The following is a 215,145-nucleotide window of genomic DNA, read 5'->3' as shown; positions in this document are numbered from 1 at the left end:
GACACAAATTCTCTCACTGCATACCTCACATATCCAAGCTTCATGTAATGAACACGATGGGAGACAGAGAGCTGGTTTCATGCTCCAGGCACAGCAGGTGTTTATTTGTAAAGGACCACAGGAGGAGGCAGGTAGCTGGGTCCAGGGGCAGCAGGTGTTTATTGTAAAGGACCACAGGAGGAGGCAGGTAGCTGGGTCCAGGCACAGCAGGTGTTTATTGTAAAGGACCACAGGAGGAGGCAGGTAGCTGGGTCCAGGGGCAGGCAGAAGGTCATACACAGGAGGAGGCAGGTAGCTGGGTCCAGGGGCAGGCAGAAGGTCATACACAGGAGGAGGCAGGTAGCTGGATCCAGGGGCAGGCAGAAGGTCATACACAGAGGGTCCAAAAGGGCAACAGTACAGGCAGGGAAAAGGCTAGTAACTTTGTCCGGGAGATCAGGCAATAGGTTGATAACAGAAAATCCGATAGGCTAAAGTACAGGCAGGGAATAGGCAAAAGGCGTCATTAGTGAGGCAGGTAAAAACTATCATACACGAGAGGATAAATTACGGAAAAAACAGAGCTCCGAATAGAAGTGTGTCACAAAACAAACAATACCTCACAATGATGGGGTGCAAAGAACTGAACTAAATAGTGTGTGATAATAACACGTGATCCGAATTCAGGTAATTGGGATCTGGAGGGAGCTGCGTTCAGTCGATCTATGTGTTTGAGAGTGTGAGTTGGAAGCAGACGTTACACTTCACATATCCAGGTAGAGTCTCCTCAAACAACAATAATATCGACAGGCTTTTCTTCTTCCTTCCATTTACCATACGGATCAGGCAACGTGCACTGACCACTCCTGGGATTTTCTGACTAACTAATTTAATCATCTATATCCATCGAGACTCCAGCTATAACTCCTTTGGCAGGTGCCCTGCTCCGAAGATCAATACATTTTACTTCTGACGTAGAGAATTTTTCCAGATCCAGTGTTCTTCATCAACACAATTAACCAAAACAAGGCCGTTTCTAGTCACCTTGATTGAACCCACCTTTCCCACTGCTTTCTTCACAGTCCTCGATACTACAAATGGATCTCCCAAAAGAATCTCCAGCCCAATAAGAAATGCATTAATGGACCGGTCCTTTTATATACATTTCCTGCATGTCCTCTCCTAATAAGGGTGCCCAGGGAAACCCTGACCAAAACTTTGGTTCCAAGCCTAGCACACAATATTCTTCAGTTACAAGATTGTAACTGATTGAGGTTTAGGTGAGGGTTATGGTGATACTAATCTACTGTGGGACTCCAGTTAAAGAGCAGGCAGAGATACAGTTCAGTTTTAGAATTCAGGTAATAGAGATGATACATGGCAGGGAATAATTGACAGTCGTTGACATGAGACGCTTGTCTTGAATTGAGGCTTGGTTGGCTTTCTATGGAGTATGGTTTATCTAAAAGGAAAAACAGAAAGGTGCAAATAATAACAGAAATAATAGCAATGAACCTAATTGGTTGTTAATGGCAATAATCAATGAGAATAAGCAAATGCAATAATTATATAAATGGGTAAAACTATGCATAAATATAGCAGCAGTTAACAATGATTGGCCAGAAACAGGGTGCAATAGCATGTGGCATGGTAGGCCGAAGCTATAGCAGGCTAATGTATCAATGGCTACATAGCGTAGCATGGCAAGCAAACAAACAATATAAAGCTAACAAAAGTAGCAAACATAGCCATAAAGCAGGCCAGTTAGTATAATAAAAGAAATTCACAAAAGGTAACAGATCAATAGACTCAAAATGGCTGTTAGCATTTCGCAGTCATCAGCTGTCGATATCAACCATACAAAACAAACAATGCAGCAGTTTTCAGTGTAGTTTATTTGTATTATAACTGTGTTACTACTGCAGTTTCATTTCAGTCATAGTGAAATTATACTGAAGTAATTACATTGCACTTCTGCACTGTGGTTTTAGAGCAGGGGTTCCCAAACTTATTTGCCAGTTGAGGTGTCTGTTGAGTCGCAACCCAGTCGGCACAGTGGGCCTGGGCATATTCCGTTTGAGACCTGGGAAACTTGGCATCAACTCGGGGCTTAATGCGGGCCGAGCTATTTCCGAGTCCGGCAGAATCGTTTTACTCTGGGTTCCGGCCAATGGTATTTGGGATGATTCCAGTTCAGCACTCAATTTAAAAGTGCACATACACTTCGATAACATTTGTTCTACCAGAATGTAAGATTAAACGCACTGCACAATAATAAATTAACAAAGTTGCACTAATAGGCTATGCCCTTACAAAAAAATCACTCCTGCTAAAATGCAGTATAACTACAGTACAGTGAATTAATAGTTGCTTAATTAAAGATATCTACTGTACTGGTAGTTTGCTGTGTTGGCTTCCTGTTTGTCTGTGTTCATTGCACCGTTTATTGTGCTGTATATTTTCTTCTGTTCCACTGAATGCAAATGTTATGTTCTATTGTTATGGCAAACTACATTTGTTTTCAAAATTTAACATATAACGTGTATGTCTTTTATTCCAATATCCTACAATCCACTAGGATTTCTTTTTATTCTATTTCCCTCAACAGGTAAAAAATTATTGCACTTGAATTTGACCCTAAAAATAAAACAATTACATTTGGCCTTTTAAGAAATGTTTGATTCTACTCTGTGCCCAGGCCGCCTGCTAGCTCGTGCATCAGCATTCCATTTCATGGTACACAACAACAACCCTTGCTGGAAAACTATGGTTTCTCAAAATGTACACAAATAACTCGGAAAATATTTGACTGCTAAGTGGTAGTCTCTGTTCTCTTGCGCTCTTGTTTAAATTTCGCTAAATTAGCGATGGTTTGTTGCAGAGAAGAACGTCAAGGAAAGTTTTTCTAGCTAGCTTAATGAACTTAATTGGTAATCACGATTCACCTCTATCTTTGCAGTTTCTTAAACATGGCAATGACCTGATGCATGGCCTTTACAGCAGTCCATGGCCACCCACTCAGTTACCAGTGACCTATTCAGCCGCATCCCAGGGAAAGGAGGGAGCAGAACCACCACCACTCCTGAAATGTTTTTTTTTCTCTTTCATACTCTGATCTTCAATGTGTATTGATTCCTACTAACCAGTTTAGTAAGAGCTATGTTTGTATTAGCTATGCGAGAATGCTGTTTGTTGAACACAGTTCAGTATTCAATGCTATTGTTCCCTCCAATCTCAACACCAAGCTCAGAGCTCTGAGTCTGGACACCACCCTCTGCAACTGGATCCTGGATTTCCTGACAGGCAGACCACAGGCTGTTTGAATTGGCATTACCACCTCCTCTAAATCAAATCAAATCAAATGTTATTTGTCACATACACGTGTTTAGCAGATGTTATTGCGGGTGTAGCCAAATGCTTGTGTTTTTTGGGTGAGAGGTTATTTTCCTGGCACCACACTCCCAGAGCCCTCCCCTCCTCCCTGTAGGCTGTCTCATCGTTGTTGGTAATCAAGCCTACTACTGTTGTGTCGTCTGCAAACTTGATGATTGAGTTGGAGGTGTGTGTTGCCACGCAGTCATGGGTGAACAGGGAGTACAGGAGGGGGCTGAGCACGCATCCTTGTGGGACCCCAGTGTTGAGGATCAGCGAAGTGGAGGTGTTGTTTCCTACCTTCACCACCTGGGGGAGGCCCGTCAGGAAGTCCAGGACCCAGTTGTACAGGGCGGGGTTCAGACCCAGGGCCTCAATCTTAATGATGAGCTTGGAGGGTACTAAGGTGTTGAATGCTGAGCTATAGTCAATGAACAGCATTCTTACATAGGTATTCCTCTTGTCCAGATGGGATAGGGCAGTGTGCGATGGCGATTGCATCGTCTGTGGATCTATTGGGGTGGTAAGCAAATTGAATTGGCTCTAGGGTGTCAGGTAAGGTAGAGGTGATATGATCCTTGACTAGTCTCTCAAAGCACTTCATGATGACAGAAGTGAACGGGGTGAGTGCTACACAGACTCTTAAAACAGTGGCCCCCCAGGGGTGTGTTCTCGGCCGCTGTACTCCTTGTTCACCCACAACTGCGTGGCTTTGAATGACACCAACTCCATCATCAAATTTGCTGACGACACCATGGTTGTAGGCCTGATAACAAACAAACACAAGTCAGCCTATAGGGAAGAGGTAAGTGAACTGGCATTGTGGTGCCAGGATAACAACCTCTTCCTCAATGTGAGCAAAACAAAGGAGTTGATTGTTGACTTCAAGAAGCAGAGGAGGGAACATGCCCAGATCCGCATCAACGGGACTGCAGTAGAAAGTCAGCAGTTTTAAGTTCCTCGGCATCCACATCACAGAGGACATGACATGGACCAACAACACCACCACTCTTGTCAAGAGGGTGCAACAGCATCTCTACTTCCTAAGGCGGCTGACGAAATTTGGCATCCCACCCCGGGTCCTGTCTAAATACTACTGTTGCACCATCAAAAGTGTCCTGACCGGTTGCATCATGGCCTGGTATGGGAATTGCTCTGTCCACGAACCACAAGGCCCTCCAGGGGGTGTTGAAGATGGCCCAGTACATCACTGGGAACGTGCTCCCACCCATTCAGTACATCTACTCGAAACCGTGCCTGAAGAAGTCCCGCAGCATCATCAAGGATCCCATACACCCCAGCCACGAGCTGATCACTCCCTTACCGCCGGGCAGATGGTATTGGAGCATGAGGTCTGATACCAACAGGCTCAGAGACAGTTTCTATCTGCAAGCCATCAGACTGCTGAACACTTGAACTGGACTGACCACTTGCTCTGATTCTTTATATATTAGCACACACCCACACAGACATTCAAGAGATGCCCGAGAAGCCGGTGTTTGGAGGATATATTGGCACGGGTGTTGTTAGGCCCAAGACAAAGTCGACAATGGGTTACCAACATATTCAAATAATGATTGACATACACTGTATGTGTATAAATGTGTATAAAATCGAGCACACAGCCATGCAATCTCAATAGACATACATTGCCAGTAGAATGGCCTTACTGAAGAGCTCAGTGACTTTCAACATGGCACCGTGATAGGATGCCACCTTTCAAACAAGTCAGCTTGTCAAATTTTTGCCCTGCTAGAACTGCCCCAGTCAACTGTTAGTGCTGTTATTGTGAAGTGGAAACATCTAGGAGCAACAACAGCTCAGCCGCGAAGTGATATGCCACACAAGCTCACAGAACGGGACCGCCAAGCGCTGAAGCGCATAGCGCATAAAAATAGCCTGTCCTCGGTTGCAACACCCACTACAGAGTTCCAAACTGCCTCTGGAAGCAACATCAGCACAAGAACTGTTAGTCGGGAGCTTCAAGAAATGGATTTCCATGGCCGAGCAGCCGCACACAAGCCTAAGATCACCATGCACAATGCCAAGCGTTGGCTGGAGTGGTGGCAAGCTCGCCACCATTGGACTCTGGAGCAGTGGAAACGTGTTCTCTGGAGTGATGAATCACACTACACTATCTAGAAGTCTGATGGACGAATCTGGGTTTGGCCAACTGTAAAGTTTGGTGGAGTAGGAATAATGGTCTGGGGCTGTTTTTCATGGATTGGGCTAGGCCCCATAGTTCCAGGGAATGGAAATCTTAACACTACAGCATACAATAACATTCTAGACTATTCTGTGCTTCCAACTTTGTTTGGGGAAGGCCCTTTCCTGTTTCATCATGACAATGCCCCTGTGAACAAAGCGAGGTCCATACAGCAATGGTTTGTCGAGATCAGTGTGGAAGAACTTGACTGGCCTGCACAGAGCCTTGACCTCAACCCCATCGAACACCTTTGGGATGAATTGGAAAGCCGATTGCGAGCCAGATCTAATCACCCAACATCGTGTCCGACCTCACGAAAGCTCTTGTGGGTGAATGGAAGTAAGTCCCCACAGCAATGTTCTAACATCTAGTGGAAAGCCTTCCCAGAAGAATGGAGGCTGTTATAGCAGCAAAGGGGGGACCAACTTTATATTAATTCCCATGATTTTGGAATAAGATGTTCGACGAGCAGGTGTCCACATACTTTTGGTCATGTAGTGTATTTCCATCAAAAACTTTATTTTAATGAATTTATTCATTCATCCTTCCACAAGTTATTGTCCAGGCACTAATCTAGGGTTTCTACGCAAGCCAGCTTTGTTCTATCTACGCAACCCAGTCGTTAAGTCTTTTTGTTCTGTATCTATGTATCATTTGTTCTAAATGTTCTATTGCCATACTGGCTGGCAACGTTCTTATCCCTTCCTTGCCAGCTACTTACAACTTACAGTTACGTCAAACAGTGCAGCCAGAATAACAGCAAAGTAGCTGCATTTGCATTTGTTTAAGCTTTTTCTAGTGACATTTATTTGGATAAATTCATAGGTTTGAGCTAATGATACGCAATTTCTCCTGGCATAGAAAATGTTCTCTCTTGTCAGGACACTGTTGTTCAGAGGAGCTAGCCAACAACACAGCTAACACAATCACTTCAAACTGAAGCTGGAAAAACTGCAAACTAGCTGCATTTTTTTCATTTGACATGTTTTCTATAGACATTTATTTGTTTATATCCATAAAAATCATGCTGATTCATGATTTCGACTGGCTGAGAAAAGCTTCCTGCCTGTCTGTCTCATCCTGACTCTCAACCCCTACATGTTCATTACTATGAGACAGCAGAGGGAGCACCCCCTATCCACATCGACGGGACAGTAGTGGAGAAGGTGGAAAGTTCCTCGGCGTACACATCACAGACGAACTGAAGTGGTCCACCCACACAGAGAATGTGGTGAAGGCGCAACAGCACCTCTTCAACCACAGGAGGCTGAAGAAATTTGGCTTGTCACCAAAAACACTCACAAATCTTTACAGATGCACAATCGAGAGCATCCTGCTGGGCTGTATCACCGCCTGGTCCGGCAACTGCTCCGCCCACAACCGTAAGGCTCTCCAGAGGGTAGTGAGGTCTGCACAACGCATCACCGGGGGCAAACTACCTGCCTTCCAGGACACCTACATCACCCTATGTCACAGGAAGGCCAAAAAGATCATCAAGGACAACAACCACCCGAGCCACTGCGTGTTCACCCATCAATCATCCAGAAGGCGAGGTCAGTACAGGTGCATCAAAGCTGGGACTGAGAGACTAAAAAACAGCTTCTACCTCAAGGCCATCAGACTGTTAAACAGCCATCACTAACATTGAGTGGCTGCTGCCAACATACAGACTCAAATCTCTAGCCACTTTAATAATACAAAATTGGATGTAATGAATGCATCACTAGTCACTTTAATAAACAATGCCACTTTATATAATGTTTGCACACCCTACATTACTCATCTCATATGCATATACAGATACATTTCAACTCAGTTTTTGACAGTTCCTGACATTTAATCCTAATAAAAATTCCCTGTCTTAGGTCAGTTAGGATCACCACTTTATTTTGAGAATGTGAAATGTCAGAATAATAGTAGAGAGAATGATTTATTTCAGCTTTTATTTCTTTCATCACATTGCCAGTGGGTCAGAAGTTTACATACACTCAATTAGTATTTGGTAGCATTGCCTTTAAATTGTTTAACTTAAGTCAAACGTTTCGGGAAGCCTTCCACGAGCTTCCCACAATATGTTGGGTGAATTTTGGCCCATTCCTCCTGACAGAACTGGTGTAACTGAGTTAGGTTTGTAGGCCTCTTTGCTCGCACACGCTTTTTCAGTTCTGCCCACAAATATTCTATGGGATTGAGGTCAGGTCTTTTTCAGCTGCCTGCCATCCAGGACCTCTACACCAGGCGGTGTCAGAGGAAGGCCCTAAAAATTGTCAAAGACCCCAGCCACCCCAGTCATAGACTGTTCTCTCTACTACCGCATGGCAAGCTGTACCGGAGTGCCAAGTCTAGGACAAAAAGGCTTCTCAACTGTTTTTACCCCCAAGCCATAAGACTCCTGAACAGGTAATCAAATTGCTACCCGGACTATCTGCATTGTGTGACCCCCCCAACCCCTCTTTTACGCTGCTGCTACTCTCTGTTTATCATATATGCATAGTCGATTTAACTATACATTCATGTACATACTACCTCAATTGGCCTGACCAACCAATTGGCCCGACCAACCAACCAAATTCAACAATGAGTGGTTCGGAAGGAATCAGTGGCTAACTGCAAGCATTGCAAAGTAATCACTAGCCTGCTACTCAGTGGAGTGGATGTGTGGTCCAAGTCTGGGTTTAAGGTTATCTTTTTCAAGCTTAAAGGTATTAACATTCAGCATTGGCCATGCTGTCAATCCAGCATGACTTCTGCTGCTTTCAGGACAACTTTAAACTCAGGAAAACAACAAGCTCCAACTGGGATAATACGTTTTTAAAGGTCATCCAACTCGGAATTCCAAGTAGGGAACTCAGGCCTCTTTCTAGAGCTCTGTTCTGAAGATCACTAACGTCATGATTCAACCTTGTTTTTTTCTGAGTTCCCAGTTGTCTTGAAAGCACCATAAATCCAGAGAATGGCAGACTTTGATGACAAAGTTTGATGACAAAATTTGCCCACGAAGGAATGCCTTCCTGTTGAAGTGAGCACAGCACAACAAGGTGAGTCCAAAAATGTTTTGTATGCTGCTGCATAAATTATGTAATATACCAGGGAGATATGTATACTGTAGCTAAGAAAGTAATACTAAGTGTACTGTATGTTGTGTAGTAAGCTGTTCGTAGCCCATGTGTCTCACTATAATAATTTGGTCCCTTTTCCCCTCATAACTTAGCCTACTGTTCTGACTTGGTGGTGCACATGTAGCCTATACTCTGTTTTAGAGAAATGACATCATCGAATATTGTAAGCGCTTTCATTGTCTGCTTATATGCCCCCTTTATTTATCCAATGGTTCTGACTTGGTGTACAGGGAGAATACTGTAAGAACAGCCCATGTTCTGAATTCTGTCGCTGTACATTTCAAAAAGGGCTGAACAAATAGTTATAGTGACTACGTCCGTCCTAGCTCGCTCATTAATGTCTTAATCGAAATTATGGATTTCCTCTTTTCCGCTCATCGTCCTTCTAATGCCGTAGTTTGTACATCTCAATTGTCAGTAGAAACCACATTTGTGTAAGCAAGTCAACCATATCAGCTATGTTTTTTTTAAGTCAGTAAATGAGGCTGAATGAACTGTTTCACTGCCAGACAAGGCTCCGCTGATAGTCAGGTGTAACAGTGGTAAGGTGTTGGGACTGATGTTGAGATGCTGCTGTTTGGACATCTTTATGTAGGCTCAAACAGCTTGTGGGCACCATTTGTCACAGCTATAGTCTAATTAATGTCTCGTTTAGTGTTGTGTTGTGTAGTGGCTTTGCTGGCATGCATCTAAAACAATTTCTTTGAGTTTTCCTCACCAAGATTTACTTGCTAAAATTGCCACTGCATAGCACACATACTCACCAGACATGTCACCCATTGAGCATGTTTGGGATGCTCTGGATCAACATGTTCCAGTTCCCAGCAATATCCAGCAACTTCGCACAGCCATTGAAGAGGAGTGGGACAATATTCCACAGGCCACAACCAACAGTCTGATCAACTATATGGGAAGTAGATGTGTCGTGCTGCATGAGGCAAATGGTTGTCATATCAGATACTGATTGGTTTTCTGATCCACGCCCCTATCTTTGTTTAAGGTATCTGTGACCAACAGATGCATATCTGTATTCCCAGTCATGAAATCCATAAATGACTGCCTAATTAATTGATTTCCCTATATGAACTGTAACTCAGTCAAATCTTTGCAATTGATTTCCCTATATGAACTGTAACTCAGTCAAATCTTTGCAATTGTTGCGTTTATATTTTTGTTCAGTGTAGTTCTGTGGAGTGTTTTAGGGAGATAAAAAGTGATTGCAAAAACTCCCTTCTTGTTTCCATTCCAGTCTGTTGCAGGATATCCTCTCTGAAATTAGCACTGACAAAGAAAACAAATCTAATTTAAACATTCCCAGTCCCAAATTTTCCTTGGCATTCTACAGACACACACACAAATCAGTGGAGCACATCAATTATTTCATCATGGCTAAATCAAAACTGAATTCTTGGCTAGTTTTTGCATCAAAAATGTAACATTTGACCAACATGCAGTGTAAGAGAGCAGTTCTCATAACCTCTCATCGTTTGGCACCTTTCCATGTGTGTCATACACCCACAGACTGTGATCATATTCATGGTTCCACACCAACAGGACATTCTGGGTAAATGGCTGCCTCAGAATAACACGGATCATTAAACTACGCCCCACAATGTGGAGAATATCTTAAATGAGACCAGACCTCCCAAAGGAGAGGGGGAAATTAGGTAAGGAGTTTGGAGAATGCATAACTTATGAATATACCTATTACTATTTTTGTTAAGCGACACGCTGTACATTTATTCAGATGCCCTCGTTATGACGCTAACTATAATTGTTTTCGCTATTGTTGTTTCAAATACTGTTATTATTACACAGAAATTGATTTCCCCTACACATTGTTCTACATATAGTAATTTCAGAATCACCCAAGTTTTGTAGCCTATGCTGTTGCGGATGCAACACTTTCTGGCTGTGGGCATGGTTGTTCATGCAATGTAGATATCACTTAGCCACTTTGGGAGGGAAGAGGCTAGGATGATTCAGTTGTTTATATTCATCATTTGGGTTGATGCCTGTTTATAGATGCAATGCAATTCAAATAGCTTTGTGTGATTGTTCAGTCTTAGTGACTGTAAAGGGATGAGGCTCTTGGCTTCTATTTCCCCTGGCACTCCCTTTGATGGAGGAGTATGGGTTTCTGTGTGTGCACATCTCTATACACGTTGGTGTGCATTCGCGTGTGTGTATGTGCCTATACATAGACCTGTACCAACACAAGTGTGAAATAAATTGTCAGATGACTCTCAGATTTGGCAAAGGTAGCTAAGTGCATCAAGCTACTTGTGTCGACAGAAATCCATTGTGGCACCATTGCCATTTTATTCCCCAGGTATTAATGAAAGAGTAAATGGTTTGTGTTCAGAACTCCACTACTACCAGCATGGCTAATCACTTCCCTTACAACAACCAGTTGTACACCACTCCCTGGAGCTTTTAAGGTTTGAGGTTCAGACAGTTAGACAAAAAGATTGCAGAGTAAAGAGCAAAGATGGTCGTTAGACAATCAATGCCCATTTCTCTACAGTTACAGACTACAAAGCTAATCTTAAACAATTTTCTGTTATTTTGTCTCAGTATTTTTAAAGGAAAGGGACAAAAATAAGGAGGACAAAGTCTGAGTTGAATTGAGTATATGCTGATGGCTTATTTCCCATACTTAACCTTTGACATGGCTCCCTCCTCCCAATGAGATACAATATTTCTGCTCAGATGTAAACTGAGCTTGGTTCAAAGTAATGCATAAACGTTCACCACACAATGTCTTCAAGTTTAAACATTTCCATAATCGGCTATACTGTAAACTTGGGGAAAGTGGGGTATCAATATTTTCTCATTAAATTTATGAAGGCTCTAGAATCAGATCAGACAAATCCCCTACATATGTCTTGATTTCCCAAAGATGAAAGAGGGTCAAACATCAACTAAGCCATTAAGATACATTCAGTTTGACTCCTTTCAGTTTATCCCGCAAAACATTTGAGGGGTCGTGATGTGAACTCAGAAGTACATTGTCTGCAGTGGTAGAAAAAGTATCCAATTGTCATACTTGAGTAAAAGTAAAGATACCTTAAAAGGATTGGACCCTGTTTTTAAATTTTCACCTAAAATGACATACCCAAATCTAACTGCCTGTAGCTCAGGACCTGAAGCAAGGATATGCATATGCGTGACACCATTTGAAAGGTAACACTTTGAAGTTTGTGGAAATATGAAATGAATGTAGGAGAATATAACATTAGATCTGGTAAAAGATAATACAAACAAAAAAACGTGTTTGAAATGCAAGAGAAAGGCCATACATTAAGATAGGATCCTAGGTGTAATTTAGATTTTGTCAACAAGATGGCAGCAGTGTGTGTGCAAATTTCAGACTGATCCAGTGAAGAATTCCCTCACTACACAATATTTTGCATCAAGTCTGCCAGGAGTTTGCCCAAATGTGCGGAATTGGTCAATTTATACATTTTCAAGTACATAACTATAGAGAACATACAAAAATGCTATGGTAATAAACAATTTAAGTTTACACACTCCCAGGAATGTCATACATGATGGATCATTAACTAACACTAACTTTCACACATCTAGATGTCTGGGTGGGGTGGGTGTGGAGCCAGAGACCGCAGGGGTTCAAACTGTAGAACCCAGTTCCTACATTTGAATATAAAAATGGATTTTATCAAACAAAACTATGCTGCATTTTATCTCTCGGACCCTCAGGATGACAAATCAGAGCAAGATTACTGAATGTAAGTACATTTTTTACCTTCAGATGTGAATGTATCAGACCAGTTGCCCATGATAAAAGTGTTTTGTTGTGCACTATTCTCAAACAATAGTATGGTCTTTTTTTCTGTAATAGCTTCTGTAAATTGGACACTGCGTAATGCATACCTGTCACCCTCGAGCGCCGGCCTGACAGTACCCCCCTTCTCTAGGTGCGCCACCCGGCATTCCACCTGGGCGAGCCTGATGGGCCGGCCGAGGCATGGGCGCCAGACAAGCCGGCTGAGGCGTAGAAGCCCGGCGAGCCGGCTGAGGCGTGAAAGCCTGACAATCACACTGAGGCGTGGGAGCATGATGAGCCGGCTGAGGCGTAGGAGCCTGACGAGCCGGCTGAGGCATGACGTTGGATGGGAGCCTGCCGAGCCAACCTAGACAAGGAAACCTCTCGAGCCAGCTAAGGCGTGGAAGCCCGACGAGCCAGCTGTGGCACCCACGGTTCCATCGGCAGCGGTACCCAGACCCGACTTCACCAACAAAAAGTAAAAACTAAAACTCCCTGATGCTTCAAATTGTGGTGTCAGCATTCTGTAAGGACAGATGCTGGGAGACAAGAAGCAAGTACAGGGAGTGAACACTTAATAAAACCGACAAGAAACAAACAAGGACAGTGTCTGGACAGGGAAAACATAACGACAATAATGCTGACACGGGGATAAAACAGAGGAAAAGACACATATAGGGAAGGCAATCAAAACGTGAAGGAGTACAGGTGAGTCCAATGAAGCGCTGATGCGCCTAACGAAGGTGACAGGTATGCGTAATGATGGGCAGCCTGGCGCCCTCTGGCGCCCTCGCCCTCGAGCGCCAGGGAGGGGGAGAGCAAGCAGGCATGACAAATGGAGCATGTGTGTTTAGTACTTCTGCCAGATCAGAGGCAGTAGGGATGACCAGGGATGTTCTCTTGATAATTGTGTGAATTGGACCATTTTCCTGTCCTGCTAAGAATTCAAAATGTAACTTTTGGGTGTCAGGGAAAATGTATGGAGTAAAAAGTACATTATTTTATTTGGGAATGTAGCGAAGTAAAAGTAATAGTTGTAAAAAATATATAAATAATAAAGTACAGGTACCCCCAAAAAACAACTTAAGTAGTACTTGAAAGTATTTTTACTCAAGTACTTTACGCTATCAAAATAAAGAAAGTCACACAATCCATGTATAATCTCCCAGCAATTGAATGGGTATTTACCAACGTTTCGGCATCACTGTGCCTTCCTCAGTGGGAAGGCACCCTGAGGAAGGCACAGTGATCAGGGGAAGGCACCCTGAGGAAGGCACAGTGATGCCGAAACGTTGGTAAATACCTATTCAATTGCTGGGAGATTATACATGGAGTGTGCGACTTTCTTTATTTTGATAGTTTATAGTTTATTCGCCGTTAGTAAGCACCTCCACACAAACTATTATTCTGGGTGTACGCCAGCTCATGTTTTATCTACTCAAGTACTTTACACCACTGATTGCCTGCATATCTGTCAAATAAAAAAAAAACAGGTACAGAACATAAGATTACCCATAAACCTCTTTTAAGAAGAATAGGTTGGAGGCAGGGAAGAAATAGCACTTTGATTTATGTCCTATAGGACCTTCTATTTCAATCTGATTGTGCTGAACCAACTGTTTATGTGTTTATGGCTGTGTTCTCCTCTGTGAAATACATCTCAGTTTAAAGCGCTGTATTTTCTGCTCAGGGTTCAGATGGATGAACTATAATGACTTTTATCTAGATTCCATTACCCAGGCCTCTCATAATAGTGCTCAATTCTGTAATTTTGTGCCGTCTTTTCATATCTCACGCACGCACAATTGAACCTTAATGTTCAAAGTAAGGAAGAATCCCTGTTGAAGTATCAAGATAGTGTGACTGTTTTTTTTCCAACAATCTGTTAATCCCGACAGAAAAAAACTACAGTAAATTCCCTGCTAAGATTTTGGTTCTTTATTAAAAGTCAACAACAGAACAGTTAGTCCTGCCATGACTCCCAATGATGTCAAATCTGATGACAAGTTCATGTTTGAGTACCAACCTACAAACCTGGCCACGCATGCGTATGTTATTACTTGAATGTAATAGCATGGGCATTTCTTTATGGTGTAACGCCCTGGCCATAGAGGGGTTTTTGTTCTTTATTTTGGTTAGGCCAGGGTGTTACATTGGGTGGGCGTTCTATGTTCATTTTTCTATGTTTTTGTATTTCTTTGTTTTGGGCCGTGTGTGGCTCCCAATCAGGCACAGCTGTAGTTCATTGTTGCTGATTGGGAGTCACACATAAGGAGCCTGTTTTTCCTTTGGGTTTTGTGGGGGATTGTTTCTGTTTAGTGTTTTGCACCTGACAGGACTGTTTGGCTGTCGGTTTTCTTGTTTTGTGTGTATCGTGTTCGTTAATTAAAATTCAAAGATGAACACTAACTCCGCTGCACCTTGGTCTACTTCCACAGACAGCCGTTACATATGGCCTGTTTGCATATCAATGTATAGTTTTTTTCTGTGGAAATAACATCATACTTTAAAGATTTACCCTTTGAAGTGGGTGGTACACAACTGATTCAGTGGTGCTCATAAATAAGTCTAATAAGAGGGGGTGGGCATATTTACTATTTTGGAGTCTCTCTCTCTAATACTTACGGTGAAAGCCATTAAAAGGATCAGCTCCAACAACAGGCCTGAAATGTCTGGGTGCTTTAGGACATGGTAAAATAAATGAAGTGAGCAAAAAGTAAACAGGTGAGTCCCATGGACTTTGTCCCATTAGATTGATCCTAAATCCTAAATCAAACAGAAAATGAACATTTAAGGACATCAGAATCGGTAACTGTTTGAGTCTAGTGTGATTATAAATGAACAGCTCTGTACAGCTGTTTGTTTCCAAAACTCTTTGTAGTTCTCAGTTCTGTGGGAGAATTGTGTCATGGAATCCCACTCAGACATTTTTGCTGACTTCGTATATCCCCTTAAGTCATCCTCTCCCATTCATCAACCTGAGGTAGTTCAGGGGAAAAACGGAAATCATTTTAAATGTTCATCTATGCGTTACTTATCTTGGCTACAGATCAAGAGTTATATGAAGAGATGAGGTATATATAGTGTGTGTTCAATATTTATATCCATCATGCCTCTTTATGTTGCCTGTTGCCTTGGTTTGGTTTTATACTGTGGTCAGCACTGATCTCTCATGTGTCAATGCATCAGACTCCCACACACCATCTTTTAATTCCCTGCTTCGAGGCCCTAGTGCAGAGGCTGCCGTATTCAATCGATCTTAGAAAGTTTGGCAGTGCCATCTAAGAATAAGGCAAAATGCCTAGTCTGCAATGACTGCAATAGAAAGCCTGGACTACAGTAGGCCTACACACACCGTGATTAACATTTCAGTTATGGTTACTTTGTAATAAAATGTATTTTCCTACTATTTGAAGAGCATTCCCAGGTGTTTGCATTAAATCAGACACCACAGGTGTCTAACGCTACTGAAAACAACAAAGATTTGGCAGATAAAGTTGTTTTTAATCACTTTGGTACAATTTACAGTATGTGGTACATTTTCAAAACTCTAAGAACATTTTCGAATAACTGAGTACAATAAACAAAGTAACTTGTTCACTGCACCAAAACACTCTTTCAATATGGATACATATTCAATCTAAGTATCTGCTTTTCAAAATGTAATGTTCACAACTTTTTATATGATTTTCTTGTCATTTGTTAACAATACAATGAACTATTACTTAATCAAACTGCTCAAAACGGATAACTACTGAACCAAAATCACAGAAGGTGATCTTGTACAATGCTGCATGGGGCAGAAATGGCATACAACACTGTGTTACGTTTTTTTAAATAGCTAACTGCTTTACAATAGGCTACCCCTATTTCTAATGACTTGTCCTATATATAAGGATAATGAAACTGTAAGACTGACATAACTGCCATTGGATGCAAATTATGTTTAAAACATGTGCATGTCAAGTTGTAATCAAATACTGTATGTAAGATTATGTTTACCATCTACTATTCGTTCTATTCAGCACTTCAAAAAGAACAGTTTAGAAATGTGTAGCTTGTATTTTTTGCTATTGGATTAAATGGTAGATAAAATGACAAAATGTTGAGCCTATCATTATCTGATGTATTGGTGACTAAACTAAATGGTTTCATGGTATTTCATGGAAAACTTTTGCATGAATGAATCAGGGGTGAAAGATGTGTGAAACCCCAAAGAATGCACAATCAAAGATTCTGAAGATAAGCTAGGGGCATTACAAGTATAATCAGTTTAGAGTATAGTACGCTTTTTTAAATTCACCATGTACTTCTGAAAATAGCACCAAAGCGTTTTGAAATATAATATTTGGCCTGCCAAGGGAGACTGTGTGTGTGTGTGTGTGTGTGTGTGTGTGTGTGGGGAGGGGGGGGGGGGGGGGGGGGGGGGGGCGGTTCCAGGCATAATCGACATAAGCTGTCGCTTAGGGGCCCGGGGTCACTAGGAGGCACCCAACGAAAAAAACTCAGTTGGCGTCTTAACTTACTACTGAGAGTAAGAATAGTAGAATACACCAGGTGCAATTTCTAAATTTGGTTGTGCATTAGCAATTTTGCCCCCTGACCTCCAGGGGGCATGTCATGCCAAATATTGTCCCCCTGCCAAAAAGTGACCCCCCCCCCCCTCCACTGATATAGTTATATGTCTGTCATATTGAGGTATCTAGCTATAAGTTAATCCTGATCAATGAAATGGATAGGTCAGTCACTGACAGCCACTCGCGAGTATGGTAATTCCAAATACCCTTAACTAGGTGTCTTTGCTTGACAGACACAGAGAGAGAGGGGGTGGGTGAAAGTGAGAGAGGGAGAGAGAGGTGGGAAGAGAGTGGAAGACATACAAAGAGAGAGCTGAAGAGAGAGAAACAGAGAGTGGAAGACATACAGAGAGAGAGCTGAAGAGAGAGAAACAGAGAGTGGAAGACATACAGAGAGAGAGCTGAAGAGAGAGAAACAGAGAGTGGAAGACATACAGAGAGAGAGCTGAAGAGAGAGAAACAGAGAGTGGAAGACATACAGAGAGAGAGCTGAAGAGAGAGAAACAGAGAGTGGAAGACATACAGAGAGAGAGCTGAAGAGAGAGAAACAGAGAGTGGAAGACATACAGAGAGAGAGCTGAAGAGAGAGAAACAGAGAGTGGAAGACATACAGAGAGAGAGCTGAAGAGAGAGAAACAGAGAGTGGAAGACATACAGAGAGAGAGCTGAAGAGAGAGAAACAGAGAGAGAAAGACATCAATGCAAATCTACTTAGACTCGAGTATTTCAACAACTCTTCTCTTCCAACTTGTTAGGCAATCATATGTACCTACGGTGGAAGGATAGCCAGCCACACAGAAGGGTGATTTTCACTGAGGAGAAGGAGGCTGTGCTGACTGAGATGCATGCTGGTCATTTCAGAGTGAAGAGCATGATTGCCAAAATCAACCTACGCTTCTTCTGACAGGGAATTGTCAAGGAGGTGGACAGCTGGGCAAGTTAAATAACATTTTGTTTATCAATCACATTCTATTATATCTGAAATTATTGTAATTTCAATGAATGTCATATCAGAGAGCACACAATGTTTTAATTTGTCTATTTTTGCTTCAAGGTCAGTACCCTGTCTAACCTGCCAGAAGTTTGAGAGGGCAAAGACTGTGGCGCCGGAGTTGAAGCCCATCAAAGTTGTTTCTCCATGGCAGTGTCCCAATTCAAATTTTGCCCTGATAAGTTGTTTTGTAATGGTTGCTTTAGTTGACCACAGCAGAGTTCAATATTATAAAATGTGTGTGTGTGTGTGTGTCAGTATCCTTACAAATATGAAAATCTGCATACTGTATGACATAGATATGGGTAAGAATAAAGTAATCTTCTCTCCAACACTTTAAATGTTAGGGGTGGACCTCATCGGACCACTTTAAATGTTAGGGGTGGACCTCATTGGACCCTTCACAAAATCCAGGAATGGCAACAGCTGGTGTCTGATGGTGACCGATCACTTTACCAAGTGGGTGGAGGCAATACCCATTTAGGTCAGTAAATGAAGAGTACGTACTTAACTCAAAATTCCCTTCTGTAACCCATTAAAACAGGTGTTTTGTATGATACCCATCAAGTCCGAGACTGGTGAGGCCAACTCCAAGGCGATGATTGACATCTTCAACCCACGGTTCACCCATGATTGACTTAGTGTTGTTGTTTGTCTATTGCTATTTTTGTATAACATATTTTCAGATCACTGAAACCCCACCTGATCTGGAGAAAGTTGTCGAACCAGATCAGAACGCCTTCGAGGACCACCTTCAGGCACGGACTGAGAAGGATGTGGAGGTTTTTGACCAGGTAAAAATTATTGTCCGCTGTTAATTTATTTTCTGGCCCTCCAAGTCACATGTAAGAAATGTATTTGTAATATGAAATATAATTGGATTCATTCCGATTATCAATCAAGGTGAGACTGAACATCGACAAGGCGTAGGAGAAACAGGAGAGCTACCGGAGCAGAATCAAGAAGAGGACCAAGTGCTTCGACATTCGAGCGAATGACTTGGTTTGGAAGAAGGACGAAAGGAAGGCGAGACCTGGGAAACCTCACTGCTCTTTCACTCCTAGCTGGGGTCACCATCTGTTAAGGTGAATATAAAAAATCTCAGATAATAACTATTTGCATTTGCACACAAAATAACCTGAAGCAAGTTGTAGTTTCCCTAACAATGACATTTTTCTCAGTTGGAGCAGTTGGATGGTCGACCACTGAAAGCACTGATGCCCTACACTTCGGTGAAGCCCAATAGACAAGAAATTGTAGTTATGCTGAGCTTATAAAAATGTTGTTCTTCAGTTTACCTCTCCAAATGACTTGAGGTCCAAGAACTGTCCGAGCCCCCCAGGAGATATCCCATCGACCAGAACCAATGAGTTCGGATCAGTCTGATTCTCTGTGCTCTGAGTCAGAGGGGGACCAGCTTGAAGTAGGCTATAACTTCCAAAAGTGTTGAAAAGTACATATCCCCCATTTATAACACTGCACTAATCCATCACATTTTCTCACAGTAAAGTGTAACCTGTGTGTTTACTTGTTAACGTCTCCTACTCCTACCCTGTTCCCTTTAACTATGCTCCTGTTCTGCAGGACCTAGGGGTTCAGCCCAACACACATGGATCCACCTGATGTCCTCCATTACCAACCACCCTCCAACTTTTCATTACATCATCTACAGCTACTGTTGTTGTCATTATCTGCTAAGAAAGTTTTTTTGCTCTATCATACTGAGTACATAATATGTGAGAAACATAGATTAACTAAAAACATTAGCACTGCAAACACTCAGAACAAAGAGAGCAGCAGTGCCTGGACTTTCAAGTCTCCCTCTTCTAGTCCCCCTTCTGAGACTGGCTGCCTGTTGTGAACAAGTGACAGGCAGAACCTCCCACCAACCCACACAGCAACCACCTCCTCAAATTCCACACACAAATTCCACACACCAGAATTCTGTATTTTAGTCTACGATGTGAGTGTACAAAAAAAATGTGAAGAAAAAAAAATCTACATTTATGCATTACAATCTTAAATATTGCCAAGTTGGTTTTCACAGCTGTTTCACAAGGTGTTCATTATTGTAAGTTGTAAGGTATCCATTGATGGTATTTATTTGTTCCACATTATTCATTGTTGTATTTTAGGACCTACAATAGATATATACAGTTAAAGTCAGAAGTTTACATACACCTTAGCGAAATACATTTAAACTCCGTATTTGACAATTCCTGACATTTAATCCTAGTAAAAATTCCCTGTCTTAAGTCAGTTAGGATCACCACTTTATTTTATGAATGTGAAATGTCAGAATAATAGTAGAGAGAATGATTTATTTCAGCTTTTATTTCAGCCATCACATTCCCAGTGGGTCAGAAGTTCACATACACTAAATTAGTATTTGGTAGCATTGCCTTTAAATTGTTTAACTTGGGACAAACATTTCGGGTAGCCTTCCACAAGCTTCCCACAATATGTTGGGTGAATTTTGGCCCATTCCTCCTGACAGAGCTGGTGTAACTGAGTCAGGTTTGTAGGCCTCCTTGCTCGCACATGCTTTTTCAGTTCTGCCCACACATTTTCTATAGGATTGAGGTCAGGGCTTTGTGTTGGTCACTCCAATACCTTGACTTTGTTGTCCTTAAGCCATTTTGCCACAACTTTGGAAATCTGCTTGGGGTCTTTATCCATTTGGAAGACCCATTTGCGACCAAGCTTAACTTCCTGACTGATGTCTTGAGATGTTGCTTCAATATATCCACAATTTTCTATTTTGTGAAGTGCACCAGTGCCTCCTGCAGCAAAGCACCCCCACAACATGATGCTGCCACCCCCGTGCTTCACGATTGGGATGGTGTTCTTCGGCTTGCAAGCCTCCCCCTTTTTCCTCCAAACATAACGATGGCCATTATGGCCAAACAGTTCTATTTTTGTTTCATCAGACCAGAGGACATTTCTCTAAAAAGTACGATCTTTGTCCCCATGTGCAGTTGCAAACCGTAGTCTGGCTTTTTTTATGGCGGTTTTGGAGCAGTGGCTTCTTCCCTGCTGAGCGGCCTTTAAGGTTATGTCAATATAGGACTCATTTTCTGTGGATATAGATACTTTTGTACCTGTTTCCTCCAGCATCTTCAAAAGGTCCTTTGCTGTTGTTCTGGGATTGATTTGCACTTTTCGCGCCAAAGTACATTCGTCTCTAGGAGACAGAACGCCTCTCCTTCCTGAGTGGTATGATGGCTGCATGGTCCCATGGTGTTTCTACTTGCGTACTATTGTTTGTACAGATGGATGTGGTACCTTCAGGCATTTGGAAATTGCTCCCAAGGATGAACCAGACTTGTGGAGGACTACAATTTATATTCTGAGGTCTTGGCTGATTTCTTTGGATTTTCCCATGATGTCAAACAAAGAGGCACTGAGTTTGAAAGTAGGCCACAGGTACACCTCCAATTGACTCAAAACATGTCAAGTAGCCTATCAGAAGCTTCAAAAGCCATGACATAATTTTCTGAAATTTTCGAAGCTGTTTAAAGGCACAGTCAACTTAGTGTATGTAAACTTCTGACCCACTGGAATTGTGATACAGTGAATTATAAATGAAATAATCTGTCTGTGAACAATTGTTGGAAAAATGTATTGTGTCATGCACAAAGTAGATGTCCTAGCCGACTTGCCAAAACTATAGTTTGTTAACAAGAAATTTGTGGAGTGGTTTAAAAATGAGTTTTAATGACTCCAACCTAAGTGTATGTAAACTTCCGACTTCAACTGTATATATTCAACCACAAGGGTGTATTAATGAGATATGCGAGATAGAAAAAAATTAATCATAATAGAGGACTTCTGAAATTATATTATTTAAGTGTAGATAAGGGAAGGGCAGGTTAAAATAAAAACATGAGTCAGACAAGCCAGTGTATGAATCAAACGGATTTGCATATGAATGGAGTGGAAATTAGCTGACTTTGTGATCTGTAAGGTAAGTACCTTTAATGTGTCAAGTAGATTATACGTTTTATTTGCCATTTCCGAAACGTAGCAATGTTTAAGACATGGATTTTATGTTGGAATGTTAACAAGCTACCCAAAAGTAGTCATTTTATTCATTTTATTAGCTAAACTAAACTAAACAAAGCTAAACAGCAAAATTGTCGTGGAAATCAGTCTTGTTTGCATAGCGATGATGAAAAGAACGTAATTTAGGCTGTAATGATCTCCAAAATTCGAATCATTAGGTCATCACACTGTTGATATAGCAACGGACGCTAATATTTTATCGAATCCCATTGTGATGCAAAGAGGGACACTTTTTTGGCCGGGGGATATTATTTGGCATGACAGGCCCCTATTGATTTTGTTAGTCATTCTCACTCAGATATTATAACATAGCATTACTACATTTTTATAATTGCAGGAAATTAGCTTTAAAACTGCGAAAAATATATCTCGTCCCCATGACAAAATGAGTAGAATTGCATGAAATGTGTTATAAAATGCCACATTTTCTCTCCACCCCATGGAAAAATGTTAGAATTGCAGAAAACTTGCTTTAAAACTTCTTGTGGATCAGTGGGACGCTAACGTCCCATTTCGACAATTTCCGGTGAAATTGCAGAGCACCAAATTCTAATTAAATTACTATAAATATTAAACTTTCATGAAATCACAAGTGCAATACATCAAAATAAAGCTTAACTTGTTGTTAATCCAGCTGCCGTGTCAGATTTCAAAAAGGCTTTACGGTGAAAGCAAACCATGCGATTATCTGAGGACAGCGCCCAGCACACAAATGCATAACAAATCATTTTCAACCAGGGAGTTGAGACACGAAAGTCAGAAATAGTGATATAATAAATGCCTTACCTTTGAAGATTATTTTTCTGTTGGCACTCCAATAGGTCCCAATAGGTCCCAGTTACATTACAAATGGTCCTTTTGTTTGATAAAGTCCTTCTTCAGTTTAGCTGGCGCGCTTCAGTCAATAATCCACTCAGTTTCCCTCCTTCAAAATGCATATAAAATGAATCCCAAACGTTACCAATAAACTTATCCAAACAAGTCAATCAACGTTTATAATCAAACAATTGGTACCCTAATACGCAAATAAACGATACAATTTAAGACGGAGAATTGTTATTGTCTTTACCGGAGAAAAATACCAAAGAACGCGCTCTAATTCACGCACTTGGAAACACTGCAGCCAAAATGGGAGCCACCTAGAAAAACTACAATTTCTGGCTCATTTTTCCAAAAACCAGCCTGAAACTCTTTCTAAAGACTGTTGACATCTAGTGGAAGCCCTAGGAACTGCAATTGGGCACGATTTCGCCCTATTATGAAAGTGTCAGCCATTGAAATCAGTGGTAGGATGAATTTTTTTTTGTTGGGATGGTTTGTCCTCGGGGTTTCGCCTGTCATTTCAGTTCTGTTATACTCACAGAGATTATTTTCTATCCAAATCTACCAATTATATGCATGTCCTAGCTTTTGGGCCTGAGTAGCAGGCAGTTTACTTTGGGCACGCTTTTCATCCGGACGTCAAAATACCGCCCCCATCACAAAGAAGTTTTAAAGGTCGAATACAGCCATTTTCCATCTCAATAGTAAATGTAATACATTTTAGTCATTTAGCAGATGCTCTTATCCAGAGTGACTTACAGTAGTGAATGCATACATTTCAACAACAAAAAAATCCCATACTGGTCCCCCGTGGGAATCAAACCCACAACCCTGGCGTTGCAAACACCATGCTCTACCAACTGAGCCACATGGGACCTCTGGATAACAATTAAATACCTTACTGTGATTGTTTTCAAATAAAATTGGTCAAATTATCCAAAAATAGCTTCTTAGCAAAGAGCGATTTCTCAAGCAAAAATGTTGCTAGGACGGTCTGGAAGTGCTCTGAGTGGGGAGGGGAAAACTGAAAATTTGCTGTTATTGGCAGAGAGGTTTGGAACTCTCTTTCTTATTGGTCTGATAACTAATTTACCGAATGGTGATGTCACCATGGAAGGCACCACCAAAACAGACTGAAATGTCAGGCGCTCTTTTCAATCAGATCTTACACTAAAAGGGCTTTATCATCATCTTCCCAATTTAACAGTATTATTCCAACCTCAGTGTGGAAATATGTATAAAATGCATGAACATCATGTTTTTCGACTGCACTGGGCATTTAAAACTGTAATATTTTATGTACAAACCATGGCAAAATGTGTAAAATTGCAAGAAATGAACTTTAAAACTTACATGTGTCTGCAACATCAAGAGGGGTGACACTAAAATGTTTTGTGTGTGTGTGTGTGTGTGTGTGTGTGCGTATACATGTGCGTGTGTGTGTGTGTGAGCCTACTGTGAATTTGCCATACATTAGTCATAAATTAGTCATTTTATTTAGAATGAACTTACAGTACCAGTCAAAAGTTTGGACACACCTATTCATTCAAGGGTTTTTCTTTATTTGTACTATTTTCTACATTGTAGAATAATAGTGAAGACATCAAAACTATGAAATAACACATATGGAATCATGTAGTAACCAAAAAAGCGTTGAACAAATTTAGATTCTTCGAAGTAGCCACCCTTTGCCTTGATGACAGCTTTGCACACCCTTCGCATTCTCTCAACCAGCTTCACCTGGAATGCTTTTCCAACAGTCTTGAAGGAAATAACAACATAAAGATGTTGCTCTTGGTTGTGTAGGTGGCTCTGATGATTTCCATCATCACTATGACACCTTTAAAGGAATGACTTTTGGCTTGGCAAAGTACCAAACACACTCCCACAGTTTTCAACTGTATCTTTGCTTTCAATAGCATTTGCTAGTGGGTTGAGTTACCTTATGCAATTGAGGATGATTTGCTGGAATATTTGGCCACACTGCCATCCTTTAATGCTGGGCTCCAGAGTGGCTGGTTGGGGATCCACGCACTGCCTGACCCTTCCCTTACGCAATTAATTTGTAATAGCTTACTACCTAAGAATGTTTACTCCTTGTGCTAATAATAAAACACACATTGTAAACGTCTTTCATCAGTAGACTGTGCGTAATGGTCCCCTTAAAGCTGTTGAAAGAGTCGCCTAAATTATTTTTTCACAATAAATTGCCCATGAGTTTGTGTAGATTGCAGTTTACTTAAGACAATGACTATATGTGTAATGAGCAGTACAGGTTAGTGCTTTGATTTGTAGTCCTTTCGATATCAATTCAACAAGTTATTTTTGGCGCGCTGGTATTTACATACAGTATATTGCTTAGGGGTCTAAATATAGCCTAGATACTATAGTAATTGGTGAGGGTTGATGGCACGCGCTATATGCCTGTGACTTAAATTACCTGTCGATGTAGCCCAGTGTTTATCGGTTTTAGGGTTTCGCGTTGGTCAGTCCTGGAAACAATTGTGTGATAGCATGTGCATGTCGGATGACGTCTTGTGTCAAAATGTTTAGGTTAATCCAGAAAGGGAGGAAAGGTTGTGTCTTGTGCGCATGGATGCGGGAGTGGTCACTCAGTGGTGTCGCTGTGTTTCAGCAGTAAGTATCACCACGGTGGGAGCGCTGCAGTGGGAAGGGAACGGAGTGAGAGGCGACAGTCACGACGACTGCAGTAGCTGGTTAAAGTTATATAATCATGTGTTATGAGACTTCATTTTTCCGGACAACATCATGGGATTATGGAACCACACCATAAAAGGTCATTGCGCTTTTTCTCTGAGTTTTGCGCTCATGCTTAGTAATTGTTTTAGTTTGATTACCATTGAAAATGAAGTACACAGGTGATGTAACAAAATAAACAACGTTTGTGTTGATCCATGGATTTACACATATTTGGTTTGGAGGAACAGGGTCGTCAACATGAATTTTGATACTGCTGATGAAGTCAACTTCTGGAGTAACCGTTCCTCGGAGCTGTACTCGGAGACACAGGGACCATTATCTGCAAATAATTCCAACTTGACCACAGCAAATGACACAGATAATGACACATTCACGAGTCCGCTGGACCTTACCCGAGCCGTGTCCGTTGGTATAGTTCTGGGTGCGTTCATTCTGTTCGCAATCGTGGGCAACATACTCGTAATACTTTCCGTTGTATGCAACAGACACCTGCGCATCCCAACAAACTATTTCATTATCAACCTAGCCATTGCGGACCTGTTGCTGGGTACAACGGTGCTGCCCGTGTCTGCAACATTGGAGATTCTTGACTACTGGGTATTCGGGAGAATATTCTGTGACATCTGGGCGGCAGTGGACGTGCTATGTTGCACTGCTTCCATTATGAGCCTGTGCGTAATATCCATAGACCGTTATATAGGAGTGCGCTACCCACTGCAGTACCCCTGTATAGTAACGGAGAAAAGAGCCCTTTTGGCCATGCTCGGTGTTTGGGTTCTCGCTACTGTCATTTCCATCGGACCTCTGCTCGGGTGGAAACAACCACCCTCAAATGACGACACCATTTGCCCCATCACCGAAGAGCCCTTTTACGCACTGTTCTCGTCATTGGGTTCATTTTACATACCTCTGGCTGTCATCCTTTGCATGTACTGTCAGGTTTATGTAGTTGCCAAACGGACCACTAAGAACTTAGAGGCGGGGGTCATGAAAGAACACATGGACTCGAATGAGCTCACGCTCAGGATCCACTGCAAAAACGCACAGCTGCAGGAATACTGCGGCGCAGGCAAGGGCCAGACACGGAGCACGCTAACAGTCAAACTGCTCAAGTTCTCTCGAGAGAAGAAAGCTGCTAAAACGCTCGGTGTGGTGGTGGGCATGTTTATTCTCTGCTGGCTGCCATTCTTCCTCGTGCTGCCTATCGGTAGGTTTGGAGTTTTGTTCAGCAAACTGTTGTCATCATTGCCCCCTAGTTGCATTAGGTTAGATTAAACCACATAACTGATAGATAGATAGATAGATAGATAGATAGATAGATAGATAGATAGATAGATAGATAGATAGATAGATAGATAGATAGATAGATAGATAGATAGATAGATAGATAGATAGATAGATAGATAGATAGATAGATAGATAGATAGATAGATAGATAGATAGATAGATAGATAGATAGATAGATAGATAGATAGATAGATAGATAGATAGATAGATAGATAGATAGATAGATAGATAGATAGATAGATAGATAGATAGATAGATAGATAGATAGATAGATAGATAGATAGATAGATAGATAGATAGATAGATAGATAGATAGCACACCTTGAAAATGAGTGTGGTCACCAGGCACGAGCACAGATAGGGCTCTACCTGTACAGAGCACATGACCCTTTGCCATTCCGGTCTCCAAAGTGCCCTTTTGGGTGGTGGTATTATTTTCCCCCAAAATATATATTTTTGTATAATTGTTTTGTCATTGTTGTTCGGATCCCACTTATCGCAAGTCATCAAGTTCGCCACCCCCAGCCCAGTCTGTTGGTTGCGCATGTTGATCGTTTGTCCTTCCGTGTCACTTTACACACAGACAATGTCAGCTAAACATAGAATGAAGATGTTTATCTGTCTCTCTGTGACGGCCGAAAAATTCATAGTTGAATATTAATAGCCCAAAAAGTTCGCAATGTTATAAACAAGCGAATCAAGGCCACATTTTTTTCAAATTTAAAACAATCCAACTGAATTATATAAAGCTAGATTATTAAGCTAAATATTGACATCACTTTCATGTAGGCCTATGTGCAATCAATAGACCTACATCTGAGCTACAATGTTGTTATCTATTAAGCCCATAGGCTACTATTATCTAAAAGCTTGCGCATTTCACTGTAGCCTAACCAATGACCAAAAGGTGAACATACCAGGTATATGTCAACGTTGCTTAACTTTTTACTTAATGTTTAATTATTTTTAACTGTTTATTAATTTCATTGTAGAATAGCTGTAGCCTAGGCCTACTTTAAGCTCAATTCCTGCCTGCCCTTAGGCTTCAATGATTTTTTGAGCAAAATTTGCGAAAACCATTGTCATATCCTATTTTTAGATCACATTGATATTTTCTATAGCAAACGAGGGAATGAGCGACTTTTACAGTTTACACAAACTGTAGACATTCAGAATTTACATAAACCAACATTGCATACAAAATAGTACGAGAACACTTAGAATGCATAACACATGGCAAACATATAAAACAAACACTTAAATACATAATAGGCTACAAAACATGTTTTCTCATAATTGGACAACTGTACTGTGTAAAAAAATATATAAATATATATATATATATATATATATATATATATATATATATATATATATATATATATATATATATATATATAAATATAAATATAAATATAAATATAAAAAAGATTAGTTCGAATAGCCATAAAACATGTAAAAGATACAGCGAGCTCTTTGCCCTATATACTGGAATCATTTTCAGCACGGGACAGCTCCTGTAAAGGCCGTTGAGTTTAAGATTGTAACAAGTGCACTGCGTCGTGTTTTGGGAAACGGGTGTGACATCTTGGTGTGACAGCCGTTATTTTTAGGATGCATCGTTAAAACACTCGTAAACCTAAATTCCATCACTATCCGGATTCGGGAAACCCGGCCCTGTCCTTTGTCCCAATCTGCCCTGTACGAGGATTGCGCACGCCCGGTATCCAAACATGCGGCTTGAGAGATGCGGTCACTGTCCGAATGTGTGCAGCTAGCTACCTAGTATAAATATCAGCAGTACTGCCACAACAGCATTATATTTGATTAATACTTGATAACACCAGATTTAGCCTACATCATTCGGTCTGGTTGGCTGATATGCGCAGCAGAGAGCGACAAAAAGACAGAGGTAGGCGAAATCACAATCAGTAAAAAAAATTAAACTAGCAAGCAGATCAACATCAAAGATCAGCTGATAGCCGACTCTCTTTTACCGATGTCAATCATGTCTTTAGGATGCACTGTAACTAGGTTACTTACAATTTGTGATGATGAGAAAATGTTTATTTTTTATCTTTACAGGCATTTTGGTATGTTATGAATTTCGAGTTATGATTTATGAAAGTAAAACAAAAAATCAAGCAGGGTGCCATTTTTTTTATTTGGAGCACCTGCCCTGAAAGGTCTGTGAATGGCGCTGTGTGTGTGACATAAGAGGACAGCATCTATCTGTACAGGATATTCTCTGCTTATCATTCTCACACAAGCACACAGGCATTTATTAACACACACAGCCTCTCTCTTTCGCTCTGACACACACACAGATACTATTTTTTTTCCATATACAGTATGCCAATAATGGAGAGTTTTCATAAGCCTGATGGTAGTCATGTCAAAAAATAAAATAATTTGGTTAGGCAGAAAAGGGGTTAATCAGACACTGTAGGTCTACACCCATGCCAAAACGTGAAAGTGGGGTATGACAGTAAAATACAACTTCCTTTTATTATCAAAAGATTAACTTGCCAAAAATGTAAAGATTGAAAAAGACCATACTTCCCAGCCTATGGCACCAGAAAATGGAGGTAGCTAGTTAGGGGTAGCTTGGTTGTAGCAGAAGGGTGCAATCTGGTGTACAAATAAATAATTTATTGTGGGTGCTAATGGGGGTGGTTGGCCTGTTCTTGTGTGTGTTTTAGCACCGGCAAGCTTCTATCTTGAGCTTCCCATGTTCCCAGCACCTCTTAAATCAAGTGAGCAACACATTACACATCAAAGTGGATTCCTCCTACATCTGTTGTTGACATGGAAAAGTTCAGAGAGATGAAACAGACTTTTATACATGAGTCCTTTCCATCCCCCGCCCTCTATATTCGTCTATATTTACTGAATTATGCCAACCCTGAAATACCATATCCATTTAGAAATGTATACCGTAGCATGCTCATGCTCTTTGAAAGTCTAATTTCCAAATCTCAGGCCCACAATCTTCATTCTCTCCATATGGACTTCACACAGTTAACTGGACATTTTTCATTTCAATTTTGTAAAGCAAAAAGTCAGTAAGCCTATACCACTAGGAGAGTATATAAATACAGGAGCTACTATATTTTCAATGATTGATTAGAGGTATACTAATTATTCTGTGCTTTTACTAAACCAGTGTGTCTATCACATAAATAAATCCTGAATGAAGGGTGATATCAGTCAGTCATGACCTTGCGTGAGATAACAGAAATGTACAGTTTTGTGGTGATAATCAGGTTATTTGGCTTTGCTCAAATTACCCTGTTATAATGTCAAATTGTGGCTCCCTATTGGTTCCTAACGCCTCCTCAGGGTGTGATATAGACTGGCTGTGTGAATGACAGAGATGGAGACAATAATATATGCACTGAGCAGAGCGGTGACCTAGCATGGCCACACCATGGAAGTGGAAGCATTGTGTAGAGTAGAGGGATGACATCTCATAAAAATCACACAGAGTACTTGATGGTGAACAATCAGACAGTGCTTTGGGTAGTAGCCTCGTTAGTCAAGTTCACGAATCCTGTTTTTATTGTCAAGTGCACAAGTACAGTGAAATGCCTTTCTTGCTTGCTCATTGCAGTAATCAATATCAGTAGAACAATAAAACATTTCATAAAAAAGTAAAGTAGAACAAAAACACACAAGAAATAGAAATAAGAACATAAGAAAGTAAGTAAGCTATATATAGGGTCAGTTCCAGAGTCAGTGCCAATACCATATTTACAATGTGCAGGGATACTGGAGTGGTAGAGTTAGATATGCATAGGGCTAAGGTGACTATAGGCATCAGGAAATAGGATAAACTGAGTAGCAGCAGCGTATATGATGGTTGTATGTGAGTGTGTGTGTGTAGAGTCAATATGAATGTGTGTGTGCGTGTTATGTATGAGCAAATTAAGTGTGTGTGTTTGTTTTGGAGTGTCAGTGTAAGTGAGTGTGTGTGAGTGAGTGTGTAGAGTGTGTATAGAGTGACTGCTGCAGACGTCTGTGTCGTTGTGTACCATGTTGGACCCTCATCCAGACACTCAGGGACTTCTATTAAAGATAATAAAAATGCTGTTGGTTTGAAGGATTACAGCTTTCCTGACATTGGTTGTAATTTCCTCCTTCTATGGTTTTTGGAATATGATGTCTGATATATTTGTTATGAGTCCAGGAAGCAACAATAAGCCCTGAATAGCCCTGTCTTTGCTATCTCTACCAGTATATCAGTGATATTATCTACATTATATTAAAACTATATAATCTGTTACATCACCTGTTATTATTTACTTAAGGTATGGCGATTGGGAGCGGTTATTATCTCAGTTATGCAATAAACAGTAATAATTGGCATATAGATGGTGTTTTCATTGGAAATTAATGGTAGTCCTTACAAAGCACTCCCTTAGACGAATTGGATAAAAATAGCTGGGTGAAGAATTCTTGGTGGTCATATTTGACAAACTTGTTGCTATTGCAACTGCCAGGATTTTAAAGTATCTTTGTGAGAGTTTTTACAGATTGTGGGTAACAATAGTTCCACTTTTCAATGACAGTATAATTTGTGCAATTTTCAAACTCTCTGCCTTGATCCGCCAAAGACATGTTTTGTTTGTGTCACGCAACATGATGTAGTAACCACAAACTATAGTGTTCTGTGATCAATTGTGCCTGTATTTTATGGCTTGTCCTCAGGCAGAGGTGGTGAAGAATAGAAGGATAGATTTTATGGGACAAACAGGAAACAGCATTTTTTCAATTGACCACTGATGTGGTGATCAGTATAGCGGTTGAGGGCTTTTGCTTTTTTCATCTCACAACTCACTAGATGAACCAAAATATTACCTGCTAAAGATACTAACCCTCCAGTGATTGTTGCTTTCCAAGTTACGTAACCAATATTTACTATTTTACCAAGGTTACAGTTAAATGCATATGCATGATATTGCATTCCCACCATATTTAATAGATGTTTCCAATAATGTTTCAGATTAGTTAACTTATCAACCCAAATTCTCCAGTGAGCTGGACCTTGAGCGTGATATGATGGTGATGGGTTCCTGATGCTTTTAGAGGGCAGGGGGCAGGATTGCAGTGGGAATGCCAAGGCACTCATACAGTAGGTCCCACTTACTATCATGCATCTTAAGCCGTCTTTAAAAATGGCCTTTGACATTATATTTTATTCCATGCTTTTGTCCATTAATGGGTTGTGCGGAGCTGTCCAAGGACATTAAGTTCCCAGGTAGATCTCAGGGTCTTTCTCCGGCGCTATATGGCGCCGGAGAAGATGGCTGCTGTTTTATGGGCTGTTTACCAACCATGCTATTTTGTTAGATTTTTTCACACTGTTGGTAACTTATTTTGTACATAATGTTGCTGCTACCGTCCCTTATGACCGAAAAGAGATTCTAGAAATCAGAACAGCGATTACTCGCCTTGAACTGGATGAAGAATTTCTCTCTAATGAGTCGGACGAGAGGGCTTTACTCCAGACACCCGAACAGGCCCTCATCCTGTCATTCGCAGAAGAAAGAGACGGAAAAGATAATGCGGAAGGAGATCGGGGTGCCTTGTGAGGATCCGCCGACGATTGGATAATGTGCCCTTGCCATCAGTACTTTTGGCCAGCGTACAATCGCTGGATAATAACTTGAACGAACTAAAAGCACTTAATTCCTACCAACAGGACTTTAAAAACGGTAATATCTTACGTTTCACCGAGTCGTAGCTGAACGACGACATGAATAACATACAGCTGGCGGGTTATACATTGTATCGGCAGGATAGAACAGCAGCCTCTGGTAAGACAAGGGGAGGCAGTCCATGTATATTTGTAAATAACAGCTGGTGCACGATATCTAAGGAAGTCTCTAGGTTTGCTCGCCTGAGGTAGAGTATCTCATGATAAGCTGTAGACCACACTATCTACCTAGAGATTTTTCATCTGTATTTTTCATAGCTGTCTGCGTACCACCACAAACCGATGCTGGCACTAAGATCGCACTCAATGAACTGTATACCTCCATAAGCAAACAGGAAACGCTTATCCAGAGGCGGTGCTCCTAGTGGCCAGGGACTTTAATGCAGGGAAACTTAAATCCGTTTTACCAAATTTCTACCAGCATGTTAAATGTGCAACCAGAGGGAAAAAAACTCTAGACCACCTTTACTCCACACACAGATACGCATACAAAGCTCTCCCTCGCCCTCCATTAGACATATCTGACATAATTCTATCCTCCTGATTCCTGCTACAAGCAAAAATTAAAGCAGGAAGCACCAATGACTCGGTCAATAAAAAAGTGGTCAGATGAAGCAGATGCTAAACTACAGGACTGTTTAGCTAGCACAGACTGGAATATCTTCTTCCGATGGCATTGAGGAGTACATCACATCAGTCACTGGCTTCATCAATAAATGCATCGATGACGTCGTCCCCACAGTGACTGTATGTACACACCCCAACCAGAAGCCATGGATTACAGGCAACATCCGCACTGAGCTAAAGGGTAGAGCTGACGTTTTCAAGGAGTGGGACTCTAACCCGGAAGCTTATAAGAAATCCCGCTATGCTCTCCGATGAACCATCAAACAGGTAAAGGGTGAATACAGGACTAAGATCAAATCGTACTACACCGGCTCCGATGCTCATCGGATGTGGCAGGGCTTGCAAACTATTACAGACTACAAAGGGAAGCACAGCCAAGAGCTGCCCAGTGACACGAGCCTACCAGATTAGCTAAATTACTTCTGTGCTCGCTTCGAGGCTAGCAACACTGAAACATGTATGAGAGCATCAGCTGTTTTTGACGACTGTGTGATCACGCTCTCCACAGCCGATGTGAGCAAGACCTTTAAACAGGTCAACATTCACAAGGCCACATGGCCAGATGGATTACCAGGACGTGTACTCCGAGCATGCGCTGACCAACTGGCAAGTGTCTTCACTGACAATTTCAACCACTCCCTGTCTGAGTCTGTAATACCAACATGTTTCAAGCAGACCACCATAGTCCCTGTGGCCAAGAACACTAAGGTAACCTGCCTAAATGTCTACCAACCCATAGCACTCACATCTGTAGCCATGAAGTGCTTTGAAAGGCTGGTCATGGCTCACATCAACACCATTATCCCAGAAAACCTAGACCCACTCCAATTTGCATACTGCCTCAACAGATCCACAGATGATGCAATCTCTATTGCACTCCACACTGCCCTTTCACACCTGGACAAAAGGAACACCTATGTGAGAATGCTGTTCATTGACTATAGCTCAGCGTTCAACACCATAGTTTCCTCAAAGCTCATCACTAAGCTAAGGACCCTGGGACTACACACCTCCCTCTGCAACTGGATCCTGGATGTAACTGGATCCTGGACTTCCTGACGGGCCGCTCCCAGGTGGTAAGGGTAGGTAACAACACATCCGCCATGCTGATCCTCAACACGGGGGCCCCTCGGGGTTGTGTGCTCAGTCGCCTCCTGTACTCCCTGTTCATTCATGACTGCACGGTAAGGCACGACTCCAACACCATCATTAAGTTTGCCGATGACTCAACAGTGGTAGGCCTGATCACCAACAATGACGAGACAGCATATAGGGAGGAGGTCAGAGACCTGGCCATGTGGTGCCAGGACAACAACCTCTCCCTCAACGTGATCAAGACTAAGGAGATGATTGTGGACTACAGGAAAAGGAAGACCGAGCACACCCCCATTCTCATCGACAGAGCTATAGTGGGCAGGTTGAGAGCTTCAAGTTCCTTGGTGTCCACATCACCAACAAACTAACATGGTCCAAGCACACCAAGACAGTCGATAAGAGGGCACGACAAATCCTATTCCTCCTCAGGAGACTGAAAAGATTTGGCATGTGTCCTCAAATCCTCAAAAGGTTCTACAGCTGCACCATCGAGAGCATCCTGACTGGTTGCATCACTGCCTGGTATGGCAACTGCTCGGCCTCCGACCGCAAGGCACCACAAAGGGTAGTGTGTACGGCCCAGTACATCACTGGGGCCAAGCTTCCTGCCATCCAGGACCTCTATACCAGGCGGTGTCAGAGGAAGGCCCTAGAAATTGTCAACGACTCCAGCCACCCTAGTCATAGACTGTTCTCTTTGCTACCGCACTGCAAGAGGTACCGGAGCACCAAGTCTAGGTCCAAGAGGCTTCTCAACAGCTTCTACCCTCAAGCGATCAGACTACTGAACATCTAATCAAATGGTTACCCAGACTATTTGCATTGCCCCCCTGCACCACCTCTTCAGTCTTTTACGCTGCTGCTGCTCTCTGTAATTATCTATGTATAAGTCACTTATATATTTCTACCTTCATATTACCTCAATTACCTTGGCTAACCAGTGACTCTGTACCGGTACCCCTGTACATTTTTTATTTCATCTTTATTTAACTAGGCAAGTCAGCTAAGAACAACTTCTTATTTACAATGACAGCCTAGGAACAGTGGGTTAACTGCCTTGTTCAGGGGAAGAACAACAAATGTTTACCTTGTCAGCTCGGGGATTCAATCTAGCAACCTTTCGGTTACTGGCCCTAGGCTACCTGCCGCTATTGCTGTTTATTGTTTATTGCTGGTCTAAATTATTGTTATTATTATTATATTTATTTTAATTTTTTAATGTTTTTTTCTTAAAACTGCATTGTTGGTTAAGGGCTTGTAAGTACACCTGTTGTATTCGGCGCTGTTGTATTCGGCGCATGTGACAAATACAATTTCATTGGATTTGATTTGATTCCTTGCCTACACTATCATAATCAGGTATGTGTTAGCAAACATGCCCAAACCAGAAAATGGATAAATCCTTCCTAAAAAATTAACTGCTCCTTTTGGCTGAATCTGTAGTCAATGTTTCTGTCCTAAAATGGAAATACCAGTTATGTAGCTAAAATGCGTAGTACAAATAGAAATTTGACAGCATCAGTGATTAAAGTAAAAATATTCCCAGTCTGTCTGGACCTCTGAGAAATTAATGTGCCGACATGACTGTTGTTTTCTCATTCCATGTTACTCAATCAATGCCTGGGCATACAGTTCCTCTAAGGACCTCCACATTGGTAGAAGAGGGCATGGACTGAGAAATTCCATTTGAGATTATTTCTATGTATGGCGATTGATTGTGAAACAATGATAGATTGAGGAGTTTGCTGCATTATCCTGAGTTCTCCTCCCCCTCCCTCTAGCATGCTGTTTTTTAGCAGCACTCAGGACATAGCCAGGAGATGTGTTGAAAGCCAGCAGCCTCACAGGGCACTGCATACTGGAAGCCTACTGTAAATTTGACTGTCCCCCATTCCAGTCAAATGTATTGCATCAGTCTTTGCTTTGTTGTTTACTACCTCTTCTCTATAGAGCAACATTGACTTCCTTTCTGTGTTTGTCTCATTAGTTTGTCAGAATTCAGCAGCCGTCAAGCCGGACTCAGTCATTTTGTAGATGAGACGGGCAGTTAATGTTGTCCGGATGTGTGAAAGACGTGGCGAGTAGATTAAATGGTCAATTAGTATGTGTAAATAAAGCCCTAGGAGATGGACTGTGCAAGTGGAATTGAGAGAGAAGTTGGACAGAGTGCACTGTGATTTGTTAGCCTGGATTCCACAGTTGCACGGCGCGAAGAAGCGTCCTAAATCTTTGTATGTAAGCACTATCAGCGTAAAGTGGGTTCCTGGCTTCCGGTGACTAGGGAGGTTGGGGGATGAGGACTTTACAGTTAGTGGAATAGCTTTGCGGAAGCTCCGGCTATGAAGACACTTTGCACTGGACAATAAAGCCAGCCAGTAGCACATGATTAAAGTCTAACCACAGTCTCTCCTAGGGACAGGCTGGGAAATGACAAATGTGTCCTTGAATTAGATGGTTCTATGAGCCATGGCTCTATTCTGAGGAAACACTGTAATAACTCTTGTTAAACCTCTCTCCATCCCAAAGCCGAAATAGTGAAATAGGATAGAATGCAACATCTTTCTTCTCAGGTTTTCATCCAATAACGTGACAGCCAAGGCTTCTGTGGCAGGACATACCAAAGTGGATGATTACCCACAATGCTGAGTCCAAAAAGGGGATGTGATGTGCATCATGGGAGGAGTGTGAGGATTGTTAAAGAGTGGACTCCCAGCGGTGAAAGCCTCTGGGATTAGTGTGCCTGTAAAATGGGGAAGAATTTGGAATGATGACGGATGTCTGTGACCTTCGTTTATGAGCTGGAGACAGCAAAAATGAAACTTGAAAAAGTGCACAGTAGTGTCGGCACAGTAGTGTTATAGCTTACTGTAATGATTTCTTTATTTAATTAGGCTGCTTGTAAATCCTGCCTATAACTTTTTTTTACTACTTTTCTTCAATAGTATTGGAAGCTTAGTAGCTTATTCAGAATCAGTAGAAGCACATGCAAGGTTTAGTCGGATTGAGCTCAGTGACTAAAGGCCCAGTGCATTCAAAGTGCAGTTTATCCTGTGTTTTGTATTATATTGTACAACAGCTGATGAAACTAACTCTGTAAAAGTGTGAAAACATTTGATCAGTGTTATGTCCTGATAATTGCTGGTTGAAAACACAATCTACACAGGACCTTCTAATCAGCAGGTTTGGATGGGCGTGAATTTTCATCTTTCCATGATGACATCACCATGCGGTAATTGGTTAATAGACCAATAACAAAGAGTTCCAAACCTCTCTGCCAATAATAGCTAGTTTTCAGTTTCCCCCCTCAGACCATTCCCAGACAGTCCTAGCGAAAATCTTGCAAGAGAAATAGTTTTTTGCTAAAAAGCTATTTTTGCCCATTTTAATTCAAATCTATTCCAGTAAGGTACTTAATTGTGACCCAGAAAGTATGATATTGATATAAAAACAGCTGAATTGGGCCTTTAAGGAGAGTATAGTACAGTACAGTAATGACGTGTGTTGTCATTGAGTCATGCTATCTTTCTCTAAAACATTCCAAAACAGGAAACAGTCAAGACAGTAGAATCAGCACCAAAATGGTAATACTTGGAATCATTGTAATAATTGGAGACCCACCAATCTCTATATCTCTATAGTGTATGATACTCCCGTGTCACTACACACCTGAGGCACAGGAGTATCATACACTACAGATTGTGCCCTCTATACTTGAATGAATGGATGATTAAAAATAAATACTTTTGCCAGTTGTACAATTGGAAATAGTGTTTGATGCTTCAACAAAACCTTCAGACAGACACAGAAGAGGGTAGTAAAGAGTTGAGTGAAGTCCCGCCTGTACTCTAAAAGTTCTCATGAGCTTCATCACTGATCACTGATCATTGATCTGAAAAGTCTGGGAAGGGGAAAGCTGAGCGATTGAAACACCACCAAGCCTATATTTCACCTTTCCCGTCTTTCCAGATCTGTGGTCTCGAGCGAGAGGAGGATGCCAGTGATAAAGTAGCTGCTGGTACATTGACTGTCTGTGAGGTTCTTTTGATGAATGCTGCCATCTATTGATCACCAAACATAATGCATTGAAGAGATGGTTCAGCGTTTACATTGTTTTCTCAGATACAGTATATCTACCACCACAGTGCATACCACAACTTATATTTAAAATGCCAAGTTAAGTTAAAATATATAACAGATATAAGATATGTATAATTACATCGTTTTTGGAAATCTCTGTCCATTTATAACATGTTTTCTCTATGTAATCTACCAGGGTCATTCAACGCCAACCTGCGTCCCCCGGAGACATTCTTTAAGGTGATCTTCTGGCTGGGCTACTTCAACAGCTGCCTGAATCCCATCATCTACCCCTGCTACAGCCGAGAGTTCAAACAGGCCTTCATCCGCATCCTCAAGTGCCGCTGCCATCAGAAGAAAAAGCAGAAGGGCTGGAGGGCCTACTACAACTACCGTTCCTCTCACCTGGGCTCCACCAACAACTCCTACCTGAACGGGAGCCAGCAGACCCTGTCCTCTGTCAATCCCAGCCCTCGCTGTGTGAGCAAAGGATCAGGCTCTTGCCTGGAGTCTGGGTGGGGCCATGGCTCCCTGTCTCCCTGCCTGTCTCTGCCTGGGAGCCCCTTCAGCAGCCAGATGAGGGCTCTTCCTGGGGCTGTCTGCCAGAGCACCAGCAGAACTATCAGAGTCAACCTGGCCTCCCCCCTGGCCAGGGAGCCAGTGCATGCCAATGGACAGAGTGGGAATGGAAAGGTGGAGCATGGAGCAATCAGGGCAACACCCGAGACAATGATGTAATGGCAGATTGGAGCACCAGTCATAAGCCTGGACAATGCCGTTTGATAGTCTGTACTTATGCAACGGTAGCCTTTACATCCAGGTGCATGTGGGTATTTTATGCTGGATACTGAAATATGGACAAAAGCCTAACTACTGTAGCAGTCTGGATTTAAGATTTGCGCATCACACCAGAGGGTCAATGGTCAATGTGTCCGTAAGTATTTATCCCTAAAAGTCTGATTGCTTGTAGTTCCATGTCCTCCTAAATAATTATTTGTATTATTAAAGGATACTTTTAGACAGAACACTGAAGGCCTCTGCTACTGCACAAAACCTTTTCAGAATAACATGTGCAGCTCTGGCACATACACCTTTTTCTTTTTATTGTTCTGGTACTATTTTCATAATTATGTGGTGAATTTTCAAAACTCTTAGTACAAAACTCAAAATGGGTAGCACTTGTAACGCAGCCAGTCTTACATTCAAACCCTTTCATTGTCCATTTATTTCATTTGTAGACATCTTTTACCACACAACCATTGATCCACAATATAGGTCTCTGAAATGTAGTGAGTACATTGGTTTAATCATCAAAACACAACATAATAATATCTTCTCAATTTAGTTATTTTAAATACCAGTTAATCCACTAGCAAAACATCTAAGACACATGTTTCTATCACGTTTCAGGTAAGACCCAAATGCAGACTGTGTTGTTGTAACAATGTTTATTACAGCAACAGGGGCAGGCAAACGACAGGTCAGGTCAGGCAGGGGTTGATAATCCAGAGTAGTGGGGCAACGGTACAGGATCAGGTCAGGCAGTGGTCAGGCAGGCAGGCTCAGAGTCAGGACAGGCAAGGGTCAAAACCAGGAGGGGGAAAAGCAGGAGCTGAGACAAAACACTGGTTGACTTGACGAACAAACTGGCAAAACGAACTGGCACAGACAAACAGAGAACACAGGAATAAGTACCCGGGGGATAATGAGGAAGATGGGCGACACCTGGAGAGGTATGGAGACAAGCACAAGGACTGGTGAAACAGATCAGGGCGTGACAGTTTAAAATTGCATTTTTTATGTAATATGCTACTGTACTGTAAATTACAGTATATTATACTTTTTTCACATTAGGCAATACACCTGCACTACCCATTCAAATTTACTGAACATCACATTTCCATAATGTCTATTATCCCATGTGTGATGAAAGGTGTGACCATTGAAGACATCTGTTTAACAGGCACTAGTTCGCAGTAAATATCTTCATTGTTCATGCACCCGGGGAAAAAGCTTTTGGCATGGTGAATCTTAGCCTGACATTGGTCTGAATTGATGTACCGTAAATTCCGGACTATAAGCTGCAACTTTTTTCCCAGCTTTGAACCTCGCGGCTTAAACAATGACGCGGCTAATATATGGATTTTTCCCGCTTTCAATTATTTTAATTTTTTTTAAAACACATTCTGTGACGTGCTCAGTTTTTTGGCGGCATGAAGCTTTCATTAGACCAATGAAATTGCCGAACGGGTTAAGGTCAAACAACTTTTTTGTTTACTGTTTAGATTAAATCGAGTGCTCTCAAACTTCCCATCATTCTGATTACGGTAGTCATTTTGTCACCCTCATCATGGCAAAGACACGGAGAAATGCATATGATGCAGCTTTCAAGTTGAAGGCGATTGATCTGGCTGTTGGAAAAGGAAATAGAGCTGCTGCACGGGAGCTTGGTCTTAATGAGTCGATGATAAGACGCTGGAAACAGCAGCATGAGGAATTGACTCAGTGCAAAAAGACAACTAAAGCTTACTGCTATTTATTTTATTTTTTTTACAAGCTGTGTTTCGTTAAAGCCTATTTATTTTTGTTACAAGCCGTGTTTCGTTAAAGCCTGTGTAAAGTTAATTTGTTTCAATGTACCGGTAGGCACCTGCGGCTTATAGACATGTGCGGCTTATTTATGTTCAAAATACTTTTTTTTTTTTTATTCAGTGGGTGCGGCTTATATTGAGGTGCGCTTAATAGTCCGGAAATTACGGTAATCACATGCCTCGTCCATGGCCTGAAGGAGGGTGTTACACTCATGGAGATGGCAATCATACATCTTCCAAATGTATTGTAATCGTGTATTGTATTGGTCCTGTACATGGCTCAGTTCATAAGAGCATGGCACTAGGAAAAGGGGATACCTTGTCAGTTGCTCAACTGAATGCATTCAACTGAAATATGTCTTACACAAGGCTGCCTTAATCAACATAGGCAAGTAGTTGTTGTTTAACTGCCTTGCTCAAGAGCAGAACAGAAGATTTTTTCACGTTGCCGGCTCAGGGATTAGGACTAGCAATTCAGTTCCTGGCCGAATGCTCTTAACCACTAGGCTACTTGCCGCTACCAAGCAGGAATAGAGTTGTGAGTTCGATTCCGACTAGGGTCACATACCAAAATGTGTAGACTGTTGTCACTTTGGATAAAAGTGTCTGTTCATAAATGGCAAATATTATGGTACTACAGTACTGTACTGGCCAATGAATTTTTGTAAAGCCCCCAATAAACTTTGAATTGATTTGTTACATACAGTACATCTCTGATCTTGTCAATATCAGATTGTTTTAAAGAGTACTGTGGAGTAAAATCATGAAAGTAGTACATTCGAGAGTATATATATACAGTTTAAGTCGGAAGTTTACATACACCTTAACCAAATACATTTAAACTCAGTTTTTCACAATTCCTGGCATGTAATCCTAGTAAAAATTCCCTGTCTTAGGTCAGTTAGGACCACCACTTTATTTTAAGAATGTTAAATGACAGAATAATAGTAGAGAGAATTATTTATTTCAGCTTGTATTTCTTTCATCACATTCCCAGTGGGTCAGAAGTTTACACACGCTCAATTAGTATTAGGTAGCATTGCCTTTAAATTGTTGAACTTGGGTCAAACGTTTCAGGTAGCCTTCCACAAGCTTCCCACAATAAGTTGTGTGAATTTTGGCCCATTCCTCCTGACAAAGCTGGCGCAACTGAGTCAGGTTTGTTGGCCTCCTTGCTCACGCAAGATTTTCAGTTCTAACCAGAAATTTTGTATAGGATTGAGTGAGGTCTGGACTTTGTGATGGCCACTCCAATACCTTGACTTTGTTGTCCTTAAGCCATTTTGCCACAACTTTGGCAGTAGGCTGTGGGTCATTGTCCATTTGGAAGACCCATTTGTGACCAAGCTTTAACTTCCTGACTGATGTCTTGAGATGTTGCTTCAATATATCCACATAACTTTCCTTCCTCACGATGCCATCTATTTTGTGAAGTGCACCAGTCCCTACTGCAGCAAAGCACCCCCACAACATGATGCTGCCACCCCTGTGCTTCACGGTTGGGATGGTGTTCGTCGGCTTGCAAGCCTCCCCCTTTTTCCTCCAAACATAACGATGGTCATTATGGCCAAACAGTTCTATTTTTGTTTCATCAGACCAGAGGACATTTCTCCAAAAAGTACAATCTTTGTCCCCATGGGCAGTTGCAAACCGTAGTCTGGCTTTTTTTATTAGCTGTTTTGGAGCAGTGGCTTCTTCATTGCTGAGCGGCCTTTCATGTTATATCAATATAGGACCTGTTTCACTGTGGATATAGATACTTTTGTACCTGTTTCCTTCAGCATCTTCACAAGGTCCTTTGCGGTTGTTCTGGGATTGATTTGCACTTCTCGCACCAAAGTACGTTCATCTCTAGGAGACAGAATGCATCGCCTTCCTGAGCGGTATGACAGCTGCGTGGTCCATGGTGTTTATACTTGCGTACTATCGTTTGTACAGATGAACGTGGTACCTTCAGGCATTTGGAGATTGCTCCCAAGAATGAACCAGACTTGTGGAGGTCTACAATTTCTTTTCTTAGGTCTTGGCTGATGTCTTTTGATTTTACCATGATGTCAAGCAAAGAGGCACTGAGTTTGAAGGTAGGCCTTGAAAAACATCCAGAGGTACACCTCCAATTGACTCAAATGATGTCAATTAGCCTATCAGAAGCTTCTAAAGCCATGACATAATTTTATGGAATTTCCCAAGCTGTTTAAAGGCACAGTCAACTTAGTGTATGTCAACTTCTGACCCACTGGAATTGTGACACTGTGAATTATAAGTGAAATAACCTGTCTGTAAACAATTGTTGGAAAAATAACTTCTGTCATGCACAAAGTAGATGTCCTATCCGACTTGCCAAAACTATAGTTTGTTAACAAGAAATTTGTGGAGTGGTTGAAAAATGAGTTTTAATGACTCCATCCTAAGTGTGTGTAAACTTCCAACTTCAACTGTATATATAAATATATATAAGAGGTCGACCGGTTATTCTTTTTCAACGCCGATACCGATACCGATTATTGGCGGCCCAAAAAAAGCCGATACGATTAATCGGCTGATTTTATTATTATTTTTTGTTGTTGTAATAATGACAATTACAACAATACTGAATGAACACTTTTAGTTTAACTTAATATAATACATCAATAAAATCAATTTAGCCTCAAATAAATAATCAAACATGTTCAATTTGGTTTAAATCATGCAAAAACAAAGTGTTGGAGAAGAAAGAAAAAATGCAATATGTGCCATGTAAAAAAGCTAACGTTTAAGTTCCTTGCTCAGAACATGAGAACATATGAAAGCTGGTGGTTCCTTTTAACATGAGTCTTCAATATTCCCAGGTAAGAAGTTTTAGGTATTAGAAATTATATGAAATATAGGGCTATTTCTCTCTATACCATTTGTATTTCATATACCTTTGACTATTGAATGTTCTTATAGGCACTTTAGTATTGCCAGTGTAACAGTATAGCTTCCGTCCCTCTCCTAGCCCCTACCTGGGCTCGAACCAGGAACACATCGACAACAGCCACCCTCGAAGCATCGTTACCCATCGCTCCACAAAAGCTGCTGCCCTTGCAGAGCAAGGGGAACAACTTCTTCAAGGTCTCAGAGCGAGTCACGTCACCGATTGAAACGCTATTAGCGCGCACCCCGCTAACTAGCTCGGGAGTTGATAGGCTTGAAGTCATAAACAGCTCAATGCTTAAAGCACAGCGAAGAGCTGCTGGCAAACGCACAAAAGTGCTGTTTGAATGAATGCTTACGAGACTGCTGCTGCCTACCACTGCTTAGTCAGACTGCTCTATCAAATATCAAATCATATACTTAATTATAACATAACACACAGAAATACGAGCCTTATGTCATTAATATGGTCAAATTCGGAAACTATCATTTCGAAACCATAACGTTTATTCTTTCAGTGAAATACGGAACCATTCATTATTTTATCTAACGGGTGGCATCCATAAGTCTAAATATTCCTGTTATATTGCACAACCTTCAATGTTATGTCATAATTAAGTAAAATTCTGGCAAATTAGTTCACAACGAGCCAGGTGGCCCAAACTGTTGCATATACCCTGACTCTGCGTGCAATGAACGCAAGAGAAGTGACACAATTTCCCCAGTTTAATATTGCCTGCTAACGTGGATTTCTTTTAACTAAATATGCAGGTTTAATAACATATACTTCTGTGTATTGACTTTAAGAAAGGCATTGATGTTTATGGTTAGGTACATTCGTGCAACTATTGTGCTATTTTCGCGAATGCGCTTGTTAAATCACCCATTTGGCGAAGTAGGCTATGATTCAATGATAAATTAACAGGCACCGCATCGATTATATGCAGCGCAGGACAAGCTAGATAAACTAGTAATATCAACCATGTGTAGTTAACTAGTGATTATGTTAAGATTGATTGTTTTTTATAAGATACGTTAAATGCTAGCTAGCACCTTACCTTGGCTCCTTGCTGCACTCGCATAACAGGGAGTCAGCCTGCCACACAGTCTCCTCGTGGAGTGCAATGTAATCGGCCATGATTGGTGTCCAAAAATGCCTATTACGGATTGCTATGAAAACTTGCAATCGGCCCTAATTAATCAGCCATTCCGATTAATCGGTCGACCTCTAATATATATATATATATATATATATATATATATATATATATATATATATATATATATATATCAGTCAAAAGTTTTAGAACATCTAATCATTCAAGGGTTTTTGTTTATTTTGACTATTTTCTACACTGTAGAATAACATTGAATACATTAAAACTATGAAATAGCACATATGGAATCACGTTGTAACCAAATAAGTGTTAAACAAATCAATTCTATTCTTTGGTTTGAGATTTTTGGTTCCAACCGCTGTGTCTTTGTGAGACGCGATGTGGGTGAACAGACAATCTCCGCATGTGTATTTCCCACTGTAAAACATGGAGGACGAGGTGTTATGGTGTGGGGGTACATTCCTGGTGACACTGTCTGTGATTTATTTAGAATTCAAGGCACACTTAACCTGCATGGCTACCATAGCATTCTGCAGCGATGTGCCATCCCATCTGGTTTGCGCTTAGTGGGACTATCATTTGTTTTTCAACAAGACAATGACCAAACGCACGTCCAGGCTGTGTAAGGGCTATTTTACCAAGAAGGAGAGTGATGGAGTGCTGCATCAGATGACCTGGCCGCCACAATCCCCCGACCTCAACCCAATTGAGATGGTTTGCAATGTATCGGACCGCAGAGTGAAGGAAAAGCAGCCAGCAAGTGCTCAGCATATGTGGGAACTCCTTTAAGACTGTTGGAAAAGCATTCCAGGTGAAGCTGGTTGAGAGAATGTCAAGAGTGTGCAAAGCTGTCATCAAGGCAAAGCATGGCTATTTGAAGACTCTCAAATATAAAATATACTTTGATTTGTTTAACACTTTTTTGGTTACTACATGATTTCATATGTGTTATTTCATCGTTTTGATGTCTTAGCTATTTTTCTACAATGTAGAAAATAGTAAAAATAAAGAAAGAAAACCCCTTGAATGAGTAGGTGTTCTAAAACTTTGGACCGGTAGTGTATATGTATATATATAAATCATACATTTTATGTTTCTACTTTACAAACATACATTTTCATGATGTAGTTCTCAAAATCTGTAGTTAACAAACCAATTTACATGTTAAATCTATAGGTTTACCAAACATTTAAGTGATTATCAATTAAAAGCAGTCAGATTAAGTAATAGTAAATGTCTCAAAATAATGAGTTATATCATTATATCAAAGTAATGAGAGCATTGCATTGTGAAAAGCAATTACTTTATCTGAACATGTATTGCCATGTGAAAAATGTAATTCTAGATAAAACACTTAGTCAATTGAAAATGTGCTTAGACTTTTGAAATAACTGCCTTTTTTATTATCTGTTTTGAGTTTTGTACTAAGAGTTGTGAAAATGTACCACATACTTGTGAAATTTGCACCGAGGTGACAAAAAATACTGTAACTAGGCCCTTGAAGGGGATGAACTTTGCCCACGTCTTGACTTTGGTTGCACTGCTCTGCATTGTAACATACACTGAGTGTACAAAAACTTAGGACACCTTTCCATGACAGAGACTGACCAGGTGAATCCAAGTAAAAGCTATGATCCCTTATTAATGTCACTTGTTAAATCCACTTCAATTGGTGTAGATGAAGGGGAGGAGTCAGGTTAAATAAGTATTTTTAAGCCTTGAAACAATTGAGATATGGATTGTGTATGTCTGCCATTCAGAGGGTAAATGGGCAAGACAAAAGATTTAAGTGCCTTTGAACAGGGTATGGTAGTAGTTTCCAGGTGCACCGGTTTGTGTCAAGAACTGCAACGCTGCTGGGTATTCACGCTCAACAGTTTCCCATGTGTATAAAGAATGGTCCACCACCCAAAGGGGGTGCAACTCGATAATAAACTCAGCAAAAAAAGAAACGTCCTCTCACTGTCAACTGTGTTTATTTTCAGCAAACTTAACATGTGTAAATATTTGTATGAACATAACAAGATTCAACAACTGAGACATAAACTGAACAAGTTCCACAGACATGTGACTAACAGAAATTGAATAATGTGTCCCTGAACAAAGGGGGGAGGGTCAAAATCAAAAGTAACAGTAACAGTCAGTATCAGATTTGCCAGTTCTTGCTGTCAGATGTTACCCCACTCTTCCACCAAGGCACCTGCAAGTTCCCAGACATTTCTGCAGGAATGGCCCTCACCCTCACCCTCCGATCCAACAGGTCCCAGATGTGCTCAATGAGATTGAGATCCGGGCTCTTGGCTGGCCATGGCAGAACACTGACATTCCTGTCTTGCAGGAAATCACACACAGAACGAGCAGTATGGCTGGTGGCATTGTCATGCTGGAGGGTCATGTCAGGATGAGCCTGCAGGAAGGGTACCACATGAGGGAGGATGTCTTCCCTGTAATGCACAGCGTTGAGATTTGCCTGCAATGACGACAAACTCAGTCCGATGATGCTGTGACATACCGCCCCAGACCATGATGGATCCTCCAAATCGATCCCGCTCCAGAGTACAGGCCGTGGTGTAACACTCATTCCTTCGACGATAAACGCAAATCAGACCATCACCCCTGTGGAGACAAAACCGCGACTCGTCAGCGAAGAGCACTTTTTGCCAGTCCTGTCTGATCCAGCGACTGTGGGTTTGTGCCAGTGATGTCTGGTGAGGACCTGCCTTACAACAGGCCTACAAACCCTCAGTCCAGCCTCTCTCAGCCTATTGCGGAGAGTCTGAGCACTGATGGAGGGATTGTGCGTTCCTGGTGTAACTCGGGCAGTTGTTGTTGCCATCCTGTTCCTGTCCCGCAGGTGTGATGTTCGGATATACTGATCCTGTGCAGGTGTTGTTACACGTGGTCTGCCACTGAGAGGACAATCAGCTGTCCGTCCTGTCTCCCTGTAGCACTGGCTTAGGCGTCTCACAGTACGGACATTGCAATTTATTGCCCTGGCCACATCTGCAATCCTCATGCCTCCTTGCAGCATGCCTAAGGCCCGTTCACGCAGATGAGCAGGTACCCTGGGCATCTTTCTTTTGGTGTTTTTCAGAGTCAGTAGAAAGGCCTCTTTACTGTCCTAAGTTTTCATTACTGTGATCTTAATTGCCTACCGTCTGTAAGCTGTTACTGTCTTAACGACCGTTCCACAGGTGCATGTTCATTAATTGTTTATGGTTCATTGAACAAGCATGGGAAACAGTATTTAAAACCCTTTACAATGAAGATCTGTGAAGTTATTTGGATTTTTACTAATTATCTTTGAAAGACACGGTCCTGAAAAAGGGAGTTTAGGAAGGTGTTCTTAATCTTTCGTACACTCAGTGTGTATAAAAGACCTTTGTCTCGACTATTTTGGAGGGTGAAACATATTCTTCTTGTCATAATGTTAATATTAATATTTTAATATTTTATTTGTATGTTTAGTGAAACATTTATATTTGCTAGCTAGCTGCCCAGAAAAGGCTATTGAAAGCATTGTGTTAAGATAATTCAGGTTCATTTTTGACATCAATCCCCATGTGCATTTGGGTTTGTTCTCTTAATTTAAGAATGTAGATGTAGTATTCCATAACAGCCACTGTGTAATGTAATATTGAAAATGCATTTTTATTGTATGAAGGCATGTATATACATATATGTGTGATGTATCTTGATTTCCAGTATCGTATTGCAGCGTTTGTACACATCTGCAGCATTTGTAGTTCACATCTGCTAAACTTGGGATTGATATTGTATTTATTTATTTAGATGGCGATATATGTGATAGAAAATGCTTTATTTAAGGGGGGAATGTTCTTTTTATCTCAAACAATTTAGAGGGACAGTGGAGTAACAACCTAACTATGCCGATTAAGATTTCAATTAAATACTGTACTTGTGCACATGACATTAAAACATGAAATCTGAACAGCCATAGAGGGTCTTGATTTTAATTTCATTTAATGAAATTAAGCAGCAGAGGTCAAGGCATGACGTTTATCATCAGGGTCAAGAGCACACTCCTTTGCAAATATATCCCTAATCCATTCAGTGATACAGAATACTGTGTACATCATAAAAATAGATGTTCAGCAGAGAATGTGAGAGAGACATTTTCTATGGCAGCATTCAGCTATAAAGCACATTTTGAGGATGTATCTGTCCATGTCATTTGATCTCAATAATACCTTTTTCTCCCTCCCAAAATGGTCCCACAACTTGTATAATTTGTACCCAAGATAACAGCATTTTGATTTGTAGAGCAAGTACCATCTCTTATGCATATTTCAGACTTTTTCAAGCAAATACAAAAAAGCGATCTCAAAGGGATGTTGATGATGAATGTTTTAGCGCTAACTGGGCTCCACAAATGAGAAATGACTGAGACAGGGTTTTATCCAGTCAAAGAACCTTCTCTCCACTCCATCCAATTCAACCAAGCCCATTCATTGATGCCAGAGCCCTTCAATAAGAAGAATGTGGGCTAATCTTTACACAGATCGCAGCTACCAACAAACATTTCCACAGCTTTAGAGAATGTTCCCTTAGTCTCATTAACATTTCAGTCGTTTAGCAGACACTCTTATCCAGAGCACACATTTTCATGCTGGTCCCCGTGGGAATCAAACCCACAACCCTGGTGTTGCACGTGCCATGTTCTATGAACTGAGCAGCATGGGATACATCTAATGTTTTCATAGGAATGTTCCTGTGATGTGCAAGCAATGTTTCCAAGAGTCCATTCCCTTAATGTAAAATAGAAATTACCCAGAATGTGGTTACCATGTTCTCAGAACATAAAATAATGTTCTGGACACATTTCATGTGAACGTTGTAAAAGCATTTATATGTCGACTTCTCTGTGGGGTAGGAGAATATTGTCCAGAAGAAACCCTAACTCCTCTGAACAATGCACTTTTGTAGATTTGAAACAACTTGATATGTCTAAGCAATAGGGTGAATGTACTTTGAAGTAAATCTGAGCTCTGTTCAAAGTACACTCAAGAAAAACTTGTATTGATCATAGTGATTGAGGAGTATCGTTAAAACAGGTTATTGTGTGCCAAAAACATTAAACAACTATACAGAAATCCCTTAAATAGTTGAAATAAGGAAATGAGAGAATGATGAGAGAATAGTCAAATTAACTGATAACTGACACAGACATGGTGGCATAGCAAGAAGATCTGAGTACTGTAAACCAAGAGGTTTGTGAGTTCAAAGCCCAGGTGAGGACATCTTAAATAATAATTACTGTATACATGCACAATGTAGTCAAAGTGTGTCCAATATGTAAGTTGAAAACACCACTGTATGTGAAACACCACTGTCTGTGAGTATCCCTAAACTTGCCAAATAAAGGTTGACCGATTAATCGGAATAGCCGATTAATTAGGGCCGATTTCAAGTTTTCATAACAATTCGTAATAGGCATTTTTGGACACCGATCATGGCCGATTACATTGCACTCCACGAGGAGACTGCGTGGCAGGCTGACTACCTGTTATGCGAGTGCAGCAAGGAGCCAAGGTAAGGTGCTAGCTAGCATTTAACGTATCTTATAAAAAACAATCAATCTTAACATAATCACTAGTTAACTACACATGGTTGATGATATTACTAGTTTATCTAGCTTGTCCTGCGTTGCATATAATCGATGCGGTGCCTGTTAATTTATCATTGAATCATAGCCTACTTCGCCAAATGGGTGATTTAACAAGCGCATTCGCGAAAATAGCACAATAGTTGCACGAATGTACCTAACCATAAACATCAATGCCTTTCTTAAAATCAATACACATAAGTATATTTTTTTAAACCTGCATATTTAGTTAAAAGAAATCCAGGTTAGCAGGCAATATTAAACTAGGGAAATTGTGTCACTTCTCTTGCGTTCATTGCACGCAGAGTCAGGGTATATGTAACAGTTTGGGCCGCCTGGCTCGTTGCGACCTAATTTGCCAGATTTTTACGTAATTATGACATAACATTGAAGGTTGTGCAATGTAACAGGAATATTTAGATTTAGGGATGCCGTTAGATAAAATATGGAACGGTTCCGTATTTCACTGAAAGAATAAACGTTTTGTTTTCGAAATGATAGTTTCCGGATTTGACCATATTAATGACCTAAGGCTCGTATTTCTGTGTGTTATTATATTATAATTAAGTCTATGATTTGATAGAGCAGTCTGGCTAAGTGGTGGTAGGCAGCAGCAGGCTCGTAAGCATTCATTCAAACAGCGCATTCGTGCGTTTGCCAGCAACTCTTCGCTGTGCTTCAAGCATTGAGCTGTTTATGACTTCAAGCCTATCAAGTCCCAAGATTAGGCTGGTGTAAACGATGTGAAATGGATAGCTAGTTAGCTATACTGTTACACTGGCAATACTAAAGTGCCTATAAGAACATCCAATAGTCAAAGGTATATGAAATACAAATCGTATAGAGAGAAATAGCCCTATAATTCCTATAATAACTACAACCTAAAACTTCTTACCTGGGAATATTGAAGTCATGTTAAAAGGAACCACCAGCTTTCATATGTTCTCATGTTCTGAGCAAGGAACTTAAACGTTAGCTTTTTTACATGGCACATATTGCACTTTTACTTTCTTCTCCAACACTTTGTTTTTGCATTTTTTAAACCAAATTGAACATGTTTCATTATTTATTTGAACCTAAATTGATTTTTTATGTATTATATTAAGTTAAAATAAAAGTGTTCATTCAGTATTGTTGTAATTGTCATTATTACAACAAAAAAAGAATAATAAATATGCCGATTCATCAGTATCGGCTTTTTTTGGTCCTCCAATAATCGGTATCAGCGTTGAAAAATCATAATCGGTCGACCTCTATTGCCAACAGACAAAAAGAGCTGGAAATGAATCAGTGGTTCACCAATCAAGGTCTTGATGTTCTTGACAACAGTAACAAGGTGTGAAGTTTAATGAAATATAAATTCTTTGGACAATATTTCTTTGGGACAATCAGACGACATCCTGACAACTGATACACAGAAATGTTCTTGCAACATTTCCATGAAACGTGTCTAGAACATTAATATCTTGTTTTGTGGGAAAATGGCATCCATATCCTGTGTATGTTTGGTGGGACGTTGAGGGAATATTCTCCTAACTGGACACATGAATGTTCTTGCAATGTCCGATATAACACATCTAGAACATTGCTGAAGTATATTCTGTGAACATTGCAAACAAGTTCTAAATCAGTTCTGCTTGACATTGAGGGAATGTTCACCTAACTTAACACCAAAATATTCTAATATTCTTGCTAACATAGATAGAATGTTCACCTAACTAACGGGAAAACTGAACACTCAAACATTAGAGTAACATTACAAAAACTCTTTCTCTCCCTAGAATTGTTAGCTGGATTTCTGAAATGCAAGTTTGAGAGAGATTCATTCATTGATTAGTCGGTTTTTAATGGTTTTCTTCAGGGTGAAACCAAATAATAATTCTGTGACGAAACAGACAGTATTTATGGGAAACATTCATTCAGCCAAGTTTTTCCTTAATGGCTACATGTCCCAGAGTTCCTCGGGGTCGTAACCCTTATGTGATTGGATAAGCAAGCGGAAGCATTGTTTACAGAGGAAACGTCATCGTGAGTAGAGGTAGGAATGTACTAAATCGTAAATATGCAATATTATACTCCTTAACGTACCATTGTAAAATATATATACATATGGTTACGATGGTGAAGAAGTAATTTAGCTTTAAGTATTGAAATATATATAGAAAACATAATTCAAATGTCACAATGCGTATAATTTCGGTCTGTAACTGTTAGTTAGCATTATGCTAGCTAGCTAACGCATTAACTTAGCTGACTAGCTAGCAAGCTAACGTTAGCTTTATCACTGAAGTAAAAATGTTTTTTTGCTGCTAGATAAGCAAACATCATGCTGATATTAAGTAAACAGTTAGTGAGCGAACGGAGTAGCTAGAAGTAAAAAAAAAAAAAGTGTCAATGCCTCTACATTCGTGTTAGAGAGGGCGCTGACAAGAGGCTTAAACGGCGGTGATACGTTGCCTTCAAAGTATTCATACCCTTGATTTATTCCGCATTTGTTGTTACAGCCTGAATTCAAATTGGTTTAAATACAATTCTCATGCGTCTATTGTTACACACAATGCCCCATAATGACAACGTGAATACATGTTTGGATCGTGCAACATTTGCCCATTTTATTATTTTCAAAATTCTTTAAGCTCTGTCAAATTGGTTGTTGATCATTGCTAGACAACCATTTTCAGGTCTTGCCATAGGTTTTCAAGTAAATTTAAGTGAAAACTGTAACTCGGCCACTCAGGAACATTCACTGTCTTCTTGGTAAGCAACTCCAGTGTAGATTTGGCCTTGTTTTTAGATTATTGTACTGCTGAAAGGTGAATTAATCTCCCAGTGTCTGGTGGAAAGCAGACTGAACCAGGTTTTCCTCTAGGATTTTGCCTGTGCTTAGCTCCATTGTTTGTTTTTTTTATCCTGAAAACTCCTCAGTCCTTAATGATTACAAGCGTACCCGTTACATGATGCAGCCACCACTCTGCTTCAAAATATGGAGAGGGGTACTCAGTAATGTGTTATATTGGATTTAACCCAAACATAACACTTTGTATTTAGGACAAGATGTTAATTCAATCAATAAATCATTTTTTTTCATAAAGCCCTTTTTACATCAGCAGATGTCACAAAGTGCTATACAGAAACCCAACCTTAAACCCCAAACAGCAAGTAATGCAGATCTAGAAGCACGGTGGCTAGGGAAAACTCCCTAAAAAGGCAGGAACCTAGGGAGGAACCAGGCTCAGAGGGGTGGCCAGTCCTCTTCTGGCTGTGCCGGGTGGAGATTATAAGAGTACATGGCCATTTAAGGACAGATTGTTCTTCAAGATATTCAAACATTCATAGATGACCAGCAGTGTCAAATAATCACAGTGGTTGAAGAGGGTGTAACAGGTCTGTACCTCAGGAGTAAATGTCAGTTGGCATTTCATAGCCGAGCATTCAGAGGTCGAGACAGCAGGTGCAGTAGAGAGAGAGTCGAAAACAGCCGGGAAAAGGTAGCACGTCCGGTGAACAGGTCAGGGTTTCCTAGCCGCAAGTAGAACAGTTGAAACTGGAGCAGTAGCACAACCAGGTGGACTTGGGACAGCCAGGAGTCATCAGGCCAGGTAGTCCCGAGGCATGATCCTAGGGCTCAGGTCCTCCGGGAGTGGAGGGAGAGAGAGATAATTAGAGGGAGCATACTTAAATTCACACAGGACACTAGATAAGACATGAGAATTACACCAGATATAACAGACTGACCCTAGCCCCCCGGCACATAGACTATTGCAGCAAAGATACTAGAGACTGAGAGAGGGGTGTGTCGGAGGACACTGTGGCCTTGTCCGACAATACCCCCCAGACAGGGCCAACCAGGTAGTATATAACCCCACTAGAGGGATATCAACAGCACCAATTTACTACCCTGAGACAAGGCTGAGTATAGCCCACGAAGATCTCCACCGCTCAAGCCTGAGGGGGTGCAAAACCGGACAGGAAGATTACATCTGTGACTCAACCCACTCAAGTCACGCACCTAGGGACGGCAAGGCAGAGCACTAGTAAGCCAGTGACTCAGGCCGCGTAATAGGGTCAGAGACAGAGAATCCCAGTGGAGAGAGTGGAGCCGGCCAGGCAGAGACAGCAATGGCAGTTCGTCGCTCCAGTGCCTTGCCGTTCACCTTCGTACCCATGGGCCAGACTACACTCAATCATAGGACCTACTGAAGAGATGAGTCTTCAGTAAAGAGTCTGCGTCTCTCACATGGATATGCAGACCATTCGATAAAAATTTAGCTCTATAGGAGAAGGCCCTGCCTCCAGCTGTTTGCTTAGCAAATTATAGGGACAATGTGTCTTGTGACAGTAGCGTCCGTGTAGGTATGTACGGCAGGACTAAATTGGAGAGAGCGGTAGGATCAAGCCCATGTAATGCTTTAGCAGTAAAACCTTGAAATCAGCCATTGCCATAACAGGAAGCCAATGTAGAGAGGCTAGCACTGGAGTAATATGATACATTATTTTGGTTCTAGTCAGGATTCTAGCAGCCGTGTTTAGCACTAACTGGTGTATTTAGTGCTTTAACCGGGTAGCTGGAGAGTAGAGCATTGCAATAGTAAAATTAACAAAAGCATGGATTAGTTTCGGATTTTTGCAATGTTACGAAAGTGAAGAAAAGCTGTCCTTGAAATATTCTTGATATATTCGTCAAAAGAGACATCAGGGTCCAGAGTAACGCTGAGGTCCTTCACAGTTTTATTTGAGACGACTGTACAACCATCAATAATAATAGTCAGATCCAACAGCAGATCTCTTTGTTTCTTGGGACCTAGAACTAGCATCTCTGTTTTGTCCGAGTTTAAAAGTAAAACATTTGATGCCATCCACTTCCTTATGTCTGAAACAGATGCTTCCAGGGTAGGCAACCTTGAGGAACGCCTATTACAATTGATTTGTCAGAGGCCAAAACATCCACAGAGACGAACTGATATCTTTACGACATATAAGATCTAAACCAGGCAAGAACTTGTCTGTGTAGACCAATTAGGGTTTATAATCTCTCCAAAAGAATGTGGTGATCGATGGTGCCAAAAGCAGTACTAATGTCTAGGAGCACGAGGACAGATGCAGAGCCTTGGTCTGACGGCATTAAAAGGTAATTTCACACCTTCAGGAGTGCTATGATGGGGTCTAAAACCAGACTGAAGCATTTCGTATACATTATTTGTCTTCAGGAAGGCAGTGAATTGTAGCGCAACAGCTTTTTCAAAAATGTTTGAAAGGAATGGGAGAGTTGATATAGGCCGATTTGTAGTTTTTTACATTTTCCATGTCAAGGTTTGGCTTTTTCAAGAGGCTTTATTACTGCCACTTTCAGTGAGCTTGGTACACATCCGGTGGATAGGGAGTCATTTATTATGTTCAACATAGGGGGACCAAGCACAAGAAGTAGCACTTTCAGAAGTTTAGTTGGAATAGGGTCCAGTATGCAGTTTGATGGTTTAGAGGCCATTACTATTTTCATAAATGTGTCAAGAGATACGGGATTAAAAAACTTGAGTGTTTCTGTTGATCCTAGGTCCTGGCACTTCTGTGCAGACTCGGGACAACTAAGTTTTGGAGACATACGCAGATTCAAAGTGGAGTCCGTAATTTGCTTTCTAATGATACTGATCTTTTCATCAAAGAGGTTCATGAATTTATCACTGCTGAAGTGAAAGCTATCCTCTCTTGTTGAATGCTGCTTTTTAGTTAGCTTTGCCACAGTATCAAAAATAAATGTTGGATTGTTCTTATTCTCCTGAATTAGGTTGGAAAAATAGGATGCTCGAGCAGCAGTGAGGGCTCTTTGATATTTCACGGTACTGTATTTCCAAGCTAGTCGGAAGACTTCCAGTTTGGTGGAGCGCTATTTCCGTTCCAATTTTCTGGAAGCTTGCTTCAGGGCTCGAGTATTTTCTGTAAAACAGGGAGCAAATTTCTCGTGACAAATGTTTTTTGTTTTTAGGGGTGCGACTGCGTCAAGGGTATGATGCAAGGTTAAGTTAAGATCCTCAGTTAGGTGGTTAACTGATTTCTGTACTCCAACGTCCTTAGGTAGGTGGTGGTAGTCTGGAAGGGTGTCTAGGAATCTTTGGGTTGTCCGAGAATTTATAGCACAGCTTTTGTTGATCCTTGGTTGGGGTTTGAGCAGATTATTTGTTGCGATTGCAAACTTAATAAAATGGTGGTCCGATTGTTCAGGGTTATGAAGAAAAACATTTAGATCTACAATATTTATTCCACGGGACAAAACTAGATCCAGGGTATGACTGTGGCAATGAGTACAGTAGGTCTGGATGACATGTTGGACAAAACCCACTGAGTCGATAATGGCTCCGAAAGCCTTTTTGAGTGGGTCTGTGGACTTTTCCATGTGAATATTAAAGTTCAAATGTTTTTATATTACCTGCCATGACTACAAGGTCCGATAGGATTTCAGGGAACTCAGTGAGGAACGCTGTTTACGGCCCACGAGTCCTGTAAACAGTAACTATAAGTAGGCTGCATAGATTCCATGACTAGAAGCTCAAAAGATGAAAACGCAGTCATTTTCTTTTTTGTAAATTGAAATTTGCTGTCCATAAATGTTAGCAACACCTCCACCTTTGCAGGATGCACAGGGGATATGGTCACTAGTGTAACCAGGAGGAGAGGTCTCAATTAACACAGTAAATTCATCAGGCTTGAGCCATGTTTCAGTCAGGCCAATCACATCAAGATTATGATCGATCAGTGATTAGTTAATTGACTGACTTCCTTGGAAGTGAGGGATCTAACATTAAGTAACACTATTTTGAGATGTGAGATCTCAATCTCTTTCAATAATGACAGTAATGGAGGAGGTCTTTATTCCAGTGAGATTGCGAAGGCGAACACGGCCATGTTTTGTTTTGCTTAGCCTAGATCGAGGCACAGACAGTCTCAATGGGGATAGCTGACCTGACTACACTGACTGTGCTAGTGGCAGACACTAAGCTGGCAGGCTGGCTATCTCATTGTGGAGCTAGAGGAGTTGGAGCCCTGTCTATGTTCATAGATAAGATGAGAGCACCCCTCCAGCTAGGATGGAGTCGTGTCACTCCTCAGCAGGCCAGGCATGGTCCTGTTTGTGGGTGAGTCCCAGAAAGAGGGCCAATTATCTACAAAATCTATCTTTTGGGAGGGGCAGAAAACAGTTTTCAACCAGCGATTAAGTTGTGAGACTGTAGAGCTCATCACTCCCCCTAACTGGGAGTGGGCCAGAGACAATTACTCGATGCCGACACATCTTTGTAGCTGATTTACACGCTGAAGCTGTGTTGCACTTGGTGACCTCTGACTGTTTCATCCTAACATCGTTGGTTCAGACGTGGATAACAATAACCCTATACTTTCTACACTCGCCAGTTTTAACCTTAGCCAGCACCATCTTCAGATTAGCCTTTACGCTGGTAGGTCTGCCCCCTGGTAAACAGTGTATGATCGCTGGATGATTCTTTTTAAGTCTAATATTGCGGGTAATGAAGTTGCCAATGACTAGGGTTTTCAGTTTGTCAGAGCTAATGGTGGGAGGCTTCGGCGGCTCAGACCCGTAGCGGGTGGAGGAGAAACCTGAGAAGGCTCGGCCTCTGACTCCATCTCGTTGCTTAATGGGGAGAACCGGTTGAAAGTTTCTGTCGGCTGAATGAGCAACACCGGTTGAGCAGGGCGGAACACTCGAGGCTGTAATCCGAGCGTACTTTGCCACATTTTTTGACAGTATTACATTAGCGCCTTGTTGCAAACAGGATGCATGTTTTTGATTTTTTTGATTCTGTACAGTCTTCTATCTTTTCACTGTGTAAATCGGGTTAGTATTATGGAGTAACTACAGTGTTGTTAATCCATCCTCAGTTATCTCCTATCACAGCCATTAAACTCTGTTTTAAAGTCACCATTGCCCTCATGGTGAAATCCCTGAGCGGTTTCCTTCCTTTCCGGCAACTGAGTTAGGAAGGACGCCTTTATCTTTGTAGTGACTGGGTGTATTGATACAACATCCAAAGTGTAATTAATAACTTCACCATGCTCAAAGAGATTTTCAATGTCTACTTTTTATTAGTTTTACTAATAGGTGCCTTGTGGTTGAATCTGTGTTTTGAAATTCACTGCTCAACTGAGGGACCTTACAAATAATTGTTTGTGTGGGGTACATAGATGAGGTAGTCATTAAAAAATCATGTTAAACACTATTATTGCACACAGTGAGTCCATTGCCATAACAAAGGAGTTGAATACTTATTGACTCAATACATTTCATCTTTTCATTTTTTATTAATTTGTGAAACATTAAAAAAAAAAAAAAAAATCCACTTTCACATTATGGGGTATTGTGTGTCGTAGGCCAGTGACAAAATCTACATTTTAATCCATTTTAAATTCAGGCTGTAGCACAACAAAATATGGAAAAAGTAAAAAGGTGTGTGAAAACTTCCTGAAGTCACTGTAGATGACTGCTTCCATACAGCTGTTACACAGTAGGTAGTGTAAAGCATAGCAGAGAATGTTCGACCAACCTTTACTTGGTGATACTTCTTCAATTGCTGACTTGGAAGACAAACACATCACTGCCATTTCAAAGTGTAGCTGGGTCATTCTCACGAAACTGTAAAAAATTATAATAATCCTTGTAAATCTTTCCACCCAATTTTCTCTTGAATCACTGAGATTAGTCTGTACATATCTATATTTTAATTATAGTTTTTTTTATCAGATTATGCATTTTACCAACATTTTCACAAAATTCTCATTACCTTAACAGTTCAAAAAAGTAATATACAAATCAATATTTCTAATATTTTTTTGCAATTGCTTACCTGATGAAAAGGTCTGAGTTAAACATAACACTGACAGCTTTCGCACAAGGTGCTTGAGGTGCTTAAAGTACTTTAATTTGGCACTCTGAAATTCAAGTCCTGGAATTCCTTGAAAATCTGACATTTTCTCAACTTGGTACTTGAAAAGTACTTGAATTAAAATGAGTGGAACAGAAAATGGTCAAATATGTTTATAAAAAAATATTAGAAAAATATGTTGGTCTTGCAAATGAATTTCCAGGCAGACTATTGAGTTTTATTTCCTCACGTGTTTTGCGCTCTGGTTGCCAGGCGAGCTCGCTCATTCCACCCACACCGCCACTCAGCCAGGCAGTTACAGAACTGACTGATTAGGCGCTGCCAAACATCACATCGATAGCTAAAATGCTGGGCAAATGTAGATTCAACCCTGCTTTTTTTTGCGTATGGAACATTTCTGGGATCTTTTAGTTCAGTTCATGAAACATGTGACCAACGCATTACTTGTTTTATATTTTTGTTCATTATAGTTTACCCACCTTTTTTTTTTAACCACTACATCACTGAACCCAACCAACCCACACCGTGTAAGGTGCAAAAAAAATGCTTCAGACTTCGACATTGCCAGCATGGGTGAATCGTCCCTGAAGAGCCACATGAAGGGGGAGAGACACAATGCTGCATCCTGCTCTGGCGCCAGTTCTACATTGTGACATTTTCTCTTCAACAACCTCAAGTGCTTTTTTGCCAATCTCCTCAGTCAGGGGCGCCCGCCATAATCCGCTTTATCAAGCGGAAGCCCATCTCCTGCCGTTGTGGTGACCGTTCGCGTGCCGTTTTCCTCACACAGCCCACCCACCCTTCTCCCGACCGGTGATACTATAAAGCTTCCAGTTGGAAGCAAGATGCTTTTTCGTAGCTGTTAAGTAGTAGATTCTCAAATACCCCAAAATATAAACACAACATGCAACAATTTGGAATATTTTACTGTTACAGTTCATATAAGGAAATCCGTCAATTGAAATTAATTCATTAGGCCCTAATCTATGGATTCCACATGACTGGGAATACAGATATGCATCTGTTGGCCACAGATATCTTAAAAAAAGGTATGAGAGTGGATCAGAAAACCAGTCTTCTTCGCGTCTCCTTCGCATAGAGTTGATTAGGCTGTTGATTGTGGCCTGTGGAATGTTGTCCCACTTCTCTTCGATGGGTGTGTGAAGTTTCTGGATATTAAGAGAACTGGAACACGCTGTTGTACATGTCGATCCAGAGCATCCCAAACATGGTAAAAGGGTGACATATCTGGTGATTATGCAGGCCATAGAAGAACTGGGACATTTTCAATTTCCAGGAATTGTGTGCAGATCCTTGTGACATGGGGCTGTGCATTATCATGCTGAAACTTTGAGGTGATGGCGGAGGATGAATGGCATTACAATGGGCCTCAGGATCTCGCCACAGTATCTCTGTGCATTCAAATTGCCATTGATAAAATGTAATTGTGTTCATTGTCCGTAGCTTATGCCTGCCCATATCATAACCCCACCGCCACCATGGGGCACTGTGTTCACAGTGTTGACAGCAAATCGCTCGCCCACACAACGCCATACATGTGGTCCGTGGTTGTGAGCCCTGTTGGACGTACTGCCAAATTCTCTAAAACAACGTTGGAGGTGGCTTACGGTAGAGAAATTAACATTAAATGATCTGTCAACAGTTCTGCCAGACATTCCTGCAGTCAGCATGCCAATTGTATGCTCCCTCAAAACTTGAGACATCTGTGGCATTGTGTTGTGACATTTTAGAGTGGCCTTTTGTGTGTAATGATCATGCGGTTTAATCAGCTTCTTGATATGCCATATCTGTCAGGTGGATGGATTATCTTGGCAAAGGAAAAAATACTCACTAACAGGGATGTAAACAAATTTGTGAATTTTTGTGCATATGGAAAGTTTCTGGGATCTTTTATTTCAGCTCATGAAACATGGGACCAACACTTTACATGTTGCATTTCATATTTTTGTTCAGTGTACAATACTATCATTAAGCTGGAATTGTTTAGGAATATGAATGGGATTCGGCTATTTCAGCCACACCCTTTGCTAACAGATGTTTAAAATCGAGCACACAGCCATGCAATCTCCATAGACAAACATTGGCAGTAGAATGGCCTTACTGAAGAGATCAGTGACTTTCAACGTGGCGCATCTGGCAGTCCGACGGTCAACTCTGGGTTTGGCGGATGCCTGGAGAACGTTCCTGCCCCAATGCATAGTGCCAACTGTAACGTTTGGTGCAGGAGGACTAATGTTCTGGGGCTGTTTTTCATGGTTCGGGGACCCTTAGTTTCAGTGAAGGGATATCTTAACGCTACAGCATACAATGACATTCTAGATGATTCTGTGCTTCCAACTTTGTAGCAACCGTTTGTGGAAGGCCCTTTCCTATTTCAGCATGACATTGCCCCCGTGAACAAAACGAGGTCCATACAGATATGAATTGTTGATCGGTGTGGAAGAACTTGACTGGCCTGCACAGAGCCCTGACCTCACCCCCATCGAACACCTTTGGGATGAATTGGAATGCCGACTGCGAGGCAGGCCTAATCGCCCAACATCGGTGCCCGACCTCACTAATGCACTTGTGGCTGAATGGAAGCAAGTCCCCACAGTAATGTTCAAACATCTAGTGGAAAGCCTTCCCAGAAGAGTGGAAGCTGTAATAGCAACAAAGGGGCGACCAACTCCATATTAATACCCATGATTTTGGAATGAGATGTTCCATGAGCAGGTGTCCACATATCAGTTTGTGGCGATATCCTGCCATCTGGTGGCGACTAGAAACAATTGCAAAATAAGAACTATTACAAATTGATGGTCCTTGAAAAGAAATACACTACATGACCAAAAGTATGTGGACACCTGCTTGTCAAACATCTCATTCCAAAATCATGGGCATTAATATGGAGTTGGTCCCCCCCTTTGCTGCTACAGTGCCTTGCGAAAGTATTCGGCCCCCTTGAACTTTTCGACCTTTTGCCACATTTCAGGCTTCAAACATAAAGATATAAAACTGTAATTTTTTGTGAAGAATCAACCACAAGTGGGACACAATTATGAAGTGTAACGAAATTTATTGGATATGTCAAACTTTTTTAACAAATAAAAAACTGAAAAATTGGCCGTGCAAAATTATTCAGCCCCTTTACTTTCAGTGCAGCAAACTCTCTCCAGAAGTTCAGTGAGGATCTCTGAATGATCCAATGTTGACCTAAATGACTAATGATGATAAATAGAATCCACCTGTGTGTAATCAAGTCTCCGTATAAATGCACCTGCTCTGTGATTGTCTCAGAGGTCCGTTTAAAGCGCAGAGAGCATCATGAAGAACAAGGAACACACCAGGCAGGTCCGAGATACTGTTGTGGAGAAGTTTAAAGCCGGATTTGGATACAAAAAGATTTCCCAAGCTTTAAACATCCCAAGGAGCACTGTGCAAGCGATAATATTGAAATGGAAGGAGTATCAGACCACTGCAAATCTACGAAGACCCGGCCGTCCCTCTAACCTTTCAGCTCATACAAGGAGAAGACTGATCAGAGATGCAGCCAAGAGGCCCATGATCACTCTGGATGAACTGCAGAGATCTACAGCTGAGGTGGGAGACTCTGTCCATAGGACAACAATCAGTCGTATACTGCACAAATCTGGCCTTTATGGAAGTGGCAAGAAGAAAGCCATTTCTTAAAGATATCCATAAAAAGTGTCATTTACAGTTTGCCACTAGCCACCTGGGAGACACACCAAACATGTGGAAGAAGGTGCTCTGGTCAGACCAAAATCGAACTTTTTGGCAACAATGCAAAACGTTATGTTTGGCGTAAAAGCAACACAGCTCATCACCCTGAACACACCATCCCCACTGTCAAACATGGTGGTGCCAGCATCATGGTTTGGGCCTGCTTTTCTTCAGCAGGTGCAGGGAAGATGGTTAAAATTGATGGGAAGATGGATGGAGCCAAATACAGGACCATTCTGGAAGAACCTGATGGAGTCTGCAAAAGACCTGAGACTGGGACAGAGATTTGTCTTCCAACAAGACAATGATCCAAAACATAAAGCAAAATCAACAATGGAATGGTTCACAAATAAACATATCCAGGTGTTAGAATGGCCAAGTCAAAGTCCAGACCTGAATCCAATCGAGAATCTGTGGAAAGAACTGAAAACTGCTGTTCACAAACGCTCTCCATCCAACCTCACTGAGCTCGAGCTGTTTTGCAAGGAGGAATGGGCAAAAATGTCAGTCTCTCGATGTGCAAAACTGATAGAGACATACCCCAAGCGACTTACAGCTGTAATTGCAGCAAAAGGTGGCGCTACAAAGTATTAACTTAAGGGGCCTGAATAATTTTGCACGCCCAATTTTTCAGTTTTTTTATTTGTTAAAAAAGTTTGAAATATCCAATAAATTTCGTTCCACTTCATGATTGTGTCCCACTTGTTGTTGATTCTTCACAAAAAAATACAGTTTTATATCTTTATGTTTGAAGCCTGAAATGTGGCAAAAGGTCAAAGTTCAAGGGGGCCGAATACTTTGGCAAGGCACTGTATGTTAGCCTCCACTCCTATTTTTGAGTTGCACCCCCTTTTCCCCTCAGAACAGCCTCAATTTGTCAGTTTATGGACTCTAGAAGTTATTCCACACTGATGCTGGCCCATGTTGAATGTGAAAAACCCATCAGCGTTGCAGTTCTTGACTCAAACCGGTGCACCTGGCACCTACTACCATACCCTGTTCAAATGCACTTAAATATTTTCTTGCCCATTCAGCCTCTGAATGGCACACATACACAATCCGTGTCTCAGTTGTCTCCAGGCTTAAAAGTCTTTAACCTGTCTCCTCCCCTTTGTTAGGTTCTGAACATATTTCAAGCTAGAATCCAACACTTGGTGAAAGCTATGTCATGGAAAGAGCAGGTGTTTCTAATGCTTTTACACTTTGTATTTTGTTTTATTCAAATAAAACATTTCATAAAATGACCCGAGAAATTAATCCAGACGCATTTCGGTAATGAGACTTTGGGGTGAAAATGTTTAAAAAATTGTTAAATGTTAATTTATTTAAAATAAGACACTTTCCTAAAAACTACACATCTTAGTCCTCAGAATGATAGTTGATTTTTTTCAGATGCATCATGGTTTTGTAACTCAATTTGCTACAGACATTTTAAAACTGTTTTAATGAGAATCCCCCTGCTAGCTGAGATTTGAGAGCTCGAGACCACTGCTCTGGCTAGCTATGTGAATTATATTATCTCTGGTCACTGGTATCTCAGTGCACTGTGACATAGTCTATCCTTAGGTTAAACTGAGATGCAGGTTAAATTGACAGAATGTACAACTGACTACAACGCCTTCTTATGTGAAGTTTTGTACAGGGAGAAAATTGTATGGATTCCACAGCAGAAAAGGAGTCCGAGGCACTCCTTGACAAGATGACCAACTCTCTAACCAATGCTATGAGAGTATCCGAACAGCATGAATGTCCAGACAGCCAAAGCACAGCAGCCCACAGGGGTGCTGAGCAGGAGGACGATGCCTTCTTTGACTGTGAGGAGTCTCTGGATGGAGCAGACGGCTCCATGGGTGACAAGGAAAGGAAGACTGACTGTTCAGAAGCCCCACCGTTATGCCAGGGAGCAGAGGGAGACAGTAAAGAGACAGTCAGATTGAACAACTCACAAAACACAAAGGAAGAACACATCAATGCAGAGTTGTCAGGGGTGAGAACGACAATATTGGAAGATAAAGAGGGGGAGAGAGGTGAAGGAATGGAGGAGGAGAAAGAGAGTTGGGATGAGTGCACTGAAGAAGACATGAGTTTGGCAGTTGAAGGGGGAGATTCTGATACTGAACTGAAAGGAGAAGAGAACCCAGCTCCTGAGTTTGACGAGGAGTATCTGAGAGAAGTGGAGAAAGTCCTGACAGAGGAAGAAAAGGAGGTGAATTGTATCCTAGTCTAAACATTAGTTTACGTGTTTCTGTTATAATAATAACTCACCAAAATGCAAGATGCTTTTTTTCCAACTTGAAACTCTACAACCATCACTTGGTGCTTAGTAAGTTGACATTGCAAAAGCTCCCCATCTTTCGTGTTTAATGTTTTGTTTCCTTTGTGCCATAGAGCCGCAGAGAGGAGAGCATGACACTAAAGGACAAGGGGAACAGTCAGTTCAAGAGTGGAGGTAAGCTGCTGTAGGCTAAACTGCTGTAGGACGGCTGTTAGAGGAAACGTGTTAAATAGGAATTGTCTGACCCTTTATCTTCCTAGCGCACACTGAGGCAGAGGAGTCTTACACGGCAGCTTTGGGAGTGTGCCCTGTGTGTTACAGCAAGGAGAGGGCTATTCTCTTCTCTAACCGTGCTGCTGCCCGCCTGCACCTGGTAAGACTGATAGTAACAATAAACTTAACCAAGTGGGGAATTCTGAGGACCTATCTGAGTTTATCTAGTTGATTGTTATTACCCTCCTGAGGTTTTCTACATTTCTGTTTGTTTTGTCAAAATACCTTCTCAGACGGCTACCTATATAAATTATAACATATGGCTAAAGTGTACCTTTTATGGCACAATTGTATCAAGTAAACTATCTTCTACTATTGTGAAGTCATGTGCCCTGTTTAGTGGTGGGGCAAAAAGACGCAGAGCTCTTGTGACACCTAGTGGTACTCCACTGTAGCTATAGGTTTGAATGGGAACTATGCTCTTGCCTGATTCATTCGAGTCCTGTGTGTCAAGACATCAACAGGTCATTTGGAGTTGATGATGTCATCTCATAACTTTTCCACCCAAACAAATGTACAACACCTAGACAAATACACAACAAAATGCAGACTGAGTTTCAATCAAACCTTTTTCCCCCGCCAACAGGATAAGAATGAGAAAGCCATTGCTGACTGCACAAAAGGTGAGACTGTTAAATCTGTATGTATTGTAATTCAACCATGTCAGATGATTAAACTGCCTGGGACCTGGTGTCCTACTTTACCAGTGTATGGTGTGTAGCGAACACACTGCCCGCTCCAGAACCCCCCCCCATGTTTCTACATATTTTCTGTTCACCCAAACCAGGTGTATCCGGTAAACTGCAGTTGCTAATATCAAAATCACCAACACCAGGTGCAGATTTGGGTGAATTACATTTATTCATACCCATTGCTACATAACTAGCACTCTGAACATTTGTTTCCTTGTTTTTTTCACCTCCAGCTATAGAGTTGAACCCAAACTACATGCGGGCGATCCTGCGGAGGGCAGAGCTCTATGAGAAAACAGACAAGCTGGATGAGGCTTTGGAAGACTACAAGGCTGCTCTGGAGAAAGACCCAAACCTGCCTGTAGCCAGAGAGGCCTGCATGGTTAGTGGCAAAAACTGACATTTAACTCAAAGTAACGATTTAGCGGAACAGAGAAAGCTTGCACTTAACGGTCACTATTCAGTAGATGCACATAGTTCCCTTTTAACACTTGGAGACTACTGTATAAGGGTTGGGTTTTACATGTTGTTAGAGTTGCCTTGGATGAGTCATTATTAATCCATAATCAAGATTTTGATATGAGGCCCACTTATTTGATAATTTCATTGATCTTGCTCGTTCAATAGCTAGGGTTTGAATGAATCATCACTGTTTAACTTGCAATATTGATGTGAGGCAAAGTGAAATGGCTTGGACAAAGTGTTTTTCATCTTTCCATTCAATGAGGCTGTCTGTGCTGTAGTTGGAGTTGGCTGTATCTGTGTCAAGGGTAGAGAACTTTTTTTTTTTTCTGAATGAGGCCATGCATAGCAACAGGAGCCAAGCAGCAGCTCTTACTAATGTAGCCATGAGGAGGCGGCTTACACAACACAAGCTCACAGCGCCTGCATCTCAAATGGCACCCTATTACATATATAGTGCACTAAGTAGCAGAGCAGGGATGATAAACCCAAAATGATCGACACCGACCGCTTATCGCAGGCATTTTGCTGATATCGTTAATTACGATAAGTCGCCTATACTAGAGAAATGTGAAGTTTGAAATGAAATAAGTTTGCTAATATGGGTTGTTAATGGAACAATTGTTGGCTACAACCATCAAACCAGTAGTAGTAGTAGTTTAAAATATAATAATAATAATTGGTGCTCGACATTAATGTTATAAACGTATCGTTCTATTTATCATTATCGCATTAATTCAGGCAATTTATCGCAATATGGATTTCTGTCCATATTGCCCAGTTCTTAAAAAAAAAAAAAATGTAACCTTTATTTAACTAGGCAAGTCAGTTAAGAACAAATTCTTATCATACAATAACGGGCTAACCCGGACGACGCTGGGCCAATTGTGTGCCGCCCTACGAGTGCGCACAACTAGTGCACTTTATAGAGGATTAGGAACCATTTGGAACGCGGTCGGCCCATCTTGGCCTGGCCTGAAACAGAAGAGTAGACCGAGGCAAGGAAAAGACAGATAGAGGAAGGAGTATAGTGCAATTACTTTCATATGAAACTACACCGGCAGACACTAAATGGTCTCAAAATACTCTGTCTAATGTATCTCCTCCGGCCCTGACACACACACGCGTACCCAAGAATCAACTCCACTCCTCCCAAAAGCTCCACACTTCCTTTGTTTGGTCTAGAATGGATAATGTGAGATGAGAGCAGTAACAGAACCTTCAGAAAGTATTCATACCGTTTGACTTATTCCACATTTTTGTTGTTACTGCATGAATTAAATATATATTTATTATCTGCCAATCTACACACAATACCCCATAAAGACAGTGAATTGTTTTTAGACATTTTTGAGACATTTTCAAATTGATTGATTAAATGAAATACAGAAATATCTCATTTACATAAGTATTCACAACCCTGAGTCAATACTTTGTAGAAGCACCTTCAGCAGTGATTACAGCTGTGAGTCTCTAAGAGTTTTACACACAGATCTGTCAAATTGGTTGTTGGTCATTGCTAGACAACCATTTAAGTCTTGCCATAGATTTTCAAGTAGATTTAAGTCAAAACTGTAACTCGGCCACTCAGGAACATTCACTGTATTTTTGGTAAGTGTAGATTTGTCCTTGTGTGTTAGATTATTGTCCTGCTGAAAGGTGAATGCATCTTCCTGTGTCTGGTGGAAAGCAGACTGAACCAGGTTTTCCTCTAGGATTTTGCCTGTGCTTAGCTCCATTCCATTTATTTTTTTTATCTTAAACTCCCCAGTCCTTAACAATTACAAGCATACCAATAACATGATGCTGCTGCCACCACTATACTTGAAATATGGAGAGTGGTACTCAGTAATGTGCTATGTTTTGGGAAAATCCAATAACACTTTGTATTCAGGAAGAAAGTGAATTGCTTTGCCAAATATTTTTGCAGTATTACTTTAGTGGCTTGTCACTCTGTCAATCAGGTTAGTATTGTGGAGTAACTACAGTGTTGTTGATCCATCCTCGGTTTTCTCCTTGCACAGCACAGCCTTTAAACTCTGTAACTGTTTTAAAGTCACCATGGTGAAATCCCTGAGCGGTTTCCTTCTTCTCCGGCAACTGAGTTTGGAAGGACGCCTGTATCTTTGTAGTGACTGGGTGTATTGATAGAACATCCAAGGTGTAAATAACTTCACCATACTCAAATAGATATTCAATGTCTGCTTCTTTATTTATTTTTTGTGATCTACCATTAGGTGCCCTTCTTTGCAAGTCATTGAAAAGCCTCTCTGGTATTTGTGGTTGAATCTGTATTTGAAATGTACTGCTCAACTGAGGAACCTTACAGATAATTGTATGGGTGGGGTACAGCGATGAGGTAGTCATTCAAAAATCATGTTTATCACTTGTTGCACACAGAGTGAGTCCATGCAATTTATTATGTGACTTGTTAACCACATTTTTACTCCTGAACTTATTTAGGCTTGCCATAACAAATGGGTTGAATACTTATTGACTCTAGACATTTTCTTTTCATTATTAATTCATTTGTAAAAAAAAAAATTAAAAGAACATAATTCCACTTTGACATTATGGGGTATTGTGTGTGTACAGTGAATTCGGAAAGTATTCAGACCCCTTTACTTTTTCCACATTTTATTACGTTACAGCCTTATTCTAAAATTGATTACATTTCCTCATCAATCTACACACAATACCCCATAATGACAAAGAGAAAGCATATTTTTAGAAATGTTTGCAAATACATAACAAATTAACAGAAATACCTTATTTACGTAAGTATTCAGACGCTTTGCTATGATACTCGAAATTGAGCTTAGGTGCATCCTGTTTCCATCGATCATCCTTTAGATGTTTCTACAAATTGATTGGAGTCCATCTGTGGTAAATTCAACTGGACATGATTTGGAAAGGCACACATCTGTCTATACAAGGTCCCACAGTAGACAGTGCATCTCAGATCAAAAACCAAGCCTTGCCGTCGAAGGAATTGTCCGTAGCGCTCTGAGACAGGAATGTGTCGAAGGCACAGATCTGGGGAAGGGTACAAAAACATTTCTGCACCTTTTTAAAGGTCCCCAAGAACACAGTGACCTCCATCATTCTTAAATGGAAGGAGGTTGGAGCCACCAAGACTTTTCCTAGAGCCTGCCGCCCGGCCAAACTGAGCAATCGGGGGAGAAGGGCCTTGGTCAGGGAGGTGACCAAGAACCCGATGGTCACTCTGACAGAGCTCCGGAGTTCTTCTGTGGAAATGGGTGAATCTTCTAGAAGGACAACCATCTCTGCAGCACTCCACCAATCAGGAATTTATGGTAGATTGACCAGACGGAAGCCACTTCTCAGTAAAAGGCACATGGCAGCCCGCTTGGAGTTTTCCAAAAGGCACCTAAAGGACTCAGACCATGAGAAACAAGATTCTCTGGTCTGATGAAACCAAGATCGAACTCTTTGGCCTGAATGCCAAGCGTCTCGTCTGGAGGAAACTTGGCACCTTCCCTACGGTGAGGCATGATGGTGGCAGCATCATGCTGTGGGGATGTTTTTCAGCGGCAAGGACTGGGAGACTAGTCAGGATCGAGGGAAAGATGAACGGAACAAGGTACAGAGAGTTACTTGATTAAAAACCTGCTCCAGAGCTCTCAGGACCTCAGACTGGGGCGAAGGTTCTCCTTCCAACAGAATAACGACCCTAAGCACACAGCTAAGACAACGCAGGAGTGGCTTAGGGACAAGTCTCTGAATGTCCTCGAGTAGCCCAGCCAGAGCCCGGACTAGGTCCCGATCGAACTTTTCTGGAGAGACCTGAAAATAGCTGTGCAGCGATGCTCCCCATTCAACCTGACAGAGCTTGAGAGGATCTGCAGAGAAGAATGGGAGAAACTCCCCAAATCCAGGTGTGCCAAGCTTATAGCGTCATACCCAAGAAGACTCGAGGCTGTGATCACTGCCGAAGGTGCTTCAACAAAGTACTGAGTAAAAGGTCTGAATACTTATGAAAATGTGATATTTCAGTTTTGTATTTGCAAAAATGTCTCAACCTGTTTTTGGTTTGTTGTTAGGGGATGTTGTGTGTAGATTGAGGAGGGAAAAAGCAATTTCATCCATTTTAGAATAAGGCTGTAACGTAACAAAATGTGGAAATAGTCAAGGGGTATGAATACTTTCCGAATGCACTGTAGGCCAGTGAGGAGAAATCTCAATTTAATCCATTTAAAATTCAGATTCAAACACAATTTTTTTTAGAAAAAGTTAAGGGCCGTGAATACTTTCTGAAGGCACTGTATGTCCTTGGAGGCATGCCTAGATATAATATGCCAATAATTATAAAGCAGAGAAAAGGAGTCCTTCTGACCTGAGGTGGATAATGACATATTACTGTGATGGATTGAGGGGAAAAAACCTGTGGGGTGGCCTAGTGGTTAGAGCGTTGGGCCAGTAACCGAAAGGTTGCTGGATCGAATCCCCGAGCTGACAAGGTCAAATCTGTCGTTCTGCCCCTGAGCAAGGCAGTTAACCCACTGTTCCCCGGGCGCCGAAGACGTGGATATCGATTAAGGCAGCCCCCCCCGCACCCTCTGGTTAAATGCGGAAGACACATTTCAGTTGAAGGCGTTCAGTTGTACAACTGACTAGGTATCCCCCTTTCCCACTACGTCTGTCCAGGGGTTAAGGACAAGTGTAATGCAATAGTCCCACCACAGTGACGTTGTCAAGACAACCAGGGGGTAAAGTAGTAACACCATGTCCTTGAAGTTCTATTCCAAACAAATTAAGGTTGTGAGATCAGATGGAGCTGAATCAAATCTGATATGCACTGTTGTGTGTGTGTGAAATGTTGGGGCCACAGAATAGTAACCAGCCACCTTGACTAACTGACTCTCTTTCTCTCTCCTCCATACAGCGGCTTCCACAACAGATCCACGAGCGAAATGAGAAGCTGAAGGAAGAGATGATGGGTATGAGACCTTTTTTATATTTTTCACCTACTGCTTTTCTCTTGCTTTGCGTAGATTGCTCCCCCAGGGGAACGTTTCAAAAGGCTAGAGACTAAAGTACATTCACTGATCAGCAAGAAACACTGAACACTGAATGGTGCACTGTGATATGTTAAATAAGATTGTTAGCAAGTGAGGGTGGCCGCAACATGCCATTGCAGATTTAGGGTGGTTCTGTTCCATCATGGTCACCTATAATGTTGTGTGGCTCCAGCTGTTACTCACTAGGCTAGGAGTGGTAAACCAGAAAGCAGTGTGTAGGTAGGAAAGAGAAAGGTTGTTTAATAATACGGACCTAAATGGAAATGTTTTCATGTGTTATTGGTCATTTTATTGTTTTCATCACAATTTTTGTCATAATTTAGCCTTCATGTATTTTGCCTTTACCCTGTCTGTTTGTCCATAGGCAAGCTGAAGGACCTGGGCAATATGTTCCTACGGCCTTTTGGTCTGTCCACCTCAAACTTCCAGGTGAACCAGGATACAGGCACTGGATCCTACTCCGTCAACTTTGTTCAGAGTCCAAATAACAACAACAGATAACAGCATGACAAGCCAGTCTGAGAGCCGTCACACCTGGCTGGCCTTCCATCCCCAGAGCTAAGAGACTGACACCCAGGACCCTCCACTGGTGTGTCAGAGGTCTGAGTGGAATCCGTTTGAAATCCACACGACAAATGAGTCTTTCATGGTTAAATAAGATGTGATAGTGTGTGTGTGAGAGTGTACTGTCTAACAGTCTGAAAAGTCAACTGTGTTTCCTAAGGGTGTAGCCATTAAATGATCAATGACTGTTACTTTGCAGCGTTGTCCTTGTTTTTATATGAAGCTATTTCCTTTGCCACTTCTTTGATGTCAGGATGTAAGGATTGAAAGTCATTGGCCCCATAAACACTCAGGTTATACTGATGTACAACACATTTGACAACTTCTGAAGAATGTCTGTGGTGTCACACCTTTATGTCAAATATGTCAAATGTGTACAACCTCAGTGTGTACAGGGCCAGAGTGTAGTTGTTAAATTGTGTTGAAAAGATGAACTACTCTGTAGGCCTTTTTCATTTGCTTAAATATTCAGAGGATATGCATATTGGTGTCAAATGGTGAATTACAGTACAATATAGAAAAACACCAAGTACAAAGGCAAAAAGCAGATTTACTGATTTTAGGAGATATACAGTAATTACAAAACAGGATTTCCCACACCCACCAGTCTGTTAAGTCAAGACATTATTAGATTGTATCAAAACGCATACATGTACACGAGATAGCGAGAGATGAGCAACAGCTGATTCAGTCACTGTGGCTCTCTTCAGCTGCTCCTGACTGACTTGACCATGTGTTTGTTTCCCTTTGGGAATCCCCAATCCAGCCTGTGACCTCACAATCAGTCCAGTCAACTGGCTCTGCTTGTCTTGAAGTGAGGAGGAAAGTCAGGGAGGAAGATTGTGGTTTTAACCCTAAAGAGTGACATCTGGCAAGGAAAATGACATGTACGCTTAAATTTGCACATAAAATGTCATGTCATCAAAAAAATCTATGTGCTGGATGAGGGGGACTTCAGCGTTAGTGTGATTGAAATTTAAAGGCAATGTTCCCGCGTTAGTGGAGACTGCATTCACGTTAAACGCTGCATACGTCGGCTCATAAGGAATTTACCTTTACATTTCTTACGCTTCAGCGAAACTGATTGAATAGAGCCCTACAGGACACTAAGTGGGGGAGTGTGATATCTTTGATTTTCTGTATCTGCCAGTCAATTGTAGATTACACACTTTAAGTAATGCATCTCCCCAAGAACAGTCTAGACATTTGGAGTTGTTCAGCTAACTCCTGTTCTTTTAAGGCTGCTTGTAGCTCAGCGGGTAGCGTACTGTGGGATAACAGGAGCTGGTATAAGGTTGGGGCAGACTGAAGCTCCGTTTATACCTGGCGCTGATGTAGTCCACATTCTGATTGGGCCCACATTTTTAGACCGGTGTAGACGATCAAAATAACTGATGGTGATCCTCCCACATCCACATAGCTGATCTTTTGACAGTGTCAGAGGTGAAACTGAGTTAAGTCCACAAGCAGCTCCCAGCATTATACTTAAAGTGGACATTGCCATTGGCTATGGAGTCACATTAAGAGAAATCCCATCCAGCCTTGTTTACAAATTCTAACACTGGACTGTGAGATGTAATCTACACCTTGATTAGGCTGATAGAAATCCTCATTATTTTGTTTAATGATTTTCAATTTGAGTGTCATTTCTACAGTGCAATTGGAAAGTATTCTGACCTCTCGACTTTTTCCACATTTCGTTACGTTACAGCCTTATTCTAAAATTGTTCTCATCAATCTTCACACAATACACCATAATGACAAAGTAAAAACAGGTTTTTAGAAATGTTTGCTATCACATTTACTTAAGTATTCAGACCCTTTACTCAGTACTTTGTTGAAGCACCTTTGTCAGCAATTACAGCCTTGAGTCTTCGTGGCTATGACGCTACAAGCTTGGCACAGCTATATTTGGGGAGTTTCTCCCATTCTTCTCTACAGATCCTCTCAAGCTCTGCCAGGATGGATGGGGAGTGTCGCTGCACAGCTGTTTTCAGGTCTCTCCAGAGATGTTCGATCGGGAGTTTCATCAGACCAAAGAATCTTGTTTCTCATGGTCTGAGAGTCCTTTAGGTGCCTTTTGGCAAACTCCAAGCGGGCTATCATGTGCCTTTTACTGAGGAGTGGCTTCTGTCTGGCCACTCTACCATAAAGGCCTGATTGGTGGAGTGCTGCAGAGATAGTTGTCCTTCTGGAAGGTTCTCCTACCTCCACAGAGGAACTCTGGAGCTCTTTGAGAGTGGCCATCGGGTTATTGGTCAACTCCCTGACCAAGGCCCTTCAAACCCAATTGCTCAGTGTGGGCCGGCCGGACAGCTCTAGGAAGAGTCTCGGTGGTTCCAAACTTCTTCCATTTAAGAATGGTGGAGGCCACGTAGTTCTTTGGGCCCTTCAATGGTGCAGACATTTTTTGGTACCCTTCCCCAGATCTGTGCCTCGACACAATCCTGTCTCAGCTTATTTCCTTGGACCTCATGGCTTGGTTTTTGCTCTGACATGCACTGCCAACTGTGGGACCTTATACAGACAGGTGTGTGCCTTTCCAAATCATGTCCAATTTAATTTACCACAGGTGGACTTCAATCAAGTTGTAGAAACATCTCAAGGATGATCAATGGAAACAGGATGCACCTGAGCTCAATTTTGAGTCTCATAGCAAAGGGTCTGAATACTTATGTAAATAAATGTGCTAAAATATCTAAAAACCTGTTTTTGCTTTGTCATTATGGGATATTGTGTATAGATTGAGATTTATTTTTATTTAATCCATTTTAGAATAAGGATGTAACATAAAGTGTGGTCTGAATACTTTCCGAATGCACTGTAAATAGCCTCGTTTCTCGTTCTGAAATTCTAATGCGAGTGGAACGGGTGTGGTTTCGTGACAACGATTAAGAGCAGCTGCTCACCGATTTGACTGCTCCAACGCAGTTACACCTCCGACACCGCCAAAACATCAGCTATGCAGGTGTCAGCTATCGCTGGTTAGCGCTTCATCTGTTTTAATCTAGGCCTAATGCTCAGTGGGCAAAGCTTAGAATGTAAGTGGTTGGAGTTACAGGTGAGAGCAACAACAAAAAAGGCCCTTAGGGAGGCAGGTTGGAGGTGGTGGATGGAGGGCGTTAAATGTGGGTTGCAACAAATGATGTATTTCAACCTTAGATTGCTGATGCTATGTATTGGTCGATGAGAGGCTTAGAACCCACCGGTTGGTCATATTGGGACTCAGAAGAAGCAATCCTCAATAGGAATTAATTTAAATCTACGGTATTTCAATGACTTATTATTGTTTTCAAGGACAAAATTACATTGATTTAAGTATTTTGTTGTTGTAGTGGGGATGTAAGTACTTAAAAAAAATGATACAAATAAAAAAAAATCTAAACATTTAATGTATGTTCAGCTCACATATAATTTGAAAGTAAACATTAAGGTGTCTGTAATAGGATAAAACAAATGTAGACATTAAGAAAAATACATTTGTTGTTCTATAGCTTTGGAGTGCCAACATGGAGGCACGGTTGCTTCAAAACAGCACACCCCTCAGTCATGTGTGTGAGTGTGAGAGATTGGTTGCAACTTCTTTTTTAAACTTTAACCAACATTTTGAATTTATCACATTTCTAATCTACTAACTTTCTGGCTGAACAGCTTTAAATATGTGACAAGACTGGGCTAGTACCATCCCCCCTGCTGGTGCAATGGACTTTGCAAGGGACCAGAAGGTCACAGGTTCTAATCCTCCCAATCACCTTTCTCAAAAAAGGTATAATTCAGCATATTAATGCAAATTTTTATTTTATTTTAAGACAAATATTGCTGGGTCTCCCGAGTGGCGCTGTGGACTAAGGCACTGCATCGCAGTGCTAGCTGTGCCAGTAGAGATCCTGGTTTGCCTCTTCCAAATCCGTACGGGAGTTGCAGCGATGGGACAAGACTGTACCTACCAATTGGATACCACAAAATTGGGGAGAAAAAGGGATAAATAAAACAAATATTGCCTTGAGTCGAGAGGGAATATTTAAAAGGTTTGATAATCCAGATCTGTTTACACTTCTAAGATATCTAGATACAACGTGTCCTTGACTACCTCCTAAGGTGGTCAGGAAGATCTGATCACAATCACTTCACTTCAAATGCGGACACAATCAGAATGTGGACAGGATCAGGACACAGACCGCATGTTAGCACCAGGTATAAACGGGGCTTGAGACACCAGTATTCTTTTTCAAGACTGCTTCAACACAACAAAGCACAGCCTTCTGCAAATGCACTGTAATAGCATAGCACATGCAATCTTTATTGCATTAATATAAATGTTTTACATAGTATTGTTTTTATTCATTTTTTTGTCTTTGCATTTCAAGATCACTGATCAACATACTAAAAACCCTGCAAAATCCTGTGTCCTGTCAACATGTATGTAATACAAATGTAATAGATATCTATAATGGTCAGAGTGCTCGTCTACTCTGCAGATGTCCTCACTCAAACTAAGGTCACATGCTTGTGGACATGGACGCCTGCTCAAAGAAATCAAATGGTATTCAGCATGATGGACAGGCCCAGAGATGGAGTAGGTCTGCAATTTATTATAAATATATAAATGTTCCTTCTTCCGATACTTAAATAAAAATAATTATATCGATGACGTCTCCAATTCTGGACATGTCCTTCCGTCCGACAGTCTCTCAACCAATGGCAGTGTAAAGGACCCATCAGCAGCCCTTCAGCGTTGTAGCACTGGAAGAGAAGACAGAGAGAGACATGAACACATCAGGGACCTTTTCATCCAAATCAGAGGGCATGTTCTTTCTGTTATTTGGCCTCAACAAAGCAGATTCAATAGGTTTTAGTGCATGCCATTAAAAAAAGCTTTTTTTTATCAAAGCACTGAGACATCGAAAACGGCAACGCTATGGTACATGACAGGAAGTGCACTCCTACAAATACTAAAATGTTCATTGAATAAAGGCTGTAGGTCAGCGCACATTAGTTAGCCAACAACACAACATTTTTGAGGGGCCTCCAGTGATCTTGAGTGAAATCAGGAATGAACCTTACGGTGCATTGTTCATGTTGCAATGGCGCCATTTCTGGGCTCAAGGACACCTCTAAGGCATTCTGGGACGGGTCCTGTGCGTCTCAATGAGGGATCTATACCTGAGTTCTGCTGCACGGATGCCTCAGCCTAGCAGGTTTCTGATTGACAGTGGTAAAACCAAGATAGACATCACAAATGAGTCATTGTAATCTGTGATAACGTTTTCAGCAGTTTGCTGGTCTGCCATGCATTTACTCTACTGATTATTCAAATGTCTTTGAGATTTAACGTAGTTAACCTTGAAATGCTGCTGCTGTGTGGATCGTCTCCTTTATTTACGTAATGTTATGTGTATGCTGCTACCGAACATGGACATATACACTGAGTGAACAAAACATTAGGAACACCTGCTCTTTCCATGCCAGACTGACCAGGTGAACGCAACTATCTCTTATTGATGTTACCCCTTTAATCCACTTCAATCACTGTAGATAAAGGAGAGGAGACAGGTTAAATATGGATTTGTGCCATTCAGAGGGTGAATAGGAAAGACAAAATATTTAAGTGCCTTTGAATGGGGTACGATAGTAGATGCCGGGCGCACCGGTTTGCGTGTATCAAAAATGGTCTACCAACCAAAGGATATCCAGCCAACTTGACAACTGTGGGAATCATTGGCATCAACATGGGCCAGCATCCTTGTGGAATGCTTTCAACACCTTGTAGTCCATTCCCTGACAAATTGAGGCTGATCTTAGGGCAAACAGGGGTGCAACTCAATATTAGGAAGGTAAGTAGCCTTTTCATTTGTATTTCAAACCAAAACATTACTTCTCAGTACTATTTCATTTACAAACAATTAGGAGGACAGAACCATCAAACTCCCCCTAAACGTTAAATTCCACAATGCCATTCAAAGATGCATTGCTTCAGATACACTGACTGACAGCCATTGAACAATGGCTTCTATTAGCATATGACGTCAATGTCCTAGATCTGTTTGCAGGTAAGAAAATCTGTTCAATAAAAGGAATGATTTTACTCCCCCCAAAAAATTCTCCACATTCAGCCCTTTCCTCTCATTGTTAATGTACCAATAGCCTCAAGTGGTAAACAGGGGCTTGACTGGCAAGTAGTTTTCTACAGGTCTGCTATTTCATAAAAGCCCCACAAACATTTGCAGTTAATGGCAGCTATTATAAAGACCACAAGCCACAATTTAAAAGGCATGGTCATAGTCAACTTAAAATGCCCCCATTTTAGTACGAGGGGGACAATAGAAATATCCCAAATTCCAAATGACCAATGTTTTTATTCCAGCTTGTTTCAAGGTGAAACTGAAGCCTTATAAATGGCATTGGATTTGTAGGTGTTAATGGAAGTAGGAGCACTAAAATGAAGACAACTAGGTAAGATTCTTGAAGTTGACATTTTATTTATAATACTTTTTAAAAACATCAGAAAACATTTACACAAGTATTCTTCAACTGTTACTTTTTCCAACAGTTTTTTCCCACCTATACAGCCTTCTCTGATCTGCAAACAGATGATGTCCAAAATAGAAGAAACAGAGCCAACCATCATAATACACTTTGTCTCTGCTTGTAACAATGGTCAGGTCAGTGTACTCTACCAAGCAATAAGCCTCTGATCTCTACCTGTTCGGGCCAAAAGGGCAAAGGTGAGGCGATGTTGGTCTTACTGTCTGTCCCTTAATATTTAGTCAGAGTGGATAGGTATGTAGGTAGGTAAATGAACAAACATCTTTAGGAAATGTAATTTGTCATTGGTAATGAAATGGTCAAATCTGTTCTGAACCCATATAATTACACAACAGGTGAGGTAACCTTTCCTCACCACCCTCCCCCAACTTCAGCCAAACAAAAAAACCTTTTTCCATTATTCATCAGAAAAATCCACTAAAAATAATTTGATACAGATTGTACTGTACATAATATATAAAATCAAGATTTGCAGTCGTATGAGATCAGCCAAGCAGTGAAGTGATAGAAGATCGAGTTCAGAAGCACCAAATAAAGTCAAACACATTCCAACTCAAATAGGGTTGAGTAACAGCTGAACACTGAGAACTCTGAGAAATCACTGAACTACTTAGTACAAGTCAACAAGACATGGCAAACCCATAGTAAAAGTTTTACAAAATAACTGAGAAAAAATTGTTCATCCCTGTAACGTGCCATACCACACGTATATGAGAGGAGTAACTAAAATGGCTTCCCTCTGTCAATGCTAGTTGATTCTATCATTTTCATAGTAAGCCAGCGCTCCATCAACTAACATCTTTGTTTAAAATGTCCCGATGCAGACAATTCAAATCAGTGATTTTAAAACAAATTGGGCATCATTCTATGTATAACAGCATGCAAAATCAAGGAGCTAGATAGGAAGACCAGAGAGTAATAAAACAGTCTTGGTTAACTGAGGAGCATAAGGTATAGAGACTACAGACAGGACAGAGTCAGATGAGGAGAGAGAAAGGGGGAGAGGTGAGGTGGCCCAAGGGGACCAAATGATGTAGCACTGGACAGGTATGAGGGGGGTGGATGTGCCCACTGCCCGGTTGAGCGGGCACACTCTCAGTACTGTATTTACTGCCCTGCAACCATCTCTGTTTTCAGAGAGGATTAGAAACAGGGCACCATCCTCCTCTCACCGGCACTTGAGGTGACTTTGGCTTACAGGCACATCCTCACAACCCCAGCTCAACTGTCTGGAAAGCCCTAGCTGGCAGTGTGCCACACGGTGATCAAGAGCTTACCGGCCCGGCAGCCAGCTCCCACAGCCAGTCAGCTCTGACTGTGTCTGAGATACAGCAGGTACCTAAGCCCCTATGACTGCTCGCTCTTCAAATCCACCAGGGTCCACTTCCTCGTCACATCACAGCTACAGTACATGTCTTCCACCAGCACAGATACATCATATTTACTGCTGCTTAGATCCTGTAACTTTCCGTTCACAGTATCTGAGACTGAACCGTTTGTTGCATAGACTAAAAGAAATACACTTTTTGTCTCTTAAGATTTTGACAATTGGCAGCCAATCAAGCAGACCTATGAACCATGGTGTTAGAACATAACATAAGCTTCTTTGCAAATAGAGTGAAACTTAAAGGCCTCAAGATAAGGAGAATATTTCAATCGCCAACCATTCTGTAAAGAAAAGTTAAAAATAAAACGACCAGATTTCCACCAATTTGGATAAATAAGTGAAATTTGATAAGGATGATAAAATAAAAACACACTGCCATTTTTATATATGCAGTAATGTGTATAACCCCAACCCATTCAGTCCCTTTTTGATAAATAGAAAAAAAAGAGGTGTCCTGGTTGTCTGGCCTGAAATATTTAGTTTCTTTCTGCCAGGAAGGTGAAGGGACATGGTAGGTGACTAGCAGGGGAGGGGAAGGGGGGAGGGGGGGCATGTTTGCCTACCTTTCCTTTTCCCCAAAGCACACCACCTCACGTCTCGAATTGCGTAAGCAAGGCGCGAACCTCAGGAGTGAGCTGCTTGGCAGCCTTGGCTGCCTCTGTGATGGCTTTACGGTACAAGCCCTTTCTCTTCTTGTCGAAGCGTGACTGGAAGCTTTCTAGAAAGGGGGCGACCTGTGCAAGTGCCAAGAAGGAGGTGGTGGGTGAACCGAACCAGGCGACACGGGCCTCCTGCCTGACTAAGAGCCCATTATCTTTGCGGCTGATCTGGATGCCTAAGACACGGGCTGGCCACCAAGGGAAACCATATATTTTGGCCCAAACGATGTCCCCTACGCAAATGCTCCTGCCGTCCAGAGAGACACACTTAGACACATTTTTGGAAAACACTTTCTGAGATTTACGAGGGGTTTTCTCTTCCGTAGGTGCAGGCGAGGGGTCAGTGACTGCTGAGGACGTGCCAGGGGCGGGGGGCGAGTGCAAATCACCGGGAGGGGGAAAGTCAAAGGTCTCGGTGGAGCTACACTCTGAGTTTGAAGACTTTAAGTCATCTGCACTATCAATGCTGCACATGGAGGTATTAGAGGAGTCAGGCTGGCTGGGGTTAAGGGTCATGTACACCACAAGGTTGCCAGCCTTGCTGCCGCGCGTCTCCCGCCTCTCCTCCCGCCCCCCCTGCTCCTCTGGCTCCACCTTGGGGTCGCTGTGCTCCGTGGCTGTGAGGGGTTCCACTTGGGGCTGGGATTGAGTCTGAGGACTGAGCTCAGGTTCTGGCCCTTTATCTGGACCCTGGTTTTCAGCAGCAGTGGCCTCGCCTGTGGAGCAGGAGGAGGAGGAGGAGCGCGTGGAGGTGCAGCGGGGCGCGCCTGGCTTTGGAGGGGACAAACGGCCACTTCCCGGCACTTTCTCGAGGCAAGGCGGCTTACATGTAGAAGAGTCATTCTCTTCATTACGGTACCTTTGAGGCTTGATGCGCATCCTGGGTGGGAGAGGGGTGGCGTTGCTTGGTCCCACCCCGCTGATCTGCTGCAGCCGTCGGGTGAAGTGGACCTTCTGGTGGGCGTGGGCCTCCTGCAGGGCAGCGGCCCTCGTCATCGTCTTGGCGTTGCCACTGCTACCAGTGACCACTGTAGTCTCCCTCTGCCTCTTCTGCGCCTTGGCCAATTTCAGCACCTCCCGTGCCTTGGAGTGATCAACATTTTTGCTCTGCAGCACTTTCTTGGCATTGAGCTGGACTCTGGAGCTGCTGTTGACCGGTGATGTTGTTGTGGTGGATGTTGTCCTCAGAACCCTGTTCCCTCCAGCTCCGCCCTTCACCTGGCCCAGAGAAGAGGAAGAGGAGACTCGTATCCCTGAGGCCTGTCGTTTGGACACCTCAGCAGCATGGCGCTTCTCCTCAGAGCGAGGGTCATTACGCGGCCGCTTGCTGACAGTAGCTGCACTGTCGTTGCGTCTCCGCTTGGCGTCCTCGCCCCTAGAGTCCGACACAGGGCCTCTACGTGGCTCCCTCTTGTCCACGGTCATGACAGTCCCCTTGCACTTGTCACAGAGCACCTGGCGGGGCCGCAACTTGATGGCGTTCATGATAGAGGTGGGCTCCTCGCGATACAGCCTGCGCTTGGGCCGCTTGATCTTGCGGGGGGGCGGCTGAGGTAACGACTGGTTGTAGGTGTCCCTGATGAACAATGGTGGAGGGTAAGGGGCTCCCTCCTGAAACAGTGGCGGAGGTTTTGAAGTCCATGGGTTAAGCTTAGGCTGGGGGTCAGGGTTTGGTTCGGGGATTGCGACAACTTGGCTGTCAGGGTTTTCCTGGACTGGCTTTTCCACCTTCTCTGGCTGGAATGGTTCTGTCTTTAGCTGCATAGATTCAGGTTTATCCTTGTATTCTCTCTTTGGGAACACAGTGATTGGAATTCCATAGGGTCCAAACCTGAGAAGAGAGAATTTAGAGGATTTAGAAACTGTGGATAACTATAAAAACTCTAAACTTGTTTTTTGTCTTGTATTCGTCAAAGATTTCATGCTAATTCAAGATGTTTCTCATTTAGGCCTACACTGATTTCCTAAATGTACAATCTAAATCAATTAAATCCTGAACATTCAAAGAGGAAATATTAAATTAGTGTTGCAAAAGATCAAAGAAGCTCCCACTGCCTAAAACACAACATCACCATAGCTAACTAGAGTGCACAAGGCCCTACAAACAAAGGAAAAAAAACAATCCTTGTTTACAATATTAATGCTCACCCTCCAGCTTTACTCACTAATGTTTTAATACGGCAGATACAAGTGAAGGTGGCAGCAGAAAGTCCATGACTGTGTTTGTCAAACCCTACCTTATGAATTTGGGATCAGAAGTAACTCTTGGGTTGAAACTGCCACACATTTCAACATCTATTGGGCTGTGTTGATACAGGAAGAGCAATTCAGATTTTTATTTTTATTTTTTACACTAATTGGTCTTTTGACCAATCACAGATCTTTTCACATCAGATATTTTTCAGACCTGATCTGATCGGTCAACAGACCAATTAGGGAAGAAAAATCTGAATTGCGCTGCCTGTCTTGTTTTCTCTATTTGACTGAGTGTTCCTCAAAATGAAATTCCAGGAGGTGTAGAAATGTGGGCCATGCAAAGCAAACCAGACATAGCGTATATGATAATTTACTTTCCATGAAGCAGGCCTAGCCTAAATTCAACGCTACCATGAACCAAAAACAAACAAATCTGAATAAGCCTACAAAAAGTTTCAGCGGTGGCTATTACCATGGCAGAAATATATATATATATATATATATATATTATTTATTTACTTTTTTATCCCAGAAGAACCCCAATACACCTTGACAACTTCAGCTCAATCAAAATCTTAAAACTGCCGGCCCTACTGAACATTATCCAGATACTATAGGTCAAGTGGTTCAACTACCACTACATAGGCCTAGTTGAGCTAGTTTCTAGGCTGAGATATAATATGCAGTACAATATGTTTCCTACCAGAGCACCTCCTAAAACAATCCCCATGTTACAGAGAGATGACAGAGCTATACAGAGATAGATGGCCTTGGGTAAATGTGTCCCTATGCTGCATTAGTGAGTGCATCAAGCGCAAATACAGGACAAGATTTATCATGCTAACTCTACTGGACCAAATGCTAACTCTACTGGACCAAATGCTAACTCTACTGGACCAAATGCTAACTCTACTGGACCACCCTTCCTCCCCTTTGGAGAACAAAACAATGGATCAATAGCTAGGTTACCATCCAACTGGCGACATTAGAAAATATGAGCATTTACCCACCAGTGGTTTTTCAGCCAAACATCAGTGCGTGATGACGTAGAGAACAAAAAATGTATTTTTTTTGCTTAAGTTTTCATGTACCGAATAAAAATCTAAAGTTCAGTGTGTTTACATCCCATTTTCAACTCGACCAATAGTTTTCTAACAAACTGTTGCGTTAAATAGCAAATGTGCCTACTCTGGTCTTCGCATGTGCTCTCTATCCAACAGCTCGCATACACAGTGCGGGTAGGCTAGTCTACATGATGAGATTCTTATGGATAAGAGCAAGAATATTTGTATTTGTCAAGCAAGTGCAACGTCAATAAAGATGTTTTGGGAAACAGCTCTGAAATGTAAAGGTGCTCTTATGAAGGTTCTAACAATGAACTGACTAGTCTCCTGACTAGTCTCTCAGTCGCTGCTGCTGAAAAACATCCCCACACCCACAGGATGGTGCCGAGTTTCCTCCAGACGAGACGCTTGGCATTCAGGCCAAAGAATTCAATCTTGGTTTCATCAGACCAGAGAATCTTGTTTCTCATGGTCAGAGTACTTTAGGTGCGTTTTGGCAAACTCCAAGCGGGCTGTCATGTGCCTTATACTGAGGAGTGGCTTCTGTCTTGCCACTCTACTATAAAGGCCTGATTTGGTGGAGTTCTTCAGAGATGGTTATCCTTCTGGAAGGTCCTCCCATTTACACAGAGGAACTCTGGAGCTCTGTCAGTGACCATCGGGTTCTTAGCCACCTCCCTGACCAAGGCCCTTCTCCCCCGATTGCTCAGTTTGGCCGGGCGGCCAGCTCTAGGAAAAGTCTTGGTGGTTCCAAACTTCTTCCATTTAAGAATGATGGAGGCCACTGTGTTCTTGGGAACCTTCAATGCTGCAGGTTTTTTTTTTGTACCCTTCCCCAGAGCTGTGCCTTCGACACATTCCTGTCTCGGAGCTCTATGGACAATTCCTTCGACCTCATGGCTTGGTTTTTGCTCTGACATACATTGTCAACTGTGGGACCTTATATAGACAGGTGTGTGCCTTTCCAAATCATGTCCAATCAATTGAATTTACCACAGGTGGACTCCAATCAAGTTGTAGAAACATCAAGGATGATCAATGGAAACAGGATGCACCTGAGCTCAATTGAGTCTCATAGCAAACGGTCTGAATTCTTATTATTTTTAATAATTTTGCACATTTCTAAACCTGTTTTTGCTTTGTCATTATGGGGTATTGTGCGTAGCTTGAGTGTTTTTATTTCATCCATTTTAGAATAAGGCTACAATGTAATAAAATGTGGAAAAGGTGAAGGGGTCTGAATACTTTCCCGAATGCACTGTAATCAATAGCCTAACTGTTAAATGTGTCTGGCTTTATAAAATTATAGAAACTGAAAACGCAGGCCACGTAGTATTTGTACTGTCCAGAGCTAAAAGTAAAACTGGACAATGTGTCAGGCTACGGCCTTTTGGAGGGCATAATATTAAAAGTCGAGGTTTGGGATGCTTGTACTCAATTACTGCGTACATTCAAACTTTCAATCTCTTTAAATGGGAGGGGATGTGTGCGGTTCAAAATGTATTGTTTCTCTGGCAGTTACATAAGGGCAATTCCACGTTAATGGAATTATGCTTTGATTCCATTTTTTACCACTTTAAAATGTATGCCAAACAAAAACCATTGATTTCAAAGTTTAATGAACCATAAGTCTATGCACAAGGACTCCTTAACAATTTCCACTGAAAATATTACAAAAACGAATTTAGTGGATAGATGCCGATGCAAACTTTGGTAACGGAATTTAGGTAAAATCTCAATCAGGATTTTATGCAAACCCGTTTCAAAGATGTCTGTAAGTGAAGTGGATTTACACCCGGTAAAGGAACACATCATGGGTCCCTGATCTGTAATAGCCAGAAATGCATAATTATGGATATGAATGTTATTCTCAGGGGTCGCACTAAAAAAGATAGGCCTATTTCTTAATACGTTATTTTGCTGCGTTTTGTAAACGCTGATCTAAAATGCTTCATATTGTAATTTCTGCTTGGCATCAGACTCATTTTGTGCTTCAGTTGCACTTCTCCACCTCTGCTTCAGTTGCACTTCTCCACTCGGAAGAGAATCCACAAATGGGCATTCTATCAGCAGACAGCGCTGACCAATGTGTAGCTACTTTTCTCTGGTACTTTTCTCTGTGTAGCCTACTTTTCTCTGGTAAAATGCAAAATTAACATCAAGCAAAACATTAGGAAATGTAGCTGGCTACATTCTTTCTATGATAAACATTAGAAATGGCCATGCATCGTTTTTTTGCAAAAAATTACTTGCTTTTTCATTGTACGCTCATTTACTTGTGACTGTTAGCCAAATAGCTTTGCACTTCTTTTGTCACCTGATGAAAATGAAGCTATTTTCTGCACAAATGTATTTTCTGTGAAGGAAAACTATAGTTGCACATCCCTGATTACTCTATTGAAGTAAAACACTTGACTGTCAATATAAAACGCAGGTGATATGATTTAAAACGCAGATTTTTTTTGATGGGCTGCATTTTCAAAATGCAGATTTCTGAACTATTAACGTGACCCCTGATTCTCATGTTTAATAAGTTTGGACATCACAGCTCAGCAGAGCACAGTAGAGTACATTGCAGTACAAAAGAGCAGAGTAGGGTTCAGTAGAGTGCAATAAAGTTCAGTAGAGTACAATACTATACTTTACTGTATTGGACTGTATTCTACTGTGCTGTATTGTGATCTCTACTCACTGTACTTTCCAAACTTGTGAAACATATGTCTATGATTGGTCCAGTCAGTCTGTGGACATTACCATCAAGGTCAGGGTGGACTGACCAAATTTGAACTACTTTTCAACTTCCATGGACATCCGGTGTTGGTCGGTGCTAGGTGGGTTAGGATGCTGGTTACAGGGGGGTCATGGGTAGGTGTCAGTAAGAGCTGGGAGAGGTGACATTAACTGGAGAGTAAGAGAGAAGGGCAGAAAGCGAGGAAAACGGGAGAGAGGCAGGGGTTGTCCAGACTCACTGTTGTAACACTCTTGGTTTGACCACCAGACGACAGAAGGAGAAAGAAAACCGTTATAATGCCAGTGGAAGAGAGGACAGTAGCAGGTGACCCAACTGTGGTTTGTGACTATTATGATTTCCTATCGTAGCCAATTCAGTTGCAGTAATTACGTTACATATTTTTTGGTAAATACGTTACCAATTTTAATGACTTAATTCATAAACAAAATCGATATCAGTAAAATACTAAATTGGTAGGTTTACCATTACTTGTTACTTCTGTGAACTTTCATTATCCGAAATTACAAAATATCTTAAATGTGCATTTTTGGTAATGGAATTACAAGGCAATATTTCTTAAACTTGCAGAAGGTAAACCATTTCTCCAAAACTAAATATAAGTGTTGATATTGTCAGGGTTTTTACAATAACATTTTGTTTTGATGTATTTTCGATACCTTAAGACTTTTTCGGGTAGGTAGTTGTTTTCCAAGACTCCTTTTCCATGTGCCTTTACTTATGTCTAATTTAAGATTTAAACATTTTTGAAAAATGTATCCATGCCTTCATTTCCCAAAAATATAGACTTAACTTTCATTTGACATGCTCCTATGAATCTTTTCGATGGAAATGCGCATAAGCAAGTAGCCTACATCTGTACCTGCATTAATATGGCCATGAGCCCCTCCATTGCTACTTATAAACATCCTTGAAACCGTAGAAAGATGCAGATTCCTCTGACAGCCAAAACCAACTGTAAAATTGCACTGGAGAGTTAAGGATTAGCGAGTGTCTCACTCTGATCACAATGAATGAAACAGCCAAGAGAAAGAGGGGAACATGCCTTTCCTCACCACTGTCTTTCCTTTGCGTCACAGCTTCTCATAGCAGCCTCCTTATCAACCAACACCTTTCATTAACACACAACCACCATCTTTTACTTCCTAATCAACACCAGGTGACTGTCAGCTAGGCAAAAGGTTGGCCTGGTCCAGAAACATCAGCTGGCCTCTTCCCCTTGGCACTTCATAGATTTGAAATAATTTGATAAGTATACAATATGGTAGCAGCTCCAACTTTTCCACTGATAGCAACAATATGGTGGAAATTCCACCCATCTATCCTAACACCCATCTTTCCAGATGCATACACCTAAGTAGGGGACGGGTAGAGTAGATATTTTAGGACCAGGTCGATGTCTAGCGGCGAGTTAGTCTGAACCGAAGACAGCGACTCATCTCTCATCTTGAGCACACATCCAATAGGAAAAACAATGATTCCATATGACCTATGCTATGGAACACACTCTGGCAAATCACAGGCACAAGGCCTGCACTCAGGGGACTGTTGGAAAACAAAAGCCATAAACCGATCCCTTAGACTCAACAATGAGGATCTAAAAATGGAGTATTTTGTTTGTAGAGAGGGGATGGTGTTGATTATCTACAGTACTGTAGAAAATGTCGCAGTAAGGTTTGAGTGGCCTCCATCTTGTCATTATAATGAACCGGCCATTGTTCTGGGGATCACTGCTGCTCAGGCTCTTATCAAAGCAACTTACACTAACGTGGCTTCCAAGTTATAGCATATTCTACCATGTATTGATAACCTATATTAATAGCGTATATGGTATAACACCAGAGGGATACCTTGAAACGATATGAAGTCCTGAAGAGCAACTACACAATGAGCAGTAAGCAGTTTGTGAGGGGAAACTAAACACAACAAGGTGTTGATCGTGTGTACAGATGTCATCTTTGCTAAACATAATGAAGATAGTCAACATAGTCACCAGGCATGTCAGCAAGTTTAATTATGACCCAAAATCTAGACCTGCAGATGATAAAGGGAGGGTTGGAGGAAAGGTGTTGATGAGACGGGTGACAAATTACAAGAAGGATATTAGATAGAATCCGAGAGGGGTTGTTGATAGTGGCATAATGCTACATGACTACTCTACCAACTGCAGCATTCTCCTAAGTATGACCTTACACTAGACTGAGCATGTGATCATCCTCTCCAGCTGACCTCTGATATACCTGGACTTTGTAAATAGAAACATCAAGTTTAGCTTTGTAAACTGAAATGACAATCCGAAAGCACTGCCCACATAATTGGGGATAAGAGCAGTTCCTCTGTATTTTTGTGATATGTTGTCAAACTAGAGATCACCATGGTAGCTTGACCCCTCGACCCCTGGCAAATGTAGAAAACTATCTGTTTAGGTCAGGAGGCAGGGGTTTGCAAAGCACAAGGTCCTTTACTGACAGCTGACAAGTCGGAATGAGAACACACCACATCTTTCAGGTGTGAATTGTTGTATAATTTTGTATGTGCATAATGTGCAGTGGATGTCAGTGGTAAACAAAAAGATGTGGTGTGTTTCCAGAAGTAAACTAATGGACAGAAAAGTCTTAGGAAGTTACATAGAAAAACAAATGTGGTATAAAACTAAAATATAAGAGACATTTCCGAGAAGGATTATACTATACCTTTTAGAGAGGTCCATCAGAACCCCAGAGAAGATCTTCTCGCCTAACCGAAAGGACACCACCAGTGCGTCGTCGATGATGTGATCCAGAGATACTCGAACTTCGGAACCAGGTATCAGATTGTCCACTGACTCGGACTGTACCTCCTCAGTTTCAGCAACGGGCATGGGGTGAGGGGGTTTCATTACGGTCTCGCTCTCGTGGAAGTTCGTTTCCAAACTCCGCTGTCGTGAGCACGAGTCCCCAAGTTCTGCCGAGGAGGGAACCTGACCCACTGCCATTACAGGAAGCTCGGGACTCGGAGAGTTCTGGTTTGTGATGCTCGAAAAGTCATAAATGTATCCAGTCTCCATGGGTGTTCCAAGGAGTCTCTCCGTCTCTAGAACTGGCGGAGAGTCGACGTGTTCTATGGACTGGGGGTGTTCAAGAGAGGCATCTTCCGAAGACTCGGCCTTGTACTCGGTACCAGAAGGAGCATCATCTGCTGATTCGGGCTCCAGTTCTGCCTCGTGGGACGGTTTGATTAAAGCTCTATAGTCACACTCGATAATAGTAGGTTGGGTTAATTCTGTGTTTTGATAGTAATTGATCATGGGCTCTGCTGGTTCTGCCAACGACAGCCCAGCCTCCGTAGTCACAGGATGCGCAGGGAACGAATGCAAAAAGACCACCGATGGCTGTGAATCGGAGATGGAGCTATTCTGATGGCAGGCGTAGGGCTCGTGCTTACTGAGCTCGTTTGCAGGATCAACATTAGGCGAAAAAAATTGTTTCAAACGTTCTGCCCTCGACATTGTGTATTTCGAACCATAGCCCTCGCGAGAATGGTTATCGGTATTTTCTACGCCGACCATGAGACATCCTGTATCGATGTGTTCATCCTCTGCACAAGCAGCGAGGACTTTTCCCGCGGCTTCTTGGTCTGGCCTGCTCACTAGCTCCATTTGGACCTGGCCGCATTCCTGAACTGCATCCCCATCCTTGAGTTGGTGAACAAGGTCTATTACTGGCGCGTACTGCTGCGTTGCATCGGAGTCGAGTTTGGCCCCCGGCACAGCTGGCACCGGTTCGTGCTCACCACAGTCCCCCGCTGTTGTTGTTGATACCGCAACAGCTCCTGGCTCCGCAGCCACGGCCGCCATTTTCTTTCCGCTTTGCTTCTACGGCCAGGTCCCGTCCTCTCCCTGTGATAGCACTAGAGCCCGCCCACTTGAAAGCCAAGAACACTTGATAGGCCAGCGAACTATAAAGTTGTAGTTGAGTTGTCAATGTCCACGTCATTCAAAGGAAACCCTGGAAACACTTTTGTAATTGGCTCTCTTTGTCTAACCTTAACCTAACGTAGCAGGCAAAAAATAAAACTTTTGTGAACCTTTTCCACAAGGGGCGATATTGTATTGTATTTCAAGAATCAGCGAGGTTCAAGCAGAGATGTTAAAAAATGTAAAGTAGGCCTATATTGATTTTGGACCTTTTGTCTTTGGTCCTAGTTCTATCCCTATCCTTCAAACATGTTGTCTGGGCAACACTCAATGCATTGCATTTAACACTTATCAGTCACTTCAAATTCGTCAGGTGGTGACTCACTAGTATAAACTATGTATAACTGTGTCATTATGTCTCATATGAGGCAAGAGAACACATTATAGAGTAAATGCATATAAGGTTAATTATCTTAACCTGCTGCTTAAATTCTCCTAACCTGCTACGAAAAAGTAACGTCTGGTTGTAGCTCTATCTATCTAAGTAGCAGTCCAAATGACGACGAAAACAACAACAAGCAGAATGAATTGCTTAGGTCCTTGCCATAGCCTTCAGCTTCACGATTGCTGACTGGTCTGGTGCAAGGCTTTATAAGGCTTTAAGTCTTAGGCCACAATTGCACATTGCTATTTCATTCTCACATTATATTTGTCTCCTTTAGAAACCAAGCTTACCAGTAGGTATATGTATACCACAGTTTCTAAAGATAGGATCCAAAAACGAGGGGTCATATCAGTTCTACCATTTACGTCTGCATAAAAAGTGTATCTGAATGGATAAATTCTATAAATATAATGCATTGCTATATATCCCTTATCCATATTATTCAATGAATATTTTACAGGATTTTTATAGCAGTACCAGCAGTGTCTGAAATACACCCCTGATATAGATCTTGGCCTATAGCATACACTCCTAGGCCTAATGTGTTCATAGCGAACTTTTGACCTGAGTTTAGGGTGGTTCCTCTGAAAAGCACTGTCAAAGCATCTCAGCATGAAATACCGTTGGATATTATATGGGGGTGGATGGAAGATAATAGTATTACTTGACAAGGCAGCTGAAACACATTTTCAGTTGAGGAAGAGCATTTGTGTTACAGGTGTGTCCTTTGTGTGAATTAGAGATTATCCATAAGAGATACCGTAGTACCCCTTTTGAGAGTACCACCTTACAAAAATGACTTCTGACAGAGAAAGATTGTATGCCATTTGTCATTGGTAAGGGGTACTTAAGTAGTATGGTGCACTATAAAAGTTGATGTTTCAGTGTGTTTTACACTCTTCAAACTGATTCCACCCTCGGGGAGAATAAAATGATTTAGCTATGTGCTGAAGGACACTGTTGAGCAAATAATCATGAAAGAGTTTTATGTGTACTCTTGGCATAGTACATCAACGACTCAAGTGATGAAATCAAAGGTAATACAGTATCAGTCAATGAGTAACCAATACCTGAATAAACTTACTTACTTACTTATTCATTTCAATTTCTTAAGAATTTCAAATGAGCATTTTCTTACATTTAGATGAGCACTACGTAATTCAATGAACTATCAAAAATAGTAGCCTACTGTAGGCTAGATATAGAAATGTGGATCTTATTACATACAGTTGAAGTCGGAAGTTTACATACACTTAGGTTGGAGTCATTATAACTCGTTTTTCAACCATTCCACAAATTTCTTGTTAACAAACTATAGTTTGGGCAAGTCGGTTAGGACATCTACTTTGTGCATGACACAAGTCATTTTTCCAACAATTGTTTAGACAGATTATTTCGTTTAATTTACTGTATCACAATTCCAGTGGGACAAAAGTTTACATACACTAAGTTGACTGTGCCTTTAAACAGCTTGGAAAATTCCATAAAATTATGTCATGGCTTTAGAAGCTTCTGATAGGCTAATTGACATCATTTGAGTCAATTGGAGGTGTACCTGTGGATGTATTTCAAGGCCTACCTTCAAACTCAGTGCCTCTTTGCTTGACATCATGGGAAAATCAAAAGAAATCAGCCAAGACCTCAGAAAAAAAACTGTAGACCTCCACAAGTCTGGTTCATCCTTGGGAGCAATTTCCAAATGCCTGAAGGTACCATGTTAATCTGTACAAACAATAGTATGCAAGTATAAACACCATGGGACCACGCAGCCGTCATACCGCTCAAGAAGAAGAGGCGTTCTGTCTCCTAGAGATGAATGTACTTTGGTGCAAAAAGTGCAAATCAATCCCAGAACAACAGCAAAGGACCTTGTGAAGATGCTGGAGGAAACGGGTACAAAAGTATCTATATCCACAGTAAAATGAGTCCTATGTCGACATAACCTGAAAGGCTGCTCATCAAGGAAGAAGCCACCGCTCCAAAACCGCCGTAAAAAGCCAGACTACGGTTTGCAACTGCACATGGGGACAAAGATCATACTTTTTGGAGAAATGTCCTCTGGTCTGTTGAAACAAAAATAGAACTGTTTGGCCATAATGACCATCGTTATGTTTGGAGGAAAAAGGGGGCTGCTTGCAAGCCGAAGAACACCATCCCAACCGTGAAGCACGGGGGTGGCAGCATCATGTTGTGGGGGTGCTTTGCTGCAGGAGGGACTGGTGCACTTCACAAAATAGATGGCATCATGAGAGGTAGGAAAATTTAAGTGGATATATTGAAGCAACATCTCAAGACATCAGTCAGGAAGTTAAAGCTTGGTCGCAAATGGGTCTTCCAAATGGACAATGACCCCAAGCATACTTCCAAAGTTGTGGCAAAACGGCTTCAGGACAACAAAGTCAAGGTATTGGAGTGGCCATCACAAAGCCCTGACCTCAATCCTATCGAACATTTGTGGGCAGAACTGAAAAAGTGTGTGCGAGCAAGGAGGCCTACAAACCTGACTCAGTTACACCATCTCTGTCAGGAGGAATGGGCCAAACTTCACCCAACTTGTTATGGGAAGCTTGTGAAAGGCTACACAAAATGTTTGACTCAAGTTAAACAATTTAAAGGCAATGCTAGCAAATACTAATTGAGTGTATGTAAACTTCTGACCCACTGGGAATGTGATGGCTGAAATAAATAATTATCTCTACTATTATTATGACATTTCACATTCTTAAAATAAAGTGGTGATCCTAGCTGACCTAAGACAGCAAATCTTTACTATGATTAAATGTCAGGAATTGCGAAAAACTGAGTTTAAATGTATTTGGCTAAGATGTATGTAAACTTCCAACTTCAACTTTAAGTTATTCAAGTATGGCACCATCTCATCAAGCATGTCTACAATATTTACTGTGACTTTCTGCCCATGCCATAAGCACTGCATAGCTCATCCACTGGATTGTATAATTTAGCTGAAAATACACTGAGTGTACAAAACATTAAGAACACCTTCCTAATATTTAGTTGGACGCTATTGAGTTGCACCCACGTTGACTCCAATGCTTCCCAGATTTGTGTCAAGTTGGCTGGATGTCCTTTGGGTGGTGGACCATTCTTGATACACGTGGAAACTGTTGACTGTGAAAAACCCATCAGCGTTGCAGTTCTTGACACAAACCAGTGTGCCTGGTACCTACTACCATACCATGTTCAAAGGCACTTCAATATTTTGTCTTTCCCATTCAACCTCTGAATGGCACACGTACACAATCCATATCTCAATTGTCTCAATCCTTATTTAACCTATATCCTTCCCTTCTTCTACACTGATTGAAGTGGATTTAACAAGTGACATCAATAAGGGATCATAGCAATCACCTGGTCAGTCTGTCATGGAAAGAACAGGTGTTCATAATGTTTTGTACACACAGTGTAATTTCATAGTTAATCACATCGAGATTTGGAGCTACAAGAAATGCGAAAGTGTGAGATGTATTCAGACATGTGGCTTGCATTTTGAAAAGGCATACTCTTTAGTAGAGGTTCTTGGACGAGCAGTGGGGTTTTACCCTTATGGCTTTAAGGGTATTGACCTGCATGTGTTGCTTCCTCACCAACGCCTTTTGAATTTCAAAACGCACTGATATAAAAATGTGTTGTGTGTATTTCTGCATAGTTTTTGGCAAGTGCTGAGACTTGCACTGAGTAGCATCTAAAAATAGGAGTCGTAGGAAGTTTGATGTACAAGTGGAACACTGAATTTGTGGGCGTGCATTTTTTGGAAAGGTCTCAGAGGCTAGTTGTGTGTATGTGTGTTTCCGATGTGCTCGAACAGACCTGACAATTATCCCTGGTGTTTTGGCGGTGGTGTAACGAGCTTACTGTCCTCCATGAGCTGATATTGTGTGCTGCCAAGTTCTATGTCTGGTCTCATCATAGGATCTTTGGTCAAGGGTGGAAAATGTAGAGTAATGTTCTGTAGCTGTCATAGAGATCATGACAACACTCCTAATGGATAACTAAACAGACAAGGAGAAGCTGTTGTTGATTCAGAACCTGTGTCATGTATGGCAGCCTTAGGTCCCAGACTGAGGCAGACTGTAAACTCACCATGTAATTCACTGTTGACTAACACATTAAAGGAGGGGTTGTATGGTCCAATCATGTCCTCTGTTCTGAAGGCATTTTGGACCTCTATGTTGCCATTGATGTAGTATTGAAATACTGTTAATAATCAGGTGTTTTTTCCCCCATATACAGTAGTAGATTATGTGCAAAAGGTGAGTGACCCCATTGTCACAACTCTCTGACTCGCCATAATACCCGATGGCACCATAAACGTTTATGGCGTAGTGATGTACCCATTGTAATGAAAGAAGGGTGGAGATGGTTGCCGTGTCTATTTAAAGAGGGACAGGTTGTCACTCAGTACCTGATTCTTCCCTGCTGGTCTTGGAACTGCTTCTCCCTCTCCTTTACCTCTCCCTTGCTTTCTGTACACCATGGCCTTCGCTGGAAAGTGGGAAACTGAGTCCCAGGAAGGATACGATGAATTCTGCAAGCTCCTTGGTAAGACATTTATTCAAGTTTAATAACCACCTGTATAAAGTAATAGTAAACCTATGAAAGCCTTAGTCTTTGTCTTGACATCTTGAATTCAATTGGTTTATGCAATATATTGAAATGGATGTATTCACATCACTGCACATTCAATGGGGATTAGCAGTATTACTATAGAAAAACTATGGTGCTCAAACTGTGCTCAGACATGAGAATATGATTAAAAATTGCCTCATTACCCCTAGTCTAACTACATATTCTCTTGTAATCCAAGGCATCCCTGATGATATCATTGAGAAGGGTCGTGACTACAAGCTCATTACTGAGGTGGTGCAGAACGGCAATGAGTTCTCATGGTCCCAGCTCTATCCCACAAACAAGACCATCAGCAACAAGTTTGTCATTGACCAGGAATGTGACATGGAGACTATCGGAGGAAAAAAGTTCAAGGTAAGAATCTCTATGATGTGTCATACAACTTTCAGTCAGTTTAGATCAGGAATTCCTTCTTTTTTTTATCCTGGTGTCTGTTGTGTAAGCTTCTGTAATATAGTATTTCAGACAAAAGTCTCATATAGTCACTATAGTAAAAAATTGTCTAGGGGGCACCCGAGTGGCGCAGTGGTCTAAGGCACTGCATCTCAGCCAATCAGCCAATTCCTCCTTTGGCCGTCTCTCCTTCCATTTCTCTGCTGCCAATGACTGGAACGAACTACAAAAATCTCTGAAACTGGAAACACTTATCTCCCTCACTAGCTTTAAGCACCAGCTGTCAGAGCAGCTCACAGATCACTGCACCTGTACATAGCCCATCTATAATTTAGCCCAAACAACTACCTCTTCCCCTACTGTATTTATTTTGCTCCTTTGCACCCCATTATTTCTATTTCTACTTTGCACTTTCTTCCACTGCAAATCTACCATTCCAGTGTTTTACTTGCTATATTGTATTTACTTTGCCACCATGGCCTTTTTTGCCTTTACCTCGCTTATCTCACCTCATTTGCTCACATTGTATATAGACTTATTTTTCTACAGTATTATTGACTGCATGTTTGTTTTACTCCATGTGTAACTCTGTGTTGTTGTATGTGTCAAACTGCTTTGCTTTATCTTGGGCCAGGTCGCAATTGTAAATGAGAACTTGTTCTCAACTTGCCTACCTGGTTAAATATAGGTTCAACTAAAATTTAAAATAGGGGAACTCAGATGCATGTATTGTAATCTAGATGAAATGAACAGATTGTTGGTTTAACAAATTATAGTATGAATAAATAGCATTTGTGTCCATCCATTTCAGGCCACAGTTACAATGGAGGGGGGCAAGCTGAGCACGAAATTCCCCAACTACCGCCACACATCTGAAATCAGCGGAGGAAAGCTGATTGAGGTAAGTAAAAGTGGCACTTTGCAGAAGATGGTGTATATTAGAGGGGAGAAGAAAAAAGACATTTAGGCAGTTCAAGTAATGTTTTATGTATTTTTTCCCCTGTTTAGACCTCAATCGCAGGCTCAGTCATGCTGAAAAGAACCAGCAAGAAGATCTAAACACATTGTGACCGTGCTATTAGCAAAAAAGAACGAACAGAATAATGAGTAAATAAAGACTGCTTAGCCAACCTGCTGCCTTGGTCTTTGTGTCTCTCCTATGCTTGATGACATTTGCCACATAATGGTAAAGTAAAACCTCTTGACAAATGTCACTACATTTATTATGGGACAACCATTGGGGGGGGCAATCTATCTTTAAACACAATACAATTCAGTAGCAACTTTAATAAAAGGTTGAAAGAATAGTTTTCAAGAGTTTGCTAGAAAGATTCATACCCTATAACATCAATATTAAGCAGTGTGTAGAATAGAATCTAGAAACCAGTTGGATTTTCCATTTCCACCATGATAGATGTACATTGTTAGGTTTTAGTATTAAACATTAACAAGGAAACAACAGGTTTGTGCCACACTCTCTTAGGATGTGCATGCATACTGAGTTAAGAGCAATTAAGCTCTCTGGGATAGTTACAAAACAATAGACAGATGAGGGGGATGTCTCGGGGTGAATGAGTGCACCCCTCTCTGTGTAACCAGCCAGCCCCTCCCCTCTCTGCTTTGTAAACAAAGCTAGCGAGAATGATCCATTACCCAACCCCCCCCTTGCCTACGCCAGAGTCCCCACTTCCCACGACTGCCTTCAGTACCCCCTACCAATCCGTCCAAATAAGGAGGGGCTACTATAACCTCCCTTTCCTATCATTGGTAATCAACTTGGATTATAAATATATTTTCCTCTCCCAGTTTTTCACTAATGACAAATGTTGCACAACTTTATGATCTGTGAAGTGAATGAACACAGGACACAAAGGATGTTACATCTCAGAAATCCTCTGAAAATTAAGATGTCAATTTCTGAAAAAGAAAAGGAGGGGGGTCAAGTGTGAGTGTTAGTTTTCTAAAGGCAAATGTTATCTTTTTTACTACGCATTGCTTGTACTTCCTTATTTTGTCTCTCAGCCGTGGCTTGTATTTTGGAGAGACTAAAATGTTTTACATTTTTCATTTGCAATGATTATTTACAGTTTCTTTACACTTTGTAAGGCCTACAGTATCAATAGTCTCCAGTTTCTTAACTATTTGTTTAGTGGCAAAGGGAGGGTAGAAATGAGGGATAGGGATCTCCTCCATTGTCCTGAGGTCTGTAGAGGAAGGGAGCATCAGGGGAGGCTGGGGAGGGGGTTAGTGGTAGAGAGTGGAGCTCCTCTTCCCCCGTTGAATAGCTTTTCATGTGCAATGAATTGAGACATTCATATTAAACTATTCCCCCTGGGGTATGCTAATCGACTTCAAAGGCTTGCCATACTCATCTACAGGATATTCTCTACAAACATGAAAAACAAAGGGTGGAGAAACGATAATGTCAGTCTGGCTTTTGTAAACTGTTTTATTTGCAACTCATTTGACATAGTTAACACTGATTCCCCTTCCCCAATATGTGCTTCTCCTGCACAAATGTACATAGCTGTTATTGATCCATCAGGGTAGATATAGTTGGTCCATTTGGATTTCAAGAGTTGATGCTTCTAGGTGGTTGCAATGTGCAACATTTTCATTCAGGTAAAGAAATCCACTGCCTTTCCAAGCAGTTAACACAAGACCTACAAAGCATTTGCAAAAAAAAGAAAGTGTGCTTTAAAACAACACAATAAGATGGCGGTGTGATTGAAAGTAGTCTTAACTAAAGTGACCAATCATTAGCCTACATATCACACAAGTTAGATTGGTCTTTGATGGTGGATTGAGCTCTTCATATATTCCAACATAAAACAAAAAAAAGTTACAGGTAGAGTCAGTGATATGACGTAAACAGCATAGTGGATACATTTCCGCAACTACTAAGAGCATTGAAGCGCAAGGCTCAACTTCTCTGCTGTTTTGGTCCCGTAGCTACCACGCTGTAACAGTGTGAAGCAAACCCGTGCACATGTGCAGATACTGTGAGGGGGGAAGAAAAAAAAGTTCGGGGGAAGAAAAAAAATGTACATCAAATATAAAGTCAACTAAATGTACATACATTTGATATAATGAAAAAAGTTGCAAATAATAAACATAGGTATCACTACATATTGAGGTAGGTAAAAGTTAAGGTAAGCAAGAGGATGGTTTTGTTATCGGAGACCCAGTAGACTATAGGGCCATGGCCTCTTCATGCCATCTGTCAGCAGTAGGGGAAGCAGACAGACATCGTGGTTAGGATGTGATCAGTGGAAAATATTTAATTACTCCATCAAACCTGAGCTATTCCGGGTACTGGACCCACATGTACTTGGCCATCGATAACAGCATGTCTGGCCAGCCTGGATTTAGACGTCAAGGCAGCATCATGACTCATGACAGACATCAAGCTCACATTCCATATAAGCCCGAGTCATACAGTCGTGGCCAAAAGTTTTGAGAATGACACAAATATTAATATTCACAAAGTTTGCTGCTTCAGTGTCTTTAGATATTTTTGTCAGATGTTACTATGGAATACTGAAGTATAATTACAAGCATTTCATACGTGTCAAAGGCTTTTATTGACAATTACATGAAGTTGATGCAGAGTCAATATTTGCAGTGTTGACCCTTCTTTTTCAAGACCTCTGCAATCTGCCCTGGCATGCTGTCAATTAACTTCTGGGCCACATCCTGACTGATGGCAGCCCATTCTTGCATAATAAATGCTTGGAGTTTGTCAGAATTTGTGGGTTTTTGTTTGTCCACCCTCCTCTTGAAGATTGACCACAAGTTCTTAATGGGATTAAGGTCTGGGGAGTTTCCTGGCCATGGACCCAAAATATCGATGTTTTGTTCCCCAAGCCACTTAGTTATCACTTTTGCCTTATGGCAAGGTGCTCCATCATGCTGGAAAAGGCATTGTTCGTCACCAAACTGTTCATGGATGGTTGGGAGAAGTTGCTCTCGGAGGATGTGTTGGTACCATTCTTTATTCATGGCTGTGTTCTTCTGCAAAATTCTGAGTGAGCCCACTCCCTTGGCTGAGAAGCAACCCCACACATGAATGGTCTCAGGATGCTTTACTGTTGGCATGACACAGGGCTGTTGGTAGCGCTCACCTTGTCTTCTCCGGACAAGCGTTTTTCCGGGTGCCCCAAACAATCGGAAAGGGGATTCAGAGAAAATGACTTTACCCCCGTCCTCAGCAGTCCAATCCCTGTACCTTTTGCAGAATATCAGTCTGTCCCTGATGTTTTTCCTGGAGAGAAGTGGCTTCTTTGCTGCCCTTCTTGACACCAGGCCATCCTCCAAAAGTCTTCGCCTCACTGTGTGTGCAGATGCACTCACACCTGCCTGCTGCCATTCCTGAGCAAGCTCTCTACTGGTAGTGCCCCGATCCCGCAGCTGAATCAACTTTGGGAGACGGTCCTGGCGCTTGCTGGACTTTCTTGGGTGCCCTGAAGCCTTCTTCACAACAATTGAACCGCTCTCCTTGAAGTTCTTGATGATCTGATAAACGGTTGATTTAGGTGCAATCTTACTGGCAGCAATATCCTTGCCTGTGAAGCCCTTTTTGTGCAAAGCAATGATGACGGCACGTGTTTCCTTGCAGGTAACCATGATTGACAGAGGAAGAACAATGATCCCAGGCACCACCCTCCTTTTGAACCTTCCAGTCTGTTATTCGAACTCAATCAGCATGACAGAGTGATCTCCAGCCTTGTCCTCGTCAACACTCACACCTGTGTTAACGAGAGAATCACTGACATGTCAGCTGGTCCTTTTGTGGCAGGGCTGAAAGGCAATGTTGGAAATTGAAATGTTTTTTGGGGATTCAGTTCATTTGCATGGCAAAGATGTGTGCCAGATGTGTGCCAGATGTGTGCCTTACCAAATCATGTCCAATCAAGTTGTAGAAACATCAAGGATGATCAATGGAAACAGGATGCACCTGAGCTCAATTTCGAGTCTCATAGGAAAGGGTACGAATACTTGTGCAAATAAAGTATTTCAGCTTTTTATTTGATTTTGGTTTTGCTTTGTCATTATGGGGTATTGTGTGTAAATCGATTTCTTTTCAATACATTTTAGAATAAGACCACAACGTAACAAAATGTGGACAAAGTCAAGGGGTGTGAATACTTTCCGAATGCACTTTATGCTGCTGTTTTATCGCGCGTGCAATGGTGTCGGTGGGGGGGGGGGGGGGTTGTTTGCAGTAACTTTGTTGTAATTTCACAAAACAGACGTGGCAGTTTCATCCTTAAGGATTCCAGCATTAAAGTTCAACTATACTGTTGCTAATTTTATAGGATATATGTTTGGTGACACTCTTTCCATCTGATCAAGCATGGTCCATTTTACAGGTACAGTAAATTACAGTAAAACTACACAAATTGCAACTCCCCTGGAGAGTGAGGTAGGACATCAGTAGTAGTATAACCAGATGAGAATGTCAGCGGTACTGAACTACAAGCTATCCTGTGCAGAAAGCCTTCCGAACGTGATCATGGTGTCATTAACTGCTCAAGGTCCTTGTGACAAGGACAGCAACAGTAGCTGTGCCAGTGAGGGTTGTGTGACTTTCCTGGGTTTCAGTCAGACATACAGATGAAATGGTACCAGTCAGGAGAATTTACATTAACTGAGCAGAAAGCGTGGCTTTGCCCCCCTGGGGACTAGCTAGTAAAGCATCACTTCTTCCCCTGTGGTTTGATGTGCTGAGAGGATGGATGTGGCTGTTCCCCTGGGAACCATGGCTCCATCTGCTTCCAGGGGCACCAGAAAGGCAAAACAAGATTGAGACTACTCTACACCAGCCAAGGCCAAAGATGGACCAGAAATCCTAGCAAGGCATCTCCTACATTACAATACACACTGTTTTTACCCAGTAGAAATTAAAAACACAACATCAAAAAAGGAATTCATTTACACAGCTGTTTAAATACATATTCTTTAAAGTAATACTTCAACCCCTGAAATGGTATAGTTCATGTAAATAATACCAAGGACAGACCACTTTCCACTGATCATAAAGTCATAATTTTGTTTAAAGCAGCAGCATTGAAAGATAATAGTATAAAAAAACAGCAGTCCCACATTGAGAGAACTGATTTGGAAGCAGGGGCTCCACACAAACACAGTTGATAGCAGAATCACAGTGGCTAAACCAGCCTCTCAGTCTCAGTATAGAGCAAGCAGTCACGTGAAGGGAACAGTATGTACTGTATGTAATCAGCTCATCACAAATAGTCTCTCATTTCAAATAGGTAGGGCTTTTGTTAGGTCAATACTATGACCTCAGCAACATCTGCATTGACATTGCTTCTTTGTTTTGGTTTCCTTTGTCCCCAGTGGATGAGGTCAGAATGGATGGAGGAGGACACTGACTGCCCCAGGTTCTGTTTGTCCTCCCTCTCCTGGCGTCACCTGTCGAAGCAGCCTGCTGTGTAGGTGTGATGGGAGCCCAGGTAGCCTCCCCCGTATGAAAGGGGGAGGCAGTGACGGGGCTCTGCAGCAAGAGCCACTTGCATGGAGATGGGTCCCTGCAGGGGCAGGGAGGAGCGCAGCCCTGAGGCTAAGCTGGGGTAGGAGGGGAAGACTCCCTGAGAAACCGACCCTGAGAGGAGCCCTCTCTGGTGGGCCTGGAGGTAGTCGCGAGACCCGACAGGGCCCAGAGTCTGGGACTCACCTAGCATGTGCAGCTGGGAAATGGGAGTAGAGTGCTGGGTGAGCTGCTGCTGGTATCCACCTGTCTGGAAGAGCAGCTGCTGAGAGGTAGACAAGGGTTGTTTCATGGTGGAGACAGAGACTGTGGAGGTTGAGGGAAGGGCCTGGGGTTGGAGAGGACTCTGGACAGACGGAGAGTTGGACTTGGATTTGTTGGCTTGTTTCACATCGTTGTCATGGGCACTAGAGGGAGAAAAACAGTGAAAATCATTACTTAATGACGTTTAGCTGATGGACATAAACATCAACATACATACTTAGTAATAACTAAGGGTCAATGGTATTGACAATATGAAAAAGCTGTAGAACCTCAAGCCTCAAATTGCATTAAAATGGAGGAAAAGTGCATACATGGGAAGCATACAACTACACAGTTTAGAAATGGCAGAGGATAAACTAAGTGTAAGCAGATGTCAGTAAACATGGGGTGTATTCATTAGTCAGATTCCGTAGCAAAATGTTTTGTCTGTTCAGGCCTCCAGACTAACATTTTCCCAACTTCTGCAGTTGGTGGCACAAGCTCATGATTTGGTGGCACCCAACAACAAAAAGTTTGAGCAGCGTCACACAACAGAATATATTTGAGTTATCATCATATAAAGTCATTATAAAGTCATTCACAATAGATGACATATAGCATGTCAAAATAGGGCTCCAGAACTTTCAGATTGTTTTGTTTAATAGAGATGAATTGGCCTTCCTCTTTATGTGCACAAATATTATACATAGCCCTAATTCAATTGGTGCTTTTTCACTACCTGATGAAGTGTAAACTCAAAACAGATGAGTCGGAATCCGACTAATGACCAGATTAATGTGTGTGTACAGCACATTATGTAAAGCAGTAGTGGAGTCTTACAGCAGCATGAGCTCGATGCACGGGGTGAGGGGTTCCCAGGAGTATCCGGTGAGCAGGTGGAGAACGGTGGTCCAGCTTGGGGTGATCTGGAGACAGATGCGGGACGCCGCAATGCAGGCTGCTGCCACCTGGGATGGTCGGAAGCCCAGGAAGGCATGGTCTGAGACACACAAACACAGAGATCATCAGTCTCACTCATTTACTCAATAACGAATGGCCCCACCAGAGAGAGCAATTGTCTTGCCCATTAGACCACCCACTGCAGTCACTTTATGGACTTCCATTCTTGGGCACTCCTAATCAGGGCTGTTGCAGTGACCGTATTGTGATGATCAATTTGAAGAATGAAGTTCAACAACAGGTTGAAACTGAGTGGAAAAACATGGTCGATGTGGATGTTGTTTCAAAGCCTAACACAATGAAATGGACAGCGCTTTCTAAGGTGATGATTCATTCAAACACCCAGATGTATATTTTTTATTTATTTATTTTACCTTTATTTAACTAGGCAAGTCAGTTAAGAACAAATTCTTATTTTCAATGACGGCCTAGGAACAGTGGGTTAACTGCCTTGTTCAGGGGCAGAACGACAGCTCAGGGATTTCAACTTGCAACCTTTCGGTTACTAGTCCAACACTCTAACCACTAGGCTACGCTGATGCTCCGAGCCACTTGCATATTAAAGCTTATGCATAGGCCTATACATGAGCCCAAGCCCGAACAAAAAAACAGAATTAAAATAATGATTGTGCCATTATACAATGCTAAACGTGTTTGTTAATTAACGGTCAATAACCGTGAGACCGGCAGTCTTTTGCATGACAATAACCAGCTGACAAAATGTCATGACTGCCACAGCCCTACTCCCAATCTCATCCTCACCTTGCAGTGAGACTTCCAGGAAGTAGTGTGTATACTTGTCCATGAAGGCTTTGGTCTTATTGAGGGAGGAGAGGGGCCAGCCGTTGTGCAGTTCTCCCTCCTGTACAGCCGCATGGAGGTAGTAGTCTATGAAGTGTGCTGGTGTGGGCATACACAGGTTCCAGCCAAACGTCTCTAAGAGGAGCAGCTCCATCTTTACCAGGTCCTTCCTGCTCAGTGACAGGTTCAGGCTGCACATGAAGCCCAGAGAGTTTAGCTGCTCCAGCTTTGGGACACAGTCCTCCTTCTCTTCAAACTTACCTGGAGGGGAGATGATGTTACGGTGAGTGAAAATTGAACACATTTTGTAGATGGTGTGATTTTGTTTGTTAAGAGTGCTTATAGATATAAACTGGGTTTTTCGAGGCCTGAATGTTGATTGGCTGAAAGCCGTAGTATAATCAGACCGTATACCATGGGTATTTTTACTGCTCTAACTACATTGGTAACCAGTTTACAATAGCAATAAGGCACCTCCGGGATTTGCGGTATATTGTCAACATACACCGGCTAAGGGCTGTATCCAGGCACTCTGCGTTGCGTCGTACATAAGAACAGCCCTTAGCCGTGGTATATTGGACATATACCACATCCCCCTTGAGCCTTATTGCTTAAATAACACACATTCTATTCGCAAACAAAATAAGCATGCCCCATTCAAAAAATTAAGAACTAAGAACAGATATAGCCATGGTTCACTCCAGACTTGACTACCCTTGACCAGCACAAAAACATCCTGTGGCGTTCTGCATTAGCATCGAATAGCTCCCGCGATATGCAACTTTTCAGGGAAGTCAGTAACCAATATACTCAGTCAGTTATGAAAGCTAAGACTAGCTTTTTCAAACAGAAATGTGCATCCTGTAGCACTAATTCCAAAGAGTTGAGACACTAAAGTCCATGGAGAATAAGAGCACCTCCTCCCAGCTGCCCACTGCACTGAGGCTAGGAAACACTGTCTCCACCGATAAATCTATGATAATCGATCATTTCAATAAGCATTTTTCTACGGCAGGCCATGCTTTCCACCTGGCTACCCCTACCCCGGCCAACAGCTCAGGACCCCCTGCAGCAACTTGCCCAAGCCCCCCCCGCTTCTCCTTCACCGAAATCCAGACAGCTGGATTTCGGTGAAGAAAGAGCTGCAAAATCTGGATTCCTACAAATCAGCTGGGCTAGACAATCTGGACCCTCTCTTTCTAAAATTATCCACCGAAATTGTTGCAACCCCTATTACTAGCCTGTTAAACCTCTCTTTCGTATCGTCTGAGATCACCAAAGATTGGAAAGCTGCCGCGGTCATCCCCCTCTTCAAAGGGGGAGACACTCTAGACCCAAACTGTTATAGACCTATATCCATCCTGCCCTGCCTTTCTAAAATCTTCGAAAGCCAAGTTAACAAACAGATCACCGACCATTTCGAATCCCACCGTACCATCTCCACTATGCAATCTGGTTTCTGAGCTGGTCATGGGTGCACCTCAGCCACGCTCAAGGTCCAAAACGATATCATAAGCGCCATCGATAAAAGACAGTACTGTGCAGCCGTCTTCATCGACCTGGCCAAGGCTTTCGACTCTGTCAATCACCACATTCTTATCCGCAGACTCAATAGCCTTAGTTTCTCAAATGACTGCCTCGCCTGGTTCACCAACTACTTCTCAGATAGAGTTCAGTATGTTAAATCGGAGGGCCTGTTGTCCGGAACCTCTGGCAGTCTCTATGGGGGTGCCACAGGGTTCAATTCTCGGGCCGACTCTTTTCTCTGTATATATATCAATGATGTCGCTCTTGCTGCTGGTGATTCTCTGAAACACCTCTACGCAGACGACACCATTCTGTATACATCTGGACCTTCTTTGGACACTGTTAACAAACCTCCAAACGAGCTTCAATGCCATACAACACTCCTTCGGTGGCCTCCAACTGCTTTTAAATGCTAATAAAACGAAATGCATGCTCTTCAACCGATTGTTGCCTGCACCCGCCTGCCTGACTAGCATCACTACTCTGGACGGTTGACTTAGAATATGTGGACAACTACAAATACCTAGGTGTCTGGTTAGACTGTAAACTCTCCTTCCCGACTCACATTAAGCATCTCCAATCCAAAATTAAATCTAGAATCGGCTTCCTATTTCGCAACAAAGCCTCCTTCACTCATGCTGCCAAACATACCCTCGTAAAACGGACTATCCTACCAATCCTTGACTTCGGTGATGTCATTTACAAAATAGCCTCCAACACTCTACTCAGCAAACTGGATGTAGTCTATCACAGTGCCATCCATTTTGTCACCAAAGCCCCATATACCACCCACTACTGCGACCTGTATGCTCTCGTTGGCTGGCCCTCGCTACATATTAGTCGCCAAACCCACTGGCTCCAGGTCAACTATAAGTCTTTGCTAGGTAAAGCCCCGCCTTATCTCGGCTCACTGGTCACCATAGCAACACCCACCCATAGCATGCACAGGTATATTTGACTGGTCACCCCCAAAGCCAACACTTCCTTTGGCTGCCTTTCCTTCCAGTTCTCTGCTGCCAATGACTGGAACGAATTGCAAAAATCACTTTAGCTGGAGTCTTATATCTCCCTCTAAATTTAAGCATCAGCTGTCAGAGCAGCTTATCGATCACTGTACCTGTACACAGCCAATCTGTAAATAGCACACCCAACTACCTCATCCACATATTTATCCTCTTGCTCTTTTGCACCCCAGTATCTCTACTCGCATATCATCATCTGTACATCTATCACGCCAGTGTAAATGTTCAATTGTAATTATTTCGCCTCTAGACCTATTTATTGCCTTACCTCCCTACATTTGCACACACTGTACATAGATTTTTCTTTTGTCTTATTGACTGTACGTTTGTTTATGTGCAACTCTGTCTTGTTGTTGTTGGTCGCAATGCTTTGCTTTATCTTGGCCAGGTTGCAGTTGTAAATGCGAACTTGTCCTCAACTGGCCTACCTGGTTAAATAAAAGGTGAAATATTTATTTATTTCTTTTTTAAAACGATTTGTACATTTTGTATATGTGCAAACAAGACATTCCTATATGGTCTAGCGACAAATTATCCTTAAAGAGATGCAATTAACAACTGATGATTCTACTCCCCCCTTCACTTGGTGTGAAACTGGTCACAGCTAAATCCTCAAGCATCTCCCTCTGGAGTCAGATGCTCCAACAATGCAGGACCCCTGGCTCCTGACCTCTGGAGATCAGGCCTGGGCACTTGCGATGGCTAATGCGCAATTTCGCGCACTCCGTATTTCAAAGCCATATCATATACCTTCATTGTAAAACAGTGTGCTTTGAACTCAATAAAAATAATAATTGAGAAATACAAATTATACCTAAGCTGAGACCTCTTCTCTTTAATATGGAAAACGAGTTGCTTCCAAAGTAGTTTTTTCCCCGCAATTGCATTTTGAAATATTATACATGAGGGGGACACAAGGGGGGAGAGAGTAAAAGGCACGCTCATTACATCAGCCCGGCCTAGCAAAAGAAAAAGTCAGGTAAAGCGTCAGGAAAGACACCTTTATTACAGGAATCATGATGCAAAAAAATATGTAATTAACAACTGAGGACTCTACTTCAGCAGCATACCACCCTGCATCCCACTGCTGGTTTGCTTCTGAAGCTAAGCAGGGTTGGTCCTGGTTGGTCCCTGGATGGAGACCAGATGCTGCTGGAAATGGTGTTGGAGGACCAGTAGGAGGCACCCTTTTCTCTGGTCTAAAATAAATATCCCAATGCTCCAAGGCAGTGATTGGGGACATTGCCCTGTGTAGGGCGCCGTCTTTTGGATGGGATGTTAAACGGATGTCCTGGCTAAATTCCCAATCTGGCCCTCATACCATCATGGCCACCTAATCATCCCCAGTTTACAATTGTCTCATTCATCCCCCTCTCCCTTGCCACTATTCCCCAGGTCGTTGCTGTAAATGAGAATATGTTCTCAGTCAACTTACTTGATTAAAAATGTTATATATATATATATATATATATATATATAACATTTCCCTTTCACTGGGTGTGAAACTGGTCACAGCTAAATCCTCATGCATCTCCCCCTGGAGCCAGATGCTCCAACAATGCAGAACCCCTGGCCCCTGACCTCTGGAGATCAGTCCTGGGCACTCAGGCAGAGGCGGCCCCCTCCTCAGATCAGTGGAGGGTGTGTGTGTGTGTGTGTGTGTGTTTTCAAAAAGGGGTAAAATAAATTGCCCCACTTTTCCTTATTTAGTCATTAAACACTCCATTGTAATGCAAATATTTCAACCCAGAAACATTCACTGAAAAGGCCCAACAGTACGTCCTTTCTTTATTTGTCTTTTTTACAAGAGGGGTCTTTCTAACGCTCTAACATTTGGAACATCTCAAACTGGGACTTGTGTAACATTTCAATAAATCCTAAATTGCAGAGTTGTCACAAATCCCCAATGTACACATCATTTTGAAAATGATCTGTGGGCATATTAATTCCTTCAGAACATCAACAAACCTCAAGGGGATTTCTGTCTCGCTAAACTAAATATCAGGAACCTTACGGAGTATTTCAACCGACCCCCTGTGTTTTACTTGATTTATTTTTGAATACCTTGAGACCTAAAAAATATGCTGCTTAGAGACTCAATGTGTAAGGCTGCCATTCGCCATTATGCTGCAACTCTGTAATGACAGTACAGGGCGGGGGAACCAGGGAGGGGTCTGGGAGCTAGGGAGGGGGGGGGGGGGGGGGGGGGGAATGGTTTACAAGTAGGGTCTTCTGGGTAGGGAACGACCAATGGATGAGTTTCCCTGTGGGTCCTGCTTTTTGTTACACATCAATGGGCTTATCAGTACCTTCAGAAAGTATTCATACCCCTTGACTTATTCCACATTTTTGTTGTGTTGCAGCCTCAATTCATAATGGATTAAATCTTCTATTTTTTCTTCCTCACTACACACAATACCCCATAATGACAAAGTGAACATATGTTTTTAGACATCTATTGCAAATTATATACAGAAATATTTCATTTACATAAGTATTCACACCATTGAGTCTACACATGTTAGAATCTCATTTGGCAGTGATTGCAGCTGTGAGTCTTTCTGGGAGCTTTGCACACCTGGATTGTGCAAAGCTCCCAATAAAAAATATATATTCTTCAAGCTCTGTCAAGTTGGTTGTTGATCATTACTAGACAGCCATTTTCAAGTCTTGCCATAAATTTAAGATTGATTTAAGTCAAAACTGTAACTCGGCCACTCAGAAACATTCAATGTCATCTTGTTTAGCAACTCCAGTGTATATTTGGCCTTGTGTTTAAGGTTATTGTCCTGCTGAAAGGTGAATTTGTCTCCCAGTGTCTGTTGGAAAGCAGACTGAACCAGGTTTTCCTCTAAGATTTAGGCAGTGCTCAGCTCTATTCCATTTATTTTTATCCCCCCCAAAAAACCTCCCTAGTCCTTGCTGATGAAAAGCATACCCATAACATGATGCACCCACCACAATGCTTGAAAATATAAAGAGTGGTACTCAGTGATGTGTTGCATTTGCCACAAACATAACACTTTGTTTTCAGGACATAAAGTTAATTTCTTTGCAGTATTACTTCCGTGCCTTTTTGCAAACAGGGTTTGGAACATTTTTATTCTGTACAGGCTTCCTTCTCTCCACTCTGTCAATTAGGTTAGTATTGTGGAGTTACTACAATGTCGTTGATCCATCCTCAGTTATCACAACCATTAAACTCTGTAACTGTTTTAAAAAGTCACCATTGGCCTCATGGTGAAATCCCTGAGCGGTTTCCATCCTCTCCGGCAACTGAGTTAGGAAGAACACTTGTATCTTTGTAGTTACTGTGTTTATTGATAAACCACCCAAAACGTAATTAATAACGTCACCATGCTCAAAGGGATTTTCAATGTCTGCATTTTTATATTTTTACCCTTCTACCAATAGGTGCCTTATTTGCGAGGCATTGGAAAACCTCCCTGGTCTTTTTGGTTGAATCTGTTTAAAATTCACTGCTCAACTGAGGGACCTTACAATTATCTGTATGTGTGGGGTACAGGGATGAGGTAGTCATTCAAAAATCATGTTAAACACTATTATTGAACACAGAGTGAGTCAATAGAATTTATTATGTGACTTGTTAAGCACATTTTCACTCATTCATTTATTTAGGCTTCCCATAACAAAGGGGTTGAACCTTATTGACTGTAGACATTTCAGATTTTCATTTTTTATTATTATTATTATTATTATTATTATTATTATTATTATTATTATTCAGGCTGTAACACAACAAAATGTGGAAAAGGTCAAGGGGTGTGAATACTTTCTGAAACATTCCTTTCTGAAAAACATTGGCAATGCTAGCTATTCTCTCTTGGAATTTGAAAAGCATAAATTGTCCTATCAAACATTCCACCTGTCTTGATATCCTAGCAAGAAACCATATTGATGTAGCAATGCTCCATGAAACACACCTGCTCTATAAGGAGGCACATAGAACCATGTGAACAAAAAGTGGCTTATTTTTCATCAGCCCCAAACAAAACTAAAAAGGTGAACTCATAATGATACAAGAGAGACTCAAAACCACTAACTTGGGTGAAGGCGAAGACCAAGAAGGCAGAATCACTTTCCTTAAATGTATCCATAATGGAAGGGAAATTTCCTTTATTAATATGTACGCTTTTTTGATTCACTGAACAGCATATTGTTAAAATGAACTGAATTCCATCGTTTTTTTGAGACAGACATGAATGCCATTTTGGACATGCAAGACAAATCTAATAAGACCAACAAGCCACACGCAACCAAGGCTCTCCAGCATATAACCTACTCTCTGATTACAAACTCATTGATGCCTGGCAAGCACATAATCCGAAAGCAATAGAGTACACTTTCTACTCAAACAAGCAGAAAACATTCTCCTGAATCGATTTCATACTATTATCTACAACTCTACTTTCCTTAATCAAGAAAATAGAAATTCGACATATGGTGTTTCGACGTTTCATTACTACAAAATCATACATTCTGTGATCAATTTGAAATTTAAACTAAATTAATTCATAATGATCAATAAAAATTCAGTCGATGACCCCCGGATTCTATGGGATGGCACCAAAGGTTTGATTAAAAATAATGCAACTGCATTTTCATCTGGGTGGAATAAATCACAATTAAAGAAGATGTCAGAATTGGAAATGTTGTTCACTGCATTAGATTGTTTTCAACAAACACTTTTCAGACCAGGTAGCTATTATTCTTTCCAAAGTCAAGACAGAAGTTAATTTATTTATAAGACAGAGAGCAGAATTTTCTGACCATCGAGTTAGACTTCCATGGTAATCGTCTTTGTCGTTTACTGGCCAACAAGCTACACAGTAATGATCAATTAGCTGATTTAGCAAATATTACATCTGAAAGAGGGGAGTTACTATCAGAACCCAAATTAATCAGATTCTCCTGCTTCTATAAAGAACTGTACACCTCTGATAGTAAATCAACATCAAACCAGACTAAGAACTTCGTCTCTCAACAGAAGCCACCTCGCTGGGAGCACAAATCTCTCTCAATGAACTCAAAAGAGCATTGGTTAGCATAAATAAAATGGGATGGGGTTTGGTATTCCTCCTATTTAAACATTTGGAATTGCTCGAAATGATTAACAGAGCCATTCACAAAGGTTAATTTGGGGGAAGAGATCGACCGATCACTTCATCTCATTATATGCAGACAATATTTTACTACATCTAAAACACATTGATGATCATAGAAAAATTCAGCTTCATCTCAAGTTATAAAATGAATCTAACCAAATCAGCCCTACTGCTTCAAGACCCTGAGTGAGGACTCCATCTCTACTTATGAAATCCCAATTGTTCCCATTTTAAATACTTGAGTAGATAGATATATTTCCTCCCTTAGAAAAAAAAACATTGGCACAAACTTTAACAGAACGCTCAAATCAATTAAATCCAATCTCATTAGATGGAATAATATCCCCGTTAGATTATGTGAGCAGTTGAGCGTTTGGAAATCCTGCTCATCAAGCGGTGGGCCGGCGCTCCACATCCTATTCAACCGCTCCACGCTCACAGGAGGAAATATTGACGCTCCATTCATTAAAAATCACAATTTAACAAACAACCATCTATTTTTGTAACTACCTGGACCTACCATTTGGTTTTTAAATATTCAAACCAAACAATATGAATGAAAATCATTTTAATAAACATGAGAAGGTGAATGTAAGAAGCGCTCATCATTTAAAATAGGCTACACGTCACATTAAACAGCATATAAACACTCTAAATAGGTCAGGAGCCAGAGAGGGAGACTAAGAAGGAACGGAAATGAATTATTTAGGCTACATTATTTACATTATTTCAAGGCTATAGCCTACAAAGAAATATATTGTGAAGCATTTGCGAGTGTGACACACTAGGCTGGTAGGAAGTCAGGGACATTAAGCGCTCAGCATTTAAACAACATTTTGTTGTATTATATCATTAGTCTATAAATTGTGTATATAGGCTGTGATTAATGAAAAATGCCTTACTAAACTCCGTCTACGGTGCCTTTGAATTCATTTTTAGAAATGAATTCAGGCTCATGTGATGGTGTCTGGAGAGCAGGCCAGCAGCGGAGAATATCCTCTCCGCGCTTGCAGAGCCACCGGGGATGCTAAACTTGTTATTTATTTCATTTCACCTTTATTTAACCAGGTAGGCCAGTTGAGAACAAGTTCTCATTTGCAACTGTGACCTGGCCTAAATAAAGCAAAGCAGTGCGACAAAAACAACAGAGTTACACATGGGATAAACAAATGTCCGTCACTAACACAATAGAAAAGTCTATATACAGTGTGTGCAAATGTAGTAAGATTAGGGAGGTAAGGCAATAAATAGGCCATAGAGGCAAAAAAATTACAATTTAGCATAAACACTGGAGTGATAGATGTGCAGATGATGATGTGCAAGTAGAGATACTGGGGTGCAAAAGAGCAAAAATAAATAACAATATAGGGATGAGGTAGTTGGGTGGGCTATTTACAGATGGGCTGTGTACAGGTGCAGTGATCGGTAAGCTGCTCTGACAGCTGACGGTTAAAGTTAGAGAGGGAGATATGAGTCTCCAGCTTCAGTGATTTTTGCAATTCGTTCCTGTCATTGGCAGCAGAGAACTGGAAGGAAAGGCGGCCAAAGAAGGAGCTGGCTTTGGGGATGACCAGTAAAATATACCTGCTGGAGCGCGTGCCATGGCAGAGTGTTGCTATGGTGACCAGTGAGCTGAGATAAGGCGGGGCTTTACCTAGCAAAGACTTATAGATGACCTGGAGCCAGTGGGTTTGGCGACGAAAATGAAGTGAGGGCCAGCCAACGAGAGCATACAGGTCGCAGTTGTGAGTAGTATATGGGTCTTTGGTGACAAAACGGACGGCACTGTGATTTGCTGAGTAGAGTGCTGAGTAGAGTGTTGGAGGCTATTTTGTAAATGACATCGCCGAAGTCAAGGATCGGTAGGATAGTCTGTTTTACGAGGGTATGTTTGGCAGCATGAGTGAAGGAGGCTTTGTTGCGAAATAGGAAGCAGATTCTAGTTTTAATTTTGGGTTGGAGATGCTTAATGTGAGTCTGGAAGGTGAGCTAACAGTCTATTGGTGGCGACAGTGTTTCCTAGCCTCAGTGCAGTGGGCAGCTGGGAGGAGGTGCTGTTATTCTCCATTGACTTTAGTGTCCCAAAACCTTTTGGAAAATGTGCTACAGGATGCAAATCTCTGTTTGAAAAAGCTAGCCTTTGCTTTCCTAACTGACTGTGTATATTGGCTCCTAACTTCCCTGAAAAGTTGCATATCGCGGGGGATATTCGATGCTAATGCAGTACGCCACTGGATGTTTTGTCAAGTCTGGAGTGAACCAAGGGCTACATTTGAAGTCGGAAGTTTACATACACTTAGGTTGGAGGCATTAAAACTCATTTTTCAACCACTCAACAAATTTCTTGTTAACAAACTATAGTTTGGGCAAGTCGGTTAGGACATCTACTTTGTAAATGACAAGTCATTTTTCCAACAATTATTTACAGACAAATTATTTCACTGTATCACAATTCCAGTGGGTCAGAAGTTTACATACACTAAGTTGACTGTGCCTTTAAACAGCTTGGAAAAATCCAGAAAATTATGTCATGGCTTTTAGAAGCTTCTGATAGGCTAATTGACAAAATTTGAGTCAATTGGAGGTGTACCTGTGGATGTTTTTCAAGGCCTACCTACCTCAGAAAAAAATGTGGAGACCTCCACAAGTCTGGTTCATCCTTGGGAGCAATTTCCAAACGCCTGAAGGTACCACGTACATCTGTACAAACAATAGTATGCAAGTATAAACACTATGGGACCACGCAGCTGTCATACCGCTCAGGAAGGAGACGCGTTCTGTCTCCTAGAGATGAACGTACTTTGGTGCGGAAATTGTAAATCAAAGAAAAACAGTAAAGGACCTTGTGATGCTGGAGGAAACAGGTACAAAAGTATCTATATCCACAGTAAAACGAGTCCCATATCGACATAACCTGAAAGGCCGCTCAGCAAGGAAGTAGCCACTGCTCCAAAACCGCCATAAAAAGCCAGACTACGGTTTGCAACTGCACATGGGGACAAAGATTGTACCTTTTGGAGAAATGTCCTCTGGTCTGATGAAACAAAAATAGAACTGTTTGGCCATAATGACCATCGTTATGTTTGGAGGAAAAAAGGGGAGGCTTGCAAGCCGAAGAACACCATCCCAACCGTGAAGCACGGAGGTGGCAGCATCATGTTGTGGGGGTGCTTTGCTGCAGGAGGGACTGGTGCACTTCACAAAATAGATGGCATCATGAGGTAGGAAAATTTAAGTGGATATATTGAAGCAACATCTCAAGACATCAGTCAGGAAGTTAAAGCTTGGTCGCAAATGGGTCTTCCAAATGGAGAATGACCCCAAGCATACTTCCAAAGTTGTGGCAAAATGGCTTAAGTAGAACAAAGTCAAGGTATTAGAGTGGCCATCACAAAGCCCTGACCTCAATCCTATAGAAGATTTGTGGGCAGAACTGAAAAACCCTGTGCGAGCAAGGAGGCCTACAAACCTGACTCAGTTACACCAGCTCTGTCAGGAGGATTGGGCCAAAATTCACCCAACTTATTGTGGGAAGCTTGTAGAAGGCTACCCAAAACATTTGACCCAAGTTAAACAATTTAAAGGCAATGCTACCAAATACTAATTGAGTGTATTTAAACTTCTGACCCACTGGGAATGTGATGAAAGAAATAAAAGCTGAAATAAATCACTCTACTATTACTCTGACATTTCATATTCTTAAAATACCATACCTTCAGGCTCTGATCAGGCCCTACACCCAAACAAGGGCACTGCGTTCATCCACCTCTGGCCTGCTGGCCCCCCTACCTCTGAGGAAGCACAGTTCCTGCTCAGCCCAGTCAAAACTGTTCGCTGCTCTGGCACCCCAATGGTGGAACAAGCTCCCTCACGACGCCAGGACAGCGGAGTCAATCACCACCTTCCGGAGACACCTGAAACCCCACCTCTTTAAGGAATACCTAGGATAGGATAAAGTAATCCTTCTAACCCCCCCCCCCCCCCCTTAAAAGATTTAGATGCACTATTGTAAAGTGGTTGTTCCACTGGATATCATAAGGTGAATGCACTAATTTGTAAGTCGCTCTGGATAAGAGCGTCTGCTAAATGACTTAAATGTAATGTAAATGTAAATAAAGAGGTGATCCTAACTGACCTAAAACAGGGAATTTGTACTAGGATTAAATGTCAGGAATTGTCAAAAACTGAGTTTAAATGTATTTGGCTAAGGTGTATGTAAACTTCCGATTTCAACTGTATATCTGTCCTTAGACCTACATTTTTTGAATGGGGCATGCTTATTTAAGATGGTGAGGAAAGCACTTTTAAAGAATAACCAGACATCCTCTACTGACGGGATGAGGTCAATATCCTTCCAGGATACCCGGGCCAGGTCGATTAGAAAGGCCTGCTTGCTGAACTGTTTTAGGGAGCGTTTGACAGTGATGAGGGGTGGTCGTTTGACAGCAGACCCATTGCGGATGCAGGCAATGAGGCAGTGATCGCTGAGATCGCTGTGAAACTCCCTGTTCACCCATGACTGCACGGCCAGGCACGACTCCAACACCATCATTAAGTTTGCTGACGACACAACGTGGTAGGCCTGATCACCGACAACGATGAGACAGCCTATAGGGAGGAAGTCAGAGACCTGACCGGGTGGTGCCAGAATAACAACCTATCCCTCAACGTAACCAAGACTAAGGAGATGATTGTGGACTACAGGAAAAGGAGCACCAAGCACGTCCCCATTCTCATTGACGGGGCTGTAGTGGAGCAGGTTGAGAGCTTCAAATTCCTTGGTGTCCACATCAACAACAAATTAGAATGGTCCAAACACACCAAGACAGTCGTGAAGAGGGCACGACAAAGCCTATTCCCCCTCAGGAAACTAAAAAGATTTGGCATGGGTCCTGAGATCCTCAAAAGGTTCTATAGCTGCAACATCGAGAGCATCCTGACCGGATGCATCACTGCCTGGTACGGCAATTGCTCGGCCTCTGACCGCAAGGCACTTCAGAGGGTAGTGCGTACGGCCCAGTATATCACTGGGGCAAAGCTGCCTGCCATCCAGGACCTCTACACCAGGCGGTGTCAGAGGAAGGCCCTGAAAATTGTCAAAGACTCCAGCCACCCCAGTCATAGACTGTTCTCTGTACTACTTCATGGCAAGCGGTACCTGAGTGCCAAGTCTAGGACAAAAAGGCTTCAACAGTTTTTACCCCCAAGCCATAAGACTCCTGAACAGGTAACCAAATGGCTACCTGGACTATTTGCATTGTGTGCCCTCCCCCTGCCAACCCCCCCCCCCCCCACTACTCTCTGTTTATCTTATATGCATAGTCACTTTAACTATACATTCATGTACATACTACCTCGATTGGCCCGACCAACCAGGTCTCCCGCACATTGGCTAACCGGGCTGTCTGCATTGTGTCCCACCACCTCATACCCCTCTTTTTACGCTACTGCTACTCTCTGTTCATCATATATGCATAGTCACTTTAACCATACCCACATGTACATACTACCACAATAAGCCTGACTAACCGGTGTCTGTATATAGCCTTGCTACTCTTATTTTCAAATGTCTTTTTACTGTTGTTTTATTTCTTTACTTACCTACACACACACACCTTTTTTTTTTTGCACTATTGGTTAGAGCCTGTAAGTAAGCATTTCACTGTAAGGTTGTATTTGGCGCACGTGACAAATAAACTTTGATTTGATGTTATAGGCTATAAGAACTGGTTGTCTAGTGCGTTGGGAACAGAGAATTAAAGGAGCAGATTTCTGGGCGTGGTAGAATAGATTCAGGGCATAATGTACAGACAAGGGTATTGTAGGATGTGATTACAGTGGAGGTAAACACCATTATAGGTAGGCTTAAAGGTTTTTAGGAAAAATAACCCAATAAAAACAGAAAACTCCTTGAAAGTTGGAATATGCAAGGCCAAGATAATAGAACAAAAATGAAGGAAACTTAAGAAATCAGATTTTTTTGTTTATAAATACTTTTCTACAATGACACAATTAGCTACCTACCTCGTTCCTTCCTTTCAGCATGTGCACGTAGTAAGTACACCATCATGCTTTCGGGATATGCGTCTTTTCCGATTCCACAATGATTATTTAGTGTAGGCTACAGGATGGTATCTAGCGAAGTGCACAGACAATGCACACAACACTAAATGATTCATCCAAACTAGTTAACCACTAGTATTGACATAATTAAATCACAATGGATTAGCTAGTTTCCAAGAAACAGCTGCCTGTGTTACCTACCAAATTAACACAGTGTCCTTAGCTAGCTAGCTGTGTGAACACAAAAGAGATTGACTGTCGGCAGTGAAACATTTGACAATCCTACCGGTGTGTCTGAGCTTTTAGATGCCAATAACCTCCCTCTATCCCAATTTGCCAGTGAAAACAGCTTTATTATTAGAAGTTATAACTTTCAAATTATCGACAGCGAGGATGAATGGTCCTAGTCAAAGAACAATTGAGGCCTGGACAAATATACTTGACTCTGTAAAGAATAATCTCAGCTAAAGCCTAACACATACAAATAAACCATTTATTAAAGCCCAACACATACATACAGTGGCAAGAAAAAGTATGTGAACCTTTTGGAATGACCTGGATTTCTGCATAAATTAGTCAAATTTTATCTGACCTTCATCTTAGTCACAACAATAGATGAACACAGTGTGCTTAAACTAATAACACACAAATTATATTTTTCTTGTCTATATTGAATACATAATTTAAACATTTCCAGTGTAGGTTGGAAAAAGTATGTGAGCCCCTAGGCTAATGAAAAAGCTAATTGGAGTCAGGAGTCAGCTGACCTGTAGTCCAATCAATGAGACAAGATTAGAGATGTCGGTTAGAGCTGCCTTGCCCTATTAAAAAAACCTTACAAAATTTGAGTTTGCTATTCACAAGAAGCATTGCCTAATGTGAACCATGCCTTGAACAAAAGATATCTCAGAAGACATAAGATTAAGAACTGTTGACTTGCATAAATCTGGAAAGGGTTACAAAAGCATCTCTAAAAGCCTTGATGTTCATCAGTCCAAAGTAAGACAAATTGTCTATAAATGGAGAAATGTCATAACTGTTGCTACTCTCCCAAGGAGTGGCTGTCCTGCAAAGATGACTGCACGAGCACAGTGCAGAATGCTCAATGAGGTTAAGAAGAATCCTAGAGTGTCAGCTAAAGCCTTACAGAAATCTCTGGAACATGCTAACATCTCTGTTGACAAGTCTACGATATGCAAAACACTAAACAAGTGTTCATGGGAGGACACCACGGAAGAAGCCACTGCTGTCCAAAAAAAACATTGCTGCACGTCTGAAGTTAGCAAAAGAGCACCTGGTTGTTCCACAGTGCTTCTGGCAAAATATTCTGTGGACAGATGAAACTACAGTTGAGTTGTTTGGAAGGAACACACAACACTATGTGTGGAGAAAAAAAGGCACAGCACACCAACATCAAAACCTCATCCAAACTGTAAATTATGGTAGAGGGAGCATCATGGTTTGGGGCTGCTTTGCTGCCTCAGTGCCTGGACAGCTTGCTATCATCGACGGAAAAATGAATTCCCAAGTTTATCAAAACATTTTGCAGGAGAATGTTAGGCTATCTGTGCACCAATTGAAGCTCAACAGAAGATGGATGATGCAACAGGACAATGATCCAAAACACAGAAGTAAATCAACAACAGAATGGCTTCAACAGAAGAAAATACACCTTCTGGAGTGGCCCAGTCAGAGTCCTGACCTCAACCCGATTGAAAATGCTGTGGCATGACCCCGAGAGTGGTTCACACCAGACAGCTTAAGAATATTGTGGAACTGAAACAGTTTTGTAAAGAGGAATGATCCAAAATGCCTCCTGACCGTTGTGCAGGTCTGATCCTCAACTACAGAAAACATTAGGTTGAGTTTATTGCTGCCAAAGGAGGGTGAAGCAGTTATTAAATGCAAGGGTTCACATACTTTTTCCACCCTGTACTATGAACGTGTACATGGTGTGTTCAATAAAGACATGAAAATGTTTAATTGTTTGTGCGTTATTAGTTTAAGCAGACAGTGTGTGTCTATTGTTGTGACTTAGACGAAGATCAGATCAATTTCTATGACCAATTTATGCAGAAATCCAGGTAATTCCAAAGGGTTCACATAATTTTTCTTGCCACTGTACCTATTTTCAGTGGTGTAAAGTACTTAAGTAGTTTTCTGGGGTTTTTGACAATTTTTACTTCACTACATTCCTAAAGAAAATAATGTACTTTATACTCCATACATTTTCCCTGACACTCAAAAGTACTCTTTACATTTTGAATGCTTAGCAGGACAGAAAATGACCCAATTCACACACTTATCAAGAAAACATCCCTGGTCATCCCTACTCCCTCTGATCTGGCGGACTCATTAAACACAAATGCTTCATTTGTAAATTATGTGTTGTAGTGTGCCCCTGGCTATCCATAAAAAACAAAAACATTGTGCTGTCTGGTTTCCTTAATATTAGCACTTTGTAAAGATGTATTATTTTACTTTTGATACTTAAGTATATTTAAAACCAAATACTTTTAGACTTTTACTCAAGTCGCATTTTACTGGGTGACTTTCACTTTTGCATGAGTCATTTTCTATTAAGGTATCTTTATAAGTATGACAATTTGGTACTTTTTTCCCCCACTGCCTATTTTAATCTTTTTTACTTTCTTTGCTTTCAGGACCACAGGGAAGGGGTGGTATGGGGAGGGTTCTCTCTGGTCGCCGGGAGGGGGTGGCTGGTCTGGGGAGTGACTGACGAGCAACCCTAGTTGCTAGGTGGGGTGGGAAACATGGTTTCCGGGGGTGGGTTGGGGGGTGAGGTTGGATTGAAAAATGTTGGGTGGGTGGGGTTGGGGGAATGGAAGAAGGAGGAGGTTGGGGGGGGGGGGGGTAGAGGCCCACTTATGTTTTCTTTTCCTTTCCTGTTTATACTGAATGTATTATTACTTCAACTCTGTATGCATTTCTTACAGTTTTTTCTTCTTCTTTTGAGTGGCAGCATGGGTACATGTTTTATAAACGTTCAAAAAAAAGATGTACCTGTACCACCCCCAACAAAAAATAAATAAATAATAATAACTTGGTCAACAAAAATAGTTGTTTCACTGCAACGGCAATTATTCCCCGATATAGACAGTCATAATGTCTACATCTCCATCTGTTCTCTAGAAGTCTCCACAAAGCTCGTCACTAAGCTAAGGACCCTGGGACTCAACACCTCCCTCTGCAACTGGATCCTGGACTTCCCGACGGGCTGCCCCCAGGTGGTAAGGGTAGGCAACAACACATCTGCCATGCTGATGCTCAACACGGGGACCCGTCAGGGGTGCATGCTTAGTCCCCTCCTATACTCCGTGTTCACTCACGACTGCGTTGCCAAGCACGCCTCCAACACCATCATTAAGTTCGTTGACGACAACGGCCTGACCTCAAAAAACGATGAGACATCCGATAGGGAGGTCAGTGACCTGGCAGTGTGGTGCCAGGACAACAACCTCTCCCTCAACCTGAACAAGACAAAGGAGATGATCATGGACTACAGGAAAAGGAGGGCCGAACAGCCCCCATTCACATCGACGGGGCTATACTGGAACGGGTCGAGAATTTCAAGTTCCTTGGTGTCCACATCACCAACAAACTATCATGGTCCAAACACACCAAGAAAATCATGAAGAGGGCACGACAACACCCATTTCCCCTCAGGAGACTGAAAAGATTTGGCATGGGTCCCCAGATCCTCAAAAAGTTCTACAGCTGCACCATTGAGAGCATCCTGACCGGTTGCATCACCGCCTGGTATGGCAATTGCTCGGCATCCGACCTTAAGGCGCTACAGAGGGTAGTGTGTACAGCCCAGGACATCACTGGGGCCAAGCTTCCTACCATCCAGGACCTATATACTAGGCGGTGTCTGAGGAAGGCCCCAACAACTGTCAAAGACTTCAGTCACCCAAGTCAGTGTTCACTCTGCTATCCCACTTCAAGCGGTAACCGGAGCACCAAGCCTAGGTCCAAAAATCTCCTTAACAGCTTCTACCCCCAAGCCATAAGACTGTTGGACAATTATTAAAATGGCCACCCTAACAATTTGCATTGACCCCCCCTTTGTTTTAACACTTCTGCTACTTGCTGTATATTACCTATCCATAGTCACTTTACCCCTACCTCCATGTACAAATTACCTCGACTAACCTGTACCCCCACACATTGACTCGGTACTGGTACCTCCTGTATATAGCCTCATTATTGAGTTACTTTTTACTTTAGTTTATTTAGTAAATATTTTCTTCAATGCAGTTTTAAGAAAACCTAGTTTTGGTTAAGGGCTTGTAAGTAAGCATTTTACCATATTCGGCGCATGTGACATAATATTTGATTTGATTCTTCTCTCCAACAGCTATAATTACTATGCCGGCAAGGGTTGTGGGTAACGCAGGCCTCATGGTTTGTACATGTGATAAGTTCCCTTGGTGACTGACAGAGGTCTGGGTGACCAGGGGAGGGCATGGCCTCTTAAACACACAGCTGTCACCAAACATGTCTCAGACAAACCACGCAGCTACAGCCACTTAAAGCCCACTACAGGCTGTAGCACTGCTCACTCTCCCTGCTTTCCTTTTCACCTCAAAAAATATATTTTTTTAAATAAACATGTAGTGGAAAACATTTAAATGTAACTTTCTGTAAAGGAGTGGGATAAACAACCAGAATCTACTCAAAAAGGAAGGACATTATAACTGAAGTATCTGAAACTTTTCACTATAATTTGATGCGTACTAGAGGTACTCCTACTGCTGTTCCATCTTTACCAGATCTGTTGTTAGCAGTTCAGTAGCTGACTTACTGGCTAGGAGGAGGCAGGAGAGGGCAATGACGTAGAGCTGGCGGACTGCCACGTCGTAGTGGTCCATGAACAAATCCAGGAGGTAGACGGCCAGGTGGCGAGCCGCTGGGCACAATTGGTAGCGGTTACTGAGGACAGCCAGCAGGTCAGCAAAGTAACGCCGCATCCCGATCTGAGGAGAGTGGGACTTGTAGGTGGGCAACTTCAGCTCCTGAGGAAAGGAGGTAAGGAGAGGAGACAGGATGAGAGGGAGTAAGGATATTGCAGACTGCAGAGTTGAATTGCGTATACATAAAAAAATACAGCACTGTGTCAGGAGGCATGTGAGAGCATGTGCAAAGACTCCACTTTCAAATGTCAATCACAGCCAAGAAACTGCAGCCCATTCTTGACCATGGGCCTAAAATATTGCTCAATAAACACTGTGAAATACACTACATGACCAAAGGCATGTGGACACATGCTCGTCAAATATCTCATTCTGAAATCATTGGCATTAATATGGAGATGGTCCCCCCTTTGCTGCTATAACAGTCTCCACTCTTCTGGGAAGGATTTCCACTAGATGTTGGAACATTGCTGCGGGGACTTGCTTCCATTCAGCCACAAGAATATTAGTGAGGTCGGGCACTGATGTAGGGCAATTAGGCCTGGCTCGCAGTCTGCGTTCCAATTCCTCCCAAAGGTGATCAACGGGGTTGAGGTCAGGGCTCTGTGCAGGCCAGTCAAGCTCTTCCACACCGATCTTGACAAACCATTTCTGTATGGACCTCGCTTTGTGCACAGGGGCATTGTCAAGCTGAAACAGGAAAGGGTCTTCCCCAAACTGTTGCTACATATATGGAAGCACAGAATCGTCTAGTATGTCATTGTATGCTGTAGCTTTAAGATTTCCCTTCACTGGAACTAAGGGGCCTAGTCCGAACCATGAAAAACAGCCCCAGACCATTATTCCTCCTCCACCAAACTTTACTGTTGGCATTGGGGCAGGTAGCGTTCTCCTGGCATCCACCAAACCCAGATTTGTCCGCCGGACTGCCAGATGGTTTATCACTCCAGAGAACGCGTTTCCACTGCTCCAGATTCCACGTGCTTCTACACCTGCATTGCTTGCTGTTTGGGGTTTTAGGCTGGGTTTCTGTACAGCACTTTGAGATATCAGCTGATGTAAGAAGGGCTATATAAATACATTTGATTTGATTTTGATAATGCAGTTCACAAGTGGAACAATAATGTTAGTGATTTTGAATTTCCAATTCATTAATAAATTCCATTCCAAATTCAACAATCATTTTGTGTAAGTATGATGATGTTATTAAACTCATCAGAATCTTAGCACCCACTACCCCAGAGTCAGTTTGTCAAATTTCTGCCCTGCTAGAGCTGCCCTGGTTAACTGCAAATGCTGTTATTGTGAAGTGGAAAAGTCTAGGAGCAACAACGGATCAACCGCAAGGTGGCAGGCCACATAAGCTCACAGAACAGGACTGCCAAGTGCTGTAGCGCATAAAAAAAATGAAATTGGCTTCCATGGCTGAGCAGCCACACACACACACAAGCCTAAGCTCACCATGCCCATTGCTAAGCATCTGCTGGAGTGGTGTAAAGCTTGCTGCCATTGGACTCTGGAGCAGTGGAAACACGTTCTCTGGGTGTGGCGGATGCCAGGAGAACGCTACCTGTCAGTATGCATGGTGCCAACTGAAAAGCTTGGTTGAGGAGGAATCACCTTGTGGCTGAATGCAAGTCCCTGCAGCAATGTTCGAACATCTAGTGGAAAGCCTTCCCAGAAGAGTGGAGGCTGTTATAGCAGCAAAGGGGGGGGACCAACTCCATATTAATGCCCATGATTTTAGCATGAGATGTTCGAAGAGCAGGTATCCACATACTTTTGGTCATGTAGTGTACAACCCAGCAGAAAACAACTGTCTTCTTGCAGAGAAGTGCTATTAATACATTGAACATCCTTCAGTGAGTAGATGACAGAGGTAAAGGCCTCCATAGCAACAGTCAGTGGGAAAGAATGGTTTGTGCGTCAAGCTCTCATAAAACACCATGCCCTTGTGCAGGTGTGGAACGAGTATTGAAATATCCTACCCATATGTCGTAATATCTAAAAATGTCAAGATTCTGTCTCAAAAGATCATACATATACGTTTTTTAATTTGTAGAATCGTGTGGCGATTTCCATCTATCCATGTTGCAGAGATCAGCACAGCAGGGCCGCCGGCAAACGTGTGGCGAACTGGCTTCTGCCCCAGCACTTGATTTGGTTTAATAAAAAATACACATAAAAGCATTGAAAAGAGGGAGAAAGTACTATCGTTTAGACTACGGGTGTGAACGTTTTAACAAAATTGGGACATTCACTTTTAGAAAAAAAATCCCCTAACCGAAAAACAAAGTTGTTTTTTCTTCCACAAAATGTAAATCACTGTGCAGTTATCACAGAACTACCACCAACAGGCCTCGAACATCATAATAAAGGGAAACATAGAAATTTGACCAATACTTTACGCAACAATGCTATTACGTTAGTAGGAGATGTGCACCTTTAAAATTATTTGCCATGGATATAAATAAGCACTCTGCACGTCATCGTCATTAAGTTGGAAAAATGCTCTGCTCCCATCGAGTCTGCGGCTGCGCTTTTAGCCGACCAACGTTAGGACGTAGCGATTGGTGCTTTGGAAACATGCTGAAGTACGGACTGACTGCTGGGAACATGTCTACAACTTCATCAGCAAGCTGTCAAACTATCGTATATAAGTTACAAGCTGAAGCTACACGCTGTTTATCAGTGCAGCGCCCAACATCAGATAGCTAGCAAAAATTTGATCCCTGTGTTTGCCAGCGAAGCGAGCTAGCAGCTGATGAAGTCACTGGTGACTGATATACCTTAGCAATAAAGCCCGAGGGGGTGTGGTATATGGCCAATATACTACGGCCATGGGCTGTTCTTACGTAAAACACAACGAGGACTGCCTGGATACAGCCCTTAGCCATGGTATATTGGCCATAAACCACAAACCCCCAAGGTGTCTTATTGCTATTATAAACTGGTTTCCAATGTAAAAATAAATGTGTCATAACCGTGATATATGGCCTGATATAACACAGCTGTCAGCCAATCAGCATTCAGGGCTCGAACCAGCCAGTTTATAATTGTACATATACAGCAGTAGAGCGATGTCTTGTGCAAATTTTCCTCATGATTTGTCAACTCGTGCACAATTAATCTGTGCTTCAGTCTGATCAACTGTAGATTACTGATAACAAACCACAGCTGCAGGTAGCCTAGAGAAGCCTATGTGATCTGATCCCCTCTGGCCAGGGGAGACGAAGCAGCAACGTAATGTATTTATAGCCTAAGCTATGTACTGTAATTATAGCCTAAAACAGGCCCATTTATTTGTGCTAATAGAAAACGTGAATGTGATGAAATTTGGTTTATATTCAAACTTTGGGTGGCTAGGCTACCTAGGCCTTTTCAATCCCAAACTAGACTGGACTAGTTGACTGGAATTAATCAATCAACACCATAGTGATGACATACTGTGTGAGTAACTTTTCAATTACAGATGCAAAAGCCTACAAGATGCAAGCCTGCGTAAAGCAAGCTCAGACCTGTTAGTTCTATTGTTCAATCGCAGTTCTTGTCTCTTTGTACGTGTAAAAGGACCCCACCCCTCCCCAATTAGTTTAGTTTTAAAATAGAATTCATATGAACAAGTACGAGGTTGCTGCAGTTTGACAGGGTTTAAACATTCAAAGCAATTAAAATAAGGGGTGGAAAGAGTACTGAGATATCCTACTCAAGTAGAAGTACTGTTATTTATATACAATTTTACTCAAGTAAAATGACTGACTTTCAAAATTCCTCAAAAATGTACAAGTACTCGGAAAAACGAGTCAATTTCAGTAACAAAAGCAGTTGTAATGCGTTACTTTACACTGTCCCTGTGAAGAAAAAAAAATCACCTGGTTTAGCTCTTATGCATCCATTTGCTGAAGTATTTATTCAGTGAAGAAAATACTATGTGAGGTTTCGCCTGTCACATTCTATTTCTGAATAGCTGGTGATAAAATCAGATCTGGCCAGCATGTACATTATTTCAAACTAGGGTGGTGTATGTGTCAACATCAAAGCTCTGGAGATTGCATTCCTTCACGATGAACAAGGAACGTCAGCATAAAGTCATGCATCCCTTCAGCCCCGTTATCTGTCGCTGTTTTAGATCAATGTGTTTAAGGTTAGCTATTGGATAACAGGCAGGACGAGAGGGACTTCATATCTCTACTGAACAAAAATATAAAAACAACATGCAACAATTTCAACGAATTTACTGAGTTACACTTCATATGAGGAAATCGGTCAATTGAAATAAATTCATTTGGCCCTAATCTATGGATTTCACATTACTGAGCAATGGCGCAGCCATGGGTGGGCATAGGCCCACCCACTTGGGAGCCAGGCCCACAATCAAACTGAGTTTTTCCCCCCAAAAAGGGCTTTATTACAGACAGAAATACTACTCAGTTTCATCAGCTGTCGGGATGGCTGGTCTCAGAGGTGAAGAAGCCGGATGTGGAGGTCCTGGACTGGCAAGGTTACACGGTTGTGAGGCTGCTTGGATATACTGCCAAATTCTCTAAAACAACGTTGGAGGCAGCTTATAGTAGAGAAATTAACATTCAATTCTCTGGCGACAGCTCTGGTGGACACTCCATGTTCCTTCAAAACTTGAGACATCTGTGGCATTGTGTTGTGGCCTTTTATTGTCCCCAGATCAAGGTGCACTTGTGTAACGATCATGCTGTTTGATCAGCTTTCTGGGATCTTTTATTTCAACTCATGAAACATGGCACCAACACTTTACATGTTGCGATTATATTTTTGTTCAGTATAATAATGTTGAGTCTTTGGCAAGAGAGCTGAAATCAGGATAAAAGCAAAACGCTCCACATACAGCCAAAGAGCTTCCACTTAGCAGTTCCTACAGGAAGTGGGCATGATATACAGCCGGGCTTTAAACAACCACAAACAGACAGAGCGAGCCACGTTGGCACATTTCCACTGAGGATCTACGCGGGCCGGCACCCGTGTCTCACTGAGCCATAGCTCCGGCGGAACTGCTTTAAATTGGGGCCAAGGCAAGGCCACTGGTACTTTTCAGCTGGCATTTACATAACATTGGCTAACTGAGGTTACACCTTCTCACAAAGAAACTGTTTTAATTATGCTGAGGTTGTTGATTCTGCACTTCAAAAGTCCTCACTGTCAGCCCTAGCTATGGAAACACAATTTCCCAAGTGTATTCCACAGGTGTGACAAAACATTTATTTTGACTGCTCTAATTACATTGGTAACCAGTTTATAATAGCAATAAGGAACCTCAGGGGTTTGTGGTATATGGCCAATAAACCAGGGCTGTATTCAGGCACTCCGTGTTGCATCATGCATAAGAACAGCCCTTCGCAGTGGTATACTGGACATATACCACACCCCCTCGGGCCTTATTGCTTAAGTGTAACACACTGGTGTCACAGTCAAAAAGCAGCAGAGTGGAGTAGTCAGGTCCTCTGTGCTCCCTAATCCAGTCAACACAGACAAACAACAACCCAGCGTTTGCCTAGAACAAACCTCTTCCACCCATCTGCACATAACACAGATCTCCTCTTAGTTTAGCTGGAGGCATCAGCTCATATGCCCAGCATTTGCTCAAAATAAGCATTGTCAATTTGACAAATTACCATTTAGGATGACCGATCAATATAATCTCTATTTCAAGACGTTTTGGAGTTGATTATTGTTCACAGATTAAGTGTCAATCCCTGTTGGATGGTGGAAATCCTGATCTACAAAATAGAATAACACAATGAGTCCGATAAGTGCATCTATGTGTACCGTTAACATGAGACCTGTCCCATGCTGTGGTAGAGGTTCTGATAACCAGACAGGGATAACCACCTCAATCGTTACAGGGGGAGGTGACATTTCACACTTTAGCATCGAAGACAGCAAGGAATAGATGAGCTCACTACTGGAAAGTGTTTTTTTGTAAAAAATGTTACGGTATTTGTGTAAGTCAACTAAGCACCATGTTTGCTGCGGATGAAAAAAGATTTCAAGAACCATCAAAGAATAAGAATGAGATGTTCACCTTTATTCGTAAAGACTGGTGGATGTCTGCAGCGAGCTGGCTCTTCCACCACTGCCCCTCCCGTTCCATCTTGCCCACGGTCCACCCTGAGGAAAACATCAAGTAGTGCCCAGAAACTGATTAGACCCCTGTCCACACGATTCTACATCACTGGTATCATCATGGCAAATGTAGGAAAACTGACAAATTGTATGAATTAATGCGTTATTTCAGTGGTAGCCAAATCATTTGGATTTTGCAGAAAAAGAATGCACTCAAACTGTCATAAGTAGTATGTTGGACGTGTGCAGTCATCGAGTTAAAGAGTTCAGAGACCACCAGGTGTTCTAGCGGATTGCAGTTTATTACACTTGGGTAATTAAATGAATATGTAAGCTACCCTACAACATTAGCCAATCTAAAAAGCGAGCACCTCACTCACAATCGGTATTGCAAAAGGTATGCTAATGTTAAGATACATGTAAATTGTCGGCTTCGTTCACATAAATTGTTGCTAGGCTTAATTTACCACGCGTGGCAATTCACCTAACCGCTAGAAAGTTATGAACTACCAATCGGATATTTCTGAGAATTGTTCAACGCAACATGACTGTACAACGGAAACTGTTGGAAAGGTTAGTCTACAACGTGCAAAACTAGTTATATGCTGGATTTGTAGGCTAATATCTATTAAAACGTTACCTTTCAACCTGCTTTTACCACTGCAACACTCCGAAGTCCCCGACCCCTTTGTTTCAGACCAGCCGCAATCTGAGATTAAATCCTTCGCCGACAGTTTCCCAACAGGAAATTATCAGCAAAATAACCAACCCTTAGTTTAATCGTCACAAACCCATGAACTCAAACCTAAAGACCGGGATATTGTGGTTGAATTATGTTTGTTTTTATTGACGCCCCTCTTCATTCGCCCCCTGTGATGTGATCCTCGCTCTCAATGGAACTCGGTCAGACAACTAACCGCACGCCGCTCTCCCTCTTAGTATGGAGAACAACTGGAATGGTCTCTGCATGTAAAGAAAGCGCCCTCAACTAAAATAATATCGGGGTTGGATATTCTATGTAACATCCATACTTATAGGCTACATTGTTACAGGATTTGAACTTCGTGTTTTATAGTCTGGGGAGATCAAGCCTATTTGAAAAGACATTAAGCTATTGAATGATGGTGGTACAGGTCGTAGGCCTACGTCTGGACAATTTTATTATAATATGTTTCAATAATAATAATCTATATCCTATTTTTTGTGGACTAGAGGAATTACACCAAAACCTGTACCAGTGTGTCAGTGCAATCAGACCATGCATGTAGGACAATGGTATTATAATTCATTATGATTCCACATTATGATTCTTATGCCATTTCTCTGTTTGACCAACAGGTGGCACATGAACTAATCGATGTTTTCCATGGATCCATTTTCATCATCCTGGACAAACTTTATCGCGTTTTTAGAGAGCTACTTTCATGATATTGCTGAGTAAATGTTCGTGTGTGTGTGTGTGTGTGTATGGGGGGGGGGGGGGGGGTGATTTGTTTGGATTTCTACAGCAACAACATACATATTTTCCATGATTGCACAGTCTGTTTCCATATTTATTTTAATTTTATTTAACTAGGCAAGTCAGTTAAGGACAAATTCTTATTTACAATGACGGTCTACCAAAAGGCAAAATACGTCCTGCTGGGACGGAGGCTGGGATTATAAAAAAATAAATAAAATAGACATAAATATAGGACAAATCACGACAAGAGAGACCTAAGACAACAACATAGCAAGGCGGCAACAAATGACAACACAGCATGGTAGCAACACAACATGACAACAACATGGTAGCAGCACAAAACATGGTACAAACATTATTGGGCACAGACAACAGCTCAAAGGGCAAGAAGGTAGAGACAACAATATATCACACAAAGCAGCCACAACTGTCAGTAAGTGTCCATGATTGATTCTTTGAATGAAGAGACTGAGATAAAACTGTCCAGTTTGAGTGTTTGTTGCAGCTCGTTCCAGTTGCTAGCTGCAGCGAACTGAAAAGAGGAGCGACCCAGTTAATGTGTGTGCTTTGGGGACCTTTAACAGAATGTGACTATTAAAGCCTAAACATGTATGATCTGTAGGGTTATGTATCAGGCATTTCCCATTTGACCAGGTCTGCATAATTTGATGAAATTTGTATTTGTTTAGAAGAGTGCATGCAAACTAATAATGCGTGAAGAATGCAGGAGTAATCATACCCTGTCCATCACTGTAGGGCCATTCCCACATACAGACCCCCTCAATCACCCCAGACAGGGTACAGCCTTATACAAACACATAAGTTAACACCATAGTGTTACAGTTGATCCCAGCTGATCTGCAGAGACTGGGGCTATGCACACCACAGACATCTAACAGAGTGGGGCTTTAGCACACACAGCAATACTAGATAGCTCATTGAAATGCTGTGAATGTCATGCCACCAAACTATTTGGCGCTGCCATGGTAAATTGGACCAAATGTCCATTCCCTGTCTTCTTGGTATGGTTGGTATGGTTGTGTCCCATCAGGCGCATGGCCCAGCAGGGACTTTTGGCACAGCACCATGACACATTTAACACAGGGGGATTTTTCAACTGCTGATTCATGATCCCACAGCAGCACTGCTACAACAACAGTCAATAAGACAAAACATGCAAAAAATAAACACTTATACTATAGCTATCAAAGTTAATATATCTATAATGTGTCCACTGTGTGTCCTTACGTATATATTTATTCATTATTACATCAACTTAAAATCGAAGTTCTGGGCTGTTTTACCAATTCAGTGCCTTTTGAGAAGTGGAACTTGGTAAAAAAAAAAAATGTTGATTTCACAAAATGCTAACATTCTGTCATAAAGAGCACCTGTTCAACTTCATAAAAAAAGGTATTCCCATCTCAAGAGGTTAAATAAAAAAGTATGACTATGGTAAGTTCCTATTAAGTGCCAAATAAAGTAACAGGGTTGACCATAACAGGGCTGACAATTTCTTCTTAAATCAGCCATAAATGTACTCATGACAGGGAGAATGGAAGCTTGCTGTGTGCAACAAGGAGTAGCAATTGAATGCAAGCTTCACCCCCAAAAATGAATTGTTAAAACATTTCTAGCCTGTCCATCTATGGGTAACAGGTTTGATGTGTTACGCTCGACTCGCTCAGTTTTCCACCACAAAATACCAGAAAATTGCAAAAAAAGCGTAGAACCAGCTCACCTGCTATTATTCTATGATTTGACTATTAGATGTCAATGTTTCTTTTTTTAAAATATATATTTATAAAGGAATAGTTTTCACCATATTAAAATGAGAGTGCAGTTCACGTAACAGGGTGACATTAAAACAAGGGAGAGAAATAAATAATAATCTTCAGAAATGACTTTGTCAAAGCAACAAAATAACTATGGCTTTACAATGATGGTGAAACTTGGAGAAATTTAGTGATTAAGTGGGTTAAAAAAAAAATCCCAGAAGTGACTCAGGGTTGACAGAATTTTGGCACTTTAGCAAGTCTTTATTCATATTAAAAATCAGATTTTTTTGGGGCGTCCTTTTGCATCCCCCTAATTAAAAACAATATTTATTATTTAACCTTTAATTAACTAGGCATGTCAGTTAAGAACAAATTCCTATTTACAATGACGGTCCAAATGTGGAATCCATACCCTTGCTGATATCATGGACAGTAACGCTTTTATAACATTCCAAGATTTTAAAGATACATACACATTACCAGGCAACTCCTTTTTTCTATATTTACAACTTAGTACCTGAACCCCCTTCCCCATGTGGACTGTATAAATGGGAAGTACATTTAATATAACAGCCTTTTCAAATTCAATATTGGTGAACAATTTCTACCTAAAATATCAAAGGAATGCAAAAGGAACTCATTTTGTGGAATGACCCTATTAAGGAAACTTATAGGTTCCTCCTATACTTACAGTATCCCCACCATCAAATAACACAGATTCAATGTACAGGAGCCATTTAGTGGCCCAGCACTTCCCCGCGCAACGCATCCACAGAACCTCAGGCCTATCTCACTGATGATAGTGTTATGGGGCTGCAGGGGCTATTTATAGCCAGCCCTGTGACTGTGAGTACGCTGGCCATGCTAGGTGGATTCCAGTGGTATGCTCAGCTCCAGTACAACCCAACCAGCACCTGCTGCTAGAGCTAACTGCCACGCCGTCGTTTCAGCTCCCACTGGGCCTGGACCACATAGCCCCAGGCCAAACCTCAGGAGGAGAGAAAAGAAGGTCAGACAGTCACCCAGTCATCCATTTATTTTGGTTGGCCTGGTGATTTGTTTTGTCTTTCTATTTTTTGTTACATTTGAGATCTCTTGACATTTAAAGGCGTATGGTTCTTTTGTTTCAGGTTTTGTTGGAGGAGGATTTGACTGGAGTGGTGGTTGATGTGTGAAGAGTTTTCTCCAGGCTGGGCTTTAGGATCTGGGTAGAGGGCTCAGGCTGACATGACATGATAGGGGCCTCCTTCTAGTTCACATGAAGGTAACTGTAGATCATAGATGTCTTAATGGAAGTGTCAGATGGTCTCACTTTTGCAGACACTTTCAACAAGCACTATCTTCTACAAACACACGTTCCACTGGAGAATTCCTACAAGTCAGATCAGATACCTTCAGAATCTCACTTACCTAATAACTGCATTTTCACAAAACTTCACAACCCTGATAGAGGTTTCACAGATAATGTAGACAATACACATTTACTGTTAAAATACCCAGATACATTTTATTTGATACTTTTACATTTTGATATACAAAAATAGATTAGGAAAGTAAGATAAGGGCAATTAGGCGGTGATAGAGTGATGCTGAGACTCAGATTTTTCTATTTAAAATGTATGTCAAACAAAAACCAATGATTGCAAAGTTAAACAAACCATACAACCACAGTTCCAGTCAAAACTTTGGACACACCTATTCATTCAAGGGTTTTAATTTATTTTTGCTATTTTCTACATTGTAGAATAATAAGGAAGACATCAAAACTATGAAGTAACACATATGGAATCATGTAGTAACCAAAAAAAGTGTTAAACAAAGCCACATTTATTTGAGATTCTTCAAAGTAGCCACCCTTTGCCTTGATGACAGCTTTGCACACTCTTGGCATTCTCTCAACCAGCTTCATGAGGAATGCTTTTCCAGAAGTCTTGAAGGAGTTCCCACATATGCTGAGCACTTGTTGGCTGCCTTTCCTTCACTCTGCGGTCCAACTCATCCCAAACCATCTCAATTGGGTTGAGGTCGGGTGATTGTGGAGGCCAGGTCATTTGATGCAGCACTCCATCACTCTCCTTCCTGGTAAAATAGCCCTTACGCAGCCTGGGGGTGGAGTTTGGGTCATTGTCCTGTTGAAAAACAAATGATAGTCCCACTAAGCGCAAATCAGATGGGATGGCGTATCCCTATAGAATGCTGTGGTAGCCATGCTTGTTAAGTGTGCCTTGAATTCTAAATAAATCACTGACAGTGTCACCAGCAAAGCATTCCCACACCATCCCACCTCCTCCTCCATGTTTCACGGTGGGAACCACATATGCAGAGATCATCCGTTCACCTACTCTGCGTCTCACAAAGACATGGCGGTTGGAACCAAAAATCAAAATTTGGACTCATCGGACCAAAGGACAGATTTCCACCAGTGTAAAGTCCATTGCTTGTGTTTCTTGGCCCAAGCAAGTCTCTTCTTCTTATTGGTGTCCTTTAGTAGTGGTTTCTTTGCAGCAATTTAGACCATGAAGGCCTGATTCACGCAGTCTCCTCTGAACAGCTGATGTTGAGATTTGTCTGTTACTTGAACTCCGAGAAGCATTTATTTGGGCTGCAATCTGAGGCTGGTAACTCTAATGAACATATCCTCTGCAGCAGAGATAACTCTGGGTCTTCTTTTCCTGTGGCGGTCCTCATGAGAGCCAGTTTCATCATAGCGCTTTATGGTTTTTGCAACTACACTTGAAGAAACTTTAAAAGTTCTTGAAATGTTCCTCATTGACTGACCTTCGTGTCTTAAAGTAATGAATGACTGTCGTTTCTCTTCGCTTATTTGAGCTGTTCTTGCCATAATATGGACTTGGTCTTTTACCAAATAGGGCTATCTTCTGTATACCACCCCTACCTTGTCACAACACAACTGATTGGCTCAAACGCATTAAGAAAGAAAGAAATTCCACAAATTAACAAGGCACACCTGTTAATTGAAATGCATTCCAGGTGACTACCTCATGAAGCTGATTGAGAGAATGCCAAGAGTGTGCAAAGCTGTCATCAAGGAAAAGGGTGGCTACTTTGAAGAATTTATAGAATTTGATTTGTTTAACACTTTTTTGGTTACTTCATGATTCCATATGTGTTATTACATAGTTGTGATGTCTTCACTATTATTCTACAATGTAGAAAATAGTAAAAATGAAGAAAAACCCTTGAATGAGTTGGTGTGTCCAAACCTTTGACTGGTACTGTATATACTGACATTCATAAGAACTACTTAAAAAATTGTTGTTACCAACTGTTCTTGCAATGTTCTTCAAGTAAATGTGTTTTTGTAAAAAAAAGTATAAATAGTTAAAAGTAGTCGTTTGTATGGTTGTATGGTTTGTTTAACTTTGCAACTTTGTTTGATATACATTTGAAAAATCTTAGTCTCAGCATCACTCTGTTAGCATTGAATTGCCCATAAACAAAACTTGATTAAAAAACGGTGTAGTTGCATGTTAGGATGTAATTACATCTCATTCAAAGGCATCAACATGTACATTCAACTAATAATGTTTTTTCTTTCTGTAATTCTGATTTAGGTGCAGGATACAAATAAATGTTGACTGAATCAGGCTTTGAATCCTGAAGAACAATTAAGAGTTTGACTTAGAAAGTAAGACAGCATCCTACACTGAATTTAAAATAGAGCACTGTGGCAGTAGAGAGATGTCACCTCTCACAGTTCTGGGTGACTTTAACCTCCCCACGTCTACCTTCGACTCATTCCTCTCTGCCTCCTTCTTTCCACTCCTCTCCTCTTTCGACCTCACCCTCTCACCTTCCCCCCCTACTCACAAGGCAGGCAATACGCTTGACCTCATCTTTACTAGATGCTGTTCTTCCACTAATCTCATTGCAACTCCCCTCCAAGTCTCCGACCACTACCTTGTATCCTTTTCCCTCTCGCTCTCATCCAACACTTCTCACTCTCCCCCTACTCGGATGGTATTGCGCCGTCCCAACCTTCGCTCTCTCTCTCCTGCTACTCTCTCCTCTTCCATCCTATCATCTCTTCCCTCTGCTCAAACCTTCTCCAACCTATCTCCTGATTCTGCCTCCTCAACCCTCCTCTCCTCCCTCTCTGCATCCTTTGATCTCCTCTGTCCCCTATCCTCCAGGCCGGCTCGGTCCTCCCCTCCTGCTCCGTGGCTCGACGACTCACTGCGAGCTCACAGAACAGGGCTCCGGGCAGCCGAGCGGAAATGGAGGAAAACTCGCCTCCCTGCGGACCTGGCATCCTTTCACTCCCTCCTCTCTACATTTTCCTCTTCTGTCTCCGCTGCTAAAGCCACTTTCTACCACTCTAAACTCCAAGCATCTGCCTCTAACCCTAGGAAGCTCTTTGCTACCTTCTCCTCCCTCCTGAATCCTCCTCCCCCTCCCCCCCCCCCCTCCTCCCTCTCTGCGGATGACTTCGTCAACCATTTTGAAAAGAAGGTTGACGACATCCGATCCTCGTTTGCTAAGTCAAACGACACTGCTGGTCCTGCTCACACTGCCCTACCCTGTGCTTTGACCTCTTTCTCCCCTCTCTCTCCAGATGAAATCTCGCGTCTTGTGACGGCCGGCCGCCCAACAACCTGCCCACTTGACCCTATCCCCTCCTCTCTTCTCCAGACCATTTCCGGAGACCTTCTCCCCTACCTCACCTCGCTCATCAACGCATCCTTGACCGCTGGCTACGTCCCTTCCGTCTTCAAGAGAGCGAGAGTTGCACCCCTTCTGAAAAAACCTACACTCGACCCCTCCGATGTCAACAACTACAGGCCAGTATCCCTTCTTTCCTTTCTCTCCAAAACTCTTGAACGCGCCGTGCTTGGCCAGCTCTCTTGCTATCTCTCTCAGAATGACCTTCTTGATCCTAATCAGTCAGGTTTCAAGACTGGGCATTCAACTGAGACTGCTCTTCTCTGTGTCACGGAGGCTCTCCGCACTGCTAAAGCTAACTCTCTCTCCTCTGCTCTCATCCTTCTAGACCTATCTGCTGCCTTTGATACCGTGAACCATCAGATCCTCCTCTCCACCCTCTCCGAGCTGGGCATCTCTGGCACCGCGCACGCTTGGATTGCGTCCTACCTGACAGGTCGCTCCTACCAGGTGGCGTGGCGAGAATCTGTCTCCGCACCACGTGCTCTCACCACTGGTGTCCCCCAGGGCTCTGTTCTTGGCCCACTCCTATTCTCGCTATACACCAAGTCACTTGGCTCTGTCATATCCTCACATGGTCTCTCATATCATTGCTATGCAGATGACACACAATTAATCTTCTCCTTTCCCCCTTCTGACAACCAGGTGGCGAATCGCATCTCTGCATGTCTGGCAGACATATCAGTGTGGATGACGGATCACCACCTCAAGCTGAACCTCGGCAAGACGGAGCTGCTCTTCCTCCCGGGGAAGGACTGCCCGTTCCATGATCTCGCCATCACGGTTGACAACTCCATTGTGTCCTCCTCCCAGAGTGCTAAGAGCCTTGGCGTGATCCTGGACAACACCCTGTCGTTCTCCACCAACATCAAGGCGGTGACCCGATCCTGTAGGTTCATGCTCTACAACATTCGCAGAGTACGACCCTGCCTCACACAGGAAGCGGCGCAGGTCCTAATCCAGGCACTTGTCATCTCCCGTCTGGATTACTGCAACTCGCTGTTGGCTGGGCTCCCTGCCTGTGCCATTAAACCCCTACAACTCATCCAGAACGCCGCAGCCCGTCTGGTGTTCAACCTTCCCAAGTTCTCTCACGTCACCCCGCTCCTCCGCTCTCTCCACTGGCTTCCAGTCGAAGCTCGCATCCGCTACAAGACCATGGTGCTTGCCTACGGAGCTGTTAGGGGAACGGCACCTCCGTACCTTCAGGCTCTGATCAGGCCCTACACCCAAACAAGGGCACTCCGTTCATCCACCTCTGGCCTGCTCGCCTCCCTACCTCTGAGGAAGCACAGTTCCCGCTCAGCCCAGTCAAAACTGTTCGCTGCTCTGGCACCCCAATGGTGGAACAAGCTCCCTCACGACGCCAGGACAGCGGAGTCAATCACCACCTTCCGGAGACACCTGAAACCCCACCTCTTCAAGGAATACCTGGGTTAGGATAAGGTAATCCTTCTACCCCCCCCCCTTAAAAGATTTAGATGCACTATTGTAAAGTGGTTGTTCCACTGGATATTATAGGTGAATGCACCAATTTGTAAGTCGCTCTGGATAAGAGCGTCTGCTAAATGACTAAAATGTAAATGTAAAATGTCAGAAAAACCTCTCCATGTTTACATAACCTACATTATTCATCTCATATGTATATACTGTACACCATACCATCTAATGCATCTTGCCATCCTGATGTAATGTATCACTAGCCACCTTAAACAATGCTGCTTTATATGTTTTCATACCCTACAATACTCATCTCATATGTATATACTGTACTCCATACCATCTATTACATCTTGCCTATGCCGTTCGGCCATCACTCATTGTTGCGTAAAAAGACAGGTATTCATATTATATATTTTCATGTACATATTCGTATTCATTCCTTTACACTTGTGTGTACAAGGTAATTGTTGTGGAATTGGTAGATTACTTGTTAGATATTACTGCATGGTCAGAACTAGAAGCACAAGCATTTCGCTACACTTGCATTAACACCTGCTAACCATGTGTATGTGACAAATACATTTGATTTGATATCATTGACGAGGAGGAGGAGGATAGGACGTTGGCACCAACTTATGACGTCAGTGATTCGACTACCGGTAGTTCCTACTGCACTGCCCTATGTTCACTAAGTGATTTTGGCGAGGTGGAAGAACCAAATGACAAACCGTGTCCTGAGCCCCAACCTCTAGTCTCAGCCCCGCTAACAGCACCTTTACCTGAAGTTAGCGATGCTGCTCTACTGCTTGTATAACCAACCTGACAGAGGAGGGAAAGAGTACAGACGGGTCAGGTGAAACATCAGATAAAACTTCTGCATCCAAAAAAACGGGATACCTTAAGTGGCACTGTCGCTGGCGCCCTCACTGATACTGACACCAATGAGGGGCTGCGATCCTCTCAACCCAGATTCACCTCCAAGACTATTTTGATCAGACCAAAAGTAAACCAATACAACCAGGACAGGGGACGAGAACACTTTGGCAGAAAGCCAAATGAGGATTCCACAACATATGGTAGAAAGCAGGAAAAGGGTCCCAGTATCTGTGGTACTGAAAGTAAACTCCTTAGCAGCCCCCCCTTGGATGGTGGTCAGGAGGATGAGGGGGAGGGGCTGGGGCTGGACTGCATGGGGGCCAGCAAGAGAGAGGAGCAGACTGAGCTGTCACTCAGAGCCAGGAATAGAAAAGCGCCTGCAAGCTGCATCTCGACACTCACAGTCGGCGAGCTGCAGTCAGGAATCCCGGCGTGTTGTTATTCAGAGTGTTCCCTCGCAACCGGGCAGCAACACCAACGGCAGAGACCTCCCGGATCCCAGAGCTTGCCAACGGACAGCCATCAAGACACCTGGAGATTCAGTCCGCTCCCTCAGAAACGCTGTAGAAGCACCTGGCGGCTCCAAGGGGTTCTACAACACAGCGGTGAGCCATCCACCATGTCCACCAAGTTCTATAAGGCAGACAGAGACCTGGCCTTCAGCAAACACTACTGCCCCCAGGCAGACTATTTGGATGTCTACAACTCCAGCTGTAGGTCCTTGACCCAGCCGTCTACAGTCAGCGACTGGTCAGAAGATGATATCTCCCTCCAGCAGTCCTCAGTTGTCTCAGCTAACATCCAAAGCACAACAGCATGCTCAGAAACTGGCAGCTTCGAATGCATTGATGTGGCTATGGAAAACCAGGGTGAGGTGTACAGAGGGGGAACAAAAACTGTTCCCAAGAGGCAAATCCAACTGAAGAGACGTAACACGGCGGAATCACAAGACAGCGATAAGGGAGAGGTGACAAATGAAGCCCAATGTACACCCAGTACAGCCAGCCACCGCAGGGACGTGTTCATGCGTCAGCACAGCACCCCGGCAACTTTCCACCAGGAGTCACATGGGATGGAGTCGGAGAACAGGACAGCTCAGGCCGAGCGAAAGCAGAGGCTCCAGAAGTCGATGTCCCTGGACGAGACCTCCACAAAAACCAAAATGGCCTCATGTATCATCAAGAGTGTCCTGTCAAAGAAGATGCAGTGTGAGCTGAATCTACAAAACTCTGAAGTGAACGAAGGAGCCTTCGCACCTCTAGAGGTCCAGAATAACGGTAAGAACTGTCACCAGAGCCCTCTGGCAGCCAAAGAGAGCAACACAACTGATATGAGCTCTGTTGATTCACATAGACAGAGTCACTCTATCCAATACCATCAGGTTGCGAGCGCTAAAACACACATAAAGCCGCTTTACAAACAGAACTCCATTTCACTCGTGAGCAGCTTTGGAGGGTCTGAGTTTCAGAGCACCAGCACTAAGAGGGCTGAAATAGCCACCACTCTGGAGAGTGAGGAAATAGAAAGGCAAAACCCCAGGGATGGGGCTCTGCCGTACGCTAACCGGAGCCCAGGGGACAGACTATCTTGTGACTCAGCAAAGGGCAAAACGCGGAGCACATGTGCTGGTTCAAGCAGATCTGGAGGCAAACAGGCTCCGGTGAAAAACACACCAGAGGAATGCAACAGGGGGCAAGGGGTCCATAAACAACAGAACCCCCTGCCTAAGACGCTACAGAGGACTGATACACTCTGGGGCAGTCAGGTCAGTCAGCAGCCACTAATTTCTGAAGGTGTATCAGGAAAGGCGATAGAGACGGGGGACAGGGGAGAAGTCAAGTTTGTGGGACAGTCTGGGAACATAGGGACACAGGGGATATTTAAAGCCAAGGCCCCAGTACATGTGGTGAGGGATGTGAGGAGGCTGGTGAAAAATACCTACAACCTGTCTTTCAAAAACACCGTTTTGGGACAAGAGGACAGTCTCCTGTCCTTCTATCAGCAGTCTGCGTATGACCAGGTCAGCCACAGAGAGGCCTGCGGGGTCAGAGCACCCGGGCCTAATGAAAAGCTGTTTGTGAAGAAAGTGTCCCCATCGGCACCTCTGAAGGTCACAGATACAGCTTCACTTTACACCACCCCCAAGGGATATGTAACCAAAGCCACAGCTCTCCATGAATCACGAGACAGAATTCCTAACATTGGATTTACAAATATCACACCCCAAAGCCTTGCAAAATCTATTGAGAAAAGAGGCAACCGACCCAATATCAACCAGTCTGATAACCTGGGTAGTAATGCCAATATAAGTTCAAAATACCCAAACAGAGCAGAGATGCTTCGGCAGACCTGGTCTTCAGTGGAGCTCCCCAGTAAGTCTAATCAGCAATGGTGTGAAAGAACAGGCACCACCAATGAGAAACAGAAATCCCCACAAGCAACTGCCACAAATAGTTTCACTTTAGTTCCAACATATTACTCATCAGCAGCACACATGTACCAGCCAGAACAGTATCAGCCCTCAGTTACAACGTGTTCCAGTGCCAAGGATAGCAGCCAAAACCAGGGCCCTCCTCCCAGATCCCAGGGTCAAACTACGCTCACTTGCACTCCTTCCCCTGCCTGTGTACAGCTCACCACCACTGGGACTCCACAGCCACTGATGTCTCCCTTCTTCCATACACCAAACCCCATGAACTACCAGACAATTCAAACCCACGTTGGAAAGATGACTTTCATACAGGCCCCTGTCCTGATGCAGCCTCCCCCTCAAAACCAGCCAGTCCAACTGCTAAGGGGAGAAAAATTCTCACCCCCACAGCCAGCAGGGAATGGAGAAAACAAAATGCCCTCCCCAGACACACAACAGCAGCAGTACCTGTGCAGCACACAGGGTTTCATGGCTCCATTCAGCACAGAGTACAGGCAGGGCAGTGCAGGCTCAGCATATCCTGAGATAGCTGGAGGTCAGGTTTACGGACAGGGTCCCCGACACATGCTGATGGACCCGGAGACGGGGCGATGTTTCTATGTCGACGTTCCCCAACTTCCACCTCAGCGCAAGATGCTGTTTGATCCAGAGACCTGCCAGTACGTGGAAGTGCTGCTGCCACAGCAGACGGTGCCTACAGCAGTCCTGCCACCAGCATGTGCCATGCCCTACCAGTCACTGCAATTCCCAGCCATGTACCCTCCCAAGTGCTTCTCTGTTCAGGCTCATCCACAGGAGATGCCTCACACCTGGCTGTAAGACTGCTGCCTACCGGACTGCAACAGCAGAACACTTAACACTCCGACAGGACTGTACACTGCACTCTCCAGGGGGTAAGGACTGAGGGTAGGCCGCACAAGGGTACCCAGAGATGGATCAGAGTGTCTCACATACTGTCAGGTTGAGTAAAACTTGGGTATCAATAATAGTAAGGAAAATCAGTGTCTCATCTCTGATTCACCTGAATCCGAAAATTCCTGACACAATACCCATAAAGATGATGACGACCTGGACTTCACGTTGTCAGATATTTGTGTGAGAGAACAGAGGGCTGCTAAGGTATGCAATGTTTTCCATAACTAAAATGCATACAGTGTATTTACCTGTGGTTCTCTGAACCCTCCTCTTCCCTCCCTTTTGAAACTGTGTCTTCCTGGGCAGATGCTTGATGATCTTTTACTGTAACTAAAATGGCATGTCATCTCATTTTCTAACATAAACATTTTTTTGTGATGATGTTTGCCATGTCTAGTTGTGTAATATAGATAAAACAACACTTTCTTAAAACACAGATTTTCTTTTGCTATTTTCAAAGGAGAAATTCGATTTTGAGTGGGTGCTATTTTTTTTTACACCGAGTGAATTATTTTGTAAGCTTTTGTTGTCTTTTACATCTCACCATTGTTTACTTGAGGAGAGTGGCCTGAACAAGCCGAGAGGGCAGCTGTCGTCAGATTACAAACTCATCACCAGGGCAGACTGCAATGGCCACTATTGACAGAGGCCCTGGCAGACAAAGGTTCTTGGTGTAATGTGGATGGGAAATTCAATTCAACATCTTTCATCATGTCACAGTGAAATCAATACTGAACAGCCATAAAGATTCTGATCCTGTACTTCCTTGATAGATCAATAGACCCTAGCCTCTTGGCCTGCACATTTTGTCTTCCAAACTGTGCAGTGTTGTTGTTCAGTCTCTCTCAGCTAATACAGTACAATTACCATGTTGACTTGACTTAGAAGCATGTGGGTTTTCTTTCTTACAGCACTTTTTGGTCAGATTGTAAATATGTTCATCGACGGCTCTCCTCTCACTAATCTGTTTAACATTTTATTGTAACACTTAATAATGTAAACAAACATTTAACGTAGTCAAAAATAGGAATGTTTCAATATATTACACTTTCATTTTATATCATAACTGTTTTGCTTTGCCTCAGATTGAGTTCAGATCATTAGAAGAGAGACACTATCATTACTTGTTCATTTTGTACACAAGAAAGACTTAATAAAATACAAAAAACACTGCTAATGTTGTCTCTGCTTCTTCAGATACAGTCTACATACAAGCATTAGGTCAGTATGTGTCTGAATATATGGCTCTTCGTTCTTCAGCGTAGACCAATAACAGATGCTATAAAAACGTGGTGGTGAGTAAGAAAACGGCGATGGTAGACCAAACCTCCAAGATAAATGGTGAGTTATGTGCTCTAGTAAATAATATTCCAGTCACAACAATGCAACATCGTGCATTTGTAAGTGTCCAAAACAATAAATAGCTGTGAAAATCACACCTCAGAATAAAAATAATCTAAAAGATGAATCATTGAACTTTTACTATACTTTGGTGCAGGCCAAGGTAATTGTTGTGTCCATGCGTATACTCTCAGTCCTCTCTCTTAATTCATCCTCGTTGTTTTCCTGCATGCTGTCCTTCCGTCTGCGCTGCCTGAAGCCTTGGAAGCTGGGGCAGATGGGGAGATAGCGCAGGCAGCTGGTCTTCCTAACGCAGCTCATTCCAATGGGGAAGTCATAAGTAGTATGTATGTTGGCTGAGCTTCCTCCACTGCCCTCATCAGCCTTCCAGTCCAACAGCCCTCTCTCCTTCCTTGTGCCTGTTTAGACCACACACACAAGTATACATGAACAAAACACACATTCACACTCAATGACACATCTCATCGACGGGGCTGTAGTGGAGCAGGTTGAGAGCTTCAAGTTCCTTGGCGTCCACATCACCAACAAACTAACATGGTCCAAGCATGCCAATCATGGTGTGACAGTCATGAAGAGGGCATGACAAAACCTATTCCCATCAGGAGACTGAAAATATTTGGCATGGGTCCTCAGATCCTCAAAAGGTTTTACAGCTTCACTATTGAGAGCATCCTGACGGTTTGCATCACTGCCTGGTATGGCAATTGCTCAGCCTCCGACCGCAAGGCACTACAGAAGGTAGAGCGTACAGCCCAGTACATCACCGGGACCAAGCTTCCTGCCATCCAGGACCTCTATACCAGGCGGTGTCAGGGGAAGGCCATAAAAATTGTCAAAGACTCCAGCCACTCTTGTCATAGATTGTTCTCTCTGCTACCGCACGGCAAGCAGAACCGGAGCGCCAAGTTTAGGTCCTAGAGGCTTCTAAACAGCTTCTACCCCCAAGCCGTAAGACTCCTGAACAGCTAATCAAATGGCTACCCAGACTATTTGCATTGCCCGCCCCCCCCTTTTCTACGCTGCTGCTACTCTCTGTTATTATCTATGCATAGTCACTTTAATAACTCTACCTACATGTACATATTACCTCAATACCAGTGCCCCCGCACATTGACTCTATACCAGTACCCCCTGTATATAGCCTCGCTATTGTTATTTTACTGCTGCTCTTTAATTATTTATTATTCTTATCTCTTACTTTTTTGGGGGGTATTTTCTTAAGACTGCATTGTTGGTTAAGGGCTTGTAAGTAAGCATTTCACTGTAAGGTCTACACCTGTTGTATTCGGCGCATGTGACAAATGCAATTTGATTTGATAAACAAACATTGGTAGTTACAGGCAACAGTTTGAAGGATTGATGTGTCCCATAGTGATATCGTGGTGACACATACTGTAAACAAACACAAAGCAACGGATCCCTTCGATCCGTGTGTGATGAGGTGACTAGGAGGTGCTGTGCATTTGACATCTGTTAACGAGATGAGGTTGCACTCTTATAGAGCATGCATACCTGGGATAGTGTTATCCAGAGCAAACGCCAGAAAGCCTCCAACAAACATCTCAGTGGTTAGGAGCACTGTGAGGATTTGATCCACCTCTGCAACTCCTGAGGGCAATGAAACATTTACCACCAAATGAATTATCCTAACCATTATTCATAACATCAACATAATATCCAGCAGCAAAACCATACTAAATCCGCATACCAGTCTAACTGTACACATACTCTGAACTTTCTAAAGCCACTCCTACATTTCCTCAGCAGATGATGATGCCTTTTCTGATCAATAAAACCCTTTTAAATGTGCAGCCCACCTGTTTTGATGCAGCCAGGGTGCAAGTCTAGGTAACTGGGCAGCATGAGACCGAAGAACATGGAGAAGCCGAGGACAAAGAGATTCCTAGAGGAGTTGAGGTCTACGCTCTGCAGGTTGGACAAGCCCACAGCCGTGATCATACCTGCAGGGCATAGACAACACAAACAACAGAGGGGTGGAAAAGGTTATTATTGTCATATTTTTAACTGGTTATCTGTGTTTCTAGCTACAAACATAATATGATCCCCCTTCTGAAATAGTGAGTTTTTTATGATCATACTGCCCCCTGGTGGCCGAGACTGAGATGATGCAGTGTGTGGAATCTGTATTAGGAAGTCACAGAACACAGTGGGAGAATCTCAATTGCATACTCCTTGCTTCCTCTCTCCTCGCATCCTTCTCAAAACCCATTGGATAAGAAATCCAGAGGTCACTCCCCTCTGACCTTCGCCTCCAATGGGTTTTGAGAAGGACGCGAGGGGAGAGGACGCGAGAAGTATACAATTGAGATTCTCCCAATGACTCACCGAACAAGGTGCAGAACATGCCACCTAGAATGGGGTCAGGCAGCGATGCGAAGAGGGCAGTGAATTTCCCCACTGTTCCTAACAGGAACATTATGGCTGCACCGTATTGCACCACTCTCCTGCTGCCCACCTGTGTTTAGGGACATAGTACAACATGACTCAATGTGAACTGTGCAACCTTTAGTATCAGTTGCAGTTCATTGATTATTAATCCACACCAGAGTAACATACCAGTATATGTAAAGATGAGTAGACTCTTAGTCAATAATTATGTGGAAATAATAACAATTGATTTCCATTGCGGCAAAGGGCTTGCACTAGAGACCATGTTAAGAAGCGTTTATCCGTTTCAAACAGATATTATTGCCGATTCCAACTTGAACAAGACATAAATACAACATCTGAGATTCCACATGTACACTCATGTGTTTTAAGTAAATAGACTGAAGACAACGTGTCTGGAAAACTGGGGAGGGGCTAAGCTTCCTAACCTTAGTGATTCCCAGGACTCCAATGTTGGGACTGGAGGAGGTGGAGCCATTTCCTGTACCCAGCAGTCCTGCTATAACACAGCACACCCCCTCTGTGAAGATACCCCTAGTATGGGAAAGACAAGACACGAAGGATAAGGAATGATGCAGACACATACACACATACATGCTTGACCATAGAGGACTATCTCAAACATAGGTTCATGTCAGAGCCTTAGGTCCAGGTTCGAAATCTAACTCTGGTGTAGGAGACCGATGCTCACCTGTTGATGGCATGGACAGGTGGCGGAGGTGCCCCTGAGAGGCGGGCACAGGCGTAATAGTCCCCGATAGACTCTACAATGCCAGCTAGTGTGGCACTGAACATGCCCAGCACTCCGGCGATGGTCACCGTGGGCAACCCCCACTGACCTTTCAGGGACACACACACACCACAAGTCGGAATCATTCCCCTATGCAGCCAGACAGGAGGCAATGGCAACGGATGACAACTCAGATCATTTAAACCATTCAAAATGTTATACACTGCTCCAAAAAATAAAGGGAACACTTAAACAACACATCCTAGATCTGAATGAAATAAATAATCTTATTAAATACTTTTTTCTTTACATAGTTGAATGTGCTGACAACAAAATCACACAAAAATAATCAATGGAAATCCAATTTATCAACCCATGGAGGTCTGGATTTGGAGTCACACTCAAAATTAAAGTGGAAAACCACACTACAGGCTGATCCAACTTTGATGTAATGTCCTTAAAACAAGTCAAAATGAGGCTCAGTAGTGTGTGTGGCCTCCACGTGCCTGTATGACCTCCCTACAACGCCTGGGTATGCTCCTGATGAGGTGGCGGATGATCTCCTGAGGGATCTCCTCCCAGACCTGGACTAAAGCATCTGCCAACTCCTGGACAGTCTGTGGTGCAACGTGGTGTTGGTGGATGGAGCGAGACATGATGTCCCAGATGTGCTCAATTGGATTCAGGTCTGGGGAACGGGCGGGCCAGTCCATAGCATCAATGCCTTCCTCTTGTAGGAACTGCTGACACACTCCAGCCACATGAGGTCTAGCATTGTCTTGCATTAGGAGGAACCCAGGGCCAACCGCACCAGCATATGGTCTCACAAGGGGTCTGAGAATCTCATCTCGGTACCTAATGGCAGTCAGGCTACCTCTGGCGAGCACATGGAGGGCTGTGCAGCCCCCCAAAGAAATGCCACCCCACACCATGACTGACGCACCGCCGAACCGGTCATGCTGGAGGATGTTGCAGGCAGCAGAACGTTCTCCACGGCGTCTCCAGACTCTGTCACGTCTGTCACGTGCTCAGTGTGAACCTGCTTTCATCTGTGAAGAGCACAGGGCGCCAGTGGCGAATTTGCCAATCTTGGTGTTCTCTGGCAAATGCCAAATGTCCTGCACGGTGTTGGGCTGTAAGCACAACCCCCACCTGTGGACGTCGGGCCCTCATACCACCCTCATGGAGTCTGTTTCTGACAGTTTGAGCAGACACTTGCACATTTGTGGCCTGCTGGAGGTCATTTTGCAGGGCTCTGGCAGTGCTCCTCCTGCTCCTCCTTGCACAAAGGCGGAGGTAGCGGTCCCGCTGCTGGGTTGTTGCCCTCCTACGGCCTCCTCCACGTCTCCTGATGTACTGGCCTGTCTCCTGGTAGCGCCTCCATGCTCTGGACACTACGCTGACAGACACAGCAAACCTTCTTGCCACAGCTCGCATTGATGTGCCATCCTGGATGAGCTGCACTACCTGAGCCACTTGTGTGGGTTGTAGACTCCGTCTCATGCTACGACTAGAGTGAAAGCACCGCCAGCATTCAAAAGTGACCAAAACATCAGCCAGGAAGCATAGGAACTGAGAAGTGGTCTGTGGTCTCCACCTGCACAACCAGTCCTTTATTGGGGGTGTCTTGCTTATTGCCTATAATTTCCACCTGTTGTCTATTCCATTTGCACAACAGCATGTGACATTTATTGTCAATCAGTGTTGCTTCCTAAGTGGACAGTTTGATTTCACAGAAGTGTGATTGACTTGGAGTTACATTGTGTTGTTTAAGTGTTCCCTTTATTTTTTTGAGCAGTATACAAAGGTCATTCTAAAGGTGATCATAAATGGCCAGTGTCATCCACTTTCTTAACTTGACCCTTGCTCTAGCTCAGGTGTCCAAACTGCCCCAGTGTGAGAGACAATGGCTGTAAGGCTGGCCTCTTACAGGGGTAGGGGACCCGGAACCAGGGGGAGAGGGTCATGATGTCACCGCGCGCGTCGGTGCGTGCCTTCTGTCCGTACTTGCTGGGGTCACTAGGCAGCGCGTCAGTCAGGGTCAGGATGTAACACAGCAGCCACACCAACATGATGGCCATGATAATCTAAACCCAGCACCACACACACACACAGAGAGAGAAGGGGAACAGCATGACATATCATACAATCTAATCATAGAGCTTATTATGTAGGCCTATTCTGTGCCCATTCTTACAGCCCTTTTCATCAGGAAGCTAATACTTTGAATTAACGTAATTGTGAAATTACCCCTGTGGTCTGTGTCTATCTATCATAGTGAGTCATTTATATAGCCTGGCCTTGACAATGTCCCCATGACCTGGCTGGCAGCACTGATTAAGGCAGTAACACAGAGGAAAATGCAATAAAGTCTGCCTGAGATGAGACTTTATTATACCTCTCAAGATTGGAGTGGCATGGTAAGTGCTGTGAATGAATAGCTTGGTGTATTTGATGAATATTAGTTCGTGCCCCACATGAGAACATCTGATTAGCATGGATCGGAGGACTTTTTAACATCCCTGTGAGACAAATATGTGGTTTGTTGGTTCTAACCGGGAACATCTTAAAGATCTGGAACCTGGCGATGCCGAAGCCTTTCTTCCTGTTGTAGGTGAGGAAAGGGAAGGACCAGTTCCTCAGGTACTGAGCAAATAGCACGATGAGGAAGATGCACCTGGGGAGACGCAGAGGAAAAGTAAGGCAGTGATATAGCTACAACATAACCCAAACAAAGACATCAAACAGGGGAAAAGCAATGAACCATTTACACTTGTGGGATTTGCTTGTGTGGATAGGGCTAAATTGAAATGTTTCTTACAGAAGAAATATGAAAATCAAATGCAAAACATTTGACATTACATTTTAGCCATTTAGCAGACGCTCTTATCCAGAGCGACTTACAGTAGTGAATGCATACATTTCATACATTTTTTTTTCTTCCGCGTACTGGTCCCCCGTGGGAATCGAACCCACAACCCTGGCGTTGCAAACACCATGCTCTACCAACTGAGCCACACGGGACTACAATTGCTACCATAACCATAACCATGGTAGCAATTGAAAGGGAACACATTGGAGATAATGGGAAAAAAATTAGAGCAAAGGTGAGGACACAACAGTTCACCTGACACAACCACAGTCGTTTGGAACCCCCCCGCCATCACACAATTACTGTTGTTGTTTACGCAATCCAAAAACGGTCCATTATAAATGGCAATCTGGGTAAGGTGGGCATGTTTTCAAAGCTTGTTCTATTGCCAACATGACTAGCTAAGTTATAAAATACGATCTTACAGTGTTAGGCTTTCACAAGGCAATTCAGAAAAAACGTCGTAATTATGATGTGCAGAGAAAGGAGTCATGAGTGCATTCAGGTGTGTGTGCTGCGGCAAATTTTCTTCACAATGAACAAACATGGGCTCATTCTGTTCAGAACAACCCAGGGTATGACGCCATGTCATCTTGGAACTGTACGTCAAGCACAGTGATCATGCACACGTTGACACTGTACTGTATATGACATGAGTTTTATGATTTGGAAATGTGAAGTGCACATTTGGACCCCGCAGGTATTAGGCTTGCTTTTATGACTTCAAAGCGGTATTTATTATAATCCTCCACGTCTCATCTTTCAAAATACATAGAGTCATCTTAATGTACAGCAGTTCTCTCACTCGGACAACAAAACATTTGCAAAAGTTTCCCAATTAGCAGGAGGGATGGGGGAACCTCTTGTCGCACAAGGTGCTCAAGTTCAGAGCGTCTGTCAGTCCAAACTCCTACACAGCTGTGAAACGCAGAGCCAGAGCTCTGACATCATGTGTAGCATGTTACTGTACAGCCACTGCGTTCCAATTCAGCCGATTATCAGTGCCCAAATCTGCCATTTTCAACCCGTATATGGATACGAGTGTGAAGGGCTACGTTAATAGTATGTGATTAGATTCAATAGCTTCAATGACCTTGGATTGAACACAATAAAGAGTCTCAATCCCTTGTCAAAGTAATCCATTTCTACTATAGAAGCGAGGAACAGAAGTAAGAAAAACATGCCCTCGGCCTAGAGGGTTATCAAACTCAGAAAACATTGTTGGATCTCAAGTGTAAGCATAAGTGGAGAGGATCAGATGGAAAGAGTCCACAGAGAGGATGCATTATAGGGAAGGGGTGGATTCAATAAACAAAGGATGGATTGTGCTCTTACAGTGCTGAGAGGCCCCAGTGAGAGCCGGCTCTGTCCCCAGCTGTCTGGAAGACAGACAGGCCGATGAGGGACACGGTGGGGGTGACGGTCAGGGGCCCGATGTAGTCCAGCAGGATACCAGGGAGACCCACCAGCCCGATGACCACCTCCACCGTACTGGATGCTATGATGGCACCCTGGATCTACATGGGAGAGAAACCGACTGTTATTATCATTAGATATGCCAAATCAAATGTTATTTGTCACATGCTTCATAAACAACAAGTGTAGACTAACAGTGAAATGCTAACATACGGGTCATTTTCCAATAACGCAGAGTTAAGATAAAAAATAAAATAAAAAATAGAAATAGTGACACAAGGAATAAACACAGTGAATAATGAATAACAATAATGAGTAAAAGTAACATGGCTACAGCGCATTCAGAAAGTATTCAGACCCCTTGACTTTTTCCACATTTTGTTACGTTACAGCCTTATTCTAAAATGGATTAAATTGTTTTTTTTCCCCTCATCAATCTACACACAATACCTCATAACAACAAAGCAAGCAGCTTTTTTGAAATGTTTACAACAAAAAACAGCAATTACAGCCTTAAGTCTTCTTGGGTATGACACTACAAGCTTGGCACACCTGTATTTTGGGAGTTTCTCCCATTCTTCTCTGCAGATCCTTTCAAGCTCTGTCAGGTTGGATGGGGAGCATTGCTACACAGCTATTTTCAGGTCTCTCCAGAGATGTTCGATCGGGTTCATTCATGTCCGGGCTCTGGCTGGGCCACTCAAGGACATTCAGAGACTTGTCCCGAAACCACTTCTGCGTTGTCTTGACTGTGTGCGTAGGGTTGTTGTCCTGTTTGAAGGTAAATCTTCACCCCAGTCTGATATCCTGAGCGCTCTAGAGCAGGTTTTCATCAAGGATCTCTCTGTACTTAGATTGGTGGAGTGCTGCAGAGATGGTTGTCCTTCTGGAAGGTTCTCCCATTTCCACAGAAGAACTCCGGAGCTCTGTCAGAGTGACCATCGGGTTCTTGGTCACCTCCCTGACCAAGGCCCTTCTCCCCCGATTGCTCAGTTTGGCCGGGCGGCCAGCTCTAGGAAGTGTCTTGGTAGTTCCAAACTTCTTCCATTTAAGAATGATGGAGGCCAGTGTGTTCTTGGGGACCTTCAATGACATAGACATTTTTTGGTACCCTTCCCCAGATCTGTGCCTCGACACAATCCTGCCTCATGGCTTGGTTTTTGCTCTGACATGCAATTTCAACTGTGGGACCTTATATAAATAGTTGTGTGCCTTTCCAAATCATATTCAATCAATTGAATTTACCATAGGTGGACTCCAATCAAGTTGTAGAAACATCTCAAGGATGATCAATAGAAACAGGATGCACCTGAGCTCAATTTCGAATCTCATAGCAAAGGGTTTGAATACTTACAAGATATGTTTTTTTATTTTTTTTTATAAATTTGCAAAGATTTCTAAAAACCTGTTATTGCCTTGCCATTATGGGGTATTGTGTGTAGATTGATGAGGAAAATGTTTAGTTTTATCAATTTTAGAATAAGGCTGTAACGTAACAAAATGTGGAAAAAGTCAAGGGGTCTGAATACTTTCCGAATGAACTGTATATACTGGGAGTACAAGGACCGAGTTGATGTGTAGGAGTTTGAGGTAATTGAGGTAGCTATGTACAGGTAGGGGTAAAGTGACTAGGCAACAGAATAAATAATATACAGTAGCAGCAGCCTATGTGGAGAACCACCATGTGACCTGACCAGGAAAATCTATGGATCCTAGTTATGTCTACATGATGTCTCAGATAATGTCAATTAAAGTGAGAGATGCTACAGTTCAGAAGGATGGACCACAAGATGGAGGCCCACTGAAAAGAAGCAGGAAGTACCTCTCTCATCCTTGGGTGCCAGATGTGGGAGGTGTTCATAGGAAGACTCCAGTCCCCATAAATCTCCTCTGTGGAAAGACGGACAGAAACAACAGCCCATTAGTGAGGTTCTGTCTGTGACTGGGCCCTATTCTTTTCACACAGGTTGGGATTGAGGGACGCACCTTCAGAGGGACATTTCCATCTATCCAGCCCTAGGATAGCTTGAGCAGGGATGAGGAAAGCAAAAGCACTGGCCTGGAAAAGAGGTAACCTACAAATCGAAGATGAAACACAGGTGCATGATAAGCATTAGCATACATACACGTGCGCACATGCACACAAACCAAGCACACACACACACACCTGACTCCAAAGGTGGTTTGTATGAGTGTGGTGATTCCCACGCAGGTGAAGATGGTTCCCACCAGCTGACTGACGGTGTTCTGGTCCTTTCCCACACACATGGCCTCCGCTAGCAGGAAGGGCACAGCGATGGTCCCGCTAAAACACGTCAGGTAGTGCTGTGATCAAGGACGCAGTGTTAATCACCGTGGAGCGAGAAAGAGAGGGGGGAAACGAGAGCACACAAAAGAGCAAGAGAAAGGTGGAGTCTACTGATGAAACCATCCATGAAAACGAGGTGTGTGTGTGAAAGAGTGTGTGTGTGTATTTGTGCACCTGGAGGCCCAGTAGAATGCAGAGGTACCACGGCGGGACATCCTCTATGGTGTAGATCATGTCAAAGCCTGGCTGCTGCTTCTGCTGCTGCTGCTCGGCAGCCAGTTTCCCCCCCTCAGCACTCTGCTCCTGTTCCTCTGTCTGACTCTGGACGACATCACTCTGAGAGGGAGGACCAGAGACATTCACACATCTAAACGGATTTTGGATTGGGTTGGCAACTTGGCATACACAAATCTTGGAAGCAGAGACACGCGTTCAACCACTGGGACTAATCGATGAAAAAGGCTCTCATACACCCTGGAAGTAAAACACAATTCAGTGTTTCCACGTTTGTTTGTTTGTGTCCACCAGGTATTGTGTCTGCCCCATGTCAAAAGCCACAAATGCCCTGAAAAAGCATTGTTTCAGCTAGAACCATCCTCCACAAGTTCAGTCCAGTTAGTCAGTCAGACATCATGGCGATAAGGACCCTAGTCTGAGCAGGGTAAACAGTTTTTCCCCACAGGGTCATTTCACCAAAAAAGACAACAGAAACACTGTGGGAATGAAGTAATAGGATAACTTAATAAGCTCAACTTTACACTTGATAGAAATAAAAACATATTACACCACATATGAACATCTCATAATCATGATCTTGTCAGGCCAGATAATGTACACTTACAAACATTAACAACTAAACTCATCAACGTATTGAAACGGTAGTAAATGAAGAGTTTACCTTGTGGTCTGGTTGTGTCTGTGTGTGCTGCATCTGCTTCCTCTGGGCTGTCAAGTCCTTGTGATGGATTGTTGGGTATTGGGTAAGGCTGCTTTTCTCTGTGCTCTCTCAACTCAACACTTGTGACCTCAGCCCGATACAGGAGTAGAACAGCACATTGTACGGGGGTTGAGGGGACCAGATTAGCCAGGTTAATAATCTTCCCCAGAGGCGGACTTTACCCACTGGTGCTGAACAAGAGGCTGACTGTAAACCTAAAGGTAAAGGACCCAGGGTTCAAGAAGACACTTCTTGGAATGAGAGATAGTGGGCTAGAATCAGAATAGCTATCAAAGAACTACATCGGAAGGGTTACATTTGTAGTTCTAGATTTGTGACCGATTGTGCATTTCATTTTATCGGAAGAGGTTGTGATAGCATCTAGGCCAGCCATACTCAATAGGCAGACAGCGGTCCGGATCTGGACCCTGAACAGCGTCAATACGGACAGCGGTCCGGATCTGGACCCAGAACAGGGTCAATACGGACAGCGGTCCAGATCTGGACCCAGAACAGGGTCAATACGGACATAAAAAAAATACCTGTTTTTTTACAGTCTACGACACCCAAGGTATCGTGAACACACAAAAGACCGGGCAAAATGTGTTGAATTGCAGAACATTTTCTTTAAAAGAGCAAAATGTTCTCTCCACCAACAAAAGTTTGGGGTTACGGTGATAAATTGCCAATATCCATTAGGCCCTTTGCAAGTGTTGGAGCATGCCCCTGCCTATCTGTAAATAATAACTTTACAAAAAGAAAATGATGCCGTCTGGTTTGCTTAATATAAAACATTTGAAATGCTTTATACTTTTACTTTTGATACTTAACTATTTTTTTGAACTTACATTTACTTTTATACTTTAGTATATTCAAAACCAAATGCTTTTTAAGTTTAAGTTTTACTCAAGTAGCATTTTACTGGGTGACTTTCACTTTTACTTCAGTAATTTTCTTTTAAAGGTATCTTTACTTTTACTGAAGTATGACAATTGGGTACTTCTCCCACTACTGAACATGAGATCTTACAAGGAAGACAGTGATGTATCAAATCCAGTATGTGAGTGAAGAGGGGGGGTTAAAAATAACCACCTGACAAATGGATGAATGGACTTTTATTTTTTATTACACAAACTTTCATGACTGATACCAACCACAAGAGGTCGACACACCAAGCCATGACTCCATATTCTATTAAGGGTCATGACCTCCGTATTGGCAAGCTCTGCTCCAGACTTCCCCCTTGACTTCCTCCAGACAGTCCTTCCTGTTTCCACAAAGTTTGCTGCTTCAGTGTCTTTAGATATTTTTGTCAGATGTTACTATGGAATACTGAAGTATAATTACAAGCATTTCATAAGTGTCAAAGGCTTTTATTGACAATTAGGTGAAGTTGATGCAAAAAGTCAATATTTGCAGTGTTGACCCTTCTTTTTCAAGACCTCTGCAATTCGCCCTGGCATGCTGTCAATTAACTTCTGGGCCACATCCTGACTGATGGCAGCCCATTCTTGCATAATCAATGCTTGGAGTTTGTCAGAATTTGTGGGTTTTTGTTTGTCCACCCTCTTGAGGATTGACCACAAGTTCTCAAATGGGATTAAGGTCTGGGGAGTTTCCTGGCCATGGACCCAAAATATCGATGTTTTGTTCCCCGAGCCCCTTAGTTATCACTTTTGCCTTATGGCAAGGTGCTCCATCATGCTGGAAAAGGCATTGTTCGTCACCAAACTGTTCCTGGATGGTTGGGAGAAGTTGCTCTCGGAGGATGTGTTGGTACCATTCTTTATTCATGGCTGTGTTCTTAGGAAAAATTGTGAGTGAGCCCACTCTCTTGGCTGAGAAGCAACCCCACACATGAATGGTCTCAGGATGCTTTACTGTTGGCATGACACGGGACTGATGGTAGCGCTCACCTCGTCTTCTCCGGACAAGCTTTCTTCCGGATGCCTCAAACAATCGGAAAGGGGATTCATCACAGAAAGTGACTTTACCCCAGTCCTCAGCAGTCCAATCCCTGTACCTTTTGCATAATATCAGTCTGTCCCTGATGTTTTTCCTGGAGAGAAGTGGCTTCTTTGCTGCCCTTCTTGACACCAGGCCATCCTCCAAAAGTCTTCACCTCACTGTTCGTGCAGATGCACTCACACCTGCCTGCTGCCATTCCTGAGCAAGCTCTGTACTGGTGGTGCCCCGATCCCGCAGCTGAATCAACTTTAGAACAATTGAACCGCTCTCCTTGAAGTTCTTGATGATCCGATAAATGGTTGATTTAGGTGCAATCTTACTGGCAGCAATATCCTTGCCTTTGAAGCCCTTTTTGTGCAAAGCAATGATGACGGCACGTGTTTCCTTGCAGGTAACAATGGTTGACAGAGCAAGAACAATGATTCCAAGCACCACCCTCCTTTTGAAGCTTCCAGTCTGTTATTCGAACTCAATCAGCATGACAGAGTGATCTCCAGCCTTGTCTTCGTCAACACTCACACCTGTGTTAACGAGAGAATCACTGACATTATGTCAGCTGGTCCTTCTGTGGCAGGGCTGAAATGCATTGGAAATGTTTTTTGAGGGATTCAGTTCATTTGCATGGCAAAGACGGACTTTTCAATTAATCTGAGCACTCTTCATAACATTCTGGAGTATATGCAAATTGACATCATACAAACTGAGGCAGCAGACTTTGTGAAAATTCATATTTGTCATTCTCAAAACTTTTGGCCACGACTGTACATTCCAATCAAGATCACGGGATATTTTACCTTTTAGAATAACTAAGTTAAGACACAGCAAGACGATGCATACAGCAAAGTGCAGTATGATTAAGCCCTCAACTGTATTTTATGGGTGGAGACTTCTTACTCTGTTATAGAACATCGCCAACAGACAGACGGACACACAATCAGTGATTCAGAGTGGGGTGGTGAAGTCAAAGACAGGGAGGGGAGGGCAAGAGGACAATTCAAGGAGAGAGAGAGAGAGAGAGAGAGAGAGTGGAGAGAGAGCAGACAGGATATCAGGAAGCCCAAAACCTCCTGACAGGAAACCAGTGACGTATAGGAAGGAACAAACAATCGTGCACATGCGAATACAGGAATCAAATAAGTCTACCCTTGACTGATTAAACAGTCACACCAGCAGCCAATAAGTGCAATAAGCCTCTAAAATAAACACAAGGCACAATCCTCTCGTTTCAATACCCATTTTAATTATCATATCAACAAACTGCAGCAGTAACAAACAAAAAAATTCTGAAGTTAAAATGACATTGCAAGACACTTTCCAAGTGGATCATTTAAATGTGAAGATACAGTCACTTCAGATTGTATAACTTAAGTAACAGGGCAGATGAGTACTGGCACAGAAGCAAGAAAACCTCAGACTCCATGTGGACAACAGCACCTGCTTGGTCAGTTATTAAGGGTTACTGTAGCCGATTATAACATACACAAATTATATCAGAGGGAAGTCACAAATTAGCGAAAGTGTGCATTTGTATTGGTGTTTCTATCTCACTGGGCCCTCCTGGACATGAGCATTTCTCTGATGTTGTCCTCAGCATCCTTCACAGTGCGCTCCAGGTACGTCTTCTTTTGCTGTGGAGAGGACAAAGGACAGATTCAGTCAACCACTCACTTACCCATCATGACCTCAGAGGGATATTTTCCCTTTTTCCATTTCTGGAGATGGCAGATGTCTTCACAATACTGGGGAACACAAGAAATTGATACATGTACATGTCTACACAAAGATACCTACATACAGAGAGACACATAACCTAAATAGGATTTCCTGAAATGTAAGTGAAATCGATGGGCATACCATTTAAACCTTTCTGTACAAAGAACTATCCAAATATCCACTCCCGGAGCCAGTTTCAATGAAAAGTTACTCTACATGAAGTTCTAAATGCTGTAGGGAAAAGGCCACGGACACCTGGTGAGTGAGTCGGAGAATGTGGCCTATAAAAGGGACTTACAGCACCTTTCACAGATAGTTTAGGATCACTTCAATGCTATAGACCAGGCACATCATTTCTGTTAATATGAATTTATAGGCCTACAGTCAGTCAAGTAATAATAAAAAGAGTGCTATTACTACCCAGTCAGTCTTGCTCCACAGAATATATGGGCCTATAACAGAGAATAGGGGGGGGGGGGGGGGGTGTACACTACATGACCAAAAGTATATGGACACATGCTCGTCAAACATCTCATTCCAAAATCATGTGTATTGATGTGGAGTTGGTCCACCCTTTGGTGCTATAACAGCCTCCACTCTTCTGGGAAGGCTTTCCACTAAATGTTGGAAAATTGCTGCGGGGACTTGCTTCCATTCAGCCACAAGAGCATTAGTGAGGTCGGGCACTGACGTTGGGCGATTAGGCCTGGCTCGCAGTCGGGAGTTCAAATTCATCCCAAAGGTGTTCGATGGGGTTGAAGTGGGGGCTCTGTGCAGGCCAGTCAAATTCTTCCACACCGATCTTGATAAACCATTTCTGTATGGACCTCACTTTGTGCACGGGGGCATTGTCATGCTGAAATAGGAAAGGGCCTTCCCCAAACTGTTGCTACAAAGTTGGAAGCACAGAATCATCTAGAATGTAATTGTACAGTGGCAAGAAAAAGTATGTTAACCTGTTGGAAATACCTGGATTTCTGCATAAATTGGTCAGAAAATTTGATCTGATCTTCAGCTAGGTCACAACAAGATAAACATGGTCTGATTAAACTAATAAAACACAAACAATTATACATTTTCATGTCTTTAATGAACACACCATGTGAACATTCACAGCACAGGTTGGAAAAAGTATGTGAACCCTTGGATTTAATAACTGGGTGACCCTCGTTTGGCAGCAAGAACCTCAACCAAATGTTTCCTGTAGTTGCGGATCAGACCTGCACAACAGTCAGGAGGAATTTTGGACCATTCCTCTTTACAAAACTGTTTCAGTTTAGCAATATTCTTGGGATGTCTGGTGTGAACTGCTCTCTTTGAGGTCATGCCACAGCATCTCAAATCGGGTTGAGGACAGGACTCTGACTGGGCCACTCCAGAAGGCATATTTTCTTCTGTTGAAGCCATTCTGTTGTTGATTTACTTCTGTGTTTTCGGTCGTTGTCCTGTTGCATCACCCAACTTCGGTTGAGCTTCAATTGGCAGACAGATAGCCTTACATTCTCCTGCAAATGTTTTGATAAACTTGGGAATTCATTTTTTCCGTCGATGATAGCAAGCTGTCCAGGCCCTGAAGCAGCCCCAAACCATGATGCTCACTCCACCATACTTTACAGTTGGGATGAGGTTTTGATGATGTGCTGTGCCTTTTTTTTTTCTCCACACAGTGTTCCTTCCAAACAACTCAACTTCAGTTAAATCTGTCCACAGAATATTTTGCCAGTAGTGCTGTGGAACATCCACGTGCACTTATGCACACTTCAGACGTGCAGCAATGTTTTTTTTGGACAGCAGTGGCTTCTTCCGTGGTGTCCTCCCATGAACACCATTCTTGTTTTGTGTTTTACGTATCGTAGACAGATGTTTAGCATGTTCCAGAGATTTCGGTAAGTCTTCAGCTGACACTCTAGGATTCTTCTTAACCTCATTGAGCATTCTACACTGTGCTCTTGCAGTCATCTTTTCAGGACGGCCACCCCTAGGGAGAGTAGCAACAGTGCTGAACTTTCTCCATTTATTGAAAATGTGTCTTACCGTGGACTCATGAACATCAAGGCTTTTAGAAATACTTTTGTAACTCTTTCCAGCTTTATGCAAGTCAACAATTCTTAATCTTAGGTCTTCTGAGATCTCTTTTGTTCGAGGCATGGTTCACATCAAGCAATGCTTCTTGTGATTAGCAAACTCAAATTTTGTGAGTGTTTTTTATAGGGCAAGGCAGCTCTAACCAACATCTCTAATCTTGTCTCATTGATTGGACTCCAGGTTAGCTGACTCCTTACTCCAATCAACTTTTGGATTAGCCATTAGCCTTTTCCAACCTATACTGTGAGTGTTTAAATTATTTATTCAATATAGACAAGAAAAATACAACAATGTGTGTTATTAGTTTAAGCACACTGTTTGTCTATTGTTGTGACTTAGATGAAGATCAGATAAAATTTGATGACCAATTTATGCAGACATCCAGGTAATTCCCTTCACCCGAACTAAGGTGCCTGAACCATGAAAAACAGCCCTAGACCATTAACCCTCCTCCACCAAACTTTACAGTTGGCACTATGCATTGGGGCATGTAGTGTCTCCTGGCATCCGCCAAACCCAGATTTGTCTGTCGGACTACCAGATGATGAAGCGTGATTCATCACTCCAGAGGACGTTTCCACTGTTCCAGAGTCCAATGGCAGCGAGCTTTACGCCACTCCAGCCGACGCTTGGCATTGTGCATGGTAATCTTAGGCTTGTGTATCAAACATCTCTGGAGAGACCTGAAAATAACTGTGCAGAGATGCTCCCCATCCAACCTGACAGAGCTTGAGAGCATCTGCAGAGAAGAATGGGGGACACTCCAACATTTTTGCTTTGTCATTATGGGGTATTTTGTAGATTGATGATGAAAAAAAAAATATTTAATCAATTTTAGAATAAGGCTGTAACAAAATATGGAAAATGTTGAGGGGTCTGAATACTTTCCGAATGCACTGTAGTGTGTATAATTTTCCTTGTCAAAACATGTTAAGACCCATATCTAAGGCAAAATATGTGCCCTCTCACCAGTGTGGAATGCAAGAAATGTTGAGCCTTTTGTTTATTCACATATTTATGTTACGGTCAAAAACGAACGTAGCCGAGTGACGAAGCCCAAGGGGCCATCCCATTAAACAAGAATCGTTAGGGATGCCCTATTGACCTCAAACAGGCAGTGTCATGGAGTCAATATACCCTCATCTAATGTTGAGCTTATGGAATCAATGCTGGTCCTCTTGCATTTATGTGGGTGGGTGGCTGTCAGGTCAGTGAGTCTTGTTGTACAGTGCATGGATGCTCTCATGTATGCGATGACCAGCTCTGAGGACTTCAGCCAGGGCAACAACGACGAGGTAGAAAGACTGCACACAGACAGAACAACAAATAGACCCGTTGTCATGTTGAGTTCCTGCATCAGATGCAGAGGAAGCCTATTCTGAACTAATAATGATGCACGCTTGATGTCATCGAAGTTTCTAACAAATGTCAACAGAACAATTCTGCCAATGATTACTTGACATTTACTGATGACTCATAGTCCTATTTACTGTGCCTTAAGAAAGTATTCATACCCCTTGACCTATTTAACATTTGGTTGTGTTTCAGCCTGAATTCAAACTGGATTAAATAGACTTGTTCTCTCACCCAATTCCACATAATGACAAAGTAAAAACATTTTTAGAAATTGTTGCAAATTGATAAAAAATGAAATACATGTAATATATTTTTCTTTCATGAGACCACGCCCAAATCCCTACAATTCGCCTAAAGAAAAGACGGAGATACAGGGGGCGGAGATCGGGGTGCCTTATGAGAATTTGTTGGCGATTGGGTAAACTGCCACTACCATTCATCCTATTGGCCAACGTGCAATCGCTGGAAACTGAACTGGATGATCTACGATCAAGACTATCCTACCAACGGGAAATTAAAAACTGTAATATTTTATGTTTCACCGAGTCGTGGCTGAACGACGACACGGATAATATAGAGCTGGCTGGGTTTTCCGTGCATTAGCAGGACAGAGCAGCTACGTCTGGTAAGACGAGGGGCAGGGGTGCGTGTCTATTTGTCAATAACAACTGGTGTGCAATGTCTAATATTAAAGAAGTCTCGAGGTATTGCTCGCCTGAGGCTGAGTGCCTCATGATAAACTGACCATCTATATTCTCATCTATATTATTCGTAGTCGTCTATTTAACACAACAAACCGATGCTGGCACTAGGACCGCTCTCAACGAGCTGTATAAGGCCAAAAGCAAACAAGAAAATGCTCATGCAAAAGAGGCGCTCCTGGTGGCCAGGGACTTTAATGCAGGCAAACTTAAATCCATTTAACCTAATTTCTACCAGCATGTTAAATGTGCAACCAGAGGGGGCAAAACATTTTTACACCACCTTTACTCCACACACAGACGCGTACAAAGCTCTCCCTTGCCCTTCATTTGGCAAATCTGACCATAACAAAACTAAAGAAGGAAGTACCAGTAACTCACTCAATACGGAAGTGGTCAGATGACGGGGATGCTACGCTACAGGACTGGAATGTTTCCGGGATTCATCCAATGGCATTGAGGAGTATACCACCTCAATCACCGGCTTCATCAATGAGTGCATCGACGACGTCGTCCCCACAGTGACCATACGTACATATCCCAACCAGAAGCCATGGACTACAGGCAACATCCGAACCGAGCTAAAGGCTAGAGCTGCCGCTTCAAGGAGCTGGACACTAATCCGGACGTTTATAGGAAATCCCGCTATGCCCTCAGACGAATCATAAAAACAGGCAAAGCATCAATACAGGACTAAGATTGAATCCTACTACACTGGTACTGACGCTCGTCGGAAGTGGCAGGGATTGCAAACTATTACAGACTACAAAGGGAAAAACAGCCGAGAGCTGCCCAGCGACGTAAGCCTACCAGACGAGCTAATGCCTTTTATGCAAGCTCGAGGCAAGCAACACTGAAGCATGAATGAGAGGACCAGCTGTTCCGGACGACTGTGTGATAACGCTCACCATGGCCGATGTGAGCAAGACCTTTAAACAGGTCCACATTCACAACGCTGCGGGGCCAGACTTATTACCAGGACGTGTACTCAAAGCACGCACGGACCAACTGGGAAGTGTCTTCACGGACATTTTCAACCTGTCCCTGGCCAAGTCTGTAATACCTACATGTTTCAAGCAGAACACCATAGTCCCTGTGCCCAAGAAAGTGAAGGTAACCTGCCTAAATGACTACCGCCTCGTAGCACTCACGTCGGTAGCCATGAAGTGCTTTCAAAGGCTGGTCATGGCTCAAATCAACATCATCATCCCGGAAACCCTAGACCCACTTCAATTTGCATACAGCCCCAACATATCCACAGATGACGCAATGTCAAATCGCACTCCACTCTGCCCTTTCATACCTGGACAAAAGGAACACCTATGTGAGAATGCTGTTCATTGACTACAGATCAGCGCTCAACACCATAGTGCCCTCAAAGCTCATCACTAAGCTTAGGACCCTGGGACTAAAACACCCTCTGCAACTGGATCCTGGGCTTCCTGACAGAGGTGGTAAGGGTAGGCAGCAACACATCTGACATGCTGATCCTCAACACGGGGGCCCCTCAGGGGTGCGTGCTTAGTCCCCTTCTATACTCCCTGTTCACCCACGACTGCCTTGCCAAGCATGACTCCAACACCATCATTAAGTTTGCTGACGACAACGGTGGTAGGTCAGATCACCAACAATGATGATACAGCCCATAGGGAGGTGGTCAGAGGCCAGGACAACAACCTCTCCCTCAATATGAGCAAGACAAAAGGAGCTGATCGCAGACTACAGGAAAAGGAGGGCCAAACAGGTCCCCATTAACATCAATGGGGCTGAAGTGGAGCGGGTCAAGAGTTAAGTTTCTTGGTGTCCACATCACCAACAAACTATCAGAGTCCAAACACACCAATTTAGTCGTGAAGAGGGCACGACAACACCTTTTCCCCCTCAGGAGACTGAAAAGATTTGGCATGGGTCCCCAGATCCTCAAAAAGTTCCACAGCTGCACCATCGAGAGCATCCTGACCGATTGCATCACCGACTGGTATGGCAACTGCATGGCATCCGACCGCAAGGCGCAACAGAAGGTACTGCGTACAGCCCAGTACATCACTGGGACCAAGCTTCCTGCCATCAAGGACCCTATCCTAGGCGATGTCTGAGGAAGGCCCAAAAAGTTGTCAAAGACTCCAGTCACTCAAGTCATAGACTGTTCTCTATACTCCCGCACGGCAAGCGGTACCAGAGCGCCAAGTCCAGCTCCAAAAGGCTCCTTCATTTTCAAGCCATAAGACTGATGAACAATCAAATGGCCACTTGGACTATTCACATTGCTGCTCCCCCCCCCCCCCCCCCCCCCCATTTTTTACACTGCTGCTATTCACTGTTTATTATCTATGCATAGTCACTTCACCCCTACCTACATGTACAAATTTCCTTGAGTAACCTGTACCCTTGCACATTGACTCGGTACCGGTACCCACTGTACATACCCTCGTTATTTCTTAACTCCATTTCTTGATCTGGTTAAGGGCTTGTAAGTAAGCATTTCTCAGTAAGGTTGTTGTATTCGGCGCATGTGACAAATACATTTTTATTTGATATCATTTACATAAGTATTCACACCCCTTTTCTATGAAACTCAAAATTGAGCTCAGGCGCATCCAATTTCCTTTGATCATACTTGAAATGTCACTACAACTTGGAGTCCACCTGTGGCCAATTAAATTGTTTGGAAATTATTTAGAAAGAATTACACCTGTCTATAAGGTCCCACAGTTGACAGAGCATGTCAGAGCAGAAACTTTGCCAAGGAACTGTCTGTAGATCTCCGAGATATAATTGTGATGAGGCATAAAGCTGAGGAAGAATATAAATATGCTTTTCATCGGTAGGGACTGGGAGACTAATAAGGATTGAGGGAACAATGAACGGAGCCAAACACAGGCAAATCCTTGATGAGAACCTGCTACAGAGTGCAAATGACATGCTGGGGTGAAGTTTTACATTCCCAAGTACCCCTAATTGTATTATTATGTATTTTACTTACTCGATGGACACTCACTGGACTCTAACCACACACTCACACATACTGACACTCCAACACACACACATATTGTTGCCACACAGGTTCCTTCACACACGTTTCTACTCTGTTTATTATCTATGCAGTCACTATACCTACATGTACATATTACCTCAATTACATCAACTGACCCGTATCCCTGCACATTGACTCGGTACCGGTACCCCTTGTATGCAGTCTCGTTATTGTTATTTTATTGGCAGTACTATTTCTCCTTAGGTTTACTGAAAATCTGTGGAAAGACTTGATTGCTTAACAGAGCTTGAGAAAATCTGCAAGGAAGAATGGGAGAAAATCCCCAAATCCAGATGTGCAAAGCTGATAAAGACATACCCAAGTTGACTCAAAGCTGTAATCGCCACCAAAGGTGTGACACGGTCGCCAGGTGTACGATGTTTCCTCCGACACATTGGTGCAGCTGACTTCCGGGTTAAGCGGGCATTGTGTCAAGAAGCAGTGCGGCTTGGTGGGGTTTTGTTTCGGAGGACGCACGGCTCTCGGAATTCGCCTCTCCCGAGTCCGTACGGGAGTTGCAGCGATGAGACAAGACTAACTACCAATTGGATACCATGAAATTGGGGAGAAAAAGGGGTAAAAATAAATAGACCCAATTTTTTTGTTTTTTTTGATACATTTTTTAATTCAGGCTATTAACAACAAAATGTGGAATATGTCAAAGGGTATGAATACTTTCCGAAGGCGCTGTAAACACCTAAAGGTCTTTCTATTTGATTTCAATCACTTTTTGATGGCACCCCTTTTGATTTGAACAAAAATGTCATGCATATTTGCTCATGGCAGTGTAGCCTAGTGGGTGGCTGCGTAGCCTAGTGGTTAGAGTGTTGGACTAGTAACCGAAAGGTTGCAAGTTCAAATCCCCGAGCTGACAAGGTCTGTCGTTCTGCCCCTGAACTGGCAGTTAACCCACTGTTCCTAGGCCGTCGTTGAAAATAAGAATTTGTTCTTAACTGACTTGCCTAGTTAAATAAAAGGTAAAATAAAAAAAATGGTAAAAGTAGTTTTATATAATTTAAAAGCTTACAAACATGGGTGTAAAAACAGTCTTTTTTTTTTACCTTTAATTAGACCCTATTTTACATCATCTGAGGTGTTTGTGTTGTGCCTGCCATTGGTTGAGTACAGACTGAATAGAGACTGGGTGTCATTTCAAATCGTAGAAATAGAATTCATACAATTCAGACCACTGCAATTTAGCTGGCACATCATTGAAATCGAAACTTCCAATTAGTTCCACAAAGATTGCCACTGGTCCACCCACCATTGAATGTCTGTTCTACAATCGATGTTTTTATGATTTCAATAGGTTTCCTATGGATGATTGACAGTATTATTTAAAACTGATATTCTCGTTCAAGTCAACATTCTCTGATGTGTGGACCTCCAACCATCTACGTGTTGCCAGTTAATTTCTATTTCATTCACATTTTAATACATTTATCAGCCAAAACATGACACCCACCCAGTATTCAAGAGCATGTTGTGTCTCAACCGGTGGCGGGCACAACACAAACACCTCAGATGATGTAAAATAGGGTCTAAGCTACAACATATGCGTAAATGAAAATAAATTACGTTGAAGGTTTAAAACATTTTTTTTTTAAAAGACTATTTTATTAACTAATTGTTTTCAAGAAACTATACAATAGTTTGCCAACACTGTAAGCTTTTAAATTATATAAAACTCAACAGTTTGTCTTTTCCAGTGATGAAGAAATGGATGGTAGGGTATGCAAAACGTGTCAACTTTGAGCCCCTCTATCTCCTAAATGTTTTGGCATTCAGGTCTAAAAAGTTACTTTCTGACCACTTCTACCATGTGCAAATATGTATGGACATTATCGTTCAAATCAAAATGGGTGCGGTCAAAAAGTGATTGAAATCAAATGGAACGACCCCAAAACAAACGTTTCCATTTCACATGTGGATGCAAATCACATTGGTTCTTTGAACAACATGAGGTTGCTGCTTGGTTGAAGTGTTAAATGGCTATGCAACCAACATCTCCCCATCCTCCGAAACCCCAGGGGTAATAATAATATATATCACCCCTTAATAACCCGTTGAAATAGAGAAGAACTATAACACAGGGCGCTGACAGTTGTTTAAAAGACATGTCATCACAGACTAAGTACAATGACAGTCTGTACAGTGGCCAAAGCAGTGCCTCATTAACGTCATTGTTTCTGCATCATCACACATACCTGGGTATCACGAGGGGAAGCAGGCCCACTGGGATACTGATGAATCATGTAACCTCATAACTTACCAGTGGAACCCCTCCGAGATGAATTCATGCACGGACACGAGATAACTTCCAGGCTGGATCTAAATACAGTGTGAGTGGGTCCATTGGTGGCAATCCTGGGCTCCTGAGTGGCGCAGCGGTCTAAGGCACTGCATCTTAGTGCTAGGCACTAAGATAGTGGTTCAAATCCAGGCTGTATCACAACCGGCCGTGATTGGGAGTCCCATAGGGCAGCGAACAATTGGCCCAGCGTTGGCCGGTGTAGGCCGTCATCGTAAATAAGAATTTGTTCTTAACTGACTTGCCTAGTTAAATACAAGGTTAAAATAAAACATTTAAATGATTAAAATTGGTCTCTCTGTACACAGGTGTGAAAAAAATGAAATGACAATCCAAAGAGTAAAGTGACTCAGGGTCTGAGTTAGGGGTCATTCACTGACGGTGGGAAGCAGTTAGCCTTCACAAACAGAGAGCAGTCTTGTTTTTGGCAACAAACCCACCACGTATATAGAACGAAGAAGATTCTCCAAAAGTTCAAAAACATAAATGTGGTCTGCTATTTGCAGTCTTTCAGCTAACAACAAAGCAATTTGTTTTTGTAGCACTAGCCACACAGTAACCATGGGAAACAGCACAGACTAATGAAACAGAAAATGGCTGGAAGGCGTTAGTTGGCAAAAAAGGAAAATATCATCTGTTTGAAATGCCAGTTCTATTGCGAGTGAGTGAGGCTATGACCACAATCCTGTCCCGTAAGAGGGAAACCCTGGGCGTCACTCCAGAGCCACAGAGTTGACCAGGGTGATGTCATGGGCTTGTCTGGGATTACACCCCACCACTGGACAAGGCCACATTCAGACCCAGACAATCGAAGACCCAGGGCCAGAAACCATACTTTCAGAAAGTATTCACATGCTTACAAATGAATTAAAAACGAAAAGCTGAAATGTCTCGAGTCAATAAGTATTTAACCCCTTTGTTATGGCAAGCCTAAATACAGTGCATTCGGAAAGTATTCAGACCGGTTGTCTTTTTCCGATTTTGTTGCATTACAACCTTATTCTAAAATGGATTAAATTATATACAATTTCCCATCAATCTACACATAGTATCCAATAATGGCAAAGCAAAAATAGATTTTTAGAAATTTTTGCAAAGGTAAAAAATACCTTATTTACATAAGTATTCAGACACTTCGCTATGACACGCAAAATTGAGCTCAGGTGCATCCTGTTTCCATTGATCATCCTCAATGTTTCTACAACTTGATTGGACATGATTTGGAAAGGCACACACCTGTCTATATAAGGTCCCACAATTGACAGTGCATGTCAGAGCAAAAACCAAGCCATGAGGTCGAAGTAATTGTACATATAGCTCCGAGACAGGATTGTGTCGAAGCACAAATCTGGGGAAGCATACCAAAACATTTCTGTTTTGGTAGACAGGCTCAATTGTTTCAAGCAGGACCACCCAGGTCACCACAGAAGTTAGACTTCCCTTTGTTTGCATAGAACACAAATGCAGTAGCTCCCTTTGATACACAAGGCCCAATGGAGCACCTGACAACATCCCTTCCCTGAAATATACAGTTATATTCAACTTTGCACTTATGTTACATTGAAGAGTGGAAAGGTGCCTATTGAGTCAAACCAACTGTTGATTGATATAACAAAGGGAAATCCCACTGAACCCAATGCTTGTTTCCACAAGGACGAAACTAAGAACTGCTCTTCTGATCAATTGCAGACAGAAGACCACAGTGAGAAACATTAGTTAAAAAATAAAATAATCCAGCGGGCGGCATTCTTTGTGACCAATATCTCCTACGGTACAGGGTGGTGTATGGGAGTTGTCCCCATAGGCCATGTTCTTGACAGGTCAGGCTGGAATGTCATTTTGACATGATACATCTCACACCACAGGTTCAATCAAAGGTCTTTGACACTAGTTGTTGGGGTAATAAACTCCATGTTATTTGCATTTCTACGTACTTCAGAAGTAGAGAAATAGGAGTGAAACCCCAACTCAACACCCAGGAAAAGCTTTTTGTGTCTGCTAAAACTTGAGTAAGGAACAGCTCTTGGAGTTCCACTTAAAGATGCTACAGAAAGGTTGTGGGAGTGTTTATGTCTCTCTGTCACTTTCTATATCTAAACACATAGGGGGAGAGAATTCCATGCTTGCTGCGCTAAAGAGGTGGTTATCTCAGTCACTTCCGTCATGGCCTAGTAACCCAGTGTCACTGTCAAGTTGCTTAAAATAGACACAGGGCCATTCACACAGCCACCGACTTCATAATGGAAGAACACATTTGTATATTTTAGAAGTGAATAATATGTTATTTGCACCATTTGTATTTGGCAAGCATGAGATGCCTGTTTTTTCAGATATCTGTTTCAACCCGATATAAAAATGCCCTTAAGCCATCATTCATTTGGTCTCAAATATGAATAGCATACATGGAACAGAAAATGCTACAGGCTATATTGGAGAGTTCAAAGAGAAAACAAACATCCATTTCTGATTTTTTTTAAAGAGCGGCTGTGGAAGGAATGCAAGGAAGGAATGCACACAGTGTATTGACTACAACATCTACAGTAGGGTTTGGGTCAATTCAGAAAGTGACTGGAAATTCAAGAGTTGCATTTCAATTCACTTCTTTAACCGAGGAAATGTAAAAGTGAATTGATCCCAACACTGATCTACAGGAAGTCTTAAGCTAAGTGGGAGAGATATCGAGGACTGAACCTTTGAAATATTCAAAAGTGTCTGGATCTATGTGCACATAGGTAGCCTAGTGGTTAGAGCGTTGGGCCAGTAACGGAAAGGTTCGTGGATCAAATCACCGAGCTGACAAGGTAAGAATCTGTCGTTCTGCCCCTGAACAAGGCAGTTAACCCACTGTTCCTAGGCTGTCATTGTAAATAATAATTTGTTCTTAACTGACTTGCCTAGTTAAATAAAAAAAAATTAAAAAAATGTGTCAATATTACTGCATACCTCAAGCTCCTTAATTTTCTCATCTGCTGTCTTCTGTTTGTAAGTCAACTGTGTGTTGATATCTTCTTTAGACTGCAAGATGAACCTGAGAGAGCAAGAGTGAGAGGAGAGCATAAAGTCAGTGTGTGAGGTGTCTCAAAAACCCAACCCTAGACAACTGCAGAGACTAGGGTCTGGTGTGTTTCAATGACGGACTCTTTTAGCATAGAGCAGGGGTCTCCAACAGGTCAATCTCAAGCTACCAGTAGCTCGCAGCCCACATAGGAGTAGCTCGCCAAACCGCTCAGAAAGTACATGCAATATTTCATGTTTTCTACTGCAAACTGTCATAAACAAATCTCACAAGTATCAGACACCACAAGCTCCCAGGTAGTATCTAATCAACGCAACATTGACATTATCCCACACCTGGTTAAACACTATTGGCGTAAAAAGCCAAACATAACACAATATCTGCCAATTAATTTCCAGCAATATAGCCTGTGTGTGGTGCATGTGTTTCTCTATCACTCTGTGTGTAGCCAGTTGATGTGATAACCGTCTGTGGATTAACAGAAATACTTTCCCCAAAACCTTTTCAATTAAATGTTAAGTGCAAAGTAGGCTTACCTGGCAGAAGTATATCATGAGGAAGGAAATCATTTGTATCTACTATGTTATTTGCTAACTGACATGAAATGAGCAGCAGCCGTACAGAACCATTGTTAAACCGGCACATTTCTCATTCGCTAGATGCACAATTAAAAGGCCCAGATGCACAATTAGAGGGGAATTACACACCCACATTTATTTTTGGTTTTCTTCAAGACCCCCCCCAAATTTTTTTGGGGATCTAATGTGATTTAAGCATTGACATGCATAACTGAGAATATACAGCTCCAGAAAAAATTAAGAGACCTCTGCAAAATGATCAGTTTCTCTAGTTTTACTATTTATAGTTATGTGTTTGGGTAAAATTTACATTTCTGTTTTATTCTATAAACTACTGGCAACATTTCTCCCAAATACAAATATGGTCATTTAGAGCATTTATTTGCAGAAAATGACAACTGGTCAAAATAACAAAAATGATGCAGTGTTGTCATACCTCAAATAATGCAAAGAAAATAAGTTCATATTCATTTTTAAACACAATACTAATGTTTGAACTTTGGAAGAGTTCAGAAATCAATATTTGGTGGAATAACCCTAATTTTCCAATCACAGCTTTCATGCGTCTTGGCATGCTCTCCACCAGTCTTTCACATTGATGTTGGATGACATCATGCCACTCCTGGTGCAAAAATTCAAGCAGCTCGGCTTTGTTTGATGGCTTGTGACCATCTTTCTTCCTCTTGATCACATTCCAGAGGTTTTCAATGGGGTTCAGGTCTGGAGATTGGGCTGGCCATGACAGGGTCTTGATCTGGTGGTCCTCCATCCACACCTTAATTGACCTGGCTGTGTGGCATGGTGCATTGTCCTGCTGGAAAAACCCTAGATGCCTAGTTTGCATCAACTATTATTATCCAACGCATACAATGACATTCAAGACGATTCTGTGCTTCCAACTTTCCTGTTTCAGCATGACAATGCCCCCGTGCACAACACGAGGTCCATAGAGAAATGGTTTGTCCAGATCGGTGTGGAAGAACTTGACTGGTCTGCACAGAGCTCTGACCTCAACCCCACGAATACCTTTGGGATTGATTGGAATGCCGACTGCGAGCCAAGCCTAATCACCCAACATCAGTGCCCGACCTCACTAATGCTCGTGGCTGAATGGAAGCAAGTCCCCGCAGCAATGTTCCAACATCTAGTAGAAAGCCTTCCCAGAAGAGTGGAGGCTGTTATAACAGCAAAGGGGGGACCAACTCCATATTAAATCCCATGATTTTGGAATAAGATGTTCGACGAGCAGGTGTCCACATACACTACGTGACCAAAACTATGTTTTGATTTCTAAGACATTCTAAGGTTGGTATCATTCACAACTAAAGTTCCCAAATAACAAAATCTAGCATATAGGACCTGTTTCAAATGATCCCTTTTACGCTCACTTCATAAGCGCACTCGCTCCATAATGGTAAAAATATCCTTTCTATTTCATTCAGCTAAGTTCAATTATATTCTTCTTACTATAAAATAATGGCACGGGACTTATAAGAATATCTTGCCAGCTAAATGAACAAGTCTACAACCAATGAGCATAGCCAGATAACTAACGTAACATTGGGCTCCCGAGTGGCGCAGCGGTCTAAGGTACTGCACCTCAGTACTAGATGTGTCACTACAGACACCCTGGTTCGAATCCAGGCTGTATCACAACCGGCCGTGATTGGGAGTCCCATAGGGCGGCACACAATTGGCCCAGCGTCATCCGACTTTGTTCATAACTGACTTGCCTAGTTAAATAAAAAAATAAATATATAAAAAAACTCATTCTGTTCTTCTGAAATACATTTTCTTCATATCATGTTTCTTTAGAACTGACTAAAATAAATAATGGATTTATGGTGATGGTGTATATTTAGCATGACGGCGGTCTTTTGCATGACAATAACTAGCTGACAACGTCATGCCCGCCACAGCCCTAGTTGGGTCGTGGGCAAAAAAGTTTGGGAACCCCTGCATTAGAGCATATGACAAGATGAATAGTCATCTACAACAGTGGTTCCCAAACTGTGGGGCTTGCCCTCTAAAATTGCAAGAAAATATGTTTTAAAACGGCAAAATGTTCTTTGCACCCCAAAATGTGTAGAATTTAAGGAAATCAGCATTTAACCTGCAAAATTCTCTCCACCATCAAGAGTGATTTGAACAGTTTGTGACAAACAGTGCTTGTCCCCATTGAAATAGACATGGTGAGTGCATGCAAGGGGTTGGCAGGATGTTCCCCAATGCTGGAAGGGGGGACCCCATTATAACAATTAAAAATAAATACGATTTAATGTCGTTACGCATAACTATTTATGAGAAATGTTTTATATATATATATATGTTATAATTCATATATAGGCTACATGAATACATACATAAGGATTACCTATGTTTCTTCATGGGAAGTGTTCTATTAGTGAAATCCAACAGTAAACAGCCAGAGAATACTACTCACATGCGTCCTACTCCTTCATACATGCGGGTGTTGTCTGGTAGGGTTTTTATTTCTGCATGTGTCAGGTTGGCATGTTTCTTCATGCGAGTGAGCTGGTCGATCTGAAGATCTGCCAGTTTCGCCTTTTGTTGTGTGTCAATCATTTTCGATTGCAGCTCTGCAAAGGCCTGCATGAACAAATAAGACAGCATTATTTCAATCATCAATAATCAGACCTGAGTTCTATACAAGACATATTTGAAATCGCTTGATTTGGGTGTGGTTTGCACTTTTAGGACTGTTCTGTTGCAACAGGCAAGCTCAAGACTAGCATAGTTTTAGTAAGTATTTGAAATGATAGCAAATTGTGAACCTAGGTCTGGTCAAAATGATCCCATTGTCCTATCACTGAGGAACCATCTCTGCTTATTACAGCTAGCGTTAGTTAGCAGGCTAGCTATAACAGCCTTGTGCTTTGACTTGTTTTAGTTTTGTTTGACTAACTAGGTCTAATATTGGCTGATGAAAATGTAAGTGATGACTAATCGTGTCAAATCTTTCATCTAGCTAGTATCTACACACTGTTGCTAGATAACTAACAACTTCCACGAGCTAGCTAGCTAACTGACAGCGCATGAATTCAGAAACTGACGTTGGCTAGCAAGCTAACGTTAGCGCACAAGCCATGCAGCATTACTCAATCACCTCTTAACGCTTTGTTATAAATAACACATACATCATTTTTGAAAACTGTTGAATCATGTCCCCGTTACACTTAACTTAATCGACCATTGTATTTGATAAAAAGAATGAAAAGAGGATTAAATGATTTACCTTCTTCAGCTCTAAATCTATGGGGGCCGCCATGTTGAACACGAGAACGTAACAACGAACCACGCCCATAAAAGTAGCCTACAGTTCCGGGCTTGTTCAGCCGGCCCAGAGACGTACTTTTACCATGCATCATTTTATTTGACAGATGGATGGCTGAAAAGCATTTGGTTTAATGATTATGGCTGGTATAATGTCATATTTTGCCAGCATCATCAAAGCTGTAATACATGTTCTCTGTATGTGAGAGTACTATGGCCTTTGCCTTGAGGTCTATACCTTTATGGCACAGATGGTAGTGAATCAAATAAAATGTTATTGGTCACATACACATATTTAGCAGATGTTATTGCGGGTGTAGCGAAATGATTATGTTCCTTGCTCCAACTATGAAGTAATATCTAACAATACAAGCAAATCTAAAAAGTAAAATAATGGAATTAATTCAAATTTAAATATTAGGATGAGCCAGAATATAAATACAGTGCAACACTTTTTCCACATTTTGTTACATTTACAGCCTTATTCTAAAATAGTTTGAAAAAAAATCTACACACAATACCCCATAATGGCAAAGCAAAATATATATTTTTTAAATTAGCAAATTTATAAAATAAAAAATGTATTAAAATAAAAGTATTCAGATCCTTTACTCAGTACTTTGTTGAAGCACCTTTGGCAGCGATTACAGCCTGAAGTCTTCTTGGATATGACGCTACAAGCTTGGCACACCTGTATTTGGGGAGCTTCTCCCATTCTTCTCTGCAGATCCTCTCAAGCTCAAGTCAGGTTGGATGGGGAGCGTCGCTGTACAGCTATTTTCAGGTCTCTCTAGAGATGTTCAATCGGATTCAAGTCCGGGCTCTGGCTGGGCCACTCAAGGACATTCAGAAACTTGTCCCGAAGACACTCCTGCATTGTCTTGGCTGTGTGCTTAGGGTTGTTGTCCTGTTGGAATGTGAACGTTTGCCCCAGTCTGAGGTCCTGAGTGCTCTGGAGCAGGTTTCATCAAGGATCTCTCTGTACTTTGCTCCATTCATCTTTCCCTCGATCCTGACTAGTCTCCCAGTCCCTGCCGCTGAAAAACACCCCCACAGCATGATTCTGCCACCACCATGCTTCACCGTAGGGATGGTGCCAGGTTTCCTCCAGACAGACGTGACACTTGGCATTCAGGCTAAAGAGTTCAATCCTGGTTTCACCAGAACAAAGAATCTTGTTTCTCATTGTTTGAGAGTCCTTTAGGTGCCTTTTGGCAAACTCCAAGCGGGCTGTCATGTGCCTGTCCACTTTTCCATAAAGGCTTGATTAGTGGAGTGCTGCAGAGATGGTTGTCCTTCTGTAAGGTTCTCCCATCTCCACAGAGGAACTCTGGAGCTCTGTCAGAGTGACCATCAGGTTCTTGGTCACCTCCCTGACCAAGGCCCTTCTCCCCTGATTGCTCAGTTTGGCTGGGTGGACAGCTCTAGGAAGAGTCTTGCTTGATCCAAACTGCTTCCATTTAAGAATGATGGATGCCACTGTGTTCTCCTCAAATGTTATTTGTCACATGCGCCAAATACAATAGGTGTAGACCTTACAGTGACGTATGTGTGTGAAAAATAACAAATAATTAAAGAGCAACAATAAAATAACAGTAACAAGGCTATATACAGGGGGTACCAGTACAGAGTCAATGTGTGGAGGCACAGGTTAGTCGAGGTAATATGTACAGTACCAGTCAAAAGTTTGGACACACCTACTCATTCAAGGGTTTTTCTTTATTTTCACTATTTTCTACATTGTAGAAAAAGAGATGGCAGAGTGAAGGAAAGGCAGCCAACAAGTGCTCAGCATATGTGGGAACTCTTTCAAGATTATTGGAAAAGCATTCCAGGTAAAGCTGGTTGAGAGAATGCCAAGAGTGTGCAAAGCTGTCATCAAGGCAAAGGGTGGCTACTTTGAAGAATCTCAAATATAAATTATATTCTGATTTATTTAACACTTTTTTGGTTACTTCTTCCATATGTGTTATTTCATAGTTTTGTTGTCTTCACTATTATTCTACAGTGTAGAAAATAGTAAAAATAAAGAAAAACCTTTGAAATAGTAGGTGTGTCCAAAACTTTTGACTGGTACTGTACATGTAGGTAGAGGTAAAGTGACTATGCATAGATAATAAACAGAGTGTAGCAGCAGCTACAGCAGCTAGTCCGGGTAGCCATTTGATAAACTGTTCAGTAGTCTTATGGCTTGGGGGTTCAAGCTGTTTAGAAGCCTTTTGGACCTAGACTTGGTGCACTGGTACCGCTTGCCATGCGGTAGTAAAGAGAACACTCTATGACTAGGGTGGCTGGAGTCTTTGGCAATTTTTAGGGCCTTCCTCTGACACTGCCTGGTATAGAGGTCCTGGATGGCAGGAAGCTTGGCCCCAGTGATGTACTGAGCCGTACGCACTACCCTCTGTAGATCTGAGGACCCATGCCAAATCTTTTCAGTCTCCTGAGGGGGAACAGGCATTGTCGTGCCCTCTTCACAGCCACAACTGTCAGTAAGAGTGTCCATCATTGAGTCTTTGAATGAAGAGATGGAGATAAAACTGTCCAATTTGAGTGTTTGTTGCAGCTCGTTCCAGTCGCTAGCTGCAGCAAACTGAAAAGAATAGTGACCCAGGGATGTGTGTGCTTTGGGGACCTTTAACAGAATGTGACTGGCAGAACAGGTGTTGTATGTGCAGGATGAGGGCTGCAGTAGGAGAGGATCTGCAGAGAAGAATGGAAGAAACTCCCCAAATACAAATGTGCCAAGCTTGTAGCATCATACCCAAGAAGACTCGAGGCTGTAATCGCTACCAAAGGTGCTTCAACAAAGTACTGAGTAAAGGGTCTGAATACTTAAGTAAACGTGATATTTTTGCGAACTTATCACAAATAAAAACTATCTAAAAACCTGATATTTATTTTTTCATTAATTCCATTATTTTACTTTTTAGATTTGCTTGTGTTGTTAGATATTACTGCACAGTTGGAGCTAGGAGCATAATCATTTCGCTACACCCACAATAGCATCTGTTAAATATGTGTATGTGATCCATAACATTTGATTTGATTTGATTCACAGCCCCCGGGGCAAAATGAGTTTGACACCCCTGACGTAAAGTCTATCAGGCCTTTATCATTGTGTAATTGAAAGACACCCTGTCACTAGATTCTCAGGGATCTGCATCCGCCTTCAGTTTGACCTTCTCCTCATTGTCAAAGTTGTATTCACCTTGCTTATGATACCTGATATGACAATGGATAAATACTGTAAATATGTGCCATTCGTGGACAGGACAGGTGCCATTCGTGGACAGGACAGAGTTGGTGATCCTGAAACATCTCAAACCTCAAAGATAGAAACAGGCTCTGAGGCACACTGACCCGATGGCCATTACAATGGTCATGACTGTCAGAAACAGAAAGGACAGAACCACTGCTACCACAGTCACTGCTACTGTCCTGTTGTAGCCTTTTGCCTCCTTTGTCACTGGCAGGCTGAAAATGTGACAGCGCATACCAGAGTATCCCAGTAGACATCTACACAGAAATACAGTAAACAGTGACTTGAGTCTAGAAATAACACATGCATGATATAACCACACACACAGGGGCGTAGTCTAGCTAGCTATGTAAACTTGTGGTAATCATGGTCGAATTACCGACTGTGGGGAGCCCCATTGATTTTGTTAGTAACTCTCACTCAGATATCATAGTCAAAACTGCTACAAATTCTCTTCGCCCTATGGAAAAATATGTAGAATTTTAGGAAATTAGCTGTAAAACTGCACATTTTTCTCTGCCCCATGGGAAAATAAGTAGAAAACTCCACCCAAAAACGATATTTTGGTATTTGTTTCATTAGTCCATTGTTGATATCGTCACAAAATGTTTTGCTTGTCAGCAATCAAGTTTTCAAGATATGTAACTTTGAAAATACAGAAAGGATACCCTTATGATGTATTTTGCATCATATTATGCTGCGTTTTGCATCATACGGGGATGATTTCTGTATTTTGAACATTACATATCTTGAAAACTTGATCGCTGACAAGCAAAATATTTTGGGACTATGCCAACAACAAACAAATTAAACAAATTACAAAATATAATTTTTGGGTGGATTTTTTCTTTAAGCACAGGCAGCATAGAAATAGCACACATAGAACAGATCTACTGCTTTTTAGACTTGCTTTCAATCAGAATAACCCAAAAAGTAACATATTGCAGTATTTTTTTTTTTTTACTCTGCTGTCAAGAGGGGGGCCGCTAAAATGTTTTGCTCTGACTGCATGAGTAGGTATGGATGTCGTTACACAGACCCAAGAGCCACTGCGGCCCCTCATGATGAGTTGAGATTTTTTTGTGGCCCCCACCCCATCAAAGTTGCCCATCCCTGGTCTAGAGGGTTTATTGCATGTGTTAACTTCATGCAGGAGAGAGGCAGCCATGATGATATTTTATTTTTGATAATTGTGTAGCTGGGAGATTGATTAATTTCAGTTTGACCTTTCATGCCTACTTTTTTATTAAAACAGTTAACTATGTATGTTGCTGGTTATTATTACAGTATAATAACTAAGTTGAAAATATTATGTTAAGTTTCAAACCATACAGTATGTAGAGCAGCAGTAGTAAGAACCTGACATAGGGGAATTGAGAAAAATACTAGGAAATGTATTATGCAGTAGCAGAAAAAGAGTACAAAGTGGTTGTTTAATTGAATATATCCACATTAACAGTCACACTGGTATTCAGTACAGTATGAATGGCCATGGCCCTAAGACTGATTGGACTGTATCAGAGCAAGTGCCCCTCTGCAAGGCCCCCCTTAGCAGTGTACATTTGCCCATTTCTAAGTTAATATTTATCTGTATCCTTTTCTCGAAAGGTACTAGAAATGAGCATTTAAAAATTTGGGGGCATACACCCAGACCCGAGCAGCAAAATGTGTCATCCCCAATGTCAGAGACTCCTACACCCCTGCGCGCACACAGACGCAATGATGGGTGTCTAACAAAATACAGATAATGCGCTAAATGAGGGGATGGGGCTCACATGCATGATGGCTCTCATAGTTCTCTAAGGTATTGGCAGACCCCATGAATGCAGTAGTCTTTATATTTCCTCTGACAGTAGCTCCTCTTCTTACCATTGCCCTTTCTCTTGCCCTCCCTTCTCCTGTCTGTGAAGGGAGCCACGGGCAGATCTTTCAGTTTGGTGGAAAATGCCACTGGAGATTAGCGGGAGAGAGGAAAGTAAAATAATGTACAATGTATTTATACAATATAATATACACTGAGTATACAAAACATTAAGAACACCTGCTCTTTCCATAACATAGACTGACCAGGTAAATCCAGGTGAAAGCTATGATCCCTTATTGATGTCACTTGTTAAATCCACTTCACTCAGTGTAGATGAGTGGGAGGACAGGCTAAAGAAGGATTTTTAAGCCTTGAGACAATTGAGACATGGATTGTGTATGTATGCCATTCAGAGGGTGAATGGGCAAGACAAAACATGTAAGTGCCTTTGAAGAGGGTATGGTAGTAGGTGTATCAAGAATGGTCCTCCAACCAAAGGACATCCAGCCAACTTGTGGAAAGCTTTCGACACCTAGAGTCTATGCCCTGAAAAATTGAGGCTGTTCTGAGAGAAGGGGAGGGGTGCAACTCAATATTAGAAAGGTGTTCTTTTTGCTTGGTATATGTGTATATGTATATGGTACATTTACATTGTAAATAGGTTTACTACGAAACTATGTGAATCTTTGCAAACAGTTTCCGGTTTCAGAGAGGCTGATGAATACGTAGAGTATATATAAACTGTGGTAACGTACTGTACCTCTTGGAAAGTGCATTTCATAATCCCCAGACAGATGGTCATCTTCACCATGTTCATAATAGTATTCCTCCTCCTTGTCATATTCCACCTGTTCGTCTGTTATTTTGTTATCATTGTGGAGGAGACTGTCCACAGATACCTGGGCAGGGATTTACCTTCGTGCCCGTCAGTGGCATTGACAGAGGCACCACTGGATAGCCTGAAAAACACTGGAGACACACATGGGATTTTTATTTGAATACTATTAGGTAATAAGATTGAACGCAGCCACACGAGGCAATCCCTCCCGAGTGACAGCAAAAATAGTCAGGACTCCAGTTAATTGACATTTTAATACTAGAATATACACCTATTTTACAATCATGTTATGTTTATATTTATCATATATTCCTAGAATATACAGTCGTGGCCAAAAGTTTTGAGAATGACACAGATAACATTTTTCACAAAGTCTGCTGCCTCAGTTTGTATGATGGCAATTTGCATATACTCCAGAATGTTATGAAGAGTGATCAGATGAATTGCAATTCATTGCAAAGTCCCTCTTTGCCATGCAAATGTACTGAATCCCCCAAAAACTTTTCCAATGCATTTCAGCCCTGCCACAAAAAGACCAGCTGACATCATGTCAGTGATTCTCTCGTTAACACAGGTGTGAGTATTGACAAAGACAAGGCTGGAGATCACTCTGTCATGCTGATTGAGTTCGAATAACAGACTGGAAGCTTCAAAAGGAGGGTGGTGCTTGGAATCATTGTTCTTCCTCTGTCAACCATGGTTACCTGCAAGGTAACACGTGCCGTCATTATTGCTTTGCACAAAAAGGGCTTCACAGGCAAGGATATTGCTGCCACTAAGGTTGCACCTAAATCAACCATTTATCAGATCATCAAGAACTTCAAGGAGAGCGGTTCAATTGTTGTGAAGAAGGCTTCAGGGTGCCTAAGAAAGTCCAGCAAGCGCCAGGACCGTCTCCTAAAGTTGATTCAGCTGCGGGATCGGGGCACCACCAGTACAGAGCTTGCTCAGGAATGGCAGCAGGCAGGTGTGAGTGCATCTGCACGCACAGTGAGGTGAAGACTTTTGGAGGATGGCCTGGTGTCAAGAAGGGCAGCGAAGAAGCCACTTCTCTCCAGGAAAAACATCAGGGACAGACTGATATTATGCAAAAGGTACAGGGATTGGACTGCTGAGGACTGGGGTAAAGTCACTTTCTGTGATGAATCCCCTTTCCGATTGTTTGAGGCATCCGGAAAAAAGCTTGTCCGGAGAAGACAAGGTTAGCGGCTACCATCAGACCATTCATGTGTGGAGTTGCTTCTCAGCCAAGAATGTGGGCTCACTCACAATTTTGCCTAAGAACACAGCCATGAATAAAGAATGATACCAACACATCCTCCGAGAGCAACCTCTCCCAACCATCCAGGAAGTTTGGTGACAAACAATGCCTTTTCCAGCATGATGGAGCACCTTGCCATAAGGCAAAAGTGATAACTAAGGGGCTCGGTGAACAAAACATTGATATTTTGGGTCCATGGCCAGGAAACTCCACAGACCTTAATCCCATTGAGAACTTGTGGTCAATCCTCAAGAGGCGGGTGGACAAACAAAAACCCACAAATTCTGACAAACTCCAAGCATTGATTATGCAAGAATGGGCTGCCATCAGTCAGGATGTGGCCCAGAGTTAATTGACAGCATGCCAGGGCGGATTGCAGAGGTCTTGAAAAAGAAGGGTCAACACTGCAAATATTGACTCTTTGCATCAACTTCATGTAATTGTCATTAAAAGCCCTTGACACGTATGAAATGCTTGTAATTATACTTCAGTATTCCAAAGTAACACCTGACAAAAATATCTAGACACTGAAGCAGCAAACTCTGTGGAAATTAATATTTGTGTCATTCTCAAAACTTTAGGACACGACTGTACACCCATGATTCGCCTATATGTTGTTATAACTTTAGGCTGGGCTATATAATATAACCTACCCCCAAGATAAACAGACCGCTGCAACATTGTAACAGTCCCAACTCACTCACATGATCTCTGGAAAAGAAAAAGCACAAATCGTCAATATACAATGTTCATTGCTGTTTTTTTGGAACTACTGAAAATAAACTCAATGCGCCATAAACCTTTTTAACTCAATTTCACAGCACCATGTATGTCCGGTAAAATGTTTCTATCTCCAGCAAAGTTCTTGCTGCTTCTCTATCACAGTGCTTGGCACAGAATTTGGGAAAATAACTGTTCATTCCCCAGTGGCGCTATAACCCTATGGATGTTGCCGCCCAATGATTCATGGCCACACCTTTCAATAACAGAGGCAGAGCCTAAACTGTAAAGTATGAATTTCATGGCATATACACTACATATACAAAAGTATGTGGACAGCCCTTGAAATTAGTGGATTCTGCAATTTCAGCCACACCAGTTGCTGACAGGTGTATCTGTTAGCCAGGCCGAATCGCCTACCTCACTAATGCTCGTGGTTGAATAGAAGCAAGTCCCTGCAGCAATGTTAGAACATCTAGTGGAAAGCCTTCCAGAAGAATGGAGGCTGTTATAGAAGCAAAGTGGGAACCAACTCCATATTAATGCCCAAGAATATGGAATGAGATGTTCGACGAGCAGTTGTCCACATACTTTTGGTCATGTACTGTATCATATAGGCCTATTCAATGAGTGGACATTATGTGGCCTCCACTGTGATGAACATTCGCTGCATAATCCTATAATAAAGGAATCCTTTACAGTAGACCTAATAGTGATGGAGTAAAAAAAAAAAACATTCTACATCTGAAAACTTTAAATGTGTGAGGATGGAAGTTGATTATTATTATTTTTTTTTTTAAATGGACCAGGATAATGTATTTACTGAAAAGCAAGGCGAGCACATCAACAGGCTGGCACAAATACTGGTGCGCGTTCCGTAGGCCGTGGCTAGGTTTTCTACAACGCTCTGAGCTCGAGGTTCTGACAGGTGTGAGGTGGTATGCACTTTTCACTACTGAATGGAGTTCCTAAACCCTTCAACATTGCTTAAGATAACACCATAACTTGACACTAGGGGCCCCTGGAATGGATTAGCATACAAAGCGCAACAACTGAGGAAAGTGCCACCCAGTGCTAGAATGGGGCAGATATAGGGACAGCAGTTTTTTTTGCCAATTGAACATTTAACAGTATGATGCCAATTGAGCATACCTTTTATTACAGTACTATCCTTTAGCTGCACCTGGGAAACCATTCCATGGAGTTTAATCCTACACCACTATAACGTGCCCCAAAATAGATTGCTTTATAAGGATGAGACAAAAAATAAATAAATTTTACATTTACATTTTAGTCATTTAGCAGACGCTCTTAACCAGAGCGACTTACAGTAGTGAATGCATACATTATAATTTTCCCCCGTACTGGTCCCCCGTGGGAATCGAACCCACAACCCTGGCGTTGCAAACACCATGCTCTACCAACTGAGCCACACACACCAAATCAGTGAATAAATGTTTATTAATGATGCCCATTAGCAGAATCAAAACAGTGAGCGGGGATGAGACATCTATTACAAGGTTTAAAACAGCAACCAAAAATAATATCCTGTTTATAAAAAGAAGCAAATTCAACATGCCCTTTTAACATTATAAAAATCCCTCTGGCTCTAACCAAGTTTATAGGAACCATGAAAAAGGAGCAGAACATTTTTGCAGACTCACGAGGAGTAATTACAAGCAGTCATGATTACCATATTTACAAAAGCACACGTGGCTTCACAAACAGAATCCAGTCATTCAGAGTTGAACTACAAGTATAACTAGGGTGGAACCAAAATCCTTCACCCTGTGCCGTCTCATTCACAAAACATAACATACTGGCTCCAATGATAAGGTTAAGAAAGGCCGGGGTAAAAACGTCTTGCCCTCAGCTTTCATACATTAGAGCTATACCACTCCAATCTGTACAAAATCTGTAACCATCTCGAAAAAAAAATTAAAAAAATGTAGAACCCCCTGGATCTCCTACATGCCCCATCCGGCTCCCATGCTCATGCTGCCATTCATGCCCATGGAGCCACGGCTGCTGCCATAGTAACTGCTGCTCATCCCGCTCTGATTACCTAACAGGAGAAAGAAATATCCACATTAGGACCGATGCAGGTTTACCTTCTCCAAAACAAACTATGCAACAATACGCATGGATGCACATCAATGGTAAAATGTAAACAAGATAGCAGACACGGCAGTGAGACATTTTGACACAGCGGCGCTACTGTAGATCGCAAAATAGTGTAGAAGACATTTGCTAACAAAATGTAAACCATTTTAGCTGGCTAGCTAATCTTGGTTAAACATAGGGCGAAACTATTGTTATTTAACATTTAGTCACCACAAAACTCTTTGCTAGCAAACGTGACACCGTCTCAATAACAGGAAGGTGTCAATGTTTACATTTATGTTCTATGATGATGCCTCCACTTTCCTAGCGATATATTTTGGTAAGAGATGCAAATAGTGAACTGTGTAGGGCCAAGAGTTATCATCATCTGATATGGAGTTTAAGAAAATAAAATAAGGCTTAATAATGTTAACTAGGGCTGTGGCGGTCATTACATTTTGTCAGCCAGAGACTGTCAAGCATTAATAGCTGGTCTCACAGTAATTGACCATTAATTAACAAAAACGTTTCGCATCTCCTGGCTTTCACGCATAGATCTGCGTCACTGGCATGTGGGCTAAGATTTTAAAATTTGTTTCAAAATCTAACAAATCCACTTAATATAGCCTACACATTTTTGACAGGTCTAAAGATGTGATCTAGTAGAACAGTATAACACTCTTGAGTTGTCCTTATGTTAGGCCCGATATGGCTGTGGGCTACACTAGCTAATTTAGCAGACAAGATTTGCTTAGAATTCAGTGGCATTATTTTATAGTATTTAAAATACAAATCAACATCACTGAATAAAATAGGATATTTTCTCAAAAACAATTCCCAAGAAAGTGCGCACATGCGTCCATTTTGTGTTGCGCAGTTAACAGGTCTTCCTACATTACATTCAGAAAAGTTCAGACCTCAACTTTTCCCACATTGTTACATTACAGCCTTATTCTAAAATTGATTACATTGTATTCCCTCAATCTACACACAATACCTCATAAATGACTAAGCAAAAACAGGTTTAGAACTGTGCAAATTTAAAAATAAACTGATCACATTTACAAAAGTATTCAGACCCTTCACTCAGTACTTTGTTGAAGCACCTTTGGCAGAAATTACATCCTCAAGTCTTCTTGGGTTTGACACTACAAGCTTGGCACACCTGTGTTTGGGGAGTTTCTCCCATTCTTCTCTGCAGATCCTCTCAAGCTCTGTCAGGTTGGATGGGGAGCGTTGCTGCTATTTTCCGGTCTCTCCAGAGATGTTCAAATCGGGTTCAAGTCCAGGCTCTGGCTGGGCCACTCAAGGACATCGGGACTTGTCCCGGAGCTACTCCTGCGTTGTCTTGGCTGTGTGCTTAGGGTCATTGTCCTGTTGGAAATTGAAACATCGCCCCAGTCTGAGGTCCTGAGTGCTCTGGAGCAGGTTCTCATCAAGGATCTCTGTACTTTGCTCTGTTCATCGTTCCCTCGATCCTGACTAGTCTCCCAGTCCCTGCTGCTGAAGAACATCCCCACAGCATGATGCTGCCACTACGCTTCACCGTAGGGATGTAGCCAGGTTTCCTCCAAATGCGACGCTTGGCATCCAGGCCAAAGAGTTCAATCTTGGTTTCATCAGCCAGAGAATCTTGTTTCTCATGGTCAGAGTCCTTTAGGTGCCTTTTGGCAAACTACAAGCGGGCTGTCATGTGCCTTTTACTGAAGAATGGCTTCTGTCTGGCCACTCCACCATAAAGGCCTGATAGGTGGAGTGCTGCAGAGATGGTTGTCCTTGTGGAAGGTTGTCCCATCTCCACAAAGGAACTCTGGAGCACTGTCAGGGACCATTGGGTTCTTTGTCACCTCTCTGACCAAGGACCGTCTCCCTCGATTTCTCAGTTTGGCCAGGCAACCAGCTCTAAGGGTTTCGGTGGTTGATGGGGCCACTGTGTTCTTGGGGACCCTCAATGCAACAGAAATGTGTTGACTTGTTTAACAAAATCTTGTCTCGGAGCTCTACGGACTATTCCTTCAACCTAATGACTTGGTTTTTGCTCAGACATACACTATCAACTGTGGACCTTATATAGACAGGTGTGAGATTCAAAATCACGTCCAATCAAATGAATTTACCACACATGGACTCCAAATAAGTTGAACCGTCAAGGACGATTAATGGAGTTCAATTTCAAGTCTCAAAGCAAAAAGTCTTAATACTTACGTAAAAAAGGTTTATAATACATTTGCGAAAATTCCTAAAAACCTGTTTTCGCCTTGTCATTGAGGAAAATATTTAATCAATTAGAGAATAAGGCTGTAACGTAACAAAATGTGGAAAAGGGGAAGGGGTCTGAATACTTCTCAAATGCACCGTAGGTCAACTTGTGTCGAGGAACAGATCTGTGGATGGGTACCAAAAAACCTGAAAATAGCTGTGCAGCAACACTCCCCATCCAACCTCACAGAGCTTGAGGATCTGCAGAGAAGAATAGGAGAAACTCCCCAAATACAGGTGTGCCAAGCTTGTAGCGTCATACCCAAGAAGACTCGAGGCTGTAATCATTGCCAAAGCTGATTCAACAAAGTACTGAGTAAAGTGTGAATACTTATGTAAATGTGATTTGTTTCTTTCTTTCATACATTTATAAAAATGTCTACAAATGTTAATGGTTTGTCATTATGGGGTATTGTGTGTAGACTGATGAGGAAAACACAGAATAAAGCTGTAACGCAACAAAATGTGGAAAAAGTAACGAGGTCTGAATGCACTGTATTCCACTGGTCAACTTATCCTTCTGTGCAAAAAATAAATATTCCATACATGCTCTGGGACAGCTGTGGGATGCAATCGATCCCAATTTAATACAACCAATCATATAAAAAAAATACTTTAAAAAGCAACGACGCTAATGCAACAGATCAGAACGTTTAGCTTAAAATGTTGATAAACTATTAGGCTATTTCTTCACGTAAGCCAGCAATGCGCACACGGCAGTAGGCTGTAAGCACGAATGTTCCAAAAAGCAATCAATTTGCTGGATGCAACTATGCATGTAATGCTTTATTATAAAGGTAAAGGTTATGGTGAACATGTTCTTCCCCAACTTGAAACTCACGTGCTGCGTATGTATGCCAGTCGGGCTCTACACCGGTTGTAAAGCGGATTAATGTGCTTCATTTAAAGAAGTTATTTGGCCACTTTAGTTTTGAAACAAACCTTCTCTAAACATATAGGCCTATGGACTAGACTACATGATGCATGTGACCGATTTGAAAAAAAGCACAAAAAGGCATAAGCAATTTTCCTTAGTACACACAGTGGGCATCATTTAAAAGTGATAATACATAATTCACAAGTGATAGTCTGATTGGTGACATAAGCCTACTCTTAATTTTGTGTTGTCTTTACATATGCTGCTAAATGATATGTGTAAAATTAGTTTTGATTTAGAATGGATCATTATCATGCACCTGTCAGGTACAGGGGCATGGGAAAAAATACATGTAATCTATGCACTTTAATAGCGAATGGAGGACGCCTTTCCCGTGGTTCATTTTCATACCAGCCAGGTAGGATATACTCCTGTTGCAAAGCAATGTGCTTAATATTAGGAAAGTTGATAAATAGGCCTAGCATAGAGGCTATCAAAACTGTACTCACGCAATTGCATAGCCTATAGAAATGTTGCGCATGTTATCGAAGACATTTGCATTGATGTCAGCGTGATTAGCAGGACAATAGAGTGCCGAGTACCAGGCAGTTAACCAGTTTGGTAGGATACTAATGACCAGCAGCAGAGCTTGGAGAAGCCTAGTTACTGTGACTAAACAGTCACATGGAATTTGACTGCGGTCATGACTCGTGACCGCCGGTGTAGCAGTAATAAGGTCACCGTAACAGCCCTAGTAACAACCCTCCTGTGACAGGCAGCAGAGAGCTGACACTTACTGTAATCATTGTACCCCCCCATGCTGGACTGGCTGCTGTAACCACCCGTGTAACCAGCGCTCATCTGCTGGCTGCCTCCATAGGAAGATTGGTTGGCTGTGGAAAATAGAACTCTCAAATAAAATAACTTAACAATATGGTGTTCGTCCAATTAATGCCAAATTCTGCACAAAGAACTCTACCCCCGTTGGCCCAGAATATCCACTTTTATACCTTAATATATCATTAACTGAAAATACTCACCTACAGCACTCATCTGGCCACCATAGCCTCCATTACTGCCCCCTGCTGTTGAGTTGAGGAACAACTCAACATAACGGTGCTCTGATAAGGAAGAGCGAGAGGGCAGTTACATCAAACTTCTTAATTGGATTAAAAAACTATGGATTTAGGATGCACCTATCCAGACAGGAAGGGTAAATAAAGTAAAATCGTGTAAAGGGCGATGACGCATCAAATTACTGCCGACTCACGCATGTTGGCTTTATCCTTTGACATAGCTGCCACAGCATCCTCATGTGTGGCAAACTCCACATCAGCCTCTCCAGTCAACCTTCCATCTGGACCAACCTCGATGTGCACACGCACTGGGTTCAATGGCGAGAAAAACTACATGGGAGAAATTGAGACAATTAGCATTCCCAGTCAGTAATTGTTCACCTTCCCATCAGTGACCGTCAACAGATGACTGTATATTATGTAACTAGTTCTGGTGCTCACACTGTAGACGTCAATCTCTGTTACCCGGTAAGGAAGCCCCCTCATGTGCACACAGTGTCCAGTCGTACTCTGAAAACTTGAACCACCATCGCCATAACGATCTGAACCTATAGTCGTTAGGAAAGTCGACAGAGGTAGAAAGCTCACAAATTGTTCCACCTACGAAAACATTACAAATACACAACTCAAAGTAACTCCAGTGTGCTTTCTACCAGGGGTTGGAACCTAAATTATTTTTCAATAATTTCATTCTGTACAGAACCATAATTGTTTTCCCCCACTGTTCCCAACCAGCAAAATACAGTCCTGAACCGGTTGAGCTAGCAAGCTTGTGTGTGCAGACCGGTACCAGAATTAAAAACATTGTATCCTTAACTTGCATTGAAGTTCGTCCATTAATCTCAAACTAATTAAAAATCTCCCATCTTCTGAATAAAGCTTGTACCTATGCTATGCCTATGCTTCGGAGGGGCAGTTAGCCAGCACAAGCAAACATTTTCAGCTTGCAGGCAGACACTGGACTAAGTTTGAGTGAGAGTGAGGGCTTTGCATAGGCACTTTGTGCATTTTGTTGTGGGACTAGAAAAGGTGTCTAGAAGGGAACATTTAGTTTTTAACTGGTTCCTACGCTTTAAAAAGAATAATTGTTCTGTTTCACAACAATATGGATCACTTCCGTTCCTGGTTACGTTTCTACTCCTTTAAAAATATTCTGGTCTTGTTCCCTGAACAGGTTCAAACCCTTGCATTCTAATATCCAATGCATTCTTCAAGAAACATTCAGTTTTCCCTTGCTGCTATGTCCCATCACCACTCACCTGAGATTTCCAAAGAAACCAGAAAGTGTAGAAGGATGGAAGGGACAAAGTACTTTATTCTCACATAGCCTTTATTCTCACCAGCCTCACCTCCGCCGTAGCCCCCACGGCGCATCCTGTCAAAGGAGCCTCCGCGGCTCATGCCATTGTAGCCACGGCCGCCACCACCACCAGGCCTGTCGTAGGGGCCTGGTCTCTGCATGCCACCCATCGTTTTGCGTGGGGGATCGTAATTTGTCCGCACCTCTGCATCGCTGCTCTTGAATATCTCAATATACCTACAGGCACACAGACAAGCATTAGGCCAGGGTCCTGGACCCAAAAGGTTTAACGTCCATTGAGGAGAATACTGTACATGGAGCAAAACAAAAAAAATCTGCCAGTACTAAGGACATAGGTCTGTAGCATGTTCGTCCTGTTGCTCACAGCCATGCATGTCAATCATAGAGTATCTATAAGCTAATTGATGCCTCTGAAACTATGTATTTTTACTGACTGAACATCGATGTCTCTTAATTGTTAAGGTTAATGATAAACATAGCCCCTGGAACGATAAAGCTATTTTCCTGTTGATGTCTTAAATAAACTAGCACTGAGAAGTCAACAAAAAAACCATAGAGAATGAACCACAGAGAATTACACTTGTCAGTGTAGAAATGCCATCATTGACCCCAGACAACCAAAGCTTTCCTTGTGACTGCAGGATCCATGGTCCAAGGAAGACTGGGTCTCAGTTACACATTGTGTGACATGAGGGTCTGTGGATTAGTGCTGAGTGAAAAATGGTAACTTCTAGGGGGGGGGGACGACACCATGATATCAAGGCGCATTGTTTTTTTGTGTTTTTTAAAGAAATATCACATTTAAATTACATCCAAAATTAGCATATTGGATTGGTGTGTAGATCAAAAGCATGTGTTTTTATCCGACCCAGTTTAGTGACATTATGAACTCTATTTACCAAAGGTGTTTCCTGACCACGAGTGGAAGTAAATCGAAAACTCAAAATCAAGTCGAGGACAATCACTCAGCACTAAAGTATTTTTTGGCAAAAAAATAAGTGAATCTCTGAATTCGACGAGGCTATGGTTGATGATCTCATATGGATACATGTATGAATGTCCTTGTTGAATGTGTAGGTTCTTGACATGTGTCATTACGACAGAAGACGATTGTGGCAACAGATGAATACCATAAGAAAAGCAGCTTAGCCAGCCAACCATCCATCCCCACCTGTGCCCTATTCTTTCCTTGTGTTTCTTTAGAGCCTTTTCAGCTATATCCTGTGAAGCAAACTGCACGAAGGCCTCCCCCGTACTCCTCCCCTGGAAGTCCACCGGCAATGTTATCCCATTTGGCACGATTTCCAACCCTTCAACCCAAGGACAGATAACCCCAGCGGGGGACATATTAAATGACATGCCCATTCAGTGTTGTTGCTCTTTTTCTGCTAAAAAAACAAAATGAAAACACATCAGACACGAGAACCCTATGAAAAGAAAAGCCTTATGAACAGCGAACCAGATGGGTGTCACCATTTTGATCATTAACTTACTTTTTTTGTACTTCATTCGGGGAACATAAATGAAATAAAGGGATCCATAGAATATTCGGGAGATATTAAGTTAATATACCAGTTTCAGGTGATGCTACAGCTGAATGCATGACAGTCTGAATTTAAAGTAACTGCCCAGTGTTTCCAGTTATATATAATTAACTACAATATGAGTGAAATAGCCTTCCTTTATGTAAAAATAAATACATTGTGTTGAATGGTGTGGGCATACCAACAGCAAAATTGTGTGGGTGTATACTGGTCAATAAAAATAAGTAAACACCTGATTGGCCAGCACAGCCAGTGAGCCAATGCGACGTCTTGGCCAAAAACATATGAGGAAATCGCAAGCATTTACAAAATGGTCTGTTTGATACACAAGTCTGAAGTGGGGGTTTTGGAAGTGTTTCTTTACTCATGTATGCTTTGGACACAAAAAAATTAACACAAGCTATTAAAAGGTGAGATTCTCACTGGACAGTTACTTTAAGATTAATCCAAAACTGAAGTATCCATCTTTAATCTAATCTGTCTCAGTTCTGTTTGACTATCATGGTGAAGTATGTTTATATCAAAGAGTTCAGATGCCAATTCAATGTCAAAGACACCTTTGAGATAAGAATTTTCCTTCAGCCAAATCTTGAACTACAGGCAGTGTATTTTCAGAGTCATGTTGATATCAACTAAGGGTGATTATCTTAAAGCATAGGTCACATGAAGCAATCAGATGCAATATATGTGGCTTGCAAAACAAGTTGCATATGTGCTGCTCAGTATCAGCCTGCAACTTAGTTGCATTGCATGAAATAAAAGTCCATCCCATTGTACTTAATGTCCAATCAGTGAGCAGAAACACGTTTACACGACTTGTCATATCGTTCCAGTTGTCAGTGCTGCTACAATCCGCAAATGAGACTTGCCAAATGGTTAATGTTCATGTAGATGTCTGGCAGTCAATAAATGCAATTTTAATAGTGAATCCAAACTGTTTTGTCCAGTTTCGAATGTAATTGTCCAACATGAACTGCACTAGCTAGCTAATCTCGTTTCTAGCTTGGTTAGCTAGCTAGCGTGGTAAAACATGGTCAGCAAATAGGCTACATTTTGGCTAGCTAGCTAAATTGAACAGCAAGCTTTGTCTATATCGCTAATGTTCGAATGACCAAACAGTTGGATAAACAAATCATTTATGAAACCATGATGTATGACAAGGTTGGATGTCGCATGCGATTTCAATTGCGTTTGTTTTGCTTAATGTGACACAGGCTTAAGAATGAATCAGAGTGGAGGGAAAAAGAACACCAAACACACCTGAGAAGAACTGGACAATCTCCTCCTTGCTACAGCCGAAGGGAAGGCCACGCAGCCGCACAAGCCCATCCCCCTCAGTCTCTGGGCAGTTTGGACCGGTGTGCTTCATGACCCAGTCCATCTCCACATTGTTCGATTTGAATACTGAGAAGAAAGAAATTAATGCGGGATTGTTTGGGCATCTAATCCTCTCCCAGAACATGTTGGCACAATCACCTTAAAAAGACAAGTCACTATTGGAACAGGGAGATAAAACCTTATTAATACCTTCCACATATCTGTGACCCAGGGTCTCTCGGTCTTTCTTGACAGCAATCTTCAGGTCGTCCTCTGACTCCAGCTCTACGAAGGCCTCTCCGCTTGGCCTGCCCTCACGAGTGTAGGTGAAATGGATGCTTGTGCCGTTGTTTGCAACTTTACAATCTGGAATATTTTTTTGACCAATTTAGTCACCTGAAAATATGTCAGACTTCCTTACAGGCTCATTTTCATTTAACAATATAAGTAGCTAGGTTCTTACCGGAGAAAAATCTTGACACTTCATCCACAGCGCAAGACCAGGGAAGGCCACGAATACGCACCACAAATCCCTCTCCGTCTGCCATGGTTGGTTTATGGTCGGTCAGCCCTTTGAGACAGAGTCAACAAGTAAGATACTATACAGTCACATCTAGATGGGCTAATATTTTATGAAAATTACCATATTCCAGGTGACCATGTAGCTAAGGGTTGTAGATAAATATAAATTGGCCAGCTGGCAAGAGTGCCAGACTTTGTTCCCCTTGGTAGTCTGTGGTTCAGCAAACGGGTCAGGACTGCACCATCTGGTTAGCCACAGATGGTGATACACAACATCCCGAACTAGCATTAGACACTGTAGCATGGCGGTGGAAAATAAAGTATGCATTGTTTCCCCTGTGTTTTCCCGCCTTTCTCACCATTTATATAGAGTTAAGAGAAAATCGACGGATTTCAAACGACATTTTATTTGTCACATACACGTTTAGCAGATGTTTCGAAATGCTTGTATTTGCAGCCTGAATGGATAATGTTTTATGTACGAACCGGTCCACCGGGGATAATAGCCGGTTGTATACGTTCCCTTTGGATTATAGAAATAAAACGACTCAATATCGCCACCTGCCGGGATTTAGCTTTTAGAGGTAAAGCAAGCGCGCATCACTATCTTCAAAGCAGAACTCGAGAAACGCAGAATCTGAATCAATTTAATTTGGGAAAGACTAGGTACTTACGTTAAGAAAATGAAAATGTATTCAACACTCAATGGCATAGCCATTTGAGTTGCTAACTAAAACAGTAACATTTCATTATTTTAATGGACTGGCCTAAAAAAAAAAAACAGTAACTAGGCGGCTCGCGAACATTTTAATGAATGAGTATAGTTACGTAGTTAATATGATCAGTTGTTAGGCTCTGATATTCTCTTGGACGTATGTTATTTAAACTACCAATTATGTAAGTGCCTGAATCATAATTTACGAAACCAGCAACAATAGTTTGTAACCCTTTTACTAGTCTTAAACACGTTACTGGCTAGTTAGACAAAGCATGCTATCCGCACGCAGACAAACACGTCGCAGGCCTCAAGGCTTATCCAGTAATCGACGTCAGTCTACAATTAGAAAACTCAAGTATAAATACTTGAATCATGAATTCTTACAACTGCATTAACTTAGCTAACCTTTCATCTTCAATAGAATGCAACCAAAATGAAAATACCTTGATTTCTCTTTTCTGATTAGGTGGGTGTTCGGCGATAGCTCCTGTCCGGCCTTGCGTTCCACTTATGCACCAGAGCGCATGCGACGTGCACCACCGGAAATGCAACGCCTTCTTCTTTTTGGGGGTTGGCATCCAATATATTGCATTACCGCCCCTAGCTGGACTATAATATAAATCCATCATACTTTGTGATTCAAAAGGGGAAAAGGAGAAAAAAAATAACAATTACACAAAAATACACCCTTCCAACTAACCCTACACTCATTTAAAACCCACTACCCCATTCCACTACCTTGACCTTATCTGCTCCTGCACCATGCCAATGGCCTGGGAGGACTGGACACCACCACTCAACACACCCTGTAACTCTTCTGAAGTCAAATCTCTAAAACCAAAATACTTCTCTGCAGCTGCCAGAGATCTACGTTCCATTTCTGCGGTACAGTTGATAACCATTGCCATGAACGCTAAGAAGCCAACCTTATTGAAGTATATATCACTTGTTGGCCTATCCCTCTGTGCTGGCACAGATCTATTCACATGGAAGGCAAAAACTAAAGGAGGATGGTTGGTCGGTGTATAACGCATACGTCTAGCAACCCAAAGGTTGCGAGTTCAAATCTCATCACTGACAACTATAGAATTTTAGATAATTAGCAACTTTTCAACTACTTACAGTTAGGGGGAAAAGTATTTGATCCCCTGCTGATTTTGTACGTTTGCCCACTGACAAAGAAATGATCACTCTATAATTTTAATGGTAGGTTTATTTGAACAGTGAGAGACAGAATAACAACAACAAAAAATCCCAAAAAACGCATGTCAAAATGTTATAAATTGATTTACATTTTAATGAGGGAAATAAGTATTTGACCCCTCTGCAAAACATGACTTAGTACTTGGTGGCAAAACCCTTGTTGGCAATCACAGAGGTCTGTCTCTCACTGTTCAAATAAACCTACCATTAAAATTATAGACTGATCATTTCTTTGTCTGTGGGCAAACGTACAAAATCAGCAGGGGATCAAATACTTTTCCCCCCTCACTGTATGCGGAAAGCAAGATACAGGTCTTTCCCCAAGTTGCGTCACAAGGAGTGCCTGCTCCCTCTGATCTGAAGAAACAAACAAAAATCACAAGTCCACTTCAGGTTACGTTCACCGACTCAAAAGCACCTACCATCTTTTTCACCCAACCTGAAACCACCCATGGATCAGCCAAGCGGCCTGCTTCCACCCCCTTCTTCTCACTCCCACTGGACCAAACGTATCATTATCAGAACCATGTCCATCAACGCAAGGCTTGTGCTCCGAGCTCCTCACAACACCGTCTACCAATCCATTTCACCTCCAGAGCTCGAACTAGCATCCGGCTCACTCTGTTTGAGATTGACACCAATTTTCCTCAAACATACCCTGTCTTGTTACCCTCTCTCTTGTTAACAGATTCAAAGCCATCCTCTGCCTCCCTTAGTCTTTTCAACATCCTGTTTTCTCCAATCATCCTCCCTTAACCAATTACCCGACTCCTTCTGAAAATATTAAACTTGTCCAAGCCGAAATCTCCTTTTAGACTCCTCGAGAGACATGCTAAGCCCTGTACTCCCTCCACTTCAAACTCAAACCATCAGAATCTTCGTTGCACCACCATCCACGCAACCTTCCATAGCAGCCTGGTCTCATAGAGTAGATGTAACATAGTCAACTTTAAACTGGGACACTGAAATTAGTATGATATGTTAAGTTTAGTATGGTTACATAAGCCAGATGGTTACGGTTGGCTTATAACCTGAACGTCTAGCAACCCAAAGGTTGTGAGTTCGAATCTCATCATGGACAACTTCAGCATTTTAGCTAATTATCCAGTTTAACTACTTACTACTCTTTAGCTACTTTGCAACTACTTAGCATGTTAGCCAACCCTTCCCCTAACCCAGACCTTAACTATTTTTGCTAACCCTGACCTTAACCCTTTAACCTAACTCCTAAACTTAACCCCAACCACTAAACCTAACCCCTAGCCTAGTTAACGATAGTCAGCTAGCTAACATTAGCCACCTAGCTAGAATTAGTAACATATCATGTCACGTCTGCTCCCTCTTCCCCCCATGGCGCTCGAGGGCACCAGGCTGCTCTACATCACGCACTCCTGCCATCAATTACGCATACCTGCCTTCCCTCGTCACTCGCATCAGCGATATTGGACTCACCTGGACTCACTCAAATCACATGTTTATTACCTCCCCTACATTTGTCAGTTCCCCAGCTCTGTTCCCCGCTGCTGCATTAATTGTTACTTGTCTTCTGACTCTGTTCCTGTCTCGTTCCATGTCCGTTCCATATTAAATGTTTGACTCTCCGTACCTGCTCCACCTCTCCAGCGTCATCCCCTGTGACATATCATACGTTTAGAAAATTCGTAACATATTGTACGTTTGGCAAATTCTTAATATATAATACGAATTGTAATTTGTAACATATCTTACGAAATGGGTGATGGACATCCACAAATTAATACATACCGTACAAAACGTAACATATACTAAGTGGAATGTCTAGGATTTGCCTACAGAATCATTTGAAATGCTCTGAGACCAGGTTTTCCATAGCAGTCTGGACTGTAGTTAAATATTGTGCCCTCCTCTCCCTCTCATACTAGTTGCTAGAATGAGAGGGAGAGAAGGAATGAATCTGGGGAATAACTTAGCCTCACATGGTATCTGATTATCACAATACTGTAATTTATGCATGGCAACATTTCATGACATATTCTTCTAATGAGATATAGCTAAGTTAACAGTTGTGTGTCTGTCTCTGTGTTATATCTTTATAGTGGCAGATACCTGAGCTGATTCCAGACCAGCTGGACGGGACATACTCCTTTCAGACTTCCAGGGGAAGCTTTTAGCTTTTGTCAGTTTACACACACAAGGTTACAACATGCCTCTGCATCATAAATTACAGTGTGTTCCCCAGCCCGGTCTAGTGACCACCATCCTCTGGACTCATCCTTCCTAAACAGACAGGTATACCCATCACTGGGACATTGTCATTATATCATCATGACGGACATTACCACCTTATGTAATGGTGGATGTGTACTGTTGAGAAGAGCCCATGAGTAAGTATTTCACTGCAACGCTTAGCCTACTGATATTCAGTACAAATCTTGATTTCCATCTTTCCAGACACAATACTAATTGTATTGTGTCTGTATCTATGTTGTGTAGCACCAGATTAGTATCCAGTGATCCGATGTGAGATTGACAACATAAGAAGAGGTGTGCTTAAGGAGGATGGAACATGGAGGAAGTTCAACATGAGGGCCATTTCCACAGGAGATACCCAGTCACACACACAATAACACAATAACACATCATTAATACGACCCGCAGCTCATCAAGTGTCAGCAGCTTCTTCCTCTTTAATCAAACACACACACACACACACACACACACACACACACACACACAGTTTACTGGGTTGACAGAAAGGTTACAGTACTAATGATTTGAGTCACACGTGTGTGTGTGTGTGTGTGTGTGTGTGTGGGGGGGGGGGGGGGCTTGATTAAAGAGGAAGAAGCTGATGACACTTGATGAGCTGCGGGTCGTATTAATGATGTGTTATTGTTATATTCTTTAATCGCTTCTTCGATTTCGGTTTTAATTATTTCGGTTGAATACTGTAACACAGAGTTAAACAATTAATGAAAGTCCCATGATGGTAATGACTGCCCATTACTGCTCATCACTTATTAAACATTTATTAACATTACTTTAATAAAATATTTCAGTTGTTGTGTATATTACATTTGTTTTATTTGATGACTTTTTTATTTCATTCCAAGTAATCATCTCACCTCTATAGAGCTGCTGCCTATGTTTTCTGACAAAAATCACTATTTTGTAGTTCTTCAAAGTAAATAAGGCATACTTTTTTGACTGCTGAATTCCAACTATCAATCAGTTAGATCATGTATTTTCAGGTAGAGATACCTCGGGAAGCAAGCTCTCTATATCCCCTCACAATCGTGCATTCTTCTGCCTCTTCTGTAGCAACACAGAAGGCCAGTCCAAGTAGCAAGTAGATGAGCAAGTAGATGAGCAATGGATTATGGTCATTGTAGTTAATTACCTCATTTTATACGCTAAACTATTGGTTAAAAACTCAGCTCGAACAACTGGAATATTTAATCACCCGCAAACTGCATTCAGAATAGCTGCCAGGGTAGGGATAATTAGGTACTGAGATTACCTCAATCATCTAAACTGGAACAACCATCCCAGTAACGGGTGCAATAAATTAAACTATTACCAGATTGAATTAGTTTAGAAAAATGTATCTTATTTATCTTTGTGTAGCATAAAATTAATTAACAAATCAATACAGATATTAAAACAAACAATTTTGAAAATCCTTCTGCAATAGAGCATGCTGGGATATATGATATATGGCTCAATTTAGAACCCTTTTCGCCTTCCAAAGAATCCTTCTTGGCTTCCAAAAAAGACAACAAAGAACCATTTCTTCCAAAAACGGTTCTTAGGATGCTAAAAGTTATAGGTAGAACCCTTTGCCTTACAAAGAACACTTTTGGAACCCTTTTTTCAGAGAGTGCATAGACTCAACATTTGGCTAGCCTGATCCCAGATCTGTTTATGCTGTTTTGCAAAGTCCTACTGTCTGATTGTTACTATAGGAGTTTTTTACCTAGGTAAATGTTTTGGGAAAGCCTGGCTTCTCTTGGCATCCATGAATACACACCATTGGTAGGTAGAGACGAATAGAGAGAGATGGGAATAGTATGTGCTTCAGTAAAGTGGGTTTCTTAGCATCCAAAGCCATGGTTGTCAACTGTACTGAAGAAATGGAACGTAAGTCACAGAAAATAGAGGTTCTGGTGGCAGCTGCAGAGAAGTTCTTGGGATTGCGAGGTTTTACTGCAGAGTTGCAGGGGGTGTTGAGTGGTAGTGTTCTGTCCTCCAATACCTAATCCTACTCCAGACAGGGTTAAATAATTTAATGGGTGGTGATTTTTGTGTGAGGGCTAATAGTTAGCAAGGTCATTTTCTTTGTTCACAATTTAGTCTTACTGGAATGTAATGTAGGTCAGTGGAGGCTGCTGGGGGAGGACGGCTCATAATAATGGCTGAAACAGCGCAAATGGAATGGCATCAAACACATGGAAACCATATATTTGATACCATTCCACTTATTCTGCTCCAGCAGTTACCGCGAGCCAGTCGTCCCCAATTAAGGTACCACCAACCTCCTGTGATGTAGGTAGGCCGTGACTAGCCTCACACTCCAGTACAGTAGATGGCGTGTATGCAACAAAAAGTTGGATGCAATTCGCCAACCAAATCCCAAAGAAGAAGAAAGACGGCGAGGGCAGGTGTTTAGTAGACGGGAGCGAAGGACAGTGTTTTACCTTAGTCAGCTAGTCCTAAGGAGGACTCTGGTACACAGCAGGCGGGAGCGACGCCGTGTGCTAGTACTGCTTTCTAGTTAGCACACCATGTCGCCCCAGCCTCCCGCCTGCTGTGCTAGCGGGAGGCCGGGACTACCGGTTGACAGCGTTCTTCGCCCCCACCTGTCGAGCATGATTTTCTCCGGTACACAGCAGGCGGCAAGCTCGTTAGCACACGGTGTCACCCCAGTCTTCCGCCTGCTAGTCTTCCGCGGCAAGCTAGTTAGCACACGGTGTCACCCCAGTCTTCCCCCTGCTGTTAGTTAGTTAGTTCATGAGGGAACCAATGGGATGCTTGAGTGGGGGCATTCCTGCAGATGCAAGAATGCTCACAAGCAGGAATGCCCCGAATTGCAGGCTGCAGTTCCACACTATTGGATTGTCACGCCACTCTGCTCCTGTGTCCCTCTGCCCAAGGCTTTTGTACCTTGGCTGTCTAGGTTTTGCGTTTATAACTAGCAAAAATAATTTTGCAAATATATCTTTCTTTTTATAATGGCAACACCTCCTGTGAGAATATGTTCATGACAACAGTTTTCAAAAATAACTAAGAAAATATCCAGAGAAAACATCTGTGAGTTTACATAGTCAGAGCTGGCTACAATTTTGGCTAACTAGCTACACAATTACATTTTTATCTGAGGAGAGTTAGTTAGCTATCGATCTATTTGTAAAATTAGATAGGTAGCTAGCTATCTGAGTGTTTAGCTTTTAACGCTACCTGTGTTTGGTCTGATTTTACTCAACCCATCCCGCCGAATCATCAGCAGTACATCAGGGGTGTATCGATTACGGCGATTCTGTTGCAAAACATTTCGTCTGTTGCAGAAACCGTTTATTCCAAACGGTAAACGCAAACGAGAGTTTCTATTAGACAAATTCAGGTATGTCCCTCCCTGTTTTGTTCTGTTTGCTACTGTTTAACTTAATGTAGCAGGCTTAAAAGAAAAGCCTGAAACTAGATCCCCTTCATCAGCATTTCACAAACTCTGTGCATGTTTTGATTTTTGCCCTAACACTACACAGCTGTTTCAAATGATCAAAGCTTGATGATTAGTTTTTAGCAAAAAACAAAACGTGCACCCTCGGGGTCCCAATGACCGTCTTTGGGAAACCCTGCCCTACATTGCATACTGGTCTTGATGAGAAGAAAAAAAGCTGTCCGTCGAGGTTCTCTTCTGCACTGTTCAACCAATCCAATGATGTATAAACTCTGGAATGCTGATGCTATGCTTTGGCCATGGAGAGGATTTGAAGCCACCGGTTGGCGATATTGGCACTCTTCAGAAAAGCAGTCCTCCATAGGAATGAATTGAATTCTTCAGTTTTTCATTCAGATGTTTCAAGGAAAAAATTACATGTATTTAAGTATTTTTCTGTTGTTGTAGGAAAGTGTTTTTCTAGAATTCTTGAATTTGAATTTTTTATGTTCAGCTCACATAACATAATACACTGCTCCAAAAAATAAAGGGAACACTTAAACAACACAATGTAACTCCAAGTCAATCACACTTCTGTGAAATCAAACTGTCCACTTAGGAAGCAACACTGATTGACAATACATTTCACATGCTGTTGTGCAAATGGAATAGACAACAGGTGGAAATTATAGGCAATAAGCAAGACACCCCCAATAAAGGAGTGGTTCAGCAGGTGGGGACCACAGACCACTTCTCAGTTCCTATGCTTCCTGGCTGATGTTTTGGTCACTTTTGAATGCTGGCGGTGCTTTCACTCTAGTGGTAGCATGAGACGGAGTCTACAACCCACACAAGTGGCTCAGGTAGTGCAGCTCATCCAGGATGGCACATCAATGCGAGCTGTGGCAAGAAGGTTTGCTGTGTCTGTCAGCGTAGTGTCCAGAGCATGGAGGCGCTACCAGGAGACAGGCCAGTACATCAGGAGACGTGGAGGAGGCCGTAGGAGGGCAACAACCCAGCAGCAGGACCGCTACCTCCGCCTTTGTGCAAGGAGGAGCAGGAGGAGCACTGCCAGAGCCCATGCAAAATGACCTCCAGCAGGCCACAAATGTGCATGTGTCTGCTCAAACGTTCAGAAACAGACTCCATGAGGGTGGTATGAGGGACCGACGTCCACAGGTGGGGGTTGTGCTTACAGCCCAACACCGTGCAGGACGTTTGGCATTTGCCAGAGAACACCAAGATTGGCAAATTCGCCACTGGCGCCCTGTACTCTTCACAGATGAAAGCAGGTTCACACTGAACACGTGACAGATGTGACAGAGTCTGGAGACGCCGTGGAGAACGTTCTGCTGCCTGCACCATCCTCCAGCATGACCGGTTTGGCGGTGGGTCAGTCATGGTGTGGGGTGGCATTTCTTTGGGGGGCCGCACAGCCCTCCATGTGCTCGCCAGAGGTAGCCTGACTGCCATTAGGTACCGAGATGAGATCCTCAGACCCCTTGTGAGACCATATGCTGGTGCGGTTGGCCCTGGGTTCCTCCTAATGCAAGACAATGCTAGACCTCATGTGGCTGGAGTGCGTCAGCAGTTCCTGCAAGAGGAAGGCATTGACGCTATGGACTGGCCCGCCCGTTCCCCAGACCTGAATCCAATTGAGCACATCTGGGACATCATGTCTCGCTCCATCCGACCGGAAGCGGGGCCACGTTGCACCACGACGTGGTGCCAGGAGTTGGCGGATGCTTTAGTCCAGGTCTGGGAGGAAATCCCTCAGGAGACCATCCGCCACCTCATCAAGAGCATGCCCAGGCGTTGTAGGGAGGTCATACAGGCACGTGGAGGCCACACACACTACTGAGCCTCATTTTGACTTGTTTTAAGGACATTACATCAAAGTTGGATCAGCCTGTAGTGTGGTTTTCCACTTTAATTTTGAGTGTGACTCCAAATCCAGACCTCCATGGGTTGATTAAATTGGATTTCCATTGATTATTTTTGTGTGATTTTGTTGTCAGCACATTCAGCTATGTAAAGAAAAAAGTATTTAATAAGATTATTTCTTTCATTCAGATCTTGGATGTGTTGTTTAAGTGTTCCCTTTATTTTTTTGAGCAGTGTATAAAAGTATGCATTAAGGTGTCTGTAATAGAATAAATGTGGTAAAAACAAATGTAGACATTAATAAATGTATTTCTATAGCTTCCAAATTTTTTTTTACAATGGTGGGGGAGTGCCAAGATGGAGGCGTGGTGGCTTCTAAACAGCGCCCATTATTCATCTAGTGTATTTAAACCAATCCAATAAATGTGGAGGAGGAGTTACGCCTTGAATACACTGACAGTCATTGTGTTTTGGTACACCGACAGAGTCATTGTGTTTTGGTACACCAGAAGTACATTCATTTCCAATGGAACGCTGCAAGGCAGTATCGTTACAGAGGCAGTTGCAGTGCGTTCTGTGTGGCACATATACGTTGGATTTATCGAACATATGCATCAAATTGTATGTGTATGTAGACGGCTTAAAAAAAGAAAACAGAAATCTAGATTTTAGAAATTGGCTTGTTTAAGATACATTTCAACCCTGTTACATTATTTGGCACCTAGGCCTTGCAGTCCACCTTTTTGGTATTTTGTACCAGTTTCTGTCTCTGTACAAAGGCATGGTCTTCAAGCTATGGAAGATGTCAAAACATGTAATAATAACTGATTGGACTTACATGGATGCCACTTTTCTAGACACCCAAATCTCTTTACAGTGTAAGGGGAAACTCACCACCCTAATCCTACTTACATACTCTTTATTTGTATTTATTTTATTGGCCCATCAACCTCACTCTTCGGAGGACAAAAGTAACATAGTTTTACATTTTTTAAATTAAAAAAATATAAATTTTGTTACTTGGAATTATTCATACACTTTACATACATGGTACTTTTATACACAGTATTACATGATAGGAATACAGTTTGAAATACTGTACACTGAGAGTACAAAACATGCTCTTTCCATGAGACTGACCAGGTGAATCCAGGTGAAAGCTATGACCCCTTGATGTCACTTATTATAAAACGCATCTAGACATTATCTCACTTTTTTTTAGACTAACATTTCGTTTTCAACAGTGGAGATTTGTATAAACCTGGATTTCTGTCTCTCTGACATTTGCAACATTGTTTCAATATTCAAATTCGATCTCCAGTTGTCCCATAGTAATGAATGTGTCGGAAGTCGGGATGAGACAGTCAGACAGGCATGCAGTTTTTCTCAGCCTCTCTAAATCATGAATCAGCTGGCATCATTTTTATGGATATATACAAGGACTGTAAATTGAAAAAAGGTCAAACGAAACGAAGTGCAGCTAGTTTGCAGTCTTTCCAGCTTTAGATTGAAGTGATTGTGTTAACTGTGTTGTTGGCCAACTCCTCTCAACAGTGTCCTGACAAGTGAGCACATTTTCTATGCCAGGTGAAAGGGTGCCTCATAGGCTCATGGTTATGGATATATCTATATAAATGTCAATGGAAAACAGCATAAACAAATGCAAATGCGGCTACTTTGCTGTTATTCTGGCTTTTTGACGTGACTGTAAGTTAGTCGTAGTTGACTAGCTAGCAAGCAATGTATAAGAACGTTGCCAGCCAGTATGGCAATGGAACATTTAGAACGAACGTCTGGGTCGCATCCATAGATGCAGAACAAAAAAGACTGAACGACTGGGTTGCATCTCTAGCAACCGAACCGATAGAACGAACAACCAGCCAGCTTGGGTAGCCACCCTGGATTCGTGTCTGGACTATATCTTGTGGAAGGATGAAATAGTATGAATAAATTCCTCAAAATCAGTGGTGTAAAGTACTTAAAAATACTTTAAGGTGGATTCCACGAGTGTTAGCTGGCTGTACTACAGACACTTGTACTCGTCGTGGGAAAGACTCATTGTTATATTTTCGTAAAACAACTGGTTGCAGTAAAGAGCCAACCTGGATATTAAGGAGATCCTGAGGGAAATCGACGAGTACCAACAGCTTTACGCTATGGAGGAACAACATACTCCATCATGGAAAGATCCGACTACCTCACAAAATAACTTTAACCAAAAAATAAAAAATAGATTAATCTATTGACACAGACGATTTACTTACCGTTGAAGTAGAGGCTAGTGCTCTGGCTGGAATCCATACCACACTGTAAAAGTTGTGTGAGGAGGTAGCAGGGCTGAGGGGGATTTTTGAGTTTAGCCAGAATGAAATTCTCATGCCCCAAGGAGAGAACAAGGCACTCACAGCCAAGTTAAAAATCCACGATTCCAACATGGATTGTCTACTCAGGGAAAACAGGGTGAGGAAGGAGTCGCTACTAGACATACAAAGTCGTAGCATGCGTGAAAATATTTTTTTTTCTCTGGGATTCCTGAGGACGCATCCAATAATCCAGAGGGCGTGATCAGAGAATTCATGCAATCCGCCTTGAAACTTCCTATAGAGACCGTAAACAAGGTGGCTTTCCACCGAGTACACGGACTTGGAGCTCGGAGCGACAAGACCTAGGGTCTCCGACCGATCATCGCAAAATGTGAACACTACCAACAAAAGGAGCTGATAAAAAGCAGGGGAAGGGAGCTTAAAGGGATCAAATTCGGTCTCAATGACCAATTTCCAAGGGAGATAAATAAACGTCATAAGAGACTGTATCCGGTACAGAGGCAACAGAGGGAGAAGGGTAAGCGTGCCTTTCTCATTGTGGACAAACTCTTTATAGATGGACAGCTATTCAGAGACAGCTCCATAACACCATGTCTATAGTAAATTCTACAGGGACTTCAGGTTACAAAAAAAAGAAAGTATGGGAACTGTAAAAATATCTGAACACTATGAAGTGGATATGAACACACATACTCAATTACATGCTCACTTAAACATACGGACTTATACATACACATACACACCTGATCTCGCTCTCTTTTCACTCTCTCTTTCTCTCTTTTCTCTTCTCTTCTCTCTCACCTCTCTCTCTATTGTCGAGAACTGTTTTATAATTTAATGTTTCTTGTTTGTCTATCTTTTTTTATGTATTTGTCTATATGTCTATATATGTTTACAACAAGCAAGGGGAAGATGAATGGCTGAAAATGCATAGAATTGATCTAAAATTTACCCTAGAAATAGTACTGTTAGGAGATCTGGAGAGACCGGGTCAGTCGATCGCTAATATACTAATACTCTTAGTAAAAGTTTTTATCTTCAACTCGCAATCTGTGGATTCTATTTGATTAGATAGATTGAAATTGTACGTTAAACATCACAGCATAGTTGAAAGATATACACTACCGTTCAAAAGTTTGAGGTCACTTAGAAATGTCCTTGTTTTTGAAAGAAAAGCTCATTTTTGGTCTATTAAAATAACATAAAATTCATCAGAAATACAGTGTAGACATTGTTAATGTTGTAAATGACTATTGTAGCTGGAAATGGCTAATTGATCATTAAAAAACCCTTTTGCAATTAGCACTGCTGAAACTGTTGTTCTGATTAAAGAAGCAATACAACTGGCCTTTAGATTAGTTGAGTATCTTGGCTAAACAACAGTTTCAGCTGTGCTAATTGCAAAAGGGATTTCTAATGATCAATTAGCCTTTTAAAATTATAAACTTGGATTAGCTAACAAAACCTGCCATTGGAACACAGGAGTTATGGTTGCTGATAATGGGCCTCTGTATGCCTATGTAAATATTCCATTAAAAATCTGCAATTTCCACAGCCACAATAGTCATTTACAATATTAACAATGTCTACACTGTAGAAGTTGTCTATTAATGGACAAAAAATGTGCTTTTCTTTCAAAAACAAGAACATTTCTAAGTGACCCCAAACTTTTGAACGGTAGTGTATGTTGTGTAGAAATCTGAAGAGGGTGGCCAGCAGGGATAGGTGGGATGGGCTGACGGAAGCTGAGGATTGAGATGTGGAATTGGAGACAAGTTGGAGTGGAGTTGCTGTGCGGGAGATAGAATGATGGTCAAAGAAAAAAGTAAAAAATGAAGTAAAAATTAAACATAATAAAAACTAAGTTTGAATGACATTGAGGGGCATTATTTTGTACAGCTAATGCCGGTTTGCCTGAGGCTGATGCCATGCAGGTGTTTGTACACATACATATGCACACACTCTCATTGAAATACATGCATACACGGACACACACACATGTAATAGTGCCAGACATGCACTCAAACATATACAGTTGCCATTGCTGTTATGATTTTAGTTGTCCTTGATGTCCTCTTTTTTTTGCATTGTTGTTTGCTGTTTTTTGCTGTCTTTTTTTTCTTTCTCATTAGTTAATTTTCTTGGTTGTTGGTGCATTGGGGGTTTCTTGGGGGTGGGGAATGGAATTAATTGTATTATTATTATTATTTCTTTTTTCTTGGGGGGGCTGTGGGGGGCGTCTCGTATGGTTGAGGGACAGCTATTGGGGAACTGTGGGGGGATCTTGGAGGGTTTGGGTTCACGTTTTTTGACCTGGTGGGAGATCTGGCAACGTGCCCTTGAGCAGGAGAGAGAATACAGTAGACGGCACGCGTCAAACATTTGATTTATGACCCTATGGCCAAATGACGTGTGCATGCCCAAATTTGGGCATCCGGACAGGACATCCTGGCGAGAAGTTATCACGTGGTTATGCCCATATAAGGGCATCCTGTTCCTGTTGTCACGTGTTAGAGTGTGTGTTAATTTATGCATATATTGCATCTATTCCTTTGAAGTTGTCATGATGATTGATGTGTAGGCACCTCGTTGAACTGGGGGGTATGTGTTTGAACATTTCATTTGAACACACCCCCTATTTTATTGCCCTTAGGACTGTTGTCTATGAAGCAGGAATATCCACGGGTATTGTAGGGGGCAGATACATTATAAATAAGACCCAGAACAACACATGCGGCCCCAGAACATTAAACAGAAAATTATTTCTCCTAGGCCAATTCTGGGGGTACTATGCGCCTCTTATCAAGAACCCAATGATAAAAGCATCGAGGACATTTTGTGTGAGGCCCCTGAATGTTTTAAAGGAGTTTTGGATACGAGTGATGGACATATGACTTACATATTCCAACCTGAGGATTCAACTGTGAAGATTTTCACAGACAGCGGTACCAACCCCCTTTATCATGCAAAACCCAGGAGTTTTTCTCCTGCGCTGCGTATGAGAGAATGGCTTAAGATACGGCTAGCGTTATGTCAAATTGAACAGGCCCTGAGTGGTACATCCCTACCTGGCTATGCTATGGAAGAGCTGGTGTGCGGGCGTGATGATTTGAAAGCCATAAGAATCTCTTCAACGGCGTATAGCCCCGACTCCAAAGTCTGTCAGTTCATATGTATTTTCCAACGCCTGCAAGGATGTAAACTTTTTTATGCCAGTGTTTAGCTTTAAATGGCGTATATATTCATAACCATGATGAAAAAGCTGGACAGTCTTTTCCAAAATCGTGAACAATTATGTCGCTGGCCGCTTCTATCCTTAAGACATACCCAGGGTCTACATGCAAGACGTTTGATCTATCCATGGAGTGAAAACTTACGGAACCATGCTGGAGCGAACAAGAGAGCCTGTCTTGACGACGGGGAATTGGAAACTGACGTCGATCATTAAAGACCCCGAAGAATTTTGGGAATTTGTTTTTTCGGACCAATACGAAATTTCACATTTTTCATTCTTGAGTCAAGACATTGCCCTGGTACAATGGAGACGTAACGAGAAGTGGGTTCTACCCCCGGGTAATGTAAATGTGTTTCTTGCAGCATTTACCACGGCCTATGTCCGACTTGAACTGTACGCCCTCATGGAGCAGCTTCAGAGGCAGGTTCTTTACCACGACACAGACTCTGTGGTCTATGTAAGCAAACAGGGTGATTGGAACCCCCCACTTAGCAACTATCTGGGTGGTTTAACGAGTGAACTCAAAGATGGCGACCATATCACAGAATGGTCCTCCTGTGGTCCCAAAAGCTATGCTTTTAGGACTAAAGACAATCACGTGGTGTTGAAAGCCAAAGGCGTGACTCAAAACTATGAAAATGCCCCGCGTGTAAACTTGGAATCAATCACACGCTTGGTCGAGGGGTTCATAAACGACCGGAATAGTGACTTGGAGATTTTGAGCTCCTACAAAACAATTGTTTGGGATAAAAAGGGCTTCCATCTAAGGAATGCCCCACTTACTAAAAGATTCAGGGTAGTCTATGACAAGAGATTGCTTTTACCTGACGGGACCACATTGTCCTTTGGTTACTGACTTATGTTACAAGCCCCGTGTGTCTTAAAGCTTAAGATATAATGGCTGCTGTAGAAGGTTTTGATCCCCGGTTGTAACTACCATTTACGGCCTTAATCGCAGGCCCATCCAATAGCGGTAAAACTTGTTTTGTAAAAAGTATTTTAGAGAATTCTGAACATGTATTATCTCAGAAACCTGACAATATTGTGTCGTGTTATTCGTGTTATCAACCTTTGTTTTATGAACTGTTGAAGAAAATAAAAATCACGTTTGTTGAAGGAATACCAGAATCCCTGTCTGATGATGAACTTCTCCCTACTCATAAAAACAATATGCTGGTTTTGGACGATATGCTATTTGCAGGTAGCGAACATCCTGAAATTGTATGAGCTTTTACCCAATATAGTCATCATAGAAATCTGTCCGTGCTTTACTTGGTACAGAATTTGTTTCACCAAGGTAAAAATAGCCGTACCATTAGTTTGAACACCAATTACATGGTTTTGTTCAAAAACCCTAGAGACAAACTACAAATTAACACTCTAGCTCAGCAGATGTACCCGGGAAGGAAATCCTACTTTATGGAGAGCTATGAGGACGCTACCAAAGCGCCATTTTCTTATTTAATCATGGATTTAAAATCAAATACTCCAGAACACCTGAGGCTCCGAACCGGCGTGTTCCCGTGGGAGTGGCCGGCTGCGTACATTCCTAAAAAGTAACCGCTATGTCTCTGAGTTTAAAAAGAAACCTGCCCCTCTTGAGAAGCCTAGTTGGGGCTACCGCTAAAGAACGGAAGGCCATCTTGGGTCACTGTTCTTCAGATCTGATATTATCCCTATGTGAGATTGCTTTGAATCTTCTCAAAGGACGCATTCCACTCACCCTGACCCAATACAAAAAATTAAAGAGACAAAAGACCGCGAGCAAACTCTTTGCCAATAAAAGGGCCAGTCTTCAAAAGAAAAGACATAGCATACAACAGTCTGGGGGTTTTCTTCTGCCTTTGTTAACTATAGCTGTGCCCTTCATCACCAGCCTTATTGCTGCCAGACGTGGGGGTTGAACACAGAGTGTGATGGCAAATAAAATGTACTTGGTGCCTCAACAAGAGTTGGATAGACTTAAAAAACAAATGCAGGGTCCTGAAAATATCAGACAAACAGCGGAAAATGATTTTGATACGGCCATGAAGGATATTTTGAACCGAAAAGGATTGAACCCCTATGATAAGGTCCAAAAATACACAAACCTCTTGCAAAGGTATTTGGCATTGGTAAAACAAGGTGAGAGAGAGACCAACCATTTAACGCTTTCCCTACCGGAAACTTTAAAAGATGACACGCCTAGAGAGCCAAGCCCCTGTAATGCCTGTACCTGCGATCTTACCGGCTGAAGATCAAATGCCTGTTGAAGATAAAGTTATGCATGACATGTTGACACATGTTCCGGCCCGTAACAGGAAAAATGTTAGATACATTATGAACAAGATAAAAGACTCAAAGGGGACCGCTACTTGGAATGACAAAGGAGAGTTTATCCTTCAGGGCACTGTTGTCAAGGGTTCACATATGCTTGACTTCCTTAAAAGTACCACGGCAGCCCACAAGGTTGCTGATGACAGAAGACCTCCAGGGTGGCGGCAGTTTCTTAAGGCCCTGGCAATCCTCAACATTCCCCTCTCGGGTGTACCCAACTATAAGCTTCGTCAACAGATTCAAACTTTAAAACAAAAACCTTCAACGAGCTACAGCACCCCTAAAGATGTCACAACAACCCCTCCCCCTTTTGAAAGGGATGATGATAACTCATTTACCCCCCTGAACGTCTCCGGACCTTTTCCTAATCCTGATCTCTCAGGGTGGTTAGACTTTTGAATGACTTTTGAATGACTATGATTAAATTCAATACATTTTATTTGAAAAATTAAGCAAATTAACATTTGTGGCATTCTTCAAACATTTGACGTGAGCATACGCCTTGATTACACGGTCTTAAAGGACACATATTTGAACACTTTTGATATTTTCTAACAAAACAAGCTACAATGTTATCATTTCTTCTTAAATTATCATTATAAAGAGACATACCATCTTCAAAAGAAACTCCCCGGCTCTTTGGCATAGGTAGAATACACAGTGTTGACCATATGTAGTGGAAAGGTTATCCTGTACTTGTTTGATGCTGTAGTAGATCTTTGATCCGTTTTTGGTCAAAAACTCTTTAATAAGTAAACGTTCTTGAAAGAAAATGTCAGAGTGTATAGGCGCTAGCAGATGAAACTCTCAAGATTCGGCACAGCAGCGAGCACGTGCCTCCAGTCCTTTGTTTGCACCGGTGGAAGGGTCTATCGATTCCATAGAGACTCCTGCTGTATCCTTGCTAAACAGCCCGGCGCTGAATTGTGTCTTGAGAGTGGCTGCTGCCAACATACTGACTCAACTCCAGCCACTTTAAAAATGGAAAAATGTATGGTATCAATTTATCACTAGCCACTTTATATAATGTTCTCATACCCTACATTACTCATCTCATATGTATATACTGTACTCTATACCATCTACTGCATCTTGCCATCTTGATGTAATGTATCACTAGCCACTTTAAACAATGCCACTTCATATAATGTTTTCATACCCTACATTACTCATCTCATATGTATATACTGTACTCTATAACATCTACTGCATCTTGCCATCTTGATGTAACGTATCACTAGCCACTTTAAACAATGCCGCTTTATGTGTTTCATACCCTACATTACTCATCTCATATGTATATACTGTACTCTTACCATCTACTGCATCTTGCCTATGCTGTTCGGCCATCACTCATTTATATATTTTTATGTACATATTCGTATTCATTCCTTTACACTTGTGTGTATAAGGTAGTTGTTGTGGAATTGTTAGGTTATATTATTTGTTAGATATTACTGCATGGTCGGAACTAGAAGCACAAGCATTTCGCTACACTTGCATTAACATCTGCTAACCATGTGTATGTGACAAATACATTTGATTTGATTTGATTTGAGTGTCTTCGGAGTAGTTGAGTAAACATTCCATGATGGCCCTATAAGGGTATGTATGTGGCACTGCTTTGACTGATTAGGCGTTCACCCAAAGTCACAGCCACTTGGGAGAAGATGGTGGCCAAGGGGTAATTAATGAGACTCACTTTGGCATCGTTTGCAATATTAGTACCATCTCTTTTGGTCACTTTGAGATGTAAATGCACCAAGGTGTTGTTGAGGTCCAGATAGTTGTCACCGTGGCCTGGTATGAAAAATTCTATAGGACCGTTGTCAGTAATGGCAGAGAGTGGGGCATTCTCCACATAACTGGACCTATCTATTGAAAATTGGGTGAAGGGGGCCGTGAAAAGATCGAGCTCTGTCTTTATAGCTTCAGAGGACATGCGGTGTAAAAGAGCCATGTTGCTTGTTCTTTTAGAAAATACTTCTGAGTATTCTTTTTTGTCGTTTTTGGTCCAGACCTCCTCACTTTACCTCGTCTTTGACTTACTGAGTTTCTTTTTACGGTTAACCTCCACTTTTTAGGGGCAGGCCTGCGCCTTATACCCGGAGGTCTCTTTTTTGGTCTTCGAGACAATATCATAAGCCCTGAGCCTTCTTGATGACGCCCTTCTGGTCATAGCATTGGCTACAACCTCACTTACTATATTTTTAGCCGCTGATTTTAAATGTGGTTTGGCTATGCTGAGGCCTCTCTTCATAAACGGTAAAACCACCCTAAGGTTACAAAATATACCGCCTATCCACGAACCGTACATGGTCGGGGATCCATGATAGCCTGGTAACCCATTACCCACTTGATCAACATAGTATGAGACATAGCGGTTAGGGTCGAGATGGTGGTTGTGTTCCATAACCATTTAAATTTATTTGTATTATGTTTATAAAAAAAGATATATAAAAAAAATATATAATACTAATAATATATTATATATGTAGAGAGGTTTTGGTGGGTCTAAAGTGGAGTTTTACAATCGTTTTACCATAAGTAAATTCAATGTTTTCGTTCTGATCCGTTTTAAGCTCAACCAGAATGTTTTCAATATATTTCTTGCTTACAGATACATAGTGTGGCTTGTCATAGTTAACAGTGACTACATCACCATCCTTTCCCTCTATATGAACTATTCTCAGGAGGGGCACACAACTGTCTCCTATCCTTTGATAGGATATGATGTCGGTATACACAAATATGTTGTAAAACCCTGCATGTATATCCGCAGGGAATGGGAATAATTTATCTTTCACATACGTCCATTTATTGGAACCCATCCCCAACATGTAGGCCAAATTACCGCTGGTCTTTATACCCCCATCCGCAGCCCCTGAGATTTGTACACATTTATGATTAGGGTTGTAGATCAAGAGTATTTATCAAGAGTATATTGTTCAGGGTTAGGAGTTCATTCAACTCTGAGACGATCCTGTCGACGGTTCTATAGAACCCTCTTTTAATCTTTATAAGGTTTGGAGGTCCCGATATCCTTTTGCAATAAAAATCCCGGTCCTTATCCTTGATATTATACCAACTATGGGGGTATGTAATCTCGCTGAGACCTACTTCCCAGGCCTCTGATAACTCTATAGGCTTTGGAAAATGGGTTGTATAATTCTAACTTTGGTTATTACGATATATATGTGCATACGCATTACTGGGGAGGGTCAGGTAGAAGCCGCTGTGTTCCATGATGCACTCCTGTGTACACGTGAATGATGTTGTATTTATTATGCATGAGGGTTTACGTTAACCCCCGATGCCTCCACCCCATCGTGCTCTAATACCCAACTGTTGAACTTTTGGGGACAGT

The 215,145-nt window shown here is 42.2% G+C and overlaps 8 protein-coding genes and 1 pseudogene across 14 annotated transcripts; 3 read left to right on the top strand and 6 right to left on the bottom strand.

Moving 5' to 3' along the window:
• Positions 1-25,549: 25,549 nt before the first annotated feature.
• On the top strand, positions 25,550-45,173 carry LOC106567426 (alpha-1A adrenergic receptor). Its single transcript, XM_014136662.3, has 2 exons — positions 25,550-26,849; positions 38,644-45,173. The coding sequence occupies exons 1-2, from the start codon at positions 25,880-25,882 to the stop codon at positions 39,183-39,185; spliced, it is 1,512 nt and encodes a 503-aa protein (XP_013992137.3). The 5' UTR covers positions 25,550-25,879; the 3' UTR covers positions 39,186-45,173.
• Positions 45,174-52,627: 7,454 nt separating this feature from the next.
• ttc1 (tetratricopeptide repeat domain 1) lies at positions 52,628-72,813 on the top strand. The gene is made up of 8 exons (XM_014136661.1): positions 52,628-52,715; positions 64,942-65,515; positions 65,698-65,758; positions 65,845-65,957; positions 66,444-66,480; positions 66,783-66,931; positions 71,918-71,972; positions 72,418-72,813. The coding sequence occupies exons 2-8, from the start codon at positions 64,964-64,966 to the stop codon at positions 72,552-72,554; spliced, it is 1,104 nt and encodes a 367-aa protein (XP_013992136.1). The 5' UTR covers positions 52,628-52,715; positions 64,942-64,963; the 3' UTR covers positions 72,555-72,813.
• Positions 72,814-77,163: 4,350 nt separating this feature from the next.
• Positions 77,164-91,112, bottom strand: LOC106567424 (PWWP domain-containing protein 2A). Its single transcript, XM_014136658.3, has 3 exons — positions 89,912-91,112; positions 81,114-83,040; positions 77,164-77,360 (listed from the first exon to the last, which is right to left on the bottom strand). Exons 1-2 carry the CDS (start codon positions 91,051-91,053, stop codon positions 81,141-81,143), a joined length of 3,042 nt encoding a protein of 1,013 aa, XP_013992133.1. The 5' UTR covers positions 91,054-91,112; the 3' UTR covers positions 77,164-77,360; positions 81,114-81,140.
• A 4,836-nt stretch (positions 91,113-95,948) lies between these two features.
• On the top strand, positions 95,949-97,728 carry LOC106567475 (gastrotropin). Its single transcript, XM_014136746.3, has 4 exons — positions 95,949-96,118; positions 96,384-96,559; positions 97,410-97,499; positions 97,607-97,728. The coding sequence occupies exons 1-4, from the start codon at positions 96,052-96,054 to the stop codon at positions 97,655-97,657; spliced, it is 384 nt and encodes a 127-aa protein (XP_013992221.1). The 5' UTR covers positions 95,949-96,051; the 3' UTR covers positions 97,658-97,728.
• Positions 97,729-99,029: 1,301 nt separating this feature from the next.
• Positions 99,030-130,822, bottom strand: LOC106567423 (cyclin-J-like). Its single transcript, XM_014136657.3, has 6 exons — positions 130,525-130,822; positions 129,844-129,929; positions 123,680-123,890; positions 105,075-105,374; positions 104,193-104,352; positions 99,030-103,516 (listed from the first exon to the last, which is right to left on the bottom strand). The coding sequence occupies exons 2-6, from the start codon at positions 129,910-129,912 to the stop codon at positions 103,030-103,032; spliced, it is 1,227 nt and encodes a 408-aa protein (XP_013992132.1). The 5' UTR covers positions 129,913-129,929; positions 130,525-130,822; the 3' UTR covers positions 99,030-103,029.
• A 13,613-nt stretch (positions 130,823-144,435) lies between these two features.
• On the bottom strand, positions 144,436-155,753 carry LOC106567422 (solute carrier family 23 member 1-like). Its single transcript, XM_014136655.2, has 14 exons — positions 155,468-155,753; positions 154,744-154,905; positions 154,429-154,586; positions 154,248-154,336; positions 154,084-154,151; positions 152,181-152,362; positions 150,530-150,650; positions 149,904-150,060; positions 147,935-148,082; positions 147,672-147,777; positions 147,181-147,310; positions 146,652-146,795; positions 146,347-146,442; positions 144,436-145,232 (listed from the first exon to the last, which is right to left on the bottom strand). The coding sequence occupies exons 1-14, from the start codon at positions 155,498-155,500 to the stop codon at positions 144,955-144,957; spliced, it is 1,872 nt and encodes a 623-aa protein (XP_013992130.1). The 5' UTR covers positions 155,501-155,753; the 3' UTR covers positions 144,436-144,954.
• Positions 155,754-158,693: 2,940 nt separating this feature from the next.
• pfdn1 (prefoldin subunit 1) lies at positions 158,694-175,581 on the bottom strand. Its single transcript, NM_001141510.2, is given in 4 exon segments — positions 158,694-159,102; positions 171,618-171,702; positions 174,712-174,878; positions 175,525-175,581. Coding segments are annotated over 4 exon segments (369 nt in total). The 5' UTR covers positions 175,558-175,581; the 3' UTR covers positions 158,694-159,018.
• Positions 175,582-178,711: 3,130 nt separating this feature from the next.
• On the bottom strand, positions 178,712-183,477 carry LOC106567467 (proheparin-binding EGF-like growth factor; annotated as a pseudogene).
• Positions 183,478-184,887: 1,410 nt separating this feature from the next.
• Positions 184,888-195,764, bottom strand: LOC106567421 (heterogeneous nuclear ribonucleoprotein H2). 7 transcript variants are annotated; one of them, XM_014136648.3, is made up of 11 exons: positions 195,625-195,764; positions 194,405-194,512; positions 194,152-194,307; positions 193,885-194,028; positions 192,252-192,390; positions 191,100-191,296; positions 190,201-190,307; positions 189,954-190,089; positions 189,724-189,804; positions 189,481-189,576; positions 184,888-185,509 (listed from the first exon to the last, which is right to left on the bottom strand). In XM_014136648.3, the coding sequence occupies exons 2-11, from the start codon at positions 194,487-194,489 to the stop codon at positions 185,412-185,414; spliced, it is 1,239 nt and encodes a 412-aa protein (XP_013992123.1). In that variant the 5' UTR covers positions 194,490-194,512; positions 195,625-195,764; the 3' UTR covers positions 184,888-185,411. The 7 variants fall into 7 exon arrangements, with proteins under 7 accessions (XP_013992123.1, XP_013992126.1, XP_082816341.1 ...); XM_014136651.3 differs by having other exon boundaries at positions 190,225-190,307; XM_082960215.1 differs by having other exon boundaries at positions 189,477-189,576; positions 195,625-195,763.
• Between the last annotated feature and the right edge of the window lie 19,381 nt (positions 195,765-215,145).

Source organism: Salmo salar, chromosome 13, assembly GCF_965601325.2.
Source record: "Salmo salar chromosome 13, fSalSal1, whole genome shotgun sequence".
Classification (NCBI taxonomy): Eukaryota; Metazoa; Chordata; class Actinopteri; order Salmoniformes; family Salmonidae; genus Salmo; species Salmo salar.
This window is presented reverse-complemented; position numbering and strand designations above follow the sequence as displayed.

What these genes read in the sequence shown, in the direction of transcription:
- LOC106567426 (XM_014136662.3), top strand. Translation starts at nt 25,880, where the DNA reads ATGAATTTTGATACTGCTGATGAAGTCAACTTCTGGAGTAACCGTTCC. An exon ending in CTTCCTCGTGCTGCCTATCG is followed by an intron (nt 26,850 to 38,643) that starts GTAGGTTTGGAG and finishes GTAATCTACCAG; the next exon opens with GGTCATTCAACGCCAACCTG.
- ttc1 (XM_014136661.1), top strand. Translation starts at nt 64,964, where the DNA reads ATGGATTCCACAGCAGAAAAGGAGTCCGAGGCACTCCTTGACAAGATG. An exon ending in CTGCTGCCCGCCTGCACCTG is followed by an intron (nt 65,958 to 66,443) that starts GTAAGACTGATA and finishes CCCCGCCAACAG; the next exon opens with GATAAGAATGAGAAAGCCAT. An exon ending in GCTGAAGGAAGAGATGATGG is followed by an intron (nt 71,973 to 72,417) that starts GTATGAGACCTT and finishes GTTTGTCCATAG; the next exon opens with GCAAGCTGAAGGACCTGGGC.
- LOC106567424 (XM_014136658.3), bottom strand. Translation starts at nt 91,053, where the DNA reads ATGGCGGCCGTGGCTGCGGAGCCAGGAGCTGTTGCGGTATCAACAACA. An exon ending in CTGATGGACCTCTCTAAAAG is followed by an intron (nt 83,041 to 89,911) that starts GTATAGTATAAT and finishes CTCTCTTCTCAG; the next exon opens with GTTTGGACCCTATGGAATTC.
- LOC106567475 (XM_014136746.3), top strand. Translation starts at nt 96,052, where the DNA reads ATGGCCTTCGCTGGAAAGTGGGAAACTGAGTCCCAGGAAGGATACGAT. An exon ending in TGAATTCTGCAAGCTCCTTG is followed by an intron (nt 96,119 to 96,383) that starts GTAAGACATTTA and finishes TTGTAATCCAAG; the next exon opens with GCATCCCTGATGATATCATT. An exon ending in TCGGAGGAAAAAAGTTCAAG is followed by an intron (nt 96,560 to 97,409) that starts GTAAGAATCTCT and finishes CATCCATTTCAG; the next exon opens with GCCACAGTTACAATGGAGGG.
- LOC106567423 (XM_014136657.3), bottom strand. Translation starts at nt 129,912, where the DNA reads ATGGAACGGGAGGGGCAGTGGTGGAAGAGCCAGCTCGCTGCAGACATC. An exon ending in CTCCTGCCTCCTCCTAGCCA is followed by an intron (nt 105,375 to 123,679) that starts GTAAGTCAGCTA and finishes TCTCCCCTCCAG; the next exon opens with GTAAGTTTGAAGAGAAGGAG. An exon ending in CCTGGAAGTCTCACTGCAAG is followed by an intron (nt 104,353 to 105,074) that starts GTGAGGATGAGA and finishes TGTGTGTCTCAG; the next exon opens with ACCATGCCTTCCTGGGCTTC.
- LOC106567422 (XM_014136655.2), bottom strand. Translation starts at nt 155,500, where the DNA reads ATGCAGCACACACAGACACAACCAGACCACAAG. An exon ending in AGACACAACCAGACCACAAG is followed by an intron (nt 154,906 to 155,467) that starts GTAAACTCTTCA and finishes CCTCCCTCTCAG; the next exon opens with AGTGATGTCGTCCAGAGTCA. An exon ending in TCTGGATAACACTATCCCAG is followed by an intron (nt 145,233 to 146,346) that starts GTATGCATGCTC and finishes TGGTCTAAACAG; the next exon opens with GCACAAGGAAGGAGAGAGGG.
- LOC106567421 (XM_014136648.3), bottom strand. Translation starts at nt 194,489, where the DNA reads ATGGCAGACGGAGAGGGATTTGTGGTGCGTATTCGTGGCCTTCCCTGG. An exon ending in GGGTCACAGATATGTGGAAG is followed by an intron (nt 194,029 to 194,151) that starts GTATTAATAAGG and finishes CTTTCTTCTCAG; the next exon opens with TATTCAAATCGAACAATGTG. An exon ending in GGGGGGGTACAATGATTACA is followed by an intron (nt 185,510 to 189,480) that starts GTAAGTGTCAGC and finishes TTCTCCTGTTAG; the next exon opens with GTAATCAGAGCGGGATGAGC.